Raw genomic sequence first — 221,213 nt, 5'->3', positions numbered from 1 at the left:
TTTACATCTAGAAAAAAACTATTTTTAAAGAGAATATCTGTTTTATATTCTGATTAAACATTTTCACTGTAGGAAAATTTGGAGCCAAATAAAAAAACAAACAAACAAACCCACCTTTACAGCCCCTAATCCTATCACACAGAGGTAATTGCTGTGAACATTTTTCCCATTGATATTTTATCTATATATGCATATTAATTTCAAATTAATTTCAGTATTTTATGTAGATACATTTCAAAGCACTAAAGTTAAAAACATCAGTTGACCTGTTGACCTGTATTCATGTACAGTGATCATGAAGAAATTCGAGAGAGGATGCCAAAATAAACTGTTTCCTTTGCCGGTGTCTGGGACAACAGATTCATTGATTTAGCATTAAGAGAGAGCTTGAGTAGGAGGAGGAACATTTACACACACTGACCTTTAAGCATCTAACAAATAAATGAAAACGTGTTGCTATAAAAACAACCACTATGAAAATGCATTGAAATCCCCTACATTTATTCAGTATACGGTGCGTGGAAGGACCACCAGAATATGATCTAGGACCATGGTCGGCAAACTGCGGCTCGCGAGCCACATGCGGCTCTTTGGCCCCTTGAGTGTGGCTCTTCCTAAGCCTTAGGAGTACCCTAGTTAAGTTAATAACAATGTACCTACCTATATAGTTTAAGTTTAAAAAATTTGGCTCTCAAAAGAAATTTCAATCGTTGTACTGTTGATATTTGGCTCTGTTGACTAATGAGTTTGCTGACCACTGATCTAGGAGAAATGATTGAAAGGGCTGAGGTATTAGGTGAACTTTTCTAGCATAATAGTTGTCCAAAGTGGGGAGCTCTCCGTCACTAGAGGTGTTGGAGGAGAACCTGGAAGATCTCTACTCTGGAATGGCAGAAGGGATCCAAGCATTGCACAGGAGATTGAGAGATGCCCTCAAGTCCTTTCCCACCTACCGTGCATATACTACCACCTGTGTGGCCTGCAGGAGTGGCTCTGGAGCAGACGTTATCTGAGCTGGTCGGGATTATACATCCTGTGATAAAACCAGCCTAATCAGAAGATCTTCTGGTTAGCCCGTAGGCCAGAAACAGGGCTTTCCTAGCTCAGGGGCAGTAAGGAGTAAAAGCATCATCATTGGCTCTCCAGAGGCACCAGAGACTCAAATGGGAGCAGGAGTGGAGGGGAAGGTGCAAAGTGGAAGCAGAACAGGCCGGTAGATGTCCAAAGAGTTACAGTGTGGGGACTGAAAAACCCACAAAGTTTCCCTCCCACCTTCTAAATTCTTCTAGTGGAGCTAATAATCACATTAGCAGAGATAGATTAACAAGAGAAAATAAAAATGTTAATACATGCAAGGAATTCAAATAAGCATGAAAATTCCAAAGGCAGTGAGGGAACAGTGGGTATATATGATATTTTGGACAAAGGAAAAAGGTTGAGGGTTAAGCGGGGCGGGGGGGGGGGGGCGGTTAGGGGTCTAAGATTTCAAAAGTGAGAATGGGCAATTTATAGGGAGTTAAAGAAGAGGGAACACAGGTGGTATGAAAATCCCCCGAAGCAACTAGGAAACAGTGGGACACAGGGAGTATCTGGCTGGCAGGCCCCTGCCTGACGCACTCCTACTTGCCACGCTTAATTCACATTAGGCTAAGGCGACAGACATCGAGGTCCTAAGGTTCCCTTCCTGAAGCAGGTGTTTCTCTCTCAGTCTCCTGGGCATGAAAGGAGGAGAGTCAAAGGTTCTTTTCTGAGTCTTTGTCTCTCAGTAACCAGTTAAAGGCCAGTATTCCGAAAGGCAACTTCCGGTGGCAAAACTTTAGTCTCCTTCAACAGGAAGGTGATGAAAAACCCAGGTGCCTTCTCAGGGCGCTCAACAGGAACCCCAATGCTTCCCCCCGCGGGACCATCAACCCCTTATTTCTATGTCTGGCAGCCAGCCTTCTCTCCCCCAGCCCTCTCTTAGTTTGTGTCAGCAAAATGGTACAACTTCATCTCAGTTCTTTCCAGTTTGGGTCACGGAGACACAACTGGCATTGTAAGGAGGGAATGTTACAAAAGGGTATTTCTTAGTCAGATCACTAATTCCCATTCCGCCAAAAGCCAAATCTCCGGGCTACTTTGATTATATTAGAGGAACTGGTTAAGTCTGAACGGAAAGAGAAAAACAAGGTGGGTAAATTGTGCCATCACGCAGACAAAAATAGCATGATGTGTCACACCGTCGTAACTTAACTGACCATTAGACGTTCGCCATAGAGTTCACCTCCTCCCTCTTGTCCACCACTCGGACAACCGCTTTAGCTGTTTTGAAAACAAAACGAAGTCCTGCTACGGCTTTGAAATAAAATCGTATCATACACAATCGGTAGGTGTGTTTCAAAGTGGTTTGAGCAAAACGCCACAAAGTAGGCGACCACCGAGGTTGCTAAAATATTTCCTGTCCTGACCAGGGTTGCGTTTCTGGAGAATATTTAACAGGGAGGGTTTTAATGCTTCTAAAGATGTTGAAACGAAAGAACAAATATTGACCCACAGAGCACCACAACTCTCCTGACAGGGAGTAAAATACATCCTTTATAAAATGAAAAACGACTTGGCCGAAATATTCCCCAACCCCTTCACAATTGGCCCTAAGAGGGCGGAGGGGCCAAGTTGGCGTGGCCAGGCGCGGGCACTGACGCACCCGGAGGCATCATCGTAGGGCCTCTCGCGCTGGGAGGCCACGGTTTCCCCGCCAGGCCGACCTGGGCCCCCGCCAGAGCCACTGGGCCGCGAGGCCACCCCAGGCCGCCGCTGGAGGCCGCTGGCACGAGTGCGAGGTGAGGAGGCCAGGCCTGTTCCCGCGGCTCGTCGCCGCTGCAGAGTCTGGGCTCCGTCGAGGCCACCCTGCGCGGCGGCTGCGCCAACCCGGGCCGCGCTGGAGGTGAGGCTCGGGCCAACGGGACCCTCCCAGCGCGCGGCGCCTGTGAGTCAGGGCGCGTTGTGCAAGTGCTGGCCCGCCGGCCCGCGCCTCCCCCTCCCCCTCGGCGCGGTTGCGACAGCGCGACCCCCTCCCCCCGGCGCTATAAAGCGGCCGGTGGCCCCGCGGCGCGCTCGCTTCCCTGGCTCCCTGCGCGCCCGGACTCCCGGTCAGGTCTGCGCGCGTCTCCCGGTGGTGAGCGGCGCCCGGGCGGGGGCCGGCGGGGCCGGCACGATGGGGAGGACGCGGGGGGCCGGCGCGGGCCGTGGGGTGGGGTGGGGTGGGGGGCTGGGGGGACTCCGCGGTCCAGCGCTCACCGACGGCGCGCGTTTCCCGCAGTGCGATTCCTGGGCGCGATGGAGTGGGTGTGGGCACTCGTGCTGCTGGCTGCGCTGGGCAGCGCTCGGGCGGAGCGCGACTGCCGGGTGAGCAGCTTCCGAGTCAAGGAGAACTTCGACAAGGCTCGGGTAGGTACCGGCCCGGGGGCCCCGGGGCCCGCGTCCCCCCAGCCCCGCGGCCAGCCTCACCGTGCGCGCATCGCCAAACCCGCTCTCCTCTCCTTTGCAGTTCGCCGGGACCTGGTATGCCATGGCCAAGAAGGACCCCGAGGGCCTCTTTCTGCAGGACAACATCATCGCCGAGTTCTCCGTGGACGAGAACGGCCAGATGAGCGCCACCGCCAAGGGCCGAGTCCGTCTGTTGAAGTCAGTGGGCTCTGGGCAGCAGAGCTCTCTGCGCCCCGGGGTCCCCCGGGCTGGGCGCCAAACCCTGACGGGGAGGGAAGGGAGCACCCGGGGTGGTGGGATGGAGGATGGAGGGAGGAAGCCTTTGCCCGGCCTGGCTCAGGATCCCCTTGGCCTTTGCAGCAACTGGGACGTGTGCGCAGACATGGTGGGCACCTTCACAGACACGGAGGACCCTGCCAAGTTCAAGATGAAGTACTGGGGTGTAGCGTCCTTTCTCCAGAGAGGAAGTGAGTAATCAGCTCAGTGGGACTGCCTTGGGGGGGCAGGAGGGCCACAACCGGGCCAAATCTCTGGGTTTCTTTTCCAGTGGCGCCCTTGGGAAAAACGTGGTCTCTAAGTGGCAGGAACCCTGGGCACCGCCTGAGGTTAGGGGCATGAGATTGGCCCACCTCCCCCCATGCCCCCAGCTCATAAAACCTGGCCCAAGCTCAAAGGACCTTTGGGCTTGTGAGGCCCCCTCCTGCCATTTTTCTGTCCAGCCACTATTCCAGGGTGTGTAGCCTTCTCCAAGTTTACCACCCAGCCCACATCACCACTCAACCCGGCTTTGCATTTCCTCTATCTCTTTGGGTTGAATCCCTGGGATAGCAGAGGCTGGTAGACCCCCATCCAAGGATGTAGGGAGCATGGTGCATAGGGTTGGCCCACTGCCAACCCTCTGCCCTGTCTCATGATGCAGAGATTCTGAGCCAGGCACAGTGCTCTTGGTGGCAATGCCCTCTTCCCTTTCTCCCAAGCACCAAAACTCAGATGGGGGGAGGGAGAGTATTGAGGACTCTCAGAAGAGCATCCTAAAACTTGGCCTGATCATGAGAACACAACATCTGTAGGCTCTTTCTACTCTGCCCCCGCCGCCGCCACCCATTTCTCCTAAATTTCAAACCTGTAATCTACTTGGTACTTAGGGAATTGTGCAAGCCGGGCGGGGGGTGGGGGAGGGTGGGGGGGGTCATGGGATCTTAGAGATAGTTAACCCTACAAAGGTTTCAATAAACAGATGAATAAACCGAGGCCAAGAGAATGAAGTGCTTTGCTCACGGTCATACAAGTTTGTGAGAGTCAGTGTCAGAGCCGGGGGTTCCAGCTCCTGGGCCAGGATCAGGTGGTCCTGAGCAGCAGGGACTCCTAATTTACAGACCAGCTTTACAAAGCATCGGTCTCTCCTGTGGGGTAGGCCACAGGGGGCTGTTCGGGGGGCGGAGGGGGGGCGGAGGGGGGGCGGGGGGGGGGGCTCTCTTAGCTGGTCGTCCAGGGCAGAAGCATTCTTTACGTGGCCCATCACTCTACACACGGCACATACACCTTGACTTCCTCTAAAGTTGTATATTAGATAAAAGCGCATGTTTTATCTAATGTAGCTTCAGCTCTGATTTACACTGTACAGATGGTGTTGTTATCTTACAAGGGGTAAAAAGCTCTTATCCTTAGAAGTAATCATAATTATTACAAACAATGAAGCAAAATTTTCAAAAGTGAATCACATAGCATGAAATATATACTTTTCTGATGATGCATTACAAAAGTCAATACCGGAATACAAGATTACTTTCTAAAAAGCATAAACACATAATTCTCAGTGGCATTTGAGATGCACTCTTTGAAGGACTAGGATCCTATTGGTACTGCATTTGGGCAGGGTAGAGAAGACCCCATGAGCAAGAGGGTTTTGCCTCTTGCCTCCTCCTCCCCCTTGAGAACTAACCAGATTAGTTCTGCCCTTACCTCTTGTAGATTGTGGTTCTATCTATGATTTCATTTAGAGAAAAAGCATTGAAATCTTGAAAGTGATTGCTGTGATATTGAGATAACTATGGAAGGTGTAAGGATAAATTCCTTCTCAGGGATTTTTCAGAAAAGAAGCTGTGCAGTGTAGTGGTTAAGCGTGCAGTTAAAGTTAGATTGCCCGAGTTCAAATCCTACTTTGTGGGACCTTAGATACGTTCCTTATCTTCTCTGTGCCTCGGTTTCCTCACCTGTACAAGGAGGTGATCATAGCACCTGCCTCATGGAGTTGTGTTATGGGGAGGCCATGAGTTAACTGTGCAGAAAGCACTTAGCACAGTGCCTCAGACATGCGTTCTCTCTCCGTGTATATTATTACTGCTTAGCTCTCCCCAGTCATGAAATAATAGCTTGATAGTCTGGGTCCGGGATGATAGGATCCACAAAGAGCATCGGATTCAAGAGTCTCATTTTCCAATGAACAAATTAGAGAAAGCCCATTTTTTTTCCCCCGTTAACACCCAATTTTATTAAGGTTTAAACATCCGAACATTTTACAGGGGACGGAGGCCTACTCAGAAACGAGGCCTCCTGCGTTTCCAACGTAAAGGCGCGCACACACACCCACTACGCGCACAGTCCAGGCAGCAGGAGTCTCTATTTTTACTAAAAGAATCAGGCATTGAGATCTCCGAATTAGAGAGGTGGCTGGCCTAGGGCCACACAGCTAATCACTCGGGTCCCCAGGCCTCAGACTCCTCTTTGACAAGGCCTGCTGGGTTTTTCAGGTGATCAGTCAGAACTAGCATCACGCCACCGTCCGGCTGGCCCACCTGGAAGCTTAGACCTGAGAACTGCAGGGACCTTCTCATCACTTTAGGAGATTGCAAGACACAGGCGTAGGGAGCTGGAGGGACACCTTCTAGGCCCACCACAGGAAGCCAGAGTTGGCTCCCTCTAACTGAGTGGGTTTTTTGTTTTGGATTTTGGACTGGTAATCAAAACCTCTGAACCCATCTGTAGACACAGAGGCCTCCGTATGGCCACTGTCCCTACTCTCCCTGGCTCTGCTGTGTGCGGCTAGCTGCCATCCAGAAATGTCTGGGGCGTCTGGCTCTTCAGAGGGACCCACCCGAGCAGCTGGCAGTGAAGAGGTGGGAGACGTGAGCTCACTCTTTCTAGGATGGCTCCGACAGTTCATCTCTTGTTTTAGGAGGGAGAGTCGAGTAAAGATTGTTAGAGTTTAAATTCTTCATCTCTGCACTAGTTAGCCAAAAAAGAGCCTGGACATAGCACCTAGCCAGCTTAGGCCTTTTATAAAAGTCAAGAAGGTAGCCAATTTTCCTAAAGCTGAGCTTTGAAATTTACTTAGTTCCTATGTTAGGATTCCCATTCTGGCAACAACTCTGGGGAAAAATTAAGCTGCAGATTTGCTGAGCTAATAGCTGCCTGGATCATGAATCCGGGTCATATTTCAAAGCACAGCACTTTTGTGTCTGAGGGGTAGGCTGCTGGGCTGCCTGTGACTGAGAGACACAGTGAGGCCCATAACCAGGGAAGAAATGATTTCATTCAGAGAGAAGGCAGACTCTGCCCAGAGCCTGTGAGGGGAGCTGGTGGTTAGGGTGGGGCCCAGCAGGCGGCCCCTTGGCTTCTGTTCCTGGCTCACCTGCCGAATAACTGCAAGGCCACCCCTGAGCAGTCATGTGTCTGTGCACCCCCACCTGGCCCCTGACACTCTCTCTGTGGTTAAGCCTGGGAGGTGCAGGGGAGGCTCTTTCTTCCTGGGGGACCTGGAGTGAGCTGAAGAGGGGCCTCCACTACCTCCTGCTCTGCAGGCCTCCTGCAGGGCCTGGGCTGGGGCTGAACGCCTACTGGCTGGCATTCTCCGAGCCAAGAGGCACAGCCGGAGGTGACGTAGGGCAGTGTTAGCCATCTCCCTCACAGCCTCTAATGCTGGGGAATCCAAGACCGCTGCAGCCTCCAGTGCGGAGCACGACACAGGCAGAGATAATCACTTGTTTCATGGCCCACATGAGACAGAGATGCAAAGCCTTTTTGTTTCTTGTTTCCTCTGCCCCTAATTTACTTGTTGCCTGGAGACAACGTGGCGTAGAGTTTATGCAAGTGGGCCCCAGAGTCCGATGGAAACCCAGTTCTGCCCTGCTCTTTGGGATCCTGGGTGAATTATTTAGTTTCTCTGTGCCTCACTTTCCTCATCTATAAAATGGGGGTGATAGTGTGTACTTTTTGGTTCATGTAAAAAGTAACTGGGGGTGAAAGGGAAAGTGTCTACACAATGACTGACATGGCTAAGTGCTCAGAAAGCCCTATTCATGGTTATGTGTCAATGAGAATGTTAAATTAAATAGAGATGTGGCACTTTTTTTTTTTTTTTTTTTTTTTTTACCATATATAAGGTATTTGGATAAACCTGAGTATTGTTTCTCCATGGCAGATCCTTCACATACATCCTTATTTCCCATCCTGCCTTTGTTGGCATTGGCATTTCCCCCACCTTCATGTACACTTATTTGTGGCTTATACCCCAGTCTTAGGAATAAATATCTAAATTTTTCATTGACTTAACTCTCCCTCTATCAGAGGAGTTCTGACAAGTACAAGCTCTAAAAAGAATACTTGATGATAGATGGTAGGCATCATGTGCCCTTCCCCCACCCACCCACCCCCAAAGCAAAGACTATTCCTTTGCCTGCTAGGAAAAATGGGCAGGGTTACTAGACAGGAATTAGGATGGAGCCAGAAAAGCCATGAACCAGGCCATCAGAGTGGCCTCCTCCCATGATTGAGAGGCAGGAGGACAGCATGGTTACTGAAATGACTGGGAGCTAGCTGATAGAGACCATCTCAAGAGATATATCCAGATGCTGAGATAACATAAGTTGGTGGCCATCAGACATCAGCCCTAAGGCATAGCTGTTGGGGGATTGATGGAGAAGACACAGGAGGAAGATCTATTCCATGGTTTTGATGGGCCCACATGCTCAGTTGTTCTTTAAAAAGATGCTGTCACATTTGTCATCAGGGGCAGAGATAACCATTGAAGTGAATGAGGATCCCCCAAATCAAACTTTTTTATCTGTAAACAAGAACAACATCCCCAGACTTATAAAAGCTGTCGGAATTCTCTGGGGTCTCCTGCTCCTAACACGATGAAACCAGTTTCAGGAAGCCGCTGGCTTCTCAGTTTGGGGAGTTTCCCTGCGGGCTGAGCCGGCTGAGCGCGAGGCCTTGGCTCTGTTTCTGGCTTGCAGATGACGACCACTGGATCATCGACACGGACTACGACACCTACGCCGTGCAGTACTCCTGCCGCCTCCTGAACTTCGACGGCACCTGTGCTGACAGCTACTCCTTCGTGTTTGCCCGCAACCCCTACGGCCTGCCTCCGGAAGTGCAGAAGGTCGTGAGGCGGAGGCAGGAGGAGCTGTGCCTGGGCAGGCAGTATAGGCTGATTATGCACAATGGTGAGTGGGCTGGTGGGCAGGAGCCTGGGCAGCAGCCAGCTCTCCCTGAGGGGTCGGTGGGCAGGGAGTTTGTGCCCACCTGCCGGTGGTGGGATGTGTTTCATCTGCCTGCAGGAGAAAACAGGGAGCCTTAAAAGCCCCTGGGAGCCCAAGTCTTGGCTCTTCTCGATCAGATGTTTCAGTGGCCTCATCATGGGGCTGATGTGGAAGGAGTGGACAAACACCTTTTTTCAAAAACCTGGCACTTTCACTTAAGTGAAACTGCAGGGGACTCTTCCTTTTTTTCTGCCAATTTGGCCCAGTCAGTAAGTCACAGGATTTTGCCCCTGGATACTCTGCCCCAAACCCATTTTGACTGAATTAATATTATTTGGGGATTCAGTGGCCCCAGTGAAGAGTTGGGCTGCAAATGTGGCCATTGGTGTAAAAACTTAGAGACATCATCACAGCAAGTTCAAAATGATTTCAACAAATGCTCTTCCTCTACCGTGAAACCAAATTGACCATCTGATCTTCCTCACTTATGTTTTTGGATATTTCCTGGAATGACAATTGGGTCTTTATATAGATTCTATCCTCAGCTGATATTGATCTGAAAACCAGGAACATTCTAGAAGAAAGAGTGCTGGCTACTTGAATTGACACTCACTCCCATGGAAGACTATGGCAATGTTAAAATGTAGGAAAAAGAGAACAAAACTGAACTTTTCGGTTGGTCTTCCACCTAGCTGAGCAAAACTACACCAAAACAATATGAACCCAGACCAAAAACATAAATCAGTAAGATTTTGATATTTCACCCTGGGGTGGTCTAGGCAAGGATTTCAGCATGGGCAGACTCCAGGCCAAACCCTTTGCCTATATCTCATCTATCTGATGAGAAAATAGAGTCTAAGAAAGATTACAAAAGTTTCCCAAGATCTGTATAGTAAGTAGCTGAGTTGTATGCAAACCAAAATGTTGTGATTTTGTTTTGTTTTGGCACTGAAGCCCCTTGTGGCACCACCTGGTGATACAGGGCACAGAACATGGGGAACTTTCTATAAAATTACTAGTGGGATGACTGCGATCAGGCACACTTTTTTCTTTTTTGGTAATTATTTTTAATTTTCTATTTTATTTTATTTTTTTATTTTTATTTTTTTTTATTGCTTAAAGTATTACAAAGGGTATTACATATGTGTCCCCCCCTCCCCCCCCCCCCCGCCCTTGACAATCCCCTGCAGGCACACTTTCTGAAAAGGAGGATGCACCCTCCCCCCAGCCCTTTGAAATGCAGTGAGGCAAATTTAAGACAAGTAAAAAGAACAGTATTTCATACAGCAGATCCCATTGCCCCAGATAAATTCAAAGGGTTGCAGAAAAAGCCTTGAAGGTGATTATGAATTACAGCCCCATCTTGCTGTAACCTTACAAGAATGGGTCCAGAATTTGTAATCTACCTTACGCACTGGGTCCATCTTTCTGTCGCTGATGACTTTGTTTTCTATATTTCAGGTTACTGTGATGGCAAATCAGAAAGAAACCTTTTGTAGCAACATCAAGGAGGTCAAGTTTCATTTGAAAACTTCCCACTTTCGCTCAGCCTTCAACTCTATTTATCGTAGTTTAGTCTGGCCCTCTCTCCTCCCCTCTTGCTCAGGAAACATAAAACCTTCAGGACACATAAAAATACATGTGGGAACAAGTGAATCCATTTGCAGTCAGATGTATGTTTTTTTCTGGGGTTTTCTAGGGAATCGTTTGAGGCTTAGGATTCCAGACTTTGAATTATTAAAACGTAGTCTCCTGTTTCCTATGATGTGGGTGTTCATTTGTGTCCACGTGTTGTCGAAGTGAGAAGTCCTGCAGATGGTTGGGTAGGATGCGCTTCTATACCCCTGGAGGTGTTCTTGCCTCCCTGGTTCTTTATGATCTTGGCCTATTCTGGTGCCTGATCTCCATTAGTGACAGTGGCTTCTCCCAACTTCCTGCAAAGGGTGTTCTCCATTAACCCAGGAAGGCCCTAGCTGCCAGCCTGACCAAGGCACCGAGGCTAAAACAGCAGGTGAGTGAGTGTGGGCCAGGCCAGGCCCATGAGCCCAAAGCCCCGGGCAGCCCAGGGCCAGGGAAGGGGCAGCATGGCTGGCTCACCTGGGTGTGTGTGAGAGGCATGGGTCTGGGTCAGCTCTGGCAAACATCCCAGCCGCCCACTGTTTCTAGCACTTAATTCACTTCTTACTTCAGATGCGGCCAAAATGTTGAGGAGAGGAGGCCTTGGGCTTCCCCGAGGGAATTAGAACATGGGGCCCTCGGAAGCCAGGTCTGGGGGAAGCTCCCAGTGCTCCCCACCTGGACTTGGAGCAGCAGGAAAGAGCATGGTGGGTGGCGGTGAGCACCAGGACCCCATGCCATCAGCAGGACTTGTGAACATCACTGTTCAACTGCTGCAAAGCCATTTGCCCCAGTTTCCCAGGAACTCCCAGGAGGCTTTGGTGCCAGAGTCTTTCAGTCCAAGTCCAGTTCTGACATAGTAGCTGTGTGATTTGAGCTGATTACATGGCTTTTCTGAGCCTCACTTTTCTCTTGTGAAACACGGGGAAACAGTATCTGCCTGATGGGATGCAGTGAGGATTCAATTAGAGCACGTAGGAGCTGTGCAAACACTGGCCAGGCCCGGCTGACAGCTATGAAATGTGTCAGGTGGGGAAGGACACCTCTTTCCCCTGTGTGCAGAGATCTCTGCCTGGGTGCTGGCATATCAAGGGCCCATGGGAGGCTCCTGGGTCCCCCACCCCAGTGTGCTTGTCCTCCCACCAAGGAAGGAGGAAACAGGTGACCATGTATGGGAAAGGCCTACCTGTCATCACACAGAGCAGCAGATTGTCAGAGCCAGGCCCTTCAGCCTCAGTTTGACAACCCAGAGACCCATAAGATAGCCACACATCACTTCAAAATAGTTTTAATTCATCAAGTCTATTAACTAAAGATGAACAGAAAATCCCTGTCCTCTTGTCCTCGAGCACCATGAGACCTACTGCAGAAGAAGCTATTCAAGAAACTCCACAAGCAATGGAACTACTGCTGCTGGTGTACCTGACAACAAAGCCGTGTTGAGCACCTCCTATGTACCAGGCCCCAAGCTACTGCGCATTCCAAGCACGGGCCCAACTTCCATGTGATGGCATGTCCCATGGTTCTGTTTGGCTCTGGTTTCTTCTTTCTCTTCTCTCCCAGGAATAATTCCTAAAAGCTTAGGCCTGTAAACACGATCTGATGACTCGCCCCATTGCACCTTCAGGCCCACACTCCACAACCTGGCATCCAACGACCTACTCTCCATTTGGATCTCACTGGATTTCACACTCACACAAGCCTCAAATAAAGTCCTTGGCTCTCCCACCCCCCAGGCTTCCCCCCTTGTTGTTGGTTGGCCCACTATCCAACCAGTGTCAGTCTACAAATCTAGAAGTCACCCTTGCATCCTCTCTTTCCCTCACATTGTACATCTCATCCATCAATAAATCGTGCTTGCTCCATCTTCCCAAAGTATGTCCTATGATCATTCTCCCCCGCTCCTCTGGCCTCTAAACATTGGAGTTATCCTATATCTTCTGATTTCAAGACACCCAATCTCCTAAAGGGGTCCATAGCATTTCTTATAAATAAATAAAAAAGTCACCTTTGGTTGTCCTGGGAAATTCCTCAAGCATTATCGACATTAATGAACGATCCTGAGGCCTTGCGAGTCCAGGGGAGGGACCTAGAGTGGCTGTGGCCCTTCAGAGAAATCTGAGTCCGGAACCAGTTGCAAGATTCACTTCAGAAACCAGCCAGGTGTGGCTTTATATGCAGGAGATGTGATTGTTGAACAGATATAAATAAAAATTTATTACATTCAATCATACAACAAACACACTGAAAAAGTTCATATTTCAAGAAACCCATAACAAATACTTTTATAAAGGATACAATGCTTTTGCTGAAGGATCTCCCCTTAATTTACTGGTGCCCTGAACGTATTTGCATAGGTTACATCTTCCTAAAGCAGGGCACCCTGGTGTGAGGGTCCTGGAGATGCACTCCCTTCGAAGACACACCAGTGGCTCACCAGAGTGACCCACTCTGCCTCTAGAGAAAAATTAATTATGTGGAAATGATGGACAGGTCATTTCTCCTGAGAGACGTGTCTGTAAACATGGCTCCCTTGTCTGGGAAGAAGATGCCCCGGAAAATTTTCCTCCATTCGTTCCTGAACAGGGACATGTTGTAGAGGATGGGGTTCAGGGCCGCGTTGGCGAACGTGAAGGCCACCACCCAGAAGAAGAGTGACGGCCAGATGACCAGGTCCTGCTTGAAGTTCTGGATCAGGATGAGCAGGATGGTGATGATGATGGGGCTCCACATGATGAAGAAGGAGATCATGAGCAGGAAGAGGGTGCGGAAGAGCCGGAAGTCCTGCTGCGACACGCGGATCTGGTGGCTCTCCGAGTACGCCAGGCTCACCGTCAGCCTCCGGCGCGATGCCTTGGTGATCTGCGGGGACACAAGCAGCCGAGCCACAGTCACCGCAGGTGACAGCACGGAGATTTGGGTCACGAGGAGCACAGGGCGCCAGAGTTGGAATCTGCTGCCCCCGCTGCACTGGGACTATTTTGTGCGGAGAGCGCACCCTTAGGAGAGGTTGGTCCACCCTTAGGAGAGGTTGGTCCACCCTTAGGTGAGGTTGGTCCACCCTTAGGTGAGGTTGGTCCACCCTTAGGAGAGGTTGGTCCACCCTTAGGTGAGGTTGGTCCACCCTTAGGTGAGGTTGGTCCAAACTTAGGTGTGCTGAAGAAATGGGGCGCCTGGGTGGCCCCCTGAGAAAAAAGGCAGGAAATCATCCACTTGTAGATAGAGTGGACGAGGGGAAGAGAAAGGCCTGCATTGGATGGGGTAGAAGAGGGAGGTGAGAACAGAAGCACAGGGCTTTGGGCTGAGTGTGTCCTTCTCCCAGATGTATTTGTTAAAACCTAACCTCCAAGGTGATGCTATTAGGAGGTGGGGCCTTTGCGAGGTGATTAGGTCATAGGGAGGAAGCCCTGCTGAGTGGGATTAGTGCCCTTAAGGAAGAGATGAACGGCCCTAGCCGGTTTGGCTCCGTGGATAGAGCGTCTGCCTGCGGACTGATGGGTCCCAAGTTTGATTCTGGTCAAGGGCACATGCCTGAGTTGTGGGCTCGATCCCCAGTAGGGGCCGTGCAGGAGGCAGCTGATCAATGATTCTCATCATTGATGTTTCTATCTCTCCCTTCCTCTCTGAAATCAATAAAAAAAGAAAAGAATCAATTCTCCTCTTCTGATAAACTGAGAGCACTCCTTAGAAATATTCTACTAAAAAAAAAGAGAAAGAGAGAGATGAAGGGATTAATCTTCATTCATTGGCAGTTATAGAATAGTCATGGGGATGTAGTCAATACAGTGATATTATAATAACCATGGAGGTGCCAGGTGGGTGGAAGATTATCTGAGAGATCATCAGGTAAGTCATATAAATATCTAACCACTATGCTGCACACCTGAAAAACAAATTAATACTCAATATCAACTGTAATTTAAAATATTTTGAGTTAAAACATTAGAAAAGAGGCCCGAGAGCGCTCCCTGGACACTGCGGCTGTGGGAAGACATGGTGCGAGGTGGGCAGTCTGCAGCCTGAGGGAGGCTCTCACCAGGACCCCATGCTGGCGCCCTGATTTCCCACTTCCAGGCTCCGGAGCGGTGAGAAATCAATGTCTATTGTTTATAAGCCACGCAGTCTGCGGTATTTTGTGATGACAGTCCAAAGAGACTGAGACACACAACTTCCCTACTGTCTCTCTTTTTGAAAGAGCTAAGTATTGTTTGCACAAAAGCAACATGTGCTGAAGATACAAACTTAAACAGGACGATGCTGAAGGAATCTGGGGTGGGGCTGCGCTTCGGCGTTTCTCATGAGCTCCTATGCAGCTGCTGCTGCTGCTGGTCCGAGGGCCACACTTTGAGTAGTGAAGTGTGTCTTCCAGGCCCGGGGTGGTGGGCAGGCTCGGGGTGGGGGGCGGGGGGGCAGGGTGCGGAGGAGTCTGACCTCCCTGGTGGCTGGGAAGAGTCCAGTGCTCAGGTGCAGGCCGCCCTGGAGATACATTCAGCATCCTGCCTTGATGCCTAATTCCAGTTGTCCTTTAAGCACAGCCAGAGGGCAGAAGGCCTGCTGTCCCCTATCACTTGCTCAGCTTTAATGGTACCCAGAGTTTTGGGGGTGAGAGGGACAAAGATTTGTGATGGTGAACAGGGGACAAACTGGTGCCTAGCTAGCACAGGATGCGATGGGGCACTGTACCTGTTAGCTGGACATGCTTTGTTCCAGCCTGTGACCTCTGTCCCCAAGGAAGAGATCAAATTTAGAATGTGTTGGTCACATGCATGGTCCTTGCTAACTCCCATTTGCTTAGTCTGGCCCCGTGTCCTGCTATAGCCACCCAGTGGGTGCTTACATGACTGGAGACATTAATGGCCACAAATCTCATTAGCCTAGGCCCATTCCACTAAGATTCTGGAATCTCAAGAGGGGAAGCAATTTGAAAGCAATTAGCGTAATTCACAGTTTGGGCAAGTTTAACTAAAAGGTCACAATGGCTTAAAATAGTCTCCTTAGAATACCTGTTACTAGCTCATTAAAGAGGAGCTGTGTGTTTTATGATGAAATGCAATTGCTTGTGGCTTCTGTGCAGTAGCTTAGGTCCACCTCTTGGTGCCGGAGACCAGGGCAGCAGATGCTGGGTGAACAGAGCCCTCTCTTCCCCACCCACATCCCAACCTCAAGAACAGTGGGAATCAGGCTCGCTGGGCCTCGGGGAGGGCTCCCTGTGTGCCAGGCACTGTACTGTGCATTTATATTTATAAATTGTCGCGTTTCATCTTTACAGCTGCTCTGTAGATTGGTACTATCATTATTTCAGCTGCAGAGATGAGGATAATGAACCCCAGGCAATTCGAGTAACTTGTTGAGGGTGACTCCACTGGTGATACCTGGTCAAAGTCCCCATCTGTGCAAACCCAGCTTAGCTGAGATAAAGACGAGCCACATCATAAAAGGCTCCAAAGGGGCTGCCATCCTCTTCAGCCCTCCCCGCCTCTGCCTGTTCCGCAGGGTGGGGCTGCTCAGGAGACATAACCCACCATCTCAGGCTCGCATGCCTGAGGTCACATTGGCACACCCAGGTCTGGAAGCTGCTGCGTAGAATCAAGTTAGAATGTGTGTGCAGGTGAAAGCTGCTTAAGCTGAGGCTACCTGGGCCAACAGACCTAGGAGAGTAACCTCTGGGCAGGTTGGCAGGTGGGAGGGCTGCAGGGGAAATGCCACCACCGCTGAGTAGTAGTTCAGCCGTGGGCAAACTACGGCCCGCGGGCCCGTTTGAAATGAATAAAACTAAAAAAAAAAAAAAAAAAAAAGACCGTACCCTTTTATGCAATGATGTTTACTTTGAATTTATATTAGTTCACACAAACACTCCATCCATGCTTTTGTTCCGGCCTTCCGGTCCAGTTTAAGAACCCATTGTGGCCCTCGAGTCAAAAAGTTTGCCCACCCCTGCTCTAGTCCTATGTGCAGCCTGGTGGACACATAAGGAATGATTCAAAAGCAGCCTCATCGCTCGTGCTGCCCACATTGCCTGCCAAGAAGGATGAAATCCCTGGTACTTTGTCTTAGACATTTTCTGGAATGAATGATGGTGATGAAGGTTCATCCTGATGGAGCACTTATGTGCCAGGCCCTGTACATATCACTTGGTTTATCTCTTTAAATTCTCCCAGCAGTTCTGTGACATATGTACTTTGAGGATCCCCATTTTACAGATGAGGAAACTAAGGCTAAAAGAGATTAAACAACTTGCCCAACAGCACCCAGCACGTGCAGAGCTGGGCTTCAAACCCAGCCCATGCTCTTAAACGAGTTCCTTCCCGCTCTCTACTGTCTCCATCAGTGGAAAGCCTCTGCCCAGCCTGTAACTCCAAGCTCCAGTGCCAGGAGCTCTGAGAAGGAAGGCTTCCCGGTTCGTCTGCTCGGCACCAGCGGTGCTTTGTTTCAGGCAGTCACATGGCACCTGCCACATACGCTGAGCGACAGATGCTGGAGCGTCATTCTTGCCTCTGAACCCCAGCTCCCTGGGTGCCGGGCTGCCCTGTGGCTTCTGTGCCTGACAATGACTGTGAGCAGACAGACAGACAAATTGGACTGACTCATGAGCCAAGTAGCTACGTGGTTGCGTCTTTTTTTAGAACTGACTGCTGCTACTATTTCCTTCTGGGCAGTTTCTGCAACTTCTGGGGAGTGAGGAGGAAAATGGGCCCATTATAATGAAAGGTGGCTCCTCCTCTTCTCTCTTCCCCACATGAGATGACAAGACTTGTCAACTGCTACTCAGGGCTCTCAGTGTCCCTGGCGTTGGGCAGAATGCGTGATGTGCTTTGAAACTAAATGCTCGATTCACTTCTGAGGATTAACTTTAATCCTTAAAACAAGCCCCTGGGGTATGTTCTGTCATTACCCCATTTAGGAACAAGAGACGAGGCTCTGAGCAGTGAAGTGACTTGCACAAAGCCTGGAGACCAGGCGGGAGTGTGGACCTGGGTGGGGGGAGTGCCTCACTGGGCACTGCTGCAGGGAGAGAGGACAGCGCCGGGAGTGTGGTCCACAGCCACCTGCCTCAGTCCCCCGGCACTTGATAAAATGCACCTGGTTGGGCTGCTTTCGCACACTCTGCTTCTGTGGGTCTGAGGAAAGCCTAGAAGTCTACACTTTCATAAGCTCCCCGGATGAGTCTCCCCACTAAAGCACGACAACTACTGATCTGGGGCAACAGACTTGAACTTTCTCCCAGACCTTTGAGGAGTCACTTAAAAAAAAAAAATATATATATATATATATATATATATATATATATATTTTATTGATTTCAGAGAGGAAGGGAGAGAGAGAGAAACATCAATGCTGAGAGAGAATCATTGATTGGCTGCCTCCTACACCGCCCCCACGGGGGATCAAGCCCGAAACCTGAGCATGTGCCCTGACCAGAAATCGAACCGTGACCTCCTGGTTCATAGGTCAATGCTCAACCACTGAGCCACACCGGCAGGGCTTGAGGAGCCACTTGATAAATTGTTTGAGACTCGTCGCCTTCATCTGAAGGCCATGAGGGACCCTTCTCTCCACCTCAGACCCTTAGCCACTCCCCGAGACCATGGTTGCTGACAGGTGGGTGCTGGGAGAGGTTGCTCCCCACCGACACGGCTCAGGTCCTTGAGCGCTGGGTCTCCTTGGGGGCTGCTTGGTCAATCAGCAACTTCCTAATTAGAATCATCAGACAATAGCCTCCATCTCCCAGAAGGCCCATCTCCTTTTCCATAGCAAACAGGCCTCAGAGCTGGGGAATGAGGGTCAGGCGTGTTCACTTCCCAGCACCTTCACGTTCAGCTGAAACGTTTTGTTTCTCAGGTAAGCTCTGAGATAGAAAAGCATTTTCCAGCTTTAAGCCACAGACTCACTCCCACGCAATAAACATTTATTGAGCCCCTTCTATGTGCCAAGCACTCTTATAGGTGCTGGATATATAGCAAAAAGCAAGGGCACCCTGCCTACCCTGCACTTCCAGTTAGTGTGTAGTAGGGAATGGGGAGGAGGAACAAGAAACATACAAACAAAGGGTAGAAGCGTCTCACCTTGCCATGGCAATGGTTGCTGGGTGACAATATAAACCAAGCCCCAACAGCTAACATGGACAGCCCGATCGAAGGTACTTGGGAGTGGCTGGGAGACTATTTCCCTGGGAAACTGTTGACTGGAAAAAGCCACTGAAGATGTATAGCCTGGCTGAGTCATGAGTGAAAAGGAAGCAGGACAGGCAGAAGGGCAGATAAGACGGGAAGAGCCCAGGTGACGTCTGCTCTCAATCCTGACCAGGGCAGAACCAGCAACGAGGGTGGGGCCTTTAGAGCAGTTTCCCAAAGGAGACGCGTGGAGCGCCAGCCCAGAGAGATGCTCTGTGGGGAATAGAGTCCTGCTGTCAGGTTCAGCCATGCTGCCTCCTCTGACCCTGTGCTGGTGGTTCCCAAAGTACATTCACATAGTAAAGACTCTGAGAAGTCCTGCAGCCAAGAAATCCATGTAACTTTGATTAGCTTAGCATTTCCCAAACTCGTTTGATCATGGAACCCTTCCTAATATCTAACATCCCATGGAGTTCTAGAGAGTGCATTAGGGGGAACCCTGCTTTAGAGGAACAAAAGATCAGGGTGATCTGTAAGGGGCACTTCTCAGGCCTAGAGATGGAACCCGAGTTACAGTCAGTAGTGACAGGTGAAAGGTGGGGCTGGCGAGAAAGGGGTACGTGGTGTAGCTTTGTGTCCCATGGCTTCACATGATTTGCTAATTGTGTCTCTATGAAGGTGGCTAATTAACACTGACATTCAATTGCTTTTACTGAGTTATGCTCTTGACAGAAAAACTCAGCAGAAAGGCTGGTTCGGTGTCTCTGTGTATGGATGTCTTCAGAGGTATCCTGCCCAGACCCTCCATCCACCTGGCGGCAACTCACCTGCTTCCAAGTTACCAGCCTGGCAAACCCACAGGTGCAAAGTGAGGACACATGTTATAGTCCCCCCGGAAAATGGGCAACCGTTTTGCTAGTAAGCGAGAAGTAACTTTTTTAAAAGTCTTATATTTGCATTAACATTGTGATTTTCAAGACATCATCATCATCTGCTCTCATTTTGTTGTGCTAAACAATCCACTGGGGCCCATGTAGCTCCAGAGAAAACGGAGTGACTTGCCTAAGGTCACACAGAAATAAGGCTTGGACTAGCACCCGGGTCTTCAGACTCTTCAACCAGTGATTTTCCCACTGCCCACGAGGAGAAGGTCCTGTTGGCCCTGCCAGTGCCTTACTCACTCAGTGAGTGTTCGTTGAGCACTAACAAGGGATGAGCCAGGCCCCTGATCTAAGCATGGGGCTATAACAGCAAACAAAGGCTGCCCTCATGGAGCTCGCATTCCAATGGGAAAGACAGATGACATACAAACAGATACATATAAAAGGAATATGATGGGGTTGTAAGTGCTTTGAGAAGAAGTAAATAAAGAGAACTGGAGAACGATGGGGAGTCTCTGTGGGGGACAGCCTTTTGAATGGAGACCTAACTGAAGGGGAGGAATGGCCCATGCAGGAATTTGGGGATGAGAGATCTAGGAGCAAAGAAGGCAGATGCAATGGCTCTGAGGCAGCAATGTGCTGGCACATGGGAAGAATAGCCCCAAAGCCAACATGGACACAACAGAGGGGAGAAGGTGAGGTGAGAGGGGCAGGCAGGGGCCAGATCACATAGAACCTTAAGGAGGCGTCTCCTATCCAATTCATCAGTTTTCAGAGACTCTGCATATAAACCCAAGGCCAGCCTTCAGTCCTTCCTATCACAGACCCCAGGACAGCTCCTGGATGAAACAGAATATCTATCACGACTCACAGTTGTGAAATGGTGCCCTGAGTGATGGGGCGAAGATACAATTAGATCCCCTCACTTTCTTTACACATCCCCCAACTCATCAGGGCTCCTGAGGTCTCCTAGAATGTTCCAGTTGGGCCCTCACCTGAGAAAACAATGAAGGAATGAAGGGGTGAGTAGGAAACCTTTTCTTAGAATAAGTCAGTCTTCCCTCTTCGCAGCTGAGAAGTAGGAGACATGAGTGAAAGGAGAAGACCAGAGTCCTCTTGGCTTCTAAGGAATTCTGGAGCCAGGCGACCTTGCATTTTGATACTGCTGCTTATGAGCTGTGTGGCCTCGGGCAAGTTACTTAACCTCTCTGTACCTTGGTTTCCTCATCTGTCATTCTTAGCAGTATTGAATGAGTTAGTTCCTAACACACTATAAACACTACATAAATATTTGTTAAATAATTTTTAAAAATAATTTAAAATTATTTCTACATCTCTATACATTTTACATTTCTTTTCCTTATCCCCTCACTTCTTTTAACATAACAGTAACAGCAAACATGTACCACATAGCACTTACACATGCTAGGCGCTGTAGCAGGCACCTTACAGACCTTAACTCTAGGCCTGCACTGACCTCATGCCCTTGAAAAGCCCCAGAAGGGGTCACTTGAAGGAGGGTCCGAAGTCCACTGATGGGGGAGAGTCCAGGGGATACCACGGGACGCAGGACTAACAGACTCGGATGGAGGTGCGGCTGGCTTTGGGCTTTGAGCATCTAAACGGTGACAGATCTCAGCTACCAAGAAAGAGCCATAAAAGTGGCCAGACAGCAAGCAGGACCTACAGGGCCCCACTTCAATATCCCTGTGTGCCAGTTGACCCATAATATGCTGTAAAACCAAGATCGGACAACTGTAAACCTCTGAGAGGACTCAAAGGCTTTGCAGTAAACCTTCTCAAACAGGCACGAACACACATACACATGATTGGCCTGGGCCAGCACATACATGTAAACAGGCTGGCAGGTCTTTTTACACCCCTACATGCTTGCTCCAAAGGCAGAGGCCATGGCCTGTGTCAGCGGCTTTGGAAAGGCACATTTCCGGGGCTGGGGGCTAGGGCAGCGGGTGGAAGGAGAGTGGTGGGAGCTGGGGAAGGTGCTGTCTGTCGTGCTGTTTCTGGAAGCTGCTCCGGGAGTGGGGTCAGTTTGCAGGCTGGGTGTGTATGCTGGGTGTGCTTTTCCGTATGTAGATTATGTGTCAATAAAACATTTTAAAAGCGTGTGTTCTCTCACTACATTGCTGTGTGTGGTAGGGAAACAAGGACACAGTCCTAAAGCCCATAAAATAAATTATGTCACAGCTGTATGACAGAAGATCACCAAGCCGTTAAAAATAATGAGGCAGAGATAAAGGATCTGATACGGGAAGATGTTATGACAGAGTGTTAATCGAAAAAAGAAAGTTAAGAAACAGATAGTAGTATCTCAAATCTGAAAAATAGTTGATATTTGATCATTTTATATGGTTTATCACATACATAGAAAAAAACTATGTCTATATGTAAATAACTTGGAAAAACATACAATGAATTCACAACCGGGGTAGCATAGATTTTTAGTTTGTATGTTACCCATTTCCATATGTCTTTCATTTTTTTGTAATAAACTTGTATTTAGTGATTAGTGACAAATAATAGCCATCATAAAGGTATAACTTTTCTTTTTGCAGGAGGAGTAGATCTCAGCAGTGAGCCAGAATTGGTAACTTCTGGCTAAGGTAACATCTAACCCAGAAATGCTAAGACGCCACCTGAGCGCAGGGCAGCTGCGGTCCGGAAGCACACGTACCTGTAAAATTTTGGAGTAGCTGATCACAATGAGCAGTCCTGGCACCAAGAAGTTCAGGGTGACGAAGGACACATCCCAGGAGATTTCTCCGGCGATGCTGGGCCAAACCAGTGTGCAAATCAGAATTTCCTAGTCACAAGAAGGAAGAGAAAGTCATTTAAATGCTGGCTTCTTCTTTGCCTTACGCTCATTCCAGCTGGGGGTTTACCTGGCACTGTAACACTGTTGTGTTAGTTACACTACCACACAACTGACAAGAAATCCCAGAATCTCTTCCACGGCCCACGCAACCCCACTTACAAATCATTTGCCTCTGACCTCACCATCACTATCATTATTATTCCCGTTCTCCAGGGGAGGCAACCGGGCCTCAGGGTCACAGGCTGGTAAGAGCCAGAGTTAGTTCCCAGGCATGACTCCAAGCCCAGTGCTCAAGGCAACAGGGTCCCCATTAAGGCACAGAGTTCATTTAAAGGCTGTGCAAACGTCTACAAGTGTCATGCTGCATCAGAGAAGGGCATGGCTGACGCCAGGGCAATGCTGGTGCCCAGACTCGGGAGTTCTGTCCGGGGGGCCTCTCCCCAGAGGAGCACACGGCAGCCCCAGAGCAAGACGCAAGCACAAGTCTCCATCAGTTCAAGTGGCGACCACTGGAATGTGGCTAAAGAACCTGCAGGCGTGACCGTGCTGCTGCCACTGTGTTGTGTTGAATTCAAATATCTGGCATTAATACAGACCCCCAAACAGCAGGGACATTACTGAATAGTCAAGAGGTGCTGCAACAGTGTCCTCTGGTGAATAAGTAGGCCAATGAAGATTCCTATCTATCTATCTATCTATCATCTACCCATCCCTCCTCCCAAACACAAATATCCTGTGCCCGCTTCACTATAGGAACAAAACTATTCAGGAAACAAGTTGCTCTTCCAAACACGTGACATAGGTTTTGAAAAGTATATTTGTGTAAAAGGACCGTATTATTGATTTCTGGTGAACAAGGCATCTTAACCACTGTCCAGAAGAAATATTATCATCCATAGCACCATTCATTCATTCATTCATTCATTCATTCATTCAATATTTACTAAATGCTATACTAGGCAAAGGCAAAGTTTTTATCATTTCTCAACATGTATCATAATTAGGTGGTCAAACTCAAAATACTGTCAGATAGTCCCTTCTTCTCCTAGTCCAGTGATGGCGAACCTTTTGAGCTCGGCGTGTCAGCATTTTGAAAAACCCTAACTTAACTCCGGTGCCGTGTCACATATAGAAATTTTTTGACTGTAAAAAAATCAATAAAATATATTTTTTTAAAAAAAGAAATTTTTTGATATTTGCCACCATAGTAAAACAAAGACTTATATTTTTGATATTTATTTTATATATTTAAATGCCATTTAACAAAGAAAAATCAACCAAAAAAAAATGAGTGTCATAGGTTCGCCATCACTGTCCTAGTCAGTATCAACAAAGCACTTAGTCCGCACCAGGTAACACATTATCTCATTGGGTGTTCACAACAACCTTATGGAGATGTATTATTACTACTTTTTGAATTACACAGAGGAGGAAACTAAGGCTTAGAAACATACTCCTCAAATAATATAACACTAATGATGCAGTCCTGGTGAATCATGTATGTTCCCTAAAGAGCTAAGACCAGCTGTGTAGACAGTCAGACATGAGCAAAACCAGGCCGATGGGCCAGGCACAGAAAGTCACCAGGGCAGAAAGCCCCACGTGCCTACCAATTAGCAAAACTGGGAAAACAAGAGCCTCACCCCAAGGCATCCTTTGTTAAATGCAGTGTTTAATTTCATTTTAAAAATTAAAAAAAAAAATCAGCAAGCACCAGGCCCAGAGTCACAGCTCTAACTCGATGTTATAATTGTGTTTCTATGGGAAAGTCTCTTTGACGTAAGTCGTTTTGATTCTAGGTATTCTCTCCCAGGCTGTGACTCAGAGGAGTTTGGCAGCGAGTCAAATCTCGAAGGTGGGGGCAGGAGCGTTATAATATTCTCTGCATGTTTGAAATGTTTCCTGATTTTAAAAAGGAAATTTGAAAACCCAAAGTGCTAGGCCTGCTTTGTTACTGAGCTACAGAAGTAAAGCTGGCTGAGTCAACAAGTGTCCTTTCATTCGTTTGTTCAACCACTTATTGACCCAAGCCACGGTGGCTGAGCCACGGTGAGGCCACGGTGAGCATGGGCTTGGTCTCTGCACTCAGGGAGGGAGAGGCCCTAGGAAACTTCAATGCAGGGCATTGAGCTGGAAGCGCCCAGCAATCTACAGGTGACAGGAGAGTGGAGTCACCTGGCAAAGCTGCATCCTGGACATTTGTGTCAGCTGTGTCTGAAAGGATGGGGTTTCCGGAGAATGGAGAAGCTGGAGCTCAGTGTCAGGACCAGAAGGGATGAAGGCAGGAGACCAGGCACATGTGGTTAAATGTGACTTGCATCCTCCCAGCCCAACCTCCACCCCTCCCTAACACACCCATTCATTTCCATGGCTTCTTTTGGCAGACGATGCTGAAATCTAGTCCTTTCAGCCAGTCTTCTTCTGAACCCCAGACTCACCCCACTACCCCGAGGACATCTCTGCAGGATGCCTCACAGGCACGTCAAGCCTCCCACCTCCCACTTCCAAAAGCTTCCACCTCCTGGAGTCACTGACTCCACATGGAGCTGCCATTCCCCAAGCTGCCAGGAACCTGAGTACTAGCCTTCCGCCTTCTGCCTCCCCCTCAGAGGGAACCTCGGAGTTCCACCTCGCAGCTATCCGACCCACCCACAGATCTCATTCTAACTGGCCACCCCTCCCAGACCAGGCCATCTCTCCCTGAAGGGGTGTACCTGGCCCTTCTCCAGCTGGCCCCTGCCAACCCTCCTGGCACAATCTCTTGCTCACTATGGGCTGTTTCCTGTGCCGGCAATGTTCCTTCAGCCCCCCACATCCTTGTCTGGCTACCGGCCTCTCATCTACACACTCCGCTGGGTATCATTCTTGCCCCTGTGGATAGGGACCTCTTCCCACAGGCCCTGCTCAAACGCCGCCTTCTTCCCACACTGGTTCACCTACAGGCAAATGCCACCTGATTCCAGCTGCTCCCTATAAGCTTCTCTAATGATTCTTCTGATACTTTTTTTAAAGTATTTTTAAATTGATTTTGAGAGAGAGAGATCAATTTGTTGTTCCACTTATCTATGCATTCATTGGTTGATTTTTGTATGTGCCCTGACTGAAGATTGAACCTGCAACCATGGCATATAGGACTATGCTTCAACCAACTAAGCTACTTACTTGGCTAGGGCTCTAAAGACTCTTCTGGAACACCCTGGGGATCACTTCATAAATCATCCTTCCTGTCCCACCTCTTCAAACAAAAAAATGTAAGACTTCAAGGTCATTTTAAGGAACTTCAAATCCTACTTGCACATCTCCTCTCCGATTAGCTTCCCAACAGAAAAGACAGAAAATACCAATGCAAATGATAGACTTACTGTTTTTTATCTTAAAAGCATCCTCTAATGTTAACAAAGGCAAGCAAACTGTTTCCTGAGCCAAACCCACACTCAATAGAGACACGATGGCATTACTGGCCTCGTATTTAATCCGGGCAGGGTGGGCAGTGGGACCAAGGCTGCCAAGTATGAACTCATGAAAATGACACCAGGAGGAACAGACTGACCCCGGCTAAATTCCAGTTCCATCTCTTACCTGCTTTATGATTTTAGGCATTTCTTCCTCCAGGAAATAAACACAAGAACACCTACTCATGGGACTGAATTCTGCCAGGGCCTGGGACCATCTGCATGCTCAAAAAATGCACTTCCTTAAAGAGGCTGAGAGTGTCTTGGGCATGTAACCCAGGGTGAGGGCAGGGGGAGAGGTGCTCAGCAAATGTTTGTAGAATAAATGGGCTGCACATTCTGGCCAGGGTGGACAGTCCTCCCCAGCTGCCAGTGAGGGTCATCGCCCCACCGGGGCCACAGCACACACGGGCAGGAATGCCGTTGGTACAGGCTGAGCTGACCTGGATGAAATGTCTAAGTTACTAGGATGTGTCCACCCTCTTAAAATGGCAGTCTATTATTTTACAGCAATCAGAAGAATTACACTGTTTAAAGACTGTTTAAAATATTTCTAACCACAGATAAGGAAACTAAGAATAGCTGGTAATTTTTGAGCGCTTAACCATGTCTGTGCCAGATGTTGGCCCACTTACTGAATATTAGTCCCCATAACAATCCTAGAAAGTGAGAATCTGTTATCAGGCCCATTTTGCAAATGAGGAAGGCGAGGTAGAGAGATCAGGACCACTTGCTTGCCCCTGTCACACAGCTCCTAAATGGCAGAGATAGGATTCAAATTCACAACATCTGACTCCAAAGCCCACATTCGTCATACCAAATTGTGCAGCATTTTCTGAAATGTCCATTATTTCATGCTCCCTTCAGGGAAGTCACCCTGAACTGCTGGGTTACCCTGGACTGCTGGGCACCCACTGCCCAGATGGACAAAGGGAATCACGTTTCTGATTTGGTGGGGCTGGGGGTTGGGGGTCCAGGTAAGCAGAAAGTCCCCTGGCCAGTGCTCCTTGAGGGCAGAGCGCCAGCTTGTGCTCAGGGTCAGTTAGTTCATTCTCTGTGCCTGTGGTTTGGGTAGGAAATGTTCTCCATCCACAACCTCCATATTTCATGTCCAAGTGGGAGGTGGCAGGCCAAACCTACAGCCAGGAATGGGCAGTAGGGGACTGAGAAAACAAGCCTGTGCTGATTTTAATATGAGACTTAGTTCAGTCTAGACCAGATCCTTCTCTGTCTCTCTTTTTTAATGGCCACACTCCCTTTTGTCCCCCCATTTCTCACTCTTTTTAACTTACTTCTTAAACCACTGGGGCTGTTTGCTCACCTGAAGGGAGCATAAAAAGAGATGTTTCCTGCACGCTCAGGGCACAGCCTTGGAGGAACGAGGGTTTTTTCTGTTTGTTGGCTTTCTGGCAGGTGCAAGGGTGGGGGCAGGGGGTTGGGGGAGGGAGGCATAACACAAAGGGGAAAAGACGAAGAGGATGGAGAGCTGGAAAGGACTGTGGAATTCTCATTACATGCTCCCTCCCCCCACCTCTACTAATTTCCGGGAACAGGGCTCCAGTAGCCAACTCACCTGTCCTCCAATCTCCTGCGGTGCTGTGAGAACCCACTCTCTCCCTGTGGCTTTGCCCAAATCCCTCTCCTAAGGCTCTGAAGACCAAGGAGTTGTTTTCGAATTAAAATCAGAGGGGTCTGTGTGCCCTGCCCAAGGGGAACGGAGGGAAGGCCACCACCACACAGATCTCCATGGGAGCGCCTTGCACAGAATTCTAGTCATTCTGGAAGCGGAATGCAGAGGACTTTGACCACATCCAGGTGCCCCCCCTACCCCAGGGGTAAAATACAGAGTGGAAGGACACAGAAGACAACTGCGGCGTCCATGTCAGCAAGCAGCTGCAGTCTGGGCTTTTGGCCTAGAGGCAACAAGAGCCTCATTTTTTTGTTATTTGACAGTTAAGTAGGCGTGTACCTAAAACAATTGTAAAGGGAGAGGCACAAGATACACATCTAGAAACATAAGTTCCCCTTAAGCTCTATCCTTAATTCCCTGATTTGCCATTTATTTCTGTAAAAAAAAAAAAAATGGGGAGAAATCCCTCAAGTTCTGTTAAAAATACAGAAGCACTAACTCAGTGACAGAATTACTTAAAAAAAAAAAATCAAAAGACTGATGGTGGAACCCCAGCTCCAAGCTGATCCAATTGGCCTGGGGTGAGGCCTGGTCTTCCATTTACTTGAGAGCATCTGTGTGGCCACCTGGATTCTTAGTGTATCAGAGGAGGACCAGCTGCCCATGAAGCTAGGGCCCTTGGTCTCCCCAGTCCAGTGGCACCCACCAGCTCAGCTAATCCCAGCTTTCCCCGCCCCACTTAAAGAGACATGCCACAGGCTCACATATTCTTCCATCAAGTGCCACAGGCCTGAGACAGTTCCTGCCTGTTGGTCACAAAACAAACCAAACAAGCAAAACCCCACAATGTATTCCACGCAAGACAGCAACTATTAGGAAAGGGACTTTTAGGGTTGTGTTAAAAAGACACTGCTTACACAGGATGCAGACTTCTCCCCAACCCCAGCAAAAGGCCTGGGTGACAGACAGGTCAGGGGAACCCCCAGAGAAGCCCACCTCTGCGTCCAGGCTCAGGAAGAGACACCCAGGGAGGCATTGGTCCAAGGCTCAAAGCCTTCTCCTCACACACCCTCCCCTCCCCAACCCAGCCTCCCTGCCTTCCCACCCCACCCCTCTGGCCACTGCACGCGCCTCTCTTTGGGGCTGTGGTTTGTGTCAGGCTGGCTCCGGGTTGCCCACCCTCCCTGCTCGGGCCAGGGCTGAGCTTTCGTGGGGAGCGACCTCTGGAGGAAGAAGGTGGGGGAAGAACCCAGCCGCAGCAGCCTGGGCAGGCTGAGCCGCCTTATGGTAAGGTGCACAGACCTGAGTCCTTCCCCTGCCCGCCCTCGCAAGGCGCAGGAAGACACACACACAGGGGACGGCCGCCGGAACCGCCGATCACTGTCCTCCCCAGCCCGCGCTCAAGTCGGGCGTCCCAGAGTGAACCGCGGCTCGCATACCCCGCGGGGCCCAGCAGGCTAGCGACGCAAACAGACCCGCGCCCGCGATTCTGGGGCGCGGACTGGAGCGGACCAGAGCCAACGTCATGAGCGGCCCGCGGAACTGTTTGTAGATAGTGGACCCACCCACCCCCACGGTCCCCATGACAACTGGGGGTCGTGGCGCCCCGATAGAGCTCATGGGCCCAGCCTCTGGGGCCTGCGGGACATTCCGGGCGCCCAAGATATTCTGAAACCACCCATCACCCGGGGTGCCCAGGGTAAGCTCCCGCGGGCTAGTGTCATCCTTCGGTCTTGCAGTTGGAAAAACTGAGGCTCCGGGAGGAGAAACCACATCCCGCCCCCTAGAGGCCGTGTTGGTTCTGGGGTCTCTAGGTCTCTCAGTCCCTTCCTCCCCGGCCCATCCACACGCACCTGCCCACCTCCAGGCAGGGCGCGTGCCCGGCTCGCACGGAACCTGCTGAGCGCGACCCCAGCTCCTCCTCGCGCTGAGGGCAGGTGCCCCAGCAAGCTCGTCCGTGGAGGAGGTGTGATGAGTGCTGTCGCGCCCGGCGAGCGAGCAGAATTTAGCAGGATGCGATTAACCACTCCGAATCCCCACGTTCCGTCTGCTGGCCGTTAAGCCCCCGTTATTTCATTAATTTTGCAATGAAGCGTCGGTGCATGTTACAGGCATTTGGGGGACCCCACCTGCAGCATTTTGGTGGGCGTTTAAGGGACACACATCGCACGGTTGCAGTGAAATTTAAGGGATAAACTCCATAGCGCCGGGCACGGTGTCGGACACAGTGGTTCAGCGCAGCCAATGGCCTCTTCCCGCTGCTGTTCACCTGCATCCCAGGCGGCCGTTCCCGTCGGATCCCCGCCTGCCCGCCCGCCCCGACAGCTGCCCCGCTCACCTGCTCGGAGCCCGGAAGCCGCTGTGGGAGGACGTGGAAGAAGACGCAGAGCGGCAGCGCGGCGAGCGCCGAGTAGCCCCAGATGAGCGCGAGCAGCGCCGCCCGAGCCCTCGGGCCGGGGCCCCGCACCCCGCGCTGCAGGCGCACGATGCACACCACGCGCTCCAGGCTGACGGCCGCCAGCGTGAGGATGGTGACGCTGCCGCTCAGGGTCATCACGTAGAGGAGCAGATGACAGGCGACCGGGCCCAGCAGCCAGGCCTCGGTCCAGCGCACGGCCAGCACCAGCGGGATGGCGCTGGTGAAGAGAAGGTCGGCGCAGAAGAGGTTGAGCACCAGGCAGGCGGTGGTGCCGCGGCGCCGTCGGCGCGCCACCAGCACCAAGGCACCCACGTTGCCCAGCAGCGACACCGCAAAGATGAGCGCCAGCACGACGGTCTCCACGGCGCTCAGCACCAGCCGGTGGTCGCCCTTGACTTCGGAGAAGAAGGAGAAGCGTGTTCGGTTGACCCGCTCCAGGATGCGCGGGGGCCCAGTGCCCGCCGCCAGCGCGCAATCAAGGGACATGCCCGGCGGCCGGCGGCCCGCAGCTGTCTGCGAGCGCGCTCATCTGGGAGGTGACTGCGCGCCAAGGCTGGGAAGAGGGAGGGAGGCGGTTGCGACACCTCCCCTCTGACCCCCTCCCGACCGAGGAGCGCCGGCGCTGGGCGTAGCAGCCGAGCCCGGGCGCGCGGGAACGAGGAAGTGCCGGGCTGGGAACACACCGCGGCTGGAACGTCCCGCTGGGCCGGGAGGTGGTCGTCTAGAAAGGGATTTCACGTCCACCGGCAGGTTTGGGAGCGCCCCACGGGCTGAGAAACCCCACCTAGGGAACCCTCAGAACCCCCGAGGCCTCTCCAGCCTCTCCCATACTCCAGTGGCACCCGGTGCGCTGAAGCCCTTCATCCACCGATTTAGCTAAAATTGATCCAGGAGTGTAGGTCGGTCGGAGCAGGACTTTGGAAGTCATTTCGGCCTGCGCTGTTCAGGCTACACCAAAGAAGCCGCAGGGGTTTGAGGGGGTAAATTCCAAAGCACCTTGCAATGGATCCAGATTTGGGGGGAGGTGATAGGGGGAGAATTTTTTTTTTATCATTGCTTAATAACGTGTGACTTAGGGGGGGGGTGTTTCATCTCTCTGTGCCCCAGTTTTTTAATCCACAAAATGGGAAGAATAAGACATCTGATTGGGTAATTATGAGGATCATATAAAGAGATTAACGCGGCACTAACCACACAGTAACTGCCTGGGAAGTGTCATCAATTATTAGCTACTGAAATGAAAATACACGTAAATTTTGCATTCTGAGCAATGGTATAAAATGCCTTTGAGGAAAAAGAGTGACCTTGAATAAACTTGACACCCCAGAAGGACATCCCAGTGCTCTCAGGTGCACACACAGGCTGTGAACGTGCCGCAGGCACCCCAGTTGGACAAGCAAGGAGAAATCAAACCCCCTCAGAGATGAGGAAACTATGGCACAGAAAGCAGTGACTTGTCCAAGGAGGCCCCTGGTTAGTAATAAAAAGCCATGTCCCCTCCTCTGCCCCACACATTCCCACCACGCCCATGCCTGTAGTTTTCTGTTATAGTAAGTCAGGCAGTTCGAGAGTGTAAAGTGCACTTGTGGCCCTAACAGTGCCAACTTCCTCACCACCCACGCCATCACCCCCTCTCCCCTTAGCCACACTGCCAGGCCTCTCCCACTTGCCCTTCTGTCTTGTGAGTGTCTCTGTGTATTTACGAAGGGTCCAGTGTGGCAGTCTCAGTGCTTTCTGAGGGGAGGGGTGCGTTTGTGGGTCTGCTTATTACTGTGTCATATGGGTCTGAGTTGACAATGTGACCTCTGACCTGAGGGGCACTTTGCATGTCAATGGGAGATGTTCCATTTGAAGCTTGACTAACTTCAAGTTGTAAAATAACCAGTTTGCTTCCTGACACAGTTGAAAAGTGGCAAGAGATTGAAATTAAGGGAACTCAGATGGAAAGGGGCGTTGCCTGACTGGGGTCAGAGGACAATAGTTTTGTGTGAGGGAAAGGAAAGCTGTGTGTGTGAGAGGAGAGAGAGAGAGAGAGAGGCAATTCCATTATCCCAGGCTGAAGTGACACGGGGACAGAAAGGTTTCCCCAGAGTGGATAACCAGGGTGAGGGCTCTGGGCTAGGACTTCTCCATCACTACCCTCCAGGGTTCTCCCAATGGTAAAAGGGTGAGTGCAGAGGTTCCCAAGCTTTCTCCTTTCCATCGCCTTCATGGCCCCCCTAGGCCAAAAAAATAACCAACAGCTCCATTTGTTAGGCAGCTGGTTCCACATGACTTAACAAGAATTTATGTCCTAACAACTTATTAGGCATCCGGGTAAACAACAAATATGAATGGAAAAATAACATTTTTGTTTCATTCTTAGATAATCACAGTGACTTCCTAATGGGATGGTGCACCTGTTGAGCTCTACAAAACTGGGAATGAGATTGGGCACTGCCACCCACATTTCCTGCTCCACAGTGATTTTCATGTATCTGCTTTTAATCACAATGAACCCTGAGCACCCAGCTTTGTAAGTGGATTTAATGTTGAAACTGTGAGTGACCTAGAGCTAGCACTTCATGTGGGGTCCCACGGATATCGGGGAGCGCTGTTTCCCTGAGCACTGAGCACATGTGGGCACAGTGGTTAAGAACACAGGTTTGGAAACTCACCTGTCAGGATACGAATCTTGGCTGCACAACTCACCATGTGACCTTGAACTTTAGCTTCTAGTTCTTCAGTCATTCCATATATAGAAAGGCTATAATAATAATAATAATAATAATAATAATAATACCAACCTCATAAGATCTTTTTGTGGGGTGGGTTAAATGAAGTTCCTGCATGTAGAGCACATAGCACAATGGTCATCGAGCAGACACCAGGTCAGGCTCGATGCTCAACACTATATCGTCTTATGGACCAACCACACATACCCGTTTGCAAAGACAGTCTCAGGTTATGAAATTGTTAGAACTCCCTTTCACTCTCAAATTGCCCCGGTTTGGAGGACAGACTATATGGTCTGACTATCTGTTTATTAACTCATTCAGTGCTCCTGCAAGTTGCAGACACTGGGATTCACCTCTAGGCAGTCACACCCCAGTGTCCCTTGCTCTTAACCACCAGAGCAGAACTTCTTGGGGGAGATTTTGCACACACACACACACACTGCAGAGATATTTGGTAATATTTGGACACATTTTTGATTGTCACAACTGGGGAGTTGCTCCTGGCATCCAGTGGGTAGGGGAGAGGCCAGGGCTGCCACCGAACCTCCTAATGCACAGGACAGCCCCCCAATAAAGAATTGCCCCAAATGCCGATAGGGCTGAGGGTGAGAAATCTTGTACTCTTGGGACCTCACCAAACTTTATCTCTTACTGTCATTCTCTGTCGTGAAGTCCCACCAAGTGGCAAAAAGCCAGAAATGTTATCATTTTCCTGGTAGAGGTTACACTGAAAACTCTCTGCCCCGTTAACCAGCCCACGGTGGGCTCAGAGCGTGCTGTGGCCCCAGGTGTGCACAGCTATCAAATCCCCTTGGTCCATGGGGCTGGGCCTGGAGTCATCAGGGTGGACCGACCTCACGTGTTCTTTGGAGACAAGACGGCAGGAAACCACAGGCAGCGCCCTGGTGAGTGTGGTATTTATTGCTCATGGTCATTAATTTCTATTACTGTCATGCTCCTTTGCCTCTCCACTCTTAGATAAAATGGTAGGAATGGAAACAAGGACCCACCAAGTGTAAATATAGACAGTGTAGTTCTGAGCTAAAGGGAAGGTCCCATGGAGGGATGACTCCTGTGCCTGTTTATTTTATATTTTTAACCAAACAGGAGGTGGGGACTTTTCTGTGTCTATTTTTTATTGTTTTTGTGGTGTGTGTTTTTACTTTTCCTCTAGAAAATTTTTATGAAGTTTGTATGCAAATGCTTACTGGCCCATTGCTTCTCTTCAAACCTCTCTATGAGTAGTCTATCTTCTATCATCTACCTATCTATCTATCCTCTACCATCTATCTATCTACCTACCTATCTATCTATCCTCTACCATCTATCATCTATCTATCTATCTATCTATCTATCTATCCTCTACCATCTATCATCTACCTATCTATCCTCTACCATCTATCATCTATCTATCCTCTACCATCTATCATCTATCTATCTATCTATCTATCTATCTATCTATCTATCTATCATCTAATCTATATATCTATTCTCTATCATCTATCATCTATCTATCCTCTACCATCTATCTATCTATCTATCTATCTATCTATCATCTATCTATCCTCTACCATCTATCATCTACCTATCTATCCTCTACTATCTATCTATCTATCTATCTATCTATCTATCTATCTTTCTATCTATCATCTAATCTATATATCTATCTATTCTCTATCATGTATTTATCATCTAACTATCTATCTATCTATCTATCTATCTAGTCCTTGCAGAGAGAATATCTCCTTGCACCTCTGCTCCATCTTGTCAAGGATGGTCCCCACTACACCCCACTCCCCCAGTTGCCCTGAGCATTCACAACCAAGTAACCCCCTCAACCAGGCCAGGGGGTAAAGGAGGGCCAAGTTGTGCTCGGAGAAGCTCTCTGTGCTCCTTCTTCAAGGAGGGCCAGAGTTCCCAGGCAGACAAGCCACTGGGCGGAGTTCCAGCACTTGCAACAGTGGGGAAGGGCAAAAGCTTCCATGTGCCTCAGGCCGGTCATCTCGACTGCCCACAGCAGGTCTACCAGCCAAAAGAAAGAAATCCAAGTCGAAACTGGGCAATGAGAAAGCTAAACCCAAGTGGAACGAGTGATCAGCCACCTGCTTGTGAAGTATTCACTTGGGAGGGGCCCAGGGCAGGGATCTCAAAATGAGATGGGGCAGCCGGCCACAGCTAGCATACGCAATGCTTTCTATACATTAGACAAAGTGCCACCCTGAGCAGACAGTTAGGAAAAGGCAGTCCTTTCTCGGGGTGGATGCAGCATAGTCTCGGGCTTGGCAGCAGGGGTGTGGCTGGGTTTCAGCCCCGGGTGACCCCGCAGGTGGGCGTCTGTGGCTCTGCCTCATGGGTTGTGGGCTTGTGGCAGCCAGGGCCCATCTCACTGGCTCTTCAGCTCACTTGCTGGTGGTTTCTGCCCTCAAAGCCCAACCCCATGCCCCATCACACCGGGGTGCCGACTGGGCAAGAGTGTGTCCCCAAGCCAATCACTTGCCTGGGGAATTTCCTCAGCTCACTGCGGCGGGTATGTTGTCTGAGATGAAGAGAGGAGAGCAAGGGTCAGCCTTGTAGCAACTGTGAGGACTACGATGTGCAAAGAGGGGCTGACGCCTTCGCGCTGGTGGCAGGCCTGTCTGCCTCGGTTGGAGTCCTAGTGTGACTTACCTTGGTTTCCTGAGGCAGATAAATAAGGTGGGGCCAGTCCTAAGAAAGCCTCTGCTTCACCCTAGCCAGTTTCCCTCGGTGGATAGAGCGTCAGCCTGCAGATTGAAGGGTCCTGAGTTCTATTCCGGTCAAGGGCACATACCGCAGTTGCAGGCTCAATCCCCCACCCTGACTGGGGCACATGAGGGAGGCAACCAATTGATGTTTCTTTCTCACATCAGTGTTTCTCTGTCTCTTCCCTTCCCTTCCGCTCTCTCTAAAAACCAATGGAAAAATACCCTCGGGTGAGGATTAACAACAACAACAACAGCCCCTGCTTCCCTGAAGGAGTTTTAGGAACCAATAATTTAAGGAGGGATCAACCCCCACCTCTGAGGTAACTTCCGGGGAGAAGAAACAATGAGGACCAGGAGGACTAGCAAGGTGGGGAAGAATAATAACAGTAATAGTAATAGTAGCAGTAATAATGCTAATAATAATAGCAATCAAACACGTGCTAATTCCCATATTTCAGGCTCTGGTTTAAGCGCTTGTGTTAACTCATTTAATCCTCATAAGAGCCCTGTGAGGTAGTGTGGTGGGTAGGAAATGGAGCTGGACACGCCTCCCTTCAAAGGGTGGAGCCCAAGCCTCGTCCCCTTGCTCGAGGGCTGGACTTATTTTCCTCTAAGGCGTGAATGCAGCAGAAATGATGCGATGTGACAAGCCAGGTCACACACAGGACACAGCTTCTGCCTGGCTCTCTCTCAGGTATCACTTGTTCTAAGGGGGGGTAACCATCCTGTGGTGAGGACACCCAAACAGCCCACTGAGCAAGAAACTGAGGCTCCTGCCAGCTGCTAACACCAACTTGCCGGCCACATGGGTGAGCCACCTCGCAAACAATCTTCCAGCCCCAACTGAGCCTTCAGATGACTGCAGACCTAGTCCCCGTCAGACGGAACCGCTGAGAACCACCCAGCTAGGCTACTCCTGTCCAACAGGCACTGAGAGACAATCCATATTTATTGCTGTTTTAAAACACTACATTTTGGGGTAATTTGTTTCACAGCAAAAGGTAACGAGTGCAAGTTGGTACCTGTATTATCCTTATTTTACAGATGTGGAGACAGAGCATAGAGATGACATGGACTTTACCTGAGGTTCTGGGAGCTGAGATCTGAAACCAGGCCGCCTGGCTCCTGGCCCACGTGCTTAATCCCCGTGGTGGACCTGTTGACTCAGAATCACAAGAAAACTGGGGCCTGGACAGGAGGCAGGGCTCAAGCAGGGGTCCCTGCAGCTGGGTAAAAACACACCACCCATTTTCCTAGTGGCTCTAGTCTTCCTGGCCAAACTGGGAATTTGCAGGAGCATTTCCAATGCATTTCTTTCCTGCTTTACTTGCTCAGAATTAACTCCTTTTGCCTGTCGCCAAGATGTCTAATCAATGGAAGACTCATTCTCCCCAAACCCTGTTGTTTTAAAGATGGTCTTATTTAAATGGCAGCCAGATTGCCTCCAAGACAGGAGCTTAAACTCATAAAAGGGATCTTAGCGACCACTTTGTTCCGTTTTTCCAAGGACAGATGCAATCAAAGCCTTTGAATACAAATTTTTAAACTCAGAATGGAAATCAGTATAGGGCTGGTCCATTTCTACTTCAGGGGCAGCTTTTCTCTGTGGCTGCCTCTTGTCCAGGAGTCACACTGACCAGCCTAAGACAGGAAGCAGTCCACTCAACACACGGCAATAGAGCTTGCACCACACGCCAGACACCAGCCCCAGCCCTGGATACGCAAAGACAGGGGGCTGGTGACGCCAGCACAAGCCCAGCGAGCCCTCTTCAGTCCAAGATGTGGCTTCATCGAAATCCTGCCTGTCCCGGGGAGACCACGGGCGAAGGTCTTACACAGCGTGTTGCATGATTCCTCTTGCATCACTTTTTTTCTACTTTATTGGTTCTATGTTTCTGATTACAAAACAGGAAGATTTGGAAAATGCAAGAAATAACTCAGAGAAAGTAAACATAATCATTATTCTTCCATCAGCTTTTGTTGTATAGCTTCCCAGTGTTATTTTTATTTTATTTTTTTCTGTGTGTCTGAGGCTATCTTAGGCATATGGGTATTTTACAAATTAGGGGGTCATGGTTCACACACTGTGTTGTAATGGGTACTAAAATTTTTTTCTGGGACGTGACTTTTCTGTTTTTTACTTCAGTTCCCCCAGCGCACATGACTGCCCCATGATCTAGTTTAGCCCATCTCCCACTGCCCAGGGCACCTATAAACCACACACCTATGAACCACATACCTGTAGACCACACACCTTTAGACCACACACAATCTCCAGCAATGGTTCCCAGAGGCCAGTCCTTGCTTTAGTTTCCACTGGTCTGAAGTGACATTGGGGAAAGTATAGACCACGTAATTTATCACGAGGCTAAATACACCCCCTTTTAATGGCAAGATTACGTCTGGCATTTTTTGTTAAATTTCTTTTTCTTTTAGGACAGAATATTGGTGGCTGACATTAAAAAAAAAAAAATCCTATGTAAAAAAAAGTTAACAATCCTAAGTGACTTACTGAGATTTATAATAGAAAGAATTATCCTGACCTATGCAGTCCTGAAGGCCAGGAACGTCTGCTCTAGGCCTCCAGAAGTCAATCAAGGCAGGCCAGCCCGGCTTCTGGCAATGGCACTCGGGTGTATATAAGTAAAGACCTCTGCATTCAGGAACACTGTGGTGGTCATGCTCTTATCTCATCCTGAGGACAGCTCTCCAGAACAGGAAGTATCCTCTAGGGCAGTGATGGCGAACCTATGACACGCGTGTCAGAGGTGACATGCGGACTCATTTTTTTGGTTGGTTTTTCTTTGTTAAATGGCATTTAAATATATAAAATAAATATCAAAAATATAAGTCTTTGTTTTACTATGATTGCCAATATCAAAAAATTTCTATATGTGACGCGGCACCAGAGTTAAGTTAGGGTTTTTCAAAATGCTGACACGCCGAGCTCAAAAGGTTCGCCATCACTGCTCTAGGGTCAGCCCACAAGGTTCATCAGCCCCTAACCCAGCAGACCCCCATCCCAGTGAGCTGGGAGGGGCTCTTCTCTGAGCTGCAGCTTTGTTTGAGCTGATGATGGGTCCCACACAGAGTATAGATGTGCAGTTGCAGAATCGAACTTGATGGAACATTCTGGAATTCCACTCCAGGAGCCACAAAGCTACAATGCATGTAAGTGGTCAGTACCCAGTCCTGGGGTTCTCTGCTGGTCCTGCTCATCCCTTCACCCCTGTTCTGTTTAATCCAGCAGAATGGCTGTGGGCTTAACCACTCTGTGGCTGCCTGCCGAGGTGCGGAGACCTGGGTATGAGCTGCCACAAGCCCAACAGTGAACATTCGCTGGAAACGGCTTATCATTTAGGTGGCAGCCTCCAAGGTTTGATTGCAGTTCTGTAGCTCACTGCTGTGCTCCCTTGGACGAGTGACATCATTTCTCTGGACCTCTGTTTCCCGGTATATAAAATGGAATTAACAATGCCTCTCTCATATAGCCAGGACTGAGTAAATGCAAGATTGTTGTTGTTTCAACCCTGACACATAGTAGATGCTTAAAATATTTTTAAAATAATTGAGTAATTAAATAGATAAATGAAGAAAAGGAAATTTTGAGGTATTTTGTGTTCTCCAGATACCTCTCTCTGCTACCTAAGGCATGGTCCTTGGGGAATCTGTTAGAAAATGTGTGGACAGCCAGGAGGGGAAGAGAGAGCCATCACCATGTTGGTGTTCTCCCCAACACCCCTTGCTTGCCCACACACAAAAAGATAGAGAAAATTAAATGCAGGGAGAGAGGAAATGGTACACAAGAGCAGTCAATTTTGAGAGAAGCATAGTTGGAGTAGGACATGTTCTGAGAATGGGGTCCTTCCTTTTCTGGGAAATATAAGCCAACGTGATGTAGGTCTCCAAAAGGGAGAAGAGACATGGGAGAGAAAGGGGGAGTCCAAAGAGGGCCAAGTCACCAAAGCTGGGACCATGTTGAGAGGCTGGGAAGACACACTAGGCTCTGAAGGATGCACTCAGTGGTCCATTTCCTTTGTGCTGCGCATGTTCACCAGCCAGCAGCCAATGGCAGCCTCCCAAGAAGGGATCCAGGTGATAATGAAAGAGGCTTGGCAGCACCAGGGCCTGTAGAACCTAGGGAGCCGGGTTGATGGGCATACTGTAATGGAAGAGCTCGGCTCAGGAGCTGTGTGTGTGCCCCTGGGCACAGCCATCAACCTCTTGGGCCTCCAGTCCTTTTCTCACAAAATAAGGTCTAGGAAATCTTGCCAGCCAGGGTTTGGTAGAAGTCTGGGGAGGCCTTGACCAGCTGCTCTACACTGCCCCCACGTGGCATTTGGCTACAGTGACCATTGTCCCGCAAAGCTCAGGTATCCATCCATCCATCCTTTCACTTTCCTTCTTTTCATTAAAAAATACTGACAAGCACTCTGCCCATTGTTGAGGCCTCCATAGCAAATGAGAAATTGTTCCTGTCCTAAAGTGAAACTCACAAAACATACATAGACAAACAGAGGTCTCAGACAACATGTCATGGGAGATGAGTGGGGAGAGTAGCTGGCTCACCTGGGGGTCCCAAGCGGAATCATTCAACAGACAAGCACCGTGTGACACACAGAAATGAACCGGGATGGGGCAAATACAAACGCAGGCGGTCCATGGAAACCACCAGAAGGGGACGGGTGGACATGGGAAAGCCGAGGGAGAAGAGAGCCATTCTCCACCCATAGGTTCATTTCCCCTTGTCCAGGCTTGTGGGCGCCCGACAGGTACTGTCCCTAGGAGTATGGGGCAGAGACTGCTTTGGGGCATTGCCTTTAATCTGCTTTCTGGGCTTTTCTAAAGAAAAAACCCATTAGAGCAGTTTCTTGACTCTCTCCTCCAAAATGAGGTTTCATCTGGGAAAAGACTAAACTCCAAAGCTTTAAAAAATTCCTTCTGTCCCTGCATCCTAAGCTTGATGGCTGATTTCCTCTTTAGTGCCACTTTAACAGGCCTTTGTTTCTGCAGAGGTAAAAACCAGAGTTGAGTCTTAAGGGGAGGGAATGTGACAAGTCAGAGCCAACTACAGTGTCTTCCTGGGGGCCTGGCATGTCTCTGAGGAGTGTGTCAGCTCCTCACTTCAGAGGGAGGGGAAGGAAGAGACCTGGTCCATGTCTAGGGGGCAATGACAACCTGAAGGAGCAGAGCCACACGGAGCAGGCGTGGCCAGATGGTACTCGCAGCTGCACCCTGACCTCAGCGTGGCCGAGTGACACCCAAATGAAGAGACTGGGCCCCTGCTGCTGGTGGGGCTTGCATGATGGATCTTTGGATTTCTAAGGATGAAAGCACCCTGGAAATGGGACCTTGAGACATGGATTATACGCCTATTCACATGCATGCACACAGTATAGAAATGCTGCTGGGGAGGTAGGCACACTTGATGGCTGTCCTTCTGGACCCCATTCTGTGACTGGAAAACTTCCAGCATGATGGGTCTTGCCTCCCCAAGGTCAAAGTCTTGACACTGGCTTCCCCAGCCCCTTTTCAACAATGCCTATAGCCTAGGTTTAGCCGATCAGACACCCGAGGCAGACGTGGCCTCCAGCAGAGGGCATTAAGAAGCTGGGGGCATAGAATCCATTTGGGGGTAAGGGTTTAGGGCACAGCTGTGGGTTTCTGGCATCCAGTGGCCCACACCAATGGCACGAGTTGAACACAATGTCTGGGCCCTGGGGTGACGACATTATTCGGGACTGGAAAGTCTCCAAGACCAACTCTCTGACCCGCCCCTCGGAGACCTGTGTGTTACATAATGGCCTGTTCTGTTTAATCCAGCAGAGTGGGTTTGTGTGTGAATTTTGCTCCTCCCGGTGGGAATGTTTTTCTTAACCTCAGAGCCCGCTGGCCTGGCTTTATCAGAATTCTATCCCCGCTCCCCCTGGAAAAACAGTCTTAACTGAGCATTCTCTGAATGCAGGCACCGGGTCCTTTCCTCCTATAACCAATGCAGTAGCAGGTTTATACGGCCTGGCTAACTTTCTCCTAGTTTATTTTGCCTTTCCCCAAACAACATTGCAAAATCACCCATTTCAGTCCTGCCAACCACGTCACCTCCCCTTTCTCCACCTCTCCTGCAATTCCTGCTCTTTTAAAACTGCCAGCAAGATGTTTTCCATGGCCCAGCATCACCTGGCATTGAAGAGGGATCCCTGAGGGAGGGATCGAGCACATGTAAGAAAGGTAGGGTCAGCGACTTCCTTGCCAAGGAGATGGGGTCAGGGCCTGGCGCTAGCTGCCCCTGCCAGACCAGAAATTAAGAAATAGCAACACCCTGGCAGAAGTTGCTGACATAATGCTTTCTCTTTTCTCATAACTGGTGTTATAAGAATTTATTCTCTATATTTTTATGTATGTAACAGTTCTTCCCCCCCTTTCTTTTTTTTGGGGGGTGGGGGTGGGGGTGGGGTAAAGGAATGAGATTTTCTGAATTCAGTTTTTCCTAACTCGTTAAAAATAATAATGACCCTCATGTGACTCCTGTAAATCTTGCAACAATCTTATAGAGAAGGTGAGCAGCACTGTGAGTTTCTTCATTTTTCAGTTGAGAAAACTGTGACCGGGCCCTAACCGCTTTGGCTCAGTGGATGGAGCATCGGCCTGGGGACTGAAGGGTCCCAGGTTTGATTCCGGTCAAGGGCATGTACGTTGGTTGCGGGCACATCCCCAGTGGGGGGTGTGCAGGAGGCAGCTGATCAATGTTTCTCTCTCATCGATGTTTCTAACTCTCTATCCCTCTCCCTTCCTCTCTGTAAAACTCAATAAAATATATTTTTTAAAAAACTCTGGCAGGGAAGTATAATTGTCAGGAGTCTTTTGTTTACAACAAATAGGAATTCAACTCAAAATTAAACAAAAAGAAGGAAGAGGAGGAGGGGGAATAGGCAGAGGGGAATAAAGAAAGAAAAAAAGAATGTACTGGCTCAGATGAGCAAAAGGTCTAGTAGATGGATCCAGCTTTCAGCACCCCAGGATCCGGGTACCCAAACAACATGTGTAGGCATCTGTCTGACTCCTCTTTCTTCTGAGTGGCTTTATTTCAGGCACCTATCAGTCCCCTTGTGGGATCATAGAGGCCACAACAGTTCTTGTCCACTTCCTACCAACTCAGCAAACTCTTTTCTAACACTTTGGGCAAAATTCCCAAGGATGGCTCTCATTGGTTGGGTTGAGGTCACAGGCCCATCCCTGTAATCTGCACTGAGACTGAGGGAGGGCAGGCTCTACAGAGAAAAGTCCAAGGGCCTGAGACCAAAGATGGGGAGGGGATTCTGGGTAAGCTAAAACAAGAGGGGGAGGGTGGGGAGGGGGCTGGGTAACATAGAAGTGGGCACACCAATTCAAAGCCAGGTGTGACTTCAGCATCGGCTGTGACTTCATCTGAGGTCCATGAATGACTGAGGAGATCTGGACTCTAGTTCTGGTTTTGTTACTAGTTAGCTGGTTTGACCTTACAGACTTAACCACTTAGAGCCTCATGTTTCCCATTTGCAAAATAGAAATAGTCATCCTTGTCCAATCTCCCTCACTGAGTTGTTGTAGGAATCAAATTAGACCTGGAATTGCAAGCACTTTGAAGAGTCACATATAAGGTATTATGTTATTCCTACGTATACCTTCTGTTTGTTTTGTTGAAATTAGCTTAAAACCCTCTATATTTTCCTAATTCCTTGTATTATTTTTTTTAAAAAGCTCATTACAAAAGTAATGCTTGCTATAAGCAATTTTAAAATGTAGAGAAGAAAAACTAAAATTAATTTTTAAATGACCTATAATCCCAACCATCCTTAAATAACTATGATGAACATTTTTATATAATTTCTTTCTTGTCTCTTTTTCTGTGTGCATGAACACATGCCAATCAGTAAAATGGGCATAGTAGTACCTGCCTCATGACACTGTTGAGAGGATCAAATTAAATAATGCACGTAAAGTCCATAGCATAATATCTGTAATATGGTCTTCAATACATTTTAACTCTAATGGTGATAATCCTTGCTGATAAAGTGCCTCACATATTTGGCTTCCTTAATTAAACTTCTTAAAGACTATATACCAAACTACCCTATATTTTTGAGCCCCTGCCTCAGCCACCAGCACTGTGACGTCTTCTCTGGGCATGCAAGGGACTCTCGATGCTTCTAGTCCTGAAGATGTAGTTTTGGTTAAAGTCCTAAAGCCAGGCTGAAGGTATTCTAAGTGGGTTTCCAGAAGTCAGTTTCCTGAATGAATGCTCTACATATGTTGCTGCCACTGATCAAATGTTTACTTGATTTATGGCCACATTCTTGAAGTCTGCTGTGTAATCTCTTTTGCACCCATGTTTGCTTAAAGGTTGAATCATACTTCTCGTTCCTCAATGATTTTACTGGAAATTCTGAAGATAAGAACCAGGTGTGTTTTGTTGTTATTTTAGATCCTCATCTGAGGTTATGTTTCCATTAATTTTCAAAGATAGAGGAAGTGGGGACGGGAGAAAGACAAGCTTTCGGTGAGTGGGATGATGCTCCAACCAACTGAGTCACCCGGGGCAAGAGCCAGGTTTGTTTGTTTGTTTTTTAAGACCGTCGAAAGGTTGAAATCATTGTTTTTAAAAGGCCCTTATTTACTTGCTCTACAAACATGTATTGAGCACCTCCTACAAGCCAGGCCCGGCCTGAAGAACCTTACAGTCTGTCGCGGGTGGGGCGGATGCAGGGAGAGTGGCAGGTAAGTGGAAGATTATTATAAAGTGGAAAGAAAAAAGGCTGCATCCGACTCTTGGAAGGCCAAGCTGGTGAGGGAGCCGGTGGGCGTGAGATGAGTGGCAGACTCCCGCCGACCAGACTTCCCCAGGTCCCTTCCTGACATCCCGGGCAGCCAGGACGGCACGTGGTGGCAGGTGACTGATCCCCCACACCTGGCAGGAAGTGGGGCCCTGAGACCAAGTTCCGACCAATAGGAGTGGGGGAAGAGTGCGTCACTTCCGGCCTGCGGTCTGCTGCCGGTAGGGGCTCCTGCCTGCGTCTTCACCTGTCCTTTCCCGCCTCGGACACTTGGAGGCCTCGCGTTCCGGGGGTGCAGTCCCAAGAGGAAGGGGGTGAGCAAGACATGAGCCTGCGCCGCTCAGCCGTGGAGACGTCAGTGCTTGTGGCTGGGGCCTCGCTCGGCTCATCCGAGTGCCCTGTGTGATCAGTTCTGGTCAGTGAGAGGTTAAGGGGAGTGTACTGAGGAGTTTCTGGATGGATCTTTCCATTTGTAGGAAACTTCCTTTTATTGGATAAAAGGAGAAAGGCATTCAGGAGTGCTCATTCAGTATCCTGGCTTGCTGTCTGCCTCTTGGTTTTGAAAAAAAGTCTCGTTAGCTTGGGATGTTTGGAACTTGCGGCAGCCTTTATGTGAGCATGAGGAGGGGGACCAAGAGAATTAATTATAGAGATGACAGCCCAGAAGCTAAACGTCGTGAAACTGTTCATCTAAATTAGGATGATCTGATTCCAGACTTTTATTTTTATTTTTTTTTTATTTTTTGATTTTCTACAGAGAGGAAGGGAGAGGAATTGAGAGTTAGAAACATCTCAAACATCGAATGGCTGCCTCCTGCACACCCCCTACTGGGGATGTGTCTGCAACCAAGGTACATGCCCTTGACCGGAATCGAACCCGGGACCCTCAGTCCGCAGGCCAGGCTGATGCTCTATCCACTGAGCCAAACCGGTCAGGGCTGATTCCAGACTTTTAAAACAAACAACTGATGACCTGATGGTGCCAGTCTTTTCTGTTATTTGCATCTGAATGCATCTGTCACTAGTTGCAAATGAGGATGTTGACTGTGGTTCTAGCAGGGATGGGAAACCTTTTTTCTGCCGAGGGCCATTTCGATATTTATAACATCATTCACGGGCCATGCAAAATTACCAACTTAAAAATTAGCCTGCTATATTTGGTCAAATATTTAATTAACTCTCCCCTAACGCCTTGGCAGGGCCAAACTAGATGATTTCTTGAACCTTAAACAGCCCACGGGCCAGACGTTCCCCACCCCTGTATGGATGAGTGAAGTGAACGGAGGTTCTTGGAAATAGGCCATGTCACTGTCTTATCTTCATTCCTGTCCACGCTATAATCATTGTGTGAGGGCGGGGGGGGGGGGGTGGTTTGAGGGGGTTGGGGGGGGATTGAACAGCATTTCCCATCTGCAGTGTGCTTTCACATACATTCTCTGGCTTTATGATGGAAAAGTATAAAGTCTAACAGCTCTTTCTCTAGAGGCAGACACGCTCGAGTTCCAGTACTGGCTCTGCCACTGTCTTGGCTATGTGTCTTCGCTATGCGACAAGTGAATTAGCTTTCTAAACCATAGCTTCCTTATCTCTATAATGGAACAGTTACATAAACTCCCATATAGTGTTTCTGTGTGGATATAATAACACGATACTTATGATATATTTTGCTAGAATCATGGCACACTAGCCAATGTGTAGGAGCTCTCACAACCACTGACTTTGGAGCCTGAGCCTCCCTCACTCTCCTGCAGATCAACTGTGTGACCTCGAGTAAGACACTCCCCTCTCTGGGATTCTGTTTCATCAGGAAGTCAAGGTTAGACTAGCTCAATGGGTCTCAATCTTCAGTAAAACACCAGAATGCCCTGGAGAGCTTGTAAAGAATGCATATTACATGCTCCCTGTCCCCCAGACATTCTGATTTAGGAAATCTCGGGGAAGCCAAAGAACCAACATTTTCAACGTACTCTAGAGGTGAGGTGGACTTCCTGAACCAAAAATGCTAGAGTGGATGACCTCCCAGTTCCAGTCCAACTTGGACACTCGCTTGGGTTCAGAGAGTAGAGAGTAGCAAGGACATGTTAGCAGCCAGCCAGCCAGTTCGGTTGGGGAGTGTATTCAAGAAAACTACTAGTAGGTCGCAGGTGGAAAGGGCAGTTAGAAAGGGTCATAGTCACTCTGGGTCCCTCAGACAGGTGTGTTTGATTGAGCTGGATTTGAGAAGAACTTAGACCTAAGAGAGCAGGTAGGACTGAGCCTGCCTCAGCTTCCTGCCTATCTCAGCGGAACTAGCCACTCTTTTTGCCCCAATCAGATGCTTTAAACAGAGGTTACAAACTGGAAACGTTTGTTTGGCTCACATAGTAGTAATTTTTCCCAACATTTAGAGAAGTTTGGAGATTTCACATTTAATACTTCTAGATTTCTCTTGGAAAATCTGAAAGTTTAGTCACATTGGACTCATCGGCATGGAATATCAGCTGGAGCTGAGCAGCTGCGCCCTCTTTGGGTGAAGGCTTGCATTTTCCAGTCTCCACAGTCCAGCTGGCTGGCTGTCCCTAACAGTTGCCCGGGGGCAGCAGCAGAGAGCTTCCTATTGGGAGAGTATGGAATTGCCTGCACTTGAGGATTATGGACATGATTCCATACACGATGTTTTCACCTAGCGTAAGAACATTGAGAAACCAGAGTGGAACTCTGCTGTTCATCAGATTGTTGAGGCTCTGGACCTCCACGTTACAGGGTGAAGGCACACTAGCGTCTCAGTACCAGGATCATAGTAGGGGCATTTCTCTCGAAGACCAGCTGTATTTTTACGTCTTGTGAATGGTGTACAGGATTGTTTCTCTGTGCTAATAGCTACCAAGCTCAGCACCAAGGTCAGGGCTCACCCGTCGGAAGCACGCCATGGCCTGCGTTGGAGCTATTCTTATGAGTGGCCTCACTTGACTTCTTAGTCTTGTTTTCCTCTTGCTTTTTCGTACTTCTTTTTTATTTTATCTTAGTACTAGGGGCCGGGTGCACGAAATTCGTGCACTGGGTGGGGGGTGGGGGGGAGAGTGTCCCTCAGCCCAGCCTGCCCCCTCTCACATACTGGGAGCCCTCAGGCGTAGACCCCCATCACCCTCCGATCGCCTGATTGGCCCCTTGCCCAGGCCTGACGCCTCCGCCAGAGGTGTCAGGCTTGGACAGGGGACCCCCATCTCCCCCCGATCACTGGCTCTGGCGCCCGCCCAGGCCTGAGGCCTCTGGCCCAGGAATCATGCCTGGGCAGGGGACCCCCATCTCCCTCTGATCACTTGCTCCACCCCCCCGCCCAAGCCTGATGCCTCTGACCCAGGCTTCAGGCCTGGGCAAGGGGACCATCATATCCCCCCAATCCCCGGCTCCGCCCCCCACCCAGGCCTGATGCCTCAGCCAGAGGAGTTGACCCTCATCACCCTCCAATCACCAATCACCGGATTGGCCCCTTGACCAGGCCTGAGGCCTCCGGCAGAGGTGTCAGGCCTGGGCAGGGGACCCCCAGCTCCCTGCGGTTGCAGGCTCCACCCCTGCCCAGGCCTAACGCCTCTGGCCTAGGCGTCCGGCCCAGGCAGCGGGGACCCGCAGTGGCAGCGGGGGGCGCCGCGATCGTGGGCTTTGCTTTAGGCCCAGGCAAGGGACCCCTAGCTCCTGGGACTGCCAGCTTCAACCGTGCCCAGCTCCCATCGCTGGCTCCACCCCTACTTCCTGCTATCACTGGCCAGGGCAGCAAAGGCGCCTGATTCTCCGATCATGGCTGGGGGGCAGGGCAAAGGCGGCTCCAACCCCCAGCTCTTAGCTCCCCCCTGGGTTTCCAATCACTGTCAGTGGCAGGGGGCTTCTTCCTGCTTTCCCTTTCACCTCCCTGCATTGTGCCTACATATGCAAATTAGCCGCCATCTTGTTGGCAGTTAACTGCCAATCTTAGTTGGCAGTTAACTGCCAATCTTAGTTGGCAGTTAATTTGCATATAGCCCTGATTAGCCAATGAAAAAGGTATCGCCGTACGCCAATTACCATTTTTCTCTTTTATTAGTGTAGATAAGAGTTGTATCTTTGAAGAGTCAGACTTTCAATCAATATTAGAATGAGGCAAGGTTTAAATAAACTGCTCTATCCTACATATAAATTCATTATAGCACTTCCTGTAGTGTAGTATACTATCTCTTTAGATTTTGGTCTCTTCTAGAAGATTGTATTTTATTATCACTGTGTCACTAATACCTAGCCCAGAGCCTTCTATACATAGTTGGCATTTAATAAATGTTTGGAGCTGAAATTTAAGATGTCAGAGGACCCCCATAGCAGGGGTCCATGGAACCAGGTGGAGGGATTTGAAAAGGCAGAACTATTCAGATAAGAGGGATGGAGACCAGGTAGTGTGTTCTGTCATTTTTCTAACTCAGACTCCAGTTATGGTATTGCTTGAGTATATACTGCATTTGGAGAATTCATAAAGGCTTCTGGCATGATGGAAAGAAGATAGATGTTGAAGCTGACTTGGAGTTTGAGATCCAAGAATGTCTTTTTTTTTTTTTTTAAATGATTGTGGGGATTTTGCTTAACTTTTCTGAGCTTAATGTAGGTTTTGGTTCCATTGTATCCTCACCTTACTTTACACTGTATGTTAATCTGTAATCTCTCTGGTACTGCTCTCAGGGTAGAAATCTTAGAATATTTATATACATACATGCTAGACATATAAAAACTTATTAAATAATTTTATTTTTTTTCTCATTTATATTACTAACAGTGGCCCAGTGTTAAGCATATTGGAAAACCCAAATAAAAAATTTTTTGGTTTACACAAACAAGTATAAAAATATATATTCAGATAAGCAAATACATTGCCAGCTTTAAGAGTGCCAAAAATAAGTAAATAAAATACCTGCAAATTAAAATGTGAGGGCTAGATGGTTTTGTTAAAATTCGTTTTAACAATTTTAGCTGACCAACATGTGCTAATGAAATTCAACTTAGTTATAGCTGCCTTGCCACTATGGCTCAGTGGTTGAGCACTGACCCATGCACCAAGGGGTCACCAGTTCGATTCCCAGTCAGGGCGCATGCCCAGGTTGTGGGCTCGATCGCTGGTGGGGGCCATGCAGGAGGCAGTTAATTGATGTTTCTCTCCCATCAATGTTTCTCTCTCTCCCTTCTCCTCTCTCTCTAAAAATCAATAAAACATAATTAAAGAACAAACAAAAAAAACCTTAAAATTAGACCCAGTTAATATGACAGAAAATATTGTGTGTGTGGCTACTTAGAAGTATTCCTTAAGCAGAATCTGCTTTGTGCTTAGAACATAGGTAGGTTTACAGTTTCAACAGTAAACAGCAATAAAGACCAAGAACATTCCCAACTTGTCTAATAACCATCCTATAAGAGCAAGGGAAAAAAAGAGAACGTATCACCATCTTTTAACAATGGACTCAATTGTAGGTATATTTACACATATCAAGTGCTTAGATAAAAGTGCTAAATAAGACAGTAAGATACTTGGTTAATTACCTTCGATTTTTAAAAAGCCACAAACACAAAATATTTGCTTGCCTGTATATAGATTTAATTCACAAATAATGACCTGAACTATCTTTTCTTCATCAAGTATTTTAACAGTGCAAAATGTTAGCCATCTCGGCATACACTAAGGCCTAATATGAACCATCTCAGGTAGGTATCAGTGCCAAGGAAAATGCAAAGCAGCCCAAAAAATACAGTAAACCACTTTATGCCAGAGTCTCGAGGGTAGACAGGCAGATGAAATAAAGAATTCAAAATGTTCCTTCACTAACATAAGATACAGTATTGAATCTCTTGATAAAAAATAAAGAACTCTTGCTACTGTGAACAGTATTCAACATGGACGAGCAGATCTCGATGCTCGGTGACTGGATACTGGATACTGCACTTGGGACATTCCACCAGGCTCTCGTTCAGTGCAGCTGTGGGACTTTTTGGTGAGGCAACTTTCACTCTGTTTTCGGCCTCTCCTTGGAAAGTGACTAATGGCTCTGTGAAGGCAAGTTCAGGAAGCTGCCTCTGAAAAATAAACGTCAAGTGAACACCATTTGTACATAAGTTGTAGCCGCTCCACAGATCCAACTGCTTCAGCCCTGCAGACAGATTGTCTTTGGACTCTCTGCTCATCAGTATTGTGGTGCTAACATATAAATTACCCACATTACCCAGGAAGTACTGGGGTTAGGTGTTTATATGGACAGTTTTTAAAAAAATGCTTAGAGCCGAATGTAAAGGTAGGCCTGTGTGTAAGGCTGACAAAATTTGCTAGTCTTATGTAAGAGGAGCGCTTCAGCAATAAAGAAGTACATGGAATTAGGAGCAGCACAGAATGCAGATCAAACAAGTTATACACAGAAATGACTAATTGTATAATACCTTTGAGACTTTCCTTTTCCATGTTTTCTGAGGAACTTAGGATACTCAGGAAAGCTTAAAAATGAGAATTTTACAGCAGTTTATCATGATAGACAGTAGGAATACAAAGAAAATACAGGAAAATAATGGATTCTTTTGTATACCCTCTGGTTTCCTATATTTTAAGGAAGTCATTAACAGAAATGAAGGATAAATTTCAAATATTATAAATGGTCAAAATAAGTAACATACTAAAGGATAGAGCCAAAAATATATTTTTTTTTATTTGTAAAGAAGTTACAAATATTTTTTTAAAAAACATTTGCTTTTTTCTCTCTTGAAAAGTGAGGAATTCTATTTGTAACATTTCTCCATCTGAAATACTCAGCAGTACTAGGATGATATGTTAAATATGTGCTATGGGACACACACATAAACACAGACACCAACAGGTCTGTCTAAAAGCCTATTAGTACAATGAAAATAGGTAAGTAAAAAACCATTTCCTTAGAACCAATGTTATTTAAAAGGTTTTTCTTTTAAATGATTGTGTGTCCCCAAAACAGTATGGTGATTACCAGAGGGAAAAGGGGGCGGAGGGAGGTTGAAGAGGGTAAGGGGCATAAACAGTGATTGAAGGAGATTTACTTAGAGTGGTGAAGACACAATACAATATACAGATGATGCAATACAGAATTGTACACCTGAAACCTATATCATTTTACTAACCAGTGTTACCCCAATAAAGTCAATAAAAAAGTAAAAGAAGATTAGGTGGTCAGGGTAACCCACAAAATGTGCTTAATTCAATATACTTAAAACAGTATTTTAACAGTAATAGTCCATTATCCCTGAAAACAGCATTTCTTTCTTTCTTTTCTTTTCCCTTCCCTCCCCTTCTCTTTTCTTTCTTTTTGAATAGAAAAACAAAATCCCCTCCTTTGCTTTTCCTTCTCCCAGGCCGGGTATTCTAGTGCCTCCAGAGTGACAGCGCAGGGGGAGAGGGGGTGGTCCTGGGCCCCAGGAATGTAATGATTACCAGGAGGCACAGAGTGTCCCTCTTTCTAGTGCTCGGCACTGATGCTCCAAGGTCACTTGCTTTAAATGAGGCAGGGGCTCTGCCTGTTGATTTGAGAAACAGCTGTTCTGTAAGCAGTAGCCTCCTAGTTTGGGAACTGGTTGGTATATACTAATAAATGGAAAGAGGGCAGAAAGAAAAAGAAGAAAATACATTTTAAGTTGAGCCATTCCAGACTCACCAAGGATTCCAGTTGTATTATTTGACTTCTTGCTTTTCGAAGCTCTTTAAGAATTACATGCAATTGATGCTGCACATTTTGACGGTCAAGTTTTTCATTTTCGAAGTCTAAAGTACATGCCTGAATCTGGAGAAATGCCCAAAACAAGATAGTTACAGCTGGTATAAACTGTATAATTCTTGACTGGATACTTGCACTTTTTAATTAGCATAAGAAGCAAACATTTGTTATACTATCAGAGCAGGAATTCAACTGAGCACAGTGAGATGTGGAATCTAATCAACAAAATAATTTAATAAACAAAATAGAAACAGAAGCATGGATATATAGAACAGACTGACAGCTCTTAGAGGGGAGGGGGGTTGGGAGGCTGGATGAAAAAGGTGAAGGGATTAAGGAGGAAAAAAATATATATGACACATAGACACAGACAACTGTGTGGTGATAGCCAGAAGGAAACAGAGGTGGGAGGAGGTGGAGGAGGGTGTGGGGGGGGGGATAAATGGAGATGGTAAAAGACCTGACTTCGGGTGGTGAGCGCATGATGCAGTGTGCAAATGATGTTTCATTGAGTTGTATCCTTGAAATCTGTATGGTATGATTAACCGATGTCATTCCAATAAATTCAATAATAAAACAAAATTAATTTTTTTAAAAAAGAAGTTTATGGTGGAGGACTTGGTTGATCTAAGGAGCAGAGCCAATGCCAGAGGCATAGGTATCTCCCCCACCACTTTTTTTTTTTGTGTGTGGAAGCGGGAGAAGGGAGAGATGGCTGCTCCAGGTTTGGAATGTATTAAAAACCTTTGGTCTACATTCTGAGAATAAATGGTGTCTCTTTGAGTTCTGCTTGAAGTCATAAGGTAGTCCCATTCGGGAGATTCTATTAGGCCACAGTAGGAACTACAGAAGCCATTTGGAGAAGAATAAAATTTGCCAAGGTGAACATCTACCTGTCAAGAAAATTGCCAGCCTCACTTCAGAGCCTGACAACAGGCTTTCAAATGGTCCTTCACAAAATAGTGTAAAGATGAGAAAACTTCCATTTTCTAATGGGTTAAAATGAATTTAGAAACAACCCCAGTGAGTACCTGTTGTTCCAACAGAGCTACCCTCGTTTGTTCCTCTTGGTGCTTTAACAGAGACGTGTAAAGAAACTGGATCTGTAGGGTGTAAAGACAGACAGTGTTGCCACAGCCAACCTTTTTGTCGCTTGGCCTGGATGCATGAGCAGCTCACTAGTCTCACAGCTCTAACCAGACCACCACCTGCTCAGCCGAGTGAGTCACTCCAGCTGGCTGTTCGATGGCTATTCATGCCAGCAGCTGAGCAGTGCGACCCAGGCTAAGAGCTCCCTGAGGCACAGAACTCTGCAGTGGCCACACCCACTTTCCAGGAAGTTCTGACATCCTATCTACTAATATTTCTGAGTAGGATAATAGCTGTCAGTGCCTCACCTCCTTGGCCACATAGTTGGAGCAAAATTCTCCATCATTTATGTGTAATCTTTCACAAATAACACTGCTTGGTAGGCAGAAGCAAGCATGGTGAAGACTAAGATGGCAAATGTTACAAATGATCCACTCCCTGTCAGCTTTTGGAGGATTTTTAAAGTTACTATTCTAATAGTAGAAATCACTAGCAAAACTTTTACATTCTCTCAACTGACCCTCACAAAAGCCCTATGATACAAGAAGTATTAATCTGACATGTGGTTAACCTGCAAGTCAGAGATGCTAGATGATTTGCCTAAGGCCACACACATCCTAGAGACCAGGTATAAACGCCAAATACTGTTCTTTCCATTATTCTGTGCTTTGCTAAGCAAAATTTAGCTTAATGAGTTTCTGTCAAAGTAGCATTCAATTCTAATAATCCAAACTCAGCGCCTTCAACATCCAGGTATAAAGCTAGAGAATGAGAACACGGAACGTGCCATGTGAATTAACCTGAGCACGGTATCATGGTCAAGGCCTAGGGATCAGCCTGATTCCCCTCTTGACATCTTTTGGCTTCTCACCATACTCGCCTCCTCCTTTCTCAGAGCCTTTGAAGTGTACGAGTTCCTCTGGCTGCAGAGAATTCCCATAGCCACTCACCATGCTGGTTCCTTCTTGACATCAGGTCTTTGTCCAAATACTATCTCCTCTGTGAGGCCTACACTGGCCCCCAATTTCTCTTTGGCATATTTCCCTGTTTTCTTTAATTTGTTTATGGTCCATTTCAATTCTAAATATGAATACCCACAAAGGGAACAGGAACTTTTGTTCCTTCCTGGTTCCTAGTGGCTAAAATAGTCCCTGCACTTAGTAAGTACGAGAAACTTGAATTATGAATCATGGACAACCTTATTGGTTAGGCTCACCTGAGATAAGAGCTCTTCAGATCGCTTCTTCTCTTCTTCAAGTTTTCTCCTCATAATATCATTCTCTTCCTCGAGCCTTTGTATTTTTTCTGTTTTATGCCTATCATCTTCCAGATGTTGTACATCTGCCTTTCTTTGTGAACATAACAGTTTATTTAAGTCATGAACTTCTTTTTGGGTTTCTTCATATTTTCTTTGAAATTCATGAAGTTCTAAATTCAACTGAGTTATGGTTTGTCGTTCAGTCTCAAGATCTTTTTTTGCTTTTGCCAAGAGATGATGGTCATGCTTTTGCTTTTCTTCTTGAAGATAACCTATGACAAACACAGCAGGGCATAACTCACTTTATAAAATATGTAATATTCCTGAAAATATAAAGATAAACCTGTTTCTATAAACAAGATCACATTATTTCCTTACCTTACAAGATGAGGAGTCAAGAGATAGGGCTGATATTTGATAGGACAAAAATAGAAATTCAGGTATGTTATTTGAAATGACAACACTAATAACTAGAAGAACTAAAAAATAGTAATATAACTATTCTATGGAGAGGAAAAGTCACTAATGTCTAAAGAAGATAAATCAACAAATAGAGATATAAGCTAATTATTTATAGGTGAGATAATCACCCAAATTAAAAATCAGAAATGTTAACAGTAGCTGCCCTGATAGGGGGAAACAGAGACAGGATGAGATGGGAAAGGTGGAGCAGTACCCTCCTGTACTGTTACATTATTTTAGCAAACCATTATTACTTTGATGACACACACACACACACCCCTACCTATATTACCAAAGAAAAAAATTAGACTTATCCAATAACTAAAATCCTACTTTCATGTGTAGTAATTTTGTCCCCTTAGGGATAAACAGCTTTTAATTATCTCAAGACATTCCTTTTATATTCTCTTTTTAGCATTAGCTTCATTTTAAAAAATTTCAAATATGGAGCTCCAAGATTACGAGCCTGGCCTGTGCTTTGCATGGGGTTTCTCTTCTGTCCCTAGCTTGTCACCTGTAAAATGAGTAATGACCTTTCTGCCCCACCTCTTAGGGTTCTTGTGAAAGTCAGTTGAAAGTAGTGTTAGGGAAATTGTAAAGCACATGGCAAAAAGCATCATTCATAAGAAACTTCATCTCAATTCTATGGTGAGATTCAAATGATTGTAGTATCACCTGCAAAATGTATTCTTTCTCCTGGGATTGATATGGTAATTGGTGACAAGGCCGGCTCTGGGAGGAATGAGGTTGGAGAAGGGCTTTAAAGGAGAGGCGGACATGCACAGTGGAGAAAATACAGTGTGCCTTGGAGCTGCCAGGTTTCCCCTTTGCCCTGTGTCTTATGCCCTTTTATCAGAAAACAATGGAAAATAAGACAGAATGGCCAAAATGGTATTTCTTCAGAACACCATTTTAATAAGACTTGCTCTTTATTTTACTTTCTAACACGTACCTATAAAAATCTAAATTTGAGGAAGCTCTCCTTTGGGAAAATGCTGGCAGGCCTATTCCAAAAGAACATATTATACCAGTACCTTCTGATTCAGTCCTTTTTATCTGCTGTGGGAGTGAATGAGCAGCTGTTTCCGATTTCTGTTCCAACTCATAGATCTTTGCTAAAAGTCCTTTTACGTAGACCTCTCGCTGCTGATCATACACAAGCCATTGCTGATTTTTCTCTAGAGCCTCAATGTGAAAAGATACAAAAATCAGTGATAAGCATAATAATAATAAAATTAAAAAGCAAAATCTTAAAATGGAAAGGGAACCCAAGTGATGTAGTCTTTTCCAGCACACAAAAATTCTTATGACTCACAGAGTAATTCCCTCCTTAGTTCCAAATGTATAAAAATAACTGCAAAACTGTCTCTGGTCAACCGAAGATTTGAGATCTGGCTTCCTGGCATGACGGTTTGGCTCAGATAAATTCATACAAAAATTCTCTACAAGTTCGGATGTTTCTTATATCCACAAACCTTTTGTAATAAAGCTGTCATAACTATTTCTATAATCTCACAAGTTCTTAATCTGTGCCCCTTGTGTCACAGTTCATCCCAGACCTGTTGTAATTTGTTGTTATCAGTGGTTGAAGTAGCAGCCAGGATGAATAACTTCCTATCCTTCAGGGCTGCGAGAGGAGATGGCACAGAGTTCTTGAAAAAAAAGTCGCATAGTATAACCTCACTGAAGTAAAACACACACTAGAATATGTTTTCCAAAGTGCTCAGATCTTTTTGAGTCACGCTACATTTGTCACAGGTCAACTGTAAAAGGAGGGGCTCCCTTCCTCCACAAGCTGGCATCTCACTCTAGAGGGTGAGATGGGTTAAGTCCTGAGACACACACTGGAAGTTTTTGATTATATATCAGGGCATCTTTCAGGTAAGAATTTCTATTCTTTAAAGATACAGGCAGTTAAGCTGCATATCCAAAAAAGTCTGGATATATTTACTGGGGGGACTGAAAGAGAGCGCAAAATGGGATAAGATATTAAGAATGATAGAATTGGTAAAGGGTTAATGGGTGTTTTATGTACCATTTTCATACTTGTCACTTTGCTGTGAATTTGAATTTTTCCCAATAAAAAAATTAAAAATAATTATTTATCTTCTCTAAAGTCTATATTTTAAAATGAGATTTAAAAAAAAAAAAGAGCAAAACAAAATTTTTAAAAAAAAGAAAGAACTGCCTATGGAAACTGCCTTTTAGCTCTGTGGTTTGATTTAGTGTGAAAGTTGCTGACATCATCAGACAGTGTTCACATCATAAACTTCATGGAATTATTTCAAAATGTTGGCTAGACCTATGTGGTAGCTGAGGATTGATACAATTAGACCTTAAGAAAGGTAAACATAGTTTTTGGGGCTTCTTTTAGCCTAACAAACGCTCATCTTAAAGTAGGTAGGCAAACTTCCACAGAAGTTTTGCAGGAGCTTTGAGGAGGGGTACAGGACTAGAACTGCTGAGCTCTCTCAAAAGCTGAATAACGTTGTGTGTTGAGTAGGAGGAGTGAGATTTCTCTATTCCTGCTCCTGCTCCCTAAATCCTCCAACTACAATTTTCCTCCTGCTCTGTAAGATCTGCAGATTCCAAAGTGACAACCAGAGCTAAACTCCTCTTGCTTATCAAAGGTAAATTAATAGTTCTCAAAGGATGGCCCTCAAACCACCAGCAGGAGCAGCAACTGGAGCTAGTTGGAAATACAGAATCTCAGGCTCTACCCCAGACCAAGATAATGAGAATCTGCATTCATGACAGTCCCCCAGATTCCTATGCACACTGGAGTCTGAGAAGCATTGCTCAGTCTAGATCACCATCTGAAGGTGAGGTGGGTTAAATTTTACTCCATTTGTCTAAAAGCCTTTCTAAGTAAACAGAGCAGAGAAGTACAATGTAATACTTAAATAATCTGGGGAGATAGAACAAAACAAAAAGATTGAATATAAGCATGTAACATTTTAGAGTTCATTTCATAAAAAGAATCATCTAAAAATAACGTTTGGCAGGGGAGGGTGGACGGGAGGACAGAGATCAACCAATAAGCTTGTATGCACATATGCGTAACCCACGGACACAGACAATAGGGAGGTGAAGGCCTGGGCTGGGGGCGCGCTGGGACAGGTCAATGGGGGAAAACAGGCGCATATATAATACTTTCAACAATAAATATTAAAAATAATAATAACTTTTGTTCATATTTAAAGCAGATAGTGCTGAGAAGCCTAAAAAAAATAGCATATATTTTTTATGAGTTTAAGAAAATAGCATATATTTTCAAGTATTTTGCTAAAGGAGACACTAGTAAAATGCACACAAGATTCCATTCAGTCATTCTTTCAACTGTTCTAGATGCTGGGGATAATATGAGACAAAAAAAAAATACTTATTTTGATAGTTAAACACTATGTTTCTTCTTTATTTTAGTTACCTCTATGTAAATTACCTTGATAAGGGTACTACAGTACCCCACTATACAGACGCTCAACAGGTTTAAATTATTCTTTTGAAAATTAAACAGACTACAAGGTATACCTGCTAGATGAAATAAAACAGGAATCTTAAAAGCATACTTATATCAGGGTAGACATACCGGTAATATTTCTAGAATCAAAATGCCTACCTAGTGGCCTAATAATTAAATCAAGAATTTCATACTTTGTATATCTAATCTTAAACCTTGAAAAAAAAAATACACTGTGAATAGTAGTAATCCTCAATTTGTTTAATTTCCAATGAAACCTACCAATCCATTTAAGACATAAGCTTAAAATAATATGACTTCACCATATATTGAAAATAACCTTGTATCAAATTCTAAAGAAAAGAAGTACTGAGTATACAAAGAATGTATTTTTCTTTTCAAACTATGAAAGCAAATCCTGGTTCTAATGGAAGAATTTCAAACCAGAGTACATCTTGCATGGATAAAAAAAAAAAGAGAGAAGAAAACTTTAAATTACATTATAATAACAAAATAGCTGGGCAAATTAGATTTAGGTAGAGAAGGGGTATTTGCTGCTGAGGTACTTGGTAGTGATGGGCAATTTCTAGGACTGTCTAGCCTAACAAGACCATGATTAGAGGAACTGGGCCTGTTGAATACCTGAAGAGACATAAAGGTAGTAACCTAGAGAGATGGAGAACCACTCAGTTCTCCACCTCAACAGATTTTTCATGGCATCAATGCTGTCAAATTCCATGAAATTTAAGAATAAATGAGTTAGTCCCTTTTAGCCACAACTTAACAAAAGGAAAAGGAACTTACATCTTTCAGCTGTATTTCCATTTCATGAATATTATTCATTGGTGAGGTACAGCAGTGAATTTTAGTCTCAGTCTGTAAATAAACCAGTATTAGTTAACATCATAAATGTAGCAATAGAAGCTTCCTCATTATACTTCACAGGGGCATCCCAAAATCCAGACCTTATACATGCTCGTGAACCTCATGCAGGGGGAAGGGTACTTCAGACCTTCTGCCAAATCCTAAGCGCATTGGAAACCTTGAGATTTCATATCTAATTGACTTCTGAGGACCTCTGGACCCCAGGATCACAGGAATAGCCCTTAGTGCATATGAGTAGCCCAGTGGTTTTCACCAAAAGGAGACAAAATAAAACTGGGCTATTTAAATGAAATCTGGAAAATAGTAAATTGTCAAACAAAAAAGTTGATTTCTAGAATTATGTTTATATTAGAAACAATAATAATAATTATTATTATTTTTAAATATATTTTATTGATTTTTTACAGAGAGGAAGGGAGAGAGATAGAGAGTTAGAAACATCGATGAGAGAGAAACATTGATCAGCTGCCTCCTGCACATCTCCTACTGGGGATATGCCCGCAACCCAGGTACATGCCCTTGACCGGAATCGAACCTGGGACCTTTCAGTCCGCAGGCCGATGCTCTATCCACTGAGCCAAACCGGTTTCGGCTAGAAACAATTATTATTAATTCACATAGATTATATAGAACTCAAAATATAACTTGTCTTTTTTTTCTTCATTTTCTCATAAAGGAAAAAAAGAGGGGAAAGAGGTTGTTAGGTCCCCAGACTAGCCAACATATAAAGCTGTATTCCAGTCTTCACTTGTGTGAATGCTGGCAAGGAAGCTTGAAAAATTTTTTTTCTCCAAAGGTGCTCTAGACACTGACCCTAATATAATATGCAGCCCTTTCTCACTCTCAATTTGGTTCTTTAGGTGGAAACTATGACAGGGATATGTCAACAGACGCCTTTCCCTCGGCCCTGGGCACACTGTAGATGGGTTTCCCAGCCTTCCCTGTGGTTAGTGCGGCCACGAGACTGAATCTGTCCAATGGAACGTAGGCAGCAGTGATATATGCCGATACCAGGCCTGGCCCCAAACCCTTCCCCAATTCTCCACAGATTCTCTCTAGTTCATAACTTTATAAAAGGGATTTGATGGAAGGCTCCACCATACGGGACAGGAAGGGTGGGGAAGGAGAAGGAACCTGGATCTCTGAATGACACTGTGGAGTAAAACTTCTCCATTCCAGCCTGCACTAGACTGTGACATGAAAGAAAAATAAGCATTTGTTGTAGAAAACTACAATTTGGAGGTGGTTTGTTATAGCAATTAGACATGCTGAATAATACAGAAATTAATAGTGGATAGCCCACATAATGATAAGAATACATTTTTTAAATGATCATTTCTACCAAAATTTGCATTTCCATCTTCAAAAGTGGAGAAACTAATTTTTTTTTAATATATTTTTATTTCAGAGAGGAAGGGAGAGGGAGAGAGAGATAGAAACATCAATGATGAGAGAATCATTGATTGGCCACCTCCTGCATGCCCCCTACTTTGGAGGGAGCCTGCAACCCAGGCATGTGCCCTTGACCAGAATCAAACCTGGGACCCTTCAGTCCACAGGCCAATGCTCCATCCACTGAGCCAAACCAGCTAGGGTAAGAAAGGAATTCTTAACCGTAAGGAAAGGTTTTACCATCCACTTTGGATCTGACTGTAATGCTTCATGAGTTTCAGCTCTGTGGAAATTCTCTAGAAAAACTTAACCCCTTCGAACTCATCTATAGAAACACTCAATGCCCATCTATTATGAGAGTACACATAAATGAATAGGTCTGATTGCTCTACTCTAAAGGGTGGACAAGTACAGAGACCTTAACAACATGGAGACATTATATCTGAAAGCTACAGATTTTCTTCTACAGGTGGAATTAATAGCTGTAGTATTAGTATTATTCAGATGTTCAAATTTCCAAAAGAATCAAAGCCCTGATCAGTAAGAAACCATTTCTTGAGCACTTAGTATATGCCAGGCACTATGCAACTTACGTAAATACTACATTTAGTCTCCAGTATTCTTTCCTGATTTTACTGTGAAAATTGAGGTTTGGGAGAGAGGTTCGAATTCTAGCATTGTCTCTAAGACTAGAGAGGTTGGGGAATTTGTTCACAGTCATTGCTAGCCAGTGGCAGAACCAAGATCTGAACTTAGATCTGCCTACCTACAATCCTTGCTCTTTCTGTGTAATTGCTAAACCAAATTCTAAAACAACACAAGGGAAGGAAAAGCAAGCATAGTTAAGAAAAGCATACTTGATAATGTAACTTTATATCTCAAATATGAAAAATAACAAAAATGAAGCCTATCGTGATGAAACCATACTACAGGAAAAAGAGCTCAATAAAATGTTCTTCGCTGTCTTACACAGTGGATTCTGTATTCTGAATATTCCCTTGGGCAAAACAATGGTGTGGGGCATGGAGGAAGCCATAAAAAAACTGTAACTATTTATAGAGAGGGTTCCAGGCTACAAAAAAAAAAAGTAACCTATACTGTACTGTTTCATCATTTGACAAGCATGTTTTCATGAACTAATTCTTTATAAAGCATTACCAATTGTGTCAGAAAGAAAGAAAATCTGTTTAAAGAAATGATTAGTACCTGTGATACATGAAATGGTTTGGTTTCAAGTTCAGTGGCGGCAGGTGCAATAGACAACTGCTTTTTCAATACATCTATCTCTTCAGACAGGGATCTCAGCAGCTGCTCCTTCCTTTCGCCTTCCTTTGTTTTCTCTTCTAGCTGCTCAAGCAGAGCAGCAGTGCTATATGTGGCTTTCAGCTGGTCTCTGAGTCGCTCTATTTCTTTGTCCTTCTCTGTGAGATGATAAGCATTCTTCTCCCTCTCAGCTTCAAGGACTTGAATTGTCTACATATAAACTAAGAAGAATCTTAGAGCAAAGCCAGGTCAAACTTGAAAGTGAATGATGTACTACAACAAACATTTATGAAGTATTTATTACATAGCAAGTCAGCATTATACTAGATACCAGGGCCAAGGTCTTATGCTCAGAGAGGTAAATCAATACATTAATGCAATATGGTAAGTGCTGTAGTTAAGATACATATAAAGTGGACGAGACACGGATACAGAAAGGAGAAACCAACTTTGTCAAGAGTGGCGACAGAAAGCTAAAGAAAAGCTGGCTTTCACATGAGTATCGGGTCATCATCCCTCCATCATATGAGTCCTAACAATCCAAGGCTAAAGGTTAGTCACCCATGCTGATTGATGAACGTGACTTGAAGCAACAGAACCTAAAAATTACAGAATGTTTACACCTGGATAAAAATGCATTCATTGACTTGCTTTTTGTTAATAAATGATTTAGTATCCAATCTATAAAGTGATCATCAAAGGAATGTACAACATTTTCAAGGACTTAAAGGATAAAGAAGGCTTGGATGTTATACTGCTCTGGCATAAGGGAGAAAGCACCAATAGAGATAATTGAAAAAGTTAAAAGAATGACTTTACATGCTAACAAGGTTAAAAACATCATAAAACTAAAAACTTCCGGGGGAGGGGGAAGAGGAGGAAATGTAAAATGGGGAAAATTGAGTTGAATGGTTGTGTGAAAATGATGAAGGGTTTTAGTTAGCTACAAGCTTACGATAAGGCAGTAGTAGTATGCCAGTTACAAAAAAGCCAATACAATTTTAGGTTTCCATGGGTACAGCATCCAGATCAGTGGCAATAACAGTACCATTTCCACCTGTGTTTGCCACTGTGTACAGTACTGGGTACATGATTCAGAAGGAAAATGAACATGCCACCAAGTGTTCAGGAAAGTGACAGGGTGATAAGAAGCTGCAGAATATGGGGCTAGGCTACACAAAAGTAAGAGGAAGCAAGGTTTTCTTAAATATCTGAAAAGCTGGCAATTGGATTAAAAGCAGACTTGTTCTGTGTAGCTTTAATGGGTACAATTAGAACAAATGGGTAGAAGTTACAGGAAGTTTAGTTTCAATTGATTATAAAGGAACAGAGATTTGACACCAGAGCTTGTTAAAAGTGGAATGACAAAGAGATCTCAGGGAAGCTGTCAGATTCCTTCACCAGATTGGAAAATAATCTTCATGTGACAGGCCACTTCTCAATGCTTGAATAAGTATTTATCTCAACATGTGTTGTTAAAAATAACCATTTGGTTTTATGATGTGCCTATAAAATAGAATTTAAATAAACCCAACCAGTTATTTTCTAACTTTAACAATACAAGTACTATTACAAAATAAATTAAAATCAAATTAATGATTACATTTTAAAATCTTTCCATTTTTAATAAATTCCCAACTGCTTTACTGACTATGCCACAACAAACTGAAAATTAGGGAACCTGAAATACAGTTTAAAAGAATGCAAAATACCAATGTATGTAATGCTATGATCTCAAAAGAACCTGAAAACAAAGATGACTTGAAAAGCAGCCAATATGCACAATAAAATAGGTTTCTAAATACTCATACTAATATCCGAACTCTATTTATCACTTTGAAGTTAGACATGATTTTTTACATTTAGTAAACTAACAGAAAAGCTAGATTATATCATTATTGGGAAAATAGTGTCTCATTTCCTCCCATAAAGCTTACTACAATTGAAAGGGTTTTTAAGGCCATTACCTCCAAAAGTCTGTGTCTTTCTTTATCAGTCAGCTTTGCTCTTCCGCCTGTGATCTCATCCACTGACGTTTGTAAGGCTGCAGTTTTCCCCCTAACGTTTTCTAATGTAGTTTCTGATTTGGAGTTACTAGACTTTGACCGCCATTTACTTTTAATTAAATCTTTGGGGCTTCTACAAGACATCTCTGAAATTGTAAAAATAAAAACACAATTATATTTTATAAGTCTGAGTTTTAAACGTCAAATCTCAGGTTTGAAAAGGTAAAATAACCTACTTGCTAAGTACAAGAACCTTTCTATTGAAAAGAAGCGATAAGGCCAAACCACTGTGGACCGAACCTTGAATCAGTTCGTCACCCTCAGTGCCTAAGAGCAGGTGCCTGGAGCGACTGGAGACAAGCTGGACAGGTGACCCCAGAAACCTTTCAGCCCGGCCCAGTGCACAGGCCTCGACTCCAGGCTCCGCACCTGCAAGTGGAGGCAAATCTTGGGAAACCCTCACATAAGGTGTCACAGGGGGAGACACACAGGCAAGGGCAGACTGCAAAAAAGAGGCGCACTTTTTCTCTCTGAAATGAAGATGCTGTAGTCTAGACAAAAGCGATTATTAATCGGCAAAATGCTAAACTAAGCAAAGACCTCGGCCAAGACACCTGGCCTCTGCGCCTGCCTGTAAGAGGCTGGTCATACCCACCGGAAAGCTGAAAGGAGGGAGCCAAACCACAACGGTCGCGAGGCGCCCAGCCGGTGCCAGGCACGAAGCAGACGCCCGGAAAGGGGCGCTTAAATCGGGCGGGGCGGGCAGAGATGGAGTCCGAGCGGAGGTGAGCGCTCTCTGACCCCGTCTTCCTCGCGGTCCGGCCCTGCCCCGGGGCTAGGGGCCGTGGCCGCCCCTCGCCACCCTCCGCGGTCGCCTCCCAGCAGCCTGCCCGCTCCCGAGGCGAAAAGCGGAGCTCGCGTCCGCCGGGTCACACCTCCGGTGCCAACGCCGCTTCCGGGAGTTTGAATCCCGCGGCTGCGGGGCGGGGCACGTCACTGCCGACGGGGACGCGGCCCGCAGGAAGGCGGGACGGTGGGGTCGCGGCTCCCCGATTGGCTGCAGCTTACCAGGGGCGGGGCTTGAAACCCGAATGCGGAAGGAGGGGCGGGGCTAGGGGCGGGGTCGATCATGGGAACGCCTCCTCCCGGCTCCGCCGCCTAGTTCTCAGGTTTTCTCTGGGTTTTTCTGAGGGCTCAGACCTCAGACTCGGTGTTTCTTTGTAAGGAGCTGATTTGTGTTTATCCGCTTTGGGGATGAAGCAAATTCCTCTGCTCAGTGAGATGAACCCAGGGACTGTGGACCGGAACTAACTCATTGTGGGTCCTTGGATTCCCCCAAGGAGCACAGCTTTCCAGTCTTCCCCTGGGCTGAGCCTTTATCCCGACAAGAGGCAGGGGTGGCGCAATGCGGAGTGAATAGGTGGGAGAACTGACAGGCACGCCCAGGTTGAAACCTGAGATTGCGAGGCTTGGAGGAACCTATCAGGCCTTTGTCACAGATTGCTGCCCTCGGGCTTGAGACCCATCTATTGCCAAGTCTGGGTCGTGGTTAGCCGTTTTGAGAACTTTATTGCTCAAATCGAGAGGCACAGAAAGTGTTTGGCTGGGCCTACCTTTCAGACCAAACACACCAGAGATTTAAAACAACGGATAAAAGGATACAGTAGCAAAACATCCTAGGAAAGCCATGAGGCACACTGGTTAAATTCTAGTTTAGGACTGAATTTAGCTCCTGCCTCTAATTATCTAGTAGTCCTGAATAAGTTATCTAACCTCTCTGATCTTCAGTTTTCTGATCTGTAAAGTGATGCAAATAATATCAACCTCATAGGGTGGTTATGAGCTTTAAAGGAGAAAAATCTATGTAAAGTGCTTGGCATTTTGTAAATGCTCAATTGATGTTAACCGTTATTACTCAAAAAGCAGAAAACTCCTATGTTACTAAATAGAATGGATGAGAAACCATATAGAGAATTTTAAAGAATTTTATTATACGTAATGCAAGAAGATAAAGTTTGGTCTCTGCTTCCAAAGCGTTCACATTTCTGATGAAAAGGTGAAGAGAAGGATGCCTCCTGTCTGTTGGTTAGAAGTGTCAGATAGGATTGGAGTGGGAGGAAGTCGGGGCAACAGGTAAGTGAGGGTGTGAATGTTACTCACTGACCAGAGTTGAGAACAAGGGCAAAATTACTTTCCATAGAAATTTACAAAGATTTAGAAAGAAACGTACACAGAGAAATCACCCTGCTCAGCGTTGAGCCAAATGAGTAGAGAAGAGAGGGAGTGGGAGGGGCTGTGTGCAGAGGGGTGACACCGGCACCTGAGGGGCTTGTGCCTGGGCCTGCTGGGCCAGATACCCCAATTATACATCTGCTCCCCGGGTCCCTCCTTTCTGGCACAAGCTCTCTCTGTGTGGGCAAAAAATCGACTATAATAAATCAAATAAATCCAGGTTTAAACTTGATAAGTAACCTAACAGGGTGATCTGATCATAGATTCCTAACTGAGCAGGTCATGGTGGCTAGTCACAGTGCATACATATAACTTCTTTAGTTAAAGGTTTATTTTTGCCTTAAGCAAACCCTGTCCATTGTCCTTGTGCATCTAGATGTTAATCATAAGTCATGCATAAGTCACAACCACCTTCCAGAGCAAATAATCTTGTTAGCTATCCTGTACCCTGCTTTCTCCCACCTTCATGTAATCTTCCTTATGTTCCTTCTTTAATTCTAAATGTATAAATGAAACTGCAAAACTATCATTTTCCAGAGCATTTGAGATCTTGTTTCCCAGCCATGTGGTCAGTTCGCTCAAATCAACTTTTATAAAAATTCTCTACAGATTTGGAAGTTTCTTAAGTCAACACATGTGACTAGGGGCCCCTGAGGAAGAGGGGCTGGCACCAGAGACTCCCTGGCCTGGCAGCTTGTTCAGTTGTCATTATTAGACCTGGAAATCGGTGTTTGCTCTTCGCAGATAGGTGCTGTGGGGCATAAAGTGGGAAGAGGTGGCAGTTTGCACAAGACCTCTCAAGCTGATAGTCCTTTGATGCTGACAGTTCACTCAGAGGAATCCTAGGACAAGATTCACAATTTATCTTCTTTCGTTTACAGAGAGAAATGTAACAGCCAAGCAGGCTAGGTCTTTCCTCTCGCTGACTAATCTCATATGGGAGAATTCCTATTCACCTAGCCAGTCAGTGATACTCCCTGCCTTGGTTCTCGGTTCAGGGTGCATTCTATTTGGAGAGAGTGGCTCTCTGGACACTCACTGCTCTGCCTGTTTTAGCTCCTTTTAAATTTAATTTTTAGTCTGTAGGTTTATTAAAATTGTCACTGTAAGAACATCCAAATCCATAGAAAATTTTTACAAGAGTTTATTTGAGCCAAACAGAGGGCATGCCTGGAAGCAGGATCTCAACAGACTGAGAAAACTGTTTTCCAGAATGACAGTTGGCAGTTTCTTTTATATGTTTTGAATTAAGTAGGGAATGGAGATTGGAAAGCAAGATGGGGAAATCTCTATGATTGGACTATATGATAGTTAAGATTATATGCTGCGTTGAAGGTGGTTCAGCTTCTGAGGGGTCTATAAAAGGGGGCATTTTCAAAGGTGCTTTACCCTAGATGCAAAACGAAACAAAACAAAACAAACAACGGAGTGCTTGCATAAAGCAAAGATAACCTTCTCCCAGGGTAGTTATAGGCCTGAAGCATGACTGCGCACCATGACCTGTCCTGTTAGGAATTTATGATCAGATCACCTTGTGAGATTACTTCTGGTTAGATTTATTAGAGAGTCCCTTTTCATCCACCAATGTTTTCTTTGTATTCAGAGTATTGTATACAATTCAATCATTCTGCTACCCTGCTGAAAAATGCGTCTCTACTAAGTCCCCACTGCCAGTGGGGCATGGTGTCAGGAGTGAAGAGCATGGACTCTAGACCGCCTGTGCTCAGATCCTGGCTCCACTTTGGCAAGCTGCTTGACCAAACTATGCCTCAGTTATTTCATCTGTAATATGGGGATGAAAAAATAGTACTTACTTCATAGGATAGGACAGTGGAAGAATTAAATGAGGCGAATAGCATCTGGCATGTAGTGAGCACTCAGTGGATGTTAGTTGTTGGGTTCTCTGGGCTGGTGCCTGCCTGCCTAGAGTCACTGATTGACTCTTTCACCTCACACATGATAGTTCACCAAAACCAAATGTCTGAAGTTTCCCCCACGATCACCATGTGTGTTTGTTTAACTCTATCTCAGATCACACACACATACAAAATTAACACCCAGAAATCAATGGTTTTTTTAATACACCAATAATGAACTCAGAGAAAGAGAAACTAAAAAAAAAAAAAAAAATCCCATTTACCATTGCACCAAAAAAATTAAGATATCTAGGAATAAACTTAAGTAAGGAGGTAAAAGACCTGTACTCAGATCTCTCTCTCTCTCTCTCTCTCTCTCTCTCTCTCTCACACACACACACACACACACACGTGCACGCATCAATCCAACCATTAATAATACTCAGTCTAGCTGTCACCTCCTTCAGGAGCCTACCCTGCCTGCCCACCCCGCCCTGTCTTCTTTGTCTCCTCCTATCATTATACTCACTCATTATGCTGTAACTATCTGTGAGCTTCTTGCAGAGAGGAAATGTATTTTAATCACCTTGGTAGTTAGTATTGGGCCTGGAACCAAGTAGACTTTCAATAAGTGTTTGCTGAAGAGATGCATGTGTGCATGCATGAATGAAGACCCTTACACTTATCTATCAAACATTTTGATGAGGAAGTAAAAGTAAGCACAAGGCTTAAAATGATTCTAACTTTTCCTGTTTCATTTTTTCTAGCTGTATTTTAGAAAATATGTTAATACTTACTTGGAGAAGGTCAGATTCATTCCTATCTTATATTGCTCTTTCAATTATTTCAAATAATGACAATGTGATGATGCCAAATGTTATAAAATACTTTAGCGCTTCCTGCCCCCCATGTAGACTTAGTCACCACCAGGCAGTTTTTTAAAGGGATGAAATTTAAATATACTATATATTAAGTTATTTCAAAGTAGCACCTACCTCTATGTAAAACCCTATAATTAATAAGCTACTAAAACTAGTTTTTTAGTTCTCAAAAGCATTTTAGTTATCAACCAAAGTAATTCTTAAAGCAGTATTTCAGCAAACAGATCCTAACAATGGACCCTCTGTGTATGCCAGTTTGAATGTTGCTGTTAAATAATAGCTAAGATTCTGTAAAACTAGAAGTAAAATAACATATTATGAATCTGTCTTCATTTCTTTTCTGCTAAATCCTCTTTGCTACCTCAATTACTGTGTCCACATGTCTAGATTTTTTGCCACACTTCTCCTCTCCTCTAAATATTTCTCTTTCTCTGTCCCTTTTGCCTCAAAGCTCCAGGACAGGCCTAAGGCCAATCACTTATGCATGAGTTTACTTGACAAAATGTGAGGAATCATGAAACAACAAAGTATGAGATCTCGGCTGAGGTGAAGTTGAAAGGGAGTAGGGCTCAGAAGACAGTAGGTTTGAATTCTGGTTCAGGTTTTGAACTCTTTTGAGCCTAAACTTTGTCAGCTGGAAAGACGAAGCCAGGAATTCTAGCTCCCAGAGTTGTTGAAAGCAGTGCCTGATAGACACGTGAGACCTAGCATGTGGTCCCCACCAGCCGGGGCGTTCTAGCAGGTCAGAACTTTGGCTTATTCTCTGCTGAAGCCCCAACACCCAACACATGGTACTTCCAGACTCTCAAGTGTTTATCGAACAAACATATTTGTGATGAATAAATGGCTGATCACTGTGTTGATTTACTCCTATCTCTAACTCTTACTCTTCCATGATTTTCCTAAAAGGAAATAGTTTTCCTTAAGTGTTTTTCTTAAAGGGTTTGTTAGAATCTTATAGATTTACATGTAAAACCTGATTGTCTTGGTAATGAATGTGGTTTCCAGGCCTCTGCAGGAGGACGGATGAGATAACTGCAGAAATGAGAGGTTAAGAAATGTGAGCACTGCCCAGCCGGAATGGCTCAGTGGTTGAGTGTCGACCTATGAACCACGAGGTCACAGTTCGATTCCTGGTCAGGGCACATGCCCGGCTTGCAGGCTCAATCCCCAGTGTGGGGTGTGCAGGAAGCAGCCAATCAATGATTCTCTCTCATCATTGATGTTTCCATTTCTCCCTTCCTCCTCCCTCTCCCTTCCTCTCTGAAATCAATAAAAATAAAAAATAAAGAAATGTGAACATCTACATATCTCAAAAATGGTGTAAGAGGACCCATACTCAGGCCTGGCTGACTATTAACCCCATCCCCAAGGGGATTTCTAGTCACCTTGACCTGTGTTCAGCAAGAAGCCTGTTAGGTCGGTTTAGTTGGAATCCCTTCTCCCTGGTGTTTCCTTAAAGTAATTTCCCATCCACTGTCCCTCATCCTGCTCCTTGGCTCTACATCCCCACTTGCTTCCGCTCTATCTGGAGTTGAACCCAACCTCTCCCCTCAGCTGCAAAATTCCCATCGCAGTGGTCCCTATACCTATTTCAGTAGCCCCCCTGACCTTGAATACAGTCGCTCTGACCAGGCTTTAACAAGTGTCATTGACCATATATATTTCTCTTTAACGAAGGAAAGACACCTCTCAGGTTTAGGTCCTGGGAGAGTGGAGAGCCGTTTTCTCATCTTTATTGAAGACAGTTAGCAGCATTTGATGGACCATGAACACGTAGGTGCCCAGCTCTTACCACTTAAGCATTTTTAAAGAAATAGTATGGTGAATCCTTTTGGAAAGCCAAGGATCATCCAATTTTGTAAACCCGGTATTACTGCCTCCAGATTGGGCTGGCTTGAACTAAACTCGGTTATTCCTCTGCTATACAGCAGGGGGCACCCTTTAATGGATTTTAAACATTTTTTTCCCCCTATAAGTTGCTGAATGGGTGTGTTCCACAGTATGAGAGAAGAAACAGCAAAAGTTAAATTTTTTTTTTTTTTAATGATTAAGTAAAGTTTTAAAGCTTCATGAAGCTCAGAAAAGAATAAAAGCAGTGGCAGAAAACCAATTGATGTGGTTTCACGAATTGTGACTTAGAGGTCTCCTAACCTGCCCAGATTATTAGCTCTAAATCCATTTCAGTTTCAGTTGTTACACATAACTATTTTTAGCTGGGGTTTGGTAGTTCTCACTTCCACATTTCCCGAATTTATAAGTGGTGCCTGGGGCACAGAGGGAGGACCTGGGACTTGGATATCAGTTTACAGGAGCCTTCAGTAAACAGTCCCTCGGAGATCCACCCATCGCCTTCGCCTTCCCCTTCCCTCCCTCTGAGGTCCTCCCCAGCCTCTCTCGCTGGGCGGTGCTGCCCGGAGCGCCAGCGTCCGAGGCTGCAAACCTCGTTTGCGGAAACTTGCTTTCACCCCATTCAGAGCCATGCTTCGCGTGATTGTGGAATCTGCCATCAATATCCCTAAAACGAAATTTGGGAAACCGGATCCTATTGTTTCTGTTATTTTTAAGGGTAAGACAAAGTTTTCTTCCTTTTCTCAAGTCCTGTTTCGGAATGTTCGTGTTCTGGCTGCTATAATCTGATGACCCAATGTTAGCCAGCTGGGTCTCAAATCTCTCAGCTGTGAAAGAAACGCAAGTTCTTTCAAAGTCTGCGTTTAGGCGACTGATAAAACCAAATCTCTGGCCTTAGCTCGAGTTGGTTTACCTGGGCCGGTCAGGGGAGGGGGCCGAGTTGGTTTACCTGGGCCGGTCAGGGGAGGGGACCGATTCCCGTGGAAGGCATTTAATCTCCCCCAGGGCTTTGCGGTTCATCGAGTGACCTCTTAATAAGGCACTTTCTGTAAGCCCTTGGAGGGGAAAAATGTATTTGTTAATCCCCAAATTTCAGGTATCAAAAAAGGTCTGTGTTGGTTCAAAGTAAGAGTACTATGCACTTTCTTTTATAGTCCGTGCCAGTGAGAAATGGGTAAAGGAGGAAAAAGTGCAGTTTAATTGTCCGAGGTACCATGACTCCGTAAAACAGCCCCTCGCAGCTTGTCACTGGCCAAGGAGGTGGGGGGAAGCTGTTATTTTGGATTAGTTTGTTTGCCCGTTATTTTGTGCCCCTTTGTAATTGTTCATCTCTCCAAAGTTGGGGTGTTTTTTGTATGTTCTGTAGCTCTTCGGTTGCACACAGGGGAAAGAGCCATGGCAAAGCACGCCTGCAGGCTGGGGATCTATTTGTAGTTTGGCCTCTTTGAATGACCTTGGGCAAGTGGCCCACTTTATCTGGATGTCAGTTTTCTTTCTGGAAAATGGGTAAGGAGATTTTAGACTAGATCATCTTTAAAAGGCCCACTGTAATTCCAAAAGGTCATTATTCTGTGACATTTAATTGCAGTGGAAGGGGACAGGAGTGGCTGGTGTGATGGCACTCTCCCAGGCATTGTGAAATGATTCCAGTTTTGGCTGGATTGATGTGTCTACTAGTAAATCTGAGTTTAAGAGCTTTTATCACTTTCTGTTTGTCTACGATCGTTGGTAAGGGCAGGAGAGTGAGAGTGAGAGGGAAGGGCACAGAGAGGGAGCCTTGATGGACCCAGCTTTCCTGACCGCGCCTCAGCACCTTTCTCTCTTCCTCCAGGAACCTGACTGCTTCTCTCTTCCAGTTTCTGGTTAATCTATGCCTTTCTCTTTACTTTTGTATATTTTATCTCCCCATTTCTCTTCTCATACTTCTTCCTGTGAGTATAAGCAAGAAATGAAAGAAATGAAACTCAAAGTTGCCAAATGGTTGTTTTTTTTTTTAAAAGAAATTTGGGGGCCTTGGCCAGCTCAGTTGGTTAGAGCGTCGTCTTGATACGCCAACGTTGTGGGTTTGATCCCCGGTTAGAGCACATAAAAGAATCAACCAATGAATGCATAAATAAGTGGAACAACAAATCAATGTTGCGTTCTCTCTCTCTCTCTCTCTCTCTCTCTCTCTCTCTCAAATCAATAATAATAAAAAAACTCTTCCTCTAAAATCCTATATAATAAAACCCTAAAATGCAAATCGACAGAATGGTGGAAAGACCAGTTGCTATGACGCACACTGACCACCAGGGGACAGATGCTCAATGCAGGAGCTGCCCCCTGGTGGTCAGTGCGCTCCCATAGGGGGAGCACCACTCAGCCAGAAGCCAGGCTCACAGCTGGCGAGTGCAGTGGCAGTGGTGGGAGCCTCTCCGGCCTCCGCTGCAGGCAGGCAGTAAGGAGCAAGGAGTCCCGAACTGCAAGAGGGTGCAGGTTGGGCTGAGAGACTCCCTTCCCTGAATGCATAAATTTTGTGCACTGAGCCTCTAGTCCAGCCGTGGGCAAACTATGGCCCGCAGGCCGGATGCGGCCCGTTTGAAATGAATAAAACTAAAAAAAAAAAAGACCGTACCCTTTTATGTAATGATGTTTACTTTGAATTTATATTAGTTCAAACAAACACTCCATCCATGCTTTTGTTCCAGCCCTCTGGTCCAGTTTAAGAACCCATTGTGGCCCTCAAGTCAAAAAGTTTGCCCACCCCTGGAGTCTAGTCAATAATAATAAAAAATTTGAGAGCAAAAGTTGGATTCTTAAAGGACAATGTGTCTTGAGAATCTGGTTAGTAAATATCATATAGTCATGTCATATTAGAGTTTATTGACTTGTATTAAGATAAAAATTTTTCCCTTGAAGCTATTACATAATAGAGACATAATCTGAAAAGTTTGTATCATTTGCCACTGATATGTAAAGACATGTAAACACATATTGGGTTCAACCTGTGATGTCATTATTTGAGGCACATTGTATAGATTATAAAAGAATTAGAGTTTAACACTATACTAAAATTTGACTTGTTATTTTGTCAACAATTTGAAATGACTAAAAACATGTCTAAGGCTATAAACATTCAATTGAAAGTGGAAAACTTCATTTAAATTGGGCAAATATAATCTATCCAAACAATTACATTTACTACATTAACTCTAGTTTCTTTTCCAGTCTCCTTTGGTTGTACAAACCCAGTGGTAAAGTCATTCATTCATTCATTCATTCATTCATTCATTCATTCATTCATTCATCTGACAAGCAACCTGACAGAAAAAACAACTGTGAACTCAGAGTGGGAACATCTGGACTATGGTGGCTATAAATTAAATATCTGATGACCCAGTTTTAACCAGTTGGGTCTCAAATTTCTCAGCTGTGGGATGATGGGACTGATCTCCTTGAGGTTCCTTCTGGCTTTACGATTCTATCATTTTACAGTGCCATGTATTAAATACCTGCTCTCAGCAAGCTATGCTGGTATATATGCTGACATGCTAGAGCAGATATAGTAATGAATATGACATTTTTCTTGCTTTCCATTTATTCCAGTGGTTTAAAACCCTGCTGATCGCTGACCCTTTCCACATGTGCCTCCCAATTTTGAGCACTGTGTAAAATCAGCTAACAGTAAGTTCTGGAAGAACTGAGTGTACTTACCCCCTGGCCCATCAGAGGGGCCAGGGGCAAAAGCAGATGTGTTTCATGGTGTGTTGTGGGGTAGATTGGGAAGAGTAAGATGTAAAAAGTCCGAATAGAAGATCAAGGCGGCACCAAAGAAAGCCCTTGTGTTAACTGAAATGTGGAAAATTTTCCCTGTTGAATACATAAAACAGCAAGATCAAGGCCATAAGCAGTTCTTCTCACACCTAAGATGGCAGGAAGAATGGCCGTAGTGGGCTGCTTGTGGTGATGCCGTGTAGACACTGGGTTGGGAATATGCTGCACAGACAGCCAACTGGTTTAGAGTTGACCTCAATCTTTTGAGTTCAAACCCCTCTGAGGCTGACTACCGAACTTCTCAGGACCTGGTGTGAACCAGGAGCATTTGGGGGCTACTGGAGTCCCTGTTGTATGGATGTCATCGATATTTAGCAGTGCAGGAGAAGATTCTGAAAAGTACAAAGCTTATTTGGTTTTTCACATTCTTGGGGTGCCCTGGGTTCCCTAATGGCCTGTGAGCCAGAGGTGGCCCTTCTCCCTTGAGTCCCATGCAGACAGCCAGACAGTGAAGCTGAGCCTAGAGGAGATTAGATTGGACAGAACCCTGAGGCCTCTCTCAGCTGTAAGACTTCATGATTCCCCCCAACATGACAGGTTTTTTATTTTTAAATTGCAAATAATATAATATTCAAAAATTTTAAATGAAAAATAATGTATGTATGTATAAACACAACTGGAGCTTCTGGGTTGGTAGACATATGGAGGTGCTAGGGAAGAGGTGTGCCCAGAAAGGGCATGGAGGCTCCACACTCCTTCCCACATATCTTGCCCCGTCCTTTTATAATAAGCCGGTGATTTAATACACATGGCCAGGGTGACCTCGTGGCAACCCTCCAGAAGACCTCCCGGATGACCACCACGCTATGATATCCACTGGCGTCAGGCCATCGCCCCATGATCACCCCGCAGAGGGAGGCCCAGGCTGTGGCAGGTGGGCTGTGGCGGGTGGACCGGGCCTCCCTCTATGAGGGAAGCCTGGGTCCCAGGTGCCAGAGGGAAGCTGGTGCCAGCAGCCAGTGGAAGGAAGGCCTACTCTTGCATGAATTTCATGCATTGGGCCTCTAGTGTGTGTGTGTGTGTGTATATATATATATATATATATATATATATATATATATATATATATATAATGCATATGTACAAACATATATATCACAATAACTAATATGTAATTGTCAGTTTAAATTAAAATTGTACAAACAACAAAAAACTAACAGTCCAGAAGGGATTATACAACTAAAAAGTGAAAATTCTCATCACCCCCCTTCTATTCTTTTTCTCTCCTGATGCTTACCACCTAAAGGTAAACACTCCGAACAGTTTGAATTATTCCTGACTTTTTGGTATAGACATGTAAGTTATTTCAACCACTTCCTGTTACAACAGTGTTGCAACAGATTACATCCTTATAGTGCTTACTGTGGTGAATCTTTCTGAAGTCAGATTACCTGGTGTGTGTGTGTGTGTGTGTTTCTTATCTTTTAAAGATGGGTTTGCTGAACATTGCCACTAAGTTCCATTTTCCTTTTGCTCATCTCTTGCTTCCGTGTCAAATCTCTTGGAAAGATTGATGGAGAGGAAATTTTCTCAATCAATTGTGCTTTTACAATGTGGCAGCATTGCATTCATATGAAATATCAGACTCCTAGGGAGCATTTTGTTGCAACTATAGCGATTTTCTCATTCCATCCTTATGATATTGTCCATTCGATCAGTAGAATTGTCTCTCACTTCTGGTCTTATGTCCGTCTTTGCCTTGAGGACTGGCTACTGCTATTGTTCAGATGATCATCAAATAATTGTCATGTTAGCCCTGCCGGTGTGGATCAGTGGTTGAGCATTGACCTATGAACCAGGAGGTCATGGTTTGATTCCCAGTCAGGGCACATGCTTGGGTTGCAGGCTCGATCCCCAACAGGGAGTGTGCAGGAGGCAGCCAATCAATGATTCTCATCATTGATGTTTCTCTCTCTCTCTCCCTTCCTCTCTGAAATCAATAAAAATTAAAAAAATGAGTTTTCATGTTATTACTTATTTTTCCAGATGCCTCATTTCATTTGGACCTGTTTTTGGAGTGAAACCCTTGATATTTCTGGGACCCCTCCCTCCTCTAATGAGCTTTTATCAACTTTGTAGACTGGAGTAAACGGTTTGACCTCTTTGAAAATCTTATTTTTCTTCTTGTGAAAATGGGACTATGATGGCTTATCTGTGTGGGGGTCCAGAACGAGTCACCCCAAGATGTACCTCTGTGGTATGCAGATTACTTTGAGCTAAAGGCAACTTTAGCCACAGGCCCAAAAGAAACTTCTGTCTCTCCATCCCGCCTCAATTACCTAAAAGAATTTGAATTAGGGGCCTTGCCCTTAGTAAGTATTATCAGAGATAACTTCTTTTGACCTACCTATATGGCAGAGCAAACTTCTTTTTACTAAAGGGCGGCTCTTCCTATCGTCCTGCCATGACCCTTTGAAGTCCCCTAGGTGCGTTAGCTCATCCCTAGCTCAGGGTTTCTTACACACCCCAGTTCCCCATTCTGTCTCTGAACTTCTCCTGCCTGTGAGTTCTCTGATTCTCTCGTGTATGAAGGGCTCTTACACATATATATGTGTTAAATATGATTATTTTCTCTTGCTAATCTATCTCATGTCTATTTGATTAGACCAGCCGGAAGAACCTTGGGGTTCGAGGACATTTTGTTCGTCCCCCACATCTGAAAGGGAGTAGATCTGTAGAGATTCCCCTAGGCTGTGATTTATGCAATAGAGGGTTTTCTGACTATTCTTAGTAAAATCTACTTTGTTATTTGAAAATATACAGTTGAATTTTTAAAAATAACCTTTTAAATAAGCAGAAAATCACCATTTAAGGAAGGTGAAGTGTGAGGGGAGAAAGATCCAGTGGGTCTCATTCACCGTCATCTATGAAGGCGCCTGGTGAGTGGCCCACAGGGCACCTTCATTTACCCAGGGGGCCCTATAGGACTATAGTCAAAGAGATTCCCAGTGGCTCAAACAGACAATCGTGCCGTGTTGATTCTAGGACCACTGTATTGTACAGGCATCTCGTTTTATTGTGCTTTGCTGTATTGCTTTACAGGTTTTGCATTTTTACAAATTAAATGCAAGATCTTCCACCAGCAAAAAGATATGACTTGCTCTCTTATGATACTCTCTTTATTGTGGTGGTCTGGGACCAAACCCAAGGTATGTGTGTATTTGCAAAACACTTCAGAAGGCAAAAATGTTTAATCTACTGAGTCATCCATTCCCTTCACTTCCGGGAGAACAGAGTTTAGACACTCACCACCTAAGGAAAGTGGCCTCACCCTGTTGAAGCATGGGAACTCTCAAAGGCACATTTCTCAAAGCACATTTTATAGGCTCAGTCATTTGTAAAGCCACCGCTGCCTTACAAAAGTCAATCAGTGTGGCTTGTTTTTCTTCCTCGCCCACAGCATCTCCTGTGCATGCCCTCAAGGCGAGTCCAGGGTGCTGGCACTTGCCAGCTTGGGTTTACTGGTGAGTTACTCCATCCCCATGGGATTTGGTCCTGCCAAGAGGCGTGGGATTTTTATATCCTCTGCAACACCTAGCACAGGTTGAATATACATTTAATTTAAATTTAGTTTAGTTTAGTTTTCCTGTCAAGGTAACATTTGTTTATAACATTATATAACTTTCAAGTGTACAACATTATAATTTGAGATCTGTATGTACTACAATATGCGCACCATTAATGACTCAGTAAATTAAAGACTTTTGCCTTTTGAAGTGCTTTGTAAATACATGCATATCAATTCATTACCATACAATTGTGGAATATACATTTTAAATGGTGTCCAGGTCATGGGCCTCAGAGAAGCCAGAATCGCTTCAGGTAGGGAGCCATTCACTGTCTTTCCCTCAGGGACTGAGTGGCCTCATGCCTCTGCCCCTCCCTGCTCTGGCATCCACTTCCTGTCTGCACCTGGGCTGCCTTAGTGGGACCTCTCCTGCTCCCCTGTAATTGGCATGGGACTTGCATGGGGCTTTGGGTTTCCACGGAGGTGACTTGATCTTGATTATACATCAGCTACCACCTCAATGTCTCTAATTGAGGAATTGATTGTGTATATTGTTTAATTTGAGTTCATTTAAATGTGCATAGCCACATGTGCTTGTTGATGGCCGTACTGGACAGCACAGAGAGCGGAGAACAGCTACAGTGGTTAAGAGTCCAGGACTTCCTCCCCCTCACCGTTGCCCAGCATCTCTATACCTCAGTTGTCTCACCTGCAAAATGGAGAGATCAATAGTCCCAGAATAAGCATGAGTAAAAAGTAAGTGTGTAAAAAGTGCTTTAAATGTTCAGAGCAACTTGGGTCTCCTGGAGATTCTGGGTAGGTGGACAGCCTGAGTGACAGCCACTTGCTATATACCAGCACCATAATTTATTAAATTCTTACACTATCTTACACCTGTGTGTATGATCTTATTTAATCCTCACATCACTGTTACGAATAGGTATTATTATCATCTTTATTTTACTCATGGGGAAACTGAGGCAGAGACAGGTCAGGATTCAACTCTGGACCATCTGATTCCAGAGTCTCTGTGTATTCCCCGAGGTCATGATGGATGAAGAGATACAACCTGTGCCTAAAACAACAAAGTCAAATTATGAACGCTTCTCCCCACCCTGAATATGTTGAGTTGTTTGGTGTGTTGGGGTCATTTGGACCCAGTTTGAAACTGGAAGAATGTGTACCAAGCACAAAAGGATTAAAAAAAGGAGAAAAGAAAGAAAACCCAGCCCTCCCGGGGTAAGTTTCCACAGGGCGAGGAAAGCCTTTATGACATGCTGTGACTCAGAAGCTGGGAGCTGACATAGCTTAGCAGTGAATTAGTTCCTCTGAATTCCACCTCAGAACCATTGTATTAGCAGTGACCAAAGCTCTAACTTATTACTGTACATGTAAAGGATTAAAAATTTAATATTTTTGGCAGGGTGAATTTTTACTTCACCTCACCTCAGCTCTATGGTTTATAACTGTCGTCAGTTTTTACATCCTGGTAGTACAAACTATAAGTTAAAAAAATATATTTTCCCTTCTCTCTTTTTCATTATTAAAAAAAAATAAAAAATTTTCCTTTTGCTTTCTTGTCTTCGCTGCCTGGGCAGTCCCTGTCTCTCTCTTGCTGCTGTTTCTTCCTATTGCTTCTCTCAAACATCAATTCACTCAACAAGTATTGATCAAGAGCGCACTCTGCCAGACTGTGTGCTCAGCTCTGCGAATCAGTTGAGAAACAAGTTTGACCTGGCTCCTGCCCGCTTGCAGCTTACAGTCTAGTGCAAGTCCTAGTTCTGAGTGAACTCCTGGAGGCATTACCATTATTTGCAGGTCACATTGAAGATGAGAGCTTACTAGCTGTGAAACACTGCTCTTGGAGCTTCACATACGTGTATTCATTTAATTCTCACCAGAAAATGAAAATGTTCATTTTATGTCTGAAGAGACCAAGTGTTGGGGGGAGTGGGTTGCCCCATTCAAGGTCCCACAGCAGGTTCCAGGTGGAGCTGGGACCCACACACCCAGCTGAGGCAGTGATGTCCCTGTGTCCCTAGGCACATGCCCAAGCAGGCATCAAACCCAAAAACTGGGTATGAGCTCTTACCAGGAATCGAACCCACCACCCTTTGATGCATGGGACTATGTTCTAACCAACTGAGCCACACCAGCCAGGGCTATCCTGATTTTTTGAGATGAAGAGATGAGTCTCAGACAGGGCAAGAGAGTCCAAAGCTGGGCAGCCAGGAAGAGGCAAGGAAGGACTAGCACCCCAGTCCTGAGACTCTTGGTCCTGCACACTTTTACCCCGCTGCGTGCACAGCTGGCTTTCTTAGCGCTTGGCATCTCCCTTCACTCAGTCTGTGCTCCACCCCCATCCCACTAACAGCAGCAATCTGCAAACTCCCGTCCCAGCACTGCCTCAGACCTGCAGCAACTGACCAGCCTAGCTCGCCAAGGAGCCCAGAGGTCAAAGCCATGCATAGCATGGGAAGGAGGGCTGAGGACAGTGCGTGAAAATTGCTGCCAATGGCAAAAATCCCATTCAGGGAGATTATTAATTATGGGATGTGGGAGTTGAGGCTTGAGCCTAATTTAGCTAAAAGCTTGTTGCCCGGGAGGGATAGGATCAAATGAGCAAGATTTTGACTCAGTGCTTTGTGCTTATTTTCAAAGCTCTTTTCTGTATTTGCTTTTTTAGAAAAAATATATATGTGTGTATTTTTTGAATATTATTTTTTTATTGATTTCAGAGAGGAAGGGAAAGAGAGATAGAAACATCAATGATGAGAGAAAAATCATTGATCAGCTGATCACACCCCCTACTGGGGATTGAGCTCACAACCCAGGTATGTCCCCTTGACTGGAATTGAATTCAGGACCCTTCAGTCCACAGGCCAATGCTCTGTCCACTGAGCCAAACCAGCTAGGCTATTTTATTTTCTCTTATACCATCTCTTGGAGATAGGGAGAGCAGAGGACCTGGATCCTCTTCACGTTGTCTGATGGAGGCAGTTTATCATTCCAGCCAATACATAGAAGTGTCCCCCGTGTCCTAGGCACTTTCATGCTTTCCCATTTGATGGTAGACCCAATGGTACGCTCTCCATCCCCTCTTACAGGACACTCAGGCCTTGAGCTGCCCCTTGGAAACTCTAGGAACTCTCCATCTCCTCAAGCTGGGTTTGAAGGGAATTTGCCGAATAGCGGCCGTCACCCATCGTCTAGCAAATATTGCCTCAGAAACATAGGCAGAGGCCGGAGAAGCTCAGAGGCTTAGGGACCAGAACAGCTGCATTCAAATTCTGGCTTTGTTTCTTACTAGCAGGTGGCCCTGGACAAGCGACTTAATTTTACTCAAAAGAAGGATGATAATAGTAACAAGTAACGTATGCAAAGCCCCTGGAAGAGTGCCTGGCATATTAGGAGCCCTATATATGGCAGCCATTATTCCTGGGCATTAGGTACCAATATTTATTAACGAAGAAATCTAGATACAGGGAGTTGGCGTAAATGGCCCAAAGTCACTCAGCTGTAATGGTGACAGTGTGGCACCCTCAGCCCAAGCAGTTGGTAAAGAGCACAGGTTCGGAAGTGAAACTGACTTGGGGCTGCAGCTCCGCTCCGCTACTTAACTCCGGGGTCTTTGCCAAGACAGTTCCCATCCCAGAACCCCCGTTTCCTCATCAGTCCAATGGGGATTTCTGATACCTCCCTCGTGAGGAGTAGATGTGAATGTGTTTAGCGTGCCACACACAGAATAGATACTCACATGCAGAATAAACGATCAAGCCAAAAGGGCACAAGGCTCCGTTCTCGGTCGAGGCAGCCAGTCCAGGTGCCTGGCCTACCTGGGCTTCCCCCACCTGCAGCCGGGCAGCTGGCAGAGCTGGAGCATGACCACTCCCTGGGGCCAGCCGTGAGGAAGAAGATTCTGTATGAGTCATTCAGATCCACTCAGCTTGCCCGCAGTTCCCTCGGATTTGGTTTTGATCCAAGAGTTGTGTGCCTGAAGGGGCATCTCCAGAGGCCAGTGGGGCACTGGATGCGGAAAGCGGGGCAGGGACCCTGCCCGCCTTTCTGCCTGGGCGTTCCTGTTGATCAGTGGTATCAGTGACTGCTTCAGAAATGTGCAAACACAGCCTTGCTTTGTATCACAGCTGCCTTTTGGCCAAAATGCCTTTCCCCTAGAACCCGTTTGGCAACTTCTCCTGGAGCCGCAGGGCAGCCAGGTTTGGGAAATAAAAAGTCAGAGATACTGCTTTAGCCAGCATGACCTGGGCGGGCCACATGTCTCGAGCTCCCCCGGGTTCCTCTAAGTCAGTGGTTCTCAACCTTCCTAATGCCTCGACCCTTGAATACAGTTCCTCATGTTGTGGTGACCCCCAACCATAAAGTTATTTTCGTTGTTACTTCATAACTGTAATTTTGCTACTGTTATGGATTGTAATGTAAATATCTGATATGCAGGATGTATTTTCATTGTTACAAATTGAACATAATTAAAGCATAGTGATTAATCACAAAAACAATATGTAATTATATATGTGTTTTCCAATGGTCTTAGGCGACCCCTGTGAAAGGGTCGTTCGGCCCCTAAAGGGGTCGAGACCCACAGGTTGAGAACCGCTGCTCTAAGTCCTGAGGACAGAGGAATCTCTTGCTGGCCCTTCCCAGAGCCTCCCTGGCTCTTGTGGGAATTCTCCCAGATGCTGGTGGCTGCCAGGGAGAAGTAGACACTGCCCACATGCCAGCTGCCCCAGGGGGCCTCAGAGCTCTGGAACGGAGCCAGGTGAGAGAACTGTTCCACCAGGGCTGTGCCCAGTGCCACTGAACACTTCCTCTGGGCCCTGCCCTCCAGGAAGGGCGCCACAGCCTGGACAACCGCCTGGGTCCACAAGGGCTGCTGCCCAGGTGCTATAATAAGAAGTCCTAGCTCTTGTTGAGCTTTCTGGGCCCTGTGCTGAGCACTTGATAGTCATCCTCTAGCAACTCTAGTAATAATATGAGCTTAAGAAGTCCAATTCAGCCGAAACCGGTTTGGCTCAGTGGATAGAGCGTCGGCCTGCGGACTGAAAGGTCCCAGGTTCGATTCTGGTCAAGGGCATGTACCTTGGTTGTGGGCACATCCCCAGTGGGAGATGTGCAGGAGGCAGCTGATCGATGTTTCTCTCTCATCGATGTTTCTAACTCTCTATCTCTCTCCCTTCCTCTCTGTAAAAAATCAATAAAATATATTAAAAAAAAATAAAAAAGAAGTCCAATTCATTCAAATCATGGAGGGATTCCTATGCAGTGAGCACCCTGGGGAGAATAACAATATTAATAAAATACGGCTTCAGCCTTCAAGGAGTCATTATCTAGTATTAAGCTCCAACTTTGGAGACTGCTCTGTGTCTCTTTGCCAGAGTCTGGATCCCAGCTCTACCACTTCCTAGCCATGTGAACCCTGGTAAATTGCTTAACCTCTCTGTGTCTTGGTTTCCTCCTTTGTAACTGGGATGGTCATAACAGAATTCACCTCTTAGTGTTCTGTAAAGATTAAATGAGACAGTCCATGGAAGATACTGGGAACAGTGACTAGTTCATAGTACTTAATAACTGTTAACCATGCATGAGTGGGCTTCAGGGGTGGGGGTGGGGTGGGATCTGTGAAATTCTAGGCCAAATAGTGGGTGACTTTGTGTGTATGTGTGAATATTTTTCAAAAGGAAGGGTCCGTGACCTGGGGACGCAGAGAAGATGAAGAAGTACTTCCGAATGGGAGGTCAAGTTTAGCTGCATGGCTGATCTGCTTACTTTGACTACCAAAGAGCTGAGTTACTTAGGGAAGCTTTGTAAATGGCACCTCCACGTCTCCTGGGGCCAGTTAGTAAGACATAGCAATCTAACCAATCGAGACTCAGGGGGACTTCATAAGACTCATGTACCTGGAAGAAAACTTAGGGATTATTTATTCTAAATTCACACGAGGGACTCTGAGGTCATTGGTTGAACCTTATGTCTCCCAGAGATAGCAGCTCAAAGAAATGGAGAGTTAACTGATGTGAAAGTCCAATCAGAAATGCTGGGCCAACACCTGCCCTTTTTCCTGCAGAATTGTTAAGGCTCTGTGCGATGGTGTGTCTTCGGAAATATTTAACATGTGTTACCATGATAGCTGTTACTTCCATGAGCACCTGGCTCTCCAGAGAATAGGGTATGTGTGTATGTGTATGTGTGTGTGTATGTGTGCGTGTATGTATGCATGTGTGTGTGTGTATGTGTGTGTGTGAGAGAGAGAGAGAGAGAGAGAGAGAAAGAGAGAGAGAGAGAGAGAGAGAGAGAGAGAGAGAGAGAGAAAGATAGATATATACTAGCATATATATAGAGAGATTTAATTTAAGGAATTAACTCATGTGATTATAGGGGGCTGGCAAGTCTGAAATTTGTGGGGCAGGCTGGTAGGCTGGAAACTCTGGCAGGATTTCTGTCAGAGGCAGGATTACAGTCTTGAGGCAGAATTCCTTCTCCAGGAAACCTCAGTTTTTGCTCTTAAGGCCTTCAACTACCAGTATTTGGACAAAGCTCATCCACATTATGGAGAATAATCTGCTTTACCTAAAAACAATCCTGTATGATAAAAGCATAGTATGCAAATTGTCCCCTCCACCGGGAATTCGTCTGGGAGTTCGACCAGGGGGCGGGGCTGGCCTGGGGAAGAGAGGGAGTACCAGGCCGGCAGCAGGCAGCCGCTAGGGACCTTACCAGTGCACTGGGGCTCTAGTTGATTATAAATGTTAATCACATCTATAAAATGCCTTCATCGCAACATCTAGACCAGTGTTTGTCCAAACAACTGGCATCACAGCTTAGCCAAGTTGACACACAAAATTAACTAATCACACTGGTCCGCTCAGCAATCCAACCTGAGGAGTCAGTGTCTCTTAAGCCTTTTCAGTAAGAGTCCAACACACTGTCTGGTAGATGAATAGCAAAGGAAATGGTTCCGTGCAAGAGGGAGCATGCTGGCTTGGCAAAGAGTGTTTGTTCAGTTCTCAGGGAAATGTTACTCAGAAGTTGGCATGCAGGTTAATTACTGCAACGGTGACTTTCACAAAACTGAGAGAGAAGCAGGCTTAGCTAATCAGAAACAGGAAATGCCCCAAAGAATGCATTGAGTTCTGGTCTAGGGTGTATTCTGCAATTGAATCTGTTGTTATGTTCTGGGCTTAAAGTATTTAATTCCTTTCCATAGGAAGACATAGTCATCTTTTTTTTTTTTAAATATATTTTATTGATTTTTTACAGAGAGGAAGGGAGAGAGATAGAGAGTTAGAAACATTGATGAGAGAGAAACATCGATCAGCTGCCTCCTGCACACCTCCCACTGGGGATGTGCCTGCAAGCCAGGTACATGCCCTTGACTGGAACCGAACCTGGGACCCTTCAGTCTGCAGGCCGACGCTCTATCCACTGAGCCAAACTGGTTTCAGCAACACATAGTCATCTTAAAATCAGAGTGGGAACAAGGGGAGGTTGTGAGAATGGAGAAGGGACACTTTCCATAATTTAATCTGATGTTTAGTGCCTAAAATTTCAACCTTTTTTTTTTTTTTTAAAAAAAAAAAAGAAGTGGAATTGAATAAGTGAATACTAGTAATAAAAACATGTGACTCTGTGGCTTCTGGTAATGAAGGAATTTATTTTTTTTAAAAAGAATTTATCTCCCCTCCCCCTCCCACATGTCTATATGTAAGAATAGGCTTTCAACAAAATGCAATGTACACATATTTTGATAGAAATCAGTCTCCTCCTTAGAAGGGATTCTCCAGAAGGGAGAACTGGTTTGCTTTCCAGGAGGAGAGGAGCTAATGCCAGCAACTTAACCTTCCCTTCTTAGCTAGGGAGATAAGAGGTCAGTGTTTAAATGCATGGGGTCTAGAATCGGACTAGTCCTGAGATCATATCGTTTTGTCTTTTAAAGGAAGGATTCAACTGAGTAAAGTTGAAGGTATAATTGGCTCCATTAAGTGACTCAGGCTAGAGGACAGTGCCCTTAGCACGAACATTGTGTGCAAGTGCAGGAGCACAGGAAGTTCCACCTGAATAGCCCCATCTGGTCTGCGGTCACCCTACATCAGCTGGGACTCAACCGGTCCCCTTTGTTCTCCACACACAACCGAATCACGTCTTTAGGAACATATATTGGAAGAGTTGTTGGGCAACTTGATTTTTGTTGTTGTTGGATTATGAACTTTTTGACGTTACAAAGTGCAGTTTCTAACACCCTCCTTCCCAAGTTGCTTGTATCAACCAAATGAAGCTTAGCCTGGCATTCACGCCTTCACGGTGTGACCATAACCTTCCCACACAGCTTGGTTGCCTTTACTCCCTCTGCATCCCTTGGTTCCAGCCAATTGGGCTGTGCAGTGTCCCTAGACATGACCTGTTCTCTTTGCCTCCGTGGCTGACCCACCCACCCCATTTCCCCCACCTGGAGTTACCTTTTCTCCCAGCTCCACATTCGGTCCACCCTTGTCCTGTGATCCCCAGCTCAGCCTCTGCTTCCTCCTCAAGGCCTTACCTGGTGCCCACAGCCCCAAGTCGCCTCCCTTTCTCCTGAATTTGTATTTTCATCTGTACCTCTCTGATGCCAACGGAAGCCATCTGTCTATATCAGTCACCTAGCCACATCTACCTCCCCACTGGACCACCTGAAAGCAGGAACCGTGTCTTAGGTATCTTTGTACCCCCCACAGTGTCCAGCTCAGTGCCTGACGAGTGATATTTCAAAGATATTTGTTGGGTGGAAGAATGACAATGTAGATTAAGATTTGTGGAAGAACTCACTTACTGACCATTCCCATGGGCTGAGCTATGAGGTCCCTTTGCCTGACCTGGCCACTCATTATTCCCATCACTGACCCTCTTTATATATATAACATTTCCCTCTAATATATATATATTTTAGAGGCCCGGGGCACGAAATTTGTGCATGGGTAAGGTCCCTAGGCCTGGCCGGCAATCAGGGTCGATCGGGGCCTTCTGGCTGCCCCGGGGCCTTCCTTCTGGCAGGCAGCCAGGGCCTCCCTTCCCCAGCTGCCAGTTGCCAACCAAGGCCTTCCTTCATTCCGCACCACCCCCGGTGGTCAGCGCACGTCATAGCAAGTGATCGAACTCCTGGTCTTCAGGTCGAACTCCCAAGGATGCCAAGCCACATATGATATTTATGCATTTCCTTTTTTACCCCATGGTCCTCACTATGAGTTTACTGAGTTCTTACTATGTAACAATTCATCCAGTAATTCGTTTATCAGTACTTTATTAACAAACTGTTTTATGCCAGGTATCGCTTTTTGTACTAGAGATATAACAGTTATTTTTTAAAAATACAATTCTTTACTGAGTTTATAGTACAGAGAGTCACTAATTAAGTAATCACACTAATGAATATTAAATTAGATAGTAAAATCCAGACTTTGAGTGTCTCATTTCATGTGTCTTCTTTATCCAATGTTTCTGGCAGCTTCCAGTGAGGCACTGCGGTGTGGTAGCAAACACACTCTCAGGTTTGGTACCTGATGTAGTTCGGATTCTGGCTGTTTCCTTATTAGCTGGGTGACCTTAGACGACTTAACCAGCTTCTCTCAATTCCTTGTCGGTGAAATGGGGATGAGAATGCTGACCTTGCAGGGCTGTCTTAAGGACGTAGACATGCAGTAGAAAGCACAGCCTGGCCCTTGTAGGTGGATATTTAGGGGAAGCTGCTGTAATTGTGGGCAGAAGCCATTTTACCCAGCTCCGTCTGCTGAAAAATCCTTTGCACGGATCCTCTTTCTCTCCAGAGCACTTGTACTGTCACCAGAGAGGAAGATTGAGAGGTGTCTGTGGATGAGGGGAGGGTGAGTGGGCTCAACATGGAAGTGTGGGAGAGGAAACCAGGACAGCTGCTAGTGACATCAGACTCAGGCCCAGTGAGGGGGCGTGAGCCCCACAGAAGGGCCACAGTCAGAGCTCACGGGTCCAGGCAGGAGCTGATGGTAGGGTCATGCTGCAGTTTGGAAAGGGAAGCCAGCGAGGCTTCGGGAGCCCACTCAAGTGGAAAAGTTAATGCTTAGCAGAGGGAGGCTGATGACTCATGGCTTTGCTATGCTGAGGTCTTGGAAGAATGAGGTGGTGAGTCCCACTGCTGGCCGTGTGCTGGGAGCCTTAGCAATGTGACATTCCGCTGGACAAAACACATTACTTCCCCTCGCTGTAGTGGGGGGGAAGCTGAGGATTGGTTCAAAGTGTGGCCACCAACGGGAGGCTGCCTGGGTTCAAAACCTGGCCCTGCTTCTTACTAACTGGGTGACTCTGAGTATGTTACTCAGCTTCTCAGTTCCCTTAGCTGTGAAAGAGGGATGGAAATAACTGTACATACCTCCTGGGGTTTTTAAGGAGAATAGATGATGTGAGAGAATAGGAAATAGATATGTTGGTCTCCCCTTGCAACCCTGTTCCTGACACAGAGCTTTTAAAACCCTTGTAATGTCCTACGTGATACAAGCAGTAGGAGCATGTCTTGTTCTAATAGTTGGTCTTTGACCCTGTCCCTGACGCAGGGCTCCTAAAACCCTTGTAAATTCCTAAGTGATAAAAGCAGTAGGAGCATCATTTGTTCTCACAAGGCCACTCTGGGGGGACTCCTGGGTGAGGGCTGGTCCCAGAAACACCAGGCCGGAATGAGAAGCTTGGAATTTTCAGCCCCCCTCCCCCCCGACTCTTCTAGGTAAGGTAGCACATTCATGTACTGGGAGGGTGATGCACCCTAACTCCCTGGGGACAGAGCTTGGGACCCTCTCAGACCTTGCTGTATGTATCTCATCTGGCTGCGCATCAGCATCTTTTATGATAGCCTTTAATAAACTGGTAACATGAGTGTTTCGCTGAGTTCTATGAGACGCTCTGGCTAAGAAGGGGTGGTTTATTAGTGAACTGTCGGAAGCACAGGTGACAACCTGGACTTGCTTTTGGTGTCTGAAGTGGGAGCGGCGGCCGTCTTGTGGGGCTGAGCCCTCAACCTGTGAGCTCTGGAGCCTTCTCCAGGTAGATAGTGTCAGAACGGGGTTAAATTGTAGGACACCCACCTGGTATTGCAGACAATTGTTTGGTGGGGGACTCCGCTCCATACATCTGCTGTCAGAAGTGCTGTGTTTTGTGTGATGGTAAAAGAGACACACAGGAGGAAAAGCTGGTTTGTTTTCTGAAAACAGATGAGCAACATTAGCTCTGATCTGGGCACAGAGGGGCCTAATAGGAGCCCCTGCTCTTGGGACTTCGCTCCAAGAAAACTTACACACCAGCTGGATTGACGTTGATTCGACCAGGTAGGTAGGTGTGCTATCGAGTCTCCGACACAAAGACAACCTTGTGTCTTCAGAAAAGGTGGACCAGGAGTAAAGGCAGCAGCCCCCCAACTCTCTGTGGGTCCTGGAAAGTGTTTACCTGTGAATTACCTTGCGCTGAGGCCTGTGGGAGGGAGTCCAGCTTAATCTTTAAACCGTCAGGATCTTGACCACATGCAGAGGCAGCGTGGACTTCAGAGCTGAAACTCCGGGTCCTGCCAGCACACCTCTGCCACGTGTGAGCTCCGACACCCTTCTTCACTCCTTTGAGTCTCCTGTCCTCATTTATAAAATGGGGACACCTGCATGCCAAAGGTTAGCTGTGTTGGTTTCTTTCTGCAAAAAGCTGGCGAGGCAGAGGCCCTGGGTAATCTTGGTCTACAGGAACTGGTGAGGGAGAGGCAGAGGATTGCGGTGTTTCCATATTTCCATGATTTTGAGTCCCCCATCCCTACACCTGGGGATGGGAAAAACGTTTTAGACTGAAACCTGCTGTTGGGTTTGGAAAACTTTGATTCAGATAGCCCCTACCCTAGACAGATGAAAGGGACAGCCAGGCACATCATTGGCCTTCAGGGAAATGTTCTTTGAATGAACAAGTGAATGGTACCTGCTCTATAAATACTTCTAATTGTTGGTATCTCTTATTTTTTATTTGCAGATGAGAAAAAGAAAACAAAGAAAATTGATAGTGAACTCAACCCTGTCTGGAATGAGGTGACTTCATTTTTTTTTTTTTAACTTTGTTTCAACGGATAAGCTACATCTGGTGACCCTATCTTTGGTCAGAGGTGGACACTTCCCTTTGGAAGGAGAATCTCTGCATCTCACCCCCACCCCTGCCGTCTCCCTTTGTGGCCAAGGAGGCAGCAGAGCAGTTCAAGGAGACAGAGCGCAGTGGCACGTCCTGTGCGGCGGAGGTGTGGTGCGCGGTGCGGTGAAGAGGGCTGGGTTTAGCCCGGAGCAGCCTTGAGCTTGCTATGCGGCCTTGGTCCAGTCATGTTGCCTATGTGGGCACATCTGTAGAGCAAGGGGTGGTATTAGACCATCTCCAGAGTCCCAGAGGGAACGCTCCATAGTTAAAACCATATCTGCCTGTGACTAATCAAGAGTATATCACATGATACTTTGTGTGTCTGGCTGAGTCAAGATATTTACTGTTCTTATTTTGACAAAATAATATATACCGCTATTTAATATAAAAATTTTGAAAACTTCAGATCAGCATAAAAAATTACCTTTGGCCCTGGCTGGTGTGGCTCAGTGGTAGAGCCTCAGACTGTGAGCCGAAGGGTCACGGGTTTGGTTCCTGGTCAAGGGCATGTATCTGGGTTGCAGGTTCGATCCCCAGCTCCAGGTGGGGAGCATGTGGGAGGCAACCAGTCAATGTGTTTCTCTCACATAGATGTTTCTCCCTCCCTCCCTCTCACTCTCTCTAAAAATCAATGGAGGAAATATCCTCAGGTGAGGATTAACAAAAAAAAATATTACTTTTGGTCCTACTATCCAGAAGCAACTACTGTTAACATATGGGATATATCAAGAAATGTTTATTGACTAAATATATTTAATAAAATGTGATGTCTTAAAATTAGCAAATTAGCTTCATAAAGCAAGTACAGTTTCTTATGCTACTTTTTTACTATTATATCCTAAGCACATACCCATATCATTTCATTCAAAAGCATTTTGAATGACTATGTAATATTGCATTGAAGGGATATAATATAATTTATTTATCCCCCTCCCCTGTATTTAACACATGTATTGATATGTGAAAATTGTAATTTTTTCCACTGAGTAGGATTTTCCTATGCTGGCTAATTTTTGAAAAGTTGATTGTCAGCCCCATAATTTTTTCCAATAGCCAGTCACACCTCCCTGGGTAAGTGCAGTGATAAATGTCCTTGTTATTTTCACTAAGTCGGAGGCTGTGAAGACTTCCTCTCCCAACTAGTGTCACTATCTCCATATGAGAAAGACCAAACCTTCTTGTTGAATGAGGTGAAGGCAAAAAGCTTCTTAATGCCTTTCTGAAAAGCCCTCCCACAGAGCTTCAAGAATAAAATAAATAAAAGTACATGTACGTGTGCACTTAGTGCTTCAGGTCTGAGTGATGCTAGCGTGCCTCTTTATATTCGAGGTCACACCGCATGGGCGATGGCAGAGAGGTGTATGCTCATGTGAGCAGGTGTGTCCTCCACAGGGCATCATCCATCTGACCCCATTTTGTTTCCCTCCTATTTCCCCCCTCATATTGCAAAAGTATTTATCAAGCAAACTTTTTTTGTTGGTAATCCTTGCCCGAGGATATTTTTTCCATTGATTTTTAGAGAGAGTGGAAGGGAGAGGGAAAGATAGAGAGAGAAAAACATTGATGTGAGAGACATATCGATTGGTTGCCTCCTGCATGTATCCCAACCAGGGTCTGGGATGGAGCCTGCGACTGAGGTACATGCCCTTGACCAGAATTGAACCCGGGACCCTTCAGTCTGGAGGCTGATGCTCTATCCACTGAGCGAAACCGGCCAGGGCTCAAGCAAACTTAATTGCAGTTTTATAACTGAAACCTAACCAAATGAAATGCCAACCCCAAACCCATTGGGATTAATGGGTGTGTTCTAATATGAGCTATGAGACAAGTTTCCATCCATTCCAGACCCATTACAAGGAGAATTAAATCATCAGTAGATACTGCTTTATTTCATTCATTTATTACCCAATCAATCAAAGGCATCAGTGGTACTGTGTTGCTTTTTTTTTTTTTTACATTTGTCAGTAGACAGCGATTTGTTGCATTAAGATGAAAGTCTCATCTGACTATAGCACTGGCCACAGTGGACATTGAATGAGGGGCTGATGCATTTTAGAAAATGTTTTCTAGATCATTTATCTCTTTGATAATATTATGTTTAGGAAGAGAAAGTAATTTCAAAATAGCCACTGAAGAAAACATTTTCACGTCTATATTTTATTTTATTCTTGCAACATTGTGGTAGGCATTGTCAGTTCTCTGAGTATGAGGTAGGGGTCGGCGACATGTCCAGGGACACAGAGCCTGGTAAATGGGAGCCAGGAGTCACCACCAGGTCCTCAGAGGCTAAGGCTGGTTTACTTTCCCACAGTCCTCAGCAGCCTCCAGGCTTAGAATTTAATTTATAATTTAATCACTTCCATCTAACTATAAATTTGAAAGATTGACATTGGTGATGATAATGACCCAGCGTTTAGTGTTGGCACATTTCAATTTCTTCCCTGATCCTTTTAACAGCCTTTTTGTTTTCGTAACCTTTCTGTGGACAGATTTTGGAGTTTGACTTGAGGGGCATACCACTCGACTTTTCATCCTCCCTTGGAATTGTAGTGAAAGATTTTGAGACAATTGGACAAAATAAGTAAGTTGATTTCAACTCTTTTTCTCATTTGGCATATTATCTTACTGTTGTTTATTTTATTGAAAGAACACATCTTTAGTAACATTTTATAATACTTCCAATATAATCATACTTTAATTCCATGTCATCCCCCACTTCTGAGCCAATATCAGCTGTGGCTAATCAATAACGGTGCTTTTATTCAAACGTCTACTAGTATATTCCTAAAAGGCTGCAGACACTAAGCCACCACTAGTCTATCCAGTTTGGCACTTAGTCTGAAAGCTATTTACACTCCAGAAACTTCTTTGTTAATTGCATATAGTCATTTCCTACCTCTGGTGGTTTATCTGAACTGCAGCTATATTGGACACAGGGAAAATACTTTCTCCCAATTATGTGTGACCCATATACATCTCATTCAAGTGATACTTCCAGCCCCACTTCCATTTTAATGTCTTATTGGCCTTTTAAACCCAACAGGTCTAAACCAGTTTCCTTGTCTTATTGCCTCTATCAATTTCCAATGGGGGAGAGGGGTGTGATGGTGCGCCATGGTGGCACCGAAGGTAGTCCCCTGGGTAAAGCTGGGGGGTTCCCAACTAGGTTTCCATGGGACAGAGTGACCTCAGGAAATTCACTCCATTCCTTGATCTGGACTCAGGCCTTATATTGGCTCAGAACCCAGTCTTAGGCAAACAATTCAAACCAAACTAGCTTACAAGAAACCAGTGCTTAACACTAGGTTACTTACTTGTTATTTTCCGATGGAAATAAATGCTTGGCAGGAGGGCATTTCTACTCTCTGATCATTGAATTCTCCTTTATGTCATACCACATAAGAAACCAAATTACTCTGTATCCATGATTGTAAGATGTCATTGACCATAAGATGTACTATTAAATTAATAACAGGTTTGGGGGAGAAGGAAGCCTGACATTAAATACCTGTGCCAATTGTAAGAAGCATCCCAATTTGTAGTAATTTCATTCCTAGTAGAATGGGAATGCGTTTACAAACGTATGTCTCAGCCTCAGGCGCATTTGGTATGATCAGAGGGCTGCAACGAGAGCAATAGTTCAGGCAGGGTGACCATGTGCCCAGATTTGCTTGGGACAGTCCTGGTTTATGGTCGCAGCACAATGATTAATAATGCCCCTTTTGCTGTTAACAGTGGCTTGGTTTGGCCACTAAATTAGATGGTCGCCCTAGTCACTTGGGATGTTGGAGAAGCACTGAAGAGGCCAGGCAGGTGGAGCTTAGGGAGCAGGAGAAGCTGGGACGGGGAAGGGAGATGAGTCATCAGAGCCACAGCACACAGCTTTGTAAGCCACAACACAAGCTTTGGATTTCATTCCTAGTCAAGCAGGAATCCATTAGAGGGTTTTGAATATGATCTGACTTATATCTTAGAAGGATCACCCAGGCTTTCTGTGTGGAGACTGGAAGTAGAAACCAGTTGGGAAGCAGGGAAAAACAATACCGGGAGACTGTTATATGTTCATTTTACACCTCTTGAAACACAGTGGGGCCCCTGGATGACAGCAGTGATGCAAGAGGACAAATCCCCACCAAGGCCCACCTTGGCACCTACTTTGAGCGTTTGGTGTGTATTTCTGGAGATAGAGTTGATGTGTGGTCGATCTGGACCTGGACATTTTTCTTTGCAATTTTGAACAAAGGAAACTACAGTGGGTCCTGTTATAAGGGTCCTTCTAAAGTTGGGGGCTCCATGCATCTTGCTGAGATAGGTTGCACTTGGTGTCATGGTGTCTACTGAGCAGAAAGACAAAATGAGCAGCTGTTCCTATGGCATTGTTGGGACAGGGGAAGTTTTAGGCCTTAAGGAAAAAGGCAGATTCCAGGCCAAACCTGAAGCTGCTCTTCATTACGTTCTCAACCTTTCCCTTCCCTCCTGCCGGGAGGGCTTCCTCCCCCTGACTTCTCCCAGCAGCCAGTGTCCTTATTGCTGCTCCCACTGGGCCTGCCCTCTGGGCCACATGTGCACCATCTGCCAATTCTTTTCTCCAACAAAACTTGTCTGTCCTGTGTCTCAGTCCTTCAAGGCCCTGCGGGCTGAAAGGAACTTTCCAGAAACAGATCTGAGTGATGGTCTAAGGGCTGCTAATAGTTCACTGTGTTAACTTCCCAGGAATGATGACCTTGGGACTGAGGTCAGTGGTGACTTATTTGAAGGAGTGGACAATGTGGGAATTCTGGGCCCTGAGGCAGGATCATTGGGAGAGGTCTTTGGTCTTTTCAGTTAGGAGATTAGCTCTCTGCCCGCAGATTTCCCTGCATGGTTGTTTCCTGTCTTCCATGAAAGGCCCACCCTGTCAGCTCTGGAGTGGACACTGTGTGATAATGATGCCCTGGCAGGCCTGTCCTCTTACCATCCTCAGCCAGCGATTGTGACCTTTGGCCTTGTTTCCTCCAACTAAACAATGCGTAGACGTTAGTCACATTACCTGCAGGGAAAAAATTATACTCAGCTGGGTGATTGTTCAAACTATTTGTGTGTTTTGGCCCCATATCTTTTTCTTGGCTTTTCTACTAAAGCTTTGGCCTTTGAGGACTGCTCACCGCTCAGTGTTGGAACGTTTTCCTCACCTGGAAGCACAGGGTGGGGGCAGAGGATTTTTCTCCCAGCTTAAGGAATGTCTTGCCTGTTAACTTTCCTGTTGCTGTGGAGACTGGCTGTGCAAATATGTCTGCTGCTCCAGGCTCTCACATCTGCTGCTCTGGGGCCTGTAAGCAAACAGTGCCAGGCTGCCTGGCTGGCCCACACCCACAGCGACTGCCCCATCCAATCCAAGGAAGCACAGCGCCTGTGTGTCACTAGCATCCCTCCTCAGGCACTGGGAGAGGGCTGGGCATTCCGTGCAGGCTCTGTCTTCCTCACTTTATAGTCATCCAACCAGCCATCCAGACTGAATGATGGCAAGAGAAGAGCCGGAGGAGCCTCTTGGTCACATGACGAGCATGAAATGCTATTTTTAGCTGAAACGTCAGAGTGGAAGAGTTTTCTCAGCAGCTGAAGAATGAGAGTTCCCTTTGCAGGCAGGCAGCATGGCCACCAGTCAGTGAGAACTTCGGGAGTGCCCGGGACTATGCCAAGCCTTTGAATGCATTATCCCACTTAATCCTCTTAGATACCCTAGGAGGCAGGTCCTGTTTTTCCTCAGAGAGGTTAGTGATCCGCTCAAGGTCACACAGTAGGTATGTGTCAGAGTCAGCATTTATAACCAGGCCTGTACTCTTTTTAAAAAGTGTATGTTTTTATTGATTTTAGAGAGAGAGGAAAAGAGAGTGAGAGAAGGAGAGAGAGAGAGAAACATCAGTGTAAGAGAAACACCAATTGGCTACCTCCTGCATGCACCCCCACCAGGGATCGAGCTTGCAACCTGGGAATGTGCCCGGACCAGGAATCAAACTGGCAACTTTTTCGTGCAGAGGACGATACTCAACCAACTGAGCCACTCCAGCCAGGGCAGGCCTGTGCTCTTGACTCTTACACTCTACTGAAAACCTATAGGAACCAAAATGTAGGTGGAATGATTGGTTACCTTTTGGCTATGATGGAAGCAATTTTTCTAATTTTGAAACAAATAAAAGAATACTCACTATCTACTAGTAGCTCCTCCCTAGGTGAACATTTTAAGTAGGCATTTTTCTACCATTGAATACTAAAGCACTCATGCTCATGCTCCACAATGGACAAGATAAATTCGGAGACTATAGCGCATCTTCACAATGACCTTGAGAAGCAGAGGCGAGATTTGAGGCTCAGAGGAGCTGAGACTGGGACATTGATCCTTTGGCATCCTGGTCCTATTGAACTCCACTTGAGTTCCTAAAGAAAAATCATCTTCAGGAGCTTGGAAATGTAGGAATGAGAGATGTTTACAAATGTGTGTGTGTGTGTGTGTCTGTGTGTGATGTGTGTGTCTGTGTGTGTGTCTGTGTCTGTGTGTGCACATGCCAGGGAGGAAAAACAGATACCAAGTAGGGCTTTTGCATTTGTTGTTCCCTCTACATGGAGAGCTCTGTCTCTTCAACTGCAACAGATGTAAAATCTTGTCATCTCTGACCTTAGCATCTCTGACCACCCACCCTGCCGCCACTCTCCATCTCTCTGCCCTGTTTTATTTCCTCAGAGCCCTTCTTGCTAAGGAGCTCATGTGGTGCAGGAAGGTGGAGGGAGTCCATCCAGGCATGTGGCTATTTGGGTTAGGTTTTAGTACTCAAGGGTATGTGTGGTCCATGCATCTTCTTCACCTCGCTCAGCTTTCACCACCATCTGAAATGTTCTTATCAATTTATTTACTCATTTGGCCTTCTACTAGACAGGAAGGCCCATAGCTATGGTGTTCAATGCTTTAACACCGGCACTTAGCCTGGCTCTTAGTAGACCCTTAAGAAATGTTTGTTGAATGAATGAACAAGTGAGTTTATGATACAGCCACATCAGTGAAATGTAACATTTCTAAAGAACCTTGCATCTAACAACTAGCCCACCGATAATGGGCTATTTATATGAATTCTGTCCAGCTCAGCTCTCTGGAGCAGCTTTCTGATTCCAACTTGGGTTGAAGCTGCAAAGGAGTCAGAACATCAGGGGGTTGGATCACAAGTGAAACAAATACTTGTCCCAAAGCTCATTCTATTTTATAGGGAGATGTGGAGCTTCTCCCTGCCACAGCCAAAAAACTAGATAAAATATATATAACAATAGTTTTGGGTATTGGAAATCAGCAGCACAGGACGGTGATCCCTGAGAGAGAGGGGAAATAACTGTGAGCATCCAACGTAATGCCTAGAGAGCATTTCCAGGCTGCAGGGACAGGGAACTCAGCAGATCCATCCTGGTTGTCTCCCAGAGTCAGGGAGGTGCAGATGGGAGTCTAGAGCCACACACACACACACACACACACACACACACACACACAGCCCCCGTGATTATAGAGGGTTCTCTTGACACTTCAATTAAGTACTGGGCAGTGAGGAAACTACTCTCTGAGGCAGGGAAAAGAACCATCTGAATAGAATAGAATATTCCTTGAAACACACACAGGGCTGGGAATTGGTAATGCTCCCACCAGCCAGAGTGGAAAACCTAATTTATGAGCATTGGGTAGAGTACCCAGAAAGATTTACTTTAGCAATGTGCAAAAACAACAGATGTTTTATTATTAATAGACTAGAAGCCCAGTGCATGAATTTGTGCATGGGTGGGGTCCTGCCAGCCCACCCTGATGAGGGCTCATTGGGGGCTAGGCCAGCAGGGGGGAGGGGCAGTGGGAGGGCTCCTGGCATGTCTAGCCCATCTAGGTCAGTCATGATCAGGCCGGACCCCAGCAGCAAGCTAACCTACCCATCAGAGTGTCTGCCCCCTGGTGATCAGTGCACATCATAGCGAGTGGTTGAGCAGCCTTAGCATACCATTAGCATATTATGCTTTGATTGGTTGAATGGACGACCAGACACTTAGCATATTAGGCTTTTATTATATAGGATAATATCATTAGTAGGCAATAGTTCAAGAAGGTAGAAGTATGCTTGAGCACATTAAGTAGAGACATGGAAGATATAAAAAAGACCCAAATTGAACATCTAGAGATGCAAATTACAATGTCTGAGGTAAAAGACCATAATTATCTCCCTTAGAGTTTGCATTCCTAGTACTCTCATTTTTCCCCTCCATGTGTGTGCACTTGTGCATTCAAACCTCCGTCACATACACCCCCACACAAATGCAGAGCAAAGTTAGAAACATCATCTGAGTATCAATCACTGAGCCAGGCATCTGTTCTGCTGTAGTATGAGTAAGAGGGAGATGCCTAAGACCTAAGAATATTTCTAGGAGGAAATTCACCCAAGATCTTGCTTAAGAGGAGGTGTGGGCAAGTGGTCAGCTGTACAATCATGTGATTAGTTTGGATTTGGGCTCTTACTGCCTGTGTGACTCTTGAAAAGTTTCTTCATCTTTATAAGGGGATTGTAATACTTCCTCAATAAATGGTAGACGAAGGGCAACTTTTATGTAGTTAAGGAAAATTTACTTCAATTTCCTGGGGTACAATATAAGAGCTAATATATATTGTGGGCCTACAATGTGCCAGGCATTGTGTTAATGCTATTCCACACATAATTGCATTCAACTGTTGTAATGACTCTGAAGCAGACTTATTTCCAATTTACTGATGAGAAAATGTGGCTCAGAGAGGTTCACCAAATTGCTGAAAGTCACCCAGCTCTTTGAATGGAAACACATGGATTTAATTTAGTTATGTTAAATTTTTTTACACAGAACTCAGACCTTCCAAGAGGACCATCTCTTAGAAGAGGGAGCTCTATAACCTGTAAATCATTTTTTTTTCCTGTAAATTATTTGTAAGGTCATTGGACTATCCTCAGTGATATATTAGTTAATATAGCCATTTAGCAAATATTTGCTAACTAGAGGCCTGATGCACGAAATTCGTGCAAGAGTAGGCCTTCCTTCTCCCAGCTACCAGCACCTGCTTCCCTCTGGTACCTGGGACCCAGGCTTCCTTCCGGCCGCTGGCAGGCACCCAGGACCTGGGTTTCCCAGCAACCCTGGCTTCATCTGGAAGGTCTTCCAGTTTAATTAGCATATTATACTTTTATTATTATAGATGTGTACAGTGCATCAGATACTGCTCCAGGCATTGGGGGTGGGGGTAGGGGATTTTGCTTACATCTGAGTGGAGGGAACAGGTAATAAGTAAATCCACATGTAGTACATCAGATGGTGATAAGTATGAAGAAGAAAAGTAAAGCAGGGAAAACCGAAGAAAACGATAGGGTGAGGGGTGTGTGTGCATGCATGTGCCTGCTGGTTTAGATATGGTTTTTGTTATGGGCCTGTTTTATAATGCACCATGAGATGTAAGGCTTTGAAAACTTCATTCAGGTTCCACTAAATTGGATTTCATTAGAATTCAACTACAGCTTGAAGTTTACTTCTGGTCTAATCCTGAAAATAACACTTATTTCCAAACAGATTCATGGTGTGTATAGTGTTGAGGGTGGGGAAGGAGCTATTGAATGTATGTAAGAGAAAGGACTGGTTTGAAGAACTTTTCACAATGATTGAATAGAAATGGGTGTGGATAATTACAATGGGTTTTTTTCTTTTTTAATCTTCACCCAGGGATATTTTTCTATTATTTTTTAGAGAGAGTGGAAGGGAGGGAGGAAAGGGGGAGAGAGACAGAGAGAGACAGAGAGAGACATCGATGTGAGAGAGACACATTGATTGGTTGCCTCCCGCATGCGCCCCAACCGGGGTGGAGATGAAACCTGAAACCCAGGCACATGCCCTTGACCAACAATTGAACCCATGACCCTTTGGTTCAAGGGATGACATTCCAACCACTGGGCTATACTAGCCAGGTCACACCGGGTTCTTACCTGTTCATTCATGCCCCCCTGCTTTACCCCTGGAAAGGTAAAGCTGCCTTCCTGTGGTTTAGGCTGTGCATGAGTTCAGATCCGCTTTCCCTGCAAGTCCTGGCCTGGAGTCACATGCTTTTTTTCATGTCCCTTTTTCTAGAGCAGAGTGTGAAATAATAATAAAAAGTGACTGCTAAGCACTGTCCATGTCCTTACAACTGTCAAGGTAAGGAACATCCAAACCAGTAGAGGATTATTGAGAGTTTATTTGAGCCAAACTGACAATTACCGGGAAGCAACATGTCAACAGTTTGAGAAAATGCTCCAGAGAATGACACTTTTGCAGCTTTTTTTATACATTAGAATCAAAGAAGGAGACATAAGGAGGGATACATGAAATTCATTGGTGGTAGGTTAAGGGGGCAGGAGAAGGCAAAGCAGGAAACCTCCGGGACTGGATAAAAAGTTAAAGGGAAAGACTCATATTTCTTTTACCTTGGTGGGAACGGGAGAGTTAACAATTAACATTTACGGCACCTAGAGGTGGTATGGGGGGAAACAAGGTAACAATGTGTGGTGGGGTGGGGAACGGGATCTGGAAAAGGAGATTACTCTGTCATTTCAAAGCTATGTTATCTTAGATGCAAACCAAGGACCGCTCACTTCAGATAAAGACTGACCTTTGTCAAGGTATCTACAGGCCTAGGCACGGTGGCTCTCCTCCATGACTCAGTTTTAGTCAGGAATTTTTATGTCAGGACATCTTATGTGGTTACTTTCGTCTCCCAAGTTTGTAAGGCCAACCGTGCAGGCCTCCCCTGAGCTTGTCAGGTTTCGTATGTGGCCCCCTTTTCATCCACAAAACAATGCTATTAGGTAGGAGCTTTCATTGTGCCCATTTTTCTGATGAGGAAACTGAGGCTCAAAGAAGTTAACCTATAGTACAAGGATGAGTACAAATTGGCCAGCTCTGCCTAGCTCCAAGATCTTAATCCCTATGTTATGTAAACTGTCCTCCTTACCTTATAAGGTCCCAAGGGGTGGATGGATTAATGGCAGCCAGGTTTGGGAACCACTGTGTAGACCAGCGTTTATATATATGGATTCTAAAAACCCCTGCCCCTTTTCAAAGAACAGGACAAAGACCTCAAGGCTCTCAAATCCTGGTGTGATGTTAGGACGGGAAGCCATAGGAAGGGTGCATGTGGCTAGGCCTGCCACATAGATTTTAATGGACTTTTGTTTATATTTTTTCCTATTAAATAATTGGGTTTCTATGCCCATTTTTCAGATATGAGCCTATATTATTATACTGACTGTGCTTTTAAAAGTACACACACCCCTTTCTCCAACCCCCACCCCTCCACCTTTCCCTGTCCCACTAAAACCATTGTTTCTCAAACTTCCTGGGTATAAGAATTAAAGAAAACTCTGACTCAGGGTCCTGGGAATCTATAACCGCCCCGGTTATTCTGTCACGGGGAAGTCTGGGGAACCACATTTTGAGGAATGATATATGAACTAATCCAGAGAGTGAAGATGGCTGGCTGGAGGCTCAGGAGGGTGACGGGGGAGTGCCCTTTGAGGGTGTGTTGCTTGGCTCTCCCGCTTTCTGCCTCGGAGCCAGGGAGGAGCTTGCCAGATCCTGGCCCAGGGGAGGGGCGAGTGTGGGGAAGGGTGACAGCACCCCCACCCTTCCCAAAGGCGGCAAGGCCCAAATGACTAGGCTCAGCTGGCTGAGAGCCCAGCGCTTCAAAGAGTGGGTCGGTAATGGCCCTTTCATGTTTTCTGCGGGGACCTTGGAGCAGCTCAGAAAAGTATTTGTCCCCAGCCCCGTTGGGGACTGTTCTCCACCCTCAGAGGATGGGAAGTCGAGATGTCCGTAGGGGCAGACACAGAGCAGCAGCATGTGATGACTTTCCAGCCTCCAACAATTTTCCTTCCCTCCTCATGTCCTCAGCGTGTCCCTGCTGCACCGGCAGCTCCATATCCGCGAGCTCCCTGATTAAGAACTCGGCCAGCAGAGCCCTTACTCACCATAGTGGCATGCGGCTGTTAACATTTGTGTCCACACTAACGCTCTTTTTCAAACACACAGACTGTTTGTTTTAACAAGAGAGAAACAGTTGAAGAAATTCTTGCACGACGAAGTTGACGCACTCTTTTGTTCCCCCAATCGTAACAGCTAAGTCAAGTAGTTCTCCCACTGCTCAGAACTAGTCACATGCTAGTAGAGTTCCAACTGGAAACTGCATGGACATCGATGGAACAGGAAGGAGCAGGGCTGGCTTTTTCTGCACGTCAGAATACATCTGCATTTTATTAATTCCACCAGCAAAGCCGGAGAGCCAAAGGGCCTTGGGATTCTTTCACTATAAAGTTTCCTTCTGAGACGTGGCCCATCTGTTTCAGTGGTGGGCGGAGTCCATGGGGAGACTCTTATTTTTCCATGAGCATACAGGGCTAACTCTCCACATTACTGTCACACTTTAACATATTTATAGTATTAGTAATATGAAAAAAAAAATGGGTTCTTGGTTCACTGTCATCTCCTTTAAAGGAAATTGGCTTGTGGTCCGACCGAACTGTTCTTATGCTCCGTGTAGGAGGCCAAGTCATCATTTCCCAGACTCACAGTATTTTGTATCCAGGCAACATCATAGAAAATAGGCCAGCCCAGCCGGCATGCCTTTGCTCCTACGGAGCTCAGACTTCCCTATGGGCTGTTGTCCTCAACTTATAGTGAAAGTCTTAGAAGTTATAACTGTCTGCATTTTTCTTCAGCTGAACCCAGCTGTTAAAAATATTTTGGAGATTTAATCTAAACACACTATCTGTACTTCAGATAAAAAGAAATGCAAGTTTTCTTTTACATTCCCTGTACCCCTCCCCCCTGACACAAAAGCATCAGAATTTTATGAAGAAAATCATAAGAAATGGGACTAAAGGTTTCTGAAGAAGGAATTGCAGTGAGGCTGTATAATTAGCTTCCTCTATTTTATTCCATTCCTGGTCAGTTATCTGTTATCACCTTCTCTCATGGGGAAAAGAAAGCAGCAGGTAGTGGTTGAGTCAGAATGAAGTTGTAGAACCATTCAGGACCGTAAAAGGCCAGCAGATGGGTTTTGTGTTTTAAGCAAGCCCTGTCTCTCCAGTTAGCCACAAGTCCCACCACTCCCTATTGTCTTACCTATCACTCACTGTGTTTCACATTTCTGTTATTGGCCTAACTTTCCCTCCTGGCACCCTGTGTGAATTGAAGTTTGACTTGCAACATTATAGACTAATACCTTTGAAGGCATAACCTTTGCCTAGTATTCTGGATTGTCCATTATGGACCAGATATCTAGAATATTTTTCCCCCTACATCAATGAACAAGGACTTTAAGACAAATAAATGTTTAACATGATATGATTTTCTAAATAGGTACATGTAGAAGACATCCTATATAATAAAAGGCTAATATGCAAATTGACCAAACGGCAGTCGCTATGATGCGCACTGACCACCAGGGGGCAGATGCTCAATGCAGGAGCTGAGCCCTGGTGGTCAGTGTGCTCCCACAGGAGGAGTGCCACTCAGCCAGAAGCCTGGTGAGCGCAGAGGCGGTGGCGGGAGCCTCTCCTGCCTCCGCGGCAGTGCTAAGGACCCCTGAGGGTTCTCGACCTGTGAGAGGGTGCAGGCCAGGCTGAGGGACACCCCCTCCCCCAGTGCATGAATGTCGTGCACCAGGCCTCTAGTCAAATACATAAGTCTCGTGGCAGATTATTAGAGCTGAGAAGGGTCTGAGGAATTATTTCAGTTCACTCGATTGTAGGTAATGAAGTCAGCTCAGAGAGTTAGGTGACTTAGCTAAGGCCTCGAAGGATGGTGGGACACAGTGTTAAGGCTAGAACAGGTTCTCAACCTAGGGCGATTTGGCTCACTAGGGGACAATTGGCAATGTGTAGAGTTGCTGGTGGGTAGAGGTCAGGGAAGCTGCTGAACATCTGATAAGACCTAGGACAGCCCCCCAAAACAAAGAGTTGTCCAGTTCAAAGTATCAGGAGTGCTGAGGTTGGTAGATGCTGGTCTAGCCCCAGGGCATATTCTTTAACTTCAGCATTACCCCAGCAAGCTGTACTTTTTGTTTTGTTCCAATACTTATTTATTGCTGATAGAGATTCATGTCATCTTGACATTAGCAAAAGCAGATTGGTACATGTTTAAGGGTGCAATGTCCTGATTTAAATCATAAAGTTAGGTTCTGAATCATGGAATTGTGAGAAATAAAATCCAGTGTGTTTCCATCTCTCTCCAGGACATGCAATACCTGTCAGATGACTTTGAAAGCTGCAATTTGCACATTTTGTTCCTCTTAAAAACTCAACTAGACAACGCCTTGGCTTACTGCCCTATTTTTAAAACATGGAGAGAAGTTCTCAGGCTCACACCATGTGGAGCTAAATGAGACGCGGAAGAGATTTTGTCAGGGACTCTCACTTTGTGTGGGAGATTTACCTGTTTCATCTGGTGCAGATGGAGTCATGCGTAGGTGCTTGTCCTCAATATGCCAGGGGAATGAAAATCCAAGCGAGGAGAAACCATACTCATGTAAAATCTAACAAACACACCAAGTAAACGTACTCATCTGAAAATGTTTTCTGTGAAGGTCCCATCAATGCTCAGCATCGCCTGAGAGACCTAATGTCTATATTGACTCAAAAGGGCTGAGAAGCTCACTCATCCCTCTGGAGGCAGAACTGTCCTTTTCCATTGACATTAACTGACTCTACGTTTGACATTAGAAGAGATTGGAATCCATCAGGGTTGTTGAGTGTCTCGTCTGGGGTTCTGTCCACGAAAGTGTACTCTGCCAAGAAACCATATGCAAATGGTTCACATCATTGGGTCATTTGGTGAAACAGGATGCCATGGCAACATTATGGCCTTGTGCAATATAATATTAATTAATAGTATTACTCCTGCTGAATGCACGTGGTTGGGTGACAGACCCCAGATTTCCTATCTAGTCCTATTTCTGAGGTCTGAGTGGGGGAGGAGAATACGGATATATGTCAGTTCAAAAACGACGTGCCTGGGTTGACATCAACTTTCACTTCCTAATATTTAAAGAAAATGTACTGCATTTCAAAATGAATATCTTCCCATAACATGAACTTTTCTGATTATTTTTGCTTGGAGACCAGAGTTATGTGTTATACTCAACTACAGTTTCTTCAATCTGATTGTGTGTTTTTTTATATAAGGAATCTTTTTTATTACTTTGAGGACTTGATGTTTAGTGTTGTATTTTTATGCTAGTGATATTCCATGCTATTGTATCTGCTATTTATTAGCATATGTTGCTGCAAATGTAGACGAGGTATAAATAAATAACATTTAAAAAATCTTACTATTTCTCTTTTCCATTTTCGGTCTCCATCCTGAGAGCACACCCCTGCTTTTTGATTGCATTTCACAGAGGGAAGTGTTTCACTTCACCCAGTCTCAAATCCTCCTGGGTGTATAACCCTCAATTTATAGACTATAGTCTATGGAGAAGAAAGAGAAGCTCACACATCCAACTTTTGAATGCTGCTCCCGAGTACATGGGGTTGCAAGGTAGCCCCCTCAGTAAACTTGCAACCTATTTACAGTTCAATGTCTGCTTGGGGGGATGCTTTTATGTGGGCAAGTTTTATGGCTCCTTTCAAATTTTTACCACAGAGGAATGCTTGAATCTTTTCTTGCTCTTCTCTCTTCCAGGATTTGAGAGTGTAGGGGGACTATATTCAGTCTTTGCCTCTCACCCACCCATCTCATCATGACTTGATATTTCATAGGCACCATAGTTAGACTCTTGAAACGACTACTTGTTATGGAGAAGTGATGGCTGATACATAACGTTGACTGCCAAGTTACCCTACTAGGGTGAGAACAAAATGGCCCACATTTCATTAGGAGTGACTTCATTGATAACAGGTGGATAGGAAGGAAATTAGGAGGTCTGGTGAGTCATGGAAGCATGCCTCTTACCTAGGTTACTGTTTCTCATTTCCTCTGCAGATTAATTGGCACAGCCACTATAGCCCTGAAGGACCTGATCGGCGACCAGAGCAGATCACTGCCGTACAAACTGATCTCCCTGCTAAACGAAAAGGGGCAAGATACTGGGGTGAGCATTTCCTCTCATGTTGAATGGCTTCGAAGTGAGATGATGAAGCAAAAAAGAGTGTGAAATTATAATTAGCTCACTACACACACACACACACACACACACACACACAAGTCTACTCATTTTGAGATAAACTAGTCCATTTGCAAAGGATATGGCCTTATCCTATATTCCTGATCACAGAACTGGATAAATTTGATTTTCTACAACAAAATACTATAAAGCAAGTCTGTCCCTCTCTTGGTGCATGTTCTCTTGGGTGTTAACATTTGTGTGGTGAGCATAGCTGTGTGTATCAGATACTCTTTGAAACATTCTAGAGAAGGTAATTTATTAATATTACCTTGGAATAGCAATAAGTTAGTAGCACGATCTTTATTATTGCATTAGCATCTACACTGAGTGGCCAGGTTATTATGACCGGCCAGATTATTATGACCACCCCATCAGTACTTCATTGACACTTCCAAAAATACTGAGTATTGAAAACTTCCTAAGCAAATACTCCCAAGGTTTTATTATTATTATTATTTGCACAACTAATTCACTTCATTGTACTGATGGGGTGGTCATAATAATCTGGCCACTCAGTGTATATGTTTTTTGATCACAGCCTTTCTAAGTAAGTCCATATTGATGTTATATTGAGACCAGAATTCTCTTCAAGTGCATGTAAAAAACATTGACTCAAGCATCAGCTCTGAGATTTCATATGACTGCTAACATCCTATATAATAAAAGCCTAATATGCTAAGTGTCTGGTTGTCAGGTCGGCCGTTCAACCAATCAAAGTGTAATATGCTAATAATATGCCAAGGCCACTTTCAACTGCTCGCTATGCCATGCACGGACCACCAGGGGGCAGATGCTCTGACCAGTAGGTTAGCTTGCTGCTGGGGTCCAGCCAATCGGGACTGAGCAAGATGGGCCGGACACACCCTGGAGTCATCCTGCAGTCCCTCCCCACATCCCTCCCAGCCCTGATTGTGCAGTGGTGGGGTCCCTCGGCCTGGCCTGCGCCCTTTCACAATCTGGGACCATTGGGGGATGTTGGAGAGCCGGCTTTGGCCCAACGGCGGAACAACTGGTCACTATGACATACACTGACCACCAGGGGGCAGATGCTCAACGCAGGTCAATGCATCTGCCCCCTGTTCAGCCAGAAGCGGGGCTCATGGCTGGTGAGCCCAGCGGCGATGGCAGGAGCCTCTCCCGCCTTCGCAGCAGCACTAAGGATGTCCAACTGAGGGCTTAGGCCCCCTCCCCGTGGGGAGCGAACCTAAGCCATCGGTCGGACATCCCCTGAGGGCTCCCAGACTGCAAGAGGGCGCAGGCCAGGCTGAGAGATGACCCCCCCCCCCAAGTGCACAAATTTCGTGTACCAGGCCTCTAGTGCTTTTATAAAGCTACCATTCTTAAGTCATTAACCTCTAACATCTTCATTTTCTAATCATCTTATTTTGCTTGGGAGCCTGGGCACAGGGAGAAAATTTTATTTTAAAAAAGGCCATCCCTGTTGACAAGAATATAGGTTAGGCTTCTCAACATCGATTAGGAATGTCAATTTTCTGATAGGTTTCCTGTGAATCAGCATTCTAACCATGCAACTTAAATTCAGAATGTTGGCTCTCATCTATTTACCCAAAACCTGACTGAGCAAAATGATACTTAGGAAACATGGTACAAGTCAGTGATTTTTTTCTGGCTGCCTTGTTATTTATTTACTAGGGGCCGGTGCACGAAATTCGTGCACTGGGTGGGGGTGGGGAGGAGAGTGTCCCTCAGCCCAGCCTGCCCCCTCTCACATACTGGGAGCCCTCAGGCGTTGACCCCCATCACCCTCTGATCGCCTGATCGGCCCCTTGCTCAAGCCTGACGCCTCCGCCAGAGGTGTCAGGCTTGGACAGGGGACCCCCATCTCCCCCCGATCACTGGCTCTGGCCCCTGCCCAGGCCTGAGGCCTCTGGCCCAGGAATCATGCCTGGGCAGGGGACCCCCATCTCCCTCTGATCGCTTGCTCCACCCCCCCGCCCAAGCCTGACGCCTCTGACCCAGGCTTCAGGCCTGGGCAAGGGGACCATCATATCCCCCCAATTCCCGGCTCCGCCCCCCACCCAGGCCTGATGCCTCGGCCAGAGGAGTTGACCCTCATCACCCTCCGATCACCAATCACCGGATCGGCCCCTTGACCAGGCCTGAGGCCTCCGGCAGAGGTGTCAGGCCTGGGCAGGGGACCCCCAGCTCCCCGCAGTTGCAGGCTCCGCCCCTGCCCAGGCCTAACGCCTCTCGCCTAGGCGTCCGGCCCAGGCAGCGGGGACCTGCAGTGGCAGCGGGGGGCGCCGCGATCGTGGGCTTCGCTTTAGGCCCAGGCAAGGGACCCCTAGCTCCTGGGACTGCCAGCTTCGATCTTGCCCAGCTCCCATCGCTGGCTCCACCCCTACTTCCTGCTATCACTGGCCAGGGCGGCAAAGGCGCCTGATTCTCCGATCATGGCTGGGGGGCAGGGCAAAGGCGGCTCCAACCCCCAGCTCTTAGCTCCCCCCTGGGTTTCCGATCACTGTCAGTGGCAGGGGGCTTCTTCCTGCTTTCCCTTTCGCCTCCCTGCATTGTGCCTACATATGCAAATTAGCCGCCATCTTGTTGGCAGTTAACTGCCAATCTTAGTTGGCAGTTAACTGCCAATCTTAGTTGGCAGTTAATTTGCATATAGCCCTGATTAGCCAATGAAAAAGGTATCGCCGTACGCCAATTACCATTTTTCTCTTTTATTAGTGTAGATTTGTTTATTCATTCATTCATTCATCACCCAAGGATATTTTTTCTATTGCTTTTTAGAAAGAGAGAAAGAGTCACATGTAGCAAAGTAGCAAATGAAAGTATAGGATGCCTTTTTACATTTGAATTTCAGATAAACAATGAATGGTTTTTTTAGAATAAGTATGTCCTAAATATTTTGTCTGTATTTTAACTGGGAACTTGGGTGTGTGCCATTTTTATTTGCAAGGGAACCTTTATTTTGAGGTTTATACTTCCTCATTTTTTGCAGTTAAAATTCCTTTCTGTTTGGTTGGTATGGTTGTGGTCATGTGTTCACATCCCTATGGTGATTCCCCCTAGCCAATGTTTTTGAAATTTTGTAGGTTCATGAAATATAAATGTAGAGGAAACTTTTCCGTAAAATAATGCACCATGTGAGAAATTTATCTCAGATTTTAAAAGTAGGAATAACTATCTCCTGTAAGGAATTACCATGTTGTTGTTTTTTTTCTTTCTGATAATGAAAGTTGCATAGCATTTTCAGTTCTCCGATCTTGCCTTGGCTTCTAGCCATCTTAAGGTCACATTATATGCAAATCTTGAACTTCCTGATTTGTGTATTTGTTTCCTCTAATCAAACTTGATTCCTTTTTTTACCTATTTTATGGGTCACATTGTTATATAATTTTTTATTTGTCACTTAAAGTTCTTTTAAGAAAGAAGTGTGAAAATAAAGAAGCAATTAAAGAAGTCAGGGAGCAAACAAACACATAATCATTTACAAGGAGCCTCTGCGACTGACTGTAATTCTGTGATTGGAGGCGATCTCCAGTCTAGGATGAAGGCTGATTACAAGTTCATGCTTGCCTGTCACAACATTCTTCCAGTTTATGAGGTCACCCTTTAGCATTGAGACACTAGGCCACCTGTAACAGGTAATGCCTTTCCCAAGCGTTCTCACGCCACCTAGGCTCACACATGGGAAGATATAAACAGTGGAGTATGTCATCCTTTTCTCTTTCTCTTCCCACTTTCCCACCGCCCTGCTCACCCCTTCTAAAACTTTAACTCCTGCTGAATTGGTTTGCATTGGTCCGTAGCATTCCAACACCCTGCACTGACTGTTTATATTGCATTGTTTCTACCCAGGCCACCATTGACTTGGTGATTGGCTATGATCCTCCTTCTACTCCACATCCAAATGACTACAGTGGGACCAGCGTGTCAGGCATGGGAGGTAAGCTGACCCTTCTGAAGGCCCAGCCTACCCCAGGGGGGCTCTACGGAAGACATACGGAGTCTCCAAGAAGGCCTTTACACTGTCTGTAGCTCCCTGCTCACCTAGACAGGGCCCCGTGAGGCAGGTGGAGCTGCCCTGAATCGGGAGGTAAGACAGTGCCTCACAGTGAGCTGATCCAGCACATACAGACTCCAGCAGAAGTTTCTAAGCGAGGCTTTGCTGTGGATTTGTAGCTTCCAGCCCTGACAATGGCCCCTGGTTGTGAGGCTCCAGGAGTGAACTCTCCTCTCCTCATGTGTCTGTCCACCTCCAAGTGTGCAACCACCAGGCGTGTTCTTGGCCGCCAGTGTCCTGGTCAGTGCCCTTGTTTGGGAACCTCTTTCTTTCTCTCCCTTGGCCCTGATCCCCAGCCCCACTCCCCACTGCTAGACAGCCCCTTGGTCCTTTAAGCAACTGAAATTTTGCATAACCCACCTTTCTCTCCTTGTTCTCTGACATGCGTTGTCAGTCACTCGGAGCCATCGGGTGCTGCTCTGGATGGGATTGGGGGTGGGGGCTGGGGGAGGACTTTGGGCCGCAGGTGGACGGAAGTCTGCAAGACAGAAAGGCCTTTCGCACAGCTGAGTTTGGCCTCCTCTTAGCGTCTTTCCAGGGAGATGCGATGCTGAAGTGTCTCTGTCCCTTCCTCCGTCCTGAGATGTGTCACCAAACCCCTCCCTGTTTCCTCAGCCTTGGCATGTGCCCCAGAGGAAGGGGCCCCTTGTCCTACCCGCTCACCTGCTGCCTTGAAAGTCTCCTCTTGGGTGGCTCCCTGGTGCTCTTCCTTGCCAGGATTGGCTTCTCGGGTTCTATTTTCTCTTTGTTTCTGCTGGTTCTGAACCTGCCTAAGTGGTCTGCTCAGCATCCGCAGCAGCCCCTCCCTTCCTGCCCTGTGGTGTCCCTGCTCGCTCCTCCCTGACTTCTTTTTTTTTTTTTTCCTCCCTGACTTCTCATCTCACCTCAGCCTGACCCCAGCCATTGCCCGGCTCACCCACACCACACAGACGGCCCAGCATTCAGGATCTGACCCATTTATTGGCCAAGTAGTTGTGAGAGTCCAGCAGGGGTCAGCTGACTCCTCTTCCTTGGGAACAGTGGGGGCTGACGTAGCCCCAGCACATCAGCCACACGTTTTGCAGTCACCCTGTGCCCATCAGCACCAGGACCTGGTGCTAGGTCCTCGGACTCTCAGTCCCACAGGCGCTCTGCAGTGGCTCCCGTGTGCTGCCACCGCAGAGATGGCCAATAAAACACCGAGGTCTTGAACAACACACCGTCTGGGGCTGCACTGAATCGTTCTACCCGTTTCCTTCTCACCTCCTTCACTGACCATTGCATCGGAAAGAGGCACTTTCTGGCCCACAAAAGGCAGCTCCAACTGGTAGGATATCAGGAGCAGCCTCTGAATCGGGAGGATCAGCATGCCTGTCCTCACACTGACGTTTTTCCTAAGCCGGACCCTGTGTATTAGTTTCCTAGCTGTGATAAAGTACCACCAACTGGGTGGCTTCAATAATATAAATTTATCCTCTCACGTTTCCATAGCCTATGAGTTTGAAATCAAGGTGTCAGCAGGGTTGGGTCCTTCTGAAAACTTTGAGGGAGAATTCGTTCCATGCCTTTCTCCTCCCTGCTGGTGGCTGCTGGCAGTCCTTGGCCATCTCTCCAGTCTGCCTCTGTCATCACAGTGTCCTCCAGTGTGTCTCTATCCTCATATGGTGTGTGTGTGTGTGTGTGTGTGTGTGTGTGTGTGTGTGTGTGTGTCTGAATTCACCTCTTATAGGGTCTACGGCCATACCACCCTGAACGCGCCCGATCTCGTCTGAATTCACCTCTTATAGGGACTCCAGTCATTGGGATAGGCCCATCCTAATCCAGTGCGACCTCATCTCAGCTTGATTACATCTACAAAGACCCTATTTCCAAGTCAGGCCCCATTCTGAGGTTACAGGTGGGCATGACTTTTGGGAAGACCCAGTTCAACCCAGTATCTTGGTGGATAAAAGGCAGTTTCATTATGTATATTCCATTTCAAAAAACCGAAATGTTAAATGAGCCTTTTTGTGTCACCCCTTAGGGAACAAATAACACTGTGGTTCATTCAAATGAAAAGAGTAAACTTATACTTTATAGTAAATTGGTGTTGCGCCATTTCTTAGTATTTATGGAGTAAAGAAAACAGTTGCTGGGTTTCTTAACCCCTTGTTAGATGCTGTCATGCTGGGGGTGCCAGATGCTTGACAGTCCTGCCCTCCAGGGACTTTCAGTCCAGGTTTGGATATAAGACGTTTTTATCCTGAAGGTGGATCAGACCAAGAGCTTTGGGGTCAGACTGGCCCAGGTGGATTCTGTGTCTATGGTTAATAACTCACTTAACCTCTCTTTACTGTAACATGGGGATATAATAGCAGCAATTATATCGTAAAGTTGTGGCAAGGATTAAATGAGATAATGAATATAAAGTACTTAGCCCAGTCCCTGGCATACAGTAAGTGCTACCCTAATGGTGACTGTTATTATTATTATTACTATTACTAGAGGCCCCGTGCATGAAATTCATGCGGGGGGTGGGGGGGAGGGGTCCCCTCAGCCCAGCCTGCACCCTCTCCAATTGGGACCCGTCAGGGGATGTTTGACTGCCAGATATCCCTCTCACAATCTGGGACCTGGCTCCTAACTGCTCACCTGCCTGCCTGCCTGATCGCCCCTAACTCCCGCCCTTACCCCCCCTCCCCGCCCCTGCCAGCCTGGTCACCCCTAACTGCCTCTGCCTTCCGGCCTGATTGCCCCCAACTGCTCCCCCCTGCTGGCCTGGTCACCCCTAACTGCCCTCTTCCCCCTGCCCCCACTGCCAGCCTGGTTGCCCCTTACTGCCCCCCCTGCTGGCCTGGTCGCCCCACGCAGCCTGCTGTTTGGTCGTTACTGTTACTGTGACGGAGTCCCAGACAATTTGCATATTCTTCTATTATTAGTATAGATTAAAAAAACAAGCCCAGTTGGCTGGCACACTCTGTATAAAGCTGCTTCCTCTAAAAAACAGAGCTATTAGAAAAGAATGTCCTGGTTTGGCTCAGTGTCATGTTGAAATGACTAAATGCTTTCTTTTAAAAATATCTTTAAAAAGATTTTTTTTAATGGACCCAAAAGACTTTGAGAATAACCACTTTATGAAGCTATAGGACGTGGAGGGGAGTTCCTTCTCCTGAGATGGACTGTGTAAGCCCAAGCTCAGAAAACATGCCATTCCCTGGAGCAAAGGCTGCTTCCTGGGAAATGAGAAAAGCATCAACTGGTGAACTTTTAAACCCACTGGAGAGAAACCCCTTGCCATCGAGGCTCCCTGTGCTCAGGCTCCTCCTCATTTCTTGGCTTGTCACCAATGCTCCTGTAGTGCTGGGGGCTGAGACTCACCATCCTCTTGGGAAGCTGACTCTCAGCGGGTCCACGGCAGTTGGCCAGGTCCTCCTCAGTCCTTTAGAATTCCTGACACTATGGGATGGAGGTAGGAAATGAACCAGAGCTTGGGTTCCTTTTGTTTGGATTTCAAACAAAGAATGTTACTAAGTGCTGGCCTCCAAATGAGCTGTGTCTGAAGGGCCATTTTATTTTAAGTGTGAGATGACAAAGGGAATTTATTTTAAAAAAATAAACAGGCTTCTTTGACCTGGACATGCTGTCTTTGTTCTGTAGGATGAATATTCACCAAGGCTGGGTCAAGGGCAGCATTCTGAATGTTGGTTTCATAATCTAACAGAAACTTTTCTTCAGCATTAAAAAAGACATCTTTCAATATCCTAGATCAGTGGTCGGCAAACCGTGGCTTGTGAGCCACATGCGGCTCTTTGGCCCCTTGAGTGTTGCTCTTCCACAAAATACCACGTGTGGGCGCACACGTACAGTGCGATTGAAAGTTTGTGGTCCATGCGCAGAAGTCGGTTTTCGGCCTGGGCGAGTCTATTTTGAAGAAGTGGCGTTAGAAGAAGTGCGGGGTGTCAGTTGGTCGGGCGACGGGAGACGCAGCGCGCGGGGGAGGTACATTGTTTTGAGGTACGTTTGCTGAGGTCGACCCATTCCAACTCTCCCATCCACACTCGTCTGTCTGAAACAAGTGTACAAGACGAGTGTGGATGGGAGAGTTGGAAGGGGTCAACCTCAGCGAACGTACCTCAATCAGATTGAGGATATTTTTAGCAAAGGCCAACTTAGGAGTACCCTAATTAAGTTAATAACAATGTACCTACCTATATAGTTTAAGTTGAAAAATTTTGGCTCTCAAAAGAAATTTCAATCGTTGTACTATTGATATTTGGCTCTGTTGACTAATGAGTTTGCCGACCACTGTCCTAGATTATCTGGATGTTTCAAGGGAAAACACTGTTTGTCTTAATGTGACAATTTAATTAAACTAATCAAATATATCTTTGAGTACCTACTATGACTCCATGCTAGGGAAGACACACACACACACACACACACACACACACACACCACACCACACCAATTTACAATCTTGGGAGAAGGTAAGACCAACAAATTTGAGACAGAGAAATAACAGCCAGAGAGCCAGCCTCCTGCCATGTGTACCTTAATGAAGTTAAGTAGACGGCTGGCCCAGAATATCTTCCTTTTCCCTTTAGTTGATTCCAAAAAATAACAAGCAAAAAAACCTCATTTTCTATTCTATATAAAAGTAATGAGTAAGTTTCCTCTAATTTATATAGGACTTTTCAAATCTTAAAAATTTGAGCTTGTTGATTTTTTTTTTAGTACAAAAGTAATACCTGCTTGTAAAAATGTAAATATCACAGAATTATAAGACATAGAAAGTTCAAATCACTCACAGTTCGATTCTTCTCAGATAATGACTGTTCACAACTACCCATATTGATGTTAAAGGTTATCCTCCACATAGTGGGTACTACAAAGATGAAATTTGAGATATTAATGATAGAACACAGAAGTGAAGATTTTCAGGAAAATTTACCCCTACAAGTGGAAGAAACTTATATGACCATGGGTCTCAGGAACTGAATACCTGAGGGGTTCATGTGAGTTTTTCTAATACTTTTTTTAAAGAGCAGTTTTAGGGTTACCACAAAATTGAGAGGAAGGTACAGAGATTTCCCCAATACTCCCTGCCCTCACACATATATTGCTTCCCCCATAATCAACATCACTCACTAGAATGGTACATTTTTTATGAAGGATGACACATAATAGTTTGACACATAATAGTTCATTGGGTTCAGACAAATATATAATGACATGTATCCATCATCCTATATAATAAAAGGGTAATATGCAAATTTACTGAACAGCAGAAGGACTGATTGCTATGATGTGCACTGACCACCTGGGGGCAGAAGCTCAACACAGGAGCTGCCCCTGGTGGTCAGTGTGCTCCCACAGGGGGAGCACTGCTCAGCCACAAGCCGGGCTGACGGCTGGTGAGTGCAGCAGCCGCCTCCGCAGCAGTGCTAAGAATGTCCCACTGGGCCTAAGCCATCAGTCGGACATCCCTTGAGGGCTCCCGGACTGCAAAAGGCCGCAGGCCGGGCTGAGGGACCCCCCATCCCAGTGCACGAATGTCGTGCACCGGACCTCTAGTAATAATATAACACAGAGTATTTCCAGTGCCCTAAAGATCCTCTGTACTTTGCATATTCATCTCTCCCCACCACCAACCTCTGGTAACCACTGGTTGTTTTATGGTCTCCATAGTTTGTTTGTTTTCTTTCCTGATTGTCCTAGAGTTGGGATCATGCAGTACATAGCCTTTTAAGATGGGCTTCTTTCACTTAGTAATATACACTTAAGACTCCTCCATGTCTTTTCACAGCTTATAACTTATTTTTCTAAGTGCTGAATATTACTCCATTGTTAGGATGTACCACAGTTTATTTATCCATTCCCCTACTGAAGTATATCTTGGTTGCTTCCAAATTTGGCAATTGTGAATTAGAGTGCTGTAAACATCAATGTGCATTTTTGTTTTGTTTAGTGGACATGTATTTTCGACTCCTTTTGGGTAAATACCAAGTAGCATGATTGCTGTATTGTATGTGGTAAGAGTAGGTTTAGTTTTTTAAGAAATTTCCAAACTGTCTTCCAAAGTGTCTGTACCATTTGCATTCCCACCAGCAATGAAGGAGAGTTCTTTTTTTTTTTTTAATATTTTATTGATTTTTTATAGAGAGGAAAGGAGAGGGATAGAGAGTTAGAAACATCGATCAGCTGCCTCCTGCACACCCCCTACTGGGAATGTGCCCACAACCAAGGTACATGCCCTTGAGCGGAATCGAACCTGGGACCCTTCAGTCCACAGGCCAACGCTCTATCCACTGAGCCAAACTGGTTAGGGCTGAAGGAGAGTTCTTATTGCTCCACATCCTTGCCAGCATTTGGTTTTGTCAGTGCTCCAGATTTGAGCCATTCAGATAAGAATGTAGTGGTCCCTGATGACAGTTGGTGTGGAGCATCTTTTCATATGCTTATTTGCCATCTGTATATATTCTTTGATGAGATATCTGTTAAGGTCTTTGGTCCATTTTAGTCAGGTTGTTTGTTTTCTTATTGTTGAGTTCTAAGAGTTCTTTGCATATTTTAAATAATAGTCCTTTGTCATATATGTCTTTTTGCAAATATTTTCTCTCTGTGATTTGTGTTTGAATTCTTTTGACATTGTCTTTTGCAGAGCAGGTTTGTTAAGTGGCTTGACTAAAGTGTGTGGTGTTAAAGGTACCCTTTCTTTGGCCTACTTCTGAGACTGCTCCCATGACAGATGCGTGGGCTGATCCAGGCTGCAGGCTTGACCTCCTGAAAACCTGTTACTTTCTCCACTCGATTCGCCAGATGTCAGTGAGCTTGACTGGAGCCCACATTCTCATGCTCAGATTAAACTATTTTTAAAATCTCCTATCTATTTTTAAAGAACCATCTGTTAAAATTGTGCTTTATCCAATGATAGAAATACAAAATGTCATGCTTAGCCAAACTTGGTGCTTCAAATTGATTTCATTCCACAAACACCAAAGTCACTTTGCTTGAAATTAAATGATATCCAGTTCAGAAAGCATTTATTGACACCTGTTTGGAGACATACACAGGTGAGAAAGGCATTGTTTGCCACCAAGGAGTGCATTTCACAAGAAAGGGAAGATATAAATATGAATAACTATAGGTCATAGCTGAGTATAATAAATTCCTCCAGAGAAGACTAGGCAGATTATTACATGGGAAGTAACTTCTTTCAGCTGTTTGTTTCAACTGTGGATTCGTAGTGCCTCGTGCAGCACTTGGAAAGTCATAAGTAGTCAATAAATGTCTGGTTGGTTGAGTGAATGCATGGGTGAGTGGATGGTGGAAGTGCAATGGATATGGTTAAATGTGTTTGTTTTTTCCCCCAAGAAAGTCATTTTGGGGAACACTAGGGAGTAGACAAATTTGACTGATCCATTCAGAGGTGTAATAAAAGGGAAGCATGTTCCTGAGGGCTGGGAGTGCCAGGCTGGGCCATTTGTCCTTGATGGACACCCTTGTTTGTTTTCTGAACAGGAGCTGACTTGGTCAGAGCTGAGCTGGAAAATGATCAGCGTGCTAGGAGATCGCTGCAGGAGCTCTAAATGACTGTGGCCAGCAAACTGATTGGATTCGGCCAACTTTTTTCCAGGATATTTAAGAAAATCAAAGTGATCATAATAGACGAGTGGTTCTTAAAATTTAGACACAGTAAAATTGACAGAGGAGTTATTTAAATGTGCGGATTTCAGGCACTTACCTCCAGAAAGTCTAGTTTAGCTGGTTTAAAGGGGAGCCCCTCCTCCCCCTAATCTGTACGATTAACAAGAACTTCCAGGAGATCCTGATGCAGATAGATTTTGGAGCTCAGTTTGAGGAGTCCTGGGGTTGTGTTTACCTGTTAACATTATCTTGCCCAGACTCGACAGAGCTCTTGGGGCAATATTTCCCAGGCTGGCTTATAGCATGTGTTTGCGTGGCTGTTTGGTTAGAAGGTCTTCATGGTACCTTTGTTCTGGTCTATAATTTGGAACCATTCCAGGAGACTCTTAGGGCACATATAGTACCATTTACCCAAGAATTGAGGTGGAGGGTAATTAATTGTTTATGTGGTCTGTGTTTTGGTTTTGTTTTGTTTTTCGATCCCTCCTCCCTCATCTACCTGCTTATTGTTGGACACAGGTATTTATTTATTTATATACTGTATCATGTTAGAAACCCAGGAAAGTTATTATTCAACATTCCAGCTAAATCAGCTGTTATCTCCAAATGTTTTCATGCTTAGAAACTTACTCTCTCCTATTCTGTTTTGTACTTTTTAACTTGCATTGATGATATTATACCAGCCCTTTGTTCTGACTGTCCCATGACCTTTGCTAATTAAATTCTGCTTTAACCAGTACCACCACTTATCAAGACTTTGTCATGAGAAGCAAAATTAATATCACGGGCAGTGGTTGGCATCCTAGGACTCTAAAAAAAAATGAGTGGGAAGAGTGTTTGGATAAGGATGCCTGCTAGCCAGGGTGGGGTGTGGCTTGGGCGGAGGTGGCTATATTCCAGGCCAAGAGAAACCCAGAGGTGACTGGGCAAATGTTCCTTTTCCTCAGCCATTCCTAGGCATTGCTAACACGCCATCCCTGTGGTTAGATGGAGGTGATGGAGGTGGGGAAGGAACAGCCTGCAGATCTGGTGACATCTGAGTGACTAGCAGTCCACTCTCTTCTGCTTGATAGGGAGGAGAAATGCTAGATGAGGAGAGGGTGGGAGGCTGGAGGAAGAAGAGGGGTTGCTACCCACTGGGGAAAGGTACTGTTAGGCATGGCAAAGGCAAATCTGACTGAATCATAAGGCCATCGACTCTTCCCACTGGGTGGGCAAACAGTAGCCTTATAGGGAAGTGCCATTGTCACAGGGGACTACACACAGGGGCAGTTTGTAGGAATACTGCTGTTGAGCTTCTGGAAGGAGGCCAACAGTACATCTCAGGAATTATGGAGACGTGCTAAGTTGCTGGAGTTGTCATGGAGAGCCATTCCTAAGTGTTCATTAAAATATCACTTGTGAGCAAGTGTGGGTCACAGAGGGGGTTACTGACATTCAGAAAGAAGGCAGATCAGTGCTGGCTGTAGTCAAAGCTCGGGAGGATTTGACTGCGTGACATGGTAATTGTTGGGGAGGCAGGATGGCACTCAGACACAGGGACTGTGAAGGGCGTGTTGCAGCTGGAGAGGAACAGTAAAGACGAGCAGTAACTATAGAGGCTCTGTGGGGCCCAGGAAAGTTGTGTGTGTTTTTTTTTAATTGTGGGCTATATTTCCACATGTTTATATTATTAATTTTTTTAAATTGCAGCTTTGTTGATTTATTAACAATAGCCATTCTGAGAGGTATGAGGTGATATCTCATTGTAGTTTTTATTTGCATTTCCCTGACGATTAGTAATGCTGAGCGTCTTTTCACATGTCTATTGGGCATGTATGTCCTCTTTGGAGAAATGTCTCTTTGGGTCCTCTGCCCATTTTTTAATGTTTGTGTGTTTTTTTTTGGGGGGGGGGGGTTGTTAATTTGTATGAGTTGCTTATGTATTTTGGATATTCAGCCCTTATTGGATGTATCAATGGTGAATGTCTTCTCCCATTCAGTAGGTTGTCTTTACGTTTTGTTGATGGTGATGGTTTCCTTCACTGTACAGCATGTTTATTGCTTGATGGGAATGCTGCAGTACAGGGGGGAACTTAATGAGCAGGCACAGAGGCAGAAATTGCAGAAGGAGAATCCTTGAGTAGCAAGAGGAGATAAGATCCATGCCTATGCAGAAGGGTTGGCCTCAGGTCAGGACGCATAGACAGATTGGGGATTGTAGCGGGAGGGAAGGCAGACAACATGCAGGGAAGATGGTAGATTTGGAGTTGGAAGGATGTGGAAATTCTTTTCTGATTGCAGACCTGTGGACTAGAGTAATAGATGGAGCAAAGAGAAAGACACCAGAGATGTCCTCTGTGGTGAGTTGAATAGTGTCCCCAAATTCCTGTCCACCCAGAACCTGAGAGTGTGACCTTATTTAGAGATAGCAGCTTTATAGTTAAGATGAGGTCATACTGGATTAGGGAGGGCCCTAAATTCAGTGACTGGTGTCCTGTGAGAAGCGGTGAGGACACATGGATGCACAGGGGAGAAGGCCGTGTGACAATAGAGACAGAGATTGGAGTGATGCAGCCACGGGTCCAGGAGCCACCAGCGAGTAGCATCAAGGAAAGATCTTTCCCTAGAGGCTTCCAAGAGAGCATGGCCCTGCCAACACCTTGATTTGGGACTTCTAGGGTTTAGGACTGTCAGAGAGTAGATTTCTATTGTTTAAGCCAACCTGTTTGTGGTACATTGTTACAACAGCTCTAGGAAGCAGATACCACCAGCAACTTCCTATTCAGTCAGGGGCTCCCGGCTCAGTTGCTGCTGTGATCATGAAAGAGTCATTGTTTGTAGCTCCACGTGGCTGTGGTTCAGATCCGTGCCTGGGTCTCATGTACAGGGCATGCCAGCACAGCCACTCACATTCGGATAATGAAACGGCTTGTGCAGAAGGGTGCACTGGGCAATGCCTTAGGGGCCCCCCTCATTCTTTGTGGAACACTTAGGGGAGCATTGTTAAACCTGTGCAGCTTCCTGCCACGTAAAGGGGCGATTTCCTGCTCAAATATCTTTCCTCTGCGAAGCAGAGATACTGGCAGTTGCCATGACTTAGGCTGGTTCCCTCAGGTCCAGCCTAAAGTCTGGATAGCAGAAGGTGTTTCCAGAAGAAATGGGCTCGTCATCACCTGCAGTCTGTTTCTGAAGCATCCATCAAGAGTTTAATGAGGGCTCGTTCTGAATCCGTGCAGCACAGGGGTGCTTTACCCTGCCTTCTTCTGCTTGCTGCCCTAAACAACTGCCAACCCCAAAAGGAACAATCCACAGTGGGAGGAAATCCCCCTTGCGCCCAGGAAGTTAGTGTTAGTTGTTGTTAAAGCCGTGCACTGCCCAGTCTGGAACAGGTTTGCAGAAGGCAAGCCTGACCCTCTGTGCTTCCCTGAGGCTGGTGCCCAGGTTGGGAAGAGCAGCGCCCTGGCGCCTGGGTGCTCTTTCTGAGAACTTGAGAAGGTAGGAGCGGCGGTCAGGATGCCCTGGTTTATGGCTCATTCCACATTCATCGAGCCTGTGCTGTATACTAGGATTTATGTCAGGCAGGGGGCAGATGGAAAGAAGAAAAGTCAAGCCTCCCGCCTCTGAGAGTGGCTGGTCGTGGGGAGGCCTACGGGTTAACAATAGACACAAGTCTCTGTGGGAGGACTGGGCAGAACAATGTGTGGAAGGCATGTGAAGGGGTGACTCACTCCCTGTGGGAGAGGCAGGGAGGGCCTGTCCCAAGACAGTACATTTCCTCTGGAACTTGAAATGTTGAGAAGTTGAGGAGCTCACCTGGTGGAGAATAGGAGAAAGGACATTCTAAGAGCCAGGTGCCGCAGATGGGTGCCGCAGATGGGTAGTGGGAAAGCCCTTCTGTTGAAGCCTCCTCAAGAATAGGGAAGGTGAGGCCCCGGTTATGTTGCAAAGGTCAAAGGTAGCTGTTCCCTACCCTTGACTTCTATGGGGTTCCTTGACCCTGACAGCAATGATGAAGGATTAGGAGGACGGCATCTCTTTCAACTGCAGCCTGGTTTTAATCTACTCTTGCACCAGTGAGGTAGGGCAAAGACTTGGTCCTGGTTTCAGCTCAGCTCCTAGTAACCCAAGTCACTTCAGCTCTATTGACCTCATCTGTAAAGTGGGTGAGAGGCAGGCTCTCTAAGGTCCCCTCAAGTCTAACATTCTGTGGGTCTGGGGCTCCTTGAGGACCATGAAGTGTGGATCCGGAGTGTCAGGTCAAAGGAGCAGAGGGCTGGCTGAGGAGCAGAGTGGGAAGTCACACTTGGTGAGTAGGAGACAGGAAGGGAGGCCCGCGGAAGTGCCTGAAAAGGTTTAGCTGGAGCACCAGGAGGAGAGCTGCAGGATTCAAAACGTATGTGTGGGTCCCAGTGTCCAATGCCATGGAGATCAAGCGTGAGGATTCAGAAAGGTTCCTAAAGTAGCAGGAAGAGGTCCTGGTGGACCTTTGCAGAGCAGAAGCCAGGTTGGATGGACTCAGCAGAATGGAAGGGTGTTGAGGAGGAGGGTTCATGCTGGCCTTTTACTTCCTCATGGCTGCTCCTTCCTCCCTCTGTGCTCCCAGCCCCCGTGCTGCCACTGACTGCTTCAGATTCCACCCCACCCATTGCTGCTCTCCAGGAGTGTTCTAGCGTTCTGCGCTCCAACCCAAACTGATCTCTCAACAACACTTACATTTTAATTTATTGGGTGCTTCTCTGTGCCAGGCACTGTGTAAATTACATTTATCTTTACAATACCCTCGGGTAAGTACTGTGATTTTCCCCTTTTTACAAATGGGGAATCAGAAAGAAACTGACTCACGCTCATGTCTCAGAATTAGGATTTGAACTCAGACAGCATGACTCCAGAGCCCGAGCTTTTAGAGCCGTGCTACACAGCACGCTGAGTGAGCTAATTCAGACTATGATGTGAGATAACTCCACGTGGAAATTAAACCTCTTACTTGACTTTGTATTGCAAAGGTGGGGAGTTCAAATGCAGGTCTTTTTCCTAGTCTCTCTTAAATTCTATTGCACAGATTACTGGGAGTTCAGACTTTTTGTCTATTAGGGAAAGAAAAGCTGAAGTTTGTCAGTGAGTTTCAAGAGTTTGTCAATGAAAGAAAGGGGAGACACAGTAGGTGGAGTTGATTTTTGTTTTTTTAAGGAGTGAAAGATTTGTGTATATTTGAATGCAGAGGGTAGGTGACCATAGAGAAGGGACCACTGGAGGAGAGAGAGAGAGAGAGACAGAGAGAGAGAGAGAGAGAGAGAGAGATCTGGAGGGTCCCCAAAGAATCAGAAGGGCTCTAATCGGTTTGGCTTAGTGGATAGAGTGTCGGCCTACGGACTGAAGGGTCCCAGGTTCGATTCCGGTCAAGGGCATGTACCTTGGTTGCAGGCACATCCCCAGTAGGGAGTGTGCAGGAGGCAGCTGACCGATGTTTCTCTCTCATCGATGTTTCTAACTCTCTATCCCTCTCCCTTCTTCTCCGTAAAAATCAATAAAATATACTTTTAAAAAAAGAATCAGAAGGAAGTGGGTTCTCAGGCAGTGGAAGGGGGTTCACTCTACCAAACAGGAACAACTCTCTCCCCTGAATGGAAGGAAAGCTGGGGCGGCGGGGGAGGAAAGGGGATGCGTGAGGGCACAGCCATGTGTGGGACTGACAAACCGGGACAAAGGGGAGAGCAGGGTGACCGCCGTGGTCTGCTTGGCAAGCGGGTGGAGAGGGCCTTCGTGCATCAGGAGGCTCAAGCAGGAAGGAGACTGTACAGACCTCGTGAGCACATCTCTGGAGAAGAGACCTGCGGTGGGAAGGGTGGGGTTGGAGTGTCCTCTCAGGGCTCCAGTTTCCCATGGATACCCCATCCCTCCGCCCTCACCGCTGAAAGGCCCCTTAACGGCAGGCTGGGCTCCGAGACCAGAGCTGGGTGATTTCTGCCGGGTCTGACTGAGCCTCACACCCTCTCCCGTGGCCTCGGCAGTCTCCCTGTCACTTTGAGGACAGCCTAAATGAGAGCCATCATGCACCACGAACACATCTTCCTCCAGAATCGGAGTCAAAACAAGCCCCGGTCAGTGTCACCAAGAGGCGTCTCCTTTACCCGAGCCTCAGGAACACAGAAAACTCTCTGTCCGGGAAGCCGGAGTGTTCAGACATTCCCAGGGGAGGGCCATCTCTGACTGGATTCCCTTTGCGTGTTTTAGGAGAGGAGGAGGAAGATGGAGGTGAAGAAGATGGGTTGGACAGCACGGTCAGGGACCTGGGGCCCAAGGTGTCAGGTAGGACGGTGTCGGAAGCTCAGCTTGCCCGGAGGCTCACGAAAGGGAGGAACACCCGGCGGCTGCTGTCCAACAAGCCACAGGACTTCCAGGTAGGAAGAGGCCGAGTGCCGGGTCCTTGTCTTAGACCAAGTGTCCAGCTTCTGCGATGGCGGTGACGCAGGGAGGACCTGTTCTATCGGCAGTGGCTCAGCTAGTTAAAGAGGACATCAGGTCCTTACCCCAATAAGATGAGGTCTCCATCGTTCTTCTTCGTGCGGGAGGAGGTGTGGTCAAGCTAGATGAGAAGTAAAAACATCCCCTGGGGTAGGAATAGAAGCAAGGGCACTGCGTTTTCCTAGCTCTGGGCACTGCCTTCTTTGCAGAGATGGCTGTGGAGTGAGTTTGTGCATCCCAGGGCTCAGCTGGGGTCTGAGTAGTGGCCTCAGCTCTGCCTGCCCTTCCCCAGGCCAGCTCTGGAGTATTTCAACCCCACTCTTGGCTTCTGCAACCCAACCCCTGTCCCCACCTTGGGAATGAGCACAGGTGGCTGCTCCCCATCCATTAGCACAGATACATTGCAAAGCTGCCTGGCGAGGGTTGAGCCATCCTCCTACATGAATGAGCGGAGGCAGCGCCTGAGGCTTCTCTCACAACATGGGCCGGGAAAGCATCCGTAACATCACCCCTTCTGTGCTTGCAGATCCGGGTCCGAGTGATTGAGGGCCGGCAGTTATGTGGCAACAACATAAAACCTGTGGTCAAAGTCCACATTTGTGGCCAGACGCACCGAACAAGAATCAAGAGAGGGAACAATCCATTTTTCGATGAGGTAAACGGGCTCAGGGTGTCTGTTCTGTGTTTATGCACCTTCCTGCCTTCCACCCACCTGTCCCCTGTCCCATGTGGGAGGGGAACACATACAACTTAACTGGTAAAGACAAGACAAAGTTCCAGCGTTAAACGTAAGAACCGCTGGGTGTTGGAATCACACAGCCTGCTTCATCATTGCTTCTCAGAGCTGCTGGGGTCTCTCTGGGATTCTTGCAGCAGCCTCCTGACGGAGCCCTTCCTAGTGGATTCTGGTACTCCTGTGTGGAGCCCATGATGGCACCTACTTCTGCCTTTGGTCTTTCTAATCAGCAGGATGCTCTGAGGGATGACTCTGTGGCTAAGTGACCTGGCTTTGTTACAGTGTCAAACTTACTTGGCCATAAAAATAATAGATGTTTAAGAAAAGCAATGATGAGCAATAAGGATTTTTTTCTTTCTCTCTCCTTATACTGAGAATATAACTTGGTTCTGTTGGCTTCTTCTGCAACACTCCTCCAAAAATACTGAATCCCTTCCTCAAAAATGCTGAATACCTGACTCAAATGCCACAGAACCCCACACGTAGGCCTGTGAAGAGAAATTTCAGGTTTGGGGAATTTCGAGAGTCCAGATTTGCTCTGAGGAGATGCACTTCTTTTCGTTTAAAAATTTTTTTATTATTATTGATTTCAGAGAGGAAGGGAGAGGGAGAGAGAGATAGAAACATCAATGATGAGAGAGAATCGTTAATCAGCTGCCTCCTGCACGCTCCCTCCTGGGGGCCAGCTCGCAACCCGAGCATGTGCCCTGACTGGGAGTCAAGCGGTGACCTCCTGGGTCACAGGTCAACATTCAACCACTGAGCCACCACGGCCGGCCGAGGAGATGCCTTTCTGAGATTCCTCTGCCTGCATCTCATGCCGTTTTCTGAGCCCAGGCCTTTCCTACCACAGTTTCTTATCACAGTTCCTCTTAGTTCCCTACAGCTTCTAATCCCAGCCCCAGCTTTTGTTCTTTTTTTCCTACCTTTGTTCACAAAGAACTGGTTTCTTCTGTCTGGTGTTCCTGTTTCTGCCCTTTGTTCAAGCTGGCCCCCAGCTTTGGAGAAAGCCCCATTTCCTTCTCACCTCTCTTCCTCCTGCAGTGAATCGCAGACAGCAGCCTGCAGATAAGGGGCTCCAGAGTTCATTTCAGAGAGGGCTGGGTGCTCACTGAGAGGAGGCACTTGAAATGGACTTGGGGAAAGGCTGGGAGGTCATGTTGGAGGACAAGCCTGGATTGCAGGGAGGACAAGGTACTAGATGCCAAAGGCGGAAGACCTATGAATGCGTTTATAATGCAGGATAAATATTTACTCAAAAACATTCTCAGGAGCCCAGCAAGATTCACCATCTCAGAATTTTCACATTTTAATGATTTTTTTTTTTTTTGAGATTAGATCTCTTGGCAAAGGGAAAGAATCAGGTAACTGAGCCAATTTATATATCAAGAAAGGAATTTTGCTAAAACATCACTAGTTTATGTACATCTTCTTAACCAAGTGATTAAACATGGTATCACCAATCATGAGTCAGACTGACATGTGTGTCCTGATGTGATCTAATGGAGTAATCATCACCTGGGTTGTTTGTTGTCCAGGGGTCAAAGTGACTCTAACAGTGAGGCATCATTCACACAAATCCAGGTTGTGGGGTATCTTCAGCATAACCAGTCATGACAGACAAAAACAAACAACAAAAACAGGCAGGAGTTCTGTTCTAGATAAAAGGAGACTAAACAGACACAACAACCAAAAGCAATGCATGATCCTTAAGCGGTCCTAGATTTAAAAAACTTTTCAGGACAATTGTAGAAATTTGAATGACTATATGTGAGCTGTTATATTTCTTGGGTGTGATAATAGAAGTGTGATTGTATGCAACGATGTCCTTGCTCTTAGGAGATGCATGAGAATCTATTTTAAGGAGTGAAGTGTTAGGGTGCCTAGAACTTTCAAATAATTCAGTTAAAAAGAAGGAGACATTTCACTAAACCTGAAATGTCCCCCAAATGGTAACAATTGGTGAAACAAATGAAAGATGGTATTTATTTTACTGTTTTTTCTATTTCTTTGTAGACTTAAAATATTTATAAGTAAAAAGTAGGAGAAAAATGTCTCAGTTTAAGTAAATGCTCAATCTTTCTCTCTTAGAAGTAAACTTTATTGGTACATAAAACTTGGTTTTATGTACAACCTCTATGTATCCAATATTTATCTCCCAAGAATCAACTTTCTTAAACTTAGCTGGTACAGTGGGTTAAAATGTGGTCAATATTGACTCTATGGAGGCACTAACATTATCTAATGGGCAAAGTTGACTTTGAAGGTGTTTTGTTAGAAAGAACAAAACTAGAGTCACTAAACACAAATGATAGAGTTAAAAACGATAGAATTAAACTCAACTTTCCAGGTCATACAGGCCCTAAGCATAAGATACAACCTTAAATCTTTACTTAATTAAGCTAGTATCTGGTCCCAAAAGAATAATCTTATTTAGGTAAATAAACACTATAGTTGTTACTTCATCTTTTTTTCCTTTTTCAACATGCAGAGGTGAGTTTACTATCAAGCTCATGAAGCTTAAGCCTTGGGGCCTTTTCTCAGGCCTTGCAATGTGTTCACATGGTCAAATCTAATACAGAGTTTGTGTGTTGTATTTTTTGGGAGGGCCCGCAATATTACAGTTTCATACGCACTAAACCTGAGTTCATTCTTGCTAACATTCAAACAATCTTATCTTTGTTTTGACAGTTGTTTTTCTACAATGTCCACATAACTCCTTCTGAATTGATGGATGAGATCATCAGCATTCGGGTAAGGGGGCCACGGAGTAGGAAGGTGGTGCCCACTGTCTGCCAGATAAAGCCACTAATCTTTCCCCCACTCTTCTTTCTTCCAGGTTTATAATTCCCATTCTTTGCGGGCAGATTGTCTGATGGGGGAATTTAAGGTGGGTGACAACAGTCAGTTTCATTCAACTTATATCAAAGATGAGCACTTTCATAAAGAGGAATCAGGTTCCTGGCCAGATCTCAGGATGCCCATCTTGGTGACATCTTAAGGTTATGTGTCAGGGATTGATGCCATGATCCTTGCTAAGGGCCGGAATACCAGCAGGATATGAATGCCCCGGGGACCAGGAACCAGCTGCATGTCTGGGTGTAGTGACTTCCAAAGTACGACACTTAGCAGCACCCTAAAGCAAGATAACCTGAAACTGCCATATCGGGCCCTTCCTAGCATCCCAGCTATGGATGGAAGCCAGTACACTGCTTCAAAGGGAAGGGGTGATTTATGGCAAGAAGCTCATCACACAGCTGCACTTACCAGTGGCCCTAGGGCGCCATCTACAAAGCCAATTGTTATAAATCTGGAGGATAAAGGCAAGCCAAACCAGGGATGAGAATCAGGGTGCTTTTCTAAGTAACAAACATTAGAATTAAGGACACATACTTGGTGCCTTCTACATGGAATGGGCTGCATCTCAAAGGAAGGAGCTTGCAGTCATGAGAGGTCCTAGAGCAGCCGTGGGCAAACTATGGCCCGCGGGCCGGATCCGGCCCATTTGAAAAGAATAAAACTATTGAAAAAAAAGACCGTACCCTTTTATGTAATGATGTTTACTTTGAATTTATATTAGTTCACACAAACACTCCATCCATGCTTTTGTTCCGGCCCTCCGGTCCAGTTTAAGAACCCATTGTGGCCCTCGAGTCAAAAAGTTTGCCCACCCCTGTCCTAGAGGTTGATCTGGGTCAGGCAGACCTGTGTTCATACCCTGTCTGCCACTAACCAGCCACATGTCAACTTCTCTGACCCTTAGTTTCTTCATCTGTAAAATGGGATCATGGTGAAGATGGAATAAATGAGATAGGATACATAAAATATCTAGCATAGCACCTGGCACATTGGAGTGCCCAATCAATGACTGCATTAATATTAGCATTAGTTGGAGGAGTAGAGTGTTGGATAGGCAGTTGGTCCAGGTGACTTCCTGTAGGGTAACCACCAGTCCAGGTTTGCCTGGGACTAAGGGGTTTCATAGAATGTGAAACTTTCTGTGCTACCAGAAAGTCCCAAGCAAATAGGGACACACTGATCACCCTACTTCCGTGGTTCCTTCCTGCTCTAAGACTAGCTCATTAATTCAAAATAATGGATGGAGGTTCTCCTATATACCACACACAGAGAGTGCGATAGAAATGTTGAGTCCCAAAGAAATTTAAGTCTAGTCAGGAGCATTCTATTTAAATATAATAATGATGGTTTCTTGTATTTTAAAACTTATTTTAAAATCCAAACTCCTTTATTATTTTTCCCCAGATTGATGTTGGATTCATTTATGATGAACCTGGTAAGCAATGTTCTCTCCATGAAATGGAAGATTCTGAGAATCAAGAAAATTGGGAGGATCAAGGAATAAAAAATATTTTTTTTCTTGATTGAGGAGGGGGAAGGATACTTAGTGGGAAAGAATAATAGTATGGATTTTATTTTTTAAAATCTAATGGTAATTATCTTAATGTTCACAAATAGGTAATTCCTCTGTTTTATGAGGATATTTGCATCTTGTCAAAGTCAAGTGATGAAACCCATTCATAGAGTATAGAGAGCCTTGTTTGGGTTACACGGGGAAGGATGGGGATGGAGGCCGTGCAGAGTGGAGGACATTAATTCAGACACTCATCTGGGGAAATTGGCGTGTTATGATGACACTTTAGAGCAGTGGTTCTCAACCTTCCTAATGCCACGACCCTTTAATACAGTTCCTTATGTTGTGGTGACCCCCAATTTCATTGTTAAAAATTGAACACAATTAAAGCATAGTGATTAATCACAAAAACAGTATGTAATTATATATGTGTTTTCTGATGGTCTTAGGCAGCCCCTGTGAAAGGGTCGTTCGACCCCCTAAGGGGTCGCGACCCACAGGTTGAGAACCGCTACTTTAGAGGCCATGTTTGTTTGTCTGACAGCAGATGAAATCACAGACCCGTCGGCTTCCCTTTAAAGTGTCCTTGTCCTTTACTCCTTTTTTATTTTAGGTCACGCTGTCATGAGAAAGTGGCTTCTTCTCAATGACCCCGAAGATGCCAGCTCGGGTGCTAAAGGTTACATGAAAGTCAGCATGTTTGTCCTGGGAACCGGAGATGAGCCTCCTGTGAGCCCCTGCATTTTCTGCCATTTACGCTTTTCATTGCAAAGTAGGACCAAGGGTTAAGCAAGGAGGCATCAGTACTTAAGCGGAGCCCAGCTTCTAATTAAGACCTGTAAACCCCCAACTCCTCCTGTTTTTCAAAAGCTCTTCTTTTCTTTGTGGCAGAATTATTTTCTAGCTCACTTAGACACCTTCCTGGTGTCTGTGAGTGGGTGTTTCTTTCAGTATAGATATATGTGTTTTTAGGACTTTGTTGCATGAGTTTATCTATAGAGCATAGCTCACTTGCAGAATCAGACATTTCTACCTAAAAGGACAATGTCATCTAGAAAACTGGGCAGCAAAACCCGGGAATAATGAGAGGGCAGAGAGAAATCAGAAGAATTTCAGGTTTCTCTCCTCCTCCTCCTCCTCCTCCTCCTCCTCCTCCTCCTCCTCCTCCTCCCCTTCCTCCCTCCTCTCTCCCTCCCTTTGGCCCCTCTACTATTCTGTGCTCATAAAATTACAGAACACATTATTTTCTCATGGTGTCTTGATTAAAGAAACATGCGCATTGAATTTTGTAGAGCAGTTTTGTTGAATTGGTGGCTGAACTCTGAAGCCTGAAACAGGAAATCCTAATGGAAACGGCTCTGATTGGTGTGGTTTTACAAGCATCAGTTTGGGTTCTTCCAAGCGCTGCTCTTCTGTGTGTGTAATTTGTTATTGTGTGTCCCCACCAGGCTGAGAAACCAGATCGTGATAACGACAGTGACGATGTGGAGAGTAATTTGTTGCTCCCTGCTGGCATCGCCCTCCGGTGGGTGACCTTCTTGCTGAAAATCTACCGAGCAGAGGACATCCCCCAGAGTATGTAATGATTTCATCCTGCTCCAGAGTATCAGTTATTTTCATGATTAGATGTGTTAAAATCATACTCCGAATAGGGATTGGTGCTCCCTATCATATGGTTTTGTTTGTTTTTTCTTAAAGGCTTTCATGACTTATTTTCATTCATTTTGGCCCCATTGCAAGCTACCTGAGCTGGTTCATGAGGTAGCCAATTGGTCACTGGTACATGTTTTTTGGTTGAGTCTTTTGGCTCATTCTTCTCCATCCTTTCTTTCTTTAATGTTCCATATCTTCTCGTTGTTCTAGAGAATATGAAAGAGAGGTCAGCAGTCAGCACTTCCAACTCCTTTCATCCCAAATGAAAATGTGAAATTTTATGAACAAATAAATGTGTTTGCCATTGGATTATTAAAAATGGCTGAGCAAAGGGCAGTTAAGTGCCAATAAGTAAAAGCCTGTCAGTATTGTCTTAGGAGATATGTGTTTTAAGAGATTGGATGCATTGGATGCTCATAGAGACTAGACCAGTTCGTCCAATGCCATTGCTGAGGCCCAGCATCCTGTCCTCCTGGCCTGGCTTATGTGCTTCCTGTTGGACCTGGGACAAAGGACTCCTCACCGGGGGCAGCACCCACTACTCAGGCCATGATCGCTTCAGGATTGGCCACTTTTCCTGGGAGCACCCCCTTCCCTTTTTAAAGACCCCATAATGACTCTCCATACCATATGTTCCTCAGAAATATTTTGAATGAGGTAAATAAATTAAAACACATTAAAATTCCTACCTATATAATCGAGTTTGTTAAAATAGAGAAATCTGCTGTTTATAAGTGATTAAATGTGTTATTTATGATTATGCCAAATTTCCCTGAATTTATCTGAAAAGTCAGACTAGGCCGATATCATTTTGACCTAAAGCACCTTTTCCAAATTAAAACCAGGCCTGAGTTTGTGAGTTGTCTCTTACCTTCCCTGAATGAACTTTTTATTTCTACTTTCTCCTCAATAAATGATTGATTCTCAAGAGAATATTTTATCAATTTATTTTTCAAGGTGTTCTTATTGATTTTAAAACTCTTTGGGGAGAAAACATTTTCTCTCTCAACCAAGACACAAGGAATTTCTGCAACACAGTGCTACTTTTGAGAACAATTTTTTTGCCACAGTGTTCGTGTATAGGAGAACATTTTTAATTTTGTTGAGTGACTTCCAGTTCTTTAAGAGAATCAGATTTAATTTCTGCCGTGTGACATGTTACTTTCCAGTGGATGATGCCTTCTCTCAGACAGTAAAGGAAATCTTTGGAGGCAATGCAGATAAGAAGAACCTAGTGGATCCCTTTGTAGAAGTTTCCTTTGCTGGAAAAAAGGTTTGTGTGTGATCTAAATGCAGATGCCTCTAGAAATAAATACTATATAAACCTCTGCTTCCCTTGGTGTGAGTTCCTGCTAACTCATTGCTGAAGTGGCCCCCGATGAGCGGGCACCCTGCAGGAACGCGGATTATCTGAGTCTGCACATGCCAGACTCTCCCCAGGTTTATTTTGCAGTGGAAAGTATGCAGGACTCAAATTGGAAAACTCAATCTTTTGAAAAATGTAAATTGCGAAAGCTACTACTGAATTATTTGGATTTATTTCCCAGGTCCAAGTGTTATCTTAATGTTAAGCAAGCTCCCTAGCTAGCTGTCATAATCCCTGATAAATGTTCTAGAGCAGCGGTTCTCAACCTGTGGGTCGCGACCCCTTTGGGGGTCGAACGACCCTTTCACAGGAGTCGCCTAAGACCATCGGAAAACACATATATAATTACATATTGTTTTTGTGATTAATCACTATGCTTTAATTATGTTCAATTTGTAACAATGGAAATACATCCTGCATACCAGATATTTACATTACAATTCATAACAGTAGCAAAATTACAGTTATGAAGTAGCAATGAAAATAATTTTATGGTTGGGGGTCACCACAACATGAAGAGCTGTATTAAAGGGTCACGGAATTAGGAAGGTTGAGAACCACTGTTTTAGAGTCTAGCTCCCCAGTGCCCAGCTGTCCACTCCTGTCATGTTTCCCACCTCCCATGCCCTGGGGAGTTGCTGAAACTAGAGGGTCAGGCAGGGGACCCCATCCCTGTCCTCTGGGGAAAGCTGGGGGACTCTTGGTGTAAAAACACAGGTAACCACTACTTTTATCTACAAATGTCGTCAAAGGCTCGAGAGTGGGATTCCATAGTAGAATAACACCCCTCCATGGACAACTGTAGGCATGAAAAACTAGTATTTTCTCTGTAGTTGAACCATTTGTTTATGAAAGGCAGATTCAGCAAATGACACATGGACTGGGCGTCATTTCCTAGGAGTCGATGGAGAGCAGCCGCAAAGCCCTGAGGTCTGGAGTGAGAGGAGGCCTGATTTAAATTCAGATTTTACCCCACTCCATAGGCAGTTAAGGCAAATATTGTAACCCCTGAGTCTCAATTTCCTGAAATATTAATGAGGATAATAAGATTCTCATAGGAGTGTTGAAAGGATTCATCAGTTCGAGAAGTAATTGTTGGAAGTCTGTTTAGTATTAGATACTGTTCCATGTGCTGGGATATAGAAGTGAGCCATTGCTCTCATGGAGCTTAAGGGAAAATAATAAACAAGGTAACAGTCATTAAATAATTCCAGATAGTGCCAAGTACTACACAGAAGATAAAGCAGGGGACAAGAAGTGATTGTGTGGGGTTTAAGGGGTATTTAGCTAGAATATCATGTGGCCACCTTTGAGGAAGGGACATTGTACAGAGGCCTGGATGATGCAGAGCTCTGGGGTGGGGGGTGGGAAGTGGGGAAGCATCCAGAGAGAGGGAATAGCAGATGTAAAGGCCCCAAGGAGGAGACACATTTGCAACCAAAGAACATCCAGGTGGTTGGAGTGGCGAGCAAGGGGGAAAACTAAGAGAGAAGGTTAGAGAGATGTGGGTGGTGGGGCAGTAGGGCTTCATCTGCCAGAGGTCAGACCTGGACTTTATTCTAAGTGTAACTGGGAGCTCATGGAGGAGGCTACACGGGGGAGTGACATGACAGTGAGCAGGCAGGAGAGGAAGTGACCATCTAGGTAGGAGCCAACTGCAGGTGTCTGGGGCAGATCAGGGTCCACATGAAGATGAGGGTGTCAGGATTTACTCATGGATTGGATGAGGTGTGTGATGGGGAGAGAGAGGTGACTGACTTTGTTGTAAGCCTAAGCCACCTGGTGAACAATGATGGAAAGACTGGGACAGGAGCCACTTTGGGGAGACAGAGGAGGGGTTGGGTGCGCAGAATCAAAAGACCTGTTTGGACATGCTAATGAAGATATGGTTATTAGGCAGTATATCATGAATGCTCAATAAACATTAATCTTGCCTCATTGCACTCTCACAATGTTAGAAATCTGGCAATTGGAAACTTTTAGCCACAGAAGTAGCAGAGATCTTAAACCCATGTCATATTTTACCAAATCATTATCAAGAAAAATAACCTTTAACCAGGTTACTAAGTATATAACTTATAAGTAAACTGCTAGAGTCATAATCTAGTATGCATATATTATAAACTTTTAGAAATTAGAAACCTGAATATCTACTGTTTTGCTTTGACGATTTTACAGGTTTGCACAAATATAATTGAGAAAAATGCAAACCCTGAGTGGAATCAAGTCGTTAATCTCCAGATCAAGGTTTGACTTCCTTTTCTTTCAGAAAAATAAGACTACTTACTTTCATAGTTACTGAGTAAATTGAGAAATAACTACCTTTTTTTTTCTTTTGCACAGTTTCCGTCAGTGTGTGAAAAAATAAAACTAACAATATATGACTGGTGAGTTAAAAATGGACTTGTGTCTAATTCAGAATTAAAGAATAAAACATTTGGATATTAAGGAACATTACTCTACATCACCTGACTCTTACATTTTAGCATATTTGCTTTTCTCCCAGAGGGAAGGAATAAACTGTTCTTGGAACTGGATGTTTTCTTTAAAAATGATAATAGTGTTGTTGCAGAAGAATTTTGAATATCTTAGTTCAACTGTTCATAAACAAAGAAGGAAGAAATGATCTGAAAATGCACAAGATAATGAATGAAATACCATTAGGCTGCCCAAAATGGACCTCAGACATGGAGTAAACCACTTCTTGGGAAGAATCACCAAAACGTTCTGTTCCTATTATTGTTAGAAAGGAAAATGGACAGAGCTACCTATCTGAATGCAGGAAATTCTTTAAAAGGTTCTGATGGGATTTTTATTAGACCAACCTCCTAGCAGTGATTGGCCACAATGAGACCATTCTTGAGTATATTCTAGTTAGATGGGGCATTCAATTAGCAGCCTTTAGCTCCCTGAGAGTGGAAAATATCATCATCATCATCATCACCACCATCATTATCAGTGTTTATTATGATGTTTGCTACTAGTGACTATGATTAGTTCATTTTACAGATGAAGACACTAAAGCTCAGAGAGGTAACTTGCCCACAGTCACTTAGATAGTTAGTCAGTTGGGCCTCCTGTTTGGCCTTAACTTTTCCATTAGCCAGATGCTTTTGACTTCCATGTCAATACCCTCTTGGTGCCATGGCAACAGGGCGCTTTGGGAAGAGAAAAGGCTTCATTTTGTTCAATGACCCCATCATTATCAGTTAATTGAGAGCCAGGAAGGGGCCTATGACAAAGGGTCCTTTTCCATGAGTGTGAGCTAGTTTTAAGGCACTTAGAACCTTTGGTGACATTCTGAAGGAGCTCCAGGAGCCCTTGGGAGTGTGGGTTTGAACTCTGTGTAGCTTGGGTGACCACTCTGGCCTACAGGCTCTGCAGAGGGCTTATTGCTGATTGAATCAGAGTTGCCTGTGGTCAATACACATGTAGGGTTTTTTCCTGACCTTGTCTGCCCCTCCAAAGCAATAGTGCAAATTAGAATGCACAGAGAAACCCTTTTAACTGGGGATTTCTTGGATCCAGATCTGAGGTTACATACCTTGTAGCATATTTGCACAATACCTTGAAGGAAAGCTAAGGATTCTTTAAATTTAGTCTAGACCCTTCTGGATGGACAGAAAAGCTGCAAGCTGTCATGCCAATTGTGTTTAATTAGCAATTTTCTACATCCTAATATTATTATCCTATATAATAAAAGGCTAATATGCAAGTTGGCAGAAAGGCAGAACAACCAGTTGCTATGACATGCACTGACCACCAGGGGGCAGACGCCGGGCTCATGCCGGGCTAAGCTACAGTCGGACATCCCCCGAGGGCTCCCAGACTGCGAGAGGGCACAAGCTGGGCTGAGGGACAACCCCCACGCCCCCAATGCATGAATTTCGTGCACTGGGCCTCTAGTATACTATATAATGTGTTATCTACACTAATAAAAGAGAAAAATGGTAATTGGCGTACGACGATACCCTTTTCATTGGCTACTCAGGGCTATATGCAAATTAAATGCCAACTATGATTGGCAGTTAACTGCCAACTAAGATTGGCGGCTAATTGGCATATGTAGGCACAATGCAGGGAGGTGAAAGGGAAAGCAGGAAGAAGCCCCCTGCCACTGACAGTGATCAGAAACCCAGGGGGGAGCTAAGAGCTGGGGGGCAGGGCAAAGGCGGCCCTGGGGCCGCCTTTGCCCTGCCCCCCAGCCATGATGGGAGAATCAGGCGCCTTTGCCGCCCTGGCCAGTGATAGCAGGAAGTAGGGGTGGAGCCAGCAATGGGAGCTGGACACAGTCGAAGCTGGCAGTCCCGGGAGCTAGGGGTCCCCCTTGCCTGGGCCTAAAGCGAAGCCCACAATCGCGGGGCCGCTGCAGCTGCGGGTCCCCGCTGCCCAGGCTGGACGCCTAGGCCAGAGGCGTTAGGCCTGGGCAGGGGCAGAGCCTGCAACCACGGGGAGCTGGGGGTCTCCTGCCCAGGCCTGACACCTCTGCCGGAGGCCTCAGGCCTGGTCAAGGGGGCGATCCGGTGATTGGTGATTGGAGGGTGATGAGGGTCAACTCCTCTGGCCGAGGCATCAGGCCTGGGCGGGGGGCTGAGCCGGGGATTGGGGGGATATGATGGTCCCCTTGCCCAGGCCTGAAGCCTGGGTCAGAGGTGTCAGGCTTGGGCAGGGTGTGGAGCAAGCGATCAGAGGGAGATGGGGGTCCCCTGCCCAGGCATGATTCCTGGGCCAGAGGCCTCAGGCCTGGGCAGGGGCCAGAGCCAGTGATCGGGGGGAGATGGGGGTCCCCTGTCCAAGCCTGACACCTCTGGTGGAGGTGTCAGGCCTGGACTAGGGGCCAATCAGGTGATCAGAGGGTGATGGGGGTCTACGCCTCTGGCTGAGGCATCAGGCCTGGGCAAGGGGCAGAGCCAGCAATCGGAGGGGTCTGGGGGTCCCCTGCCCAGGCCTGACGCCTGGGCCAGAGACATCAGGCCTGGGCTGGGGGCAGAACCAGTGATGGGGGGAAATGAGGGTCCCCTGCCCAGGCCTGACATCTCTGTCAGAGGCGTCAGGCCTGGGCAAGGGGCCGATCCTGCGATTGGAGGGTGATGGGGGTCAACGCCTGAAGGCTCCCAGTATGTGAGAGGGGGCAGGCTGGGCTGAGGGACACCCCCCCACACACCCCCCACCCAGTGCACGAATTTCGTGCACCGGGCCCCTAGTATTATATATAACAGAGTGGGGTGAAAGTAGCGCTGCAGTTGTGGGTGCACAAAACACAGAGCTTATTCTTGTATTACTATTTATTAATTATTGTGTTATTTTCCATACTATTGTGTTATTTTCCAGACCTATTTTTGCCCGACCCTGTATATCATATATAATAATACTATAATATATAATATTATATTGTAGAATAATCTTTCCTCAAAATACTGAGCCTTTCCTCCCTCCCATGGAGTCCTAATCTTCAGACTGGTTATGCCACTGAATGGTATAAAGAAGAGGAGGAATTAAAGAGAGGATGTTATTAATATAAACCTTATTTTTTACACCTATGTGCTCAGCCAGAGAGCATTTCATGAGTTAGGCTCACAGACTAAGGTACCCATGGAGAGATACACAAAGTTGTATATACTTATAGTGGGCAAATTTGTCCCTACCATATAGATAATAAGATTTAGGTTCTAGGCAAGTAACTGTAGTCAGAAAAATAGTATCTATCACACAATAGTGCTCAATAAGTATTTGAATCGAATTGAAAAGGAATTTTTCTCCCTATGAAGGACACTTAGATATAGTCCATTGTAGTTATTAAACCAGCATAGTAATTAGTATGAACACGCTAAAATAAGACATGCACTTATTCTATGTAATATGATTATGTTACACTCCTTTTGCAATGTGTCTATAATTGGTTCATTCATTTTATGATAATAGTATTGAGTGTGGCCATATGCAAATCTCATGACTTCTGTAAAAATCTCAGTTTCCATAAATGAAATGAGTTGTCCAACTAGATCAGTGTTTCTTAAAGGATGGTTGGAGGACCATTTGCATCAGAATGAATTAGGAAATATACTTATTATAAATACTTGTTCTTCACCCCTCCTTTTAGTGAATCAAAAGCTTGAATAGGAGATGAGAGTTGCCGGGGGGAGGTTCAAGTGATTTTTTAAAAGTGCAGTAATGCTGAGGCCCACTGGACAATGATTTCTGAGGTCTAGGGTCTTTTCCAGCTCTATCTTATTATTGTTGAAATGAAGATACATCCCCATAGGTGGAGGCCTTAACCTGTTTTTTTACACAGGGACCGTCTTACCAAAAATGATGTAGTTGGAACAACATATCTACAGCTTTCTAAAATTGCTGCCTCTGGCGGGGAAGTGGAAGGTAAGTCACACAGCAGGGCTGGAGTAAGACAAGGTGCAGAACTTCTGAAGGAATGACCTGGGGTAGCCCCATGGCAATGGACTTGGTTTCTTAAAAGCCAAATGTGATGAGCCTCGTGAACCATTTCAGGGATGTTCTGGTGATGACCAGAAAACAACTAATTAGGAATTAGTAATTAAGGCAACTAACAGTTTGAAGATTTTAGCTTTCTTGCTCCCATCCAAGAATTCTTTCCCAGAAGCTGTTTTATAAATGTTGCGTGTCAATACAGAGTGCTTAGACAGGGGTGGGCAAACTTTTTGACTCGAGGGCCACAGTGGGTTCTTAAACTGGACTCAGAAGAAGGAGCTGCGGCCGTGTTTCCAGACGTTGCCATGTTAACACTGCTGCTGGTGAAGGAGCGGAGGGGAGAGCAAGAGAACCCTCCGCTCTTTGGGCTCCGCGGACCGTAGTTTGTCCACAGCTGGCTTAGCACCTTATTTTTCAGATTGGCATTGAAACAATTTCACCAAAATATAAATTATATTCCCTTTCTTAACTGATTTCCTTGGCAGGAACCAGGAGGCCAGACGGCAACGAACCATGTAATCTTTGCTCCCTAAGATCATGCGTATTTTGTTTTCATGCATTTTTTGCTAACAGGCATCAATAACCACTACACTTTTCTTTTTGATGTTTTTCATACTGAGAACTAATTGCTTATACCTGGCATTATGGTTCTGTGTATATGTCAGAAATTATAATAGGAAATGAAGGAGAAAAATTAAGATGGCCAGATAAAATATTAAGTGTTAAGCAATAATAACAGCAGCTTATTTTTTGTTGTCTAAATAAAATAATGAAAATTCTTATAATTGCTAATAGATTCAACATATTGAGTAAAGTCAGAGAATTTGAGACAAGATTTTGTCTTGCGAAACCTAAGGTGCCTCTCATGTTGTTCAAGAGAGGACCTTATAGGGTTGTGAGTTGTTGTTTTTTTCAATGTTAATCTAAACAATGCATAGCATGAGTAAGAATCTGGAAAATAATAGAGATATGGTAAAGAAGCTATAGATTTCCTCTCTCAAGAAGAAAAAAATAGGGCAATTAGAAATTCTGAGAAAAACTGAACAAAGTAGATATAATCCAAATATAAAGTCCAAATATTTTTGGCAAATGGTAGGAGTTAGGAAAGAGATTTCATCGGAATATTCTCTGCTGAGTGGCATAGGGGACCATGCTGCTGGAACAGCAGGTAACAAAAGAAATGTAATTATACTCTCCTTTTCTCTGCAGAGAACAATATTGATATGGTTGTTATAATGTAAGCATTATTAATTGGTTTTTTATTTTTTATTAAGTCAGCAGTCAAAGCTCTAAGCAGAATGTAAATTTCATCACCCATTGCAATGTAAAAGTGAAAGTACAGAAAATAGAGATTAGAAGGAAGAAAAGGAAGAGGAATGGAGGGGAAAGTAGATGAGCTACTAGCCTCTTCTTATCAAGTGAGGAGTCCTGATATAAAGACTGAATGAAATCATTGGTTTGATAAAGATTGGTTAAAGACTAGGTTAAAGGTAACCAAATGAGTAATTTTAAATCATGCTATAACTATATGGAGGGAAGGTAAATATTATTAAATTCATGTATCATTAGCAAGAAGTTATTAAATAATTACCTAAAGATAATTACTCAAGAAATATTAAAACAAGCCTTTTTCATAGTGATAAGGTGGTAACAGCCATCATTTATAAAAACAGAAATTGTTAGTTTCATCACCTGTCTCTGAGGTCTCCCCCTGCCGGCCCTTCAGACAGTCTGTTACAGGGTCTCTAAATAACAATGAGCAGCATGCATCTCCCCAAGAGAAACAAGCAATGTACCATAAACTACAGGCCTCAGACTACATTAACTTCGATTTTCTAGCCTTGATCCCAACTAAGCGAGACATAAGACAAGCAAATTTTTTTTTAATTAAATATATTTTATTGATTTCTTACAGAGAGGAAGGGAGAGGGATAGAGAGTTAGAAACATCGATGAGAGAGAAACATCGATCAGCTGCCTCCTGCACACTCCCTATTGGGTATGTGCCTGCAACCAAGGTACATGCCCTTGACTAGAATCGAACCTGGGACCCTTGAGTATCCAGGCTGACGCTCTATCCCTTGAGCCAAACCAGTTAGGGCAAGATAAGCAAATGTTTTATTAAAAACACAAAATGTTGGTAGCATCACCAGGCCTCCTTTGGTGGCGAGAACCTGACCCTTCTCAGATGCCTGGTGGCCCTGGGACTGGAGAGATTGGGTTATTTCACGTTGTCACAAAGTATTGAGCCATTTTGCATTTAACCAGTGATATTTGTTCAAATTATAATAGGGTCATGTGGCTTGGGTCCGAATTTGGGATTTTTCTGGTGTTGCTTGGGTCTGGATTTGGTTAATGTTTCAATGTCTCTTTTATAATGCTGTGTTTCTCATGTTGTTTAACCAATTATATTTTTACTATGTAGATTTCTCATCTTCGGGATCTGGGGCTGCATCATATACAGGTTTATGCTTTGTAATTTTGCTATCTTCTAGAGCTTCCTATTTACTCTTATCATTTGATTGCCTTTAAACCCTTTTTATTTACAACACTTTTCTGTCTTAAAAATAATTTTTGTGTTAGTGCTGTATAGTTGTCCTGCATGGCTAAGCTTAAAACAGATGTGCAACCAGGCATTGCTCCGTGTCTCACGTTTTCACCTAGATGCAAACTATCCTATTGGCTTCATTGTGAATAACTGTTTGTGAGACATAACACTTTTTTTGTTAATGTTGTTTACGTTTCATACAGAGAGATATGGGGCACTAAATCAATTGTTCAAAATGTATGAAATGACTTTCCCCCACTTTCAACATGGATCTCTAGGTTGGAAGATACTGTTTTCCGCTTTGTACCTTGAAGGTCCTCACCTTCCAAACATGAGGGGTCATAACCTGTCCTTTGGTTTGCACAGCTCTCACCATTTATTACAAGTTTGCTCAGTGCTCTCTCACTTGACCGTCACAACTCTCCTAGGGCAGATGTTGTTCCCCCGGTAGATGTGGGCGCTGAGGTTTAGATAGGTTTGTCATCTGTCAAACCCATACAGCTCTTACATTTCCCCACAATCTCCCTTTGACCCTGCTAATTCCTAACATCGCCCTCAGTGCCCCTCATTGGTGAATACTCTTGCTAAGACCAGGTAGCAGAACTAAGGAACATATTGTTTGTTCATCAGAGACAGAATGTAGTGAATGGGGACTTCATACTGTTTAATGAATATCATATGGTCTTATCACCATAGGCAGGCAGCTTATTGTTACATATAAAAATCTTAAATCTCATATATTTTAACTTGAGACTAAATCATATTTTTTGGAACAAAGTTAATCTGATATATATCATTTAAATGACTCCCCAAAACAATATACTCTTTACCCCAATTGCCATGACATGTTTAACATGATGCCAATTATAAACTTACAAAAAAATGTGAAGATCATCTTGAAAGCCTTATTATTCTTTCATTTGAATAACATTGTCTTTTTTTAAAGAATAACATGTTTACTTGAATTACCTCAGAATGTTTTTATTTAATGTTTTATAGCAACAAGAAAAGGGAAACTGGCAAGTCTCACAAGTACTTAAAATTTCCACTAATACAACTAACTCACAAAATGGAGAAAAATAGTCTCACCCAGCCAACTAATAACTAATATTTATTTCAACAGATCAAATGTTTAAAAGCCTAAAATTTAATGATGACATTATCTCTCAGCAAATACAGGAGAAACAGAGGTGGGCTTTATTCCAACATTTGGACCTTGTTATCTGAACCTTTACGGAAGCCCCAGAGAATACACAGGATTCCCAGACCCCTACGATGAGCTAAATACTGGAAAGGTTGGTTTCTCAATTAAGGTTTGTTATTAATGAACACTGTTAATGATATTCCTTCTTGTAATGGTTGTAATTAAGTCTCATATTTAGGGGACCCCCCCCATACACACACACACACACACACACACACACACACCTACCGCATAACTGATCAAGTGTTGGAGGATAGACATCTCATGCTCAAGTCTTAGATTGTAAGAATAGGAAAGGATCCTGGAGGTCATCTGATGTGGTAATTGCCAGTACATTGCATGGCTATTCCCTATACTTAGAACAGATGTCAAGAATCAATGCTGGATTTCTTTGCTAATCAGCAAATGTGCTGCCTCAGAATTCTGTTCAACACCATGTTCTAGGAATTTACCAAATGATTGGAGGTGATATGCTTGGTGAAACTCTTTGCTATCTCTGGCCTGATCCAACTTCTTTATTTTGAAGGTGAGGACATGGAGATCCAGATATGGGAAGTGATCTTTCTATTACATTAGAAGCCGAAGTAATCTCTTTTAGTTAGTTCCCCAAACCCAGAAAGGGACAAGGTAGAAAGAAAAAAGCCCTACAAGGAGGAGGGTGGAGACTTCTCTTCCTCTCAGAAGATTCTATTGCCAACACGGCCAGGTATGGTGAGGGAATATCTGACACCCATCCACACACTCAGCTGCACAGAACATCTTCCTCCTTTACTTCCTGGCTGCTCTGAGACTTGCCCTGGTTGCCAACATGGCAGCCTTCCTATTCTGCGAAGAGGAAAAAAGTTACTGTAGGTAAAGGTAGAGCTGCTCTGCTGAAGTGGGGTGAGGGAGACTTTGAGTCCCTTCCACTGTCACTCCCCCCACCTCAGTCATTGCAATATCTCTTTCAGCTCACCTCCCCTCTCTCTCTTTGGATTGCCACCTGAAGTCACTGTTTCTTTTTTTAGATACCAAAGATCTAAATCCAGCTGAGAGAATTAATGATTCATTTTGGAAATTAGGGCTGTGGAAGGAAAAACTTTTTGTAGCTGGATTAGCCCGAGTAGAGAGACCATTCTTTCTGCTGTTGTTCATGCCTAGAGGAATAACTCTGTGTGGTTGCCTTTCAGGGAGAAGGAGTTGCCTACAGAGGTAGAATCTTGGTTGAACTGAGCACTCTTCTTGAAAAGACACCACCAGAGAAAAGGCTTCAGTCCATTTCAAATGATGACCTGCTGGTTGTTGAGGTAAGTGTTGGAGTGTGGATAAATAATGCTTAGTACAGAAAAGGGTGTTGTAGAGGATTGGTGGTGGGATGGCTAGTACTGGCCTACCTGAACAAATGGGCCTGAAGGGGACATCCAGGAACTGAAGTTGGAGTCATAGCAAGTGCCCTTCAATGCCCTCTTGACCTGTCTACAACAGCCCAATGGGGGCAATGAGATTTGTTTTATCACCAGTTTTCAGTCATAATTAGTAAACAGACCAAGATGACAAGTTGGGCAATTTTCTTTGACATATAGTCTCCTTGACCCTAATATTCCATACCTTGTTGGTTCACAGCCACCTTGAGGAGCTATTACCTGCTACCCTTTATCCTGCTTGACAAAAATCACTCCCTTTCCCAAATTCACATCTAAACTCTACCCTATACCAACTCCATCTACAAAGTGCATTGAGTTGGTCATTGATGATCAGGAGAGCCTCAAGGTCCTGAAAAAGAAAGAACACCCATCTGTGTCCAATAGACCATAATTTATATGTTTAACTGTCTTCGTTGTAGGCAGTTTTGTCCCAAGGCTCCCAAGGGAGGGCCCTGACCAAAGCTAAGGCTCCAGACTTCCCTAAATGGTGTTGATTGCTCCTTCTCCCTAATCCTTGTACCCTGAGGGCACAGGGGAAGTGGGAAAGAGCTGGGAGAAGGGCTGAGTTCCCAGGTGCAGGACTCCAGGACAGCCTTGCTCTGGGTCAGTTAAGCAGAGGGTAGGGGCGCCCATCTTGGAATCTGGACCTGCAAAGGCTCCAAGGAGATGCTCCATCTTGAGCAACTTGCTCACAGTGTGTACCTGCTCTGTTGGGAGTTGTAGTGATGGCCAGAAGCCTGAATTATTGTCTCAGCCCAGAGCCTCTAGGGTGAGGGTCCTATCAAGGCTTCTGCAAGTGACTGCAAATTATTCATGGGGAAATCCAGAGAGTTCTAATGGAATCATGGCCCTGCGAAGGTGTGCAGGCAGCGCCAGCCCAGCTGGAGAGCATCCCTGCTCCTACACAGAGCGTCCTCACACACCTTCTCTGTTCTCCGCAGCCCCTGCATTAACAGATGGCTCCATTAACTGATCACTTTTTTCTTGGCCCTGACTCAGCCTCAAATTATGTTTTATATTTTTGCTCCTTCCCTTCTCTGATACCATCCAAATGGTTTACAAAAAAAAGAAGTTATGCTGCATATGTAAGTTCTGACTAATACAAATAACTTTCTACTTTGTCACTTTTGCACAACAATTACAACCAAATTCGGATTTTCCAAAATATTACTAAACCATGGATAGGTTAGGGGGCTTAATTGTGTGCTGTGAAGTCTCCCAAGCCCCTCTCTTTTGTGGACTAAGGTAGGGATGCGTTTAAATTCAAAATTCCCCCAGCAAAATCTCAGGAAGTGAGGCCCAGGCATAAGTATGTTTTAAAGCTCTTCAGGTGATTCAATATGCAGCTAAGATTACTAACCAATGTTTTAGAAAGACTTTCAAAAAATAGTGTGACTCAGAAGGGTTTCTATTGAAATCCTATTGGAGGTTTTAATTATACCATGTTGGAAACTCCTTCAACCAAAATGGAGATTTTGTAACCATGGGATGTTCTGGGGTTCTTCAAGAAAATAACCTGCGGTCACTGTCAGACAGTCTTAAAATAGTCCTTAAAAAGTTAAAAATATAATTACCATATGATCCAGCAGTTTGCAGATACCCAAATAATTGAAAACAAGGGTTCAATTGGATATTTGTACACCCATGTTCATATTAGCATTATTCCCAATAAGCAAAAGGTGTAAGCAGCCCATGAATCCATTGATAGATGAGTGGATAAACAAAATGTGGTATATGCATACTGTTAAATTGATTAAAGCAGGAAGATATTAGGCTGAGGTAGCTATAGAGCCTTGGCAGCCTATGGGAGCAAACCAAAACCTAAGCCTATAAATACCTTAAGGCTAAGAGATGGAAATCAAAGGAGAACAAATCACAAATAGCTAACTAGGCTATCCCAAATAATGCATTCATTTAAGCTGTGACCAATCAAATAATTTCCTTGCCTACCTTCTACATCTGCTCTACAAAAGCCTTCCCCTTGCTCCTGTCAGTGGTAACCACTTCTGGTTTGTTGCTGTGTTTAATGGGTCCTGAAGTTTTCTAAATGGAAGAGTGCCATGGATAGATGGGGGTAATGGTAGCACAAAAATGTGAGTGTTTAATGCCACCAAATTGTACACTTAAAAATAGCTAAGATGAATGAATTTTACATTGTGTGTTTTACCAAACAAAAAAATTTCAAAACAGTTGTCTGAGTACTTCTCTAAATGAATGACCGCATTCTTGCATCATACAAGCCAGACGACACAGCCATGATTGTGATTCATTTTATAGAATAAAGGTAATGGTATAGATGAATAAGGAAAGAAAGAAAAATCAGTTGATAACTATACTACAGAGATCAAGTAATTTTTATTTGCTTTGTAGTGGTGAAATATATCACTACTCTACTGCTTAAATTGTGGTACACAAATTGGTAGCAAGGTAGAAATGGGAAAAAAATCAAATACAACACTAAAAAGTTATCATATGTTAAAGTGTGATAGCCATGTGATCTCTAAATCTCAAATCGAAGGACTACAGAATTGGAAGTTCTGAACTTGAGAGGCTTTTGAGCTAAACTTGCTATGGTGAGAAATTTGTCGTGCATTTTGAATATTGTCACTTGTGGGTCTCACGAGTTCACAATGGAGCACATAGCCAATATGGCTGCACTATAGTAACCACTGCTGTTCTCACCCCCAAGCTGGGCCATTGTATACAGAGACTGGGTATCTACAGGGATCCAGAACAAATTCTAGATGTGGACAGTATTAAATAATCAAATACAGCAATTTAAACCATCGCATGGCTTGGTTTGACTGAAGGATACAAAGGTAAGTAGGGATGTGATCCATAAAGGAGAGAAGCAATCCGAACAAAGATTTGGGGCAGGATGTGGATTCAAGAGACTTTATATGTGCCCACGTGAAGGAAAACCTCAAGGACTCCTGGTTATTCCTGCTAGGCTGATAGATACTCAATGTGATCATTCATTGTTGGCCCTATTTCCACTCCCTCACACACATACTCAGTAAACTGGTAATTAACAAAACAAAAGAAAAGAAAGAAGGAAGGAAACAATGTTTGATTTCTATTTCAGAAAAAATAAGTTCACCTAGTTTCATTTATTTTTAATATGTTTTTATTGATTTTGAGAGAGAGAGAGAGGAAGAGAGAGGGATAAAGAGATAGAAATATTAATGAGAGAGAAACATCATTGATTGGCTGCATCCTGCTCGCCCCCTACTGGGGATCGAGCCCAAAACCCGGCATGTGATCTGTGATCTGGTTCATGGGTCGATGCTCAAATCACTGAGCCACACAGCTGGGCTAATTTCACTTATTTTTAAATTTGACATTAAAAGTTTTTATTGTTTCTGATTAGAAAATTAATACTTAAACAATTCAAACAATTAAAAATGTATGTTAGAAAGTAAAGTTAACCGTAAGCTCTCTACATTCCCCAACATATCTGTTAACAATTTGAGTTATATTATTCCAGACTTTCTTCATGCATATGCCAGTATTAAAATGTATACTTAATGGGTTCACTTTTAAATACCCTTTTTCCATGTTTGCACTTGTGAATCTACCTAAATATTTTATGAACTTTTATTCATTTATATAACCAGTGGCCTATTAATAGATATTTGTATGGTTTTCATTTTTATCTTTATTTCAATCAGTGCTGCAATGAACATTCTATATGTGCCCACGTGTGTGAGTACAAGGGAAACTGCTAGATTCAGGAACATTCTTCACTGGCATTTAACTCAACACTAATTATTAAGTTCCGAATTATATTTGCTAGAAATCTACATGTAAATCAGAGCAAGAGGCGTTTCATTGAGCCTTATGTCTGCTCATACTTTATAGAAATATCAGCGAAGGCGAAAGTACAGCCTGTCTGCTGTGTTCCATTCGGCCACCATGCTGCAAGATGTTGGCGAGGCCATTCAGTTTGAAGTCAGCATTGGGAACTATGGCAACAAGTTTGACTCAACCTGTAAGCCTTTGGCATCAACCACTCAGTACAGCCGTGCCATATTTGATGGTAAGACCGACGATCCCTCCCGTGCGCGTTTAGAGTGGGTGCCCCACAGGGCAAGAAGCATGCAGCGTGTTCTCCCTCTGGCAGCCGTTACCTCCAGTACACGCTTAGTGGGAAGGAAAAGGGTGAGTGGGGAGGAGAGTGGCTGGAGTTCAGGCACCTTTAAGACTAGTCAAACCAAAGAAGCCACAGACCCTGTGCTGCGCCCCCTGACCCCATCCCATGCCCAAATTTTACACTGGCTCTGTTTTGTAAAGTCACAAGATGGCAGCTTGCTGATCTCTGAGCTCCCTGAACACATCTCCTGCCTATTCTCACCTCTGCCCTGCCAGGCCCCCGGTCACGCTTAGATTGAGTACTTGAATGGGGCTCTTGCTCAGAGCCTGGAAAATCAAGCTTCTGGTCTTTGCTTGGTCACTCACCCGCACTGTGACCTTAGCCACATCACTGAATTCTAACATCAGTTTCTTCATCTTCTTCAGAGATGCTGTGCGGATTAAGTAGCTGTACTTGCACAAAGATGGATGAGAAACAGTCCCTGCTTTTAAGGGACTTACATTCTAGTATATAAAATAAATCATAATAAGACGGCGGAGTATGAGAATGCCCTAATAAAAATATTGACAAGTGGTTTAAGAGCATATAGGAACGAGGGAGAAATCCTGATCAAATATTCCAACAGATTCATCTAGTTTTTACCTAATTTTTGTATATGCAGTGTTAAAATATAAAATATGCTAGAAACTTGGCTAATAATTCTAAGCAATACCAAACCCCATGTATCTAGCAAAGTCTTTTAAAAAACAGAAAGTTCTTTTTTCTTGCCCCACTTCTAACAAAAACATTCATTTAGAAGAGCAGTTTTCAGGGACAAACACATTCAATCTAATCGCCTGTGCTCTCTCTATTTTCTGCTACTGTGTTATGTAATCATCAGCGATGTTCCGGTACGTGATCCCAAACCACTAAAAATCCTAAAGATTGCTATGTTTGGTTTACTAGGGCATTTTAGAGAGTTTTTCAAAACAGGCTGAATAAATAAGGACTTTCTGTCTACCCCTCAGTTGCTTAATTAAATAAAACTAAAGAACCCTACCACCCTAGACCATTTCCTAAGCAAACAATGAAACAATAACCCAGTTTGCACATCTCTTTAATAAGCATGCTGTTTGAGTGTACAATGTCCCTGACCCTCAATGATCTACACCAGGGAACTACTATTATTACCTGCCGTGGGCCCACACAAAGCCAGTTGTTACCCTGACTTCATATTGGGAAGATATTAGTCATCGCCTGGATGCAGTAAACACTCTCTTAGTCATGGCAGAACGGCTGGTAAGTTTATCTTTTCTACATTTTCTTTTCACCAGACAGAATTAGGTATTCGTGTTAGATACAGGCGAGGCCACTCGAACGCAAGACCTCAGAATATAGTGGTAAGCAAGATAAAAGCAGTGGCTTTAGTTACAGTTGAGGTAGGTGACCCAAGGCTGGTCTGGAGGTTCAGTGGTGCTGGGGACCCAGGCTCTTTCCCTCTTGTTGCTCTACCATCACTAAGGAGTTGTCATTTGTTTTTGAGGAAGAGGCAGCTCACTGTTACACCTACCCTCCAGACTGAGGAAGGGGAGGAGCGGGAGAGGCGATGACACAGGTCTTTCCTTTGAAGGAAAAGACCCAGCAGTCACACACTTGATTTATACTCACTTTCCATTGACCAGAATCCAGTCACGTAACCACATCTCACTGCAAGGGAGTTGGGAAATGCACTCTTTTATCTGGGCTGGCATATGGCCAGATGAAACTGTTCTTATTGTGGAATAGGGAGGGTGGATATTGAAGGCGAGGGGGCAAAACTCACAGTGTCTGCCACATTTGTATGTGAATATGGTGTAGAGAATGGTTCATTCCAATAGAAATATGCAACCCTTAGAGTTTTGCTGTTAAAGTAGTAAAATTCTCTACTGTGAAAAGAGGGTGGGCTCAAGGGAACCAGAGCCTGACATTTTCCACTCTGGCTGTAGACTAGAGGAACCCTCCTTGTTTGGAGCTTGGGGATTCACTATGATAAAAGCTGCAGAGTTGTAATATCCGAATTATACACCTAGTTGACATCGATGAGGAGAAAGGGAGCATGGTTGAGATAAAGATACTAGTCTTCCCTATTTCTATATTTACAACTCCCTTCTCCAGCAGTGAGAAACTCGATTTTCATTATTCTCAATATAGTTACTCATTTATTTAGTCCTAAAACCCAAAGATAAACCACAATGAAAAAAAACTAGAGTTTGATATGTTTATGATTTTTTTCTTTCCTTTAAACAGAGGATATATAGTGAAAATATTGTGTTGAAACGTTACTTTGGTGAGTTCAGTGTAGTTATGTTATTCATCTGAAATATAATTCAGGTTCGTTTGTTCCTGTTTTATATTCCATTTTAGGGTTCCTTTCACCCATCTTTGTTGGTTTTATTTTATTGCTATTTGAGTACATAATATATTTACATGGTTTTGTTGACATAAGAAACATCCACACCTGTAAGAATTTTTATGAGTTTGTTTGAACCAAACTGATGACAATTGCCAGGAAGCAAAATCTTAATGGATTAAGAAAATGTTCCAGAGAATGGTAGCTTTGCATCTTATTTTATACATAGAATAAAAGGAGGAGACATAAATAGGGTTACATGAAATTCATTGGTGGTAGATTAAGGAGGCAGGAGAAGGCAAAGTGAAGAAATCTCTGGGATTTGGATAAAAAGTAAAATGGAAAGATGCTTCTTTTGCATTGGTGAGCACAGGATAGTTAACAATTAACATTTACAGCACTAAGAGATGGTATGAAGCAAAGGAGATAATAGTAAGGGGTTCTGTGGTCTCCTGCTCTGGTGGGAGATTGTACCCTGAGGAGTCTGAAAAAAAGGGAATATTCTGACATTCCAAATGTCTGATAAAGTAGATACAAAAAGGCAACAATAGACAGGCTCAGTTAAGGTAAACATTGACTTTTGTCAAGGAAGATACCAGCCTAGGACATGACAACCCACCAGGACTTGCTTTTAGTTAGGAAGTTTTCATTTCAGGGCATCCTATGTGTTTCCTTTAGGTCTCTGAGTTTGTAAGGCCCACTATACAGGCCTCCCCTGAGCTTGTCAGGTTTAGTATGTGGCCCCATTTTCTGTCCACACTTTCAAGGGTCAAAGCCATACGAAAAGATCGTCCTAGTACTTAAGCATATCAGTGTTGACTGCATTTTGAAGAAAAATAAATAGTGCTAGGCTATGGTGAGCATTATTAAAAACAAAACAATAAACAAAAAATCCCCATTTTTTCCTGTTAGGTCTTTGTGTATTTTTTAAATTGAAAATTAAAGTTAAATCTCACTGGGTATAATGGCATAATGCACAATTACCAACTATTTCCTCTCTTTCCCAGCAATCTAACATAGAGGCTCTGAAATCAGGGATACAAGGTAAAATTCCTGCAAACCAGTTGGCAGAAATATGGTTGAAGCTGATCGATGAAGTTATAGAAGACACGAGGTAACCTGATTTTGTGTGTCTCAGAATTTCCAGCCATGCTTCCCTCACTTAAACTATCAGACTAGAAGAGCCTCTAGAATTATTCCTAATGCTCGTCTGAAAAATAAATTTCAATTAGTCAGGCTTCTCAAAAGGCTGGCGCTGGGAAGAGTCTGAATCACCACAGGAAAAGCTCCACTTTCGGGTTTGGTGCCAATTCTAAAGCAGCCCAGGAGGCTGAGGGAGGCTGAGGGAGGCCGAGGGAGGCCTAACGGGGAGGCTGGGCCTAACTCCAGGAAGCACATCCCAGCACAGCCTCAGGTGAGGGGTGGGGAGGGAGCAGGGAGCAGGGCTGTGTCTCTGCCACCCACCAATCTCCGGGCTGGGGGCAGAGCAGCAGTTTTGCCATTCGGAACATTGTTTGTAATTTCAACACACTTTTTAGAAACAACTTTTTTACGTGCTCATTTACGGATTGCCTGGTGAACACTCTGGCCCTGCCTCCTTTCGGTAAAGCCAGTAACTTTGACTTGAGCCAGAGAACCTTTCATAACCGTGACTTGGGGAAACTGCTCAGATCTCTGGGTATTTGGAAATCAAAGGGGGAAGTGATTCATTCCAAACTCGTTTTAAATGTTGGCTAATAAAGCAGTGGACAGGGAAGTTCCAAAAGAAAAGCATATCGAATAGTTCTCACTAGCAACAGGAACCAGAGTCATCCTCTCCCTCCCCCCACCCCCATGCTCTAAGTCTCCCTGTCTTCTTGTGCCTTCTAGTGGTGTAACCAGGTAATTGACATGCAGCTAAGATCAAAGTACTGCTGGATTCTGGGTTATATTCAGAGAATTTTAATCTGGGTCCAAGAGGTCATCTCTTCCGGTCTCCTTACTTTATAGATGAGAAAGCAGTGGCCCAAGGAGGTGAAATGGTGCCTCTGACGCCCAGAGTTGGGTTTATAAGTGCAGCTCTTCTTGCTGCGTGTTTCACACTGTTAGCATCTATTTATTGAAAGTCTCACATGTGACTTTTGAGCTAGCAGCTTCCGTATTTATTTATGCATCAAAGAATCATAGCAGGGACTTAACCCTTCCAATGCATTGCCCTAATTACTAATGTAACCAAACAGAAATATTTCATAATGCCTTTCATGTCGAAAATGTGAATGCTAAGGTTTGCTGAGCGAAACACAGAAATATCTATGTTCACTATTCTTAGAGAATCTCTTTTTAAAGAATCAAATGCATGTGAATTATTTATTGAAGATTTAAATTGGAAACTTTTAAACTTTATGTAACAGGAAATTTGTGTTTAAGGGAAGTCATGGTTGGATTTCCTTCATTTAGGAAGCTGGGTAAAATTCAAACCAATGGAAATTCCAGGTAGAGACAATGTGAATAGAACTTCCTGGAATTGGTGACAACCTTACCCTGTGTCCCTGCCGGCTGTCATGTTGAGAGGGAAGCACTGGCAGAAGATGGCCCCAGCTCAGCTATTCTTGACTTCTCATTTTGAATGAGAGCTTGGCCTACACAAGTGGTTCTTAGCCTCTTGGGAGCTCAGGGCCCCTTTGAATACCTGATAATGATGATGATGATGATGATGATGATGATGATGGCAACATTACTTAGACTTTAATTTGTATCAGGCATTGCTCTCAATGCTCACAATACATTAATTCATTTACTTCCCACAACCCTAAAAGGTAGATATTTCCCCTCCACATTTGAAGATAGGAAGATAAGAGATCACAGAGCTCGTAAATGATGGAGCCAAGATTTGTACCCAGGTAGCCTGCTCCAAAGCCCGTGTTCTTCCTCATTATGTGACACTGCATGTCAACACAATTGTACACTTTTCTTTATAGGTTCCAGGAATTCATACACTTTTTCAGGCTCACCCACAAGTGATATAGGGGTGTATGGTCCCTAAGTTAAGAACCCTTTGGCTAAATGATCTCTAATCTCCCTTCTCCTTCATTTTGTGGTTCTATACAATCATTATAGGGAGGAAAGGTCATTTCTCCAAACTGCTGCTGCTGTTTCCATCTTCTTTCCAGCGATTCTATAGGCCTTGGGTCAAATCCAAGGAATCACTTTGAAATTTTAATTCCCCCCTGCATTTCTTTTGAGAGTGAGGAGAGTCTTAACTGGAACATCTGATCTACCAATGCCATATACAATCTTTTCAGCTTACATCTGCCATACAGTTAGGAAAATGGTGTGGTCTGAAAGATGGAAACCAAATAGAAATGACTTTGACGGTTCTGAAGCTTAAGAAGCTATTTGGCAAACTCTGTTTTGTTTTGTTGTTTTTTAGCTACACGTTGCCTCCAATGGAAGGAAACCCTAATGTCACAATTCTAGATACTCAGATCCAAAAGCTGCGGTCCAGATCTCTCTCCCAGATTCATGAGGCAGCTGTGAAGATGAGGTCTGAGGCCACAGATGTGAAGGCCACGGTGGGGGAAATCGAGGACTGGCTTGATAAATTAATGCAACTGACGGAAGAGGTAGGACTTTTAAACTGCACGAATGTCACTTGCTATAGAGGAAGGATTCTGTGGAATGGCATAGGCTAGAGATGGTGGTAGGGAAACCTAATACATTGCCTTGGATTTTGGTCAGATCTGATGGATAATGAAATGAAAGAGTTGCTGGCCAGGATGTTAATGGGTAATGGGGTGAACATCATTGAAGTCAGGACAGAAGGAGAATTTTGAGTTGGTGGTCCCAGAAAGGTCTTCAGAGTGGACAAATCATTATCATAACCACAGTATTTCAAGTAGAGTGATAAAGTAGCAGATAAGGAGCAAATGCCGCCTTTGGTTAGAATTGGGAAGACTTGACTTTGAATTTGGACCTACCATGTGTAAACTTGGGCAAAGTACTAGTATTCAAACTCTCTAAGCTTCAGTTTCCTTTAATGTAAAATGGAGGTAAATGTAGTACTCACTTCACAGCACTGTTTCATAAAGATTAAAGAGGATGATGAGTGTCAGGGGCTTACCACGGTGCAGGGCACACAGTAAGGGCTGGATAAATTTCGATTGCCATTAACCTCTGTGAACTGAAAGAGCAAGGAACAGAGGACCCCGCCTACTGACCTTCAGAGGTGGGCCGGGGGACTAATGTATTGGTAAATAGAAATCCATTTGAAAAAACATATGTGATTACAGATAATTTTTATTTTCTACTTTCTATACTTTGGTGCTTTCAAATTTTCTATAGTGAACTTGTATTACCTTTATAATAAAAAAAGTGGTTTTTAAAAACTAAGCAAATATTTCATATTTGGAAAATATATGAAATTTGTAGCCCTTTGACTACTGTTGATGGCTTTCTTCAAACAATGGGCAAGATAAGAGGTGATATTTCCTAAAATACCTGTTGGAGCCCAGCGAGCAGGCAGGCCTTTGGGCAGGTGAAGCCCCCTTCTGCTTCGCGCTATGCCCTTTGGCCATCCCCAGCTTCTCCTCGCCCTGTGGGCTCCCAGTGTGGTCCTGAAAGATGTGAGACTCAGGAATGTGGGCCAAACAATCCTTGACCACATGTTTCTTTGCCAAGTGGAGCCCTGCGGATCCAGCCTGCAAGTCCATGTGCATTTAGACTAATACTAGCTGTGCTTCCTTTTCCATCCACCCACGTGACCAGCCTCAGAACAGTATGCCTGACATTATCATCTGGATGATCCGGGGAGAGAAAAGACTGGCCTATGCACGCATTCCCGCACATCAGGTTTTGTACTCCACCAGCGGGGAGACTGCATCTGGGAAGTACTGTGGGAAGATCCAGACCATCTTCCTGAAGGTATGGCTTCATCGCTGTGTAATGTGAAATACTTACATGCAAAGCGCGCACCCGTGATCAATTCCAGCCCACTCTGGCCTCTTCCCCTGGGGTGGGAATTCCCAGAGAGTGGTCCAAGTTTTGTTGGCATTCAATCAAGGACTCTGATATTAACATGGCATTGTGAATGCTTTGCTTTCTGGCGTGAATTTTCCACTGATTTCTAAAGCCTCATGCAAACCAATGCCTTACTCCCCTTCCCTTCTAGGGAGTGTTTGGAAGTAGAAAAAAGTATATATCATATAGGTTGTCCATGGAATCTATTCCCTAACTAAACGGGTCCTCAAATTGAAAATTTGGGGGAATTATTACTTTAGGGCAGGGGTTCCGGGCATTTTTAGAGTCATGGGCTCCTTTAAATACCGTGGACTGAACCCAAAGAGCTCTTTGGATTGAGGGGGGGTGGGGGGGGAGAGGGAAGAATAAAGAGCAAGAAGAGAAAAAAAAAACAATCAGGGGAGAGTGTTCTCTTAAAACAAGGAGGTATCTGCTAACTTTTAATAAATGTACTCATTGCTCTTTAGGGTGAAAATAGAGCTGGAGTGATTATTTTCTCTCAAGTACCTCTTGGTGGGATAAATATTACTTAAGATAGAAGCACAATTATAATTGACCTCAGCAGTGGGTGGAAGCAAACTGATTAATAAATAAAATTTCACAGGGGGTGAGAGAGGAGGCAGAGTGTTTTTCGCTGTGTTAGATTTTAGAGCTCAGTGGATAAACTGCAAAATGCTTTTAAGGGAATGTTTGATATATTTATTGATTTTGTTAATACTCATTATCCAGTTTAGGGAATTATTTAGTTCAGTGGGGTTCTTTTTGGTCTTGGGACCCCTTTCCACAAAAAGGATAATTTTACAAAAAATTGTTGAAGACCCCAGAGAGCTTTTGTTTATGTGGATTGTAGCTATTAATATTTACCGTTATATAAAGTAAAAGTGTGCCATTTAAAAAATATTTATTAACTCATTTTAAAAGAATAATAATAGACCCATTACATGTTAACTTAAGTTGCATGTTTTTATCCAATATAACTGTACTTTCTTTAAAAATCAGAGAGCAAAGTGATACTGTTTTATATTTTTTTAAAATATTTTAACTGTGAAAACATAAAATTTCTGGTGAGAGCCATGGTTGGATGTTTGGCCAGCTTTTGGCTTAATGTTCATGTCACAGCCCATGCTGTGCCCCCCATAATGTTTCATGTTTTTGTGCATCTCACAGTATCCACAGGAAAAAAGCAATGGACCAAGGGTGCCTGTGGAGTTGCGAGTGAACATCTGGCTGGGCTTAAGTGCTGTTGAGAAGAAGTTCAATAGCTTCGCGGAGGGAGCATTTACTGTCTTTGCTGAAATGGTACATTCCACATCATCACTCCCTTTTTCTCTTTGTGGGGGTACATTTGCTTTTCATCCTTAGGGGAGCACACATATTTGAAACTACCAACCTCACCACTACTGCCTAAAATCCCAGCCAAGGGACATGAGCCTGAGGGAATAGGGAAAGATTGACTTGAGGTTTTATTGTCAACATTGGGACACAGACAGAGTGATTCACACAAAGACAACCCAGGAGTGAGGGCACTGGACAGGTGCAGACCTTGAGAAGCCTGCGTGGGGTCAGGAGCCTGTCAACCACGGGAGACTCCCTTCTCACGGAGGGGAAGCCTCAGGTGGGTTTGCTTGAGGCCAAAGAAAATGCTGCCCGAGTACTTCAAAGACAATAGAGATAATTTGTAAAACCTTCACTGAGTTAAAAATCGACTTTTGGTTATTAAAAGTCTCATTACAATTAAACCAATGAAAATAATTTTCACAAACTGGACAGCTAAAAAAAGTTATTTGGATTTGTTCTTTATATACTATTTTAAACTCAAAGTGCTTTTTGATGTGAATTTATTATATGTATTCAATGGGTTTCTTTTAATAATTCTCAGATGAACTCCATTCTTCTGCAGATGGGTCTTCTTCCTAGCTAGTTTATACACGTTCCTGCTGCCCAACTCTCTCTCTACCTGACAACTGGGTCAGGATTGTGGTTCTTATCTGCTTGCTGGGCTATCTTCAGTTTTTACATTTTATTCATTTAGCAGTACCTGACACATAAATATTTATTGGATGAATAAATAAATACATGATAGCAGACTTCATCCATCCACCCATATTCTCCAACCATTCATCTATCCACCCATCCATCCATCCATCCATCCACCCACCCATCCATCCATCCATCCATCCATCTGTCCATCTACCCATCTACCCCTCTACCCAAGTTTTTAGGGAGTAGTGGCTTTATCCCAGGCACCGAGGCAGGTGATGAAGAAGCCAAACCCTGTCCTCAAGGATCTCATCATCTATTGGTAAAACAGGGTGTCTTGTTAAACATGCTGACTGCCAGAGCCATTTCAGGGATTCTCATTCTGTTGCTGAGTGAGGGATTAGCACCAGAGGTGACTCCAATGTGGGTGGATAAGGGGTATCAGTGGACCACTTTGAGAAACGATGAAACACATGGGAGACACACAGAGTCCTTACAGCGCAGGCTTGGAAGTGCAACTGGAATAAGTAGAGGGTCTGCTGGAGGTTGCAGGGGGAGGCCGAGTGGTGGGTGCTGCTGTCCAGTCGGACGGGTAATGTGAAGTGGAGGTTGCAGGGGGAGGCCGAGTGGTGGGTGCTGCTGTCCAGTCAGACGGGTAATGTGAAGTGGGGGTTCATCAGGGCACACAGAGGAGAGGCTTGCTTCTGCAGTCCTCTAGCATTTCTTGGCTTCCACCTTACCTTCCAGCTCTGTGGCTGGGTCTAAGCCCGGAGAAGCTAGCACTGAGCAAGGATCGACCAGTCCAGGGCTCCCTTCCACCCTTTCCCATTTCCAGACCCTTCCCTGCCTAGAAGGAACTGGAGTTTCAATTCCCATAAAGAGATAATCCACCCATTTCACTTGTTTTGTGAAGCCCTAGTTTCTCCTGATTCTAACAGCCTGAGAGTACCAGTAGAGGCACACTAATAACAATAATGGAAATAACGCTGGTTCTTTCCTTCCTGTGCTAATACCAGACCTCAGTTCTCTGCAAAATCCCTCCCCACCCTAGATTTCTGGAAGTCTCTGAGGTGCTTCACCTGTGCTAACAATCCTTCCCCCAACTGCTAGTTAAAGGCCACAGCCTCAGAGCCACGTGAGGCTCCATCTCTACTGCTGCTGCCCTCTTGTCCGTGCCAAGCTTCTAACCTGGATTTCACTAGAGCCATGCTGGCTTCCAAGCAGAAGTGGTAGGAATGCCTTGTTCCTTCTTCCTGTGCCCTTGTCACTTGGAAACCAAAGGAGCTGTGCACATGCTCCCAAGTCTGACAGCCCCTGTGGCAACAGGTTCCCTATTTTCTTCCTCAAGTTCATCTCCTCTCAGGGCTCAGAGCCAATATCTGAGACAGGCACTATTGTGTCCTTGAACCCAATTTCCCCATCAGGCCCCTACTCAAGCTTCTTCCTTCCTCCTTTAGCCAAAAACTCTCTTATCACTTATGCCAATTATCTTCTCAATCAGCTCATCAGCAGACAAATGGAACTTTTTCGCTGGATCCAAACAGAGACACTCATTCTAGCAAATCTCAATCCTTTTATGATGGTTGACATAGTAAAGGGCAGATCATTATAGATTTATAAATTCTAACATAGAAAGAAGTGACCTGTAAGCCAGAGTCTGCCATTGCCACTGAACTTGCTTCCAAAAAGGTCTTGGTCTACCCACCAGTGGGGATGAAGGCTCAGAATTTTTAGGCCCCATAAAGGCTGGGTGCTAAACAACTTTCATGTTTCAGACAAGTTCTTTGTGGATTGCCTGGGAAACGTAGCATCAGTTATAGTATTCTTTCTATGGGGAAATGTGCCTCAACTTCTAGGCAGTAGGCTTGCAATAAACTTAGAAGCCTGCATATTCATAAGCTGAGGACTTTTTATAAATATCGAAAAGATTAGGTTCAGAGAACAATATGGAGCCATTTGAAATAATAATAGAAACAATTAGCGTGATATACCATTCTTCACAAAGCACTTTCACAATCATTTGCACATTTGAACTTTATAAGAAATACTAGAGGCCCAGTGCATGAAATTCGTGCACAGGTAGTGTCCCTAGTGGTGCCAGCTGCTGGCTGGGGCCTTCCTTCCCTGGCTCCCGGCTGCCGGCCGGGGCTTTTCTTCGTTCCGCACCACCCCCTGGTGGTCAGTGCACATCATAGCAAGCTATCGAACTCCCAGTCAGTCTAACTCCCAAGGGGAGACTTTGCATATTAGGCTTTTATATATATAGATAGAATTAGATTGTCTCCGGTTTACATTTGGGAGCACTGAGCCTTAGATTTATCCTGAATTGCAGAATCAGTAACAGCCCAAGTTTGGTCCATACCTTCTGAGCTTTTTCACTTTCTATTACTGTTTAGCTTAAGTCTTAGGCTTAAAAATTTATGGGCTGGTTCTATTTCTTGCTCTCTGATGGTGTTTCTCCATTTTTCCTTTTTTTAATAGTATGAAAATCAAGCTCTTATGTTTGGAAAATGGGGCACTTCTGGATTAGTGGGTCGCCATAAATTTTCTGATGTTACCGGAAAAATAAAACTCAAGAGGGAGTTCTTTCTGCCTCCAAAGGGCTGGGAATGGGAAGGAAACTGGACAGTTGATCCTGAAAGAAGGTAAGTTTTCCATTTTCTGAAAAAAATGATGTCAATGAAGCTTTTCCCTAGAAATTGGTAAAGGAATCTTCTCCACCATTTTTTTAAACATTTATGTAACACCCAATGAGCAAGAATAAGTCTATAGAAATTCATAGAAACTTGAAAGATATCATTAGTGTCCCATACAAGGCAAACAAATGTACGAAGACCCTGAGACTAACATTTATTGAGAACTTTTTTGTGTGAATGTGTCAAGCCATGTGCCAAGCACTGATATCATCTTACTGAATATAGACTGCAGCCCTACAAGATAGGTAGTGTTAAAATTTATCAAATATCTGAGATTTTTACCTTCTTGTAAGATTGGCAAAGTAACCTACCAGTTTCATGGATGCTGGTAGGTAGGAGACACAAGACTCCTGGTTCAGAGACAAAGGATTTTATTGTCCACAGCAATCACAATGCCAGAATTTTAACATTTACTTTACTTCTCTGAGCCCCAATTCCCACAGGGAGTCAAGAAGATAGTCAGATGACACTTGCACATGCAATGGGTGATGTGGCAGGAGAGGAACCTTGAGTTTGGGGAACCCAAATATTTTATAATGGGTAACAAGCATGCTGGCTCTTTGCTCCATAAAGAAATATCCTCTCAGTCTTCCAAATTTGTTTCCCATGTAAACATCCTTGAAAAGATAGTCGGTAACAAAAGTTAAGGGTCCTGTGTGCAGAAATGCAAAAGACACACAGAGATTTATGTCCCAACAAATAATAGTATTACCTCCACTTTACAGATGAGGAAATGGAAACCTAGAGAGAATAATTAACTTATCCAAAGGCACTCAGATTGTGAATGTTACGAGTCTAGTCTGGGCACTAAAACTGGCACTCAACTATTATGCTGGAATATTTGTAAGAAACAGAGGAAACACTTAAAATGGGTGAATTGTATGGTGTGTAAATTATATCTCAAAAGCTGTTATTATTATGCCCTAACTGGTTTTGCTCAGTGGGTAGAGCATCGGCCTGCGGACTGAAGGGTCCCAGGTTTGATTCCGGTCAAGGGCATGTACCTTAGTTGCGGGCACATCCCCAGGAGGGGGTGTGCAGGTGGCAGCTGATTGATGTTTCTCTCTCATCGATGTTTCTAACTCTCTATCCCTCTCCCTTCCTCTCTGTAAAAAATCAATTAAATATATTTTTTTAAAAAGCTGTTATTAAAATAGGGAAAAAACAAACAAACAAAAAAAAAAACAGCAGAGAGTAGCAAGCATGTTTTCCCTGGAGTCTGGGGAAAACCAAAGCCTGGCTTATGTGTGTTGCCTGCAGCATCAAGACTGGAGGTCCCTCCTCTCCCACTTCATGATGGCGTGCTTGAGTGTGAAGGAACCAAGCTTGTGAACTTGGATTTTAATACCTTGAACTAGTTTTCGATCTCTGTCCACATTTGTTTCTTGTAATCACATAGGCATTAAGGAAGGAGGGAAATGGGTGTGCTGGGTCTGCTCTGTTAAGACCCAGTGTTTGGCCATGATTGCTTTTAACCTATGGCGGCTTACTTTGGATGGAGTTGGGGTTGCTAGTAAGGAGAAGGGAAATGAGATTTGAATTGGACAGAAGGGAGAAAGGTTAGTGAGGACAGGGAAAGGCAGGGGGCATTGTGATTAAAAAAGCAGGAGGTAAAACCCTGTCAGGGCTGAATGGGACCTCACAGGCAGCTACCGGGTCTTCTGTTCCCCTTCTCTGGGGCCCAGAAAAGTGATGGATGAACCCAATTTATACAAATGGTTGGGACGCTGTGTTTTCTGATTTCTTTCCAGTGCTTGATTTTAGGGGAGAATATAGCAGGGAAAAGACGTAGCACCAGTCAAGGAAAAAGAAACCTCACTTGAGTGAACACCTGGCAGAAGATTTAAGTCGAAGTTGGAGCCTCTGTACTTCCCTCTATGGATTGTCAACATAGTTTCACATCCAAGAGGAAAATTGGCATGGCAGAGAGTCAGTATAGGTTTCCCAAGTGCCCAAATGGAGGTTGGAGTCTTAAATGACCTGGTTTGGCTGCCAACCTAGGAACTATCCAGAAAACCTAAACCGAGCAAGCCATGAGTAAGAATTTCCACGCTTGGCCCCACGAGACTGTTCCCACTCCATTTTTTAAAATAGGGTGAGTGAGGAAGGAGGACTGCCTATTCTTTTGAACTGATAGCCAAGAGTTTTGCTGAGAAAAATCTGAACAGCCCTAAACTGAAACAGACATATGGAATCTGAGGTCCCTATAAGATGCTGCCCCCAATCCTTTCCCCCAGTCCCCACCCTAATTACTGGTAGTCTGAGGAGTTCTCTGTAATTTAGGTCTCATTGTTCCAGCGGGCCCCTTTATCAAACGAATGTCAAAAGCTGTTAGCACAAAGAGGAGTTTGGAGGGGAGCACCCACAGGGCCAGAATAAGGAGGAAACTGGTGCCACCCAGGCTGTAGATGGTTCTGGACCATTGGAAAGAGTTGGGCTTGTCAGCTACCAATTCTCCCTTGGTAACACGAGCTTTGCCCATAGCTTGCTGACCGAGGCCGATGCAGGTCATACGGAGTTCACGGATGAAGTATATCAGAATGAGAGTCGCTACCCCGGGGGCGAGTGGAAGCCGGCAGAAGACACCTACACGGACGCGGTGAGTGGCGTGCTCCCGAGATAGAGCCTTCCACGTTAGCTGTTTGGACCCATGGTCTGTGAATCCACTAACCACAGGCATGGTTTCCCCTTCTCCTCTGCTCTGTCTCATGTTCTGAGCAGCCTTGCATCCATAACAAGCCACACAAGTGCACCTATAGTTATTTTCTGTAGAAAAGTCGTTGGACCTATTTCACTAGATGTTGGTATATGGCAAAGGTTGTGCAATTTTTAAAGTTGTAAATGTTTATTTGGTGTTTTTTTAAATAGTTTTTAAAAGATTTACAAATTGAAGGTTCATGTTTTTAAAATATTCAAACAGCATAAAAGGAAATGAAAAGTAATTCTTCTTCATGATCCACATTTCACTCTCCAGAGATAACCATTCATAGTTTTCTGTTCATATACAAGTATATAACTTTTCTCCCCACCTAAATAGAATTGCATGCACAGTTCTACAACTTGCAATTTTCACATAACAATATATCTTGGACATCTTTTGATATCAATACATATAGATCTATTGTACATTTTTCCTTTGCCAGACCCAATGCTCTTATGAAGCTCTTTTTTTCTGTTTCTATTAATATATATCTTAGCCTTTATTAGAGAAAAGATGGTTATAAAAGTAGACTTGAAATATTTATGGACCCCCAAGAAAGAAAAGACATTTTCTCTTTAAAATCTAGGTTTGCTCTTATCAGATTTTGGAGTCTTGATTTTGGAATCTTTAATACGTGTTTTATTACAAGTTAAAGAAATGAGTTGCAGTCGATCCGCACAATCCGACCAGAATCACCTTGCTCTAATGAGCTTTTGAAAAAATGCCTGCAGTGTTTTGGTATATGCACCCAGTATAATTTAGTTGACGCTCTTTTTGTGGACATATAGGAGTTTGTTCCAGTCTTGGCATTTATAAGTGATGTGACAGTAAATGTTCTTAGACATACATTGTTATTCACTTGTGAAAGTTGATCTGTAGGGGACATCCCTAGATGGGCTTGATCAAGGTTTTGATGCACATAAAGTTTTGATAAATATTGCCAGACTGCTTTCAAAGAGGTTATATAAATTTATATTTCCAGCAGCAGTGTATTAGAGAGCTGTTTTCTAAACACTCACCATCCCACTTTAACATCTTTGACCATACTTGAAAAACTGGTATCCTGTTGCTATATTAATTTTCACATCCTTAATTTAAAGTAAAGCTGAGTATTTCTCCATATGTTTATGCCCCCCCTTTACTTCCTTTTACTATGAGCTTCCCCCCCCATAACACTCCATCACTTTTTGTGCAGAACTGAAGTCAATATTTAAAATAAACTTTCTTCAATCATACATGATTATCATCTACAACCTCCAGCACCATTACCCCATACTTGAAGACATGTGTTTTTCATGCTTTACCCATTTCTGATGGGTTCTTTCCAATATAGCCCCTCATAAAAAGAGTCACACTGTTTCATAATATTAAATTGAACCATATGAAACTGCTGATATTTCACCATTTTGACCTGCAAAAACAATTTCCCATGGTTCCACCTAACATATCCCCTAATGGTGGAAACAGAGGCGGTTCTCTTTTTAAACTAATTTTTGTATAGTAATTGTGTCTAAATAAAGATTAGAGATTTTTCTGAGTAAGATTCATGTCTAAGCTGCTATCTCAGTTACCATGTGAATACCATAGTTAAGGGTGAGGAATCATATCTCATCTTTGCATCTTAGATCACATTATGGCTTAGTTGTAAGTCTTCATGTTTTTGCTTTTTTTTTTTTTTTTTTTAAAGAACGGTGACAAAGCGGCATCACCCAGTGAGCTCACATGCCCTCCAGGTTGGAAGTGGGAAGACGATGCCTGGGTATATGACATAAATCGTGCAGTGGATGAGAAAGGTAACATTTTATTTCATTTTTTTATTTTAATTTTTTAAATTTTTTATTACAGTTGACAATAGCTTCAGGTGTACAAGATAGTGATTAGACATTTATATACCTTATGGAATGATCACCCCGATAAGCCTAGTAGAGAAAGGTAAGATGTGAGTTTATTTTCTGACTAGGGGCTCTGCAGCCCAGCCCTCGTTAGCCAGAGTAAAGTTTCCTTTGGAGTGAGGGGTCTTACCCCTGCTGGTTTGTCTGTGACAACCAGGTCATGTGGTTTTACTTGTGACGGTTCAGATGCCAAATCTGAAGGACAAGCTAGTACTTGGACAGGTGCAGGGTGGGGGACTGTCAAGAATAAAAATGTGAGGCAAGGGGGCCGGGTGGCTGGACTTTGGGATGCCAGAGGTCCATAATGAGATATTTTCTCTATTCTAACCACACCCCACTCCCTCCCTGGAGACTATAAATTACCTTCAAAGTCCTATTCAACAAGAATGCAGAGTACTGACGTAGCCTCTGCTAATGGTGTGTATCCTTTCCTATGAACAGTTTAAATGAAACTATAACATTTGGAATTATCAAAAGAGAAAACCCTGATTTTTTTTTTCTTGTAAGATGGAGTAGTACACAGAAACACCTAGCTTTCAAAGAGATTTCCGGTTCTTTGCTGATCCTGACACATGCATGGTCCTTGTAATATTAGTTAACATTAACTGAGCACAACCTACATGCTGAGCACGGCCCTAGTGCTTTGCATGCATTATATTGATGAATTCTTTTTTAAAATTGGGTGTTTTACCATGATACAGGAGAAATTAGGCCATAGGCAGGTTTGCTAACTTGCAAGAAACTTTTTTTAATTCATGGCTGGCATGTGGGGATGCTGGGATTTGAACTCAAGCTGTGTGACCGCACAGACCGCATGCTTTTAACCACCATCTACTTCTGCCTCTTGTTCTGTGCTTTATTCTTAGATACATTCAATTACCATGAATGAATGGAGGTAAAAAAAAAAAAAGTGACGGGGAACCCCATGGCCACCAAGGAAGAGGGAGCCAGGGGGATAATGCCATATTCAGTTTGAAAGGAACAGTGGCATTCAGTTGTGATGGTAGAGAATATTTAGGGGCAGAGAGAGTGACTGAATGTTTCCTGAAAGTTTATTTGGCCATCTGGCAAGTGTATCTCCTTTGGATAACCATTCACACTCTCTGTTCTAGGCTGGGAGTATGGAATCACTATTCCTCCTGATAATAAGCCCAAATCCTGGGTTGCGGCAGAGAAAATGTATCATACTCATAGACGACGAAGGCTGGTCCGAAAACGCAAGAAAGATTCAACACAATCCACTGCCAGTACTGCAAAGGTAAGAGGGGCAGTGGGAGGGACCTGGGCTGGGCTCTGCCTTCCAGACCACACAGAAGTCCACTTAGCTGTTGCTACAGAAGCCATTTGCCACTCAAGGGCCTACTACCTTGCCCCAGGGTTCTCAGTGTGCTCCTCACCCGGATTGATCAACAACAGCATCACCCAGGAATTTGTTAGAAATGCCATGCTAATTTAGGAACTCTGAGGGTGGAGCCCAGCAGCAAGGTGATTCTGAGGCAGGCTAAATATTGAATGTAATTGAATGTATCTAAGAATAAAGCACAGTACAAGAGGCAGAAGTAGATGGTGGTTAAAAGCAAACCACTCAAGAGGTAGTACCAGGAACAGAAGTTATTTGGTAGCATAATGGAATAGTGGCAATAGTTCAGGACTTGGAATAAGAGGCATAAGGATTCAAATCCTGACTTCATTTTGTTTCTCACCTGCAAAATGGGTATCACAGCATGCTGCAAATTAGGGAATGGTAGGGCTTAAATGGAATACTAGTAAATGAAGTGGAACAATAATACAAATAACAGTAATAAGCAGCACATTTTGTATGTCTTTTATAATGCTAGAGACTGAACATGCATTATCTACCATCCACAAGGTTGACATTTTATCCCCATTTTACAGAGATTAAATAGACTTGCTCTAGGTCACATGTCTAGTAACCAATACAACTGGTGTTTGAACCCAAGCTAGGCTAATTCCTAACGAGAACTTTTTCTATCCCACAAAGTTCCTGACTCACACAGTAGGTATGATGAATGAAGTTACTTTTTATTAGATGGTGAGCTTCTTAGGCACAAAGATGGATCCATAGTCATCTTTGTATACTTCTTGCCAGCTCAGGAACTTGTTCCTAATAAATGATGGGATAAATTGAATGAGCTGATCAATGAATATTTGTTTGATTATCCCTATCCTAATGGGGTGAGGAATTTCTAGAGGCATTTGACGTCCTCCTTCCCTGTGATGTGGAAAGAACGCTGAGCCACCAGTCAGAGGACTGGGAACTTGGCCCCGTTCTGCCAGGGTCTTGTAGAGACTTTGATCATGTTCCCTAATCTGCCTCACTCCTAGCTACATGAACTACTTCAGTGCTACTGTTAGCACGACTAGAGGGCCAATTACAAGACTGTGCTTGACCTGGATTTTCTGTTCATTTAAAGTTGAAAAAATAACCCCTACATGATATTAACCCACATGGAGTTCTTATTTCTACAATCCAATGTTACGCAGTAGTATTCTACACTTATTAAATCTAGTCAGACTTTTAAGATGTTTACATAAAATTCCCACCACTAAAATGTTTCTGCCTTTCTCATCATTGCTTCCTCAGCTCTTGGCACAGTTCCTGTCACATCTAGGCACTCAAATTTGTTGAGGGAATTGAATCGAATATTGAAAGCTGAGACCATTTATATGTAAATAGTTTTAAGATAAAAAGTACTATACTCAGTTATTAATTATTACAGGAGTAATATACCCTGATATTCATGTAATTATTAGTTGTGGCAACTATTAGCTTAAAAAAGATATTTAAACCCTGGGGAGGATGGTATCATTTATCCTCCATATATATAATGGAGATAATAATGGTTTCTAACTATATCACAATAGCAGTGTTTTCTTATGAGCTAATGAAGTGAGGACGAAGAAAGCAACTTGAGAATGAGTCCATTTGCTTCACGCACCCACCCACAAAGTCTGAGTAAGATGCCTCTCCTGATAGTACAGCCACCACCTTGGTAACATCTCATTCCATGGGAACTGTCTGGTTATCTCTATATCCCCATAGCCTATCACCTCTGCAAGGGCAGACAGCCTGTCTGTTTTGTTGTTTGTTATGTGCCTGGCTCCTAGCACAGTGCTTGGCACAGAGATGATTTCCAACACAGATTTATTGATTGACCAAATAGTTTGCTTTATCAATATAAGGATGATGGTCATGATCATGATGATCAGCATTAAAACTTTTACTCCTGTTTTAGGCCATGGAAGAATTTGAAGACCAGGAGGGCTGGGAATATGCTTCTTTAATTGGCTGGAAGTTTCACTGGAAACACCGTAGTTCAGATACCTTTCGCCGCAGACGCTGGAGGAGAAAAATGGCTCCTTCAGAAACACATGGTGCAGCTGCCATCTTTAAACTTGAAGGGGCCCTTGTAAGTAATAAGTAGGCAAACCTCAAATAACATTGGTCGAGGAAGAATAGATGAGTGTTGGAGACAACACCATGATTTCACAGAGGTTCCTCCAGGACTGCAGGACTGCATATAATGTGGGAGAAAGCTCCACATCCTATGTGCTCAGTCATTTTTGTAGAATGAGTGCACCATTAACACCTGTTTACACACCTATTTAATGTTGTTTCACCTAACATTTCCCAAATATATCTGTTCCCAAACCCTTGTTGCAGGTACATGTATTAACAACCAAGGCACAGGGTCTTGGATCATAGCTTGTAAACTACAACTGTTCAACAAACTGAGAGTGTTAAATATACAGATATGGGGGAGGAGGGTGGGAGGACAGAAGGATGGCTGACAGAATTAGAGAATAATTCATATGGAAGCACAATAAAGAAGGAAGATAGAGTGTCAGACTGCGGACTGAAGGGTCCTGGGTTTGATTCTGGTCAAGGGCACGTGCCCAGGTTGTGGGCTTGATCCCAAACAGGGGGCGTGCAGGAGGCAGCCAATCAGAATTCTTTCTAATCGTTGATGTTTCTATCTCTCTCTCCCTCTCCTTCCTCTCTGAAATCAATAAAAATATAGTAAAAAAAAAAAAAAAAAAAAAGAAAAGAAAAAGAAGAAGAAGGCAGCGAGGGAAAAAGCAGATGGAAGGAGTGATTAGTAAAGTGGTGGTGATTGATCTAAAACAATGTGGTGATCAGGAACAGCCTTTCCTTACGTTTCTGCGCACGGACCAGCTGTGTTCCTCTTCTGATGCTCTTCCTCTTCCTCCTCGCATCCTTTTAACCCCCTTATTTGCCCTTCACATTTTTTCTTTTCTCTTTCTCTTTCAGTGGCAGGGTGTGATAAGCCTGGACTTGAGGTGGAAGGTCTGGCTTCACCTTCCTGCTCTCTCCCTTTCCAGCTGAGTGACCGTTGCTTACTGTCCTGGGCTATATTCGTCTCTGAAAATAACGCGATTGGATGAGAAAACTCTCTTTTAACAACCACCATTCCATTTGTTGGTAATTCTTGCCCCTCCAGTCGTCGGCATGCCTCACTGATTTTCTGCCTCCTTAGGGCGCAGACACAACTGAGGACGGAGATGAAAAAAGCGCGGACAAGCAGAAGCACAGTGCCACCGCTGTGTTCGGGGCCAACACTCCCATTGTTTCCTGTATTTTTGACAGTAAGTCTATAGCATGTATTCATGCATCTGATAGTATGATTTTTATCTCAAGAAAACTCTTTAAATCACCAAATATAATAAAAATGTTCCTTCATTTCCATCACTTGAGGAAGAGGATTTTTTTAAAATTTCTTTATTGGTTAAGGTATTACAAATGTGTCCTCATCCCCCCATTAGCCCCCCCCCCCACCCCCACTCATGCTCTCATCCCCCTGTTGTCCGTGTCCATTGGTTTGGCTTATATGCATGCATACAAGTCCTTTGGTTGATCGAGGAAGAGGATTTTTTAAATGCAGCTTTAAAATCATATTTGGTGTAGAAAGTGGTCACATCACTCATTTTAACATACTCTGTTCAGTATACTCTGTACTCATCCTGTCTATTAAGCCCCCCAAAAAGTGATTATAATGAGAGAAAAAATATTCAAACAATTAAGTAAAGGTTGGTTTCCATGATAACCTTCAGGAATTTTAGAATGAGGCAGACCTACTTTGTAATAATAATCATAGCAAATCGTTATATAAGTCTTAGCAGGTACCAGGCACTGTACATATGTGAGGGGCTATTATTGTCCCCATCTGACAGGTGAGCAAGCTGCAGTGCAGAAAGATTAAATAGCTTGACTGAGGTCTTAACAGCTTGTAAGCAATAGAGACCAGATTTGAGCTCATGTCGTGTAGAATCTGTGCAGTGAATCACAGTGCTCTACTATCCTCAAATTATATGTGTGTGGGGAGATGTGACGGTGGGGTGGGAATGTATATGTATTAATATAAATAAGGATAAAGAATATAAAGATTTTGAAATATCAAAGAAACTTTGAACAAACAACTGTTTCCTAGATCTGGTGCCGAACTAGAATAGGAAGTCCTATTTCCGTAATGCCTGGAGACCCAGTTTCCTCTCAAAGGTCGTGATGACAAGCAGTGCCCTAAATCCAGGCAGTCAACACCAGGAGTCATGAATGATCTCCTGATGGACACACTTGCATTGAGCTTCCTGTGGTTTTTAAATGTTTCCGTGTACAGGAAACAGAAGTGCTTTATATGTGTTCATTACTTGGCAGAAGTAGATTTGGGTGACCCATTGATCTGAAACATGCTATTATCTGCAAATATTCCTGGAAAATAGTAGTTTGCGATATGATGTTTCTTATAAGTAACCTCCATCCTGTTCTTTTTAGGAGTCTACATGTACCATCTGCGCTGCTATATCTACCAAGCCAGGAACCTCATGGCTTTAGACAAGGATAGCTTTTCAGGTAAAGGGAAAACCCTCCCTCTCACACCTCATTACATAGCAGGCTAGCTCGATTCTACTTTTCCCCAAGTGAATGCTTCCAGTTATTTCTAACAACAGCAAAAAGCATTTCCATATTGACACTAGTTTGATGTGCATGAAGTAAATTGCTCAGTCATAGATCAATAAGCACTGAGTTCAATGGTGATCACTGTTACTGATAAATGGAGATACACAGAATATACGTGGACTTTTCATACTAATAATCATTCATTGATTAAGTAATGAAAATCACCAAGAAGAAAAGCAGTTTCTTTTCTCTGTAGACATAGCTGCATGCATATACCCTGGACTCTTGGGTTGATTGTAAAATAAGATCATAAATATACATATAAGACCATATATAGAAATATATATGTATATGTATATGTAGTTCTCTCAACTTAACAAAAAGATCACAAATTTGCCTATTTACTTACAGCATAGGCTTGAAGCAGTTTGGCGTCCATCCTGACCTCCTTTGCTGCCTACTCCCTAAATTCCCAGCACCATAAAACAAACCATGAAACTTCACACTGACAGCTCAGCTAGTTTGTCACCTTTGGACTGGTTCTAAGGAGAAGGCTGTGGGTGAGGGAGGGGGAAAGGTCAGGGGTCCTGCCATCCAGGGGTTTGTGCCGTTGAATTCCACTTCAGAACCTGAAGGCCGGCAGAGCTTGCCTGGGCCTTCTGTGGAAAGAGCTCTTAAAGCAGGTGCCTGACACTCTGGCAGCTCACATCAATGTGAGGTGTCTCCCAAGCATATATGAATGATTTCCTTTTCTTACAAATTAGAGCACATTCAAAGTTATCCCCATAATACACATCTCCAAAATGGCTTTTGAAGACATTTCCAAATATTCGCCAGCAGGGGGCACTCAATCATTGAAAGTCAAAGTTAGAATCCTATCAAAATTGCACATTCCTTGCAGTTTGAGATATAAGATATTTCGCTGGAGCAAAATCAAAGAGTTCCATCCATATGATGCTACAATGCTAAAAACCAAGTACTCTTTTGGCTTATGTAAGACAGCTTTAGTTTAGAGATTAGGTTATGCTTAGATAGGTCTGTTCTATGCAATTGCAAAAATTTTTTGTGAAATTATTTAGCATGGAGAAGAAATGAATTTTTCTTATCTTTTTTCATCTTTATTGAGGTATAACTGAAAAAGTTATACTTACAATGCACAATTGGATATACGTATACATTGTGAAAGGATTCCCACAATTGAGTTAGCATATCCATTACCTCACATACTTATATTTTGTGTGTCTGTGAATGAGAACACTTAAGTTGTACTCTCTTAGCAAATTTCAATTATTCAATGCAGTGTTATCAACTACTAGAAGCCCAGTGCACGAAATTCATGCATGGAGGGGGCGCGTTTCCTCAGCCCAGCCTGCACCCTCTCACAATCCAGGACCCCTGCAGGATCGGGCCTAAACTGGCAGTCAGACATCTCTCTCGCAATCTAGGACTGCTGGCTCCTAACCACTCGCTGCCTGCCTGATCTCCCCTAATTGCCTGATCGCCCCTAACCACTCTGCCTGCCTGATCGCCCCTAACTGCCTCTGCCTCGGCCCTGCCGCCGTGGCTTCGTCTGGAAGGTCATCTGGAAGGACATCTAGAAGGTCGTTTGGCTGTCTGGTCTAATTAGCATATTATGCTTTTATTATTATAGATAGTCACCATGTTATACATGAGATCCTCAGACCTTATTCATCTCATAACTTGAAATTTGTACCCTATTACTAATATCTCCCACTTGCCCCTCCATCCAAACCCTGGCAACCACCATTCTACTCTCTTTTTTCCATGAGTTTGACTTTTTGGGAGAGATTTCACATATAAGTGATACCATGTAATGTTTTTCTGTCTCTGTCTGGCTTATTTCACTTAGCATAATGCCCTCGAGGTCCATCCACATTGTCACAAATGGCAGGATTTACTGTTTATTAAAGGCTGAATTATATTCCATCGTGTATGTATATGTATCCATATCTATAAATATCCCACATTTCTTTATCCCTTCATCCATAGGTTGCCTTTTCATTTTGCTGATGGTTTTCTTTGCTGTGCAAAAGCTTTTTAGTTTGATGTAATCCCAGTTGTTTATTTTTGCTTTTGTTGCCTTTGCTTTGGTGTCAAATTTTTTTAAAAAATCATTGTCAAGCCAATGTCAAGGAGCTATGTTTACTTCTAGGAGTTTTATGATTTCAGACTTTCTCCATGACCCCATTGTTACTCTCTTTTTCGATTCTAGACCCATATGCTCATGTCTCCTTCCTCCATCGAAGTAAAACCACGGAGATCATCCACTCTACTCTGAATCCCACATGGGACCAAACCATTATATTTGATGAAATTGAAATCTATGGGGAACCCCAAACAGTCCTACAGAACCCACCCAAAGTTGTCATCGAACTTTTTGACAACGATCAAGTGGTAGGTAATTTAGAATTTCTAAAATAGCTTTGGGGATTGATGGAGATGTGTAGGGATGTTGTTTGGGGAATTAAAGGATTGTTTGTTTCTCTAGGGCAAAGATGAATTTTTGGGACGAAGCATGTGCTCTCCTCTGGTGAAACTAAGCTCAGAAATGGACATCATGCCCAAACTTCTCTGGTACCCAGTAATGAATGGAGACAAGACTTGTGGGGACGTCCTTGTAACTGCAGAGCTGATTCTGAGACACAGGGTACTTGCTGAGTCCTCGCTCATATATGCTTTCAGAGTAGCTGCTTAAAATTCTGTTAACAACTCCATGCACTGTTTACTTGAACTCACAGGCGGCATTGACATTTGCATCTTTGTTTCACAGGATGGCTCCAACCTTCCCATTCTTCCCTCACAAAGGGCACCAAATCTATATATGGTCCCCCAGGGGATCCGGCCTGTGGTTCAGCTCACTGCTATTGAGGTATGCTGCTCTCTGTGATTTGTGATCAAATCAAATGGATATGGCTATAGAACTGGAATCTTTCATATAGGAAATGGGATATTGCTGTCTCTAATTTATTATAGAACTAGAGGCCCGATGCATAAAATTCATGCAAGAGTAGGCCTTTCTTCCCCCGGCTGCCAGCACTGACTTCCCTCTGGCACCCGGGACCTGGGCTTCCCTTGCAGCCCTGGTTTTGTCCAGAAGGACATCTGGTCTAATTAGCATATTATGCTTTTATTATTATAGATTTGCCTCAAATTTTGAAATATTCATGGAAATGGAAGGCTTGTCAGAGAAATAGGAACAGGTCAATTTTAGCATTACTGAGGGACTTTAGAGTTCTCATTTACTATGAGTCAATAGATTTCTGAGTTTCCTGTGTCAGCTAAAGAACTGGGAGAGAGAAAACAGACTCAAAACAGCAAGCCTGTGTGTACAGAGAGAGAGAGGAAGGGACCCCAGAGGGAGGCGGAGATGGAGAGTGGGAAGGGAGTAATGGAAATGGTGAGATGTCAGACAATGGAGCAGATACAGGCCAATGGAGCCAAGCGAGTAGCTCGATGGACAGGGTCTGGCCTACTCCAGGGGCCTTGTTAGTCAAGCAGCAGCTACTTTGGGATTTCTGTTCTCAGGCTGTCTTGCTCTTGTTCCCAAAGACTGAGGCAGATGGCTTTAAGCAACACCTGTCATTTTTAAATGCTTGCATGTCAGACACTGTTAAGAAGTTTACACTTGATCCTCAAAATAACACTAGGAGAGATAAAACTATCAGTCCTGTTTATAGATGAGACACAGAGTGGTTAACCAACTTGCCAGAGTTCACATCCTGTTCTATGGCACAGCCAGGATTTGATTCCTGCACTCAGCTGCTCTGCTATTTCAGCAGCTCAGGAAGGAGAAGGAGTGGCAGGCCTGCCTCCGTTGCATGACCTGCAGGCTTTCTAGGATAATGTTCTCAGAGATTTTTAGCAAATCTGCACAAGTCACCCTTAAAGAATTGACTGGGTATCAAGAAAAAATTTTTTCTTTTGAATATTATTTTTAATATGCTGGATTGTCTTCCCTTCTCTTTACATTGTTTTCTTAGATTCTAGCTTGGGGCTTAAGAAATATGAAGAACTACCAGATGGCTTCTGTCACATCCCCCAGTCTCATTGTGGAGTGTGGAGGAGAGAGGGTAGAGTCTGTTGTCATCAAAAACCTTAAGAAGACACCCAACTTTCCGGGTTCTGTTCTCTTCATGAAAGTGGTACAGTATCAAGACTGTAATCGTTCAAGTGTGCTGAGTAGCTGGATTTTATTTGAAATATGAAATATATTGACATCACCACCTACACGTAGTTTATATATTTCCAAAGTCTGACAGCAAATAGAAAAACTGCGTTGGAGTCACTGGGCAGTGCCTTTTCCCCCTTACACTGCCGTGATGGCTTCTTAAAGTTTCAATCAACCCCGAGGAGACAGAACTATCTATGAGCAATACTAATGTATTTCTCCAGTAAACTTGCCATCTATTCCACTGTGACAGGCCCTTGCCCAATGCCCTGAGGGCAGAAAGTTAACCCTCCTTGTGGCCCTGCAGGTGCACAGGGACCAGAACCTCCACATAGGGACTGGCTGACTGGGGAAGAGCAGTCACGGAGGAACCTACATGGGGTAATGGGGCCACATCCTGACAGCCTGGGCCTGGGCCCCACCTTCAGGCACCCCTGTGATGACATCTACTTTGTTGAGTCGAAGTTACCCTCTGGTTATTAGAAATGTGGCAGCATCAGCTCTGGTTCACAGTCCTCCATCGTAGACACAGAATAGTTTGGAAGAAGATGAGGTCACTCAGTCTTTCCACAATCCTTAACTTTCTTTTTTTTTTTTTAAATATATATTTTATTGATTATTTACAGAGAGGAAGGGAGAGGGATAGAGAGTTAGAAACATTGATGAGAGAGAAACATCAATCAGCCGCCTCCTGCACACTCCCCACCGGGAATGTGCCCACAACCAAGGTACATGCCCTTGACCGTAATCGAACCCGGGACCCTTCAGTCCGCAGGCCGACGCTCTATCCACTGAGCCACACCAGTCAGGGCAGAAAGTTTGAAACATTGATGAGAGAGAAACATCAATTAGCTGCCTCCTGCACACCCCCTACTGGGGATGTGCCCGCAACCAAGGTACATGCCCTTGACCGGAATCGAACCTGGGACTCTTCAGTCTGCAGGCCAACATTCTATCCACTGAGCCAAACCGGTTAGGGCCTTAACTTTCTAAAAGAGAAGAATCCTCCTGTTTTACTCTACTATACAAAAAGAGACAAAAATAAAGGCACCTCAGTTTGATGGGGTAGGAGGTCCAGAACCTTCCTGTTCCTTTCCCCAGCCCACTCATTTGGTGTCTCCAACATACCCGCTCTTGAACTCTAGGGTCCTGTGGATTAAGTTCCCCTTTTATAGACGAGGAGGCTGAGGCTGAGAGAGGGGAAATGTCTTACCCATGTCCTGCAGTGAGTGGCATGACTACAGCAACAGCCACAGCTCCGTGCTAGCTGCATGCACACTCCCTGCATCTAGTCTTTACACTAATCCTGTAGAGAGCAGGCGTTTTCCTTCCTCTTACGCTCACTCTGGGGGAAGCTGAGAGGTTAGGTGACTCACACAGCTAGCAAGTGGGTGGCTAGAGTTTGGACTTAGGTCCCTCCAACACCAAAGCCCATGTTCTTCCCCTACACGGTGTAGATGGACAACCACCTGGGTGCTCCAAGCCAGAATCCCGGAGTGATCGCTGCCAGGCCACTCCGCCCATCCGTGTCCACTCCCCAGCCCTGCCCTACCCTCCACCCCAAGCTCTAGTCTGGAATCTAGTCCTGGTGGGCAAAGGTGAGGGAAGCTACTCAGTTGACCCCAGCTTCTTCCATCCCTGTGCAAGCCCAGAGGTGGAAATCCACCTGAGACCAGCAATGATTCCCCGATCAGACAGTGTCACCAAGGCCACCAAGTTCCACACGGGAGATCCAAGAGGTATCAAGGAAAAATGAGCATCCCGTTTTGGCACTGAACTCCCAGGGCTAAAAGGTTCCCAAGCCACAGTTATTTCCCTTGAAGGTTCCGTTTTAGCGTGAGCATTTTTAAATTCCAACTAAATGCTAACTCCACATCCTGTCACAGAGCAGAGCCAGGTACTAAGGTACTATTCTAGGCACTTCACATGTGTTAACTCAACAACCCTACTGTTATTGAGAAGATAATTGGGGCAGAGAAACTTCCCTGAGGTCATGCGGCTCCTAGGGGCAGAGCCAGGATTCGGTCCGTCCCAGGTGGTCTGGCTCAGAGTCCATGCCTTCAAGCGTGTGCTGCTCGCCTCCCGTGTCAGTGACTGAGCTACTTAACTGAGAGTCCCCTGGGCTGTGCCAAATGGACAAAAAGATCCTGGGTTGGTCCTTTGGGAGGTGTTTATTGGCAAAGCTGCTCTTGTCAGGTCTTGTAGAGAGAAGTGACGCTTACCTCTGTGACCCCCCAGTTCTTGCCCAAAGAGGAACTGTACATGCCTCCGCTGGTGATCAAGGTCATCGATCACAGGCAATTTGGACGGAAGCCCATTGTGGGCCAGTGCACCATCGACCACCTGGACCGCTTTCGCTGTGACCCGTATGCAGGGAAGGAGGATATTGTGCCACACCTCAAAGGTAAAGTGAAGTCTATAAATAGCACTTGGGACTTTCCATGCATGATCTGACTTAATCTTTGCAAACCTTCTCGAGGTAAGTGTTCATTGTCCAGATTCGCAGAGGAGGGAACAGTTTGAGTTAGAGTGAGCTGTGTAACTTTCCCAAGATAATATAGTCAGTATGTGGCAGAGCTAGACGTGAATCCTGGCCTCGTTTTGGGGGGACCTTCAGGGGCATCCTGCTCTGGAATGAACAGAAGATTTCTTTGTCAGAAACGCTGAGTGCTGCGTGAGCTTTTTCTCTAGTCCTGAGGGGAAGGTAGACAAGGAAGTGGGTGATTGCAGTCTGGTGTGATCAATATTTTTTTTTAAGTGTATATTTTTATTGATTTCAGAGAGGAAGGAAGAGGGAGAGAGAGAGAGAAACATCAAGGATGAGAGAGAATCACTGATCAGCTGCCTCCTGCATGCCCCACACTGGGGATTGAGCCCACGACCCAGGCATACGCCCTGATTGGGTATCGAGCCACGACCAGCTGGTTCATAGGTTAACGCTCAACCACTGATCCATGCTGGCTGGGCCTGGCGTGGTCAATATTTTGATGGCAAAATACAAGGCCCCCCTCTCTACGCCTCGTGTGCACACTTGGAGGGGATTTTTCTTTTAAATGATAGAGTGGGCATGGTACTTACCTTAGAGTTCCATAATAAATAGTTAATGAATAGCATTTTGCTATTGTCCATTCAATAATGACTTGTTTTTACCTTACCAGTTGCCAGGGACTGTGTTGGGCCTGGGGACCGGGTTGCCTCAGTGAACGAACTCCCAGGGCCCCTGGCCTCAGGAGATTAGAGCCCGAAGAGATCTGGTTCTCATTCAGCTGGTCACTGGTAGCCTCAGGCCTGAAGCAGATGTCTTCCGTTTCAGCAGCTGGGCCGCTAACCAGCTCTATTTAATCTTCCATAAGGTTTGGTATGGACATTACAGAGCCTCTGGAACTCATCTGCTCTGCGGGCCTGAGCATCCTGCTTCCCTGATTCAGAGAGGAGGAAAGAATAAAACCCACAGTCATCCTTGAGCAAAACCCTACATGTGTTTATCCATAAATTTCCCAGGCAAAGCATTTTGTGCTGAATTGGCAGTGCCTAAAATAGCAACATATTTATAACAAAAAGGATTAAACTGCAAGCATTGTTTTATCTGAGGTTACTAAATGGAGATAAACCATTTCCCCAGAGTTTTTTTCCAACTGCTTTCATGAAAGAAAGTTCTTTGATGCAGATATATGAAATCGTTACAAATGCTGCCTACGTGCTCTGGCCCAAGTCACTTGAGTGGACCTGTTTGTGTCTATTGCTCAGGGATAGGCTGGGCCTGAGGCAGAGGTCTCCAGGTAGTGAGTCTATGTAATGAATATAGATTGTGGCCAGTGCTTCAAAGAGCCCCAAAGAGGAAACTCCTTAAGGAGAATGGGGAGCATAATGTTCCCAAGAGTGGAATCTATTATTTTAGATTCACCTGGTATTTTCTTAAAATCAGTAATGCCAGGGTAAGAGTTGAGGAAGTACCTGGTTAGCCTAATGTTGGAAGCACATAGGATAACTTTTTCCTCCTATTCCTGAGAGTCTGTTCACTTGAAGATGGGAAAGTGGAGAACTAACTCCATAAGGAGGGATTTGTATACAGTTGTGTTCCCGTGTGGCTGCCCATCTAGCTGTCACATTCATGCTGTTGCAGTTGTCCAGTTGTGGGGAGCCATCTTGGAAACGAAGAGACTGCTGACGCATCTGGGGGTGCCACATGGACACACAATGATCTAGCATAGCAACTGGTGTGTCCTGGATACTCAATAAATGTTAGTCTGCCCTGCCGCCCCAGTGTCGCCCTGATTATTTCTCTGGCATTTATTGAATGTCTGCTCTGGGCTCATGTATGATGCTTAAAACGCAAACTTTGGGGTCAGACAGACCTCGATGACTTATTTCCACTTACCACTAATGTTTAACCTAAAGCTTTCTCTTAGGCCTGGTTTGCTTTCTCTTAGACTGGGCTTGCTTTTTAATCTTTATAATGGGGACAGTGGTACATATTTTACAGTATTGTTGAGGGATTAAATGAGATCCTGTATGTGAAGAGCTTACCCCCACTGCCTGACACATGGTAGGTATCTAGAAAATGTGTCTTCCCTCCACGCCTTAATGTCCTATCTGTCAGTTGCCCAGTGGGTTGTGCAGAGAGTTTTTTTGGCTTGGCAGAGTTGGCTCTGTGTGGGTTCTGGTCTCCTGTTGAATGTCTGACTGCTTGATGCTTCTTCCATAAAGGGTAAACTTACCTCTCACCCTCACCCTCACCTTCACCCTCACCCTCACCCTAGGCTGAAGCTTTGGCACCCCTTTAGCTGAACCAACCTAGTGAGCCCGGGGGCTGCCCCTGAGTCCTTGCTGTAACCCCAAAATCCAGAACCACAAATAGTCTGGAAATTACATAAAGTCAGGGCATGTGCCATTTCCCTATGCTTATATTACAACAACCAGGGCTGACTGAGCCACTGAAATGTGCAGCTCTTCACCCTGCTTAGCTTTTCTGTGTCTTAGAACAGATTCTACAAAAAAGAGGCTCCCCCTTAGATGTAGGTTTCCCCAACCCTCCCCCTGACTTCTGCATCCTCTAAAGAAAGACATGTATTGCCATAATTCTTTTTTGAGCACTTGCTGTGTATAGGCACTGGGCTAACTCTCTAAGGAAAAAAAAAAAAAAAAAGGGCCATATAGTCCCCTGAAAATGTCTAAAATCTTATCATATTTTGGGAAAAGTGATGAATTGTTGGATTATTTTCTATATTGGAGTGTTCTCCTCTCCATTCAGTAGTCTCATCCAGGAGGAAATTCTACCATCCACTCTGTGGCTGTTAAACTTGAACTTGAAGTAGACTCATCACTGTATTTTCGTAAGCATCTTAGATTATGAAATTGCCTTGCAGCCTCCTTTATGTCTACCCCACCCTGCCGGGACGTCATCATTGAAATAGAAGACACCAAACCATTACTGGCTTCGAAGGTAGGCTTCAGAACTGGCCATTGAATAATGTCAGTTTTATCTTCCAGGTATCTAAGCATTGGTGAATTTAGTCAAACAAGCACTCAATGCAATTAAAATAATAACTATCAACTTTCCAAGGTAAAGAATCTGAATCTTGTACTCATCAAAAGTTATAGTGATGCTGTGTGGATTAATGTCCTCTACCCTCAGTCACCCCAGATACTTAAAATATCCCCAGGCCCCACCCTCCAAGAGGAACCTAGACATCAATATATTTTATTGTATTGTATTTTTAAAATATTTGTATTGATTTCAGAGAGGAAGGGAAAAGGAGAGAGACAGATACATCAATGATGAGAAAGAATCATCAATCAGCTGCCTCCCACACACACCCTACTGGGGATCGAGGCCGCAACCCGGGCATGTGCCCTGAGTGGAATCAAACTGTGAGGTTGATGCTCAACCACTGAGCCACACCGACTGGGCAAGACATCAGTATATTTTAAAATCTCCCCAAGTGATTCTAATTTGCAGGCAGGTCTGAGAACCATTGGTGTGGGCAGTCTGAGGGATATCATTTGCTAGCAAAAGAAATTTCAAGTGCAAATTTATAGCATTACCACATTGGGAAGATAAATGCATGTAGCACACCAATTTTTTCCCTACATGAAGCAGAAGGGTCATGGATTTTTAATGGCCCTATTTGTCAGTGTATGGGATATCCCCGATTCTTATATTCACTGTGGTTTTGAAGTCAAGAAATTGATGGAAATGCTCACTCAGGATCCTATTTTAAAACCATTCAGCCAATTGTATGAGGGGGGTGGGGGGAAGCGGGGGAAGGTCTTGGCCCACAAAAAAGAAAACATCAAATATCTCCCTGTTTCTGTTGGCATGTAGGATGGGCTTTCACAGCATGCTTTAAGGTGCAAACTGGCCAAAAAATGCACATGATTGCATTTTAATGTGTTATGTCCATAAACAGTCCCTTAAAAAAAGGCCACTTCCTTCCCACTGCATTAAACTCACCCATTGGACCGTGTTAAATGTGGTCTCCACAGCCAGCACTGTGTAGCAGCGTGTTAGGTTCTATTCCCTGAGATTCCTCCACCATCGCAGATGACAGTGTCCAATCTGCAAAACTATTGGGTTCCCTTTGTAAACTACCCCAAACATTCTCCATAAAACAGTAGTGGCCTAGGGAGAAGTTAAGTATGATGCACTTAAGATCCTTTATGAACATTTTTACGACACTCTGGAAAAAAGGAGTTTAAGATCTGCTCTATAATCTGCCTCCAGCCTTTTTACCTCCCATCGCCAATCAGTTCTTATTTGTGCCCACGGTGTACTCAGTAGGCCTAGGTATGGGGGTGGGAGGGTCAAGAAGAAGAAGAAGAAGAAAGCCAATCTGTGCCACTATTCTCATTCGTTTCTTAAAAATAGTTAACAGATGACTGGGTTACTGTAGCAACACACTGTAAAAGTTCAGTTTACATCATAGCATTTAAATGACAACCTAGCCTTTGGGGGATGGTAGCAGCAGTCATCGGTGGGTACTGTCCCACTGTGTTGTAAGTGCCTTTGATCAGCTTGCTTTCCTAACACCCAGTTGAGGTACCCTGTGTTGATGAGAAAGACTGGTTGGAATCTCCTCTAAAAAACTGCCTCTCCCGGTTCATCAGAGAAGGCCATGCATATCTATGCAGTCTGATGAGTAAAGTTGAGCTTTGGAAGAGCCAGTAATAAGCTTGCTGATGTGCTTCATGACATGTACATGTAGCCTTGTACATGCATACATGTAATATACATGCATGCATGATAGGCATGCCTTACATGTGCATGCGATGAGCGTGTAATGTAACATCTACCACTAACCCAATTCAAGCCTTTTATATGGGTCAATCAAGGGGGTGGGTCAAAACTAACTGTGCCCTTGACGGGAGCTGGAGGCTGTGGCTCTGGGTGACAGTCTCGCCCTCACAGAGACCCAAACCCTGTGATTGACTGTAGGAGCTCTGAACCAATGGGCTCAGCACTATCACAAGAAAAGTGAGAAGTAAGTCTTCAGGGCAAATTGGTAAGTGCTAGCCAGATAACATGGATGTTGCTACATGGCATCTCAACAATTGCCTTCCAATTCCAGTGCTTAAGCAGTATGTCAACAGCACTCGGCAAAATGGTTTCTCCAACGACAGTGCATGTATGTATGATAAGAAAATGCATGAGGCTGCCTGGGGCTGCGGGGGCTCCGTCTAAAGTCCTGAATTCTCCTTTTGGATTCTTTCTATTAGTAGATTTTGGAGTGAAAGGCGATCTTTAAGCAAATGCAATTGTCCTAAGCCAAAGGGGAGAATCTTCTGTTTGGATGTGATAAAGCAAGCGGTTTGCTTCAGTTCCTGTTCCGTATGAACTGATGAGCAAGCGGCATGAATAAATTCTCCCACATTAACCCTACATTTTAAAATCAGCAGCTTGTTTTGAATAATGCCTTTTCAATCATGAACTGTTCTCTTCTTTGAAATGATTTCGAGAAGCACAAAATAGAAGTGAATAAACAAACTCTGAAAATCTGAATTCACGAACTGTTCAGAAAGTGAAAGCACTTTTGGCATAAAAATCTCCCTCCAAAATCTCAATTCAGCTGTGACAATTTAACCTTTAATCCCGCTTTGGTTTGGATCTAATAGAAAGAAGTGTTACCTCTGTCTACCTGCCTCTCTGCCTCTCTTGGCAATTCTGTGTGCTGAACCAAGTCAGCCGGAAGAAGCGCTGTGGCCACCCACACAGCAGCTGCAGGGAGCGCCTGTTGGGAGGGGCTGCTCTCTCCTCACATTAGAGGTGAACTTGAAGTTAGGATTTCAGAGAGAGGGTCTGGGTAAGAATCCTTCCAACTGCCCCCAAGGGCAAGTTGCAGCAGGTGCCAAGAGAAAACTGAAGCCCCAACATCCTAGCTCCCTGTTCTCTCATCTCCTGGATGTGCTCCGAGATCAGGGTTGGGTTCTCCATGCAGAAACTCAAAAGGAAGGATTGGGCCCATGAGAAACTTGACATTTAGAGTAATTTTGACGAATGAATATGTATTTGGTGCTATAATATAGGTGCGGGGGAAAACCAAGAAAAAGTGCCCACAGGATGATATTGGGGTCCTGCTAGACATGAATGCCTTGTGAAAGAGTGTTTGAAGGGAAAAGAATTAGGCTAAGTTGGGGGTATCCCTTTGGGGCTGATGGAATGGAGGTTTGGGGCAGGAAGATGAGCAGCTGCAGGGCCGCTCCTGTGTGGCCACTGTGCTGCCGACAATGAGATTGTAACCCTGGGATGCGGTAGCTCCCTCTGAGCCTCTCAGCTTAACACTGTTTATAACCCTTTGCACATTTTCAGAAAAAACAAACAAACAGTAAGATCTGTTGAATTATGATCATCTTAAATAATTGAAATGGTCCATCAGAATGTTGATGATATAAAGCATGCATGAGAATAATTCCTCCTTCTCTCTTTCTCTTTCAACCCAATGCTCATGGGGTCTCATATCTGTGTGACCTGTTGTGTGGTCTGCCTTCTTCTTGCCCATACATGTGACGAGCAGCTGACAGAAAAGGTAACTGTTGTATATACTGTACTAGAGTTAAGATTCCTATATTTTCTGCCTATAGCTAATATATAAAGAAAATTTTTTGCCAAAACCGGTTTGGCTCAGTGGATAGAGCGTCGGATAGAGCTCAGTGGATAGACCTCAGTGAAAGGTCCCAGGTTCGATTCCGGTCAAGGGCATGTACCTGGGTTGCGGGCACATCCCCAGTAGGAGATGTGCAGGAGGCAGCTGATCGATGTTTCTCTCTCATCGATGTTTCTAACTCTCTATCTCTCTCCCTTCCTCTCTGTAAAAAATCAATAAAATATATTTAAAAAAAAAGTTTATTTAAAAAAAAAAAAAGAAAATTTTTTAAAATGCAGGGTAGGTTACTGACCCCTAATGGGGAAATAACTGTGTGTGTGTGTGTGTATGTACATATACTGTACACAGATAAAAAGTAGCTTTTCTCAAAAAAAAAAAAAAGTAGCTTTTCTCGAGTGTTCCTTCTTCTTTCCCCCAAGACTGCGTAGGAAACTAGGCTGCAGGTGACACTGTATTTAGGAGACACTCACCACTCTTTCGTAGGTAGATTAAAATAAGCAATTGGTGGGCGTGATGAGGATCTGTTTGTTATAAATCTGAGAATTACAGCAGCTTCTATAAACTATAGCCTTTGGCAGTTTGAAAATGTTCCACAGATGACTCTGATGTGCTGTTTCTTCTGCCCAATTAAGAACCACCCAGCTAAGCCACACTGGCTGTGCATTGGAGTCGCCTGGGGACCTAGGGGAGCATACTGGGTTCCCAGGTCTCTCCCAGGCTGACTGAGTCAGACTCTCCAAGGATAGGCTGGGAGCCCCTGGTCTAAATGAACCATAGCACCTTCCTACTTTTGTTTCGCATTTTATCACTTGCAAAGCTCTTTCTCCTAATGATCTTATTTACAAAAACAATGATTTTATTTACCTCTGAAGATGGAGACAGGTAGTGTTATTATCCCAGTCAGTGGATGAAGAAACTGATGCTCAGAGACATTAAAGGATGTGCTCAAGCTGGTATGGCTTATCACAGAAGGATATGGCATATAATGTAAAGGATGGAACTTGGATTAGAACCACTTTTTCCAACTCTTAGATTAGTGCACTTTGTTTTACAAGACATTGCCAGCTGAAGGGGCTAGGGAAATGAAATAGTAGAAAACCTATTTTGAAGGTTTTCTTTTAATCTATTATCTGTATATGCTACTATCAAGTCCAGAGCATAAAAAAGTAAAAACAGACAGATGAATTGATTGCATCCATAGGATGTAAGAAAATCATTAGTATAGCTGTGGGCAGTAATGCCAAACACATTTTATTGGCCAAGGATTGTTTCACCTCCAGCTTCTAGAAGAGTCATGAATGCTCTTATCTATTGGACATGTAAACAAAAATCATGTAATCTTGCCTGTTTCAGGTTCAGAAGTACCTATTTCTATTGCCTATTACGTATGAGTTTCCCTGCATTGATTGGAAATCTTGGTCATCACTAAAGATTTTTCCTTCTTGACATGTCTTTCTTCAGGAGGAAGAAATCGTTGACTGGTGGAGTAAATTTTACGCTTCCACAGGGGAACATGAGAAATGTGGACAATACATTCAGAAAGGCTATTCCAAACTCAAGGTACCTGGGCCTGTGCTGCTGGGTGGGGAACAACAGTCGCTAAAATTGGCCACAGGCGTAGCTAAGCAGAAGACAGAAAGGTCCAAGGGCGCGTGCTGACCGGGAGCGGCCAGGAGCACCTCTGGCCTCCTGTTGAGCCCTCTTGCGATGGGTTTTGACTTTACCAAGACTCCAGGGGCTTGAGGACAGCTGTTGATCTATGTTTACGTGACTGCCACTTTGGAGCATCTGGCAGAGGGTTGGGAATGGGTTGGCTCCACACTAATTAGGTCAACAGTTGTCCGCTTTGACCCACGGGGACCTAAAAGTCACAGTCACATGAACCGCATGAAATGTCAACATGCTTCATTCAGTCCTGCATACAGTCATCAGCTTCACTAGCTAATAAGTTGACTCAGTTACACGTATGCAGCATACAGTCACAACCATGGGCATGTGTGTCCAGGGGGAAGAAGATAGGCTCTTGAGCTAGGCAGGTCTGACTATCCATGATCTTTCTGTTCATGTTCGGGTTTTCCAATTCTTCATTCAATTTTTCAGATTGTAATACACTCAAGTAGAAGCCAATGGGAAAGTTTTCAAAAACAATACATAGGAGAAAGAAACTCTAAAATGAGAAATGATGTATTTCCCCATCAAAGTGGAAAAACCCACATCCTTTCATGTTATTGTCATAACAGCTCAATGCAGCTTTAAGAAATACTGGCATGTAAAGAACCACTAATTTAGAAAAATGATCAGACTGGTCTGATTGATCAGTCCCACGGTCCATCCTTTTTCTCTCCTTCATTGTTTCCTTCCCTCCTCCCCTTCTTTCTTCCCTCTTCCTCATCCTTCCTCCTCATCCTCCTTCTCTTCTAGTTTTTTGTGTTCTTTTGTGTGTGTGTGGTTTTTTTTTTGTCACGGTATAATTTACATACATAAAGTAATCCATTCCATGAGTTTGGGTCGTTCTATACTCTTGTGTAAACCACCACCAAAACAAGGCAAAGAACATTCCCATCAACATGGAAAACTCCTTTGTACCCCTTTCAGTCAATTCCCCGCTACCTTTCCTCACTCCCAGAGACAACAGATGTGATTTCATCACCATAGATTGATTTGGCCTGTTTTTATGCTTCATGTAAATAGATGCATACAGTATGTATTTTGTGTGTGGCTTCTTTAGCCCAACATAGTAGCTTTGGGATCCATCATGCTGTTGTGTGTGCAGTTAGTTTGTCCCTTTTTATCCTTGTCTGGATGGCCATGATTTGTTTATCCAAACTGAGGAAACTGATGATGAGGCTGCTATGGGCATTCTTGTACCATGTAGACTTGTTTTTATTTCTCTTGATTAAGTACCTAGGATTGCAATGTCTGCATTATAGAATAGGTGGCTGTTTAACCCCATAAGAACCTGGCAGACCTTTTTCCAAAGGGGTTGTGCCTTTCTACACTCCTGCCAGGATTCTGAGGCTTCCCATTGCCCCATCTCCATCCTCATGCCCATTTGGTATTATCGGTCTTTTTTTTTTTATTGTTTTATACTCCACCTGCATTTTAATGAGAAGTTAAGACTCTGTTGATGGTTTTCAGATATATGACTGTGAACTAGAGGATGTGGCAGAATTTGAGGGCCTGACAGACTTCTCAAATACTTTCAAACTGTATCGAGGCAAATCAGACGAGAATGAAGACCCTTCTGTGGTAGGAGAGTTTAAGGTGAGTACAATGCGTGTTTGTCCTGTGTAAAATCCACCTCTATTTTCTTTATAGGCCAAGGATAAAGGACAGCCCGCCTCCAGATATGGTCATGTCCTCTGACATCTGAAAGATGCTAGAAGGCGCTAACTAGGAAAAGGGCAATGGGGACCGGGATCAGAACACTCATAGCCATTCTCAGTCTCTCTCTTCCTCCTCATGCCAAGCAGCCTGGAATCCTATAGATTCAGCCTCTCCAAGATCCAGGGCCCCTTCCCATGCCCACCACCACTCCCAGGCGTTCAGCAGGACCGATATGGCAACGCCCCAACTGGTTGTCCATGCCACCTTTCTCGTCCCACTCCAGCCCATTCCCCCGGACGACCAAACCTGATCATGCTTCTTGACTGCTTAGAGATAGCGTTTGGGTTTCCACCCGATCAAGTCTCAACTCCTTCCTGAGGTGGAGCCAGCGTTTCACAAGCGACTTAGCCACTTGTCTCCCCCATCCCGTGAGGACCCCTCCCAAGCCCCGAACACACCTTGTCCTTTCACAACTCGGAGACTTGGGCCAGGCTCCCTTCCTTCCCTGGATGCCTTCCCTTCCCTCTTTGTGGTCTGACAAACTCCTACTCCTTCTTTTAAGCCAGCTCAAATGTCACGTTCTTTGTGAAGTGTTCCCTGATCGCTTCTGGCAGTGACTCACTGCTGCTCCAGGCTTCCACAGGCCTGGGCTCCTGCCCCTATTAAAGCACCTTTCACTTGCAAGTATCTGCTTTCGTGACTGCTCCTCCCTCCAACCGTTGTTGGCAAATCCTTGGCAGCTGTGCCATAGCTTCCCAGTCCTTCCCAGTAGCAGACATTGCCAGTCGATCAGAGCACTGAACCCTGCATGTGGCCTCAAAGTCCTCATTACAGCGTCCCACCGAGCAATCAGAGATGGCATGAGGGTCAGACCTATAGAGCATCCCTGTGCCACACTGGGTTTCTTGAGGTTACGTTTGGGTCCCCAGTACATGGCACATATTAGGTGCTAACTTCATGCTGCTTGGCTGAGTGAGTGTAGCTGGCACTAGAATCCATGTGTTCTGAATCCAACTTTAGTGTTTTCTCTTGTGCTTAAGCTGGTTTCTGGATAAAATATATGGCCTCTTAAGCAGGCCTGACGGCTCACTCATTCAAAACACATTCTTTGTGCCGCTGCTATACACCCAGCCCTGTGTTAGGTCCTGGAGAGTATAATGTGACAGTGAAGAATATAGACAACAAATACACAATTACGACACAGAAGTCAGCGCTGAGACAGGAGTGAGTGCAGAGTTGGATGAGAGCATGCAGGAGACACACTGGGCCCTGGGCAGTCAGGGAGGTTTCCCGGAAGAGGCTACACCTTTCAGCGGAGACCCGAGGGATGAACAGGAGTTTGCCTTGGAGTGGGAGAGGGTTTATGGGGTGACCCAGAAAAAGGGAAATTACTCTAGAACTTTAGTGGGGGTTTAAAATAATTTCTTCATTCCTTCTTGCAAATATGTGCAGTCTCACTTCTTACCACCTTCTTTGCCATCATACTGGTCCAAACCACCTCCAACTTTTGCCCGGTCTCCCTGCTTCTGCCCTGCCCTTCTCCCTGTAACCTATTAAATAAATACTTTACCATTATTTCACTTTCCCTACAGGAAGAATGTAAAGTTCAATACATGTTGTCTTTTTCACAAAAGGCAGCCCTTCCTCACCTAGTGCACACCCCTGCGGCTGTCCTGGAGTGCCCCGGGCGGGGGGGGGGGGGGGAGGGGGGCGGGCGCACTGCCCAGGCGCCCTCTGCCCAGGTCACCCCGGGCCCTGTGAGTCCACCTGTGTGTCTCTCTCTAGGGCTCCTTTAGAATCTACCCGCTGCCGGATGACCCCAGTGTGCCGCCCCCTCCCAGGCAGTTTCGGGAATTACCTGACAGCGTCCCACAGGAATGCACTGTTCGGATTTACATTGTTCGAGGCTTAGAGCTCCAGCCCCAGGACAACAATGGCCTGGTAAGAGTTTGGGTGTGGGGCCTTCTGCTGTAGCAAGATAATTACAGTCATCAACCACAGTAATTGTCATGTTCTTTCTTTGGGGGCATCTGTTATCTCATTGGGGGAGAGATACTCCATCAAAACAGTGCATTTAAGAGGGGCATTTATCTAAGAGCTGGAGGGGCTTGGATGGGTCTGGTTCATCCTCATTTTACAGATGTGACCTCGAGACGAGGAGACGTGCTCTATCACTCCTCCCTGCCACCTCCCTGCCACCACCTCGGCCCCCGTGCTCTATCACTCCTCCCTGCCACCTCCCTGCCACCGCCTCGGCCCCCACACGCCTTCCCTGAAGGCGGCTGGCCGTGTGCCATGTGGGGAAGCCTTGCTCAGACCTTGTCTGAGGCGCGCAGGGCCACGGCCTTTGAGAGTGGCTATGGAGGCCCACCTGCATCTGTCCCAGAAAGTGATGATGGTACCCCACGGTGACATCACCTGCCATCTGTTTTGTCCTCACAGTGTGATCCGTATATAAAAATAACGCTGGGCAAAAAAGTAATCGAAGATCGGGACCACTACATACCCAACACCCTCAACCCGGTTTTCGGCAGGTAAGGTGCCCGTCTACACGTTTTCCAGTCCTTCGTTTCTTCATGGTATGCAAATGAAGAAGGATACATGTGCCAAAGTCTGTTCTAGGCTCTGAACCTGCGGCCATGAACTGGACAAATATTCAAACAATAGTGCGGGGAAGGCCTGGGGAGGGGCAGGGGCAGGGGCAGAGTGGAGGGCGTCAACGGGGGAAAGAGGGAGGGACATCTGTAATACTTTCAACAATAAACTTTTAAAAATTCCAGTCTTTAAAGCAGACAATAAATATGAAAATACACAAGTAAAAGAATTTCATGGGAGTAAAAAGTGTCATGAAGAAAATAACCAAATCATGAGATGGGCTCTTCTGGGAGAGATAGGTTCTGAGACCTGGGGGCGGGGATGGGGTCGGGGATGGGTGCAGGGATGGCCCAAGGCCTGGGAGGCCGCTGTGTGTGTGGGTTCTAGACAAGAAGGGTAGGCAGGGTAACTGGTGACTTACCTGCGGTGACAATGTGGTTCTCCCTCCCTGAATCCAGCCTGGGCTCTGTTTTCTGGGACGTTCAAGTTCCATTATGATCCAGCGAATATACATATTATTGGCTGTTATCAAGACTGAGGAGGGGGCAGAAAGTGATGGGGTCAAAATGTCCTGCCCCCTCTGCCTTCAGTTCCCGAAGATTCTTGAAATAGCATTATTTTCGTCATCGTGGCCACTTAGACTTGTTTCTGGGCGGTGCCATTGCTCTCATCAGAACTCCTCAAGGGTCAGACAAACCCAAGTGACCTCTAACTAGGACCAGCATTTTTCAGTTATAAATTACGTGCGCACTTAACAATCGCTATTATTAGCTAAGCTTTTACTGTGGGCAGGTGCTGTGCTGAGCTGTTTTATATAAAACATCTCAGAAATTTAACAGCCCATAGGCGCCATTTAGCCCCATTTTAAACAGAGGAAACTAAGGCGCAGAGGAAATCAGGGCCCAAAGTGCCAGCCGGTAAGAGGCAGAGTCAGGAATCGAACCCAGGCCACCTGGCCGCAGCGTCGGCACCGTGTCCACACGGCGGAGTTGTGGCCGCCGCCGCCTGATTTTCGTCTCCGTGTCAGGGCAGGGACCAGCGGCCCGCTGTACAGGTGAAGGAAAAACCCAGACCTAGTCCATGATGGGGCCAAGATTTAGGTAGAAATTCCTGACTCCAAGCCCCAGATTGTCCCAACACTCCCGGTAATGCTTCATATTCATGGCAGAGCCACCACTCATAGGAAAATGCTCTTTTTGTACAAAACATTTGTGTAAACAGGGCCATTTTCCAAGAACCTTGCCAAGTGGGAGACTACTTTGTTCTCGGCTGACATGTGGCCTACCTGTTCATGTCTATCTTTATCATCTTGCCCATCCTCTTCTACTCATGTTTGTTGGTTTGTGACCTTTGGCATTCTCTCTCTCTCTCTCTCTCTCTCTCTCTCTCTCTCTCTCTCTCTCTCTCTCTCGTGCATGCGCGCTCACACACGCACACAAGAAAGTCTTTGTCACTCAAAGCTTCTCTGGTTCACACACACCCTTGTCCCCTCGCTCACACCCCGTCACACCCATGCACAGGGACCTCACACTCACTCGGCGCCAGGCACACACACGCGCATACCCTCTGCGCTGCACGCCCCGCGGCCACGTGCTGGGCCAGGGAGTGGAAGTAATCCTCTGGCTCCGCAATATGATCGTTTTCCTTTTCTCCCCCTGATCCAGCCCTGAGGTCTAGACAGGAAAAGGCACGCAGGGAAGGAAGGAGGGCTCCGTGTGAGGGAGACAGGGAAGCGGAGGAAGCCAGCTTTTAAGGGAGAAAGGCAGCCCTGTCTGAATCGCTTGTCTCAGAGGAGCCAAACACAAGCTTAATTAAGTGGCAGGAAAAGTCTTGCTCGGAGCCACCCAGGGAGGAAGTGATGCTGTCGGGCTCTGCTCGGCCAATCCCTGTCTGGCGTCTGTGCAGATCCCCCCCCCCCCCCACGCCCCACTCCTCCCCCATCCAGCCAGGTGGGGCCAAGGAGACGCCGGCTCTGCAGCCCCTCAGGCGGCTGTGGTCCCTGGCCTGTCTTAGAGGGTAGCTTTCTTCTCAGCAAGACTCTCGGGGACTCTGGGAGAGGAATTCAGGAAGAGACAAAATGCCTGCCCTCAGCCATCATTTAGCATATGCCGACCACACCATGGCCAGCTCACATGCAATGGAATGTCAGTGTCTCCCATAACATCTTAATGGGTGCGGCCCAAGAAAAAAGTACTTCTTCCTCACACCACGACACTTGGGTTGAAAAGGATAACTGCGGGACTTGTCAGAGCCTTAGTGTGCTCAGAGGAGTGCCATCAGAAGGGGTTCTCATCCTACTTGCCTGTCCCTTGGAACCCAGTATTGGAACCGTGTTGCTATGGGGCACTGGTGGCTACAGTGCTTCCTGGGTGGTCGTGACCCAAGCTCCTTTTCTCCTGTGGCTGCTGCCCCCTGTCGGCCCCTTCCTGGCTGTGGCGGCCTAAAGTCTGGGGTTTATCCAGGAGACACTCGAGTGGCGGCTTTTCTCCAGAGCCCTATTGGCACACACCCTCTGCTCATATGGATTCCTGAACATTCCTGGCTGTTTGGGCAGGAACCAGTCCACACACCAGAGAGCAAGGAGAAGGGAGGAGACATGGGGGGTGGGGGTGGGGGGCGGAGGCGGGGATGGGAGAGGCCTCCCACAGTTTTCTGCCATTTATTGAGCACCTACTAGGGGACCCGTTCCTCTGTGAATGGGGCGAATACGGAACCAAACCCCGCCCTTCGGGAGCGTATGCTGTTCCGTTTATCTTGCTCTCAGGACCTGCACATTACTCACCTCCCACAGGAAGTGCTGTTCGGTTATTTACCTTTATCTCAGAAGTGTTTGCATTTTAATATGGATGCTCTGGAAAGGCTGTAAGAACCGCGTTGGCGAATTGCATTCTCATTCTCCCCACACACCCACCCCCACCCCCACTCCCCGTGCCCTGTGGGGCGAGTCAGGACGTTCCAGGGGGCGGTGGTCTCTGTTTAGGCAGAAGAGGGGATGGAGCAGAGGCACAGCTCGGGGCTGTACATCAGGGTGCTTATGCCCTACTAATCTCCCAGCTGGGCAGATGCCTGGGTGCCCCAGTTAATAGGCATGTGATAATAATGTTCATACTATTATAATGAAGAATTCTTATAACCGTTGGGTTTTGAGCAATGCACTCATGCCAGATGCTGTCTAAGCATTTCTTCACTTGACTGTGATGGTGGGCATTACTATCACCATCTTACAGATGAGAAAACTGATCACAGAGAGGTTAAGGAATCGGCCTGGGATCCCAGCTAGTAAGCAGCAGAGCTGGGATTGGAACTTAAACTTAGGCACACGATTTAAAGCTCGTGATCTTCTCCTGAGCAAGTGTATAATCTCTTGTTCTTGTTAGGAATATGTACTACCTACCGAGAACCCCGCCCCCCCCCCTCCTCCGCACCTGGCTTTCCTAGTCGGGGCAGTCACAGCCCTGCCTGGGATTCTCTGCGCGGAGCCTTACGAGCGGACCGCATGGGATCACGGGGAGGCTAATCTTGCACTTGTTTATTAGGATGTATGAACTGACCTGCTACCTACCTCAAGAAAAAGATTTGAAAATCTCTGTCTATGATTACGACACCTTTACCCGTGATGAAAAAGTGGGAGAAACCATCATTGACCTGGAAAACCGGTTCCTTTCCCGGTTTGGGTCCCACTGCGGCATCCCGGAGCAGTATTGTGTGTAAGTTGCTTTGGCCATAAATGTAGACCATTTGCTCCATCTAAACATTAACCCCAAGAAGCCTTGGCTCTCTACCTCAGCGCTGGTCTTCCTGGAGCCACTGCTCCTTTGAGTCAGACACATACTGTTTTTCTTGGTAGGATTATTTTAGGGAGAATCGGGGCCATACCATTACCCAACTCCAGGGGGCGCCATTCACATTGGAGTCTATGTAAAACGCTTGCCCTGGGAGCAGAGCCTGCTCTGTGGGGATGGCATAGGGAGCAGTACTCAGGGAACTGGTCCCCTTGCTCCTGTTCTTTGAACCCCCCTCCTTGATGCCAGGCACTGAGAGCAGGCAATGTTTGGTGGCAAGAATTCCCTGCCCTTTGAAAACAAGGGTTCCCTGACCCTTCCTCCCCCATTGATCAATTTTGTGATGTCCCTCTTTCCCCCGTGCTTTCTACAGTTTCCAATGAGATACAGCTCCTGACTTCTAGTTTACGACTTTGCCTGTTATAATTATGGCCATCTCAGTCAAACTCATTTTTTACAGAGGAGGAAATTGAGGGGAGAAAGAGGATCAAATGGCTGAGCCCAAAATAACTGTGGATTTTAGGTCTTTGAAACAGATTTCTAGGCAAAGCCAAAGTGCAGAACACATTCCTGGCTCCCTTGTTACATGGGCACCTGTACATCTGTGTGAGTGGGTGAATCCAAGAAGGACCGCGTGCCCTTCAGTAACTCGGGGTGGGCTGTTATTCACAGTTCTGGAGTGAATACCTGGCGAGATCAATTGAGACCAACACAGCTGCTTAAAAATGTAGCCAGATTCAAAGGCTTCCCACCACCCGTCCTCTCCGAAGATGGAAGTAGAATCAGATATGGAGGACGAGAATACAGTCTGGATGAATTTGGTAAGCACGTTGTAAGCTGGTTACAAAGTCTAACAACCTCTTTCTATTGCTGGTTTGCTCTGGGGAGGGTTTCCGGCAGAGCAGTACCCTAATTGTACCACAGGGGACTCCACACACGACGCTCTAACAAAAGCCCCTTTATAGTGGGGTGTTGCTGTCATGTCAGGTGTCAAAGTGGACACATTTTCTTGTCTGTCTTATGTTTCACTTGACCTTTTTAGGTCATAGCCATTCGATCTTTTACACGAAATTCTAGTAATTGACTAATTTCCATGTAATGCAAAGTGCTCAGATGGTAAAGCAAGAATTTCTCTTCCAAGTTTATGCCATATTCTTCCAGCCCTTCTCTGGGAAGGCTCAGGGATGCATGGGGTTGGTTCAGAGAATCTGCTAAGTTCACATCTGGTTCACGTCTGAGCTTTGGGTCTTGCTCTTTCCCAAGCAGTAATTTATAACACAGTCTGTCCTGACACATAAACAGCTCTCCGCATTATGACAAAGACTGAAATAAGGTTAATTTAATAGAGCATAAGAGCTACGGTATGAGTCAGCGTTGTGTAGGGAAGGAGGGCTTCCCAGAGGGGGTGGCAGTGGGGCCGGCCTTGAGGGTTCCTGGGATAACCAAAAACAGCTGAGCAAAGACACCTGGGATTGAATGTGCTTCTGGATCCCCAACTGTTGATTCCTGACATTGTAAGACACTGTACTTCATCTTTTCCTTTGAAGAAGAAGACTTAGTCAATGTTAGGGAGGATTGTATGTTGAAGAAATGCTGTTAACATGAGAACTTGCAAAAGGGATCAGGAATGAACTGGCAAGCAACAGGGCCCCATGGAGAAGGGTACCCCCAAACAATCAGAAAGTAACCCCCCAAAAGCTGTCAGTCACGAGGACTGTTCCAGTCACTATTGTTACGTAACAAATTACTCCAAAACTTAGCAGCTGAAAACAACCATTTTGTTTTGCTCAGTTTTGTGGGTTAGGAATCCAGGAAGGGCTCAAGCAGGCAGTCCTCGCTTGAGTTGCTCATACAGCTGGCTGCTGGCAGGTGTCAGCTGGGGCTGCAGTCATCCAAAGGCTCGACCGTGGTGGTTGTCCAGGTGGCTCACTCACAGAGCCGGCAGTTGATGCTGGTTCTTGGCCAGGAGCTCAGTTGGGGCACCTTCTCAGAGTACCTACTCAGGGCAATCCTGGGTCCCCATGTTCCTTCCATGGTGGATGGCATCCCCCAGAGTGAGTGCCATAACAGGACCAGACAGAAGCCCCGGGGCCTTTGACGCCTCGCCTCAGAAGTCACACAGCATCCTTTCTTTAATGGTTAAATAAGTCTCCAGACTCAGAGAGGATATAGACACACACACACACACACACACACACACACACACACCCCGCCTCAGTAGGAGGAGTGTTGAAGAATTTGGGGGCTGTGTGTTTTAAATGCCACAGTGATGCCAGCTGCTGGGACAATTAAATTTACAAATTCCGGTGGCTTAACACAATAAAAGTTTATTCCTCAAAATCCAAAGCAGGTATTCCTACAGGTCCGTGGCCCTCTTCCACGCAGTGCCGCATGGGCTCAGCCCTCCCACCTTACAGCCCAGCCGTCCTTCAGCCCAGGTGTCAAGGTTGCTAATTTCTTCCGTATCCAGAAGAGAAAGGCACATATACGATTCTGCACAAGAGGGTTTTACGTGCCAGTTCTAGAAGTGACACACATGTCCCTTCCACCTGCATTACATTCTAGTTTAGGCTGGTCACATGGCCACGCCTAACTGCAGGGGAGTCTGGGAAACAGAGTCTGGCAGCGAGCCTTGGCCACAAAATAAACAAGGGCTGCCTCACACATTCTCATGTGTCTGGTCCCTTTGCTATTGCAGCCTTCAAGTCAGGTGTGAGCCTGGTTGGGGCAGGGTCCCTGGTCAGGAGCCATTTCTATCAATGATTCCTTCTCAAGTGGAAGTTTGCACACGGGCACTGCCTGACCATTTTGCAAAGTCTGGGATGATGTGCGGAAAGGCCCTCAGGCCATCTGGCTGAACTGTTCCCAGATGCCCATCCTGCTTCAGTGCCGCTTTCCATTCCAGAAGCCAACAAAATCCTGCACCGGCACCTCGGGGCCCCTGACGAGCGCCTTGCCCTTCACATCCTCAGGACTCAGGGGCTGGTCCCTGAGCATGTGGAAACAAGGACTCTGCACAGCACCTTCCAGCCCCACATCTCCCAGGTAAGGGGCTCCCTACCTTCCAGGACCCACCATCCAAACCCCAGATGTAGTGGAGGTGTTGACACGGACTTGTCTCTTTTGGATACTTTTAGAAACACAAGAAATAGAAACGAAACTCAGATTAGCTTCATCCCAAAGGGGAATTTATTGTAAAAATCAATTCACTAAATCCAGCCAGGAGAGTGACTATGACTCAGAACAAACTTGGACCAGGACCTCTCTCTGTCTCTTGTCTGTTTCTGTCTCTGGGTCTCCTTGAGTCTGGGCTCTTCCCCATGGTACCTCCCCATGCGTAAGAATAATGCAGACAGTCAAAGACTTCTGAGCTTTTGGGTTATAGCATAGCCTCGTCTACTTCCAAATGTGGAAAGGGTAGGTGGCCCTGCCTTGGCCGGACTGCGGCTGGGTCTCAGGAGACACCTGGATGCCTAATGCTCTGCAGCGGGCTTGATGTACTGTAGGACCTCGAGCCCGGAGATTAGTTAGAAGAGAGTCAGGATCACAGTAAAATATATCTGTTTTCAAGAGCTCCAGTTAATTCGTTTTGCTCACAATGCACCAGGAAGCCAATCTGGTGGTTTCCTTGGCAACCTTCTTAAAGGCCAGTCTGTTTTTGTCATGAAGGCAGAGTCTACAGAACCTCCAAAAGCAGTTTGGGGAATTTAAATTGGTTCGCATGGTCGATATAGTTTGCTAATGGCATTCCTCGTCTGTTTGGAAGAACTTCCCAGTCAGATGGATGGGCCTGTCTGTGGCTGTCAAAGGCCTTGAGCAGGGCCTCGGGGAGATGGTGGCACACCTGCCAGTCAGGCTCCCGCACCATCCGCCCTGCCAGCCTCCTCCCGGCTGTGGGCGCTATGAGCCAATGTCAGGGAGTCCTCCACCTGGGGGGACAGTCAGGGTCTTATCATCGTTTGAGTCTCTGCTTTGGAAGCACCACGTTGTGAGTCTTTCTTTGACAAAATTAAATACCACTTTACATTATTTTGATTTTTCTATCTTGAGTTTAATGGAGAAACCCTTGGGTGTCCCAAAACTGAGACTGACATTAAGTAGATGGTGTGGTGGTGAATAGAGTGACAGCTTGAGAACGGTTCTGAGAGTGAAGGGACCAACTGGAAGTGGCTGTGAGGGGGGGGGGGAGGGGTGTATGTGTGATTGTATTTGTGAGCGAGTGTGTTTGGGTGCATGTATGTGTGCATTGGGGGTTCTGTTAGTCATGAGAAGCCCCTCATTTTATTAACCAGGAGGGCTCAGACTCTGATACAGGTGGGCTCATGCGGCCAGCAGAGACTCCTGGGTGAGAGTAGGGAGCAGGTGGCCTAAATGACATTGAAGATATAAAATTCACCTGGGTTTGCCCTTCAACTCTTATGTATTTATTTATCTATTTATTTTGCTTTACGTGGACTAAGCAATTAGCAGGCCCAAAGACAGAGGTTCACGTAGGAAATATGAATGAAAACTGTAGTCTCTGCCACCTATAATATAACTTTATTTCTCTTTTCGTTTTTGAATGGCTTAGGGAAAACTTCAGATGTGGGTGGATGTTTTCCCCAAGAGTTTGGGCCCACCAGGCCCTCCTTTCAACATCACACCCCGGAAAGCCAAGAAGTAAGTAATCTTGAGACCCTGCTACCTTGGCCTAGGGTCTTGGCGCAGGACCAGAGGGAAAAAGCACCTTCAAAACGTGCTCCTTTTTAGATTCTACCTCCGTGTGATCATCTGGAACACCAAGGACGTTATCTTGGACGAGAAAAGCATCACCGGAGAGGAGATGAGCGACATCTATGTCAAAGGGTAAGGTCAGCATGCGAGCACCTTTGGCAAACTCCGGGGACGAAGCATGCTCTCCCTTCCTTTGTTTCCACTGTCGAGGTGTAGGATTCTGGGTCACCTGAAGGTGTGTTATCTCCTTACTGCAGTCTACTCAGGAAACTCCAGGGAGGCAAAGGCAGAGAGAGCAGAAGGGAAAGAAAACCTGTATGAATCTTGTTGATAAGCAGAGGCAGTAATAACTGTAGGAACTGATCCCTATTTCTCCATTTCTCTTTTTTAGAAGTGGGTTTTGTTGAGTTTATTAAGCAGATTTGTTATTTCTGCGACGTCTTAGTCATGCAGTTCATTTTTATTTCTTCTTGAATAAGTGTCTTCAGAAACAAGGAAAGGTTGCAAGGTTTCACTTGCTATATATTTTATTACCAGTAGCTAGTGTCCATGGAAAAGAGGGAATATTAGCAGAATTTTTTACAATCGTTGATTCCTCCAACCTGTACGGAGTGCCTGCCTCCAGCCTGGAAGGAGGCATCAACGTTCATTATTCTGGTACTTGCATCATCAATTCCAAGTAGTGATCTGTCCTCATGTGCACCATGTGAGGGGAGCGCATGTCATCAACCTCATTTTACCAATGGGGAGATGGTAAGTTCACAGCCAGGCCTGCCTCCTACCGAGACTCTCTGTCCGTGAGGTCCAGGCATCAATGATGTTAAAGCTCCCCAGTTGATTCCGATGCAATTCTAATGTGCATTCAGTGTTGAGAACCATGCATTCAACCACGTTACCAGCCTAAAATCTAGAGTTGCCCTTACTTCCGAACCAGGAGTTTTCCCAGTAGCAGGCAGATGTGACAGCAACTTCTTCCCAAGCGTGTTCATTCACTTAATCCTTCAACAGGTATTTAATTAGTGTCTGCTCTGCGCCAGGCACAAGTCAAGGGAACTTTACAAATGTCAAAAGTTGAGATGATAAATTGTTGATGGAAATGAATTTTCATAGGTATGCGTATGGAAATAACATATCTTCCTTGCTAGTCTCATTAATATGATCAGAGTGGATCTAAGAATAATAAAAAAAGGAAGCTGAAAGTCGTGTCTGTTTTGTTTGCTTATGTAAAATATGGAAAAGGAAATGCTGAAATTTAGAACTAACTCATATTCATTGAGCCCTATCAGCAGTGATGACAGACAGTGATGATTTATAGTTACCAGTATGAAGACTAAAATCATAGCCAGCAAGCTCCAACGTTCCCAAAATAGAAGCTAAGTTGTTGATATTTTCCAGAAAATTTCACCTTATCCCTGTTAACTGAAGTCTAAAGGGTTTCCTGCTTTGGTTTTAGAGGAATTATATTTTATTTGGCTACAACCTGTGTTGGATGCAACAGAGCACCTCCCCTTCATAAATCAGCCCCCAGCTCCGTAGATAACTGGAAGCTGCCCAAGAAAAGTGCATTAATTCTCCTGCCCTTCACTCCCCTAATCACTGCACAATTTTGCGGCTAGATTACCTGTCAATCACACGAACCTAAGCCTGTTTGCCTCTGCTTTTCAGCTGGATTCCTGGCAATGAAGAAAACAAACAGAAAACAGATGTCCATTACAGGTCTTTGGATGGCGAAGGGAATTTTAACTGGAGATTTGTTTTCCCATTTGACTACCTCCCAGCTGAACAACTGTGCATCGTGGCTAAAAAAGTGAGCTCTGAAATATGCCAGTGGGAAGTGGATGTCACGGGTCTTCCTTGACACAGACACTCAGAGAATGTTGGAGCCACTCCGCACCCTGGCGGTCGTGAGCTGAGCTGCCTCTTGGGACAGATGGTGACTCTGAGACTCACAGCAGGGTAGATACTTGCCCAGCGTCACACAGCTACGACAGCTATTTGTGTAGTTAGACGTATACGGAATGTAACTTTCCTTCCCCTAACATGTTGGTGGCCAGGGGAAGGATCTGGTGAAGGGTAGACATGGGGGTCTTGTATCAATACATACAACAACCCAAGTGTATGTCACAGGGAAACCAACTTCTTCCCATGATAAGCAGAACTGTTTGACTAACTAACCAAACAGAGGCAAAATATTCAATTATGGGAAATGTCCCTTCTTCAGAGGCAGTTTCATGATGGTTCAGGGCCCTGGGGGTCTTGCTTTGTAAGACTCGCAGTTACAGAGCTCAACTCAAACCAGCTTATATCCAAAAAGTGATTTGTTGGTTCACATTACAGAGAAGTCCAGGGCTGGCTGGCTTAAGGAATGCCCGGGTCCCAGGTTGAACTGGAGTCTTTAGAAATTGCTCTCACTTCTCCACTGCTCTGCTCAGCCTTCTTCTCTGGGCCTCCCTCCCTGGTGGAGGCCCAGCTCACATCCTGCCCTCCCAGCAACTCAGCAGAAAGAGGACAAACCCCCGATGGCGCCAACCAGGCTTCTGGAATTGGACCTCACTCTGCCTGTTTGGGGTCATGTGCCGCTCCTGCACCAACCAGTGCTGCCTGGGATGCAGGCTCTGACTGGCCTGGCTCTGGAGTAAAGCGTGGAGTCGGTTCTTCCCAAATCGCATGGATGGGAGGAAGGGACTCTCCAAGAAAAATCTGGGTGAAACCTGGGAAGCCAGTGATAACAGATGTCTCAGATAGGTCCTCCGTCCCACTTCAGCCCCCACATTCTATAGACGTTCCCTAGCTCTTCTGGTCACCTTCTCTCCCCACACCTGATTGAAATATACCTGCCTCTGTCCCATGTGGCCCTACTCAGTGCTGATGCTGTAGGGAGCACTTTCTGTGCCAGGTGAGATGAATGCTTTCAAAGGGCACTTTCTAGAGACACTGAGCTCATCCTGCTGTTGAATCATGCAGACTGGCATGGGGCAGGTGAGGGGTGTGGGTCGGGGAGGTGAGGGGTGTGGGTCGGGCAGGTGAGGGGTGTGGGTCGGGCAGGTGAGGGGTGTGGGTCAGGTGGGCCTCTGGTTACCTCTCCTATTTACCCGCATCTGGAGCTGGGCCTCCCGTGCCCTGGTGGTATTGGGAGCGTGAGCCCACAGAGGACAGTCAGGTGGGGCCGGACAATGGCAGAGTGGACTTCCAAGCCCCTCAGAGCCAGGCCTGCAGAGCCCTGCAAAGGGGCACATTTTTGGAATGTCACTTGAAAAACAAGGAGCTTCAAATTCCCAAAGCGCTGGGGGACTTCCCTTTCTCCTGGGGCCAGAGGACCGCAGATGTAATTAGGCTGTGGAGGTGTGACTATTTGGGGCTAATATTGCCCAGGCAGACGCAGGGACCAGCTTTGAGAACGTGGAGTACCCTACCCAGTCCTCCCTCCTCCTGACTAATATGTGGAATCTGGGGGTCTTAGTTGACCACAGCATGTAAGACACAGCAATATTTTTCAAAAGCCAAAAATGCCAGGACATTTTAAATCTGCGGTGATAAAAGAGCCAAATCGGTGCTCCAGTGAAATGGGTGTGCTCAGACATCCGTGTGGGGTGGGCGGAAGATCTGTGGGTGTGCAGAGGTGGCTGAGCAGAAGAAACACCCCAGTAGGGGATACTGTGGGCTGGCCTAGAACCTCCTGGCTTTGGAGGATAATCTAAGCAAGCCACAGTGGTCTTCGGGGGTAGGGGAGGGGTGGGGTGAGAGGAGAACAATCCCCAAACTCCAGGAAGTCACACTGATGGGGACATGGCAGGGAGCCTTCTGTTTGGGAGCTGCCTGGGACATCCTTTTTGCCACCCGGCTGGTGGCCTGAGATGTCCCGGGGAGCCCACCTGTCCTCCTTACGCGTGGGTGGAGGGCTAGGGCTGAGGGGAGAGGGGTGCAAAGGAGAGAGAAGGCCCCAATGCCTTGGTACTGGACTTTCCAAGGGGAGGGTGTCAGAATCCACTCATCAGTGTAATTTGGTTTGTCTGTTTCTCTTGTCATTTTAGGAGCATTTCTGGAGTATCGACCAAACCGAATTTCGGATGCCACCCAGACTGATCATCCAGATTTGGGATAATGACAAGTTTTCTCTGGATGACTACTTGGGTAGGGCTTCCATTTGGATATTTTTCTCTACGAATTTGTGCCTGGAATTTGTGAAATGAATTAAAGCTTGGAATCAAGTATTTAAATCTCCAGTTCTGCAAGAAAGTGCAGGTGGGGCTCACTCATGCCCTGAATGTCCTCTGGGCACTGTGGCCTCCTCATCTGCTGTCTCGGGTCCTCTGAGCAGGGGGCACAGTGAATGCCACCCCTTTCTGTGGGCTCAAAGGCCCCGTGGAGGCTCTTGTACCAGTTTCTGTCTTGCTGTTAAGACTCAAATCCTGTTTTCACAAAAGGATGCCACACCCCTGCCTGCTTTACTTCCAAACCATCCACTTTCTCTCCTCAGCACCTCCTCCAGGCTGCTGCTCTCAAACTTTACTGAGGTCTGTAATGCCCAGCCATTGATCTTTCCCCCAGGTTCAGCCTCCTCTGGGGCTAAAGGTACCTGGTAAGTACCACCCACATGTCCTGTGGGCTTGTCTGTTTCTTGGCACGCATTCCCCCCCACACACACCCCCAACCACCACCAAAGTAGCTCTTCTGATATTCTCTCCCCCAGGCCCCAGGTCTGTCTCCTTGGCCGGCTCTATTTCTTCCTCCCACTCTTTCAATGCATGCCTTTGGCCATGGCTGGTGTGGCTCAGTCAGTTGAGCGTCGTCTCTTGCACAGAACGGTCGCCAGTTCGATTCCCTGTCAGGATGTTTCTCACATCTGCTTCTTTCTCTCTGCCTTCCTCTCTCTCTAAAATCAATAAAAACATATTTTAAAATTAAATTAAAAATAAATACAGGCTTTTGCCTTCCCTGGGGTCTTTGGCTCTTCCCTAGGGCCCATCAGTGGTTTTCCCACTGTCATCTTTTGGCAAGGTCTGACCCCTAAGCCAGGATGTGTAGCCTGACCGCCACAGTGCCTGACACGTGGTAATAAGAAACTGTTCTGACAAATCACATTGCACTATGTAGATGTATCAAATCAACACACCATACTCCTTAAACTTACGCATGTTATGGGCAAATGGCTATAGTTACCGCCCAAAGAAGAGCCGAGAAATAAGCAGGGATGAGCTCAAGAAAGGCTGAGTGAATTGTGGCCTGTGGCTCCGTTCTAAGACGAAGGGCTGTTTCTTAGCTTGCGGTTTAGAGAGACTCTGCCCCACTCTCCCTCTTGCTCTTTGCTGCCACTGTTGAAGGCCACCTCTGTCCCAGTGGTCCATAACACAAACCCATTTCCCACAGGAGGTCCCAAACCCCAAAGACAGCCTGTTAAAGCGCTACTGACGCGTCAATGCCTCACATCACAGAAGAGAAAGTGCGCTTCTCCAGGCAGCCTGGTGGGCTTCCTAGCTCCCGGAGAGCATTTTCTGTTGAGCTGTTATGTTCCTCCTCAAGCTCCTGTCTCTGAGGTTTACCCCAGGAGACTGGAACGGACTGTTCCATAGAGCGGCCCATGTTCCAAGTACCAGGTGTCTTTCCCCAAAGCCACGTGACCGTGTTCAGGGCAGTTCAGAACGAATATGAGCAACTTTCAGATCCAGGTTCATGGGAGTTTTGTCTACAGACATTTTCACTATTTTGAGCTTGTAGACAAACTCTGTTTATGCTCCTGTCTTTGAGAAATAAAACATGTGGTCCTCTGTGAGATGCGAGTGGTGGGCAGGTATATCTCCTGCCACTTTCCATCCTATCTGGAAAGAATTTTCTGCGTCAACCAGGGTGCCTTTCTCTAACGCACTCATTACCTGTTGAGGACCACTGTCTGCCTCTTCTGCAGGGCATTCTGTTCCCGGGTAAAGGATGACTGACCCACGCAAAGCTTATTGGAGTTTACTGTTTCCCTGGCTAGGTTTCCTGGAACTTGATTTGCATCGCACCATCATTCCAGCAAAATCATCCGAGAAATGCCATTTGGACATGATTCCGGACCTCAAAGCCATGGACCCCCTTAAAGTGAAAACTGCCTCCCTCTTCGAGCAGAAGTCCATGCGAGGCTGGTGGCCATGCTATGCAGACAAAGACGGCTCTCGGGTGATGGCGGTAGGAGCATTTCCTGGCTGGGGGTCGTTCATCATTTAGATCTTATCATTTAGATTTTGTTCTTTATCAACAGATTTACTCCAGATAAGATAAGGGAGAGTTAAATTGCCGGGACTTTAGGTTACGAGAATGGCTTGTACCTGGGATCACAAGAGAAGGTGTCCATGAGCAAATATTGGGGGTTGAGTGGAAGGTGGAGGTATAGGAATTGTCAAAAAAACTGAGAGCCAGAGTGGTTGCACTACTGTGGGACCCGCCTTCACCAAGAAGCCTTATTTATGCTGAGCTATTAGTGCAGTTCCGTACAGAAAAGGGAACTTCACGTTTGAGCTGTTTTCATAAATTAAAAAAAAATAAAAGATAGAAGAAGCAGAGATGCTGACATTCATTGAGCAAGAAGGCTTTAACTTACAAGCAAGTTTGGAGAACTCAAGCTATATTCTGACATAGAAGCGAGAGTGCAGGTCACCTTGGCCAGTGTGACTCAGCTGGTTGGACGTTGTTTCGTGCACCAGAAGGTGGCTGATTCAAATTCAGGTCGAGGGAACATGCCCAGAGTGTGGGCTGTATCCGCAGCAGGGGGCTGCAGGAGGCACACGATCAATGTTACCCTCTCATATCAATGTTTCTCTCTTTCCCTCTACTTCTTCTCTCTCTAAAAATCAAACTGTTAAAAACAAAAGAGAGTGCAGGACACTATGCTCTGGCACAAAAGACTACCTAATTCCTTATGTATTAATAATAGTTAACATTCCGCATCACTAATTATGAAGCAGTCAATATGCTAAATGCCTTACATTCATACTCTTGTTTCTTAAAACAGCTTTGAGGTCTAATTTATATAAATAAAATGCACCCATTCCAGAGTGTACTTTGATGAGTTTTGTTGACAGTTGCATACACTCATGAAACCACTGTAATCAAGAGAGAGAACATTCCCATTAGCCTCAAAAGTTTCCTTGCGCCCTTTGCAGTCCATCACTCCCCCCACGCTGGCCCAGGAAATCACTTATCTGCTGTCTGCCACTTAGGGATGACTTTGCACGTAATCTCGTTCTGCTAGCAACCCCATCAACTAGACATTATCCCCTTTTTATAGGCTCAAAGCCAGGCTGGGAGAGATGGAGCACCTTGTTGTAGTCAGACACGTTGCTTTGTTTGGCTCATCAACATAGAGGCATCAGTGCTCCACCACCTAAACGAATCTCGGGGTCGAGGTTCTCAAATTGTTGTTGACTTAGTCTGGCTTTTCAGGATTCTAGAAAGATTGTTACAACCTTGGTTAAGCCTGGCTATCCAAGTGGCAAGTTTCTGGACCTCTCACAGCCTGTTTTCCTCATGTGCACTTGAGGACAGCAACAGTCCCTGCTTTATAGGATAGCAATGAGCATTACACAAGATGATCCCTAAGGAAGGGGTGAGCAGGGCCCAGAGAGACAGCATCCATTCATTCACTCACTCATTTGTTTACTCTGTTAGCATACATTGAGGCCCCACTGAGTATCTGCACAGCTCTGCACCGTGGGTGGTCCGTGGTCAGCCTGAAGCATGTGGGCTGCCTGGGAGCCTACAGTTCATGCTCCATCCATATTAGACATTGTTATTAGCAGTACTCAGGTTAATCTGTGTCCAAGTAGAGTTACAAAGGAAGGTGTGTGCAGAGGCAAGGAGATGGATGGGAGAAAGAATGATGGGGATCCAGAGAGTGACAGGCAGGGAGCAGGGAGGAGGGGGAGCAATTTGTCCTCTCGGGTTCCCACAAGGAGCCAGTTCAGAAACACATGGAAGAGGAAATGTGATGAAATCTCCTGAGGAAAATCCAAGGCAATCTCGGGATTGTTTTACAAGAATAAAAATCGCTGCTCGGGGAATACTCCTTGGGCTGAAGTGAAAATATTTGTGAAGCGTGATGTCATGTGTTTAACCTGTTCTGCTTTACTGAAGGGGAAAGTGGAGATGACGTTGGAAATCCTTAATGAGAAGGAGGCCGATGAGAGGCCAGCCGGGAAGGGACGGGATGAACCCAACATGAACCCCAAGCTGGACCCACCAAAGTGAGAGCCCTCTTTGTTCTCGGCGTCCTCTCATCCCTAAACACCTGCAGACTGAAAGCCCCCCTTCCAATTGGCTTAATAGACTGGATTAGCTCTTGTCCTTCTAATTTTCTATTTAATAGTGGGGGCTGGGGGTAGAAAGGCTGGTGATCTGGCTTTATGTTAATCACTCTCCTTTCCATTGAAACCAAAGTCCAGGGTCCCTTCAACATCTTAGGAAGTTATAAAAGGTTCAAGAATCTTTCTTTGCTAACTAAGGGAAATAATATCTTTTCTTGACTTTATAAGTGTTATTTAATATATTTTTTAAATGGTGTTATGCCCTGCAGTGAAATGTCTGTCCCTCCTGAGTTGGGTAGGTAAAACCATTTCTTTGCAATGCAGCCGACCGGAAACCTCCTTCCTCTGGTTCACCAACCCGTGTAAGACCATGAAGTTCATCGTGTGGCGCCGATTTAAGTGGGTCATCATCGGCCTGCTGTTCCTGCTGGTCCTGCTGCTCTTCGTGGCTGTGCTCCTGTACTCCTTACCGGTGCGGCCCTGCTCCTTGTCCCGGCTGTGTGTGTGTGTGTATGTGTGTGTGTGTCTGTGTGTGTGTGTGTGTCCTGCTCCTTGTCCCGGCTGTGTGTGTGTGTGTGTCCTGCTCCTTGTCCCGGCTGTGTGTGTGTATGTGTGTGTGTGTGTGTGTATGTGTGTCCCTGCTCCTTGTCCTGGCTGTGTGTGTGTGTGTGTGTGTGTGTGTGTGTGTGTGTGTGAACTGTGGTTGGTCATCTAACTTGGTACTTACTTGCCTTGGATGCTCTTCAGAAGAATGACTTACTTAGGAGTTGTGGTCTCACAACCCTTCAGCCTTTGGAAAATTTAAAGTAACGTGTCCTGTGGTTAGAATTGCATGCTTATGGTTTCACGAATTCCAGGCCAAACTTTATGGCCTGAAAATAATTTTGGTGTCAGGAATTCTAGGAGAAATCTCTCGGGCCTTTATCAATATATGTCTGGACTATAGCCAGCATTTCTAACTGATCTTCCTGCCTTCAGACTTCTTGTCCTACCTAGCATTCACAGATCCCCAAATCTGGGACCCCTGTACATTTACACAAACCCTGAACTCCACCCAAACTAGATAATAACACACACACACACACACACACACACACACACACACACCCGCAACAAGTATTGCTCTTACCTGCCAGGATGTCTTTGCCAGTGCTGTTCCTTTGTCCATGTTTTGTCTATCAACATCTTATTCATTGTTTAAGACCCACATCACATAACCTCCCCCGTAACTTTCCCTTAATCATCCCAGTCATAAAGGAAAGTCCAAGTGGGGATTTTGCCAGTGTGCCTACAAGTAGTGCTTTCATTCCACTATTCAAGGAATTTATTGAGTATCTACCATAGGCTAGGATTTGGGGTACACACATAACCAAGGCATGATTTCTACCCACAAGTAGTTCATAGCCCAGGGACAAGCAGACATATGAACAAGTAACCTACTATGAGAGGCAAACTGCTATAGAGATATCAACAAATAACCACAAGACCCAATTGCTGAGAATGGTTTCAACAAGGTGGGGACATTAAAGACCAGTTTGCCAGGCATTCAAATACTCTTACTTCAATTCATCTTATATAATAAAAAGGTAATATGCAAATTGGCCATCACTCCAACACACAAGATGGCCACCCCCATGTGGTCAAAGATGGCCACCCCAAGATGGCCGGCAGGGGAGGGCAGTTGTGGCCGATCAGGCCTTTAGGGGAGGGCAGTTGGGAGAAACCAGGCCTGCAGGGGAGGGCAGTTGGGGGCAATCGGGCCTGCAGGGGAGGGCAGTTAGGGATGTCCAGGCTGGCAAGGGAGGGAAGTTAGGGGTGACCGGGCCAGCAGGGGAGGGCAGTTGGGGGCAATCGGGCCTGCAGGGGAGGGCAGTTAGGGGAGACCAGGCTGGCAAGGGAGGAAAGTTAGAGGTGACCAGGCCAACAGGGGAGGGCAGTTGGGGGCAACCAGGCCTGCAGAGGAGGACAGTTGGAGGCGACCAGGTCTGCAGGAGAGGGAAATTGGGGGTAACAAGGCCTGCAGGGGAGGGCAGTTAGGGGTGACCAGGCCAGAAGGGGAGGGCAGTTAGGGGCAATAGGGCTGGCAAGGGAGCAGTTAGGCATCGATCAGGCTGGCAAGGGAGTGGTTAGGGGGTGATCAGGCTGGCAGGCAGAAGTGGTTAGGGACAATCAGGCAGGCAGGCAGGCGAGCAGTTGGGAGCCAGCAGTCCTGGATTGTGAGAGGGATGTCTGGCTGTAAACAGGCAGTCGGACATCCCTCGAGGGGTCCCAGATTGGAGAGGGTGAAGAGGGTGCAGGCTGGGTTGAGGGATAAACACACACACACACACACGCAGGAATTTCGTGCACCAGGCCTCTAGTATTAATCATAATAGAGTAGTTTGTATTGAGGAGCATAGCCACAAAACCACAACAGCTGCGATGTCATATCTTTGTTTCCCCCAGTATAATACTTTCAGTTTCACTATAAGTACATGTACACTGTTTTCTAGTTATAGGTCAGTCTGTCTTGACCATTTAAAAAACTCCTCATAGTTATTTCTTTTGCTTGACCTAGATCCTATTGAATAGTGGTTCTCACCTGGGGGAGATTTTGCTCCCCAGAGGGCATTTAGCAATGTCTGGAGACATTTTGTCACAACGGGGGTGTGCTACTTACTGGCATTAGTGGGTAGGGGACAGGCCAGGGATGCTGCCGAACATCCTGCAACATCCAGGACAGCCCCCAACAAGGAGGAATCATCTGGTCTTTAATGTCAGTGGTGTCAAGGCTGAGAAACCCCTCGCTTAAGTATATATATTTTACGCTGTCTTTGCTTCCTTTCCAGAACTATTTGTCAATGAAGATCGTGAGGCCAAACGCATAATAAAAGCCAAAGTTTCTTTGCCAGAGTCATCAGCAAGGAGGGAGCCCTGTCTGTGTTTCTGGACCAAAAGCAAGAGCGATTTTGTCTGTGTCTGAGACGACATTCCAAGGGCAAGTTACACTACTTCACCGAAGCCTGGCAGCTCCCCGGGGGTGCGGGTCCTGGAGGCCAAGCCAACTAGCAACACTTTTATCTTCTAAAGTATTAAAACTTTTACCATGTTTTTCGAAATATTTTTCAAGGTGGCTGGTTCCATTTTAAGAAATCGTCTTTTTTTGTATGTGTCCTTAAGTTCTATAATTCAATCTTTGGAAAGTGCTGAAATAGAATTTGAAAATTCCGGCATCTTGACCTCATAGTCTTCTTACTTGTAATCAACAGAAAGGACTGTGCACTATAAAAGCAGAGTAGTTAGACTTAGTCCTTGTTATGATATTTTATATGGATAAATACCACGATATTTTATATGGATAAATGTTTATCAACCTCTGTGATAAACCCAAATAAAAGCATTGCACTTTGAACACATAGCTGTCTGGTGTGGCTGTGGGCTGAGTTGGGAAGGAGACAGTTTCTAATCCTCTGGGTCTTAAGGGATGAAATGCCACGGCATATCACCTGGCCATAAGCCCTTTATATGTGTGCTGCCAAACCTTGGCCAGTGGGTCACACTGAGGCTGATTCTATATAATAAAGAGCTAATATGCAAATGGTCATCACGCCCTCGTGCCCTCGAACCCTCGCGCCAGGGCTGGGGGACCTGAGGTCTCGCCCACCACCCTGCGGGGCTTGACAGGGTGGGGCTGGCCGGGTTTGGGTCTTGCGCGATTTCGAGGCGCATGTGGCTGGGTGGGGACTTGACTCTGGGTCCCGTGGTGTGCCCCAGACTCTGACAGGAGGAAGATTTTCATATACATTTTATTAATTTTCTTTCATCTCTGACACTTTTATTATAGAGAAAGGGCAAATAGCAATATTAAAATATTTCCTCTAATTAATTCCCTTTTAATGTGCATGAATTTCGTGCACCAGGCTACTAGTATAATAAATAACTAAAGCTAACACTTACTTTAAAATACTTATTCTGCCGAAACCGGTTTGGCTCAGTGGATAGAGCATCGGCCTGCGGACTGAAAGGTCCCGGGTTCGATTCCGGTCAAGGGCATGTACCTGGGTTGCGGGCACATCCCCAGTAGGAGATGTGCAGGAGGCAGCTGATCGATGCTCCTCTCTCATCGATGTTTCCAACTCTCTATCTGTCTCCCTTCCTCTCTGTAAAAAATCAATAAAATATATTTTAAAAATAAAATAAAATAAAATACTTATTCTGTGCACAACATTGTTTTAAGTGTTGCATGTGTAACTCATTGAATCCTCAATAAGGGTAGGGAACACTATTAACCCCATTTTACAGTTGAAGAAATTAAGGCAGACAGAGGTTAAGTAACTCACCCAAGGCCAGACTACCAACGAATGGTAGAGCTGGAATTTGAACCCAGCCAATCTGGGTTCTTTCCTTCTTAACTGCTTTTAACCACCAATAGGAGGGCTGTCCAGAGGAGAAGCTGAGATGGTCACGTGGTGTGGCAACTGAAACCCAGTGTGGCTCCCATGCCAACACCATCAGAGTCAGCATGTGGTATAAAACATGTGAATGCATTATCCTGTTCATATAACAGACCGTGGCGAGATCTGCAAACAGTCCTATTTCAAGGAGCAACACAGAACTGAAGGAACAAGAAATGGTATGAAAATGGTGATTTTTCTTTTACCACAGTTGACTGTCTTGGCGTTATTGTTGATTGTTTCATATTTTGAACATTTTAATTCCCTCCAAGGTTCTGCCAAAAATCTTAGCATTCAAAGTGTGTTCAACACGTGAAAAGGTTGAGACCCAGGGCGAGCTAAATCGGAACACCTGCCACAACTCTGGCTCCTGTAGTCTCCTCACGCAGTCCGCACAGGTTGTTCTAACAAGATCACGTCATCTCGCTTATAATTAACACAAAGTCTACAACTTTTATATAATTCAGGGAACACTCTAATAATGAAAGGGAGACAGTTTTATTTAAAATGGTGTTTGTTGCTTTAGCTGGCTTGGCTCAGTGGATAGAGCATTGGCCTGTGGGCTGAAGGGTCCCAGATTCGATTCCAGTCAAGGGCACATGCCCAGGTAGCAGGCTTGACCCCCGAATCAATGATTCTCTCTCATCACTGATGTCTCTCTCTCTCCCTCTCCCTTCCCCTCTGAAGTCAATATATATATATATATATATATATATATATATATATATATATATATATATATATATATTTTAATGGTGTTTGCTAGGAGAAAAAAGTAGGCTCTGCAAAAGAACAAAGTTGTTCCAGGCAAAGTTGCTATTTGGAATATTTAACCATCAGTATGATCAGAGCAGAAGCTTCACCCATCACAATGGGTAATGGCTATTAAAACATTAGAACAGCCATTCCAGTGTGTGCAACCCGAGCGTTAGCCTGCAGGGACCCACAGGACACTCTCCCATCGTGCCCCACTCCAGTCACGCCTGCTGAGCAGAGAAATGCCTGGCTGTGAGGGAAGCCTTTGCCTCCTTTCCTCCAGCTACCTATCTGGGAGCCGCCAGTGCAGTTCCTTTGAGTGCCTGGCAGCAAAGCTCTAGGAATGAACTAATTCCCAGAGAGAATATCCAGCCAGGCTTTCTGGGTAATACTCCCCCCTTTCCTCTCCCAGCCCCCTCCTCAGCCCTCCCCACACCTGCCCAGAAAGCTCCATCTTGTCAAAAGATAATGGTCCCTCATTTGAGGTTGTTAGCTGCCTGGTGACCTATAAATGATCGTTAAAAGCTGGAACTCATCACAGTCCGGTCAGACTGTCGCTTCACCGCGAATTAAAGGACTCTTAGTGCTAACTGACTCTAGCAAGTGCCACCATTCACGCCGGAGCCTTCATGAGGAAAACAAATCTCCATTACTGTCTGGAGGGCGACAGGAAGCTGAAAATCCTGGCAGCCTGACGCTTGATGTTGTTTTGTTCTCCCTTTCTCCTTTTAAGGCCCAAAAGAAAGAAAGAGAAAGTCACCGTTAGACCTGTACGTTGCTTTCAAGGGCTATTGGCGGGGTGGGCAGAGTTCTGAAACCCATGTGAAGAGGGAGCGCAGGGAGCTGCGCAGCCTGGCCTCCCAGGTGCCACCCAGGCCAGCTCCTGCCCTCCGAGTTCACCCGGCTCAGAGGAGTGTTTGTCCAAAGACTGGAGCTCGCTTGTTTCCCTGTGTTGAGCAGATGTTATTACAAACACAACCAGAAGACGAGGGGGGCTTTCCAGAAGCGTCTGTGCAGTTCAGAGAAAGTACAACTTGACTACCCTATGGGGAACCAACATGGACAATGACTGCAAAGCTTGAAAGCCCTCTCCCGTTGAAAGATTTCCTGCTAAACAGATGGCTCTGGGCGGCCCATCCGTTCGGGACTCCGGACCGTGTGCACGCAGCCCCCAGAGGCAGGTGGGAATTCCATTCCGAAGAAGGCTGTTCAAGTCGGCTGGATGTGGAATCAGTTCAGAATGGAGTCGATGTTGTAAACAGATGAAGCACCCGCCATCTTTGCAGCTGAGTTTTGTGTTTGTTCAGCGTTGAACGGCCACTCCCTGATCTTCCTTAGGTTAAGCAGAAGGGGGTCCCCGGGAAGATCAAAGGAGGCTGCTTTCCCCGTGGATGTACATGCCCGAAATGAAATGCCAGAGTTCATGAAGTTCAAGAAAAACAAGAGAAACGTGTAACGCAGACTAACGGCAAAACCCTAATGAGGAAGGGAACATAATGAAAAACACAGGCCCGCCATCTGCACGGCCAAACTCATAACTTCAAGAGTACGACTGTGTAGGACATGCAGACTCGAGACTTTTTACTATTTAAATAAACTGAACAAGAAAGAAAAGTCATAGTTTTTTTGACTCCCACGGAGTAAATTGAATGCTTCTCAAGGCAAACTGATTTTGCCAAAATTTATCTCGACTCCTTAAAAAGGCCCTTTCAGTCCTTGACTAATATTAATGCGCGACTTCCATGTGTTTTCACAAAATCCTAGAGCCAAACCCGTAATCCTCTTCCCATCATATTTCAGCGAAGTCCTGCCCCGGCAATGATCAGGAGGAGGACCAGCGTATCCAGCTGGATTCGGAGGCGGCACTGGGTCAGCGGGATAAACAAAATGAATGAATGGAATCCTGTCTTAGAGGCGCAGGAGTGAGGGGCCAGGGGTTTCAGACGTCTGGAAGCCTGTAAGCTCACCCCCGCACGGTCACAGTGCAACGCTGAGACTACCCACATCTCCTCTCTGGCTTCCTGTCCCTCCTTTGTGATCTCATCTGTTTTGTTTTACGTTTCTGCTTATCTGTAGCTCAGTTTCCTCATCTATAAAATTGGGACAATCGCCCTAGCTGGTTTGGCTCAGTGGACAGTGTGTCAGCCTGTGGACTGAAGGGTCCCAGGTCCGATTCCGGTCAAGGGCACATGCCCGGGTTATGGGCTCAATCTCCAATAGGGAGTGTGCAGGAGGCAGCTAATCAATGATTCTCTCTCATCATTGATGTTTCTATCTCTCCCTCTCCCTTCCTCTCTGAAATCAATAAAAATATATTTAAAAATTGGAACAATAATTTCCATAGAATGATTGAGGAGATAAAGTGATTTAAAAGATGTACAGTACAAAATTAGCTAGAGTCACATGCCTGCCAATTCACCATAGCCCCAGGTACCTGCCACCCTGCCCAGCTCCTCAAGATGCTGAGTGTGGGACTCAGACAAATGTTTTGGTACAAGTACCCAGCATAGAATCAGCTCGAAGCCCCTGGCTGAGTGAGGACTGTCTTGGCCTATCTCCACCGTGGCAGCCATGGCCCCGCCCTGCTCCATGGGAACTTCAGGGAAGCTCCTCTCTCCCTCCTGGACCCTCCTCCCCTCCCCACTCTCCCAAGTCAGCCATGACTCCAAGGTTCAGGGAAATATAATTACCTTCAAACTGGCTTCTCTCAGCAAAGAAAATGTCAACAGCCAAGATGCAAAGAAACCCACTCTCAATAAGAAGAGAATTACCAAGTACAGCCACAAGGAGACATCATTTCCCACCCTCCAGGTCAGCAAAAATGCTTGAAAGGGACTCACGAGGGATGTGAACAATATCTTCTTCTTCTTGACACAGCTGGTAGGAAGATACCTTGGTAATCAGTCCCATGGAAAACAGTGTGGCATCGTCCGGTGACATCCCTGCCCTCTGATCCAACAACTCCACTCCACTCCTCTCCTACAGGGTCTGTACCCTAGAGATACTTCAACACACGTGTACCTGGAGACAGATTGTAAAATGTTGGAAACAGCCAAACCCTACTGTCTATTAACAGGCATTGCATGATGCATTGAGAGGTAGGTCTAGAATAAAACACTCTAACGCAGTGAAAGTGAGTGAAACTCAGCTTCATGCGACAACAGGAATAAACCCTGGAAACAGTGCTGAGTGGAAGAACAAGTCAGGCAGGAATGCCTATGGTGGTATTTCTCTTACGTAAAGTTCAAAAACATGCTCTGGCCCGTGTGGCTCAGTTGGTTGAGCGTCATCCCATGCACTGAGCCGTCTCCATCAGGGTATGTGGTCAGGACACACGCCAGGTTTGGGGCTTGATCCCCAGCAGGGGGCATGCAGGAGGCAGCCTATTAGCCGATTGATGTTTCTCTTTCTTTCTCTCCCCCCCTCCCTCTCCTTTCCTCTCTCTCTAAAATCAATAAAAACATATATACTAGGTGTACCAGTTAATAATGCAGATTTTTTTCAATAGATGGAGTTACACATATGTTGATATAGTATATGCGATTTGATATGTATGCTATTTTGTTGTATTACTCCTTCAGATTACCACTTGTTCCGATCGATTATTTGTTGTCGGTAGCAATCAGTATTAACGGTTTCACCTGGTTTTAGAACAGGGGTGGGCAAACTTTTTGACTCGAGGGCCACAATGGGTTCTTAAACTGGACCGGAGGGCCGGAACAAAAGCATGGATGGAGTGTTTGTGTGAACTAATATAAATTCAAAGTAAACATCATTACATAAAAGGGTACGGTCTTTTTTTTTTTTTTTTTTTAGTTTTATTCATTTCAAACGGGCTGTAGTTTGCCCACAGCTGTTTTAGAAGCTCATAGTACACCACACCTTCCTGATCCCATCAAACGCAGAGCATTGTCTTCTTTCCAAAGTGATTTGGCCTTGCAGTCGATGTTGATGCTTGACCTGGATCAATACATCATTTTGTGCGTTTGGGATTCTCAAAATAAATCCACTTTTCATCGCCAGTCATAATTTGATGCAAAAAAAGACTTTCTCTCATGCTGTTGAAGCAACATTTTACTGATGACCTTTCAGTTTTCCATTTGTCTTTTGTTCAGTTGATGTGGCACCCATTTTCCTTCCTCTAAAATCTTTCCCATTGCGTGTAAACGATCGGAGATTGTTTGCTGAGCAACATTTAATCTTTCTGCAAGTTGTTTTGAGTTTGACACGCATCTTCATCCAATAATGCTTGTAATTGTTGGTCTTCAAACTTTTTCGGTTGACCTGGACGTTCTTTGTCTTTCACATCGAAATCATCACTTTTAAAGCGTTTAAACCAGCGCTCACAAGTATCTTGAGATGGAGCATGTTCATCATACGCTTCCTGAAGTATATGATAACTTTCAGCAGGACTTTCCTTCAAAATAAAGCAATGAATTAAAACTTCCCGCAAATGCTCTTATTTTTGGCACAAAATTCGACATTTTTAAGTGTAAAACTATCTATGATGTTAACACCTTCAGAAAATTTGACATATGAAGTTTTCAAGCTTGTTGTCAATACAACAAAATAGCATACATATCAAATCATATATATATATATATATATATATATATATATATATATCTCAACATATGTGTAATTCCATCTATTGAAAAAAAATCCACATTATTTATTAACCGGTACACCCTTGTATTTTTTTTGTTGTTTAAAAACATGTACAACTAAACATATTGTTTAGGGGATAGAGATGTGATAAATACACAAAGAAGAGCGAGGAGATGACAGGCTCAGGAGGGTGGAGGTCTTTGGGAAAGAGGGGGAGATGGAATCAGGGAGGGGCTCCCTGAGGGGCCCAAAGATGATGGTACATTTTTTTCTTAAACTGGGTGATGGGTACAGAGGTGCCCATTCATTGTATCGTTGTTCTTCATATCGCCTATGTATATCCTATAAAGATATTCACTAGCTCTTTAAGTTAAATCTCTAGAAGAAAAATTTCTGAGCAAAAGGTCAGGAGTATATTTAAGGTCCTTGAGACAAATTGCCAACTGCTTTCCTGAAATGTGGTACTAATTTACACCCAGCCCCCCACAGAGCCTGAGAGGGTTCGAGCCAGAACTGATGGCCATCCCTCAGCCACTCTCCAGCCCTATGGGGCGCCTTTCCCCAGCACTGATTACTGCCCTCCCCACCCCACCTTAGGGCAGTGCAGGGAGAAGGGGGGGGGGGGGCTGCCAGGTCTTAATAACAAGGCTGCCGTGTGTCTATCCTAAGGACCTCCTATGGGGACCGCAGTCTCCCCTCTGTGACTGGAGAGGCCGAGACATCCTCCAACACCCTTCAGAAAGAGCATCCACTCGGACTCTTTTCACTTAGAAAACGTGAGTTCTCTAAAGAACGCTCAGTGTGCTTTCAATCGCCCGAGCAGGGGGTCCCAAACCAGGAAACTAAGAGCCAAGTCCATCTTTAACCACCAACTTTTAAATAAGATTTCTCCGTATTCTTTTTAAAGAAGGGGCTTTGAGTTAGCGCACCAAAAAATAAAAGAAAGAAAAGCAGAATCAAGCAGTCAAATAGAATGTTCACAAAGTTAAAAGAAGGGTAAGAGAAGAGAAACACATATGTCAATTACAAGAGCCAATCTAGTTGCTCTTATTTAGGCTTAAAAAGTGACTTGGGACGTTCAGGAAGCTAAGGTGAAGAGGAAATACCATATTGCTGTTTTCACCTGGTTAATAAACTAGATGTTGGAAAGGTCAAAGCCACCTTGTCTGGGGAGGTCTGGCCTCTGGGCCTGTTGCTGGCTGGGGCTGTGACGTCCCTGTGAGCCTTGCAGGTAGATGAGCTAGCATCCCGGAGTCACGCCTGGATGGAGCCACACCATCTCTGCACAGAAGTGGTGTGAGCCAGTGCCCCCGCCACATGCTCTGTCAGTCTCTTACGGTCTTACTCATTTCGGAGGTCTTCTCTTTGTTCTTACAGTTAACACCTACCTTCTCTCTCCAACCTGAAGGCTGCTTAAGGTTCTAAAAATACTAATAAGCCGGACCAGTGTGGCTCAGTGGTTGAGCGTCGACCTATGAACTTGGAGGTCACGGTTCAATTCCCCGGTCAGGGCACATGCCCGAGTTGTGGGCTCGATCCCCACTAGGGGGCGTGCAGGAGGCAGCCGATCGATGATTCTCTCTCATCATTGATATTTCTGCCTCTCTGTCCCTTTCCCTTCCTCTCTGAAATCAATAAAAAAATATTTTTTAAAAAATCTAATAATAGTGATCATACCTCCTTTGCAACACTTGACCCCAGAACAAAGATGCCAGTGCTGGGGACCCACAGGGAGCGGGTAGGATGTCTTGGCAGTCACTGCGGGAGATGGTTGCTGCCAGGTGTGTTAGAAGGGCCCAGGGAGGGCACCTGCTTGTTTGAGCTGGATTCAAGGCCCATGTGGACATGCCAGGAGGGCCTCCGAGGCCTCTGGGAGTCTACATCACCTCCTCTAGAGCCTCTCTCTTTCTCTTTGCTCCTCCCTTCCTCCCCCCTCCCCTTCCTAGCTCACTCTTAGGCTCTCCTTTCCCTTCAGCACCTCCTGTCTCTGTGGGTGTGTCTTTAGCCCCTGCAGGTGTTATTACACAGGACGCTGGTACACAGAGCGGAGAAACCTGTCAGCCCCACAGGAGCAAAGACCCTGTCTTACCATCTCCGTGTCCCGGAAGCAGTGATCCTGACTCCTGAAGAAAGTAAAAGGGACAGCCGTCCTGAGGCCGGTCGCTCCACCTGACGCCGCGTCTGTGTAAAGGAAGGACACATGGGTACTTTGTGTACTTTTGCCCCAAAGTACCCTACTACACCGGGAAATGGACTTGAGCGCCGCGAGCTTTACCTGCAAGGGTGAAGCTTTTTGAAAGTCTAGCTTTGATTTGTAAATTCACTCCACTGTTTGCACTCCACTTCACAATCTTTCTCTTTAACATTTTCACTCTGTCTGGAGCTGCACCCGATGAAAACACAGGACATGTTTGGCGTGGTCCAACTCAACACCTAGGCCATGTGGAATCCGGTGGACCCCTTCAATCCCAGAGACCCTCAAAGAGAGAGGCTGTCGCTCTCCCTCCCCTTCTCCTCCCCAGCTGCCAGCGAATGGAATGGCTTCTCACATGGGCAACGCTGTGTCAACTGGTCCGGGGTAAGGAGCAAAGGAAAGCACGTGTGAACGGATGAATAATGGTTAAGGCTCACCTGAGCATTGCTGGGGAGGCCAGTTGAAATAAAAATAAATTGGTAAATAGCTAAATTCCGAATCTCTCCACTCACCAACTTTGTCAATCGTCATTGTGAATTGTATTCCAAGAACATGCTCTATGTATTCCCTGTGGCTTTGCAACCCCCGGCACACATACACAAGGAATGCCGAAACCCCAGGTAACAGATCTTTATATTGTCCCAATCCACACAGTCCTGGTGCACAGCAGGTGCACAGAGAGAGATGAATCTTCGTGCTCAGCAGCTCTGACCGACTCTCACAGTGCTCAGAGCCTTGCTGGGGAAGCAAACACATAAGCAAGTCATTGAGACCTGGTGTGACTACAGGTACGGATGTGCTGTCGCAACAGAGGTTTGGAAAGGGAAGAAGGACTAAAAACTAAATTAAAAAAATAGTGCCCTGGCAGGGGTGGCTCAGTTGGTTGGGCATTGTCCTGTACACTGAAGGGTTTCAGGTTGTATCCCCAGGGCGGGCGGGGGGTGCAGGAGGCGGCCAATGGATGTTCCACTCTCACACGGATATTTCTCTTTCTCCCTCTCTCTTCTTCTCTTTCCAAAGATCAATAAAAAATCTTTTTTAAAATGTAGGAAAGAGTGTGGCATAATGGGCAAGAGTTGGCCCTGAGCGGTCTAAAGTCAAGCCCTGGTTCTCTTCTCTATTCTACTGGCCAGGTACAAGTCGTGCAGCCATTCTGAGCTTCGGTTTCCTTTCTCCAGGAGAGATGGTAAAAATAGCACAGGCGTTAGGGAGATTTTTCACGGAACGCCCCGTGCCTAGAATTCAATAAATGCGAGTAGTTGTAATTATAATTTCAACAGAGGAATATCAATAACTTAAGCATGGATCTGTAAATATGGCCTAACGCATTGCAAAGAGGAATATTCCACCATCGGATCAGCTAAGATTTCTCTGGGAGAAGTGAAAGGGTGTAAAGCTGCTGCCGCTTCTCCTGTGTCTCAGATACTGTCCACAAGATGGCAGCAGCGGCCTCGGGTTCCCACTGAGCCGGAAAGGCATCCCATTCAGCCTGCATTCCAGGGCACCGCCCCAGACAGGCATCTGGGAGGCATATTTTAAGTGGAAGGCAACCAGCACCGCATCTGAAGGATACCCTTTCTTCTGAAATGCCATCGAAGCCTATGGCTAGACAGACAAAGGCCTTGGGAAACACTGGAAACCACCCATTCATTCATTCCCTCCTTCGTTCCTTCCACAATCACGCACGGCGGCATCCTGCGAAGGAATACGGCAAATCAAACACTGGTAGGTCATGGGAAGGAGTCTCCCATCCAACTAAAAAGTAAAAGCCCTCAGACTGTGGTGACTCGAGGTGAAGCAAAGAAAAACGTGACAGGAAGTTCTCAGTGACTCTGCCTTGTATGCTGGCAGGAGTGGGAGGGAGCCCGGGCCAGTTTGGCTCCGTGGATCAAGCCTCGGCCTGGACCCAAGGGTTGCTGGTTCGATTCCGGTCAAGGGCACGTACCTTGGTTGCAGGCTCTATTCCCTGGCCCAGTCCCGGCGCGTGGCCAATCGTCTCATTTCTCTCACACTGATGTTTCTCTCTCTGGGTCTCCCTCCCTCCCTTCCACTCTCTCTAACAATCAATGGAAAAAGATCCTGGAGTGAGGATTAACAACAACAACAAAAGAGTGGGAGGGAATTCGGAGTGATGGAAGTTGGGAAATTGAATTATGATGGGGGGTTTTGCGCCCTGTAAAATTACTTACTTCTCTCCTTTAAGCTAGAAATCTGGGCTGGGCTAATGAAAGCTGTCACCTGGAATGTCTGGGGCAGCTGTGCAAGGTTACATTCCAGTCTCCAAGCAAAAAATGCCAGCAATTTGCCTTTTGTCAACTGCAAATTAAAGTAATTTCCACGCAGAGGTTTCTCCTGCTGGTGGTGAGCACCCCCAAAAGCCAGGGCTCTTTGCTTCAAGCCTTTACCTGGCCGCCCCACTAGGGCAGACACACCTGAGGATGGAGGCACCTCGGGGTTGTGACTAGGGGCTGGTTTGCTTCGCTCTCCTTTCACTAAAGCACCAAACCAAATGGGCATTAAGTGGGGCTTGGAAGACGGAAACAGGAATATGCCTTCAGTCCCCC

General features: G+C 45.4%; 4 protein-coding genes across 4 annotated transcripts; 2 read left to right on the top strand and 2 right to left on the bottom strand.

Annotated features, from left to right (window-relative positions):
- The first annotated feature begins 3,312 nt into the window (after positions 1–3,312).
- On the top strand, positions 3,313–10,712 carry RBP4 (retinol binding protein 4). The gene is made up of 5 exons (XM_081104982.1): positions 3,313–3,426; positions 3,527–3,663; positions 3,826–3,932; positions 8,703–8,915; positions 10,413–10,712. The coding sequence occupies exons 1-5, from the start codon at positions 3,316–3,318 to the stop codon at positions 10,448–10,450; spliced, it is 606 nt and encodes a 201-aa protein (XP_080961108.1). The 5' UTR covers positions 3,313–3,315; the 3' UTR covers positions 10,451–10,712.
- Positions 10,713–12,758: 2,046 nt separating this feature from the next.
- Positions 12,759–30,398, bottom strand: FFAR4 (free fatty acid receptor 4). Its single transcript, XM_081104981.1, has 3 exons — positions 29,814–30,398; positions 22,253–22,381; positions 12,759–13,430 (listed from the first exon to the last, which is right to left on the bottom strand). The coding sequence occupies exons 1-3, from the start codon at positions 30,378–30,380 to the stop codon at positions 13,041–13,043; spliced, it is 1,086 nt and encodes a 361-aa protein (XP_080961107.1). The 5' UTR covers positions 30,381–30,398; the 3' UTR covers positions 12,759–13,040.
- Positions 30,399–49,712: 19,314 nt separating this feature from the next.
- CEP55 (centrosomal protein 55) lies at positions 49,713–63,821 on the bottom strand (the record flags this gene model as incomplete). Its single annotated transcript, XM_081104407.1, has 8 exons — positions 49,713–50,207; positions 51,803–51,928; positions 52,894–52,965; positions 54,168–54,481; positions 55,706–55,856; positions 58,936–59,007; positions 61,615–61,881; positions 63,639–63,821. 8 exons carry the CDS (start codon positions 63,819–63,821, stop codon positions 50,007–50,009), a joined length of 1,386 nt encoding a protein of 461 aa, XP_080960533.1. The 3' UTR covers positions 49,713–50,006.
- Positions 63,822–70,896: 7,075 nt separating this feature from the next.
- Positions 70,897–210,232, top strand: MYOF (myoferlin). The gene is made up of 55 exons (XM_081104338.1): positions 70,897–71,215; positions 89,834–89,889; positions 92,476–92,567; positions 106,016–106,124; positions 110,031–110,118; positions 124,054–124,220; positions 124,811–124,939; positions 127,712–127,774; positions 127,860–127,910; positions 129,284–129,314; positions 130,006–130,121; positions 130,841–130,967; positions 132,215–132,318; positions 134,590–134,658; positions 134,755–134,798; positions 138,704–138,786; positions 141,280–141,318; positions 142,573–142,697; positions 143,776–143,892; positions 147,871–148,048; positions 149,256–149,380; positions 151,478–151,584; positions 153,880–154,072; positions 155,214–155,369; positions 156,633–156,764; positions 159,927–160,090; positions 162,626–162,740; positions 164,530–164,635; positions 165,847–165,992; positions 167,992–168,165; positions 169,255–169,363; positions 170,547–170,624; positions 172,906–173,087; positions 173,182–173,340; positions 173,464–173,562; positions 174,674–174,835; positions 177,100–177,265; positions 180,228–180,304; positions 182,430–182,486; positions 183,873–183,884; positions 185,424–185,522; positions 187,101–187,226; positions 189,075–189,230; positions 189,732–189,823; positions 193,421–193,591; positions 194,339–194,487; positions 196,572–196,711; positions 198,237–198,325; positions 198,416–198,511; positions 200,045–200,186; positions 202,411–202,510; positions 204,354–204,544; positions 206,489–206,598; positions 206,983–207,130; positions 209,487–210,232. Exons 1-55 carry the CDS (start codon positions 71,128–71,130, stop codon positions 209,523–209,525), a joined length of 6,243 nt encoding a protein of 2,080 aa, XP_080960464.1. The 5' UTR covers positions 70,897–71,127; the 3' UTR covers positions 209,526–210,232.
- Positions 210,233–221,213: the final 10,981 nt, after the last annotated feature.

The sequence above is a fragment of the Myotis nattereri genome (genome assembly GCF_964212035.1).
Source record: "Myotis nattereri genome assembly, chromosome: 13".
NCBI classification, from domain to species: domain Eukaryota; kingdom Metazoa; phylum Chordata; class Mammalia; order Chiroptera; family Vespertilionidae; genus Myotis; species Myotis nattereri.
The sequence above is the reverse complement of the archived record's forward strand: the minus strand, read 5'-3'. Positions and strand labels throughout refer to the sequence as shown.

What these genes read in the sequence shown, in the direction of transcription:
- FFAR4 (XM_081104981.1), bottom strand. Translation starts at nt 30,380, where the DNA reads ATGTCCCTTGATTGCGCGCTGGCGGCGGGCACTGGGCCCCCGCGCATC. An exon ending in GGCTTCCGGGCTCCGAGCAG is followed by an intron (nt 22,382 to 29,813) that starts GTGAGCGGGGCA and finishes TCTTGTGACTAG; the next exon opens with GAAATTCTGATTTGCACACT. An exon ending in GCTACTCCAAAATTTTACAG is followed by an intron (nt 13,431 to 22,252) that starts GTACGTGTGCTT and finishes GTGTCCCCGCAG; the next exon opens with ATCACCAAGGCATCGCGCCG.
- RBP4 (XM_081104982.1), top strand. Translation starts at nt 3,316, where the DNA reads ATGGAGTGGGTGTGGGCACTCGTGCTGCTGGCTGCGCTGGGCAGCGCT. An exon ending in GGCCGAGTCCGTCTGTTGAA is followed by an intron (nt 3,664 to 3,825) that starts GTCAGTGGGCTC and finishes TGGCCTTTGCAG; the next exon opens with CAACTGGGACGTGTGCGCAG. An exon ending in GTCCTTTCTCCAGAGAGGAA is followed by an intron (nt 3,933 to 8,702) that starts GTGAGTAATCAG and finishes TCTGGCTTGCAG; the next exon opens with ATGACGACCACTGGATCATC.
- MYOF (XM_081104338.1), top strand. Translation starts at nt 71,128, where the DNA reads ATGCTTCGCGTGATTGTGGAATCTGCCATCAATATCCCTAAAACGAAA. An exon ending in AAGACACCTACACGGACGCG is followed by an intron (nt 162,741 to 164,529) that starts GTGAGTGGCGTG and finishes TTTTTTTTAAAG; the next exon opens with AACGGTGACAAAGCGGCATC. An exon ending in TTTTTGACAACGATCAAGTG is followed by an intron (nt 173,088 to 173,181) that starts GTAGGTAATTTA and finishes TTGTTTCTCTAG; the next exon opens with GGCAAAGATGAATTTTTGGG.